The 285,491-nt window shown below is 45.5% G+C and overlaps 9 protein-coding genes, 2 long non-coding RNA genes and 3 other non-coding genes across 31 annotated transcripts; 8 read left to right on the top strand and 6 right to left on the bottom strand.

The window, feature by feature from the left end:
- Positions 1–13,212: 13,212 nt before the first annotated feature.
- On the bottom strand, positions 13,213–32,940 carry LOC140687167 (uncharacterized). 2 transcript variants are annotated; one of them, XR_012061321.1, is made up of 6 exons: positions 32,761–32,940; positions 19,883–20,089; positions 18,904–19,065; positions 18,484–18,679; positions 13,644–13,735; positions 13,213–13,522 (listed from the first exon to the last, which is right to left on the bottom strand). It is a non-coding gene; the product is annotated as an uncharacterized lncRNA (long non-coding RNA). The 2 variants fall into 2 exon arrangements; XR_012061322.1 differs by lacking the exons at positions 18,904–19,065; positions 19,883–20,089.
- OCM (oncomodulin) lies at positions 23,846–28,356 on the top strand. Of its 2 annotated transcripts, XM_072943334.1 has the most exons (5): positions 23,846–23,916; positions 24,652–24,719; positions 25,292–25,424; positions 26,426–26,535; positions 28,068–28,356. In XM_072943334.1, the coding sequence occupies exons 2-5, from the start codon at positions 24,659–24,661 to the stop codon at positions 28,091–28,093; spliced, it is 330 nt and encodes a 109-aa protein (XP_072799435.1). In that variant the 5' UTR covers positions 23,846–23,916; positions 24,652–24,658; the 3' UTR covers positions 28,094–28,356. The 2 variants fall into 2 exon arrangements, with proteins under 2 accessions (XP_072799435.1, XP_031532680.2); XM_031676820.2 differs by lacking the exon at positions 23,846–23,916 and having other exon boundaries at positions 24,592–24,719.
- On the top strand, positions 32,865–50,209 carry CCZ1 (CCZ1 homolog, vacuolar protein trafficking and biogenesis associated). The gene is made up of 15 exons (XM_072943333.1): positions 32,865–33,070; positions 34,036–34,133; positions 34,227–34,320; positions 34,602–34,679; positions 35,046–35,093; positions 35,638–35,721; positions 36,895–37,070; positions 38,964–39,045; positions 41,224–41,285; positions 41,595–41,706; positions 46,821–46,854; positions 47,496–47,613; positions 48,144–48,302; positions 48,585–48,712; positions 49,863–50,209. The coding sequence occupies exons 1-15, from the start codon at positions 32,951–32,953 to the stop codon at positions 49,916–49,918; spliced, it is 1,449 nt and encodes a 482-aa protein (XP_072799434.1). The 5' UTR covers positions 32,865–32,950; the 3' UTR covers positions 49,919–50,209.
- LOC140687168 (uncharacterized) lies at positions 42,910–47,503 on the bottom strand. The gene is made up of 2 exons (XR_012061323.1): positions 43,464–47,503; positions 42,910–43,100 (listed from the first exon to the last, which is right to left on the bottom strand). It is a non-coding gene; the product is annotated as an uncharacterized lncRNA (long non-coding RNA).
- A 1,833-nt stretch (positions 50,210–52,042) lies between the features above and the next one.
- LOC102530385 (radial spoke head 10 homolog B) lies at positions 52,043–91,190 on the bottom strand. 5 transcript variants are annotated; one of them, XM_015244605.3, is made up of 20 exons: positions 91,103–91,190; positions 89,433–89,785; positions 87,394–87,469; positions 84,562–84,630; positions 82,719–82,892; positions 80,468–80,553; positions 79,498–79,618; positions 77,396–77,572; positions 76,342–76,501; positions 75,983–76,104; positions 72,219–72,408; positions 71,147–71,261; positions 69,964–70,043; positions 69,564–69,712; positions 64,943–65,050; positions 63,077–63,220; positions 61,606–61,731; positions 60,213–60,306; positions 53,228–53,426; positions 52,043–52,365 (listed from the first exon to the last, which is right to left on the bottom strand). In XM_015244605.3, the coding sequence occupies exons 2-20, from the start codon at positions 89,687–89,689 to the stop codon at positions 52,191–52,193; spliced, it is 2,622 nt and encodes an 873-aa protein (XP_015100091.2). In that variant the 5' UTR covers positions 89,690–89,785; positions 91,103–91,190; the 3' UTR covers positions 52,043–52,190. The 5 variants fall into 5 exon arrangements, with proteins under 5 accessions (XP_015100091.2, XP_072799431.1, XP_072799429.1 ...); XM_072943330.1 differs by lacking the exon at positions 91,103–91,190 and adding an exon at positions 90,883–91,072 and having other exon boundaries at positions 80,519–80,553; XM_072943328.1 differs by lacking the exon at positions 91,103–91,190 and adding an exon at positions 90,883–91,072.
- Positions 91,191–92,123: 933 nt separating this feature from the next.
- PMS2 (PMS1 homolog 2, mismatch repair system component) lies at positions 92,124–111,523 on the bottom strand. 5 transcript variants are annotated; one of them, XM_006210372.4, is made up of 15 exons: positions 111,356–111,523; positions 109,491–109,630; positions 108,768–108,854; positions 108,483–108,585; positions 107,598–107,781; positions 106,213–106,380; positions 105,359–105,456; positions 104,114–104,213; positions 102,918–103,002; positions 101,536–101,691; positions 100,086–100,962; positions 97,948–98,115; positions 95,702–95,802; positions 95,209–95,378; positions 92,124–92,785 (listed from the first exon to the last, which is right to left on the bottom strand). In XM_006210372.4, exons 1-15 carry the CDS (start codon positions 111,376–111,378, stop codon positions 92,642–92,644), a joined length of 2,604 nt encoding a protein of 867 aa, XP_006210434.2. In that variant the 5' UTR covers positions 111,379–111,523; the 3' UTR covers positions 92,124–92,641. The 5 variants fall into 5 exon arrangements, with proteins under 5 accessions (XP_006210434.2, XP_031532649.2, XP_031532651.2 ...); XM_031676789.2 differs by having other exon boundaries at positions 105,359–105,486; XM_031676791.2 differs by lacking the exons at positions 108,483–108,585; positions 111,356–111,523.
- Positions 102,457–102,528, top strand: TRNAA-AGC (transfer RNA alanine (anticodon AGC)). Its single transcript has one exon. It is a non-coding gene; the product is annotated as a tRNA-Ala (tRNA).
- TRNAA-AGC (transfer RNA alanine (anticodon AGC)) lies at positions 106,841–106,912 on the top strand. Its single transcript has one exon. It is a non-coding gene; the product is annotated as a tRNA-Ala (tRNA).
- Positions 111,524–111,590: 67 nt separating the features above from the next.
- Positions 111,591–118,597, top strand: AIMP2 (aminoacyl tRNA synthetase complex interacting multifunctional protein 2). Its single transcript, XM_006210373.4, has 4 exons — positions 111,591–111,852; positions 115,122–115,328; positions 116,985–117,216; positions 118,071–118,597. Exons 1-4 carry the CDS (start codon positions 111,718–111,720, stop codon positions 118,457–118,459), a joined length of 963 nt encoding a protein of 320 aa, XP_006210435.1. The 5' UTR covers positions 111,591–111,717; the 3' UTR covers positions 118,460–118,597.
- EIF2AK1 (eukaryotic translation initiation factor 2 alpha kinase 1) lies at positions 118,594–144,845 on the bottom strand. Of its 4 annotated transcripts, none has more exons than XM_006210375.4 (15): positions 144,648–144,845; positions 139,666–139,824; positions 137,991–138,124; positions 136,451–136,488; positions 135,611–135,710; positions 134,890–134,970; positions 134,172–134,271; positions 133,549–133,609; positions 132,912–133,236; positions 131,595–131,706; positions 129,008–129,108; positions 123,385–123,499; positions 122,894–122,976; positions 121,672–121,905; positions 118,594–119,556 (listed from the first exon to the last, which is right to left on the bottom strand). In XM_006210375.4, the coding sequence occupies exons 1-15, from the start codon at positions 144,763–144,765 to the stop codon at positions 119,407–119,409; spliced, it is 1,911 nt and encodes a 636-aa protein (XP_006210437.2). In that variant the 5' UTR covers positions 144,766–144,845; the 3' UTR covers positions 118,594–119,406. The 4 variants fall into 4 exon arrangements, with proteins under 4 accessions (XP_006210437.2, XP_015099999.2, XP_031532662.2 ...); XM_015244513.3 differs by having other exon boundaries at positions 133,549–133,606; positions 144,648–144,841; XM_031676802.2 differs by having other exon boundaries at positions 133,549–133,606; positions 144,582–144,841.
- ANKRD61 (ankyrin repeat domain 61) lies at positions 124,330–128,494 on the top strand. The gene is made up of 3 exons (XM_031676807.2): positions 124,330–124,656; positions 125,553–125,650; positions 127,395–128,494. Exons 1-3 carry the CDS (start codon positions 124,441–124,443, stop codon positions 128,338–128,340), a joined length of 1,260 nt encoding a protein of 419 aa, XP_031532667.2. The 5' UTR covers positions 124,330–124,440; the 3' UTR covers positions 128,341–128,494.
- Positions 144,846–149,397: 4,552 nt separating the features above from the next.
- Positions 149,398–196,971, top strand: USP42 (ubiquitin specific peptidase 42). 3 transcript variants are annotated; one of them, XM_072943336.1, is made up of 20 exons: positions 149,398–149,542; positions 149,899–150,623; positions 152,063–152,200; positions 169,837–170,086; positions 172,143–172,343; positions 177,900–178,010; positions 179,674–179,776; positions 180,650–180,717; positions 181,394–181,464; positions 182,379–182,461; positions 183,818–183,929; positions 184,763–184,903; positions 185,089–185,189; positions 186,226–186,379; positions 187,780–188,496; positions 188,616–188,710; positions 190,376–191,887; positions 192,911–193,209; positions 194,995–195,038; positions 195,962–196,971. In XM_072943336.1, the coding sequence occupies exons 4-19, from the start codon at positions 169,846–169,848 to the stop codon at positions 195,000–195,002; spliced, it is 4,017 nt and encodes a 1,338-aa protein (XP_072799437.1). In that variant the 5' UTR covers positions 149,398–149,542; positions 149,899–150,623; positions 152,063–152,200; positions 169,837–169,845; the 3' UTR covers positions 195,003–195,038; positions 195,962–196,971. The 3 variants fall into 3 exon arrangements, with proteins under 3 accessions (XP_072799437.1, XP_072799438.1, XP_072799436.1); XM_072943337.1 differs by lacking the exons at positions 149,398–149,542; positions 149,899–150,623; positions 152,063–152,200 and adding an exon at positions 164,331–164,473; XM_072943335.1 differs by lacking the exons at positions 149,398–149,542; positions 149,899–150,623; positions 152,063–152,200 and adding an exon at positions 165,604–165,727.
- TRNAT-AGU (transfer RNA threonine (anticodon AGU)) lies at positions 158,163–158,236 on the top strand. The gene has a single exon. It is a non-coding gene; the product is annotated as a tRNA-Thr (tRNA).
- Positions 196,972–197,166: 195 nt separating the features above from the next.
- CYTH3 (cytohesin 3) lies at positions 197,167–278,423 on the bottom strand. Of its 3 annotated transcripts, none has more exons than XM_072943339.1 (14): positions 278,230–278,423; positions 221,068–221,150; positions 219,353–219,417; positions 218,848–218,914; positions 211,775–211,893; positions 206,738–206,818; positions 205,669–205,781; positions 205,413–205,561; positions 205,112–205,223; positions 200,574–200,650; positions 200,423–200,494; positions 200,169–200,323; positions 199,957–200,047; positions 197,167–198,153 (listed from the first exon to the last, which is right to left on the bottom strand). In XM_072943339.1, exons 1-13 carry the CDS (start codon positions 278,267–278,269, stop codon positions 199,975–199,977), a joined length of 1,206 nt encoding a protein of 401 aa, XP_072799440.1. In that variant the 5' UTR covers positions 278,270–278,423; the 3' UTR covers positions 197,167–198,153; positions 199,957–199,974. The 3 variants fall into 3 exon arrangements, with proteins under 3 accessions (XP_072799440.1, XP_072799441.1, XP_072799439.1); XM_072943340.1 differs by lacking the exon at positions 197,167–198,153 and adding an exon at positions 253,827–253,961 and having other exon boundaries at positions 198,221–200,047; positions 278,230–278,383; XM_072943338.1 differs by lacking the exon at positions 197,167–198,153 and adding an exon at positions 198,222–198,711.
- Positions 278,424–285,491: the final 7,068 nt, after the last annotated feature.

The raw sequence follows: 285,491 nt of genomic DNA on the forward strand, positions 1-285,491 counted from the left end.
AAGATGCTCAATACTGCAAATTATCAGAGACGCAAGTCAAAACACTGAGGCAGTTTACCTCACACCAGTCAGAATGGCCATCATTAAACAGTCCACAAGTGATAAATGCTGGAGAGGCTGTGGAGAAAAGAGAACCCTCCTACACTGCTGCTGGGAATGTAGTTTGGTGCAGCCACTATGGAGAACAGTATGGAAATTCCTTACAAAACTAAAAATAGACTTACCATATGATCCAGCAATCCCACTCTTGGGCATACATCCGGAGGGAACTCTAATTCGAAAAGATACATGCACCCCAATGTTCATAGCAGCACTATTTACGATAGCCAAGACATGCAAACAACCTAAATGTCCATCAACAGATGACTGGATAAAGAAGCTGTGGTGTATATATACACTGGAATACTACTCAGCCATAAAAAAGAACGAAATAATGCCATTTGCAGCAATATGGATGGACCTAGAGATGATCGTACTAAGTGAAGTCAGTCAGACAGACAAAGACAAATATCATGTGATATCACTTGTATGTGGAATCTAAAAAAATGATACAAATCAACTTATTTACAAAATAGAAAGACTCACAAACATAGGAAGCAAACTTATGGTTCCCAAAGGGGAGGGGGGATAAATTAGGAGTTTGGGATTAACAGTTACAAACTACTACTATATATAAAATAGATAAACAACAAGGTCCTACCATATAGCACAGGGAACTATATCCAACAGCTTGTAGAAACCTGTAATGAAGAATAGGAAAACAAATATGTATGTATATGTACGACTGCAACATTATGCTGTACACCGGAAAGAACTGACACTCTGTAAACTGACTATACTTCAATAAAAATATCTTACAATAACCTATAATGAAAAAGAATATATATGTATAACTGAATCACTATGCTGTACACCGGAAACTAACACAGCATTGTAGATCAACTGTATTTCCATTTTTCAAAATGGGCCAAGGATTCACAAACATTTCTCCAATGAAGATAGTATAAATGGTCAATAGGAAAAGATGCATAACATGTCTAATCATTAGGGAAATGCAACTGAAACTGCTATGAGAAATCACTTCACACCCACAGGATGGCTACTATAATTAAAAAAAAAAAACAATGACAAGTGTTGGGGAGTATGTGGAAAAATTAGAACTCTAGTGCACTGTTGTTAGGAATGTAAAATGACGAATCTGCTGCGGAAAACAGTATGGGGTTCCTCAAAAATTAAATCAAAAATAGCATTACCAGCAACTCCCCTCTGGGTCTCCCCAAAAGAACTGAAAGCAGGACCTTGACGAGATATTTTCACACCCATGTTCATGGCAGCATTATTCACAATAGCTAAAACTCGGAAGCATCCCAAGTGTCCATCAACAGATAAACGGGTAAGCAAAACGTGGTAATACACAGACTGAACTATGATTCAGCTTTAAAAAGATAGGAAATTCTGGCACCTGCTACCCCAAGAATGAACCTTGAGGACATTATGCTGAGTGAAAGACGCCAGTCACAGGACAAATTCTGTAGGATTCCACTTAGATGAGGTCCCTAGAGTAGTCAGATTCATAGAGACAGAAAGTAGAAAGGTGGTTGTCAGGGGCCGGGGGAGGGGATGGGGGAGGTTAGCGGTTAACAGGTATAGTTCCAGATTTACAAGAGTTATGGGGACGGACGGTGGTGATTGCACAATGATGTGAAGGTACTTCATCCAATGGAACTGCACACTTAAAGATGGTTAGGATGGCAAATTTTATGCTGTGTGTGCTTTAATGCAATAAAGAAACCTTTTTAAAATTAAAATGCAGAACTACTATTGAACTAAAAAAAAAATAAGCAAAAGCTTTCCTTTCATCAATTTGGAGGAAATCTGGAAATCTGCCAACCCAAGGGTGGGTCAGCAGCTTTGGGACAGACATCAGTGGGTCCCCCAGTGCCTGGGAGCCCAGACCCCCTCTGCTGACAAAGAGGGAACAAATCAGGGAATCCCACTCCCTTTTCCTCTTTCCAGCGTTCGACACTGTTCTCTTTCCTTTGCCCCTGAAACAAAATCTGAGCTGTTCGGCGCAGGTCTGATTTATCCCCAGACGCTGGCAGACGGGCCCTGTCCCCGGGCACAGTCTGCGCACAGCAGGGACAAGTTAGCACATTTCGCTCCCTCTCCGCTCCCCTCTGCTGCCCACTGCAACTTCGCTCACCCTCATCCTGGGGCGCCATCCAGTATTCGCCTTCCTCCTTGGCTCTGGGCTTAAAGAGACGTTTAAACCTTCTGCTTAAATCGTAAGAAATTCGATCTGGCCAAGCACTTTCCCCAGATTTAGCCACTTATCCTGTTAGGTTGGCAAATATCACATGCATTCGCCTGAGCTAAAAACAGCAAGAAGTGATTATTTGGCAGGTCCATCTGACACGGGTGGGAAACGATTTCTGGGGCCAAGTCCCCGGGATGTGGGAACTAACTGGAGGACTGAGGTTGGGAGGGGTGGGGCAGGGAGTCCTGAGTGCCATCGGGGGTGGGGGGTCCCTCCTTCAGGCCAGACCCTGGTGATGAGCTGATAGGAAGAGCATCTGTCAACCAGCCTGCACAGATGCAACTGCTTCCTTCCTCCTGGGTACCACGTGCCCACAGGGCTGTCCACAAACTCACCTTGAAAAACCACTCAGCGAGGAGATCTGCCCTGAGGACCAGCAAGTTGGTACCAGCAACAGCAAAGCTGGGGGTTAAGAGCCAGATTCTAGAATCAGTGTCTGAGTTTAACTCCTGAACCTGTAACCTTGACCTTGGGCAAATCTTTGCACCTCTTTGAGCCTCAGTGTCCTCATCTGTAAGCTGAGGATATTAAAGGAATAGCCCCTCCGAGGGTCTGTTGTGACGTTTAAGTGAATTCATTTACATACAAAGCCCTCAGAATGGTTTCTGGCCCAGAATAAGTTCTGTATGATATTATTTTTGTTACATTCTAATGAGTGGAGACAGACCCCCAGAAAGTAAACCAATGCTTTAGATAATTTCAAAGACATAATATCTATGAAGAAAACAACACAGGGAAGGAAGATCTGAATTTAAGAACAGGACAATCTGCAGAGCCGGGCTTCCTAAGAACTGTAGGAGGAAAACCATAGTGGTTTCCAGTTGAGTGCTCTTTTAAAAATTCAGATTTAATCACCCAAGGACTACCTGGGTGACACATTATACCTTCTCCGTATAAAAATTTGAAACATCGTACGTAAGGCTTAGCTGAATCAGCTCCAGAGAGGAGATGAGTCTCACCCAGGACCCCACCCTCTTCCCAGGCACCTATTTTTTTTTAATTGATACCTGCCTGCGTCATCCTGCTCCCAGGAATATGTATTAGTTCACAGTAGAAAAGAGATCTTGCCTTGGCCAGTTCCAAAGCGATGTGTAAATTCTCTGATCTGTTAAATAGATAAGTTCTTTGGAGTTCCACAAAAAGGCCACCTTGAGACCTGTTCTCTGGGGGGACCATTCCCAGGCAGAACCCCCTTCCCAGCATGGCTGTTACCAGATGCAAGTTCATGGGCCCGCCGCACCGTGAGGCCAAATAAATTGAAACATCGGAGTCTGGAGCAGAGAAAGGTTCACTGCAGGGCTGAGCATGGAGAACGGGGTGGCTTATGTCCAAGAAAACCCCAAACTTCCAGGAGGGTTTCAGCAAAGCATATTTAAAGGCCAGGTAAGTGAAGGGGGTCGCAGGGTCCATGATCAGCTGTGTACAATTCTCTGACTGGTTGACAGAACACGGTGGTCAACACTACCGACCCCTAGGCGCCAGAAGGTCTGGGGGCTACACACTCTCGTTCATCAAGTAGTTCATTTCTTCCCTTTGGTGGTGGTTTTAAGCATCTCAAAAACTCAGGAAATATACATGAGACACTATTATCTGGGTGCTTCAGAAAGGACCTACAGCAGAGGATACTGGGGAGGGGTCTGACCCTGGAAGGCCCCACAGGGTCCTGCTCGGTTACATGGCTATTTCTGGCTTCCTTTGAAAAGAGTCAGAATGACAAGGCAGAAAGGCTTTCCCTAACCATCCGCTGTGGCTGCAAACCTAACGCCTCTTTCCAAAGCGTTAGCTCAGCGTGGTGGCTGCAAGGTCCAGGGATCCACTTTTCTTAATTAAACAGAGAATGTACTAGCCAACCCGAAGTTATGGATTCCAGACTTGGTGTTGGATTGGATTCAGGGTCTGTGGGCCCCTCTGGCTGGTGCATTCCTGTCCCCAGAGCACATGCACGGGTGGGCCAGCACAGGGACGGGCCCAATACGCAGGGCTCTCCTCCCCTCTTCCCCGCACCTGTTGCTGTGGACGCTGCCCTCATCACCAGACTCCAAACTCTCAGGCTTGGTTTTGGTTTCAAGTGCTAGTGGAGGCAGACTGGGAACAAAACAGTTCAGGACAAAGAGACTCACTCTTGCCTGTTACCTCTCAGCCCAGCCATGGCAATGGCCAATACTGTCTCCCCAGAGGACGTGGAGGCTGCTCTGTCCAGCTGCAAAGGGGAGGGGGTCTGCTCTCTTCCTCAAGTGGGGGGTGGTCCTGGGGCATCAGAGCAGCTGTGCCTTAAGTCACTCAGTCCAATCCTCTTGCTTTCAGATGAGAAAACTGAGGCTCAGAGGGGGCTAGTTTACCCAGGACCCTCACAGGGCTTCCAGACTCCCAGATCCTGCTGCCGGCATGGAGACCACGGCTCCCCCTGTAGCATCTGGGATGGCAAGGAGGGATTACCTCCAGAGATGACACAGTGTCATGGTTAAGTGCACGAGCCCTGAGCTCAGTCTGCCCAGCTTCAGCCTCTGCATGTTCACTTACCAACCCCAGGACACCGAATGGCCATTTAATTCCTGTTTAATATCAGGCATTCAGCCTCAGGGAGTTCGTCTGTAAGATGGAGATAAAAAAAATAGTATGTGTTTCCTACAATAGAGCCTGGTATCTGACCCGTGGTTAAGTGCTTAAAAAATTCTGGATATTAATTTTGACATCATTCATTGAGAACTCTTTGTGAATCAGAGAAAGTTTATATTCTAGGGAAGGGAATGGGGCCATTCCCTTGCTATCTGCGGCTAGGTCTGTGAATCTGAAATATTGCTTTGGTGGCCATTAGCACTCAGTCATGCCTAGGGACAGTATATAAATTAAAAAGTCTATTTGTAATGACTCCTTCTAAACATAGATACTTGGCTCCTCTAGAGGAGGCATGTTTGAGATGATTTCCTTAACAACTATATGCCAGATACATCCTAGAAAAACACAACTCCCTTCACACCCACTAGAAAGGTTATGATTTAAAAAAGAGAAAACAACAAGTGTTGGCCGGGACATGGAAACCAAAACCCTTGTGAATTGCTGGTGGGGACGTAAAATGGTGTAGCCTCTGTGGCTTTTCCAAAGGCTGAGCACAGAATGCCCACGTGACCCAAAAATGCCCCTTCTAGGTACAAAACCAAAAGTATTGAAAGCAGGGACTCAAACACACACAGGGACGCAAATGTTCATTGCGGCATTATTTACAATAGATTGAAAGTAGAAATGACTCAGATGCCCACTCCCAGATGAATGGACAAGCCAAATGGGATTTCTACATGCTGTGGAATATTATTTGGCCATGAAAAAGAATGAAGTATGACACACGCTGCAAGGTGATAAAGCTCGAAAACATGATGCCAAGAGGAATAAGCCAGACACAAAAGGACACATAGTGTATAATTCCATGTATATGAATATTAAGAATTGGCAAATCCATATGGATAGAAAGTAGATTGGTGTTGGTCTGGGGAAAGAGCTGGGGGATGGGGAAACATGACTTACTCGTGTGGGGCTTCCTTTTGAGGGTGAGGAAGACATTTTGGAACTAGCTAGAGGGATGGCTGTACAATGTTGCAAATGTGTTTGATACCACTGACTGTTCCCTTTAAGATGCTTAACGTTATGTGAGTTTCCATACACACACACACACACACACACACACACACACTCGTAACCCATCTGTAAGGAACTTCCACGGAGATGGCAGATTAGGGCTTGATTTAAGTCGAGCCACATCTTAAGTTAAAAGCAAAAGAAAAAATAATCCATTTATCTCTGTATCATTCCCAGAACCTGGCAGCTTCAACCACAAAGACTTCTTTTGCCAGCTAGGCTAATCCAGAAAGAATCTCAATGTCGTCAGGGAATTATTTATGATCCTAGACCAGAACGAGAGCTGCTTTATTGAAGAAGCACTTAAGTAAGAATTCTCCAACGTGCCCCTCCTTTATTATTCTTTTTAATCATTACAGATGCCCCAGTCTAATTTATTTCAAGATCTTTAATTTCTCCAGAAGCCTGGAGAAATTCTCTAAGTCTGTCTAAGTAGGGCTATGATCCTCAACCAGAGGTGATGGTGCCCCACCTGGAGATGTATGTATGTCTGCGTGTGTGTGTGTGTGCGTGTGTGTGTGTAGTTAGCTCTTTGGGGAGCTAGAGAGAAAACCAGAATTATTTTGCCCTTGGCTGTATAATCCTGACTAACATCTGACTTCGTTCATTCCACGGACGTTAAGCCTTGTGGAGGGGGGAGTTGTGGGGGGTGTGGGATAAATGTGCCTGAGAGAGCAGCATTCAGCATTTCACACTTAATCATTTCTCAAATTAGGGAAATGGGTCACCTCCTCAGATTGCTTGTTCCAGCTGCCTGCTTGGGGTCAGAAGCAAAAGCAAACGGGGATCTCCACCAGAAGTCCCATCCCCGGGATGCACGCAGCTGGGTTGGGAGGGACAGGGTGTCTGGCTGCTCGTTGCACACCCCTATCAGCCCACCACGCGAAATCCCATTTTCAGCACTTCAAGAGGCCCTCTGCCAAGCACGTCTATTTTGGATTCTGCAGCTGTGATCACTCTCACTGGAGGGGGTGTGAAGAGCTGAACATCAGAACTTTCCAACCCAACCCACAGGGACTCTCTTTCCTGCCAGCGCCTGCCTCTGACTCCTGTCAATGAGTCCCTTCCATTCAGACGACCGTCCACACCATCCACGGGCAGCGTGAGGTTGACCTTTCTCAGGATGGTCGAGCCATCAGTTTGTAATTGGCAGTTAGCGTTTCTTGGGTCCTTTGGGAGTGCCCTCCTGGTGCACACCCAGAAATGCCATCCTAGTGACAAAAGGGGACTGTGATGCCCCTTGTTCATAAGAGCCCCGAGCAGATGCTGTAATTGAGTTATTGAGTGTCTCTCCTTCCTGGGACATAAAGTCTTGCAGGAGGAGTGAAGCCAGACAGCTCAGGGGAATGGGATACGAATGGAGCTTTCTGAATCTCTAGGTTACTGGTTTGGCTTGGGTCCCAGGGGAGACACCCAAAGGACACATCCTCCCACCTCTCCACAGGATTAGCCAGGAGTCCCAGGGTCCGTCCCTGAGGAAGTGAGCACCAAAGAACCCCTGGGCAGCTAAAAACCCAGGTCACCCTCACGGTCAATGTCAGTGGTATTTCCCACCAGCCACTGGCCAGTGTCTCCAACAAGCCTTCACCAGAGGCTGCAACATGGTGCCCACAGGCCGAGACCAGCCTGCGCAGTGTTTTGATTGGCCCCCGCAGAGTCTGAAAAAAAATAACTGCCAATATGGAAACATTTGGAGATTGTATAGGAAAAAAAAATCTGCATTTTCAGATTCTCTTGAAAAATCAGAATACCTGGCCGCACTGAGCCCACGTGCAGTCCCAGCAAACAACCACGGGCTGGGGCTTCTGAAGCAGCCCCTCTCCTCAGAGCTGGCTGTGGTGCCCAGGGCCTGCCTCGCTGGAGTCAAAGCTGCTCAGACCCTTTGGACACCTAGGCGCTCCAGTCCGGCTGAGAAGATGCAGTTCCTCCCGAAGGTGGTTCTGACCAGGGAGGAGTCCCCGGGGGCCAGGCCTGGGACTCACCACAGCTGCCCCGGATGTTTACAAAATACTTTCCCACACATGGCCTCACTTACAGGCCCTTGTAAATACAAGAGGGACGCGGAACATGGTAATTACCTGCAACAGGAGATCGTTTGGCCCAGTTAAATCCGCCAACGGGATGGCCTGATATTCCTGCAGAAGGAAGCCCCCCGGGGGCGGGAGGGGGAGGAAAGGGGCACGGGGAATTAGATAAGAGGATCTGGCCTGGACCGCTGGGGAACTTCTCGTTTCTAGGTTAAAACGCGACCCAGGAAGTCAAAGGACCTGTAGAGTCAGGAGGAACCGGGTGAGAGCAGAGAGCTAGAGGCCAAAGGGTGGGAGCTGATGGAGGCGGGAGGCGGGAGGCCACATGGACCGGCGAGGACTCAGCCCCGCAGGCAATAGCGACCCCTGGTGGACGTGATGAAGCACGCGCCCCCGTTCCCTGAATCTCACCGCTGACAACCACCAAGGGGAAAATGATTGGAAGCTGGGTGGGCACCACGCACCATCCAGTGTACCAAATGCATGGTTTTAAATACCTCTCACAACCACCCGGTGATTAATGCTATTATTACTTCTCCTTTTCACACTTGAGAAAAGCCAGTTTCCGAGAAATAAACTAACTTCTCTTATCACATCCCATCGCTGCATCAGGATTAGATCCGAGGCAGCCTGGCTCCCCGGCCCAGCCTTTATCCACTTCAAAAACAAAAACAGGTCCAGCAATTCCACTTCTGGGTATACACTCAAAAGAACTGAAAGCGGGCGGGGGGCAGCGAGCATAGCTCAGTGGTAGAGCATGTGCTTAGCGTGCACAAGGTGCTGGGTTCAATCCTCAGGACCTCCATCAAAAAAACAACAAATAAATAACATACATCACGGACAGCTTCCTCTGTCTGCACCAATAACACCTGCACTTGTTCCTGAGAACCAGTGAGGTATGTTTTCTCTGCAAATGGTTAGTTCTTTTTTTTTTTAAATGGAAATTCTTTCTATTATATTTTAGGCAGCGTGAGGGCAGGAACAATGTCTACTAGTGCTTGGGGACCCCTCCACGGAAATCCCACATAGGACAGTTCATGAAGTAGGTTCTTAATGACCTCTATATGAATCAAGCCCTTAGGAAACCCTTCTCTCTCCAAGCCACTTCCACTACCCGGCTTCATAGAAGCTTCTCTGAGACTCAGGGACTCTGTTGAAGCTTCCGTTTGCAGAAGCATGTGTGTGTGTACTACTTGTGTGGTTAATTCCCACCGCCCACCTCAATGAATTATTAATATCTGAAACCAGATGTAGCATTTTACAAATGGCTTACAATTCACAGATGGTGGGTGCATAAACATGACTGATTACTGTCTGCCCCAAGAATCATCGGAAATGTGCTGTGCATTCACACCCCAGCCCAAAGCCTGCTCTGTCAGGGTCGGCTCAGTATCCCGGGCTCCAAAATGACAGCTTTGGGCGCGCGCGTGCGCAACCCCATGTTCTCCAATCGGTGTGTTTGTTTTGTCCTTTTCTGGATAATTCTGAGACATCGGAATATATTACAGTGAATACCGAAAGCAAATGCCTTACTTTTCTTGTGGAGCTAAAAAAATTTTTAAGGGAAAATAAAAGAAAATGCAGGATGTTCATCAAATCCCGCAATTCGGGTAATAGTATTTTAGTTTTTGACAGATCGATGTTTGTGTACACGTGCCTGTGTTGTCAGGCTCTGGATCAAAGGCATCACATGAAGGGGTTATGCGGTATATTTCAAAAATCATATGAATTCATTACTTGTCATTCCATGTTCTTCCCAGGAACCTCTTTTTAGCATAAATTTGGTCTCCAAAACAATGTCATTTAGCCCCAAATTGGGGTTTTGGTCCAGATTTATCCCTTGGAAATGGAATGAGGTGGAAGAAATAACTATAAAGTGGAGAAGTGTAAAATGGTGAACAATTACAGGGTGAGGGGCAAGAGGGCAGTGAACCAGCGGAACTTCCTGGAGGCTGAGCAGCCCCAAGTGACAAGCGAGGCCTCTGCCTGCACAGCGTGGCCCAGGCTTGAAGCATCCGGGACTTTCTCTATGGGCATCATGGACCCTGTGGCTTCGGGAGAGGCCAGTGCAGGTAAAATGGAGATGGGCCAGATGGGTGGCCCCCACATCCCTTCTGCGAGATGCACAGAAGGTATCAGCAGACGCCAATCATTGCTTGCGGTCACCAACTGTGCCTCAAATCTTGAAGCAGCGTGTGTGTCTGTAATAGGGAAGAAAAAGTCTGACTCCATTTTAGATCTGTTCCTTTAGCTCTAACTCTGTGCTGTTTTCTGTGCTTAGTCATACTGATTCTGTACCGTTTTATAGAAGTGTTCCCTAGCGCCTGAAATATACAGGAGAGCCCATTCTCAAGGCTCTGACCTTTAAGGATATAACACTTTCTCATTCATACAGAGATAAAAAGTTGCAGAACAGAGAATAACATTTGTCTTGTTGGAGGTTTACAGGGACACCATGACCTGACCCATGTGGATGGCTGCAAGAACAAAGGATTCCAACACCAAAAAGTTTGCAACAACCAACCATAACCCCCCCCCCCTTTTTAGTATAAAAGGAGCCTGAATTCTGACTTGGGGAAGATGGTTCTCCAGGACATAAGTCTGCCATCTTCTCTGTTTGCAGGCTTTTCGAATAAAGTCATTATTCCTCGCCCCAACACCTCGTCTTCCGATTCATTGGCCTGTGGTGTGGTGAGCAGATGGAGTTTGGACTCAGTAACACATCCAGAGTGGTCGGGTGGTCACCAGGCTCCAGCCATAGCGCCTCAGAGCAGTGGCCGTGCTCCCAGCCTTACCGCCTGCCCCACAAGGATGGGGCGCCCGGCTGTGCAGACATGAGGAGTGTAGGCCAGCTGTGAGAGCCACCCGACTGCAAGGTCAGAGGGGACAGGCCTCACGAGGACACCCTCACTTCTGACACCACACTGGGGAGAGTCCCCAAGCCTCTCTCACGTCTGGCCATTGGCTGGAAGGACTCACAGAACCCACCGAGGACTGTTGTGCTCACTATTCTGGTTTCTGACATCAAGTCAGCCACAGGAACTGGCACGTGGGCAGGTCCAGGAGGGTTCCACGCGTGGAGACTCTGCTGTCCCTCCCATGGAGTCCCGCGGGTGACACCACGCGCAGAGTATCACCAACAGGGAGGCTCACCCGCGCTCCAGTGTCCGGGGCTTCTGCTGGGGCTCCAGCACCCACTGCCAGATAGCTGACCTTTGCCCTCTGGCCTTTCCTAGAGGGAGGGCTACACCTGCCCCCAAACCTTGACAAACACCTTGGCTAAACTTCAGACACACTCCTCTGAGCCCTCCTGTCCACTAGGCCTTAACCTTGGCCTCGGGGAACTGCAGACTCAGCACGAAGGATTTCACCCACCCCCGCCCCCACTAAGAGACTGGAGCAAACGCCAGCCTCTGTCTAACCGCCCGAGGCCTCGTCTCCTGGATGACCAAGCCTGAAGTCCCTCCCTGGGGAGGCTCGAGACAGCTGAAATCATTTGCTGCTTGAGACGCACTCTGGCCCCACAGTTCCCGCGAAAGAGCTCCCCTGCCCACTTTCCGTCACTTCCCACCGTCCGGACTCTGCTTGAACCTCTGCTCGCCCCGCCCCCGCCCGCTTACTGCCCCTTCCTCCCCTTAAAGCGCCCAGTCTCCCTGCACAGATCTGCGCTGAGCTGAGTTTGGACGGGAGCCGCCGCGCAGGGGCCTGAGCGCCGCCTGTGCCGCGGTCACTGACGTCTGGCCCCGCTCCTCTTCCGCACAAATCACCGTAAGTCACACTGTTCAGTGGTCTGGGGGCCAGAGCCCCAGCAAAGAAACTCCCATCAGGCAGGGCATTCTGGGAGCCTAGGAATCAGCCCCCAGGAGCCGGGGGCAAAAGCCAGCCCTCTCTCCCGGCGAGGTTAACTCTCCATGACACGTGAGGGCGGCGCGCTGCGCCCTGGCTCGGGCAGGGAGCAGCTTGGAGAGCGGTGGCGGGACGGGCTTCCTGGACCAGCCGACCCTGGGATGCGGTGACCAGAAGAGGAGCCTGTGGCTCGGGGGCAGCAGGGGTCCTCCCAGCACAGCCCGGGAAGAGCAGGGACTCTCCCGCCGGGAACCAGGAGGGTCTGGGGTCCTGCAAGGACAGCCAGGTACCAGCGGTTGGGCTTCTCTCTGGTGCTTCCTGGATGAAAACACTTAAAAAAAAATATGCTGAGGACGCTTAACACGAGATCGACCCTTTCAACACACTTGCGAGTGTACGACACAGTAGTGTTATCTCGAGGCAAAATGTTGTGTAGCAGATGCGTAGAACTCATGGAAAGACTTCTGACAACCCCCTTTAAAGATGAGAAAACTGAGGTTTGGAGAGGGCAGCTGACCTGCCCCAGACAGGAAAGTAAAGAGATAAATAGGAAAGTGCGGAGGTGCACGGGTGCACAGAACCCCCCCAGACCCCTCATTTCCCACACTCCTGATCAGCACCCTGCGCTGCACGCAGGGGCAGGTCTTTTCACGACCCTTGCAGTTGAGGAAACTGCCTCGGAGAGACAGCGGGGCTCGGGGCTCGCCCGAAATCACGCAGCTTGTAACACAGCTGAGTTGGGACTGGATCCCAGCTCTTCTGCGGGTGGCTGGTCCCCTCTACATGGTGCATGTGTGCCAGCCGAGTCCCTGATAGAGGACGAGGCGGGAACCACAGTCCCGCGGCAGGAGGCTGTTCACGCCCAAACGCCGGGTCCCAGTCGGCGCCAGGTCTCCCTCGGTCGGAATTGATTAGCTTTTAGGTTGAAAAGAAACTCATTCCTTCAAACAAGAAACATGTCCAAATACTTGGCCAAAAAGAGATTCAGACACATCTTCATAAATCTCCAAAGCGTTTCCCTAAGGATGGGCGTACGGTGACCTGAGAACATGAGTTCACTAAGAAAGCACCCTGGAGCCCCTCGCCCACGTCTTATTTTCACGGTGGTGTTTATCTTCTGGTTTGTTTACTGTCCCCCTTCCCTGGAAGCTCAGCTGCACGGCAGTGGGGATCATGTGTCTTGATCAACACTCTGTCCTCAGCATCTTGAACACCAAAGTTGTGTTAAATTAATGAGCTCCCACCCAGGAGAACAGACACACAAAGGACCCTTTATGAGAAACATTTTAGGCTCCAGCCCAAAGCCCCAGCTTTTGAAAAGAAGAATTGGACCAAATTTGACCTTGTTTATATCAGTCCAAATCCCTGAACATATAACCAAATCGTTCGTCATTCACTTTCAACTTGGGCAATGTTTAATTTGGTTGCTTATAATCATATTTGTTTTAAGAAGGGTTCCTCTATATCATTGTTAACATATTTTCGTTTTGTGCACCGATTTTCTTGATTGAGAACACAACCTCTTCCATGTTTGACACGGAGTCTTCCCATTCCTGCTTTTGCCCTCTGCTTTGGTGCTGTGGTTTCCACTCGGGGGTCTTTGTGCCCTCTGACTTGCCTTCCTCTGGTGACATCTACAGGCAGCCGTGAAGCTTGTGCTCACAAACAGAATTACAAGGAGTCTGGAGAACTCGGGATTCCACTGGGAATAAGCATTCCGGTACATACACACACACACACACAATTTTTAATTTCAGTTACTTATTATTAGAAACCACAATACTTTATATAATCTTTAACCAAAATTTTTTCTAGTAACTTACAATTTTTAAAAAATTGTGGAGACTTCCTCCACTTCTGGCAGGTTGAGGTAACAGGAATTGGATGAACCCTCCTGCCCAAAGTACCTATAAAACTGGACAAACGAGGAGATAGCAGCTTTTAGACACTGGATGGCCGGCAGCAAAGGACAGTGATCCCTGACGGAGGGGCAAGTGAGGCTGAGAGCTTCCAGGCTGCAGTGCAAGGAGGAGGCTCCCGGGCAGAGCCCAGGAGTCTCCCTGAGCTGGGAGTCTGGGGAGGCCAAAGCCACTAGAGGCTGCAGGGCAGAGCGCTGGTGAGGAGAGGGTGCTGAGAAAGCCCTCTGGAGATTTGAAAGGCTCCTTCTTGAGTCTTCAGCTAAGTGTTATCAGCGGATACACGGAAGGCAATTACCTGGGGCCAGGGCTGGGGGCGGACATTCATGAAGTAAGCAGGCAGAAGCCCACAGATTGCTGGGACTCAGCTCAACAGACAGTGAAAAACTGTATCACACATGGAGCGTGAGGTCCAGCTCAGAAGGTAGGCAAAAGTGGCCCTTGACTAAAGATAGGTCTGGTTCTGTCTAGCAAAGCTTAAAAGCCAACCTCAGAAGGATGAAACTATCTCCAAGTGACTTAATTATGTCCCAGAACACAGCTCAAGCATATACGTATTTTTAAAATAGAAGAACATCCAGTGCCCAACAAGGGAAAATTCACAACGTCTGGCATCCAATCAAAAATGACCCCAAAATGAGGCGACAAATCAATCAAGTGAAATGGCACGGACAGAATTAGTAGAAAAAGATATTAAAATACTTACTACAGAGGAGAGGGTATAGCTCAGTGCTAGTGTGTGGTTAGCATGCATGAGGTCCTGGGTTCAATCCCCAGCACTTCCACTAAAATTACATAAATAAGTGAAAATTTAAAAATAGATAAAACTAATTACCCTCCTTCCCCTGCCACCCCCAAAAAAGAGATACAGAAGACCCAAACAACTTCTAGAGATGAAAAATACACTGCGTAGGATTAACAGATTACACACTGTCGAAGAAACAAGCAATGTACTTGAAAATGCAACGATAGAAAAGACACAGACTAAAACACAGAGGGGTAAATTCTGGGGGGAAAAAAACAAACAGTCATCAATGAGCTGTAGGATAGCTTCAAATGGCCTAATGATAGATGTGTAATTGAGTAAAGGATGGAGGGGGAGACAGGAAGTATCTGAAGAAATAAGGCAGCAAATTTTTTCAAATTTTTGAAAACTCTCCTGACAGGCTCAAGAAGCCCAGCAAATATCTTGGGAAGAAAAAAGTCAGAGGAAGAAAAAGGAGAAGGAGGAGATAATGACAACACAAAAGCACTTTATCATAAAATTGTTTAAAACCAGAGATAAGGAGAAAGATCTTAAAAGTAGCCAGAGAAAAGAGACACGTTATGCTCAGAGGAAAAAAGATACAATTGACATCAGGTTTCTTATCAGAGGCAGTGCAAGCCAGGAGGCAGAGAAGCACTGTCTCTTTTTGGAGGGGCGGTGAATTTTTTTTTTAATTGAAGTATGGTCAGTTTACAATGTTGTGTTAATTTCTGGTACATAGCAGGGTGATTCAGTTTTACATATATATATTCCTTTTCATATTCTTTGTCATTATAGGCTATGACAAGACACTGAATAGCTACAGTAGGACCTTTTTGTTTACCTATTTTATGTATCATTGTGTATATCTGCAAATCCCCAACTTCCAATTTAAAGCACTGTAAGGGAAAAATCAAACAGTTACGCTGTGTGAGTTCCAAGACGGGGCCTCACTCTGAGGTCTTACACTTTCTCTCTCATCCTCTTGGAATCTGGAGACTGTCATGCCCTGGAGTTTTGCATAAATACATATAATATTCATGAATAGTCTTAAAATTGCCTTGCAGTTACGGATCTGCAGCAATTAAAGTCTGTATGCAAAAGGAAAACAAGAAATAGACCACTGTACCATTATTTTAAATTGGCACATTTGCCTCACATCAAGACATGGGTATTCACTTTGTTTTCCAAAAATGAGTAACAGAACCAAAGATTTCAGTGTCGTAATGATCTAGTTCCTTAACTACACAGCTGAACTCACTTTCTCTAAATGCACAGGATATGTGGTGCCCAAGGGCTGAACAGCCCTCGTGGATTCCTAGGGCACTGCTGAACATGTTTTTATTTCCTAAATTTAATTGTCTTCCATTGCTTAGAAGTGACTCGTGTTTCTTTAAAAAAAAACCGCCTGGGCCTGACAAGCTAAGGGAATGGTGGGGCCACCACCCACTACCTTGGTGATGCGCTGAAAAGCGCTGGATTTCGGGCCAGGTGGGGGTGGCTGCTCTCTCCTTCTCTAATTAGCCGGGGTTCTCTTTTCTCCTCTGTGTCCTGTGACATTAATCCTACTTGGCATCTCACCATCTTTCATTCTGGGAGCAACTGTGAATCGTTAATAAAGGCTCAATTCCCGTAAGAAGCAAAACCAGCAAGAAAATTCACTGTGTGCCGGTTCTTTAGACAGCCGCCTCCAAGATCACACCCCGGTGCTTAATAATTTAGCCTTTCAGGCAAAGTTCTCTTTAGAATAGGTCAAAACATGAATAATTCAGGTATTGGTGAACCATACAGCTCAGCTGTGCTGACACTGGCCGAAAAAGACCTGAAGCACTTACAAAGAGGCTCAAGGTGACCAGATCAGGTGGCTGGGTCACGATGACACCAAATTTGGTTAATGGGAATCCCAGGTCAGATGCAATGCTATCAAACTACAGACACTGCCTGCTACGTTTTGCAGGTCGCTGAAATGTCTCGCGAAGTAAAAATTCCTGCCAGGAAACCACACTCTGCATCTCTAGTCGCTTCTCTCTCTCTGTCTCTCTCTCTGTCTGTCTCCCTCTCTCTCTCTCTCTCTCTTTCTCACTTCCCCAGATCACTCTTTGACTCTTCAAAGCCCAACACATCTTCATCCTCAGCAGGTGAACCTGCTTCTTAACTGAGAAAATAGAAACCATCAGAAGACAGCTTTTGGCCCCTCAACCCCATTTTCCCACTACCGGCACCTGCAACCCACGTACTATGCCTTCCATCCTGATCTGTGAGGTGAACAAGCCACGTCCTACCTAAGCCAGCTCCTCCGTGCAGACCCTTGGACCCCATCCCCTCTTGCCCACTCAAGAACGTCAGTCCATTTACTCTCCCCTCCTCTCAATCCTTGATTTTTCAGTGCCTAATAAATCTTTCCCATCAGTGTACAAATATGCTGTTTATTGATCCTATCTTTAAAACTACAGACATACCTCCGAGATGCTGTGGGTTTGGCTCCAGACCACTGCAATCAAGCACATCTTGAAATAAAGTGGGACAACATAACTTTCTGATTTCCCAATGCATAGAAAAGTTATGTTTACACTATACCGTAGTCTATTTTATGTCTAAAAAGAACAATGTTTGTATCTTAATTTTAAGATACTTTATTGCTCAAAAATGCCAACCATTATCTGAGACTTCAGTGAGTCATAGTCGTAGTGACCTCAAAGATGACTGATCACAGATCATCATAACAATATAATAATGATGAAAATGTTTGAAAACTGCAAGAATTACCAAAATGTAACAAAGAGATGAAGTGAGCAAATGCTGCTGGAAAAACGGCACCAATAGGCTTGCTCGATGCAGGGTTGCCACCACCCTTCCATGTGTAAAAAATACAATATCTACAAAGCAGAATAAAGTGAGATATGCCTGAAATTCTCAGTATGAATGGCAAATAAGCTGTCTTGGCTCGTTTGGGCTGCTAGCACAGAAGACCGCAGACCAGGCGGCTTGAACAACTCATGTTGACTTCTCACAGTCCCGGAGGCGGAGAAGCCCACGGTCAAGGTGCTGGCAGACTTGGTGTCCGGTGAGAGCCCTCTTCCTGCTTCACAGCCAGTGCCTCCCTGCTGTGGGCTCACCTGGCAGAAGGGGACAAGCGAGCTCCCTGGAGGTCTCTTTCGTAAGGGCACTAATCTCATCCGTGAGGGCTCCTCCCTCATGACCTAATCACCCCCCAAGGCCCCTGCCCCCTAATACCATCCCCCTGGGGGCTAGGTTCCAACATTGGAATTTTGGGGGGACACATCCAGTCCACAGCATAAGCACGTGAGAAGATGCTGAACATCACAGTCGTTAGGGGAACGCAGATTAAAACTGCAACAAGATGCCACTACACACCAATGAGAATGTCCTAATTTAAAGAAAGACCGGCCACGCCAAGTGTCAGCTGAGGATATGGAGGGGCTGGAACTCTCTTCACTGTGAACTCACTTTCGCCGTGTGAACAGGAGCGTGTTACCCAATGTTAGTAAGATCTCTGGGGCTCTTAGGTTATTCTTCAACATGTTTTCTCTCCTGAATTAAAGTTCTTTGAAAACAGGTTGGCAGTGTCTTAAAACTACGTGACCCAGCTATTCCACACCAGCCTCCTCCACTGAAGATGTAGGCTCCTCAAGGCAGGTCCTCCCTCCTGTCCTGTGAAAAACAGAACAACCGTCCCAGCCACCACCACCCGCTCCAAGACACCGCACGCCAGCAGTGGGAGCCGCCCCCAGAGCCCCAAGTTCAAAGACTTCGCGCCGAGGAGTTCCTGAGCATTTTTCAGCAGAAACCTGTCTTTGAAGTTTTTGCTACCTGACAAACTCTGTGATTTATTAGATCAACGTATCAATTTTTGACCAAGGGCCAAAAATAGTAGAAGAGCCCCAGACTGCTCCAGCACACAGAGGAGAAAAGAAACAAAACGCTTTTAGAAGGCTGATTTTTTCATGAACGAGAAATGTGAGCACCTCCATCTCAACTTACCAGTGGGCTGCAGGTAGCACTTAACGGAGACTCAGTGAGTTAATTACGGAGAAACGGCAACTAGCCCCCACGTAACGAGAGAGGCCACAGCTCTTACTCCAGGACATCCTCTGTTACCTGTGCGTTCTTCCCTAAGATGCAGGTGCTCTGCGGGTGCTCCTTGAGTTGGGCAGACATCCCCCGGAAAGTCAGGCCCCTGGAGAAAACATCCAGTAAGAGAAACTTCAACGGAGGGAACACTGTCATCTAAATAATTGCCATCTAAGAGAATTGCTCTCTTTGCTGGCCCAGGGAAAACACCTTCTGGGGGGGAGATGGCCACCGTGCTTTAGGCAGGTAAGGGGAGAGCAAGAACTCTTCCTGCGTTTGTTGTTCAATTGCTTTCAGCCCCAAGTGGTCTAAGAGGCATGTTCTGATCACCTTTAGGGCCAGAATGACTTCTCTTCCTGAGCGGTGAGCCAGTTTCCTTCAGTCAGAGGGTACAGCCACCGAACGGTCCTGCTCAAGCACCTCTAGTCACAGCTCGGCTACGGACACAGGAAGCACCGCTGCTGCGTGTCTGGGTCTCGCCTGGTGGAAGTCCTGCAGAAACCCGTGATCCTTCAGCCCAGAGGACGGAGAGAGGCTGCAGCCGGCCAGCGCCCGATCCCACCTCCTCCACTCACCACACCTCACGGCCAAAGTCACAGGGCAGGACCCTCCAGCCTTCTCTGCTCAATCTTGCGAGGGTGGGCAGCAGCCATTTTTTTTAAAGTAAACTTTCTATTAAGTAAAACATCCATACAGAAAAGTGCCAGGCGCATTTCCATAAAGTAAACACGTAATAGGGAAGAACAAGTCTGACTCCATATTAGATCTGCCCCTTTAGCTCTAACCCTGGGCTCTGTTTCCTGGGCTGAGTCCTGCTGGGTCTGCCCCTTTTGTAAAAGAATGTTGCCTAGAGCCTGAAATAGACAGGAGAGCCCATTCTCAAGGCTCTGACCTTTAAGGGTGTAACACTTTTCCTTCATACAGCAATAAAAAGTTGTAAAGCAAAGAATAACATTTGTCTTACTGAAGGTTTACAGGGACATCGTGACCTGACCTGGACATCTGCAAGAACAAAGGATTCCGACACCAAGAAGTTTGCAACAACCAGCCACACCCCCTCCACTTTTAGTATAAATGGAGCCTGAATTCTGACGTGGGGAAGATGGTTCTCCAGGACATGAGTCTGCCATCTTCTCAGTCTGCTGGCTTTCCAAATAAAGTCATTATTCTTACTCCAACACCTCACCTCCCGATTTATTGGCCTGTCATGTGGCGAGCAGAACGAGTTTGGACTCAGTAACAAACACACCCATGTGGCCAGCACCCAGGTCAAGAGACAAAACATTATCAACACCCCAGACCTCCTCACCTCAGTTACTGTCCTTTCAAGGAGGATACGCTGAGTAAATATCCTTTGCCTGTTCTCGCTTGGTTGGTCTTCGTGTATGTCCACACGGGGATACAGAATTGAACCGACACAGACCCTGAACTTGCCCGCATGTGTCTTACTGTCCAGCGAGCAGAGAGACGTGGCTCAAGCAATCACAGCAAGTGGGACCATGCAGCTGTGATGTTGCTGTAACCGAGAGAAGCGTGGAGATTCAATTGCCTGTGAAGTAAGGGTCTGACCTAGTCTGGGAGTCAAGGAAGGCTTCCTGGAAGAGGTGACGACTGAGCAGAGATATAAAGACTGTGTGTAAGACACCTAAAGCAAGAGGAAGGAGACGAGTACTCCCAGCAAATACAACAGTACAAAGAGGTTGTGCCTGGAGGGGGCTTGAGTAATCTGAGGGACTAAAATGGGAGCATAAATAAATAAATAAACCTAAGTACCTCCCCCCACCAAAAAAATAAAAAAAAACAAAAATTTTCAAGCTCCACAGTGAAAAAAAAAAAAAGGAAAATTTGATTAAAAACTGGGCAGACGCCCTGAAGAGATATTTTTCCAAAGAAGACACACAGATGGCCAATAGGTGCAAGCAAAGTTGCTCAGCCTCTCTAATCATCAGAGAAATGCCAATCAAAACCACCGAGAGACACCACCTCACACCTGACAGAACGGCTGAAATGAAAAAAAGACAAGCGATAACAAACGTTGGACAGGACGTGGAGAAAAGGGAGCCCTTGTGCATTTTGATGGGAATGTAAGTTGGTGCAGCCACTGCAGAAACAGTAAGGTGGTTCATTAAAAGTTTAAAACTAGAACTACCGTATGACCCAGCAATTCCACTTCTGGGTATTTATCTGAAGAAAATGAAAACACTAACTTGAAAAGCTATCTGCACCCCCGTGTTCACTGCTGCATTATACACAATAGCCAAGCTGTGAAGGCCACTTAAGTGTCCATCAATGGATGAACAGATAAAAATATCACACACACACACACACACACACACACACACAGAGGAACATTATTCAGCTGTAAAAAAAAAAAAAAAGAATGGAATCTTGCCATTTGCGACACCATGGGTGGACCTTAAGGGGATTATGCTAAGTGAAGTAAGTCAGACAGAGAAAGGCAAACATCATATGATTCACTTATATGTGGAATGTAAAACAACAACAAATGGCAGCCAAGCTTCTAGACACAGACTAGATTGGTGGCTGCCAGAGGTAAGGGGTGTGGTGTGCGCAAAAATGGGTAAGTCAAAAGGTACAAACTTCCGGTTATAAAATACGTAAGTCATTGGGATGTAACGTGCAGCACGTGATGACGTTTGATAATGCTGTATTTGGAAGTTGCTAAGAGAGTAGATCTTTAAAGTTCTCATCACACACACAAAAACCCCCACTATAAATGTCTGCCTCTTCCCTTCTGTTTTTTCACATATATGCACATACTCACAGACCAAAAACTATATATATATTTTTTTAATGTAAAGACTTTTACTACATTCACCAAGTACATTCTACTCATATATTCCCAGCAGTATATGAGGGTATTTTGTTCCTGCACCTTCATCATGTAACATCATTCTTTCTTTTGTTAAATTACTAGACAAAATAATGGTATTTTGTTTTTATTCATCCTTTCTAGTGTGTGTGCTATTTACATATATTTTAATAACTACCTTTCATTATGTCTTAGTATTTTGCATCTTGATTTGTGTGATATCCTAATATGATAAGGTCACTTAGTTTTTGTGGGTCAGGCTTGTGGCAGATATTTCCCTGATTCATTCGCCTTTTCACTTTTTATGTTTTTTTTAAAGCTAGTATTTCATTACCAACTGCCGTTTCCCATCATGGTTGGTCCCACTGGTTTCAAGTGTAAAGCCTTCTCTGTCTTGCATGTGCCACTTATGTCTAACTTTATTTTTGGCTTCACTGTTTTTTTTTTTTATTGTGGTAAAATACACATAACATAAACTTTATCATTTTAACCATTTTAAGTTCTGTGGCTTTACATTCACATTGTTGTGCAACCATCTTCCATCACCACCACCCATCTCCCGCACTTTGTCATCATCCAAAACTGAATGCCTATCCCCGCTAAATAGTAACTCCCGCTCCCCCTCCCCCAGGCCCTGGCAATCACCCTTCTCCACCCCGTCTCACCTCATATTAGTGAAATCATATAGTGTTTTCCCTTTTGTGTGAATCAACAATTTGACCCCCAGATTGCGCACAGTGGAATTCAAGTCATAATCTTGGCTACGCTGTCGATTCAGACATCACGTTTACTGGGTCTCTTTTCTTTAGTTTCCAGCGGAAAAACAGCATGAAAGTCTGAAGTGTCTTCGTTTAACCCATATGCTGTTTTCATTTAAATGAGCAGATTTTTTTTTAATGTCTTTATCTCTATGGACAATTGTAAACTCTCCCACAGAAAGAAAGGATTTTGGTGCGTTTCTATGGCAACTTAATGTCAGCAACCGAATTTTTTGACTTATTTTCCGAAACATTTTTTTTTTTAAGGCTGGGCAGGTTGATGCAGGCTGGTAATCTTATTTTCAAGTTCTTTTTGCTGTTCTGTAGATCTATGTATTCATCAAATAGTTTCTGAGCGCCTAACTAGGCCAGGCAGTGTGCTAGGCACTGGGGCCTAAAGACAGAAATGGTGATTTAAGAACTGCTGCTCCCAACAGCAGCTTTTCATTGATGACACAGCAAAAGCACATCGTCAGGGTGGAGGCAGGGGAATATGTTTGGGGGCAAATTGAAGATTGTCCAGAGTGTTCCCCCCAGAGAGACATCTGGGGCCCCTCCCTAAAGCTCCTGAACTGTCTGCTTCTAAGCTACTGAATCATTCTGATTCCAACACGAGATCAGTTTTCTTACTTTTAAAAAAACTTGGATTCAGCCTTAAAGAAGGAAATCCTGTCTTACGCTCCCACATGGATGAACCTTGAGGACTTTACACTAACCGAAAGATGTCAGTTGCAGAAAGACAAATACTGAATGATGCCACTTTTAAAAGACACCTAAAGTCATCTAACTCTTAGAGACAGAAAGAATGGTGGTGGCCAGCGGGGAGTTCTTGTTCAACGAGTATAGAGTTTACTTTTGTCAGATGAAAAAGTCCTAGAGATTTGTTGTATAACCCTGCACATACAGTTAATGCTGCTATAGCACATACACACTTAAAAATGGGTCAGGTGGTAAATTTTATGTTGTGTTTTTTTAACCACAATTTAAATTAAAAAATTTTTTTTCTCTTTTTTACCTTTTTACCACAATTTAAAAAAAAGAGTTTAGTACAGTGCTGGCCATATAGGGACTCAATAATGTTTTCTGAAAGCCAAAAAATAAAAAACCCTAAAAAACAACAAATCACGAGGCCCCAAGTCCTGGCCTCATGTATTTTCCTGCAAATTGGAGCTAGACGCTTGGGAGCGGTTGGTAGTTTCCCACCTTTTTGCTCTTTAATTGGAGTGTGCAACGTAAGACAGAGTTGGGAAATACCGAAGTCAAGACTGTTTGTGAAAGTCATCTAACTAGTGTCATCTCCTTGGCTGGACAAGTCCTTTGTATCCAACTGACACTGACTTTGAGTTTGCCAGCCCTGGACTGAGGTCAGCTTCATACGTCCACAGTTTCAGAGGTTGACCACAGACCTGCCTCCATGGTGGCCACCAACATCTGGGAGACCCTTTTCAGTTTACAGGGCACCCTCAGATGTGTTTACCTCATTTTCACCACTGTCTCCTCTTTACTAGACTTCTGGTGTCTTCACACTTCAACAGCAGGGTTGGTTTGCAGAACTGAAACCTTAGTTAAGGTTTGTTGAGGTGTTTTTTTTTATTATTGGCTGTTCCCACCCACCCACAGTCCCTTGAGATATAAATAGGAAAAAAAAAAAGAGGTTTAATTAGCAAGGCAAGACATCTGAGCTATGTCTACGTGATCCTTGAGAAGGAAATCTAAGAGGTTCTTACTATCGCTTTTTCAATCCTATATAAGGTAGGTCAGCAAGGCAGCAAAAGCGTATCTGGTTTCTTTCTTTCTTTTTTTTTTTTTTTTCCGCCCCTTCAACTCTTTTTCCTGATTCTTCTTGGTGGAAAATCTAAAGCGGTGAGTAGCTGGTGGACCTACCAGAACCCAGACTCTTCTTTCCAGCATGCATTTAGATTAGGCTGATGTGAGCTGTGCTCAGCATCTCTTTTCCCGTGGAGTGGACACATGGATGGATTTAGATCTCTGGTAGATGGATTTTTGATGTCTCTGATTCCCATCGTTCAGGACAGACAGCAGCCCTTCCACAAAAGATCTGCAAGCAGCCCATACTGTATCCACCCAAAGTGGAATTTGCAACATTGCAATTCTCTGGCTGGTGTATTGAAATGTTATTGCATTTGTAACATGGTTTCCTTAGGAATGGTTTGTAGATGGTCTATTATGTAAATACAATTTCTTATAAGGAAACTGAATCAAATTGTTCTTTAGGTTGCATTTTTTATTTCCTTTTTGGAGTATATTCAGGAAAGGGCACTGAGACAAAGGGGGCTGGGATCTTTTTAGTATTTGGCTTTTATTTAGATATACTGTCCCAGCTCTTAATACAATACTGTGCTTATCACATTTTAAAATTTCTCAACCAATGCACAGCTTCTGAGAGCCAGGGGAGGGGGCATTGTCCCCCAAGACGTGCATGTTTCTGCTGCCATTTACTACATCCCATTTATTCTGTGTGAACAGCTGGAAAATGAGCATCACAGACATCCTTAGCGCCGACGACATCGCAGCAGCCCTGCAGGAATGCCAAGGTAATGGGGAGATGGGGCAGGGGTGGGCATCTCTCATGGATTTGCACCTCCCGCAAAGCCCCCTAAATTAAAATGTGAACGATGGTGAAAATTCATGGGATCGGAGGATAAAACTTGCTAACTCAACAATTAAAATCTGAGATCTGAGTATATAACCAAAAGTGGAAAAAAAGAAAGCACTGGATGCCAGGTAGCCTGTTTGAATCCAGTGATTTCACTCCCCCCACCAATTAGGCCAGTGATGTTGGCATCTTAGATACATGGTCCATAAAAAGAGCAGGGGGAGACACAGAGGAGAGGAGAGGAGGGGAGGTGGACAAAATCTAGTGGAGAATCTAGTGGGGAAAGCTGGGGAGGTGATGACACCACAAAGCCGCCCAGTCTCAGCCGCCTCGAGCCCTTGGTCCAGTCAAAGCCCTACTTTTTCTTCAAAAAACTTCTTTGAATGGAGCATCCCTGTGGCTCAATGACATTATGAAAAGTGCTTTTAATAATCTATGTTTTCAGCTCTTTGGCCCAAGTACACAATGCAATCCAGCGGGCACCAGAATAACCCATTCTCTGTTCCTCAGACCCAGATACTTTTGAACCCCAAAAATTCTTCCAGACATCAGGCCTCGCCAAGATGTCGGCCAGTCAGGTGAAGGATGTTTTTCGTTTCATAGACAACGACCAGAGTGGATACCTGGATGAAGAAGAGCTTAAGTAAGCTTTGTCCAAAGCCTGCCCGGTACCCTGACATTGCTAGGTGGGGCTGGGTCACGGTGGGGGCCAGTCTGCTCAGCATTTCTTCCACGTCCAGCCCTGGTGCTGGTCACTCGGCATATCCTCATGAAGGGGGAGAACACAAATCAGTTCGGCCACACCTCTATCCACCCAAACCACTAAACATGGGCACCAAAGAGTGCGGCTGCAAAAGCTCATTAGTCATCTCTGTAAAAAAGAATGAAATAACGGCATTTGCAGCAACGTGGATGGACCCGGAGTTCATCATTCTAAGTTAAGTAAGCCAGGAAGAGAAAGAAAAATGCCATATGCTATCACTTATATATGGAATCTAAAAAAAAAAAAACACAAAACAGAAACAGACTCACAGACAAAGAAAGCAAATTTATGGTTACAGCAGGGGGAAGGGGGTGGGAAGGGATAAATTGGGAGTTTGAGATTTGCAGATAACTACTATATATAAAATAGAGAAACAACAAGTTTATACTGTACAGCACAGGGAACTATATTCAATGTCTTGTAGTAACTTATGGTGAAAAAGAATATGAAAACGAATATACGTATGTTCATGTATGACTGAAGCATTGTTCCATACACCAGAAATTGACACAACATTGTAAACTGGCTATACTTCAAATTAAAAAAAATATATATAGATACTAAAAATGAAAAGAAAAGAAAAACTAGAGGTCACCAAAGATATGTGAGTAAATACAGACCATGTGTGAAAAAAAATTCATTAGTTCAAGGGATTTTCTTTGGCAGAGGGACTTATGGGCAAAACTCTGAAAAGCACGTTTGAAAACAGAGCTCCCACTGTTAGTCTATGTGATGAAGGCACACCTTGCTTGCTAGGATCTTGAGTGATTTTTGCAATTGCTGGGGACAGACAGTTTGCTTCAAGAGAAAAAGAAAGGGGTGAGCACAGATATGGGGTATGGGTTTTCAGAAAACTCCTATGAATCTTTATTATCCTATAGGTTTTTCCTCCAAAAGTTTGAGAGTGGTGCTAGAGAACTGACAGAGTCAGAAACCAAGTCCCTGATGGCGGCTGCGGATAATGATGGAGACGGGAAAATTGGGGCTGACGGTATGTTCACACCTGTGAGAGACTTTAGCTCAGGCAGCATTGGGGGCGGGGCTTTGGCCATGACATCAGACAGATGTGGGTTAAAACTCCCCTTTCTCAACCTTGCTGAGCCTCAGTCTTCTCATCTGTAAAATGGAACTAAAGTGAGGATGTAAATGATGTCTATATAGACTCTGGCATGATGCCTGAGGATGGACCACAGAAGCTGGTCCCTCTGGTCACTGTCTATGAACTGGAAAGTATCCTTCACCTGAATAGAGGACTAGCAACTTGCCTGGCCAATTATTTGCAAAGACATCCTAATGCACTTTAAGAATAATGTACAGAATTCCCAGGAGTGGGATTTGAGTCTCTCTGAATAAGGGGAGGATTGACATTGTCCAGTACATCTCATACCAAAAAGTCTGTTGACTTGAGTAGGAAATCCTCATAGCTTTCAAGGGTTTAAACAAATATGTTTCATTGGACATTAGCAAGTCCAATTGCCAATTGCATTACTTGGACATTAGCAAGTGGGCAATATTAGAGAACAAAGAAATCAATCACCATTTATGGTCTTCCAGGTGCCGGGCCCGGTACTCGGATTTTAGCATAACTGCATGGTTGCAGGATTACCTTTATCTGATTCTGTCCTGTTCCTTCCACGCTTTGTAGCTGCTCTTGCGCACATCAGCTCAGGAGAACTTAGGTGTGTTCCTTATGTTGGTACTAATTAAAATTTAAAACTGCTATTTTGACCCTCATTTTCAAAACCTATTCAAAATGATACCACTATAACTTACTACATGGGAGTTACTCTATAGATAGCTCAGAAAAATAAGTCTGGCTCTGTACATTGTAATTATATTTGCTTTCAGCAGTCAGTAGGCTTTAAATAAAGTCAAATGTGATCTTGATAAAAGAAAAAAAAAGGAAAGGAAAGAAAAATAATTTGGGAAAGGGAAGATTGATTTATTGAAACCTAATCCTGAAGGATTTCCAAATCAGCACACAGCTTACCGATAAATATGAAGCAAACTTCCCATCTTCAATTTCAGTCTGTAGCACCCACACATCAGCATCACCATTATTTTTATCTTTTAGTGATAGAAATTTGGGGGGCAAGGTTCGGGTTCAGTAGAGAAAAGTTAATTCGAAGTCCCACTCTGTGGAATGTTTCCTAAGTAGGTAAGAAAACTTCCCATTGCGTCCTAAGTTGACCAGACAAAAAGCTGAGTGAGCGGAGTGTGACAGGCCAGCATACTGGATTCATTCACTGTCAGCGAGAAAGGACAGGGCTGAGGGGAAAAAATTCTAGTACGAGGGGCTCCTCACAAAGCTAAAGACGTCTGTTCAGTGAGATACGGCAGGAAGGTGGAACACGGCCACCTGTCTGGACCTGCAGTCAGTGACTCCTGCTTCTTTGTGCCCTCGGAGCGGGCCGTGCCCACCACCTGACAACCTGCCCGGTTCCCTTTCTTCAGAACTCTCCTGGGCGTTGCACTCCAGTCTATACATCTCCACTGACCTTGTTCTCACCCCTTCTGTTCTAGAATTCCAGGAAATGGTACATTCTTAAATGGCCCAAACCATGGAGACAGAATCAGCTGGAAAGCTCCACTCCAAAGCCCCAGGAATTGGGAAACCCCACATCTCCCCCCACCTAATTTATTTACAAATGTCCCTGAAAATGCTTCTGCAATTTGCTCATTGTTTTAGCGAGGTCATAAGACCGCCATCCGTGACTTTTTGGTGGTGGGTTTAACCAGATGACTCCTGTAAGTCCCACAGCAGACAATGCCTTTAAAATAAATTCATCCAATAAAGACACATTTCTCAACACCCGCTGTTGTGGTAGTGTGGTTTATTTCCTCAGCAAAGTGGAGGGGTGAAAGCCGTCTGGAGACTGAGGGCTTTTAGGAAGAATTCCGGTTTTATCAAGCACTAAGCCAGCCACACTCATGTTGTGCACAGGCACATGGGGAAAGCAGGATGGGGGAAAAAAAAGTCACCAAGAAATGTCACCATCAGGCCAGGACTTTCTCAGTGGTTTATCTGAGTCTGAAATACCTGTGAAGAGATTTTAGCATAAAGGCACTCCTGCGTGTGTGTTTTCTGCTACTGGCTTGTAGGATGTGGTAAGCGAGATTTAAGTGAAAGCAAACAGCACAAGACAGAAAAAAGTGTGAGGCTACCAGTGGCCCTAAAGCTAAGGAGACTTGTATGCTGGAACCTAGCAGGCACATTTTCAAGCTTATTTATTTATTTATTTATTTAAATTGATTGATTGATTGATTGAAAAACAGGAGATCAGGGACTTGCCTGCTCTGACCCAAATCTCCTGCCTTCCCCTTCTCTCCCCCCACCCCCCCCTCCACTTTCTCAGCCACTATTTTCCTGGCTTTTATTTGATACCCCTGAGCCAATTACACTCAGAATTGCCCTAACATTTGAGGAGAGCTTCAAAGTCCCTTTACAGGGCTTTCATTGGGGTGGGGCAATCTCAAGCCAGGAAATTCTCATTAGGCTGATTTCCAGGCGTCTGGTTCAAGCTGTCCTCTCCTGCTGCCCGGGGGCGGGGGGGGGGCATTGAGGACTCCCAAGAGGAACTGAGGCATCTTTCTGGAAGCCCCTCTAAAAGCTCACACTTCTTACCCCAACACCTAAGCTCCCAACGTCCTGGGCTCTCCTGGGACTTGGCGACTTTGAACTCCTGTTTTTTGGAGGATGGTAGTAGAGCAGCTTTTCAAAGCTGGGGCATGTGCTGCAAGGGGGCCTCCAGATGGTTTTAGGGGGACAGGGATCAACATTTTTTTAATTTAATTTTTTATTTCAATGTGCATCAGAAAAGTGAAAGTTAACACCAACATGTGATTTCAATATCCCTGCTTTAGAATGGGGCTACAGGAGTAACAGACATTTGAAAGCATATGGATTTGAAGAATATGGAGTCACGGTGAAGGGACAAAACCCATAAAGGTTTTCATATGAGTCGAAATGGGGAAATCCAGCTTGAAAATGAACTCTCTGGGGAGGGCCAAGAATAGGACTGGGTCATTTCATAGTCGTCCGTCTTGTCACCTCTCCCCATAGACACTTAGGTTCTTCGGTCCTGATCCCCAGCCATCCTGGCAGGAATCAGGCTAGTCCCTCCCCACCGCTAGCTTCCCTTGGTGTGTGACAATGTTCCCCAGGTACCAGCAAGAGGGCCTTCTGGGACAATACTGATGACCGAAGAGCCTCGATTCGTACACAGGTTGCCTTCACCGTCACACCACACGGGGGTACTCTGACCTTCCCATTATCTTCCATTCACTCCATTGGCACTTCCCAGCTAAGGGTTCTTCATGCCAACAACAGTTCTGAAGGGGGACCTCTAAATAACTCACTGTGATCCTGTAGCCCTCTTTCTGTGGGGCTCTGCCCACCATATGCCTCGGAGAAACGGTATGAATGATGAAGCTTTTAAATAATGGTTACGAGCTTTTCGTAGACTAAGCAATCCATTAGCCATTAGAGCCGCCAAGGCAGCCTCACCTGACCTAGGTAAAGATCACGGGTTTCTCATTTCTTTTCTCTCTCTCAGGAGGGCATCTGTATGGGAATGATCATGGGGGGCAGTATTTGCAGCACCCAGGGGACACTGTGCTACAGGGTCATACCGATGTTCCGACTGTTTTAGGGAAATTGCTTAGAGGATGGATATATACAAGAGGATAAATTGCCACAAATTTTCCATAGATTGAATGATGGTCAGTTATTCATGAATTGTGTTCATTCTGCTGTTTCAAAAGTACAATTCACAGTATTTTTGCCCATTTCAATTTCATTACTTTTTCATTCTTTTAACCTAGTCTTAGAAACGTAATTTCAGAGCCTCTGTCAATAGATAAATAACTCACAATCTAAAGGAGCTATCTCTCTGTATTTAACCAAAAAGTGTCAGGTGGTATGCTTCAATGAAACACAATAATTTTGTGTGGTCTTATGTTGCTTGGATTTGAGGTATTTTGGGAGGGGGTGGGGCTTCCACTCTGAATGAAGGTTAACAACTCTGGGCATCTGAACGTATTTGTGAATTAGCATTTTTTATTTGGGGGTTCTTTTTCTAAGTTGAAATGTCATAGAAACAGTAGCATTTCCAAACATTAGTGGTAAGTATAATTTGAAAACAAAAAATGTTTTCAAAAATTACCCGAGATCAGTCATCCAATAAACAGCATACAAAGCAATTCATTTTTAAAGGGTTGGTATTCAGTGTGTGCCTCAGGGAGGGAAAGAGTGACAGGACATATAGCAAAATGTTAATAGTAGTGACTCCAGCTGGCAGGATTACAGAGCAACGAGATGAGCCTGGAGGCTTTGTAGTAAGTGGAGCATAGTAACTAGAGAAAGTGAAAAACTGACACATAGATTTTACCCAGTCAGCCCAGCTCAAGAGAGCACATTCTCAGCAGTAGAATGATGTGTTTTGATTTTGAAATGAGGGCCTAGGCTGCCTAATGGGTCACAGAACTGGAAAACCCAGCTTGTATTATTTTCCCTACTTGCTTGTAAAATAGGGCGGCAACAGTGGCTATAATTTGGACCATTTTTACTTAAGAATATTTTGGCTTAGAGTTCAGTAGTTTATAATTTAACGGATCTCAAAGTTGGCTTTGTGAATGTTCTTAACTGTGTAAACTAGTGAGAATTACGGACATGCTTCAGATGTTAGCAATAACGTATTCTGCTTCAGACTCTGCACGTTATGAAATACTTCTACAATTTTGTTAATGTATAGGTTTTCACAGTTTCTTCCAGCTTGAACACAAAGTGCAGCAAAACAGTGAAGATGTGAAATATTCATCAGCTTGCTCAGGTTTACAAGTTACAGGGTTAATTCCGTGTAAGGAATGCAGTTTAACTTTGGGTAAAGAGTACTCAGGAATCCAATTTCAAGAAAAAAAACCTATCTGGTATCTCTTCTGCTAGTGTTAAGGTATGGCATTACTTTGCAAACACGTAAGAAGACAGATGAAATTGGAATCACCAGGATCATTTCCACCTGGCCTGTTAATTTATTCACAGGAAAGGCTATTTATTTACATTATGTTTTAACTAGTTCCAAAAAAATCAACTTTTTTTGGAAGGCGGATTTTGACATTGTTTTCTTAGGGGCTCTACGATGAATGTAAATGGGTTCATACCTTAAATTATTTTTAAGTTATAAAGTATTTCAAATGCTACCTTAAAAAATTTTTTTAAATTATTACTTTAATCTCAAAAACATGTCTTTCTAACAGAAGACTGTCCCATACTAAAGCAAGCTAGCTGAGGCAGTCTTTGAAGGGCAAGTAATGATAGTAATCTTTTGTTCAATAATCATTAAGGGCTGGGACCTACTATACATACAATCATAGTCCCATTTAATTCTTTTTTTTTCTGTTTTTCCATTTAATTCTTAAAGTGAAATTCCTACTGGAAAAGCCTTTACTATAGTTATTTTACATATAAGAGATAGAGACTGTAAAAAGGTTATGTAATTAGTCCAAGGAATCACGCCTGGGGAGGGACAGAGCTAGGATAAGTCCCCAGATCCGTCTCATGTTCAGATTCCAGCACCGCCTCCCTAAACGTGAAGGTCTATTCCGCCAGCTTGGATAACAGGTCCTGTTTCCAAACCTAACCTGTGACAGGTAAGACAACCTAAACTAAGGTCTTACTGAGTCTGGCCAAGCGGTCTGCTGCAAAGGCTTCATCTCCAAATACCAGGGCTCTAGTGCATCTAGTGAATCCCCAAAGCTGGAAAGGGCGATGCCCTGTGCTCCCACGTCCAGGGTCGGCACCGTGGGGAGAAAGCCACGCTCTGACCCGGCTTGTGCCACACACCGCACCTTGCCCTTTGCAGCAATCTCTCTCCTTGGAGCCAGAGGAATCCGGGTGCAGCGCCTGGTCCAGTCAGTTTGGTCTGATCCAGTTGTCACCTAAGGCTTCTCAAACTGGGATCCAAAAACCCCGACAAATGCTCGGAGGGACCCTGTGGATGCTGCAAACGGGCGAGCTGCCTGGCTGAACACATGTCCGCCCCCAACGCAGGAGCTCCCTTTACACCTTCACACTCCCTCCTATAAGAACTAAGCCTGTTTCATTTCTCTTTAAACACGCAACCCTCGCCTTTAGCCAGGACCGAAATCTGGGCGCAAAGTTCTGGAGTCGGGGAGAGTTCACCCTCAACTTAACTCCCGTAGTATTAGAAAGACTTACCTGGAAACAAATGGGAACCAAGCCCCGCAGGTGCGCCAGAAGGGGACTCCGGGCTGCGGGTTCTTTTTCCGGGCCAGCGGCGACCACTTCCGGGGCGGTGGCTAGCGAGGCGGAAGTGCGGTCTCCTCGCGGCGGCTGTCTCTGGGCGGGCAGAGGGAGGCTCCCGAGGGTGGGGGCCGGGCCGGGTGGGATGGCGGCAGCGGCGGCCGGGGCCGGGGCAGGAGCTGGGGCGGCCCAGGAGAAGCAGTTCCCGCCCGCGCTGCTGAGCTTCTTCATCTACAACCCGAGCTTCGGGCCGCGCGAGGGAGAGGTACGCAGAGCCGGGCGGCGCGCGGGCGGCCGTGGGCTGCCCAGAAGGGCCCGAGGGCTGCAGGCTGGGGGCGGCCGGCTGGCGGCGGGCCCCGGCAGCGGCCGGGTGCTCTCGGAGGCGGCCCCCGCCTGCCCGACGCCGGGCAGCACCTGTCCCTCTGCCCGCGTCGAGCGGCATTTACCGGACTGCGTTGTGCCAGGTGTGCACCGGGGTCGGGGATACGGCGGGGGCCGGACAACGCAGTCAGGGTCGGCTTCAGATCCCGGATCAACGCCTGGGTGTTGAGTGAAGGTTCGTCAGGTTAATTCCTCCACCAGGGCTGAGTCTCTTCTCCTTATATCAATCCTGGATGATTAAAATTGAGTTTGTCTTTGTTGCTGGAAGTCCCCGACTAGAAGCGTGGAACGAGAGTTGGGGACTGTAGTCTTGTAACGCAGACTTGGGGAATCTTCGGAAAGTTTTTTTCCAAATTAATAAATTCCGGAGGGTGAGGGTGGGTTATGTTTTTTAGGTGGGGATTGTGACTTCCTCAAAGGATGTCCGGCTTTAGGTTTTATTGGCAGCAAATCACGGACCTTTTAAAGGCTGTTAGTCCAAATGCCTGTGAACCTGCTAGGTTTCATTTGTGGGGAGGTGTATGTCTGTGCGCATCTTCTTATAACCGTTGCTGTATTGCAGATCAGCATGAGGAAACAAATACAAAGATCCGGTTTTAGGAATAGTTGTCTAGTGCTACTTCAGATGACATGTGACTTACTGAATATCACAGTTGCCTTTCAGGCAGGTGGGCATTATTTACACAGTGAAGAGAAGATAATTCTTGTTTTTCTAAAAAGGGTCTTTGTTTTGTTTTCCCTGTTAGCGTGTATGATACGAGAGGTTGACATTAAACTTAGCATTTTTAACAGCTAGGCTGGAAAAAAATGCTTGTGTCAGTGTTGTGATTCTGTTTCTTCATACTTTAGGAGGAAAACAAAATTTTGTTTTATTATCCAAATGAAGTAGAGAAGAATGAAAAAATTAGAAATGTCGGATTATGTGAAGCTATTGTACAGTTTACAAGGTAATGCCTTTCCGTGTGATTTTGTAGAGCTCAGTGAACTCTTGCACCTTATGCTGGAGAATTGCCCCTAACGTATTCTTTTAACCTTTACAGGACCTTTAGTCCATCAAAACCTGCAAAATCTTTACATACACAGAAGAATAGGCAGTTCTTCAATGAACCAGAAGAAAATTTCTGGATGGTCATGGTATTTACATACACAATACACATTTTTTAGTTTGTATAGTAAAGTTACGGACACTCTCTACTGTTAGGAATTCAGGAAGCCCTCTGGTCATTGCATCAGAGTAAACTTACGGTAAAATTGGTGGCAGTTTTAAAAATCAAACTCCTATTTGATGTATTTGTTCTTGGGGCTGTTTTAAGAAGTTTTGGTGTTGGGACATGTTCAAGTTTCTTAATTTAGGGGAAAAGTAAAAACACTTGTAACTGATTCATTGGGTAATTTCAGTTTATCAAACTTTGTAGGTTGTTCGGAACCCTATCATTGAAAAGCAGAGTAAAGATGGAAAACCAGTCGTTGAATACCAAGAGGAGGAGCTACTGGTAATGTGTCTTTTTACTTCATATTTTTAGAAAAAAATTGTTAATATCTTGGATAACTTATTTGTTCAGATTAAGCTATGTCTCTTTTGCAGAAGTTTCTCAAGGTACATGTAGCAAAATGTTATGACTACTGTTTCCATTGCACAATCTTATAAAAACGAATACGTACCCAAGGTTTAAAGCCCTCCTAAAAATTGGGCTTCCTGGTTCATAATTGAACTTAAATACCTCTTATTTTCAGCACACAACTATCGTAGCACAAAGTTTCTGAATCTTACATTGTTTTGCCAAGTGTCATTGTCCCTTTGCCGTGCAGTTTTTGTTTTCCACCTTGAACTGAGATCTGTGCTGTGTGTCTGTTTGTAGGACAAGGTTTATAGCTCCGTGCTCCAGCAGTGCTACAGCATGTACAAGGTGAGCGTGAGTCTGGCCAGTTACCCCAATTTACATGGGTTGTTTAAAAATAATTCTTAATTCTTCACATGACTGCAAGGTGACAATGTGTCTGTTTTAGGGGAGGAAATAACGGGGCCTTTGAAACAGCATTGAGGTTTCCCCCCGCACTTAGGCACCCAGCACCGAGCCCTGCTCTCCTCCCAGCCTTGTACCAGCAGCACATGCCCACCGCTGAATGACAGAGTCCATGTTCTTGAGGAAGATACATATTGCAGATATTTGTATGGTTGAAGGAGTCTGGCAGTATTATGTATGTAAAGTGAAACTTAGGTGTGAGAGGAAGTTTAAAAAAAAATGCCCAGAACAATAAGATGATTTCATAAAAATTACAACATCACTTAACAGTGTTTTGATAATTTGTGACTTACAACACAGGCTTCCTTATGTAAATATTTACTCAAAAGGAACTGGGGATGAGATAAGCTGAATTAATGTAAAAGAAAAAAAAACTTACTATAATAGGAAAATGACTTTTCTTTTTTTTAATCTTTTACCACGTTAGCTTTTTAATGGTACATTTCTGAGAGCCATGGAAGACGGGGGTGTCAAGCTCCTAAAAGAAAGATTAGAGAAATTCTTCCATCGGGTAAGGATTTGGGGTTTTATTTGTAATCTTGATAGTTGTTCAGACTGTTTGAGAGATACACAGACAAGTTTATTTCTCATATACCAAAAATCCTAGAACTTGGAAGTGGCAAAGTGTCTACGACATATTGTGACAAAATCAGACCAGTGGGGAAACTCGTTAGATTTGCATGGTTGAATCAGAGCTTCCTGCCCTTTGTGCGCAGCTGCTTAAAGCATCTTGGAGACATCTTTTGGCTTCATCTTTGCCCCACTGCATCTGTCAGTGTGGGCTTACTCAAAATCAAACTTATTGTGTGGTGGATTGGTTAATAAGCAAAATTGTACATACTGTGAATTGATTTGGTTCACTAAACAGACGTCATCTCTGTTGACTCAAGAAGTTTTGGCTGTGACACAGACTTTCTCGTCTTATTGGTTATTAGTGGGATTTGTCCCTAAATAGTTGCCGTTCTCCTTCAGTGTCACCTTTGCATATTTCACCCTACCTCTGGTCATACTCAGTTGACCTTAGAGAAATGATTTCCATTTATTTTGCTCGCTGCACTACCTTTGATGTGTATTCTTGAATTACTTTGTTTTTTTGAATTTTCTTTCTTGTTTCTTCACGTTAATGATCATTATTATCCAGTGTGTCTCCTGGTGCCTGTTGGTGTCTTCATTCCTCTCCTGTCCATCCACACTGTCCATGCACACTGACCGCGTGTCCTTTTAGTGTGATTTGAGTATAAAGTGGCACTGTCTGTCCATGATACCACGTGTGGGGGTCGGTCTGATCTGGGGAGCACTACTATAAGGAGTTAAACACGTGAAAAAGATAGAACACAATACTGAATAAACACTAATTATATTTGAACTTTATACTTTGAAAAGGGGAGGGTATAGCTCAGTGGTAGAATGCATGCTTAATGTGCACAAGGTCCTGCGTTCAGGCCCTGGTACTTCAATCACTCACTCAATCCAATTACCACCCCCCACCAAAAAAACTGACAAAATATATTTTGAGGCTGGGCGCTGATTCCGAACCCAGTTCCCTGTGGCTCGCCTACTTGTTGCTCTTGTCAGTGTGCTGTTTGCTAGGATGTAATTGTTCCATAAATTAAGACTTTCCGCTTGTCAGAGTGCTGTATTCAGTGTACCACGAGTGAGTTTTACGCCTTCCTTTTTCCTACAGTATTTGCAAACGTTGCATCTGCAGTCATGTGATCTACTTGACATTTTTGGTGGAATCAGCTTCTTCCCATTGGATAAAATGACGTATTTGAAAATCCAGTCCTTTATTAATAGAGTGGAAGAAAGCCTGAGTATAGTCAAGTACACCGCCTTTCTCTATAATGACCAGCTCATCTGGTAGGTACGCCCTAAGGCTTAGCAAGGCAAAGAAGAAAGGATAATAAAGACAGCAGTGCCGGCGTCAATAGCAGGATGTCAAACTGGAAATAACAGGGGGGGTTGGGGCAGGTGGGAAGCATCTTGTTAGATATTGTCAAAATAAGGCAGTGATTGTTTAAACCAAAATGAGGGTAATTTTGTTTAAAATTACCAAGCAGGGGAGTTAGAAGAGGAGTTTAAAACTGGTTCCATGAAAGAGGAAATGTGAGGTTTAAGAATCCTATTTTTATTTTAGTGTTTTTCCAAAAACATCTTCAAAGAAGCAGTATAGTAAATGTGGGAAGCACAGTTTTCATGCTTTCTTTTAAAGAAGCTAGATTTGTAAAAAATATCCTGGAAGTTAAAAATACTATAAAGCCAGGAAGTTACCCACTGTCATCAAGCTGTGTTTGCACCTCGTAGTAGAAACAAACCATAATTTCTTTGATGAAAGTGTTGATACTGTTAGAAGAAACAAAGATAAACTGTTACTAAATGTTCTCAATATATATCTTTTAGCCCAGTATTTCCAAAGTATTATCTTAACATGTAAACAATATTAAAAAATTATTAATGAGCTATTCTTTTCATGCTGAGTCTTAAAAATCCAGTGTGTATGTTACACTCATTTGGACCAGCAAGTTTTCAGGTGCTCAGTGGCCGGGTGCGAGCAGGAACTGCCCCGCGCAGAATGCCTTATACGCTGCCTGCCGCTTCCCACTAAGACCCCTCCCCACGCGGATGTGTTAATGTCTTAAAAGGAAAAATGACATCAGGAGCCTGTTTTGTTTTTCTCTTTCTCTTCTCTCACCTCAGTTATTTCCGCAAAAGAAAAGAGCAGGGGACTTTCCGGGTGTTTGACTTGAAAAGCCCACCTGCCTGGTTGGCTGCCAGTAGCTTTCAGAGTTGGTGTTGTCACAGGATGCACACCGACGGTTCTTGGCCGCTTCTCTGGCGGCCTCACCTTCGGACCCGGAACTTCATTCTACTTGGCAGAAAATTACCACCTGCCTCCGGGCGTTAGGTCCCTGATAGTTTCAGCTGTGGATAGAAGGTTCTGGAACCTCAAAAGAGGAGGGGTAGTGTAGGAAGAGGAAGAGAGAAGCCAACGGGAGGCGCCAGGGAGGCGGGCACGCTTCTTTGCTAAGCCAGGCCCAACTTCCAGTGCAGGATTTTACTGAGCAGGAAGAGAGGGCCTCTGGATTGTGGTGCAGAGGCTTTATTTATATAAAGTTGAATTTCCTCACTGGACTTTTTCAATATCTTGAATGGAAAAAGCCCCAGATACAGACTTATTGTTTACATCCTAATCTGAAAAACCGATTTCAAATAGAGCCCGATGCCTGCTAGCTTCTCAGCACTTTTCCACATGCCACTCACTCTTGCCGCATTTCAGATTGGGTGGTTTGCCAGAAAGCGTGTTTCTTTCTCTTCCCCCCTTTGCCTGCCCTGAAATCGGGAGCATTAAAATCTGCACACGTTTCTGAGACGTGGCAGGACCCAGGTCTGTTCAGGATGCTAACCCTGCAACCCAGCGAGGGGGGAGACGTCGGCTCCCAGAATTGGAGCGCTGGGGCTGCCGCTGCTCCCTGAGCAGTCCCGCCTGGAAGGCAGGCAGAGAAGCAGAGCCACCGTGACTCTTTGTTTCAAAAGGGTTAAAAATACGAGACTACCTAGTAGTATCCTGGACCGATCAGAATGAAGTTCTCGCTGCAGGACTCAAGTTGATTCATCCCCGTCTTGAACGTCCCTGTCAAGGAGGGGGCTTCTTGATAGAATGTAAAAGAGAGAGAGAGATGAAGTTTTATCATAGAGCAATGGAAAGACAGATCAACTCCAGACTTTTAACATGGTGTTTTTCTGATGTTTCAGGAGTGGATTAGAACAAGATGACATGAGAATTTTATACAAATACCTCACCACATCTCTATTTCCAAGGCATATCGAACCTGAGGTATGATTGGGTACTAATCTCTCTCTCTAGATGGACGGATTGGTAAATAGAGACATAGCCAGACGTAGTTGGCGCGCGCACGCACACACACACACACAGATCTCGGGGGTGGAATAACGTGGTGGGAGGGGCAATTCTGATCTTTATTTTTACATTATTAGTGTGATGTTTAGTTACATATTTGTCCCTCAGTATCCATGGGGGATTGCTTCTAGGACCCCCAAGGTTACCCGCATCCACGGATGCTCAAGTTCCTTGTATAGAATGGTGTAGTACTTGCATGTAACCTGTGCATGTCCGTATACTCTGAACCATATGTCCGTATACTCTGAACCATCTGTAGATTATTGTAATACCTAATACAATGTAAATGCCACGTAAATAGTTGACATTGTGCGGCAAATTCAAGTTCTGCTTTGTGGAACTTTCTAAAAAAATTGTTCCCCCAAACATATTCACCTTGCAGTTGGTTGAATCCACAAATGGGGAATCCGCAGATGTGGAAGCCTCGGATACAGAAAGCCAACTGTATTTATTTAGTTGTGTTATCACTTAGCCCAGAAAACCATGCATGTCAGCTTTTCTTCATTTTCTTACATTCAAATGCAAAAGCAAAGGTATGTTTTTAAGAGAATGTTTTACTCAGTACGGGAAGAGCTGGATTTTTAGGTAAGATTTTGTGAACTCTGAAAATACCAGGGATCTTGGACAAAATAGTGGTTAATCCTATAGTCTTTTTGTCTACAAACATGAGATCTAATTTCAAGTAAATTTTGTAGTGCCTGCCTGGTGTTTCCAACCTGGCACTTAGTTTCCCAGTTTTCTGCAGAGAACTGTAAATAATATAGGGTTGTCCCCAAAGATCTTTTTTTAGCTTTAATTAGGTTGGAAGTGAAAAAAGTATTCCTCACCCATAAAACCACCACTTTGGCCCAGGTGCCCGCATGCACTCTGTCTCCCTCGATCTGTTTATTAAGCCATGACCTGAAACAACAGGAAAAACCTCTCTGACAAGAAATCTCGAGGTTCTGAGAAGAACCTGGTCCTGCGCTTAGTTCCTTGCTGGGTGGCTTGAATACAGTGGCTAACGTTTCTGGAACGTGTACCGTATGCCAGACATGGCGTGAGTGCCCAGCAAACCGGCATCATCCCATGACATCCCGACAGCAGTCCTGCAAGAGGGGTAGCTTACGTCCACCTTGCAGATAGGATACCCAGGCTTGGGGCTTGCATGCCTCCCGCAGAGCCAGGACTTGCTCTCAGCTTCCACCTGAGGCTAAAGCACCTGCTTGCAGCCACACCCTCAGAAGGATCCTTCAGGAGGCTTTTCCATGGGGGATGGTGCTGTTGCAACAGCAGAAAATCCTATGTGGTTCTTTATTATGTCTAAAGAGCCGGGCTTATAAAATAGGAACATACAAAGAGGCAGTGTGAACGTGGGCACGTGCGATCTTCTCTGAGTACAAGCTGCACATGTGAGAGTTAGCTGTGTGTTGTCACTGTTAAGACTTATATGTTTTTCAGTCTTTCACTTGCAGTTATATGCTGAAATTCTGTGTAGACTCGGACATCAAACATTTTAGAAGGATAATAAGTTTTAGCTAACATGACTATTAAATTTGTTTTTTTTTCAATTCCTATGTATATTGGAATAGTGTATGTTCACCAGAAGAAACCAGGAACGTGTCACAAATACAAATCTAGGAGGAGGCGTGATGTCAGGGCTGCAGGTGGAGGCTTTGAGGTCAGACAGGCCTGGGTTTGAGTCCGGCCCTGCCGCTTAGGAGCTGGGTGAGCCGGTGAGCTCCGGCGAACCTCAGCCTGCACATCCAGAGAACAGGGAGCGGGTTCCCCCCAGGAGTGACAGGAGATGAAGTTAAGGAATCTATGTCATTGCCTGGCATGCATTAACCACATGGGAGATTTCAGTTATTGCTGTAAAAGGAGCTAAATCAGCATGTGGAATTTAGGGCTCAGTGAAGTTATGATCGTTCTGGTTAAAATCAGTGAGTTCTTTAGGTACCTCTACTCCCCCATCTCTTTTTTTTGTTGGGGAGGAATATGGGTAATTGATACAGAAAAATGGCATGGAGCCAATGAGTACCTATGAATGCTATTTTTCAGAGCATTGAATATAGAAAATGTAATGTCATTTGTCAGCGTTAAATTTGTTTGCAGTTGGCAGGAAGGGATTCTCCAATAAGGGCAGAAATGCCAGGAAATCTTCAACACTATGGAAGGTAAGACTTTTGTCTTTTAATATACAGTGTTGGATTTTATTATCTTTTTTGGTCAAGATAAGATCATGAGCACCAAATTGCTGTCATGCTGTTTTACTGACCATCATCAACACAGGAAATTCTTTTGTTTCCAATGAATTAAAACTATTACTTTTTTATATTCTGATTTGGTGTTTTCCAAGTAGTGTCTGGCTTTTTTAAAAAAAGAGTATATATTAAGTAGGTATACTAAGGTGGCATGAACTGTGTATATATTCCTGGTTATAATCTGCCTAATTGAATCAAGTCATCCCTGTGCTTGCTTTTCAGATTTCTTACCGGACCCTTGAACCTTAATGATCCAGAAGCAAAATGCAGATTCCCCAAAATTTTTGTAAATACAGATGACACCTATGAAGCGCTGCATTTAATTGTTTATAAGGTAACAACTGTTTTTCCCTCCAGGGTTACTAGATTGATCCTAGAGTAATCTTTCTTGCATTTGGGCACCAGGTAGGTATGAGACCTCTTCAGTGTTTCTTGGAACAAGTGTTACAAGTTCTCATTATTGTAAAACTCAAAATAGGTGCTCTCTGGACTAATGGGCTAACTTCCGGTCCCCGTGAGACAGTTCTGTGATGAGTGTGTCACTGTCCGAGGCCGTGACTCACGAGCATTTCAGGTCCTGCACGCGGACAAGTCAGAGGCCGTGGAGGCCAGTGCCGCCTGTTGCTGGGGGCCTGCCCACACCTCAGTGGATTCTGCCTGCGCTCTGATTTTAAAGCTGTGGACTTGCTCATTCTGTAAGGCTAGTCTGAGTTTCCGGCAGGATGTTATCTTGGAAAGATGTATATTTAGGTTAGGTTGGGTTTTTCAAAGGCAGCTTTTGGTTCAAGAAAAAAGGCCGAGCATGCGTTGTTTCTCTTTCCCACCTGAGCATACAGTTACGTTTTAGTTCGTAAGGGCTTAGAAATGATGCTCTGTGGCCCAGGAAGGAGGTGAAATCAGAGGATGGGGGAATTCTCTTAACTTCCTGAAAGGTGGGAAGGAGACACAGAGTGGTGCTTGGTGGAGGAGCGTGGAGGGAGCGCTGGCTGTGAATGCGGGCGGAGGGGCCCTGTAGGCCCCCCCCCCCCGAGAAGCTCGCGGCTCCAAGGAGCCCAGCCTTCACCTGAGGAGTCAGGAGGGGGACTTGGGAACAAGGAGGTGAGTGAAGTGTCGGACGTAAACCAGCCACCCACCCTTCCCCCACCCTCACACACAGACAGCCATGCACCCAGCCCTGGATGCAAACTGAGGCTCTTCTGAAAGGAAGCAACGATCTGGAGAAAGCTGGAGGGGCTCACGGGGGTGTCAGCACCTGACGGTTCGGCCCCACTCCTGGCGTGGCCTTGCGCCCACAGGACTGCAGCCCTCGGGCTGCGCTCGAGGCCAGGCCTCCTCCCCAGCCAGACTTTCAGGTCCCTCATCCTGATGTGTGATTGGAAAAACAAAACTGGGGGTCCTATGAGAAGCAAGAGTGATTCAGAGAATAGAAGAGAACTTTTAAGAATTAATACCCACAGAGATTAGAGAAATTGTATGTGTAGAAATGAAACAGGATGACATGGAGGAGCAGAGGTTATGCTCAACTTAGGCTAATTGCAAATATAATGTAAAAGTTTTCTTTATTGTGGTAGATATGTGTAACATCTAATTTGCCATTTTAACCATTTTTAAGTGTACAGTGTGGAGTATGTTCACAGCATCGTGCAGCCGTCACCACTGTCTATTTCCAGGACTTTTCTTCACCCCAAAGAGAAATTCTGTGTCCACCAAGCAATAACTCCTCACCCCCTGAAAATAGAATTGTTGACATAAGAAATTAGAGGAGTTAAAGATAAGTTACTTTCCCCAGAATATAAGACAAAGTGATGAGCGATAAAATACGGGAGGAAAGGTGAGAGAGGAATTTCAACATCTGATCGACAGAAAGTGGAGAGGAAATTAGTAAGAGGTCTTATGAGAAAATGTCTAGCTGAAGAGGCACACGTTTGCCAGGTTGAAAAGGCCCGAGTGTCTAGCGCAATAAATCTAAGCAGCCCACGCCTGCGCATACCGGCGGGCAGTTTCAGAAATGTCAGAAGAAGATCCTGGAAGCTTCCAGAGGGAAAACCAGGTTAAAAAAAAATGTAAAACTGAGATTGGCAGTTTCCTCACCAGCACTTGATGTCAGGTGACGACGGGAGAAAGACTCGTGGGGTTCTGAGAGAAAATGATTTTCAGTGTAGACTCGTTGCCAAGCCAAACCATCAATCGTGGGGAGAGAGAAGAAAGATACATTAAGCATGAGGTTCCCCCTGCATCCTTCCTTAGCACGCGGCATGAGGTGGTATCTGGGTAGCATTCAGTAAGGAATCCAAGAAAGAAAACACTTTGGAATCTAAAACAGTGGTTTTTCCCCGTGAGAACATGGTTCTGTTCTGGATGTGGGGGCTCCAGAATGAAAAGATGTTTCATTCATAAAATAGTAAGATGAAGAGATTTGATTCATTGTGTCATGTGATGAAGGATGGCGAGGGAGGAAGGCCTTGTAAGGAAAATAGACAAAAAGGCATGGTCTGAAAATGAGCCCAACTAAAGTGAGGCGTAACTTAGAGCAGTAACTGGAGGGAAAAGTCCACTTTCATATCAAGCTAAAACCCTCCTCCTCTGAATGACTCGGGGGTGATGACTTTGATCCTGAACACGAGCTGGCACGCTGCTGTGTGCTGGGCTTTCGTTTTTAGGGTCACCCACGGATCTAACTTGAGGTGTGATGATGCCATCACAGTTCTGTTAAAAGAGTTCGTATCTATTTTAAAAACGGCTTTATTGAGGTATAATCCACAAACCGAGTAATTCACCCATTTAAAGCATACAATTCAAGGGTCCCCAGGACATCCTTAGGTCTCACGCGGACTCCCAGTTCAGGGGATCCAGGAGTGACCAGGTGCAGGCTTCTGGTGTCTTCTCTGGGTGGGGTCGTGCAGACAGCACCGCGCCTGTTTCTCCCGGCAGTGACATGTGACACTTGTGGAGTATGGTCAGCCAGGGAAGCTCACCCAAGCCTTGACGTCCAGAGGTTGTATTCAGACCCAGCCGACCACATCCACCTGGCTGACCGTGGTCTCTGGCCTCCAGGGGTCCAGATGGTGCTGTGGGAGCTCAGGGCCATAAGGGGTCCTGGTCTGTGGTTCTCTTTTCTCAGAATCCTTGTCTGCCTTTGGTATCAGGGTATCAGCTGGCCTCAGAATAAGCTGGCAAGTGTTCTCTCGTCTCCTGTTTTTTGGAAGACTGAAAGATCAGTGCTAATTCTTCAAATGTTTAGTCACAGTGAACCACCTGCCTCTGGGCTCTTCTTTGTGGGCAGTATTTATTAATTAGTCTCTTAACTTACTTTTCTGCTTTTCTATTTGAGTCAGTTTCAGTGGTTTGTGTCTTTCTGGGAGTTTGTCCACTTTAAGTAACTCAGGTTGATGGTATACAGTTTTTCCTATTACAGCCTCATTTGTAATCTTTCTTTTCCTTTAAAGCCAGTAGTGTTGTCTCTTTCATTCTTGGTTTTAGAAATGTGAATCCTCTCTCTTTTTCACTTGGTCCAGACAGTCTAGCTGAAGGTTTTTCACTTCTGTTGATCTTTTCAGAGAATCAACTTTTGGTTTTCTTCTTCTCTGGCTTTTCTGTTCTCTCTTTCGATTTCCTTCCGCTCCCCTCTTTACTGGGTCCTGCCCCGGCTTGCTCAGGCTGTTTGCTCCCCTTTCTTCCAGGGTCTTCAGATGGAAAGTTACATTTTTGATTTGAGAACTTTCTTCTTTTTAACATTTTTGTTTATAGTTATAAAGCTAAAAGACTTCTGTTATACCAAGATTTAATGGGTTTTCTTGGGTAAACATTCTTCCATTGGCTGTCTGCCCTGAGGACAGTTTCCCTCTGGAAGTCTAAATGAGTGTTTCTGATGTGTTTCTCCAATTTATGGTGTTTCACTGGGGAGAGAGCCCCACGCTCCTCACTCTGGGAGCGCTCTAAGGGTCCTTGGCTCTTCCAGGTACCTACTGAAACGATGGTGGTGTCTGAGGTTAATATGCAGTGGGCAGGTGGCAGGCTTGGCCATGAGTTGACAGTCGTTGAGAAGGTGATGGTCCGAGGGGTTCGTGTATACCATTCTGTGTACATTTTTTATATATTGGAAATTCTTTAACTTTTAAAATAGAGACTTTAAAAGGCACATTGTTAAAAAATCAACCTGTAAGAGGTCCGATGCACAAATGCCTGGTGGCCAGCGTCAAGGAAGGAAGTGGATCGGGCCTCAGGACCCCGTGACACACAAGGTTGCACGTGTCCCAAGGAGACCAGCCACTGCTCCAGCCCAGAGGGAAGAGCAAGTGGCCCCAGCCCTCTTGATGCTTTAGGAGAGGCTAGAAGTTGGAATTTGGGTAGAAAACTAGTTGGCATCTAAGTCAAAATTACTTTAAACACAAAGAAACACATATATTGGATAGAACCGGCCCGGAAGCCTCCAAGCTTGCACCCTGTTTATGCAAATGTAAATAACAAAGCAACATAAATGTCACTGACTTTGACAGTGTATAAATAAATCTAGCTCACGGGCTGAGAGGTGGGAGTGGGGCGATGCTGGCGTGGTGGGCTGTTAATGCCCATTTAAATAGTGGCAGCTCAGGGCTCCGGCCAGTGACTGGGGGCCTGAGAGGCGAGCCATCCGAGGCTGCACAGGGACCACCGGGTGGAGGAAGCTGAGTGGCCGTGAACTGCGGGGCTTGGGGAGGGGGGGCGACAGAAGAGAGGCTCTGTCACAGTGTCTCACGGTGACCGCGGTGTAACCATGTTGTCTAGGCCATTGACCGTGGTCGCCAGCAGGAACAGCCCTCAGAGAAGGAAGCCTTGTGCATTTTCACCATAAGCCTGTGTGTTCTGCTTGCCCTTTTTTAACAGTACACATTGCTTTGATACATTTAAATACTTTTGGTTATTTTATTTATGTCTCCATTGCTGTAGGTTCCTGTTACTAATGTCATAACTGCATTATTTCCTATAATAAAAAGTGAAGCAAGGTGACATTAGTTTGCTGGGTTTTTTAACTTATCTGTATCAAACACACTTGAAAATAGACTGGAATAATGAGTCCCCAGGTACCTGTCACACAGCTTAATAATAGGCTAATATTTCATCTCTCTTCCCTACATATTTGGGTTTTTTGCTAGAGCATTTAAAAAATTTTTTGTTTTCACTAGAGCATTTTAAATCATGATGTAATTTCGCTCATACATGGTTCACTTTGCATCTCTAATAAGGACATCTATTTTAATATAACCCTCCGCCATTAGCACACCTGACCAGAATAAGCAATGCTGCCTAGTATCACCTGCGATCCAGGCCATGTCCATGTTTCTGCAGTTGATTGAAAAAGGTCTTTATAAAGGTGATATGTTGAAATGCAGACTCAAACCAGGCCGCTGCATTTGGATATGTAAGCCTTTTTTGGTTCCCTTTTCTCATCTTTGGTTTATCTCCCCCCAGGCCATGAGTGCAGCTGTGTGCTTCATGATCGACGGTAAGTACGCACCTGCGTCTGATTCCAGCCTGATTAGCTAAGCCTTTTCTCTTTCCGCTTTGCCATGTTCTGGTCCAAAATGGTAACTATGTGGTCCAGGCGACAGGGAGGCTGTGCTAAGCACCGCTCTCCAGCTGGGGCCTCCGCCATCTTAACTAGCGCTTTCTAAGGCCGTGAAAGCCCCAGCTTCCTGCCTCTCAGCAGCGGGACCTGGGCACCTCTGTGCCTTCCTGCCTGTGAAGTGGCTGCCAGAGTGCCCACCCCAGGGGCTCTGAGGGTGAAAGGAGGTAGCATGTGTCCAGCGCCTGGCCCGGGAGTGCTGTGTAGTGTCTGTTCAGTGCATATTTGGCCGTCCCGGGTCTCCCGGGGGGCGGCAGCCAGTTTACCCGCCGCGGGGCATGCTGCCATCAACACGCACACTGAGCTAGGCCTTCTGAGTCTTCTTCACCTTAAATGTAGCTAATTCTGACTCTTCTGTTTCTCTTCTGTTTGGGAGGGGAGGGGGGCTGGTATTAATTGTTCTATTTCCCGGATAAGTAAAGTTTTAATTTGAATATTGTCGTTAAGATGGTGAAGTGAACCTTGACCTTTCTAACGTGAAGCGTCCAACGCTCACTGGCGTTTCTTAAATTGCTTGTTAGCCTCCGTACAGCCGACGTTGGATTTTTGTCGAAGGCTGGACAGCATCGTCGGGCCCCAGCTCACGGTGCTGGCATCTGACATTTGTGAGCAATTTAACATCAACAAGAGGATATCTGGGTTTGTACTTTGCTGCGTGTTTACTCTCAAGCATTAACTGACCTTGGAAGAGTAAGGGTGGGTTTTGCTTAAGAAGGTGGGTGGTGGTGACGTTCGTGTTTTCTCTGAATCCGGAGAACGTGGGCTGTTCAGTCCTGGGGAACCGCTCCCAAGTGTTTCTGCCCTACGGTGACAGCTGGGGCTGGGTCTTCTCTCACTGCATCCCCTTAGCCCTCTCCCTGGTGGCGCTGTGACCATCTGGGGTCAGGTGTGCTGTCTGTGCCTGTGGTCGTGGCCCTGTGAGTGCGCCTCACATTCCTCCTGCCCCCCACCCCCGCGCACTGCGAGTGGTATTCGTCGTATTGAACACCTCACGGATATCAGCTAAGCTACTGTTCAGCCCTACGCCTTAACTGAGATTCTTGATTTGAAGGCCCAGCTGTTGGAAAGGCAGCCTCAGCCATCACACGGTCAAGGCTTTGCCAGTGTAGCTGTCGGGATCAGATCACTGTACTTTCCTATGTCACCGTCTCAATGACATGTTTCCACAGGTCTGAGAAGGAACCCCAGTTTAAGTTTATCTACTTCAACCACATGAATTTAGCAGAAAAAAGTACAATTCACATGAGGAAAACACCCAGTGTGTCACTAACATCTGTCCACCCGGACTTAATGAAGATTCTAGGTGACATCAACAGTGACTTCACCAGGTAATTCTCACCACCTCTCAGTTTAGGTGCCTGCTTTCTAACAAGAGACATTAAAGGGCTCATCCCCAGAAGCTGGGGGACCCAGGGCCCCCTCTTCAGGGGCTCACACCTGATCACTGCCCTGGGCACCGCTGCCCAGCAGACCGCTGAGCCCAGAAGTTGCTGGTTGCTCATATGTGACGCCCTGAACAGAGTTTCCTGTTTCTTGTTTTAGAATGTCTGTTGTCACGGTCTAGCTGTGTATGGAAGCAGCAATTGCCTTTTGAAACTCTTGTCTTGCAGAGTGGATGAGGACGAAGAAATCATCGTGAAAGCCATGAGTGATTACTGGGTCGTTGGGAAGAAGTCTGACCAGCGGGAGCTGTACGTCATTTTGAATCAAAAAAATGCAAACCTGATTGAAGTAAATGGTAAGTAGGATTTGGTATTTGAGCAGAATTTTGATGCTACTGATATTTAAAAACGATCTTTTCAGCATACAAAGAAACACACTAAATAGAACAAAGTATGACTTGAGATTTTAAGCAGATGCCTCTGTTGCCTAAAGGAAAGCATCATGTGACCTATTTCTGTTTTTCTGTAGTTTAGTTCCTTGGGAAAGTATGTGGAACACTTGCCAGTCTCTTGGGAAACTTGATAAAGGCCAAAAGAAAATTATTTGCTGTAACACTAAGGAAAAACCAAAATCCCATGGCTTTATGTACTGTGTGTAAAAATGTCCATTTTTATTCCCCGTATAAAAACACATTTTGGTGCAGAGCTGCCAGGTTTACTCGGCAGTTCACAGCCATCTCTGTGCACAACCGGAATAATGATGCAGAAGTTTCCTTCCGCCTTCCAGCCGGAGCGGTCGGTCTGGCTGTGCACTTGGCAGAACCCCGACGGCGGCTCTCACTTGCCCTGGAGGATAGCGTGTGTCACTTTGAGGGCACTGGGCTCCTTTGCTGCCCTGCCTGAGACCTGGAGCAGGGAGAGTACAGCTGGGGGATGCAGCCCAAGTGCCGACTGTAAGAACAGTTAGGTGTGAGGGTCCTTTGTTCTGCAGACATCTTCTGGGGCGTACGCAGTTCTTCTCCTGACCCAGGTTCTTGTGTGAATAGTTGTGTGCGTGAGAAACTACCTCGGTGAATTACATGCCTCATTTAAAACAGGAATCGAATACGATCAAGGCAGTGGCGCCCTGTGGAGCGCCTGCTCCCCAGCTCAGGGCTGCAGGGGGCTTTCCTGGGGTTGTGCCAGGCTCCTCAAGATCTGAGGGGTCCTGCTCCTACCCCCACCCCGCGGGGGTCCTAGGCACTTTGAGTGCTGGCTTTGAGCTTTCTCGGGCCCAAAGGAGCCGCGTTAATTAGCACTGAAGTCTCTTACAAGTTAGGCTTTTTTCTTTCTCTCAGTTTATTAACAGTTCATACCAGGGCTACTGAGATTTAAGGTCAAAATTAATGCAGACTTGCATTTATTCCCATCTTGACTCCAGGGAATTTCAGGTGCTGATAATAGATCATATAACCTTTTAAGCGAGAACTTCTTTTCCTTACGCACTGTTTTCTGTTCTTTTTGCAGAAGAGGTCAAGAAACTTTGTGCGACACAGTTCAATAACATCTTCTTCCTGGATTGACTGATACTGGCTCACCGAAACATCTTTTGAAAACAACTCAGCAAGCATTTTGTTTACCATTGCAGGTTATTGGTCATATTACTGACTGGATTAATGACAATAGTAAAGCAATACTTGCTTTGAAGAATCAAATTTCTACTCAGTCTGATGATCCCCTGAGGTTTTTAGATTTTAAATATTTATGTGGAATTAATTACAGGTAGTCAGCTACATCTCTGTCATTCCATTCTTTTGACATTATGTGAATATTTTACTGGAAAATAAGACTAATAAATTGTTAAAGTTTTTAAATTTCTGGTTTTGCAGTGAGTCTGTCCCTCGTTGCTCGTTTGTAGACCACACTGGCCGTGGGGTCCCAGCCCATCCTCGGAATATTCTAGCAGCTAGAGCCGCTCTGGGTTGGGATTCCTTCCCAGTCACTGGACCTCGGGTGGTAAACCGTGAGGCGTCTGCCCAAAGTAGTTGCTGGACTTGGTTTTATTTTGAGTATTAACCTGATTTTTCGACCACAAGTAAACAGAATACAAAGAACTGAATGGAAGCGCTCCAGTGTGGTCCAAGCATAATGCCACGGAGTGGCCCCAGGAAGCCGCAGCTCTGCACGCATCCTCACAGCTGAGAGTATGTCTGGCTGAATTTGATTTAACTTAACTTTTGGTGATCTGGACGTGCCAGAGTTTGGGTGGAAGCTAGCCAGGCACGGTCTGGAAAAACTGGTACTACGCCAGCCGTCACAGGCGCTCCACAGCTGCCCTCGCCCGCCTGGGAGTTCGGGCGGACAGGAGGGGGGCACTTCTCGTCAGTTTGCAGCATTTTCAGCCTCGCTCAGTCATACGTGACTCACAGTCTCCGTTAGGATCGCCCCTTAACCCGTGAGTGACAGCTGTGTTCCAGTTCCCAGTGATCTTAGGCTTTCTTTACGGTGTGTGTTCATTCCTGACGTATTCATTGCAGCAAAACTGGATCATGGTCTCTAATGTGTTATTTGAAATTGTTGTAGTTTTCAGCCTGAAACCTAGTCCCTGTTTCTGTCAGTCTTTATTCTCCGTTGCATGCTGGCTGCTAACGCTGGGTGTTAGCGCAGACTCCGTAGGTTAGTGGCTTACATTATTTGTGTCCTTACTAAATGCGTGCTTCCCGATCTGTTTCTTCCATCGTGGTTGTAAGTCTCCTCTGTGGTGGTTCCGTCAGCTCTCGTGAGGCTAGTGCGTAAGATGCAGGGGAGTGAGTGGTGCTCCTCTTCGGTTGTTGGTCCTTCTTCTGTGCCCTGCAGATGTTGGCTTCAAATTCTGCTTTGTCTGTTTTCAATCTTGGTTGCTCTTCAGTCATCTTGATTGTCCTGGCACACCTTCTTCCACATCTTTATTTTCATCCTTTCTGTCTGGTTTTGTTTTTTCCCTTATAAAAAGTAACACTGAAGTGAATTTTGATTTTTTTGTAATCCAATTGAATTCTCTCTGGATTTTTTTTTTTTTTCGGTGGGGAGGAAGAAGTGAGTTAATCTGTCTGCTTGGTGACGATGCGTGTATCTGTCCTTTCCACACTGTCATCTGTGTTTTCTGTTTCCGGTCTTCCTCCCAGCTCTGTATTGGATGGTAGTTTTCTTCCTTTTGATAGCTTGGAAGTTGTAGATTGTATTTTTACTCTTTCAGTGGTTACTCTTAAACTGAACACAAATTATAGCTGTAATATTTTTCTAACAGAGACGAAGTGTTCACTTAACTGACGACGGCACACCTGGCCTCTCATCCTGCTGTTTGGCCTTCTGTTCACACAGTGCTGTTTGCCATGCTGCGGGAACTGATGGGAGAGGACTAGGGAAGGGCCCTGTAAGAGGCAGCACGTGAAGGACAGGTAGGATTTGGACACGGGGCGGTTCCAAGGGGCAGAGGAGGCCTAAAGAAATGTTTAAACGACTTCATCCACTTCCACTGGTTTCTGATGGGTTTGATCAGATTCTAAACTTAATCACCAGGACTATGATTTAAAAGAACCCAACATAATGTATATACTGTCACTTAAAACCCACATGTGTGTATCTGCATTCAGCTCAGTTGTCAAAACAGAGGCATTCTGGTGAGCCCACCAAATAATAAACCCATAATAAACCCAAAACCCAGTGGGCCCAGGCTGTGGTGTTTAATGAAACATGGAGACAAGAAGTAAAACACACACAGGTTTGCTGGTGAGGAAGTTTGAATCCCAGTGCTTTGGTTCTTGGCTCCTTTTATGTCTGCTTGTTCTTGTGGCTCATTTACAAGCCCAGTGACCTCTACTTTCTCTTTTTCTTACTTGAGATGGATTTGCTGCTCTGAGACACCACTGTGTCCTCTTTCGGGGGGCTTGGTGTGATACTGGAGGAGGGGGCGTCCACCGGTTCCTTGATCACAGTGATATCGACCTCCAGGTCTGGTCTTTTGGCCTCTTCCTCTTTCAAGCTGTTTAGCCTAATACAAGAAGCAAACAAACATAAGAAGGTATTTTTTTTCCCTTTGCAATTTTAAAAAGTTTTTATGCTGTACATGGTGTAAACGGGTCCATATCTGGATCTCAACCATTTTTGTGACAAAACGGTAAACTGTCATCACTTTGCCTGAAATGAAGTGATGCCACAGCCAGACAGTCCAAGATCAAGTCTCCATGTGTCTGCAGGGACTCGTGAAGCACGTGTCTCTGCAGTGACTTAGCAGCTTGTAAGGAGCCTTTAAAATAGCATTGTAGCCCTTTGCCTTAAATCTAATATTTTCTTCAACAGGCTGCTTGAGATGCACTTTACAGAGGGCAGGCGTGTGCACTCTGGACGGACCTGTCTGCGTGGAACTGAGCCTGGACCGCGGTTCTGGAAAGGTGAGTGTGCGCCCTTTGCTGGGAGCTCACATGCACCAAGCATTGTTTCTGACACTTTACAGTGGCTCAGTCAGTCCTCGTGACAGTGCTCCAAGGTACCACCCACCTTACAGGTGAGGAAGCTCAGGCTCACGGGACAGACCTCATCCAGGGTCACCCGGTGTTATAAGTGGGGGCCAGGATGTGAACAGGGCTGTCTGTCTCCCAGCCACTGTGTCACAATGCCTCTTCATGGGCACCTGGGGACACAGGTGTCATCACCACGTTAGACAACCAGGGGAGAACGCGTGGCTATGGGTCCCAGGTTCTCAGTCCCATGTGAGGACATGCCACCCTTAGGAAATTGTAGACTTTGAATGAAAGTGTTTGGCCCTGAAGCTTCTGGCAGCTACAGGGGACAGGAGAGACACGGGACTGAGAGCCCAGGAGGGCGGGACGGGCCAAGAGGCTCTGCCAGGTTACCTGGCTTCCAGCTCATCGTCTTCCATTTCCCTCTGCTGGGCCATCGCTTCATTATGCAGCCGGTTTTCCCTGACTTTCTCCTTGAGGGTTTCTTCGTGTTTATGTGCTTGGAAGAGTGTGTTCACGAAAAAGATGTACATGTTAGTGATCCACATGTTGAGTTTTTCCTTTTGTTCATCCTTGGATTTTTCTTTTTTCTCTGGAAGAAAGGTTGATTAGAATGAGCATTAACACAATCCTGCAATAACTTTGGAGTCTGTGTTTGTTTTCCAGGTCTGTCGCTTCCTGTGGTGGGCGAAGTGCCCTCTTCCCCCCCGCCCCCGTGAGATGGGGTGACGCTGCGCTCCTTGGAGGAGGGCTAGGTGGCTGCAGAATGCCCCAGGGACCACCTGCGGCAGGGCGTGCCGGGATTGTCAGCATCTCCTTCAGGTCTCTTGGTACCTGTGTTTTTTTTCTAACTAACTCCTACGTATTTTGGTTTTCTAAAATTAAAATCTTAAAAAATGTTACCACATTTTCATGCTTCAGAGAAAGAAAAAGAAAACTCTTGGCTTTTGCATACATTGTCTTTAAAGGCAGTTTTCATTCATAAAATTTTTTAAAGGATTTTAACTCTGAACTGAGTAACAAGGGAGGTAAAATTATTGACTTGGTGAGGAGTCGCTTCACATTTACTAAGGCCAACAGCTGCCACTTTGGAATGTGTTTAAAATCATTGATTTCTGGGAAGATGATGCTTTGGGTATCAAAGCATTGGGGATCTTTCAAGATAGTAGTTGCCTTTTGTCTGTGTCTATAGCTTGGGCTCCTATAGATGGCAGGGATGGGGAGGAGCAAGTCCTATGGGAAAGTAAGACTCTGACCAACCCACCCTCCCAGCCCAGAAGCCACTGCCACTGGCTGGAGGGCCTGGAGAGGAAGACTAATAGGAACAACCGTGATGCCAATGCCGGATTCTACAGAGACTAAGGGCACCTTCATCTGCACTCCCCACACGAACGCCTGGGTTCTGGGGCACCAGAACCACGGTCTCGGCTTGGGACAGTGGTGTGCACGGGGGCATTTAGTGGGAAGTGACGAAGACCAGCTTGCCGGAACCTGGCCCATCCCAGACGTCTGGGTATTCGCTACTTCAGATGCAAAGCAACATGAGACTTCAAGAACATGAAAAATCTAGGACAGATGACACCACCAAAGGATGATAATAATCTTCCAAAGACACGGAGATCTGTGATTGACTTGATAAAGGAGTTCATCAGTGAAATCAGGAAAATACACAAAGTGAAAAGTTTAACAAGGGGATAGAAATCATAACTAAAAAAGAGATTCTGGTGCTAATACAATGAAGAATGCAGCAGAGGGCATCCACAGCAGAATGGATGAGGCAGAAGAGACAATCTGTGAATTAAGAAATAGGAACTTTGCCCCTAAAGACGCCACACAAAAATTACTAGAACTGATAAACAAATTCAGCAAGGTAGCAGGATACAGGAGTAACACATAGAAATCTGTGTCATTTCTTTACACCAACAATGGAATGTCAGAAAGGGAAAGTAAAAAAACAATCCCTTTTAAAATCACATCAAAAAAAATAAAATACTTAGGGCCAAGGAGGTAAAATACCTATATACTGAGAACTGTAAAACACTGATAAAGAAAACTGAAGGTGATTTAAAGAAATGGATAGATACCCCATACTCTTGGACTGGAAGAAGTAATATTACTGAAATAGCCATACTATCCAAAGCAATCTACAAATTTAATGCAATCCCTATCAAATTACCCAGGACATTTTTCACAGAACTAGAACAAATAATCTTAAAATTATATGAAACTGTAAAAGACCCAGAATTGCCAAAGCAACCCTAAGCAAAAAGAACAAAGCAAGAGGCATAACCCTTCCACACTTGAGACAATACCACAAAACTGCACGAATCAAAACAGCTGGTATCAGTACAAAAACAGACATATGGATCATGGAACAGAATAGAGAGCCCATAAATAAACCTACACACCTATGGTCAGTCTTCAACAAAGGAATATACAATGGAGAACAGAGTCTCCTCAGCAAGTGGCGTCAGGAAAGCTGGACAGCCACATGTAAATCAGTGAAGTTAGAACACTCCCTCACAACCATGCGCGAAAATAAACTCAAAATGGCTTAAACTTAAATATTTTAAAACATGACATCATAAAGCTCCTAGAAGAGAACACAGGCATAACACTCCGACATAAATCATAGCAACGTTTTCTTAGGTCAGTCTCTCAAGGCAATAGAAATAAAAGTAAAAATAAACAAATGGGACCTAACCAAACTTATAAGCTCTTGCACAGTAAAGGAAACCATAAACAAAATGAAAAGACAGCCTATGGAATGAGAGAATATATTTACAAAAGATGCAACTGACAGACTTCATTTCCAAAATATACAAACAGCTCAATATCAGAAAATCAAACAACCCAATCAAAACATGGGCAGGAGACCTAAATAGACATTTCTCCAATGAAGATGTACAAATGGCCAATAGGCACATGAAAAGATGCTCAGCAATGCTAATTATAAAGAAATGCAAATCAAAACTACAATGAGGTATCACCTCACACTGGTCCGAACAGCCATCATTAAAAAGTCTACAAATAATAAATGCTGGAGAGGGTGTGGAGAAAAGGGAACCCTCCTACATTGTTGATGGGAATGTGATTTGGTACAGCCACGATGGAAAACAGCAAGGAGGTTCCTTTAAAAACTAAAAATACAGCTGCCATATGATCCAGCAATCCCACTCCTGGGCATATATCCAGAGGGAACTCTAATTTGAAAAGATACATGCACCCCAGTATTCATAGCAGCACTATTTACAGTAGCGAAGACATGGAAGCAACCTAAATGTCAATCCAAAGATGAATGGATAAAGAAGATGTGGTATATTTATACAATGGAATACTACTCAACCATGAAAAAGAATGAAATTTTTTTAAAAGAATGAAATAATACCATTTGCAGCAACATGGATGGACCTAGAGCTTATCATACTAAGTGAAGTAAGTCAAAGACAAATATATCACTTATATGTGGGTTCTAAAATATGATATAAATGAACTTATTTATAAAACAGGAACAGACTCACAGACATAGAAAACAGACTTATGGTTATCAAAGGGGGAAAGAGGTGGGGGAAGGATAAATTAAGAGTTTGGGATTAGCAGCTACAAACTACTATATATAAAAGAAACAGCAAGGTCCTACTGCATAGCATAGGGAACTATATTCAATATCCTGTAATAAACCATACCCGAAAAGAATATGAAAAATTGTGTGTGTGTGTGTGTGTATACATATATATATATATATATATATATGATTCACTCTGCTGTACACCAGAGACTAACACAACATTGTAAATCAACTATACTTCAATTTAAAAAAAAAATAGGAACTTTGATCTCCTCTGACTGGATCATTTCAAAGAAAAGAGAATGAAAAAGAGTTTCTGAAATAAGCTTTGCATTGTTTAGGCTCTGGGAATATAACTGTGACTATAACTCACTGATCTCAGGACACTTACATGCTGGGAGTGGGGAGAGGTGTGGGGAGGTACAAATAAATTTCAGGTAGTGATACCTGCAAAAAAGAAAGACTAAGTCTTATTAAAGCAATAATGGCTGAAAACTTCCAAACTGGGGGAGGGAAATGGACATCCAGACCCATGAGGCCCAAAGGACCCCAAATAGGTTGAGACCAAACAGAGCTGCACCAAGACACATAATAACTAAATTATCAAAAGTCTAAGACAAAGAATTTCAAAAGCAGCAAGAGAAAAGAGAAGTTACATATACTGGAACCCCTATAAGAAAGTCAGCAGATTTCTTAACAGAAACTTTTCAGGCCAAGAGGAAAAGGGATAATATATTCAAAATATTTGAAAGAAGAAACTGTCAACCAAGAACTCTACACCCAGCAAAGCTGTCCTTCAGAAATGAAGAAGAGATAAAGACTTTCCTGAACAAAAAAAGCGCGAGGGAGTTTATCACCACTAGTCCTGCCTTACAAGAAGTGCTCAAGGGAGTTCTTTGAATGGAAGTAAAAGGACACTAATTAACATCATAAAAACACAGACAGTATAAAACTCACTGGTAACAATAAATACATAGTTAAAGTTAGTTTCTGTAATATGGTAATGGTGGTATGTAATTCATTTCACTCTAGTTCAGAAATTTTAAAATGTAGTAAAGGTCCATAATTACAATCCATTATGAGTTACACATAAAAAACTGTAAATGGTAATACCAATAACCTAAAATGGGGGGGGGCACATAAAAGTATAAAGTCTAGGAGGAATTCTATTGAAGGTGTTATCAGTTTAAAACATGGTGTTAGAATTTTAAGGTGTGTAAGACTTAGGGTAACCACAAGGGAGAAGCCTGAAGTAATAACACAAAAGAATGTGATAAATAAGTCAAAGCAGACCAGTAGCAAAGACAGCGAAGCACAAAAGCAGGATAAGAAACAAGGAGCAGTGGTTCTACAGAACAGCCAGAAAGCACTTAACAAAATGGAACTCGTATGTCCTTTTCTAGTAGTGATTACTTTAAAATAAATTGATTCAGTTCTCTAACCAAATGACACAGAATGGCTGAATGGATTAAAAAACAAGATTAACAATATGCTGCCTACAGGAACTCACTTCAGCCTTAAAGACCCAAAGACTGAGAGTGAAGGGATGGAAAAGGATATTTCAAGCATATGGTAACCCGAGAAAAGAAGGGGTAGCTATGCTTATATCAGACAAAATGACTTCACGCCCAAAATGGTACAAAGAGACTGGGAAGGTCATTGTGTAATGATAAAGGGGTCAGTCCCTCAAGAAGATAACAACAATTGTGAATATTTATGCACCCAACATCAGAGCACCTAAATATATAAAAGCAAAAACTAACAGAGCATAAAGGAGAAATAAACAGCAATTCAATAATAGCTGGTGCGTTTAAGATCTTTCAACAATGGATAAGATCAGTCAGAATCAATAAGGAAAGAGTGGACTGGATCCACATTATGGATCAAATGGCCCTAACACATTTGCAAAACATTCTGCCTGACAGCAGCAGAATAACACATTCTTCTCAAGTGCACATGGAACATTTTCTAGAATAGATCTTTAGCTCACACAACAAGTCTGAGCAAATTCAAGAAGCCTGAAGGCGTATCAGGTATCTTCTCTGACCACGTGGTATGGAACTGGAAATGAGCAGCAGGAGGTAAACTGGAAACGCCACGAATGCGCAGAAGTGAAAGAGCGCTCTCCTGAACAACCAGTGGATGGAAGGGGAAGGTAAAGGGGAACTGAAAAGTGTCTTGAGATAAACGACAATGAAAGACAACATACCAAAGCTTAAGGGATGCAGCAAAAGCAGTTCTAACAGGGAAGTTCATAGTAATAACGGCCTATATTAAGAAACAAGAACGATCTCAAACAACCTAAGTCTATGCCTTAAAAACCTAGAAAAAGAAGAATAAACTGAACCCACAATTAGCAGAAGGAAGGAAATAACAGATTAGAATGGAAATAAATGGAACAGAGTACAGGCAAAAGCAGCAGCAAAGATGAACAAAACGGAGCTATTTGAAAAGAGAAACAAAACTGACAAACCTGTAGGTGGACTAGCCAAGGAAGAGAGGACCCAGATCAACAAAATTATGAATGAAAATGGAGACATTACAGCTGATGCCACAGAAATACGAAGGATCGTAAGAGGCTACTGTACAACCTAGAAGAAACAAAAAAAGTTTCTTAGAAACATACAGCCTGCCAAGACTGAATCAGGAAGAAATAGAGTATCTCAACAGACCAATTACTAGTAAGCAGATCGGATCAAACTTCTCAGCAAAGAAAAGCCCGGGAAGAGATGGCTTCACTGGTCAACTTTGCCAAACGTTTAAAATTAATGCCAGTCTTTTTCAAACACTTCCAAAAAACTGAAAAGGAAGAAAACTTCCAAATTCATTTCACAAGGTCAGCATTACTCTGCTACCAAAGCCGGAAAAGGACATGACCAGAAAAAAAAAAAAAAAAACTGGGCCAAGATGCCTGATGAATACAGATGCAAAAATTCTCAATAAAATAGCAGGAAACCACATTCAGCAGCACATTAGAAGACTCATTCACTGTGACCAGGATGCAAGGATGGTTCAACATACACAAATCAATGTGATATAGCACATTAATAGAACAGAAAAAATCACGTGGTCATCTCAACAGATACAGAGAAAAAGCCTTTGACAAAATTCCACATCATTCATCATAAAAAATTCTTAACAAACTAGGTACAGGAAATCCTGCCATTTGCAACATGGGTGGACCTTGAGGGCATGACACTGGAGTGAAATAAGTTGAGAAAGACAAATACTGGGTGATTTCACTTATAAGTGGAATCTAAAAATAAAAGTGGTATAATAGAAAAAGAGTTCAGATTTGTGGTTAGCAGAGGAGGTTGGGGAGGATATTGGATGCAGGTAGTCAAAACGTACAAACTTCCTGTTATATGATAAGTAACAGGGATATAATATACAAAATGATGACTGTAGCTGACACTGCTGTGTGATATATGCACAAGTTGTTGAGAGAGGAAACACTAAGAGTTCTCATCACAGAAAAAAAAAATTTTTTTCAATCTGTGAGATGATAGATGTGAACTACACATATGGTGGTAATCATTTCACAATACATGTAAGTCAGATCATGATGCTATACACCTCCGATTGACACAGCACTGTTTATCAGCTACATCTCAATAAATGTGGGGAAAAACACAGAGGGGAAAGACTGATGTCTTGAAAGTGAACCCTGCCCAGCCAGGGGGGCAGGACTGGAAGCAGCGGTCCCTGCCTACTTATATTTTTAAAGGATGGTTGTACATTTATATAAACTTTGTATCATTTAGAAGCAGCAGTCTGCAGATATTAAAGTTGTAGCATTAAAATACTCACCATTTTGAGATAAAAGGAAGGTTAGCCCTTTCCCTGGAGATTTAAAATTCATCTTGGAGGCTCTCCCGTCGCTTAGAGACGTCTTGACCTTGGGCTTTTACATGTAAAAGAATCATAAAGCAAAATGTGGCTTCTGTGTCGTGGGCTAAAGCTAGTTTTATACATTATACATAATTAGAAAATTATTAATGAGACCGTTAGTTATTAATGAGGCTGACTGGACTATTTTTAACCTGCATATTTGCCCTATTAAGGAAGTGAGTAACAGAGCTGTTGTGTCTACTGAAAGGCTCCCCCACCACTGCCCCCCGCCCAGAGGCCAAAGATCAGAACACCTCCCCTGGATCTGCTGGGAAAGTGTTTATTAATCTATTAATACCTTTAATTACCAGATACATGCTGTTTACTCCCACGTTTCTGATCTCACCCTTGAACTCCAGGCTGTCTCCAGCTGTCACTTGCTGTCACCACTTGGATGTCTAATCAGGCACCTTCAGTCTAATAGGTCCAAAACCAACCCCTTAATTTTGCCCCCAAAACTCATCTCCGCAGACCCCCGTCTTCCCCTTGCGATAAACAGCAGCTCTGTCCTTCTGAAAATGCACAGGCTGAAAATCGGAGTCATCTTTGCCTTCTCCCTTCCCTCTCGAACCCCACAGCCTTCAAAATACCTCCAGACATTCCCAGAGCTTCCTACGAAAGTGTCAACAGCAAAGCCCTTGTGAGCCCACATCCAGCCCTCTACCTGGGGCCCCAGCTCACTCAGCATGAGAGCCAGGCCCTCGCGACGGCCGGGTGCCCTCCCGGCTGCTCCGTTCATCGTCCTGGGCCACCAGGCCACCATGCTCCCTGCCAGCAACCCAGACGTGCTCACGCCTCCGGGGCCTGTGCACGGGCTGAGACCCCGGTCTCATCCTCGCATCCCACAGGTGTCACTCCGCCAGAGGCCCTCCCCTCGCCGCCCCACCCTGTCCCTCCGTCTCCATCGCTGATCCCCCCGACATGTAAACAAACAGCGCTGCAGAAACAGCTGTCCATTTTGGAGCCGAAATGCCTGCGAACAAACCCCGCTCCCCCACCTACCAGGTCTGTGACGGTGGGCAACCTACTAGACCTCTCTGTGCCTTGGTTCCCACCTGGAGCCGTCGTGGCACCTACAGGTCGTCTGGGCATGAAACGAGCTGACCCCCAGGCAGTGCGTGGCCCCTGCCAAACACCCCCTGGGCGCCCACTCTTCTGTCTGTCCTGTGTCACCACCTCCCTCTTCCCCACGGGTTTCTGTCCTGCCGGGTCCCTGGCACACAGACGTGTCCTCGTCACACAGGGGGTGCCCAACAGTGGTTGACACTACAGCCGTGGAGCTCGTTTTCCACGGTGAGCCGCAAACACCAACCTCTGATTTACTCATTTTGCCGATAGCGAGCAAGAGGCCTAACTTGCTTGAAGCCGACTCGTTGCTGCCACACTGTACCTCAGACTCCGGGCTGGTCACTGCGCTTGCGCTCCTGTTCTGGGTGTTCTGGTCAAGCATAAACACACAAGAGGGTCTCTGGTTTCCACGGAGATACACACACACACACACACAATGATTTAAGGCAGTATAACTTGATACACTGTAAACGACACACAGCGCATCACGAGGATGTGTTCTGACGCGTCTGCAGCTGGGAAAGGGTCACCTGAGACAGCGCACCCGTCACCCTGAGCTTCCGTGCCCCTTGGTGCCCCACCCCCTTCCCCCATCCTCAGGCATCCAATGCTTCCTGGCACCACAGCTCACTCTGCACTTGCCAGAATTTTAGATCACTGGAGGCACAGCAGTGTGCATCCTTCTCTGTCTGGCTTCCTTCCCCCAGCCTCATTGTTTTAATCCATCCATGCTGTTGTGCGTGTCACGAGTTATTTCACCCTGGCTCATCCTCCACTGCATGGTTGTCATCGGACTTGTTTATCCTGGTGGGTGTCGGAGGCCAGACTGAAAACCAGAAGCGAACTTGACTGGGTGGCTTCTGAGTGTCCCCTGACTGGAGTGTCTGTGCGTGCTTCCTGGGGCCTGTGCTGCTGGCACGAAATCATGGATGAGTTTAGGGTGGGTGACCATCTGTATGTGGGAAGCAGTGCTGAAGCTGAACCTGAAGCTCTCCCCACACAAGGCGTCCAAGGCACATCCCAGGACTCATGGTCAGAGTAGCTCCTTAGACAGCAAACAGCAAGGATGTCCCTTGAGCAAGCAGCTCCAGGGAGCTGCCCAGCCGAGGATTTCCACTGGCCCCCAACGCTCTCCCTTGTGGCTCCAAATGAATGGCTCAGAAATCAGAAATCCTTCTAGCCCACGAACCTGAAACCCCGCTCGATCTGATGCAGCGGCCAGATCTTTCGGTAAGTGGCCCAGGGCGTCCCAGCTCCTCCGGAGGCCTCGCTGTGAAGCTCCAGGTCTGGACCTGCCCAGCACCCTGCACACACTCGGGAGCTGTTCCTTGGCATCTGTGCCCTGGGACAGGCATTCCACTCTTGTAAACACGAGATCACATGATGAAACATCTCGTCACAAAACGCCTCAGATGCTGTGTGCCTTGTGGTCCAGCCAGTGGACCCCCACCCCCAGCGTGTGGGAAGGCACAGATCTCCACCATCGTGGCCAGGAGCCTGCTTCCTGGGTCATGACCCAGAAACACGTTCCCTAACTTAGAAAAGAAGGACAATACACCCTTTTCAGAATGTGAAAAAAAAGTCTTAAATTATTTCTTAAGTCTTGAGTTATTTCTTAAAGGGTTACAAAAGCCCCAGGGAGTTTTGATGACGGCTGAACCACTCCAGAATAAAACCACCCCTTACTCTGTAAATTCTAAGACGTTATCTGTTACCTGATTTGTCATCATGTAAGTGCTTCCAAATTTGTTTCCAGAGATGTCATCGTTTGGAAAATTTAAACAGGATTTAGTCGTTTGGTCAGGAACAGAGATGTGTGCGAAGCATAACAGAGCTTCGAAGAATTCCAGGAAAACCAGCTGAAAGGTAAGAAAACATAAAGGGTCTCCCATTCACCCTGACCCACCTCGAGGTGGACCAGCGAAGAGTCTGAGCGTCTGGCTCGATTCCCCGCGAAGTACCACGTCGTTCAGCGCTCAAGCATCTTGGGTGCTCAGCAGTTTGCAACAGAACTAGAGCATTTAAAAGACCGACTGGGACATAAGTGCTTTTGTGAGGCTTGTAAGTCATCTTCCTTTTTGATAGAAACATTTTATTTATATTAGCTAAGTGAGGACCGTCACTTTCAAAGGTTTTCCTTTTATGCTGAAAAACTAGAAGAAGCGGCATCTGTAAACCCAGGTGACAAGTGCAAGTGTTCCCCTCGGCCACCACAGCCCCGCCATCTGTGAGCGCCGACACGCGGGCCCGCCTCTGCGTGGGACAGTCTGCTTGGACTCGGACCGTCCCCCTAAGGTCACTGTCAGGCCTGAACCCAGGGCCCTTTGGAGTCTGAGCCGGAACAGGCCTGCTACTTTGACCAGAGGCTCCAGGCCGGCCTCTGCCTGTTCCCGGGGGTCTGTTCGGCATCCCTGCAGCCCAATGTCCTTGGCCCAGCAGTTTGCAGAGAACCGCCGGATGATGGGTCAGGCTGGTAAAATGAGACATGTGTTTAGGACGAGAGGAGGTGGCTGGGATGTAGCTGTTACATTAACACACAGGCCAGTGAGTCCCTGCGCTACCCAGGGACCAGCTGTCACTGCCTTGCGGTGACACTAACCATCCGTTAGCAGTGTGCCCCACAGCAAGGTTTTCAATTGTTTTCTTATTAGCTGTTCTGCTTGTGTTTTTTCTGCATCTTTCTCTCCCGGGAGGGAGTGAACCTTCAAGAGATGCCAGACCACCTGGCCCCGGAGAGGTTCGTAAATGTCAGATGAGTAGAGAGTTCTCTTAGATTTGCAGCTCTGGGCTGCTCTTTGTGTCCCAGCTTAGGATCTTGCCTGACAGCTTGAGAAGGTCAGCCTAAAGCTTTCGTTCAAGCTGAAGTATGGATTAGAGGTCAACAAGGGAACTTCAACGACCAGGGTCGTGAGGGGGAGGAGGGCGGGTGTGCCGGGGACAGCGTGGAGGCAGGTGCAACGCTGGTCCAGGGTTGATGCTGGAGAGGCTAAGCCCTCTGGAAATGCTGGGATCACGGGAACGTATCTTGTACATACATCAGGAGGACATGAATTGCGGGGGCACGTGTGGAAAGAGAAGACTGTTAGGGGTTGAATTGCATCTCCCCAAAAACGCTGGAGTCCTAACCCCCAGTGTCCTCAGACTTACAGATAACCAAGTTATTAGGGTCGGCCCTAGTCAACATGGCTGCTGTTCTTGAAGAGGGAAATGTGGACCCAGAGACAGAAGCACAGAGAGAAGACGTGAGAAGGCAACAGCCAAGGAGAGAGGCCTGGAGCAGACCCTCCACCAGCCTTCAGAAGGAGCCAACTCCGCCAACACTTTGATTTCTGACTACCAGCCTTCCGAACTATGGGCAAGAAATAAGTTATTTAAGCCAGAAAATGGGGGTTGGGGGTAACAAGTTCAACGTTCCGAGGTAGGTGTGTGGTGGGTGTGTTCAGGGAATAGCAGAGGCAGGTGTGACCCAGAGGTGGGCGTGCTGGCACCACAGGTGCCAGTCCGATCTTGGTCCTTGGTATCCAAGACAAAACCAACAGCCTGCGTTGGATCTGTGCCATCTGTGCCACCTCTGTACAAACCTCAAGTTCAAAGTTGCTGTCAATTCCGTCATGCATGAAAGGATTATCCTCTGCTATGACCTCCACAAATTTGGTTGCTGTTAATTCTTTATTGATCATTTTGAAGTTCTGTAAAAGAAACAACCAGTCAAACCATAACAGCCGATAATTACAAACAGCTGTATATTTAGAACGTCAGTTTCTCTTCATACGACACCTTAAGGAGATGTTCTAGAAATGAATATCTTAAAACCTGAGCAGCATTCGGGATTAACATGGGTACTTACCTCTCTACTCCTCCCCTCATCCCTCTAAGACAACAGTCAGGATTCTTTGTGGGCACAAATGTAGGGCAGAAAGAATGGGAGAGCACATGACCCTGACGTGAGATAACTCAGTTCTCCAGGTGGGAGGGCACAAGGGCTGGCGGGCTTAGTGGAGCAGGGAACAGAGAGCCCCGGGGAACAGGAGGCAAGTCAGGTCCGGGAGGAACTCAGGAAGGAGGCACCTCTGAAAGCCACGCTCCGGGAAGACTCACAGGAAGTCTTGGTGAAGACCCTTTCCACATGGAAACTGAAAACAGTGAGTTTACTGTCGGCAGCATTTGGCTCCCCTGAAGTCACAGTGCGGCTGACCACGAGGATCAGGTTAAAGTGCACCTTGGCAGGGCCCTCCCTCCACTCCGCCCTCAGAACTGTACAAACTGGGTTCGTATCCCCCAGGCAGGGCGTAGGAGAAATCCTCTCTTAGAAGATTGAACATTTGAGAGTAAAGATCTGACGAAAACCGACAGTTGGCTGAGGAGGAGAGAGCGGAGCTCGGTCGCTCCACAGCGAAACCCAATCTTTGACAAGTGCCACTCCATCCACAGGAGCTTCCCATCGGCCACGGTCCTGTCTATAAGTGGACAGACAAGGCTCACCACACGTTGTAGGGAAAGCTTTAATATAAAAGCCAGAGAACAGAACCAGCAGGGGTTGGGGGGGAGACCAGGACTTGGAGGGAACAGGTGCAATGTGAAGAGCAGAGAAGAAAGTTCCATTTAGCGCCCCTTCCCCCAAATCCTTCACTTCCTCAGTGGCTTCCAGTAAATCTCAGAGTCTCACAACATACTCAACTGTTCAGGTTTCAGTAGAAAATCACTGACTCATGATGCCAAGAACCAGGAAGATCTCAAATTGAGATGCTGCATGAACAAAGATGCCAACACCAAGATGACAGAGATCATAGAATGAACAAAGATTTTAATTAAAATGCCATTACAAACATGCTTGTAACAAACAGAGAAAAAGGAGACTCAGCAAATGAATAGAAGAAATACAGAGCCAAATGGAAACTTTAGAGCTGAAAACTGTAATAATTAAACTAAAAACTCAATAGATGGGCCCAACAGCATAAAGGGACAGTGAACTTGAAAATGGAATAATAGGGGGGAGGGTATAGCTCAGTGGTACAGCATGTGCTTAGCATGTATGAGGTCCTGAGTTCAATCCCCAGTACCTCCTCTAAAAATAAAAAACTTAATTACCTCCCCCCACCACCAAAATAAAATAAGTAAATAATACAATAATAAATAATTTTTTAAAAAAGAAAATGGAATAGAAATTATCCAGTCTGAACAACAGCGGAAGATTAGACTGAAAAAAAAATTAAATAGAGATCCAGAGACCTGTAGGCCTATAATAAAAGATCTAACATTCATGTTATCAGAATCACAGAGGGAAAGGAGAGAGAAGGTGGGGTTGAAAAAGTACATGAATAAATAACGGCTGAAACCTTCTTAAACTTGGTAAAAACACAAACCTACAGACCTAAGAATTTGAATGCACCTCACACAGGATAAACCCAAAAAATTCACATCAAGTTACAGAATAGTCAAACTTCTGAAAACTAAAGATGAAGGGGAAAATCTTGACCTTCCTACAGTGGGAAACATTCACATGACAGCAGACTTCTCCTCAGGAACCATGGGGACCAGAAGAGAGTGGCACCGCATTGTTCAAGCCATGAGAGAGGACTATCAACTCAGAATCCTCCAGCCAGGAAAATACCCTTCAGGCATGAAGGGCAATTCAAGACATTCTCAGATGAAGGCAAACTAAGAGTTTATTGCTAGCAGACCTACCTTAAAAGGATGGCTGAAGGAAGTTGTCTAAATAGAAAGGAAAAGATAAAGAATCTAGGAACTTCAGGAAGGAAGGAAGAACAAGGTAAGCAAAAATATGGGCAAGTACAACATACTCTCCTTTTCCTCTTGAGTTTCACAATTGTGTTTGGCAGTTGAAGCAAACACAACTTGTAATTATAGCACTGTTGGATGTGGTTGTAAATAAACGTAGAGGAAATACCAATTATATTATAAATGGTAGGGTGTAAAGAGATGTAAAGGGAAGTAAGGTTTCTATACTCCACTCAAATTTGTCAAATGATGACACTGTCAGACTGATAAGTCTAATATATTTATAGATAAATACTCAAAAAAACATTATTAGATCAAAATGAAATTCTAAAAAATAAGTAATCCACAGGAAGGAAAAGCAAACAGAAAAGGGAGAACAAACAGAACAAAAATTTAAATGACTAATTTACACATAACATATAAATTATATGAAATGTACATGGTCTAAATATGCCAATTAAAAGACAGATACTGGCAGCTATTGCTGGTGGGACTATAAAATGGGCCACCCACTCTGAAAAATTTGGCAGTTTTTTAAAATTAAGTAACTACTCATTCTCTAATTCAGCGATTGCAATCTAGGCATTTATCCCAGAGAAATCAAAATCTGTCCACAGAAAAGCTTGTACAGTTATTCATATTATTTTTAATTTTTTTTGTTTTTGTTTTTTTGTTTTTTTCTTTTTTTCTGTTCATACTATTGTTATTCATTACAGCCAGAAACTGTAAATAACCCAAATGTCCATGGATTAGATGGATAAATAAATCATTGTGGTATATCCATCACATGGAATACTACACAGCAGTAACAAAGAACAAATTGTTTATACATACAACAACATGAATGAATCTCAAAATAATTATGCTGAAAGAAGCTACACAGAGAAAACAGAGAAAAGAGATACAGAAGATACAGCATTATAAAGTCTAAAATATTTTAGCTAGTGTCCCAGAGTGAAAAAATGGTTCTGAAGCAATGGTTAAAGAATTAATAGTGGAATTTTCTTCAAAACTGATGAACAACATCAATCCATAGATTCAAGGTAACAGGTGCCAAGTTGAAGAGATTCTTACTGGCCAAATATGGGACAGTCTGACCATGGGTCTTGGGGTGGGTTGGGCTGGAGGAGAGACTGCAATGGATTCAAACACATCATGTGTATAATGATATTTCAAAAGCTCATTAATCACCTTTGAAGAATTGCTAGGATATCAACTTAGTATTCTGAGAATTAATAAAGGGGAAAACTGAGCATTTATCCTTCTTTTCCTGTATATTTCAGAGTAATTAAATAGCCAATAAAATAAACTTGTTCTTTAAGTGGGATTCACAGCTAATAAATGCAGGCAGAATGATAGAATTAAAAAATTACTCCTGAGGGACTCTTAAGGAAATAATGTAGTTAGTTATGACTATCAGGGCTGCTCGAACCACCAGTGAAAGGCTGACAGGGAACGTTGTAATGGAAGGACCCTGCTGACACCATGCGCCCCACCGGTCAGTCTCAGCCTCACTGCTGCGTGCATCCCTGCTGCGACACGACAGGAATTAACCAGAACCACCCTGAGCCTTGTCCGAAAAAAATGAACCAAAACAAGGCAAACCCTGAACCTCATCACGCTCCTATTCTAACGACCACTTTCATGGAATTATGCGGGAAAAAGGAACACCTGTCATCAGCCCTCGGAGGACGCAGCCAGCCAAAACCGGATGTCTGAGCAATCAATCTACAGGGACAAAGGGCCTCATCTCTTCAATAATAAGGGACCACAAAGAAGGGGGAAAGTGAATAAATAAACTGTATAATATTCCATCTAAAAAGAAAATCATATACTTTAAAAACACTTTTCCTATTGATACTAATTTTTTGTATATATATGACATTTAAAATTTTAAGTCAGGTTTTCATATATATATATATATATATATAGTGCTTATATATATATATATAGCACTAGAGACTTTTATAATCACTCTATCCCTTATTAGTACTCAATTCTTTTAGTTTTCTCATTGATTTTCCCACAAATATAAATTAAAAGTATCATGAAAGAAAAACTACAGGAGTATGAGAATATCCTATAAATTAGATGTTCTCACTGTTTTCTAAACTGACAACTATTTTAAATTACTTTTTTGATGAATAATAGTTTTTTAAGTGGCATTCATCCCCCCATCTTCCTTTAAATGACAAGATCTGCATGAGTGAAGATGCGAGAGGCCTGCCGCCCCTGCCCCTCCCCTCCCCTCCCCAGGAGGCGTGCTGGGCAGGTGGTCCTCCTGTCTCTCTTCCTGCCACTGTCACAGACCACTGGAAGTTCTCTCTCGTGCTGATGGCTATGAAAGTTCATCCCAGACCTCCACCTCGTTTGCTGCGTATCATAGCCAGACCTCTCTGCCTTTCCTAAGTTAAAATCAAAATGCCTGTGACTATCAAACGGGTATCCGCCATGAGTGGCCACCTTCAGCATCCAGAGGAAGTGTCTCATCTTCATGGTCAGCTCGTAGGGAGGAGCTGCACTGGGTCTGCAGTAAACCGTATAGATCTCCCAGCACTTTTCGATGTAATTCATTGAATAGAGCGTCCGCTGCACCTCACAGAATAAGTGGCCTAAAAAGGTAATGAAAAAAATACATCATTCCAGTGGGGAGCGGATGACTCAAATAGTAAAGCACATGCTTAGCATGCATGAGGTCCTGGGTTCAATCCCCAGTACTTCTTCTAAAATATAAATAAGCCTGATTACCTTCCCCCCAGGAAAAAAAATTTTAAAAAAAGAAAAATACATCATTCCAAAAATGATTACAGAATGTATCTTGGAAAGAATGATGTAAAGGTAAGCCTATTGGTTTTGTATTTACCTTTGACGTGGCAGGCATTTGGATGAATGTTCTCAGTCATCAGTTTTGTAAAACACAGAAAGAGCAATGGGCTTCTGTTCCTGTGATTAAAAAGATATCAAAATCACTTCTCCCTCCAGGAGCAGGAACCTAGTTCCTCCCTCCTTCAGGATGGACTTAGTAACTGGCTTCTAATAAGCAGAGTATAGAAAAGGGGAAAAGAGTAAGTTTGCCACAGAGAAACCTGGCTGACACCGCTTTGACCTAGTGATCAGGGTTGATGTCACGCACCCCTGATTTGATGATATTCTTCCTCCAAACCCATAACCTCAGTGTAATGATGAGAAAAATCAGTAAACCAAAATCAAGGGGCATTTATAAAATAACTGACCAGTATTCTTCAAAAGTTTCAAGGTCATAAAAGACAAGGAAACTGTCGCAGGTTCTAGGGAACCAAGGAAATTATTAAATGCAAGATGGGATTTCTGGACTCACTCTTGGAACAGAAAAGGGACGTCAGTGGAAAACCTCGGGAAATCCCAGTGAGATCTGTCACTTAGGTAGTGGTGTTGTAGCAATGTTAAGTCCTTAATTTTGGTAAGTGTGCCCTGGTTGTGTAAGATGTTATCACTAGGGGAAGCGTGGGTATCTAGGTACTCTGTGTACTAACTTGGCAAAATCCTGTAAATCCAAAATTATTTCAAAAGAAAGTTTTTTTGGGGGGGGAGGGTATAGCTCATGGTAGAGCGCATGCTTAGCATGCACGAGGTCCTGGGTTCAGTCCCCAGTGCCTCCATTAATAAATTAACAAATAAATAGCCCTAATTACTCTCCTCCCCCCAAAAAAGTTGTTGATTTTTTTTTTCGTTTTTTTTTGAAAAAGATACAATATCAATTTTGCTCTGAGAAAGACGGGAAATTCTGGTCTAAGGAAGAGTTGGTTGTGACTACTTCTGAACAAAACCTTGAGGATGTTATTTGCAGAAATGAAACATGACCCACATCTGAAGGGTTTTCACATTTTTAATCTGGTTTCTTACAAGGTTTTTCTGTGGTTAATGTTTGTGGGAAACTTACATCTAACCTTTTATCTCAAGAGTGTGAAAAATAATCATGAATGTCGGAGAAAAGAGGACAGCATTGTGACCATCACGATGGTTACCTCAGCCCACATCCCCTCGCGGGGCCCAGGCGGAGTACCTACTGGTATTCTTTGTGATGAATGTGGAACGCCAACTGCAGGAGAGAATTCAGAAATGTCCTCAGAAGTATTGTTGTAAATGGAGAATGAATTTCTTCAACTGGTATGTCATTATTGGCTATAATAAGAAAAGAGGAGAGGATGCCCAGTAGTTTCTAGAACTTTCTATCTCATTTGCTTCCTGGTGCACAATCCAAAGAACTGAATACAGCGGAGTACTGTTTTCCTCCCCGGAGGACACTGTAACAGTAGGTAAGCATCCACCTAAAAATTAACTTCCGTGCGAAAGGTCTCCATCTGGTTGCTTTTCAAGAAACAGATGAGGTTCCTTGTCCCGGTGTTTTTCAAAGTGATCTGAGCCACAATCTGATTAATCCTGCTAATCTTAAATGAGCTTCAAACACTTAAATTTGAAATAAATTGGTATGTGTTCTAGTATTTTATTTTTTAAGTAGATGACTTGAGACCCTCAGTCCTGCCTCCCAGAATTCGGCTGAAAGGGGTAAAATCTTCAAAGTTGTTCAACTTGTATTGCGTGACTTTTAAACTGGAAACCAAGACCACACCCGAGATTACCTAAAGCCTTTCCCAAACCTTCCCTGATCCTCTCGGCTTCTGACCTGACAATGTGGTGTTTGGGTATCTTTCACGATAGATCAGGGGTAGGAAAACCTCTCTGTAAAGAGCCAGATGGTAAATATTTTAGGCTTCGTGAGCCGGGCAGGCTCTGCCACAACCACTCAGCTCCCAGGCTGTGGGACAAAAGCAGCCACAGGCAAGATGTAAAAACATGAGCATAGCTGTGTTCCAATAAAACTTTATTTACAAGAACAGGTGGCGGGCGGGATTTGGCCCACGAGTCTACTTTGCTGACCTGCTACAGGCAGTCTTTTTACTGTTGCTGTTGTTTCACAAGATTGTCGCCTCACTTTGGGAACAAGACTGTATTTTGATTTCTAGGATACTCTCCCGGCATCTGCCCTCCTCACTCCCTCAGCATTTTTGACTGGTTTCATGGTGATGGGGTGTCATACTGCTCTTTAAGCCAAAAGGTGTGGGAAGCTGGGGTACTCACCACTCAGTACCCTGTCCATATCAGCAAGGGTTATTTTATGGTGATGAAATTTGCAATCTTTCAGAAACCTCCAGAAGTGAAGCTTTGTCATCAAAAAGGTGTTATCCAGGGAGCAGCTACATCCTAGGCTGCTGTAAAAGCTATAGATTCTTCTTAACTCGGTGATATTTCTTAAGATAGCATATTCTACCTGAAAAGAGAAAACCATACGTATCTTAATGTCACCTAACAAGAAAAAAGAAAACCTCTTTTCTAAATTAAATGAGGTAACACATGCAATAGCATTTACCTCTTATCACTGTAAGGGCTCAATAAATGTCATATTCTCCCCACCACCCTCAGGTCAAGGAAATGGAATTTCTGATTAACAGTAAAAAGACGTGCTGTTAGACTCAGAGACACAGAAAGCAAACTTGTGGTTCCCAGGGGGGAAAGGGGGTAAGAAGGGATAAATTGGGAATTCGAGGTGTGCAGATACCAACTACTATATATAAAATAAACAAGTTGCTACTGTATAGCACATGGAACTATATTCAATATCTTACAGTAACCTGTAATGAAAAAGAATATGAAAAGGAATGTATGTTTGTACATGTATGACTGAAGCATTATGCTGTACACCAGAAACTGACACAACAGTGTCAACTGCCTATACATCAATAAAAAAAAAAAAAGAGGTGGAGGGTACAGCTCAGTGGCTTAGCACCCACAAGGTTCTGCGTTCAATCCCTAGTGCCGCCATTAAATAAATAAATAAATAAATAAAGCTAATTACCCCCACAATAAATAAACACCAAAACCTTTTAATTAAAAAAAAAACTGATGTTAAAAATAAATAAATAAAAAGATATTATGCTAAAAGGAAAAAGAGACGCTATTACTTTCATACTACTGTGACATCATCCTATCTGAACGGCAGCAATAAAATTCTCTCGTCTGCAGATCAGTATCCTTCATGGACACAGACACAAAAATCCTCGATGAGATACTAGCAGACTGAATGCAGCAATCGATAAAAAGAATAATACATCAACACAAGCGGGGTTCATCCTGCAACTGCAAGGCTGGTTCAGCATCTGGAAACTCAGTGTAATCCATCCCAGGGAGAGGCTGGAGAAGAAAAACCACACGACCTACCACTGCGTTTGACAGAATTTAACATCCAATCACGATAAACGCCCTTAGCAAATCAGGGATAGAAAGGAACTCCTTAACCTGATCAACGGCTACACAAAAACATACAACACTCCCTTAATGCTACGTCTCTGAAATAGGCAGCATGCACACTCATTGCTTTACTCACCTCCCTCTGTCCCCATCACCTTCTAGTACTTTTCCTGGGCCCTCAATGGCCTTAAGCTGCCCCCAGATTCCTCAGACATGCAACCCGGCAGCCTACACATTGTCCTGTTCTCCAAAACCTCATGCCGCAGGTGTCCCCCTCCCAAAGGAAAAATTCAGAAAATGTGGATGAACAGAATCTGGATCCCCACGGAGACAGGAAAGTCCCAGCTGGGCAGCTGCATCAGGCACCTGTCACTCTAACATTAACTCCTGCTTTTTACAATTCAATTCAGTGGGATAAACATGTATCATCTGCCTTACCTAAAGCATTGCTCCAGAGCAGAACACAGAATTTTCTTCCAGAGGCTTAAAATCTAGTGAAGAATGCAAGACGTAGACACAGGAAGTCTCGTGACAGAACAGAGCCACGGAGGAAGGAGAGATGGATTCAAGGAAGAAGCCCCCACAGGGCGCTGTACTTGAACTGAGCCTTGGAGGATGGAAAAATGAGCCATGATTGGCGGGAGCCGGCCCCCAAGTGGTGGTCGGGCCAGGAAGTGGACGGGATGGGCTGGTCCAGGGATGCCGGTGGGGCTGTGTGACCTGGAGCAAGGCTGTTACCTTGCTCTCTCGGCAGGCTCCCTCAAGTGCAAAGTGAATCAACCACAGTTCCAGCCCGAGGCTGCAGGTGGGGTTCGGAGAAGTGAAGGCTTCAGACCCACTCCTGGAGCTCAGGGCTCCATTTCCATGTGCCTGGTCAGGAGGGGGGCGCCGATGAGGCCAGGTCAGAAAGAGATGGGTTGACAGCAGAGCCTAGAAAGCCCTGAAACCAGGAACATGGAATTAACAGCAACGGCAGCTGTCTGGATGAGAGAGGATCTCTCTCGAAGGCTGCAGGCTTGCGTGAGCTTGTCTGGACTGAAACACCAGTAAATGCAGAACCCCTGCTCAAAAAAATGACACCCACATTTTGACAAAATGATTCCAGTAGAAGACAATAAATACATATGACCGCAAGAAAACACTGGATAAACCTAAACTGAGGGACATTCTTCAGGAATAATAATAATTCTTCCTCTGCAAAAGTCTCAAGGTCATGAAAGACATGGCAAGACAGAGGAGCTGTCAGTTTGGAGGACATTAAAGGGACATTTGACGACTCCGTGCAGTGTGGAATCCTGGGACAGGAAAGGAGCATTATAAAATATTATATGGTCATTAAACATTTTTAAAGGTATTCCTGAAGTGTGGGATTACAGGATTCTTTCGATTTCTATGTCCTGTCTCTACAATGTTTGGATTTTCTGTAGAAGCATGTGCTGTTTTTCTAATTATAAAGCAATCAAGATATATTTTTTAAAACACAGGTTTTTTTAAGACCTATGTGTTTTGACATAGAAAGAACTCCAAAGTGGAAAATGAATCAGACAGATAATGTGATCTCTTCTGTTTTGGTAAATCAATATAAATGTTTCTTCATCTCAAAATGACATCGTAAAAGAGTATTTGACGGCAGTGAGTAGCTATCATTAAGCTCCCCACGAAAATAGAGATTGTATTAACAGAAGGAACCATTTCGAGACAGAATGCACAGAAAAAACTGGGAAGGTGCTCACAAGATTTTGTCTGGGTGGAGATTCTCTTTCTTAACTGCATTTTCTAAATTTTCTACAGGTGCTGAGTATTAATTTTGTAACTGGAAAAAGTGGTAAAGATTCCTATTTTTAACAAGAATCTTGCAGCAGATGAAGTGAGTGATACTAGAGGCCTGATTTACAGTGTTGACCAAGGGGACAGAAATGGGGAGGGTGGGGGATGGGCAGTCATCACTTCTAAGGCCCAAAGAACTAGGGGCCAGAGGAGGCAGCGATGAGGAAGGGAAAAGGGGCAAAGATGCTTTGTAGTTCTGAGGTACCGCTGGTCCTCCTACCACAAACAACATCCTCAACAACGGTTTCATCGAAGAATCATACCAAGCCCCCCCGACCCCATCAAAGCCGGGGGACATGATACTCAGGTGTAAATTGGTGGCAGTGATTTGACAGATGTTGATCAACTGCAGTCCAGCTACACATAATTTTTTCCATCTCTAAGTATTTCTAGATTTCTAATATTCTCTAAATTTCTGAAATTCTTTTGAATCCCAGCAGCCCATAACACACAGCAGAACAAATGACCTACAGAGCAGGGTGGCCACAGCCCTGGTCTTCAGACCAAGCGGGCTGGGATGGTGACTTGACTCTACGGGCTCTGGGTAATTCACTGAATCCCCCGATCCGGGCTTCCGTGTTCTCAGGGAGCCTGCTCACCCACAGGGTTGCCTCGTAAATTCAACATGATGACATAATCAGAGCATCTCTTGGGCGTTCAAAGAGACAATACACGACTGCAGTCATCAACTGTGTCTTCCCAGGACCATGGAGAGTCTGCTAATGTTCAAGCCTAAAATACACGTTTCTAACAACACAGAAGGCTTTTACCTGCTTCTTTTCTTCTGGCTGGTCTCTCTCAGGGAACATGTTCAGCACCAAGCTGAGATCCAGCTCAATGCTCAATCCTAACACGGAACTGCTTTCACTGCCATCAAGCTTTCTGATGATTTCTAGCAAATGAGGGAAAACATAGGGGGTACTTGTGAAAAGCAATGTTAAAATGCTTCAACGTTATGTTAAAATAATTTTCCACAGAAGTGTGATACAAAAGTATTCAAAAACCTATAAGAAATCAGTAGCGCCCAGGAAACGTCCATTTCCTGAAATACTAGGTGCATCTGTGATGACGAGAGATCGTGGATGTGATACTTTGATTTGCCTTCAGCTGACAGGTGGACGCTCCCTACCGGTGCTGACGGAGGATCCGAGGGACTGGCTCCTGAGGCCAGGTTCTGAAGGCAGGTCCGGGTAACTTATCAATTCACCTTCAAGATCTGGAAACTCCGCTATGTGGTCATTGCAAAACGGACCATCATACACACGCCCATTCTTGAAAGTTAACCGGCCCTGCAGATAGAAAGGTAGCTTTTTGTACCTTAGGAAAATTCTTCTTAGGAAACCATTGGTAAATGTACATCAGTACCTTTTTCAAGGGTTTGGAGGCTTTGGTTTGTTAAGATCTGTGCTGAGTCCACATAGAATCAGGCTCCTGGGGTCTCAGGTCACCGTGTAAATCCTCGCTCCTCCTCCCAATTCCCCTTCTCTTCTCCTCCTCTCCTCTATCTGCCCCACAATCTCTCCCCAACTTTAAGCACCCCAAGATCACAGAGTGCAGCTTATTAAATATGCTAGTGGCCAGCAGAGTGCCTGTCACAGAATGGAGACTTTCTTGACATTTGTCAAACCCAGGCCAATAGTCAGTCTGACTCAGAGGTGGGCAAATGACCCAATTCAGCTCGGTGAAACTAAGGGCATTCATGGGAAACTTCTCTGTAAAGAGTTTCTCCTCTCCTTCTACTTAGTGTAGTATGTAGGTGTGAAGCCTTGGAACCACAGCAGCTACCTTACAGTCATGAGGGAGGGGCAGCATAAGAGTGAAGCTGACATGGTAGGAGACATGGATAGATGGAAGAGAGACCCTGACACCACTGAGCTGCTGAATCAAACCAGCCCTGAAACCCACATTATTCTTTATCATTTATGGAAGATTAAGCTAGATTTTGTTACTTGCAAACAAAAGCACTGCAACATGTGCACACGCGCACACACACGCAATACAAACTAATAAAGAACCTCTAAATATACAGAAAATTGATGATGCATTGGAAATTATTTTAAATTATATGTAAGCATCTTAACAAAAGCTAACCTATGCAAAAATGGATGGTGAATTTTACTAGGTAGAGAATGACACACCTTTACATTATCTTTAAAATGTAACCTTCCCAGGTCTGGACTTACCATGCCATGTTTTTTGTTGGAAACCCATTCTCCTTCATACATGGCTCCACTGGCATAGTAAAACTTCCCATGGCCGTGACGGGCCCCCTTTACAAACTCTCCTATGTATTCATTTCTCAAAGGATACTGGGAGTAGGGGATTCTCTTTAGAAACCATGTGTGTGTTCCAAAGCCATTCTGAAAAGAAAGCAAATCCCCATGAGACTTGCTTAGAATGTTTCCTCTGTTAACCTGAATCCACTTAAAATTACGTACAGATCAGACACAGGACTCATGTGAAGGGGCAAAGAGCCTGGACGCTGGAGTCACACAGACTTGGGTTCAGTCTCAGCTCGGCTACTTCCTAACCAGCCTTCTGACCTAAGGCTAATTAGGTGAGTAGAGCGTGTACTGAGCATACACGAGGCCCTGGGTTCAGTCCCCAGTACCTCCTTAAAAAAGATAATGTATATAAAGTGACTGGCTTAATATTGATTATTTTAATTATTATTTTAAATTTTATTTATTTTTAACATACAGATTGATAAAAATATCCCCTCCTCAATCCCACTTTCCAGAGGTAACCACTAGCTGGGTTTGAAAAACCACTGCTATTTTCCCCAGGCACAGTCATACTAAATCAACATATTATATGCAAACATAAATACATATATAATTTTTTGAACAATGGAATGCTCCTATATATATATATCATTCTATAACTTCTGAGTATATAGTGAAAAGAACAGAGCGCTGGAAATCAAATAAATATTTGTACACACATGTTCAGAGCAGCAGCATTTGCAATATCCAAAAGGTGGACGCAACCGAAGTGTCCACTGAGGAATAAATGGATAAACAAAATGTGGTCTGTCCATACAGTGGAATATTATTCAGCCTTAAAAAGGAAGGGAATTCTGACACCTGCAAAGGATGGATGTACCTTGAGGACATTATATTAAGTGAAAGAAGCCAGTCACGAAAGGCTAAATACTGTATGATTCCACTCTGATAAGGTACCTGGAGGAGTCAAATTCACAGAGACAGAAAGTAGAATGGTGGTTGCCAGGGGCCGAGGGAGACAGAAGTGGGGAGTTACTGTTCAATAGCTACAGAGTCTCAGTTTCGCAAAATGAAGAGTTCCTTGGATGGACGGTGGTGATGGCTGCCCAACAGCATGAATGTACTTAACACTGTACTGTCTACACTTAAAAATGGTTCAGACGGGATATGTATTTTACTACTATTAAAACTTAAAAGACGAGGAAGTGGACTGGCTATACTCATATCAGAAAAAGTAGACTTCAGAGGAATAAAAGTCATCAGGGTTAAAAGAGCATCATTATAAAATGATAAAAAGGGTGGCCAACTCACCAAGAAGGCATAAAATCCTAAAGGTGTATACACACACCAACAGAGCATCAAGGCAGATGGGGCAAAGACTGACAGATCTGAGAGGAGAAACAGACACACCTACAGTCACATTCGGACGCGTCAGCACTCCTGTTGTCTCAGAAATGGGGAGAAAAAGTAGACAGAAAATGAGCAATGACGCAGAAAACCTGAGCAACACTACCAACCATCCTGACCTGCCCAGCATCTAGAGAAAACTTCACTCAGCCAAAGCAGAAACACATGTGACGTTCACCAAGACAGACCAAGATGAACACCAACGTGTTGAAAAGAAATGCAATCAGACAGAGTATGTTCTCTGACCACAGTGGAATTAAACAAACAAAAAACAGAAACATATCTGGGAAAATGCCCAAATAGTTGGAAATTAAACAACATACTTCAAAATAATTTATTAGCAAAAGAGGAAGTCATGGGGAAATTAGAAAATATTTTGAAATGAACAAAAAATAAAACATAATATATAAAAATCAGTGGGATACAGACAAAGCAGTGCTAAGAGGAAAAACTGTAGTAGTAAATGTTTACAATAGAAAAGAAGAATCATCTCAAATCGATACAGCATCAATTTAATTCTAGGAAAAGAGCAAATTAAACCCAAAGCATGCAGGAGGAAAGTAATAACAAAGAGCAAGTATCAACTGAATTGAAAACTGAGAAACATCAGAGAAAGTAAAACGTGAGAGGAGCTAAAACCAGCTGCACGGTACCTGGATGCCCCTATCCCACTGGCCGGTGTACTCTTCGTTGGTGGTCAGCCACCTCATCCTGCCCTCCCCGTGCCGCACGTTGTTTTCCCACTGTCCTTCATAGATGTTTCCAGATTTGTAACTAGGACCAACCCCCCCAAAAAAACAATTAAGAACAGTTATCTCATATATAACATTTAATTGTTTTTTAAGATTTTGTTTTTGGGGCTGAGGTAACCAGGTTTGTTCTTTTCTTTTTTTAATGGAGGCACTGGGGATGGAACCCAGGACCTCGTGCACGCCAAGCGCACACTCTACCACTGAGCTTTACCCTCCCCCCAACAATGTTTACTTTTATTGGGACTTTCTTAACCTTTCTTCCTAAACACCTTTGAAGAATACCACCTTGCACCCACACGGCCTTCCTGGGGTTTCAGCTCCATGGGTAGGCCTGTGGTCAGTAAAAATGATCGTCCTAGGAGGCAGAGTAAGTCATTTTATTAAACCTTCTGATTATTTAATGAGGTGGCAAGGCAGATAAGAACAGGGTTTTTTAATCTTTTAAAAATAACTCCCTATAGCATTATGACTAGTTAAATATTTTCGCCCCCAAATATGTTAAGCCTTAAAATATAATGCTGTGTGCTCAATCTCAAATCAAGCCAGCATGTCAACATTCCTCAGAAAACGTACAATTAATGCGGGAGATCTGTGATTAATCCAGGGGACAAAGAGGCAGTTTCCACATGTAATAAAGTGAAACAGTAACGATTAGACATCATATTTAATATGGTGTTTTTCTAAATTTTCTGCAGAATATTTCATCACTGTGCAGATTATACTGGGGCTAATGTAAATACCCACCCTGCTTATATAGAAAATGTGTTCTCTGTAAGTCCTGCCCCTTATGTCTAAATAGCCTAAGTGAAAATTACCTGGGCCCACAAACTCTTTTCACCAACACCCCAAACACGGCAGCGGTGATACCTACCATCTAACCCCCCAGCCCTGTTTGATGTTGTACACCCAGTCGCCCTCGTACCAGGAGGTGCCGTCTTGGTTGTAATAAATGGAGCCCTAGAACAAAGAATATCATTTTATAAAAACCAAGCCTCAAAAAGCAAATTTTTTTAAGGTAAAGATAAAAATGTACAAATTTAAGGAGCGAGCCTAAATGAAACAGAAGTCAGTGTCATACTTAGGCAAGACAGATAGTCCATATTATGTTTCTGTTTTGTGATCAAGAATATGGTAAATTGAGCAACCTAACTGACCAATGACAGATGATGATAAAGAAGATATGCGTGTACACACACACACACACACACACACACACACACACACACACACACACGTGGAATATTACTCAGCCATGAAAAAGAATGAAATAATGCCATCTGCAACAACATGGGTGGACTTAGAGATCATCATACAAAGTGAAATCAGAGAGAAAGGCAAATATCATATGATCTCACTTATATGTGGAATCTTTTTTAAAAATGGTACAAATGAACTTATTTACAAAAGAGAAAGAGACTCACAGACATAGGAAACAAACATGATTACCAGGGGGAACAGAGGGAGAGATATATTAGGAATTTGGGATTAGCAGACACAGACTACAGTATATAAAATAAACAAGGTCCTAACGTAAAGCACAGGGAGCAATATTCAGTATCTTGTAATAAATTATCATGAAAAAGAATCCTAAAAAGAATACATATATATATATATACGTATATATATGTGTGTGTATACGTATATATATGTGTATATATATATATATAACTGAGTCATTTTTCTGTACATCAGAAGCTAACACAACATTGCAAATCAACTCTACTTCAATTTTAAAAAATGGTAAGGTGCCCACCAAGCAAGAATGAGATGTTACAAATCAATTAATCCTTAAGAACAAAGTATCACATGAAGGCATGAAATGACTACAGCCATTATATTCAGTATATTCATTATATTCAGTAACCAGAAGTTAAATAAATACCTAAAGAAATCCTGTTTTGTTGTCACCTAAAGGTGACTGAAGGCACCTCTCTTTTGTGTACCAAAACCGTTTTACTTATTTTACTGTCCCTGAGCGTAAGTGAACATGGCACTTTGATGACTCCTTTCAGGGCGTGGTACCAGCCACTGTGCAAGGTATTCAGATCTACACTGAATGCCCTCAGATTGCTTGTTTATTCACTGGCTTATGTCTGTGTGTGTGTGTGTGTTTGTGTGTGATTCTTCTATCTTCTTCCTCATTATCAAACTAATCTGTTCCTCCCTACAACCACCCTGGTGCCTCCATCTAGACGTTACCATCCCCCACCCCACCAACATGTCAGAACTGATCTGCTACAAGCTCAAAACACAGAATCCAAGGGAACTGTCTAAATCTGAGTAAAGTGACCATTATAATGACAGACTTTTTCTTTTCTTATGACATTTTCTATGAACACTGCTCCAGTATTTTATCATCCTATGCAAAAGTGAGACAGTACCCAAAATGACAACCTTGCTTATAAGTGGCTATAACCTACATTTGCTGGTGAGAATGTAAAACGGTGCAGCCACCATGGAAAACAGTTGGGTGGCTCCTCAAAATGTTAAACGTTGAGTTACCGTAAGACCCAACAACTCCATTCCTAGGTGTATACCCAGAAGAACTGAAAATAGGTACTCAAATCTTTTCACTCATAGTCACAGCAGCATTACTGACAGTAGCCAAAAGAGGGAAACATCCAATGAATAAGTGGATAAACAAAATGTGGTACATCCATACTGTGGAATATTATTTAGCCATAAAAAAGAATGAACTACCTACAGCACAGATGAACCTCAAAAGGGTGATCCTCAGTGAAAGAAGCCAGACACAAAAGGTCACATATTGTATGATTCCATTTACATAAGATGTCCAGAATAGGTGAACCCATAGGGACATAAAGTAGGTCAGTGGTTTCCTGGGGCTGGGAAGGGAGTGGGGAAAAACTGCCTAACGGGTGTGGGGTTTTGTTTTGGAGTCAGGAAAATGTTTAGGGATGAGACAGAGGTGGAAGCTGCACAATATGGTGAATGTACTAAATGCCACTGAATTGTTCATTCCAAAATGGTTAATTTCACGTGACGTGAAGTTCACCTCAGTAAACAAAAAGTGAGCAGACCTTTAACAGCCCCACTACTTCCCGCCCTCCGTGTCTGCACATTCTATTCACAGATGGGGGCCACGTGGCTGCCTCACCCACCTTCCCATGTCTCTTGCCGTGGCACTGGTGGCCGATGTAGGACACGGGCTGAGTGCCGCACTTGAATATGCCAAACCCGTTCCTCATGCTGTTGAGCACTTCTCCTTCGTAGGTGCTGCCGTCCAGCCACGTGTAGATGCCATGGTTCATGGGGAGGTTCTTCACAAAGTCCCCCTGGGGCAAAAATGCCATCAGAGTGGCGGGAAGAAAGCAGTAAGGAGAGCCCTCACCTGTGAGCGTCCTTGACTGCAAACATCACTCCAACCTCTCTTCCCATGAAAACAGGTGGATAGCTCACCTGCCTCCCCAGCTTCCACCTCCTCCTCCCTTCTCTACACGCCCATCCTCCCTCGCCTGATCTGCCACCGGGCAGAAGCCCAGGTGGAATAAACTAACAGGAAACCTGTGTGCAGACCAAGATCCAAGAAGCTAGCAGGTGACATGGTGCAGTGGTGGCTTCCAAGCCTCACCATGGGAGCTTTAGATTCTGGAACGTACCTTGAGGAGGCTAATTCACTGGCCCCATAAACCCTCTTGACTGGGCTGGTGGCAGGGGGGCCAGGGGTGTGGGTAGGGGTCTGTGTCTGCAAGAATGAGCCCCACCTGACTTCCAGAGATGTGAACCAGAGGCCCAGGCCAGGAGGCGGGTGTCTGGAGGGAAGGGAGTTTCCCGGCAGAGGCTGCCCTGAAACCATGGTTGGGACCCAGTCCTCCAGCTCCCCTGGGCTTCAGACCTTCTCTCTGCTCCGTGACAGTGAAGGTGGACCCTCCCCTCGCTCTCCCTCCACCTCGTCTCCCACTACCTAGGCCAGTTAGGCATCCTCTTGGCCCAGACTTGCCTGTTTCCCTCACCTGGCTGTTATTTGAATATGTGCTTTCTGTGCCTCTGTTTTAAATACCTTCATTACAACTTACAAACACCATCACATAAGCAGCTCTACAACTGCAACTTTCAGAACAGTGTTTCAGGCACACACGCTGTGGGTAGGGGTTGAAACCGGTGCCCATTCTGGGAGGCACTGATTTAAAAATATATATTCCCTTGAACCCAACAAGACAGGCTAAGTGAAACCCACACAATGGAACACAAGCAGCCCGTAAAAATAGGCACATCTGGCTGAATGGACAGTATTTCAGCTCTAGGAAATAAAAGTGCAGAAGAGAGCGTGTAACAAACCATTTGTTGTAAAAAAAAAAAATGGGAGAGACTAAACATATGCACATATGCTGGCCATGCCCAGAGCACACAGAACGCCTCTAGAACATCCAGACCAAACTGGTGACAATTTAGAGGGTCCCGTGCAGTAACGAGTTCCTTTGGTTTTGTGCCTTTCTTTTAACCCATATGCTGAGCTACTTTTATGAAACTAGTGTGTTTAACTGGGGGAACCTGACCATTAAATCTCATACTTAATAAATGCTGGAGAGGTGTGGAGAAAAGGGAACCCTCCTACACTGCTGCTGGGAATGTAGTTTGGTGCAGCCATTATGGAAAACAGTAGGAAGAGTCCTCAAAAGACTAAAAATAGACTTAACCATATGATCCAGCAATCCCACTCTGGCCATACATCTGGAGGGAACTCTAATTCAAAAAGACACCTGCACCCCCAATGTTCACAGCAGCTCTATTTACAGTAGCCAAGACATGGAAACCACCTAAATGTCCATCAACAGATGACTGGATAAAGAAGTTGTGGTATATTTATAGAATGGAATACTATTCAGCCATTAAAAAGGGGGAAATAATGCCATTTGCAGCAACATGGATGGACCTGAAGATCGTCATTCTGGGAAAAAAAAAACAAACTTCATACTTAGGAGTATAATGCATTATATGCTTTACCTCATATTTCAGTCCATCGGCCCAGACATAAGTCCCTTGTCCATGCAGGAGTCCTTCTGAAAACATACCCTTCAAAACAGAACAACAACAAACCCTTAGGCTCGATCTTGATTTTATACAACTGCCGCCCATGGACTCCACTTAGAACAGAGACACGTTCACCAGAAATTAACACAACATTGTAAACCGACTGCACTTGAATTAACAAAAATAAAGAACGGGGCCACATTCCACAGATCTGCTCACCTAGTGTTCAGCTTGGAGCTGGCCCGCACTGGCGTCCATCTGTTCTAAAAAGGATCCAAGGAGGAGTCCCCCAAAAACCCAATTCCCTACAGTTTATACCAGGCAGCGCTGTGCAGCTGTGACACGGAGCTGTAAATTCAGGCTTCCTCTGCCAACTAAGCTATTGGAAAATTCTATAGTTCAAAAGAACATCATATGCTTCAGGCTTTGTGTTCCAAAGTTTAAGGGTTTTGGAAAATTATTTAGACTAGACAGGCCTGGTTAAAACCATTATGTGGATATCAGAAAGGATGACATTTGTGAACTTTACACTTCGTTTTCCTTACTGGGAATTAGCGGTGCGTGTGTGTGCACATTCACATATACGTGTATGTACACAATATACAGTTGTCAGTGTTGTTCATTATGGAGTGTCTACTGTTTTTGTATGTGAATTAGTTGTTAAAAACTTGACATAGCTACACGTCTAAATGCAACCAGAGGAAACAAGGATAGAATTACATCCAGTTCTTTTTCAAAATCACCTTGTTAGAGGAGGTGGGGTCAAGGCTTGGCAGCTGGGGAGAATCGAGAATCGAGAATCGATGTCAACAGTGCACTAAGTCAGTGATTCTCAAACCCTACAATGCATTAGAGTCGGGTGGGGGGCGGTGAAAACACTGCTCAGCCCACTTCCCACCATGGAGATTCTGATTCACCAGATCTGAGCTGGGACCTGAGAATTTGCAGTTTGAAAAAATTCCCAGGTGCTGCTGCTTGTCCCTGGGAACCCGCTTTGCTAACCACCACCCTAACCTCAGGAGCAAGAAGACCATTAGAGCATCTACCCTGGTTCACGTGGGCGCACGTCAGGCCGGGCTGGTGCTCGGGAACTGGGGGGAAGCCACGATTTTGCGGATGCAGGCTGCGGCTCTTGGCTGGACTGGGGAATCAACTGTGGTCGTGATGAGCAGCATTTTTAACAAACTAGAACGCAAAGGATGGCACCCATCCACGTGGGGAGGGTAAGTGCTTTGTGACAGGCTTGTTTGGATGGTCTCTCTTTAGGAGGTTGTGATGTGAACGCGTGACAGACCACAGCTGACCCATGTGGGGCACGGGCCTACTGTTGGTTCCCCCTCCCCTACAGTTTAAAGGAGATGGGGGCGGGGCGGGTGTAGCTCTGTGGTAGAGCCTGTGCTGAGCATGTGAGGTCCTGGGTTCAATCCCCGGTGCCTCCTCTAAAATAAACAAACAAACAAACAAACATAATTATTCCTCCCCCCAAAAATAAAAAAATTAAAAAGGAGATCGAGCTAATTGATTGTTCTTTAATCAAAACAACTGGAGGGTAGGGGAGTTTACAGAGCAAGCTGCTGGCAGTGAGGGAGGGGCTCCTCTAGAAACAGAGGGATGTTTGCTCCCCATCAGGGGGAGGGGTGAGGCCAGACTCGAGCTACCGGGTAACTGCGAACCTGAAGGGATCCAGCCAAGCACCCAGACGAGGCTGTCATCACGTCCTCAGCCGACCAGGAGGGGTTAACCCCGTGGGAACAAGCACTAGGTACCTCGGCATTACATACACATCGGTGCCTCCCAGGAGCACGATCGATCGTGATGAAAGAAGACTCCAGTCAGGATAAAGAAACACTATGAATGCCGAAACCAGCAGAGGCCAGACGGTACAGTCATTTTTATATTATTCAGCCGTGATTGATGGTGTTTTTAAGAGTTTTTACGACACGGGAAAATGAACACGTTGTAGGTTAAAGGGAAAACCTGGGGCACTGAAACCTCTGCCTTTTAACCTCAACTACGAAAATATGTTCTCCTACAATAAGCACATATTTCTTTGATAATCTGAACAAATGGATGGATGGATGGATGGATGCGTCCACTGTGATATTATTGATAAGGGCAAAAAATGAAAACACACCAAAAGTATCTAACAATCAGGGTACAGTTCTGAATGGTAAATTAAAACACCATGTGATATTTAAAATAGTAATTATGGAGGAGGGGATGGGGAGTTAGTGTTTAATGGGGACAGAGTCTGGGATGATGAGGAAGTTCTGGAGATGGACGGTGGCGATGGTTGTACAACAATGTGAATGTACTTAAAGCTACTGACCTTTCACTTAAAAACGGTCTATTTAATGTGTATTTTACCAAACAAAAAAAACTCTTTTAAGTTATAAAAACCAGGCATCAATACAGCAATGCGTTCCTGAGGGAAAAAAGATTCAAGACATGACCCACACAATTACTATGCCCAGGTAACAACACTGCTACATCCATTCAAGGAATAAAAGGGACACAGCAAACTGAAAACACTTATGGCAAAAGGATGATGATACTGGGATTTTACCATTTGTTATTTACTTCACTGACGTTAATGTGGTTTGTACAATAAAACTTGGGAAAAGGTAAAAAAAAAAAAAAAAGGTAAAATGACCACTTCAGTTGTACCAAGTTATGTTTTAACAGTAAAATGTGTACTCTCGGCCCAAAATAAAATCATCATTAAGTACTTCCAATTTCTTTTGAAGAATCAATGGGCTTTACCCCACACAGTCGTCCCCTCCAGCCCCCAAACGTGTAACTCACGTGGTAGGTACCGCCTCCTTGAAAGACGGCAAAGCCTTCCCCCTCGTACCGTCCGTGGACTTTTCCCCCTTCATAGCTGCAACAAAATAAATGAAACGTAGCACAGTGAACTACATTCAATTTCTTGTAATAACCTATAATGAAAAAGAATCTGAAAATGTATGTATATTTAGATATATAACTGAATCAGTCTGCTGTACACTTGAAACTAACACAACATTGTAAATCAACTATCCTTCAATGTTTAAAAATTCTAATGTTACAATATGAGGAAACTACTTAAACATAATAGACCATTCACGGAAAAAAAAATACCTTATATGATTTTTAAGAATGAAATATTGAAGTTAATTCCGTTAAAATCAGGAGCATGATGGGATTCCTGCTTTGACCACCAAATATTCAATAGTGTTTTAGTGCTTCTAATTCATGCAGAAGGTCAAGAAACAAATAATTGATGTGTAAATATTGAAGAGTTAGGAAATTATTTTAATTTAAAGATTAGGTGATTATTTACCCATAAAACCCAAAAAGACTTTATTCAAATTAATGTGTGGTGGTGGTAAGCTGTGAGAGGGAGGTGATTCACTCTTAAGATAACTTTGCATTATCTCATTCATCAGAATGAATACACAGCATTTCAGTAATTAAAAACAATGAATAACGAAAATGCAAAAGATTCTTTTTTTTTTTTGGTAGGGGGAAGTAATTAGGTTTAGTTATCTATTTATCTTAAGGGAGGGACCGGGGATTGAACCCAGGACCTCATGCATGCTAAGCATGTGCTCTACCACTGAGCTATACCCTCCCTGCTAAGAAAATGTAAAGGATTCTTAAAAAGAATTCACAATAGCTCAATGCAGTGCTGTCAGCGACGGCCCCCCTCACCCCCAAAACATGCATACACGTTTCCTGGATCCTGACCTGCTCTGAGTCCCTCTTGTGTCAGGGCAACTGCAGGTCCCACCTTCCCTGAACACATTCAGAGCAGATGCTGACACTCTGCTGAACGTCCCTAAAAACAGCACAACGTGGGTCATGGTCAGGCACGGCCTATTCCAACCATATTTCACACTTCCCCAGATACTTCTGTAATGCTCGACCCAGAGCTGGCACACAGCACCTCATTCATAAACAGTCGCGGACATCATTCAAGCTCTAAATCTGGATGGAGCACCTGCAGGGCCTCAGGTCTGCTGTTTGAACCTCTGGGTGTCTCTGCTCCCAAGGAAGTTTCAGCCTGGCAGAGAAGCTGGGACTTGTGAACAAATCATAGTAATTCATACAGAATACAGATGTAATACATACTACGTATATAGTAACACATAACAGAAAGTGATAAGGATGATAAAAAAAAGTTTCAAGGAAAGTTACTTCTTTCTGGGAAGAATTACAGGAAAAGAGTGGGTGGGATCTGGTCAATCAGAAACGAGGGACAGGGGCAGAGTACAGCTCAGTGGCAGAGCGCATGTTTAGCATCCACAAGGTCCTGGGTTGAATCTCCAGTACCTCCTCTAAAAATAAACCTAATTACCTTCCTCCACCATGAAAATAAGGTAATTAAATAATACAATAATAAATAAATAAAATATTTTTTAAAAAAAGAAATTGAGGCTCAGAAAGGTTCGGCAATGGGGTTAATGTCACACAGCTAAGACACAAATCCAGATAACTGCACTTCAAGTCCCGCAGTCATGGCTTTGGGACACAGGGAGTTTGAAGTTCAGTAGATGATGTCCAGGAGGGAGATAAAAATTTGAACCTAAAACTCTAGGAGAGAGAACAGTGCTGAAGTCATAGATTTTCACAGTCACCTAGGGAGACAGAGGTAAAGCTACAATGTGAGATGACTGACAGAGGGGACGGAGAGCATGAAAGTGGTAGAACAGGGAGATGCAGCTCATTAAAATCGCCTTTTAGGGGTGGGGATACAGCTCAGTGCTAGAGCGCATGCTTAGCACGCACAAGGTCTTGGGGTCAATCTCCAGTACCTCCATTTAAAAAAAAAAGAGTAAAAAAATTTTTTTAATAAAAATCACCTTTCTACCATGAGTTTGGTCAGAGTGGGCTCTTCATACTGGGTGGTATGTTCATTCTGCGGATTTTCATTTACGGACTCTCTCTTGAGCCCCGGTTCCTTGAGCTGCACATCCAGGGGTGGTGAAGCACCTGGGGGCATATCTTGACTCACAGAGTTGCCATCTTGTTTGGAAAACGCTGGGTAATTGGACACAGACAAGGGAGAGCGGGCAGACTTATCCCCTTTTTTGTCTGCTCTTTTCTTTTCCTTCACCATGGTTTTTAGAAGACCTCTGTTTTACTTTACATGTATATGAATCAAATGACTCCTTCGGTTGAAAGCTGTTTGTTTCAAGACGTCAATGAGTTTTATCTGAAAAACAAAAACTACATCTCTAAAATACTTAAGGGTTTCAGTCATAGTTACAATTCTAGTTTTACAACCCCAATGTCATTATTGTTCTCCTAAAGCCGGAAGAATGAATTACAAGTATCAAATATCATCAGCTTAAAATAATACAATTTTAATACTGCATTGGCTATTTCCTAAAAATTTTTTTTTTCTAACTTAGAACCACTGTCTACCATTTCTTTTCAAATAGTGTTCCACAAAGAATAGTAATCCTGGGCATGAAAAATAGCCACTTAACCTCTGAAGTCTTATATGCCTCCAGTTCATACTTTAGAAGCGGGTCTCTTCACACAACAGTGTTGCTAGGTGCTCAGGAGCTGAATTTGGGCTCCTGAACTGCCCATTCCCTGCTGTAACTTGATGTCCTTTGGTTTCTGATGTCGAATAGGAATAACAGTCCCTTGTCCGGTTATAAGGATTACTGGAGATGATACACCAAACCCCTAAGTATGAGGCAGGGAGCACACCTGATAACAGTGATTATTCGGTCACTTTCCTGTTTTTCAACTTGAAGTCATCCTAGAACAGGACTACCATTGATTTAGTGACTCTTACGTCAAACAAGAAACCTTGTGCTAATTATTTGCTCAAGGTCACAGAGCTGACAGGCAGGGCTCCAAAGCCCTAGTTTTCGTGGCCCTCCAAAACTGGCCCCACTGAAGACATGCCAGCCCATCAAGCAGGACGCACAGGTGAATCCTGGACTGCAAGGTCCACCTGCACGTCCCCAAGGGGTGCATTGGATGCCTCCTCTGTCTGGATGGCATCCTCTGGACACCCCGCGCGTCCGCTTGACCCCTCCTCTAGACTTTGCTCTTATCAACATGGTCCTGCTTCTGCCTTCAAAACCCCATTACTCTTTGCGGCCCTGCACCCCCACCCCACGACTGAAAGCGAAGCAAGCTGCTCTCGCTTCTAAACTCTCGTGACTACAGGCTCTCTGGTCCTCCATCAGCGACGTCTGAGCTGCTAATAAAGCAAATTTCGTCCTCCTGGCGTGTTTCCTAGTGACTTTTATATAGCTTCTGTTCTCCCCGGCTTGAGACTGTATTACTGACCGTTTACAGCACAAAAAGAGGGCGCATTCTCTGAGCCCAGAGCTCCCGCTGGGTCATGCCCCTTCCCGGGGCCCTCCCCGTCCACGGCGCACCGGTTCGGGTCCTAGGAGGCCGCGCCGCTCGGGGAGGAGGACCCGGCCCAAACCGTCACGTCCGCCGTGGCGCACGCAGGGCCACCAGCCTGGGACCACGGGACCCCGGGACCCAACACGGCGCTCACCTCGCTCGGGACGCCGCGCGCTCGGCCAGGCCGGACGGAGACGGTGCGGGGCAGCGCGGCGTCGCGACCGGCCGGTCTCCAGGCAACCACACCACCCACACTGCCCCGCTCTTAAAGGGGCCGCCGCACGTGCCCTGCCCTGCTGACCCATTCGGGCAGGTAGAAATGTGGAGTTGGATGCACCTGACCTGGATTCTCCAAGCTCTGCTAATTGCCGAGCGGCCTCTCTCAGCCTCCTCACGGTAACACAGGCATAATTCAGGCGTTCAGTTTTCCATTGCTGTAGTAAGTTACCCCAAACTTAGTGGCTTAAAGCAACACAAAGTTATCATCTCATAGTTCCACAAATTAGGACCGGTTCCTCTGGCTGCTCCAGGTATCTATTCCCTTGTTTTGCCCCGTTTCTAGAGGCCACCTTCCTCCAATTTTGAAATCAGCAAGTTCATCTCTCCAGTCCAGCTGGGTAAAGTTCTCCACCTTTAAGAAGTCGTGGCCTAGACTGAGCCCACCCAGCCAATCCAGGATACGTGACCCATTTCGTGACCTTTCCCTTAGTCACACCTGCAGAGCCCTTTTGGCCTCGTGTAGGGCACATACTCAAGGGTTCTGGGGGTGGGGGGAGGGGCTGCCAACCCCAAAGCCCAATTTGCAGAGTTTTTGCAAATATTAAATGAGATCCTGCACAGGTCCACCAGCACAGAGCTTGACACAAATGGCAATCATTCCTTGACTGTCTCCTTGTAATCAAGGAACTCTTTAAGTTTGCAAATGGAAGCCCACTATCTGGGCAGTGGTCGAGAGCACGGTGGGGTGGGAAGTCCACACAGCCAACTGTACCCCCACTGCCGTTTGGACATCCAGAGGGCATTTTTACTTCCACTCCTGGCAGAGTTCAAATGGGACAGAATTCCTTGAAAAAACCACTTGACAACACACAGGGATTCTTCAATCTCTGGGCCCATTCAGTAACTAGACCATCTTGCACTTCACACCCCAAGGATACCCAAACACAGTGTCAAAGTTACAGAAAAAAATCACAATCTTTTATTTCCCCTGGCCTACAACAGTCTTTGCCCCTCTGGATGCAGTGGAGAGCATTTAAAAATAGGAACCCCACCCGACCTGGTCAATTTCTTCCAGATGAACAGAGAATCCCCTTGGGTTTGGGGGAATTTCTTTTTAAATTTAGTATGTATCAGGGTTGAGAAGCACTAACTCAAAAGGACCGTAATTTTTAATTTATGAAGTTAAACCATTACAAATTTAAACATCACTAAGGGCTGAAAGTTGCAGACTAAAATACGTCTGGCCAGAGTAGAGGTCCTGCTGACTTCCAAAGTGCTCTATTTTGTAAAATGTTATAAGCAATGCTCCACATGGTTTGAAAAGTTCTCAAGGTCATTTCTAAATGGATCTACTTTTTTTTTTTTTTAAGCAGCAGGCTCATTTGGAAACAAACAAACAGGAAAAGGTTAAGACCCTGCCTTTTAAAACAGAAAAGTCCGCAGTAAGATTAATAGCTGTATAAAACAAGAAACGTCAGTTTTGAGAAATGACATCCAGGTTGGCAATGTGTCTCATGGTTGGCCTTCCATGGGGACAGTTCCAGGGATGGTCCATCTCACCCATGTGGGTGATGAGTTTCTTCATCTCACTTGTGTTAAGAGCAGTTCCAATCATCACCTGAATATGAGACACAACAGTTTAAAGTTTTACTGTTTTTGTTTGGTTAGAACATCAACCATTCACAAGCACTTTTCTCTACAACCAGGCTGGACAAGGTTCCAACTCAAAAACAATGAAAAGTCTGCCCCCAAAGAACCCTGTCCTCCAGTATCTCAGCCTTCTGCCTCTTTGGGAAATCCAGCCCCTCCCACCCTGCTCCCCACACACCCTCCATAGAGACGCTGAACAGACCCATCTAAACCAACCAGCCCCAGCAGCTCCACCACGACCTACATCCCAGCCACCCTGACCTCTCTCCTTGGAGACTGCAGCAGCCTCCAAACAGGCCTCCCTGCCTCCCCTTTCCTGTCAACCATTCTCCACTCAGTGGCCAGTGATTCCTTTGAAAGGTATGACGGATCACGTGACTCCTCTTCGCACCCTCTGCTCTCACCTGAGTAAAAGCCCAAGTGCATCACCTGATTCGAGGCCTGGCTGGCCTTCGTGCCCACACCTGCAAGCGGGCATCCCTCCCCCGACCCGCCCTGACTCCAGCCGCACCCGCACCATAAAGCAAGTCCCTGCCTCAGGACCTTGGTACTGGCTATACCCTCTACCCAGGATACTCCCCCTCTCCCTGCAGGTGCTGCTGACATGTCCCTGCCTCCTCTCCAGGAAACAGCTCTCACTGTGTCCCTCTGCAGGTCTCGCCCTGCTCCTCTCCACGGCACAATCACTGTCTAACAACGGCATGGAGATGCGCAGACTACGCAGCAAACACAGAAAGTGAGACCCTGAGATACAAGGGGAACTGGGGACCAGTCTGAGCCTCCCTGTACCCCTCCTTCCACACGCCAGGCACACCCCAGACCAGGATTGACAGCAGAGCTCTGCCAGGGCAAGGAAGACAGACAAGGTAGCAGAGAACCCAGGCAAGTATTGCCCCGGCGCTGTGCCCGAGGCACGTGTGTGAGGCCGGACATAATGGCAGACGGGCAGCAACCAGAGGGCTTGAGGCAGGAAGGTGTCCAGAGTGGCTAGAGCTGAGCATAGGACCTGGGGCTGGAAGGACAGGCCAGGCTTGGGATGTGGGGCTCCCATGCAGGGTGCAGGTGCAGCAGAGGGAAGCCCGCCCCATCAGCACGTTTGTGTGCTGAGCGAGGCAGAGCCGGGACCTCCCAGCGTGGGGAGTGAAGAGGCAGCCTGTGGCTCTGAAGATCTTTGAGTCACATCAGCATTTTAAGGGGGGGAGGGTACAGCTCAGTGGTAGAGCACGTGCTTACGACGCACGAGGTCCGGGGTCCGATTCCCAGCACCTCTGTTAAAATAAATAAGTAAGTAAATAAAAACCTCATTACCTGACCTCCCCTTTAAAAGAGAAAAAACCACAAGACGCAGCATTTTGAACACCTGGCTACTAGCACAGACTGGTCACAGCTCTAATTCTCACTCACACCTAAACCTCCCCACCCCTCACCTGCAACGACACGTCCCCTCGGCCCTAGAGTCACTGACGTGACTGTGTTCAGGCACCTCCACTCACATCTAATAAGATCTCAAATACATGGTGTCTAAAAGAGAACGCTTGCTTAATCCCACCCTCCCCCAGGGTAAATAAGCCGCCGCATTTCCCCACCCACCTCACTTCTGTTGTGACACCCCATCTACGGTCTGTCTGCCACAAGGACCCTCCCGCGCCTCCCGACCCGCAGCACAAACACCCAGCCGCTGACCAGGACCACAAAGATCCTGAGTGAGCCCCCAGAAGCTGGTCTGCCCTCACTCAGGTCCCTCCCCAGTCACACAGGGTCAGCCTCCGGCTTCACCTCCAACCTGTGCCCTTGTTAGATGGTCTTCTATCTGGAAAGTTCTTACCCAAGAGGCTCCAGCTCACCTTCCAAGCATCAGCTCAGAGGTCACCTGCTCAGACCGCCTCTCCCTGACCACCCCCCTCACTTCCTGGCACTCACTCCCGCTCCCCGTCCTGTTTTCTTTACTGAAATCACGGGTATCAGAGGGGGTCCTTATTCCTGTCGACATCCATTTCTCCCACTCAACTCTAAGCTCCACGAGGGCAAGGACCCCGTTGGCCGTGCTCCGTGTCCCCAGCACCCAGACCAGGGCGGCCACACGGTGAGGACTCAGAGTCTTTGCTGAATAAACAAGTAAGTGGGTCAGGGATACTGACTCCTCCGCCTTGAGCAGGCCCATCCCCAACACCTGCTGTCCTTTCCCAGGACCAGTCTGAGCCGCCACAGCGAGACAGCAGGAAGCACCCGCTGGTGGTCCCCGGGGAAGTGCCTGCTGACTGCAGGGCTCCGGGCAATCTTGTGGTCCAGGGCCACCACCGCCACATCTAATGCGCTGACGGGGCAAGAGCTGGGCTGAGATCTCCCGCAGCAGAGGCGCCAGGCTCCTCTAGGTGAGCCTTCTCTACTTACAGACTTCCGACAGGCTCTGGAGGCAAACATCTGTCTGACTCGGGAAGGCCGGCACATGACACCGGGGCTGTCACTCAGCATGAAGATCAGCTCATCTATGTCCTGGGGTCCAAAGGTCCAGTTTTTACTGGTTGGTAAGGAAATCAGTTTAGCCCTTTCAGTGACTGGAGCTGAAAGAAGAAAATTTGGAGAGAAAGCCGTGATGCGAGCCACGCACTTCATCTGAGGGCCACTCACAGAGCATCGAGGGGGCAGATGCAAAACGCTCTTTGGGGAAGTATTTTCACCTTGTATAAAATACATCAGTCTAGGGGCTGGGGCAGAGCTCAGTGCAGAGCCCGTGCTTGGCGCTCCCAAGGTCCTGGGTTCAACCCCCAGGACCTCCATTAAAAACAAAACAAAACAAAACAAAAAACCATCCATTGACAGGACTTGCAAAGATAGTTCCCAGCCCTAAAAGGACACGGTGCTACAGTCCTAAGAAATAACATACCGTCTTCATCGATGACAAAGTCAAAGCCATTCTTTCTGAATATTTCCAGATTTTCTAATAGAACTGATTCATTGACAGCAGTTAAGTTGAGAGTCTGAGGTCTGAAAAACAGGGAAGAGACTCCAACTAGAGTCTGAAGCCAAACGTTTAGCTCTAAAGCAGAAATGAAACTACAACACAATACTGTGATGCTCTGAATTCATTTCAAAAAGCAACACAAACCACGTGTTCAGCTGTGAGCCTTTCCCATCACAGAATGCTGAGTGTTTCCTTTCATTTTCTTTCCTTTCTTTAAAAATTTTTTGTATATGTTAAAGTAACTACAAGAGTCATTCGCTTTTCCTCAATCTGCCGTCCCACCCCACTGACTCCACCTTGTTTTTAAATCCTCTCCTGAAAGAAAACGATGTCACATAAACATGCTATTTTTCCTCCTCACAATAAAGACAATTTGAAAAGTTGGCTCAGGCCATCATAGGCATTTGAAAACAGAACAAACAGCATCTGTTTCCCTGTCCTGCCCCTTCCCCAGCCTGCATCTTTCATCTAACCATCTTCCCATCTGGCAACCATCCATCTCTCCTCCTGGATCTACCAAGGGCATAATAAGCCAGGCACTGCTAAAGGCAGGAGACACAGCGGTGAGAGAACACAGACCCGTTCTCTGATCTAGTGGAACAAACAGTCTACTGGGGAAGAAAGACACTGATCAGTCAGATAAATTATAATTACAAACTACACTGAGAATCAGGAAGAGACACCCAGGGCCGTAGGGCTACAGAGCATGTGAGACGTGGCCTGGAGAGAGGGGGGGTCAGGGCAGGTTTCTCTGAGGCAGTGACCTCTGAGCTGAGATCGGGGGTAGGGGGGTGGACATGGCAGTTATCAGGTGATGGGTTGAGAAGTGGGGACACGGACAAACGTTCAAGGCAGAGGCAACAGTCTGTGCGAAGGCACCATGATGGACGGCCAGTGTCCCCAGAGTCACATGCAAAGATCTGCTCCCTCTGCTTAACGGCCAGAGAGGAATTCATCAGGCCTGTCAAGGGAAAAAGAAGGCTGGCCAGAGTGACTCAAGTACAGAGAACACGGAGAAGATGGACAGCTGGAAAGGTTGTTAGGGCCAAACTGACGAAGAGGGATGCGGGGCCTGGTAGGAAAGGATGCAGCTGTGGTCTGTATCCTTTAAGCCTGAAGTGCAGCCCACCTGGGACCCACAGTGGCCTGCGATTATCCAGGTCAACTTGAAATGCCACACACGAGACCATTACTTATGCAAAATGGCTAAAAAATAAAAATAAATAAAATAACATAGAAATAAATTGATTAAAAACCAAAAAATTTTAAATTTAAAAAAAGTTTTTAATTAAAAATAAAAGTAAGAGGAGCAGGAATACTTCAGTGTTATAAAGTGGCTTAGTAAGTGTCTTTACTATGACCCCTTACTCCTTCTGCAGGTAAACAGAATTAAACCATGCTGGAGGATACAGAGAAATAAACCAGGTCTGTTTTCCCAGCTGAGTGACTGGTTTCGTGGTGCACTTCTTCATGCCGGGATGTACTGCTGTTGGGTCTGAGTTAATTACATAGTTTAATTTCCCAAATGAAAATCCGTAACCTCTCTTTAGAGCTCTGCTTAAGCAAAGACTGCTGGTTTACATGCTACACCATCACACCACCTTGTAAAATGATCAGTGTAAAGCATTCAATTTGGCAAAAGAGAGATAAATACCAACTTCTGCAGTGACTGTCCAATCAATGGACTTGCCCTATACAGGCCATGCTGACTTTCTGAACTATAAATTCTATGTACTCTCAATAGTTATACTACGTACTATAAACTGCTCTGCATCAAAAGGGTTTTCTGGCCAATCGGTGAGCAGCACTTTTTTAGTAGCTCAAAAGGTTTGACACTTAAAGAACCCCTGAGCTGTGTGACCTTGGGCAAGTTATCTGACTTCTCTGGGCTCACTTCAGTTTCAGCACCCGTGAAATACTGATGTAACTACTTCACAGGTTTGTGAGGATTAAACGTCAAATGCTCCCACAGTGCCTGGAATCAAATAAGCACTCAGTAAACAGCAGGTATGACTATTATTAAGCAAAAAGTATAAAAACCTGCTATAGGAATGCTTATGGCAAAAAAAAATACACACACCCACATACATAGACACACGTACAAGCAAACATCTTAAATTTAGGTGGTGCAACACCACTGAAAATTCTGAACACCAAAATGAACTTACGCTATAAGCCTCTGGCCCTGGAGGACAGTGTGCTGTTGAAGCATCTCAAAGTTGTATTTCTCGTCCGTGGCGTGCTGGTCCACGATGAAAATGTCCGCATTCAGTTTGGTGATTATAAATCCCAAGTTAAACTGACCGATGATTTCCATTTCTGCAAACATCGTTTTACTACACGGAGAAAATGTTAATTACAAGAGGTTTTAAAAGATTATTCTTCTGATTATAAAACGGACACCGCAGTTAAAGAAAAACCCAAACAATACAAAAACATAAAACAGGAAGTTCCTAATAAGCCCACTTTCTAAAGATAACATCATTCACCCAGCTCTCCAGAGATGACGTCAGTTACTACTATTAACAGTTTGCACACGTCCTTCCAGATCTTTGTATACTGTTTTCTGTTTTGTTTTGTTTTAAAAAGGAATCATAATACTTCATACCTGTCCACTCTCACCACGTTATGATGCATCTCAGGTGACTTTTCAGACCCATATATAGAGACCTACTTCACTCCTTTTAATGGCCACGTAGGATTCACTGTGTGGATGGACCAATTTGTCTGACAAATTCCCTACTAAAGGGCACTTTAGTTACTTCCATTCTGAACACAAACAACAGTGCAACAAACATTCCGGTACATAGACCTGCTCTACTAAGGATGCATTTCTATACAAAACACTCCCTAGACGTGTTATTATATACGCACACTTTTTAATTTTGATAGGAGATCTATCCCACCCACCAAGAGTGTGTCCTGTTGTCCCGGGGTATCCACAGGTGACTGGTTCCAGGACCCCGAGGTTCCAAAACGCGCAAAAGTCCGTCGCATAAATGGCACGGTATTTACATATAACCTATGCACACCCTTCCATATGCTTTAAGTCATCTCTAGATCACTTATAACATCTAATACAATGTAAATGCGATGTAAATAGTTGCCAGCACGTGCTGCAAATTCAAGTTTTGCTTTTGGGAACTTTCTGGAATTTTTAAAATTTTCGATCAGGGTGGGTGCAGAATCTGTAGATACGGAGGGCCACCTGCATGATTGACCTTTTTGTCAATACTGGGTATCGACCTTCTAATGAAGAGTGCAGACACACACCCCCAACCCAACATCCCTCCTCCCCTCCGCCCCAGGCTGAGCTCAGACGCTGCTGGAACAGGCGTGGCTGCAGCCTGCTGAACGAAAATAAGTTTGCTGGGGAACCAGAGTGAGCAGTGCTGGGCCTCCTGCGTGCTGAGGGTGGCTGCCCTGCAGGAAGAAAAGACAAGGGCAGACCCTATGAGTATCAGAGAAATTATACAATACTTGTTGAAGAATTTATGATCTAAATTAGGCAAAACCTGTGTGCTCCAGACTAAGTGCTATAAAAATTCAATGCAATTGCTGAGTTTCGCCACGTACAGGACGTAGCACATCTCAGTAACTGGTGAGACACAACAAATTTTTTCTTCAAATAAAAGTTAAATATTTCAAGACAGTTATCACTTTTCAAAGCCACAGTGTTGTACATGATTATTGTCAAGAAAGTGGTGATGGGGGGAAGGTACAGCTCAGTGGTAGAGCACATGCTTCGCATGTACAATGTCCTGGATTCTAATCCCCAGTACCTCCTCTAAAAATAAATAAACCTAATTACCTCCCACCTGCCCTGCCAAAATAAAAATAATTAAATACAATAATAAACAAATAAAATACTTAAAAAAAAAGAAAATTAACATGATGGAGGTGAGAGGCAATGAAGAGAAGTTGGTGAGTGGGAAGAATACTGCCAAGGATGCACCATAAGGGGAGGGACCACCTGGGGAGGCGGAACTGACTCCACAAAGAGAGGCCGGAGGAGGGAGAAGGATGGGGAGGGGAGAGGGAGGGAGGACAAGTCTGCAGACTGGGGTACAGCAGGTGTGGAGGGGCAGGGAAGACCCCCAGATAGGGCCATCTTGACAGGTAGCAGGAACCAGACGACCAGACCCTGGGGCCAAGGTGTGGCCACACTGAGCCCCAGACCAGAACAGAGGCCATCAGAGCACAGGACACCCAGAGGAGCAAACACGGAGTCTGGGAAGACGGGCCGTGCTTCATTCACAGCAGCTGACGAAGATGAGCAAAAATGCCCTTCAGGGAAAAACGCTACCTTATCTCTTTCCTTAGTTCATCTTCGGCAGCTTGATTTTCTCCGGGACAGATCTTCGCACGAAACTTCCTGTAACTCTGCCCGCCTTCCTGCTGCCAGTCCTGCTGCCGTAACTGCTTCATCCGTTTGACTAGAGAACGCATAGAAAAGTCAAGGGGCACGATCTTCTTCTGAATTTTCACAGCCACGTCAACCTCAGAGTCGACCTCAGATCCTGACGTGTCCAGAGTTCTCAGCGACTCTGGAGGGACGTCAGGATTTAAAGGAATCCCTTCTTTTTTAAAGCGCTTTATGTTTGGAGCTGCGAGATTCGTGCATTGAGGCAAAACTCTATATCCACGCTCTTCTTGGACTGATGGGGATTCCGGGCCTGGACAAGGCTGGTCAGTTTCAGGTAAGTTCCCACCAGACGCCACGTTTTCCTGGGAAAGCCCATCTTCGGGGGAGCTTGTCATGGGGTCACTGCTGGGGTGACCAACCGTTTCTGGGGTGCTGAACCCCTCCTCGGAGCCAGCTGACGCACTGCTGTGCCCCGAGTCCTCCTCCATCTTCACCGTGTCCATCGGGCCACAGGGCCACTGAGCTGAACCCATCCCCTCCTCCCGGGGGCCAGAGTTGGCCTTTGCAGAGCACAGGGACCCTGGAGTACCGGAGAACAGCGTGCTTCTTTTCTGTCGTGGAGAAATGCATCTCGGGTCAGCAGTCATCGGGCCCCTAGACTTGGGCCCTGCAGGGTGACGAAGGGAAAAGGCCTCTCTGAGTCTGGAAATGGTCACTGCCTTTTTCTCTTCTCCAGGCATCCCTAACAGTGTGGGATGTGCTGGCTTTTCCAGCCTGGGCTTCTCCGTTTCTGCCGAATGCATTTTTATTAAGTTACCTGAGCAGATGTGAACAGAGCAGAACATCAGAGACTGTGCTCAAGTGAAACAGGAGGGATCTGTCTGCAAGCGGGCTTGTCACCAAAGAGGAGCTCCGAAGGGCTAACTGCGCAGAGGAACACGGTTCGACGGGGACCATCAGGGAGACACACCTTAAAGGCACAAAAGATGCCGCCATATACTCATCCCTGGGCGTATAAAGCCTCATCCCAGAGCAGCTTTCTCTCACTGGGAGCGATACGTGTCTGCCACCTTAGTTTCCACCAAACCTGCTCTCAGCTTCCTGAGCTGCTCTCTGGTCTCTCGGAGGACACAGGAATGGGCCCCCCCTCTGCACAACAGACATGGAGATTAGTAAGAACACGTCCCTGTGTGATAAATGAGGCAGCTCATGTCCCTTTTTGTCTAGATTACCTTAAATCTGCAGGTACATACTTTCTAGGGCCACACGTCCTCTCTGTCTAAAAGAGGAGACTTTCTTTCAAGCCAAAAAAACTTTATCTCAGAAAAAAAATTAGCATCACAATAGCTGTAAGTTGTAGAAGCTGCTTATGCCCGTGTATCTTCCTTACCTTCCGCGTCCAGCAGCGGCTGCTGACTGACGCTGAGTTTGTTGACATCACTATCAAACATTCCTATCAAAGACGTTTTTAAAACTGCCAACAAAAGCTTCTCCTCTTGCAGTAAAATCTGCCTTTTATCCGGAGTAACATTGACATCAACACATTCTAGAGCAAAACAGAACAGACACTTATTGGGTTTAAATTCACCTTTAACAAGAGAAATTTCCCTATCCACTGTTTTATTCACTCGCACTTACCGAAAGCACAGTGTCCAGATTAATGTTCATAAACTATAAAACTAGCTCTTTCAAATAAACGAGGAAAAGGTGAATAATTTTTTTAAACAGGTGAAATATCCAAGCATTTGAATGGGTAAATTGCCAAAGGGAAAAAGCAAAAGGAGAAAAGCAAGTAAACACACGAACATGTACAATAGAAGAAAACTGCGAACTAAAATAAGACGTTATTTTATCGCATACTGAATTTGGTTAAAAATTATAATGCAGACGACATTGTTGGTAGGTGTGTGAATTGGCATAACATGATCACATTCACTGACCCAGTGACTCTACTTTTAGGAATTTATCTAAAAGAAATAATCAAAGATATTGGTAATGATTTATCTATGAGAACAGTACTTAAATTTCCAAAAGCCAGAAACTAAAATAGGCAAAAATATGAAAGTTTAAAACTCAAGATGTATCCACACATTGAAATATAATACAGCTATTAAAATCAAGTTTCTAAATAAATTTTAATGACATGGAAAAGAAAATGTTCACATCTAAGGATAAAGAACATGATTCAAAATTACCCCAAATTATTTTCTCACCCCAAAGGATATGGGTGGAGATATATATATATTTTTTAAGGTGTGCACATATATTTTTCTAAGTATCTAGAAAAAATAATGGATAACAAACCAGGGGTGGGGGTGTAGCTCAGTGGTAGAGCGTGTGCTTAGCATGTACAAGGTCCTGGGTTCAATCCCCAGTACCTCCATTAAAATAAATAAGTAAAAAATCTAATTACCTCCCCCCCAAAATAAATAAAACTTAAAAAGCCCAATAAACCAGAATTTAAACAATCAGAAAAAAAATCTATATAAAATGAATTATTTTCAAAATCAAGGAGAACATTTAGTCTATTTTCTCCCTTGGTTGACATGAAAAGTCACATTTTTCCTAATAATACAATTAATGTAGTTTCAAGTAGAAAGCAGAAAAGTCTGTATAAAAGTCTATAAAATAGAATAAAAAGCCTATTAAAAAGCACATAGCCATTAACTGTTACTATGCAAGTCTCTCTCTGGTCATATCAGAGCTTTATAATTTCACTTTATCCCTTTAGGAGTAAGTCACCCATTTTACTGACATCTCAGGGGAACTTACCAGAATCAACAGAAATGTTAAGCACAACAAATGGATACTGATGTCGATTATACATGTGATAGATCTCATTCACAAGTCTGGAAACCTATACAGAAAACAAAGATTAGGAAAAAGCGTACGTTTCCTTCCCCTAGTGCTCTAACAACAGGCTATTCCAACCAACCACTAAAAGGATACATTCCCAACAGCTTTCTGAGGTACAACTGGCCAAAAACAAATTTCAAATAAAGTGTACAATTTGACAAGCTCTGACATACACATATACCCATGAAACCATTCCTGCCGTCAAGAAAATGAGTAGATCCTTCACCCAATAAAGGTTCCTCTTGCCCCTCGAAGGGGTATTTTTAATCATGGATTCATAACACTGAATCTTTTTTCCAACCTAAAGATGTTCTTGAAGAAGTGTCAATAAAATGCAGGTGTGCTTTAAATGCTCATAAAACACATTCAAATGTACATAGAAATGTATTTATGTGACTTTATAATGAGATTATTAAGTGACATTAGAGACAAACCCTAAAAATCACACCAATTACAACAGGTTAAAAATTTTAAAGTTGAACCATATCTGGCAGGTAGAAGTAATTTTAAAGTATCATTGGGAAACAGAAAATATTACTGAGGTATAATGTTGCTGAAGAAGCAAAGTCAAAATTGAACCACTAAAAACCCTGTAATCATATCAAGATGATCAGTTTAAGTTTGAAGCAGAAGTAATCTGGGCCTTTATTTTCCTGGAAAATGGACAGACTGAAGAGAAATTACAGCAGCCTACGGATGTGTGTCAGTTCATACTGAGAAGTCTAGACAATAGTGAATGTTTTGAAATGTTTACTTTCTTTTAATAGTGATAATTTTATGATGATCAATATGTTGGTTATTAATATGTGTCTATGTATGCACACACACATTACATAACTGAAACAACTGTATGGTAGACTTTTTTAAATGCCTAAAATAAGATAATTTAAAGCCATGTTTCTGAGTCAAAGTCCCAAGTTCCAGGTAAATTGCCTGTGTCCGAAAATGTTATTAAATAATGAATGAAGTTAAAAGTTAAAGGCCAACTAACACAACACTGTAAATCAACTATAATTCAGTAAGTGATTAAAAATTAAAAAAAAAAAAAAAAGATTCACGAAAAGTTAAGGGCCAAAAGAAAAAACTAATCCCCCAGCAAAAAAATCAAGTACCTTTGCTGGGTCACAAGGCCGCCGATTGATGAAGAAAAACTGTCTGTCCGTTGAACTCCTTCCCACACCATGAGTACCATGAGAAATAAAACCTGAGAGCCTGGAAAACACAAATGGGGTTAGGGCAGGGTTCCAGAGCGGATTCATTTCAGCAGTCCTCTCACTTTCCCTATTAAATCCTTGTCTCCACCCAAGGAGTGGGTCTCCACACAAACTCACATTCCAGAACCTTCATGCAGTCCCCATCAAGCTGTCTGGGGAGCCCGAGGACCTATATTCCATATCTTTGCCCACATTCCCTGCCCTTTTACAATCTGTTCTTGGTTAGCAAACTTCGACCTCCTAAGGTGATGGTTAAGGGTTTATTCCACCTGAGATCTACCCCAGGGATGTCTGAGTTTCCATAAGAATTATACATTAACATAAAAAAAAAAACAACCCCAAATCTTTAATTTCAGGCATTAGCCCAAGGCAAGTGGAGAGAGGGTGAGCAATATGGGCTGTCACAGGGCTAATCCTGCTTATGGAAAATGTCTGTTTTTCTAATACCAACGTAATGATGGTATGTCGTTATTGGGGGGAGGAATAAATTTTAAGTTGGGATTTGCGGATACATACTGTACATAAAAGAGATAAACAAGGCCCTACTTTAGCACAGGGAACTATAGTCCACGTCTTGTAACAACCTATAGTGATAAAGAATATGAAAAAGAATATATATGTATATATGTATATGCATATATGTGTATGTGTGTATATATATATATATGTGTGTGTGTGTGTGTGTGTGTGTATATATATCCCTGAATCACTGCTATACACCAGAAGCTAACACAACATTGTAAATCAACCATACTTCAATTAAAAAAAAAAAAAGGAATGATGTTGGATTGGACTCTGGGTAAGGCAGGAGTTAAAGGAGTCTACCTCCAGCCAGATTCCGAGAAAGTGAAACATTACATATAATGTAAAAGTTATTTTAATTGTTCACTGAACAGAGCCTTCACTACAAAGACTAATTCACCAGGAAACGCCCTAAAATCCACCAGTTCCCAGATTATTGCTTCAATTAAGTAACTGACTCCTCCACATAAATCCTCTTTCTCTGCAGTAATACTGCTGACAGCTTTATAATGCACATAATAAACTATACGCTTTAAAATCACTACCTGAAAACAAAACCAAGGAGGGGAAAAAAATCAAAAAAAAAATTGATGATCACGCTCCTGGCAGCAGCCGACTTACTGAAACAGATTGTGCAGAGCATCGGAGCAGCTCAGCCCGTATTCCTCACAGACCAAGTCACTAGGGGGCAGCTGGACAAAAGGCATGAGGCTTTGCAACTGAAAGAAATCAAGGGTCACCGTCATCCCCTGATGAAGACAGAACAGACCTAACTTCAGAGAGGAAGACTTAACGAGGGGTTTCCATGTGTTTTCTTTCCTGGTGGAGCGATCCATGCTCAGAGTAGAGACCCTCAGTAGCTGCTTTCTGCAGTTCTACGGTAATTCTGATTCATTAGAAAGACGAAGCACCTACTCCTACTTATCCATCATCAATACCTTGCCCACAATACTTTTTTCCCAGAGAGTAAAAGGATTATTTTAAAACTTGGCTCCTAACAAGTTTTGTGATATGCACCTAATTAATTTTTTTGTTTTGTTTTTGTTTGTTTGTTTTTAAAACAATCTTTTTCATTTTTTTCATTTATTTTCATTTATTTTATTTTATTGACGGGGAGGCAATTTGTTTATTTGGATTGAACCCACCTCGTGCACACTAAGTATGTGCTCTACCATTTGAGCCATATCCTTCCCCTCGTAGGTACCTAATTGAAAAAAAAAATCAGTTCTTGGATTTCACTCTCTATTCTATTGGAAAAGACAACAGAAATCTGCCATAACCACTAAATAGATAAGATGCTTTTTTAATTAATTTATTTTGGGGGGAGGGCAGGTAATCAGGTTTATTTATATATTTATTTTAAAGGAGGTACCAGCGATTGAACCCTGGACCTGGTGCATGCTAGGCACGCACTCTACCCCTGAGCTATCCCCTCCCCACCGGTAAAATGCTTTTAAACATCTGGCTACCGCTACCTGTTTCTGCCCAAACACAGATCCGATGTTTTCCTTGATGCTGGAGCTTCCGCTGGTGCTCACCACCAACTGCCGCTTGCCTTGCCCAACCTGATTGGTACAACTTACACGGACACCAGCTGAAATGATACAGTACGCGTGCAAGACCTGGACCATTTTGGCAAACTCCTGTTTGAAAAACACAAAAGCAAGGACTCAACATTAGTTCAACCTGGCGAGAATCACAGGATTCAAGTTCTAACATCCAGTTCGGGCTTCTCATATCATCTCACAAGCAAGGCCAATTATTCCTGACAGGAAGATCTGTGAACCACATCTCCCTACATGGTGTAAAGGGAAATCAGAGGGTAAGGTTCTTTAATTTTTTTTTGTTTGCTTTGGGGTGGAGGTAATTAGGTTTATTACATTTTATTTAAGTAGGAGGTACTGGGGATCAAACCCAGGACCTCTCACATGCTAGACACGTGCTCTACCACTGGGCTAAACCCCCACCTCCCTGTAGCTGCTTTTTAAAGACAACATCTATATCACATTTAGCTGTTTCATCTTCATCCAAATTCCTGAAAGTTGTAATAATTCACTTTTCAGGGAGCAAGAAAAATAATCTTATTAAAAAGTAAAGTCAGGGGAGGGTATAGCTCAGTGGTAGAGCGCATGCTTAGCATGCATGAGGTCCTGGGTTCAATCCCCAGTACCTTCATTAAAATAAATTTAAAACTAAAATTTAAAAAAAAACCTAATTACTCCCTAAAAAAAAAAAAAACCCAAAAATAAAAAACTCAACAAAAAGTAAAGACAGAATCAAAAAATAATGTTAATTTCGTAAGAGACTCATTTCCTATACCGTAACACCTCAGAAACACAATCTGATGATTCTTTTCAAGAAAAGAAAAAGATTAACCCTCCTAAAGTTACACCTTTGAGGGGAAGAAGCAAGCCAAGAACTTCTCAAAAAATGAAGGGATGAGAATGAACGCAAGAGCAAACCCCCCCACAGATCTCACACGTGCCTGACACTCTCTGTGCTCTTGGAGGCTGGGATGCTGAATCTACTGGACCTTTTTTTTTAAATTTATTGAAGTACAGTCGATTAGAATGTGTCAATCTGTGGTGCACAGCACAGTGTCCCAGTCATGCATATACATACATATATTCGTTTTCATTTTTTTTCATTAAAGGTTATTACAAGATACTGAATATATTTCCCTGTGCTATACACACAGGGGAAGAACTTTTTTTTTAATCTCTTTATATATAGTGGCTAACATTTGCAAATCTCAAACTCCCAAATTTATCCCCTCCCACCCCCTTTCCCTGGTAACCGTAAGATTGTTTACTATGTCTGCAAGTCTGTTTAAAAAAAAAAAAAAAGGACACTACCGTACCTTCTTAATATTCCTTTGAAACTCCTTATGGCGCACAGGGAGCGTATAGAATAACTGCTGCACGCTGACCGTCGTCCCCCTGGGTCGTGGGTAGGGGGTTTTCTGGAGGATTTTTCCATTGTGATCAAACACCAGTCGCGTTCCGACCTTCGCAGATGTGTGGCAGGTAGAAATCGCTAAGTCACTGTAAAAGAATGCCAGCAGGGCACGGGGTCAGAGCCTCACCATACTGGACATCCCGTGCTCAGGTGCTCACTTCTGTTCTCTCAAAGCTCTCCTAAAAAGGTGACGATCTCTCTGAGATAATCCAGAGAGTTTAAATTGGTGAGGAGTTATCATAAAAACCTAAGGTTTGACACCAAATAGTGAGAGAGCTCTGTAAATGTTTTGTTGTGATCAAAGCTTTGACATTTGTTTTTGTTAAACCACAAAACAACGAAAGATTTCAAAACTGATATATGCATGAATGAAGATTCATTTTTCAGTGTTGTTACTACTGTTCTCACAAAATTTTTTAAATTTAGAAACCATTGTGTAATGAAATCAGTGCTTTGGTCCAGTTTTTTCCTAAATGCTGAAGTAAATTCAAATCCACAGCATCTACAATGTATTACCTATATATTCTTTTTAAATTGAGAAGTTACTGCTTTAATCAGGGTAACAATTTTTTTCACAAGACTGTTTGCTTCCCTTCATTCATTCATTGCTTACATTTTTAGAAGTATTACCATTTTAGGTTGGTAGTGAGATAAAGCAGAATGCAGAAGTTAGAAGTTGAGACATTCAGATATAACAGTGTAAACAATAATGATTCTAAGCACACTTTTTAATTTTCAGAGAGATTTTTATAAAGGGTCAAGTGAGTGGATAAAAATGTTGCATCACCTCAGTGCACAGAGTGAGCTCAGAGCTTCCCCCCGAAAGCCAAAAGTTTCAACCTGAGTTAGGTCAGCAAACTTCTGAATCTTAGAAGTGTGATGCTTCAGAGCTGAAAGAAAGGTGTAAAGTAAGGCCATAGAGATTTCAAGTGATATAGCCATGAACACGTAATACCCATCAAAGTGACTGGTTTTAAAAAGCTGGTTTTATACTTTCTAAGACAGCATTACCCAGAATCCTGAGACATTTTGCCCAAATATTTTAAAACAGGATTAGAAAAAGTCAACTTACTTAAGCCTTCGAAGTTTTCTTCTTCTACCCCACATCCATTGTCTGAAACTTCAATGAGATCCACCCCATAATCTTTAAGCCGGAGATCTAAAAATTTAAAATATTTCTCAAATTGATCGTGCTAAAAGCCTTTATATGAACAGTATTTAGAACTTACATAATGCAAATGTGAGTCCTAACTCTATTTATTTAAATCTACGATTGTCATTTGGTATACTTTACTTTTAAAAGTCCTTCTTAGCTATTTACCAGCCCAGATAACATAGTTTTTCCTTCCTTTCCCTTGAAAGGATCATTTTAACATAGTCATTAAAGAGAACAACCTCTGGACTCAGACTCCTTGCATCAGATATTATCAGCTTTACAACATCAAAAAAAGTAAATTCCCTGTGCCTTAATTTCCTCACTTGTAAAATGGAGATGATGATAATAATAGTAACAATTCCTATCTCATAAGGTTATTCTGCATATTAAATGAGGTATCCCAGCTTAGCACAATGCCTGCCTAGCACAGAGGAAGAACACAACAAAAATTAACCGCTAGCAGTAGTATTATTACTACCTAGCTAACTCCTGGGCACATAATAGGCGCTGAATTTAAGTTTAAAAAACAATAATTTCTCAGTACGCCAATACTTGATTGCCTACTATAGTAACAAACATTTCTTGAATAAAACAGCATCAACTGATCACTTCTATGGCTTAAAACTCTCCCAAACTTACCAATATTAGTGGCACCAGCATCCACACTATTTTCTACCAACTCCTTCACAGCAGTGCTTAGGCTAAGTACCACTTGCCCAGAACAAATCTGATGGACTGACTTCCGATCGATAGGTTTGATGGCCTTAGCACATTCGGAACTAAAGAAACCAGTCACAAGAAACAAAGCAAATATGCAATTACGTATTTTCATCCTGGTTTGAACTGTGAGAAATGAGTCATCTCTGTTAATAGTTAATGGGTCTTATCCATTCATTATATCAACATATCCATTTATCATATTCATAAATACATGTGGTTCTATAATCCTGAAACATTTGTCAAAAAAACTTCTGAATAGATACTTCAAAATGCAACAGATATTTAAAAATCTAATAACACTGGGATTTGCATGAAAGAGACACATGTTCCCCTCAAGCTATGGGACAACCATCTTTTGCAATGATGGCATCTTCTTTCTTGAAAATTGAAGGCAACATTTCCCATACAATTTGAAAAACCAAAAGTTTGGTGCAAAATCAAGAGTTTTTGCGTCAAAATCAGAATCATCTTAGAACCTGGGTATTATCCCAGTTGGACAGCTATCTCTACCGTTGCCTCTGAATTCCAAATCCAGGCTGCCAGCTCCTGCCTTACCAAAGGCCCCCAAAGTTCTGGCTGTACCTACTTTCAGAATTTTCCAACTAGTTTGTCTCCACTTTCTTTCTAATCCAATCAATCCTCTATGCTACCACCAGAGTTGGTCAAACAATTTTTCTTCTTAAGAACTTACTAGTATCCCACTGTCTGCTATATGAAGTTTAAAATCTAGTCATAATTGGACCCCAAGCTACCTTATTTTCTCCTTCTCTCCAATTTTCCTCCCACTGCCAATTCCCCTACAATCTGGTTACAGTGAACAACTGTTTCCTGAAAATCACAAGCTCATTTATACACTGCACCTTGTCTATATAGGTCTCTCCAGACCTCTCCCCTCCTCCTCCGCCCGGCAAACTCCTGCTCATCCAAAAAATGTATTCCACGTGTTGATTAACTTATCAATTTCTAGTAAACGGTTTCACTGAAAATTTGTGTGTAACCAAACACAGGAGAGAGAAGTCTTAGGGTACTTCCCACAGCATTTAACATATAGTAGTAGACACTCAGTAAACCCTTGCAAAACAAAGGAATAAACATCTTTACTCTTCATTCTACCTCGCAAAGAATTCCACTCACGTTAATTTTAAATGTGAAAACTGCAGATGACATCACATAAAATGGAAAGAAGTTGTCAATAAAAATTTGTTAATTTGGCAAGCCACCATCAGCTACAGGTCCATTCCTCGTATTTATTTAGAGGGGTGGCGATAAAACATCTAAACACAGACAGCGAATCTGGGTTCCAGAATCTGACACTTAGTGCAACAGGGCTACCCAAACATTCGCAACCCCGAATTCGATGCACTTTAGTAGCCAGTAATCGTATACTCAAGGTGACATGGAAGTACTGCGTTTTTTAAAACCGTGCGGCTATGCAAATCAGCATGTGTTTTGAAGTCTCCCCTAAAATACCCTTAATTTAAAGAGAGAAACCAGGTAGAAAAGAAATAAACTCCGTCCACAGGGATTTCAAGCTCCGGCTTCAGTCCACGGATGCATGGCGGCGTCGGGGCACAGTCTGCCTGGGAGTGGGCCGAATGCCCCGCGGACCCCGACCTCCAGTGCACCCAAAGGGCCAGCGGGTCCGGGGAGCGCTGAGGAGCCCTCTCCGGGGCCTCTGTGGGCGGGGTCGCCCAGCGCCGCGGCCACTTTTCCCTGCTTGCCAGGGGCCTGGAACGCCATGGGCCTTAGGGCGACCACGCGGGGAGACTGCAAGTACGGCTTACCTCGGGCCCTCGGCTCGATCCATGGATACAGAGCCCAGCGCGGAAATCTGGACCGTTCGCGCGGCCACTCCCACGGGGCCCCGCCACCCGGCCGCCCATTGGCTGTTCGCGACCTTGTGCCCCCCCTACTTCCGGATAAGGCTGGCGAATGCGTCCAACATCTCCTTCTCGCTGATTGGCGGTGTCAAAGGTCGAGTCCGTGACGTCAAGAAAGCAGGGACCAATTAGAGCACAGAAAACTGCGCTTTCCGGAACGCCCTTAGCCTTCTTGGGAAGAAGGTGGCCGCAGTCTGTCGTGGAGTTGGACGGTTTCTGAGCGTTCGTGTCCCTCACCCGCCATCTCCCTTCCTTTGGTTCCCACGATGCCGATGTACCAGGTAAAGCCCTATCACGAGGGCGGCGCATCTCTCCGTGTAGAGCTTCCCACCTGCATGTACCAGCTTCCCAACGTGCACGGCAAGACCAACAGTCCCGCGCCAGCCGCGGGCCACGTGCAGGTAGGAGCGCGCAACCCCTGCTCTACCTCCCCCCACCAGCTCACTGCGCAGGCGCCAAGGTCCCGTTCCCACTGCCGGCGGTCCGGTGCGCAGGCGCCCTGGCTCCGCTGTGGCCCCGCCCCGCCTCCCTCTTGCTCGGTGCGCAGGCGCTGCGGCCGTGGCCCGTTTGGTTAGGGGACTGGGGACTAGGGGCTTGGGTCCTTACAGGCCTGGGCTGTGGGACCCGAACGGTCTCGAACCAGCCGTGGGGACTGGGCCCGATTGCCTTCCCCACCCGAGTTTCACGTGCCCGCCGGCCTCCCAGTGTCCGCAACTTTTATCTATTAAAAGATCTCTCCATCTTGTATCTGTCTTCTTTTTCGCTTATGACAACTTAAACTTTACCACGAAATTTTACCCACAGAAAAGCGAATAGCAAGTAAATGCTAGTTTTGACGGATTGTAAAGTAAATCCCAGAGTCACCATCGCTCAGGTTAACACGTTGTTAGCGCCCCACTTAAAGCTCCCCTCTAAGTTCCCGACTTCCGTGGTCCTTATGTCCCGCGTTTCTCTTATTTTGTCACTTAAACCATGTAGTCTTGGTGGAAGTGGAAGCATGCAGTTTGTGCCCCGCCGTGTGTGGCTGCCCCTTCTAAACATCATGACTTTAAGAATTGCTTTGCTGCATGAAAAAATGAAGCATTCGTCCTCTCTGCGGTCGTCTCCTTCTCAAGACTGTTCCCCCCGGCTTCATCCGTCCCACTGCTCACGGGCTAGTTTTCCATTTTAGGCTGTTATGAATAATTCCGCAGTGAATATTCCTGTACATGAGCAGGCATAGGGTACATACTAAGGAAAGGGATTGCTGGCTCAGTGGGCTGATTTGTCTTCAACTGGACTAAATTGCTTTCCAAAGTGGTCATGCCGGGTTATGCCCTTTCACAAGCAGTGTATGCGAATTTCTGATGCTGGCACCCTCCCTCAGGGTGGTGATTGTACAGTGGCTTCCTAATGTAGTTTTAGTTCAGATCTCCCAGCCTTGTAAAATCAGTTGAGCGTCTTTTCATGTTTATTGGGCATTTTGAGTGCATCTTTTCTAAATTACCTGCTCAGCTTCACTTTTTTTATAAATGGCAAATACACATCTTAGTTTTCCAGCTGGGGAGACCTTCTGTCCGTTATGACTGAAGATGAGTGAATAGGTAAAAGCTTTATCTTAAAGAGGTTTCTGCCTCGACTGGAAGGGAGGCGGTTAATTTAGTTTGAAACAGAATGACACAACTGTCGCCTCACTGCAGAGCTAAGGCGGAAATGCAGGCATAGTCCATTGTCCCTCAACTGGGACAGAAAGGGAAACCCAGAGTGGGGAGCATCACATCTCTCTTGAAACCAAGTCCTTTTTTCTTTCTTTCTTTCTTTCTTTCTTTTTCTTTTTCTTTTTTTTTTTTTGAGTTGGCTACCTAACTTCCTTTGGGCAGTTAACTGTGAACCTGTAACTGAGAAGTCACACAGTCCCTCTTCCCTAGCAGATGCCAACAATGTGGATAGATCATTAGAAATGGAGCATATCCAGGGGAAATGAGAGCAACATAATCTGCTTACAAATAAATTCATGTAAAGTTAAACAAATGGATAAACATAACATGCCAGGTCATAGTCTAGCCTGAGCAAGGGAAACAGGCCAGCGCTAGAGGGTGTGATGTGTAAAGCACACACTGAGCATTTCTGCGTTCCTCAGACTTACTTCCGGTCGACGCCTGAGGGTTTTCACTGGCACACTGAACTCTTTATTCTTTGCTCCACCCAGAAGGTAGTCACTTTGCCTTTCTTTGCTGTTCGATCTTCAACAAGGCAAGCAGGCAAGGGGAGGTGGGAGAGAGGGACCTAGCTCCACCGGAAACAGGCAGTAACCAGCCGGGTGGGGTGGGGGGGTGGGGGGTGGCAGAGCAAGGGAGCCCAGTGAGGAGAAGCCCTGTGGCAGGGGTAAGGGGGGCCTGTGGGCTTTAGGCCCCAAAGGACAGCACGGCCAGCACACGGAGTGTGACGGAGAATGAGGAGAGAAGGTAGCCAGGGGACCAGTCACACACGCTAGTTATCAAGCCTGGTTAGGGGCTTTGCTCTTTAGCCTGAGAGGTGGTTTTGACCTCTGACTGCCACCTTAGGGATGGACTGGAGGGGTGGGCCAGAATGGGTGCCAGGTGGAAGCAGGCCAGGGGAAGAATGGTGTCTTGGACTCAGGCAGTGACCGTGGAGGGACGCTTAGAAGCCAGTGGATTGCAGAGTTGACAGCAGCTGGTGATGAATGGGTTCTGCGGCAGAGGGCGGTATTAGCAGTGACAAGGGGAGGAACAGATGCTCCTTAAGCTTACCAGCAAACAGGTGTGAGCACACGCTCCTCCTACACACTCTATCATGAGTGCATATTTATAATAAACTCAAGGTCACGGTCTCACGGATCCTTCTGACTAGTTCTGAGCATCTTACTCATGCTTGATGTATTCTTTGCTCCATTCAAATGGATTACCTTTTATGAAGGCTCATGAGTCTGGAAGTAGGTTGTATATTGTGACTATTGGGAGGTTTCTTGTCATTCCTTTTTAAAGTCTGTAGAAATTTGAGATTTATTCCTTAGCATTTATAATTGGTTATTTATTGTGTACCAGTCCACTATACCAGGCAAGAAGGATGCAAAGATTACAGTAAACAAAGGATGTATTTCTTATTTGTGGAGATATGCATTTTAGCAGTGAAAAAGTTCCAGATGATTCTAAGATGGGAGAGTGCTAGTACTGCCTAGACAAGGATTTGGGGAACTGATCATTTGACCCCCGTGAACATATTTCTAAACCAAAGGACAACTTTTTTTTTTAACCTATGTGTGCGCCCTTTTCCCTTCCATTAGTATAAATTATTGATTACATTCTCATTGCCCACCCCCATCTTTTTCTAATCATTTATGTAAAGTATTTTGAACTAGTTTGATATAAAGAACAATTTGTGTTCATTTCCTAGCCTTCTCTGTTCTTGAAGACTAAATGACCTAGGAGTCATACAATTTCAAAGTGGCTTTCAGTCACAGCGTATTTTGTTTGTTTTATAGCGCTTGGGGGTTGATTTGCAGGACCCATTGGATGGGGGACAATGAGATGATTCCGCTACTTCATTTTTACGTCTTCTAGAAGATGGGGGGTTGATGAACTCAGGGAACTAAGTAGAAGACAAGTGGTCAGATTTCAGCAGAGTGCTCTGACAGAAGAGGCAGTGAACATCTCGATATCCGTTTGTTCAGGAAGAGTGTGACCCGTCGCTTCAAGCCCTTGAGTCCTGCCAAGATGACATTTTAAAACGTCTGTATGAATTGAAAGCTGCAGTTGATGGTCTCTCCAAAATGATTCAGACGCCAGATGCGGACTTGGATGTCACCGACATCATCCAAGCCGATGAGCCCACCGCTTTCTCCACCAATGCAGTGGACTTAAATTCCATGCTCGGAAAGGTACGTTCATTGGGAAAGCTAAGGGCCATCGGCGTGCTGAGTAGGGGTCGTTAGTGCCACAGAACCGTGAGGAAAGCCTTCGTTTTCCAGTTTTCATAGGTGGTGAAGAAACATGTTTTTTTGTTTTTTCATTCCTCTAAATGATCATGCCTTTGCACAAAACAGATTGATGAGCTTTGAGTAAAGCCAGTCAACCTCTAATGCAGCTTCTTGATTTCTCAGACCCAGCAGAAAACAGGGAGGCTCCTTAGGCAAAGAAGGGAGTCAGGAGTCACAGATCCCTCACCCCCACCCCCCGGCAGCCTCCAAGCCCTGGAGTAACAGACCTCGGGTCTTCTGCTCAGTGCTTCCCAGAGGTGCAGCAGAGGCAACCCTGACTCTTTTGAGAGCAGCCCGAATTTCAGAGCTTTGGCTGCCCAGGCACAAAAATCCCCCTAATCCTTTTGGCATTTGTTGCTAAAAGCCAGTCACGGTCTCCTCCTTCAGACGTATTTTGCTTACAGACAGTATGCTGTATTAAAATTCGGTTGCCCCAGCCACCTTTAACATCAGTCTACAGATTTCAGCTAATTTAGAGCACAGTCTGATACGCAAAGAAAAAGTCTTGTTACAAGTGGTATTTATTTGAGGATGCAAAAGGGTTTGTCCCAGGAACCCCTGCTGGCACCCTTCCCTAGAACTGGTGATAGAAATGGTCCTGCCACGTGGAGGCAGTATTGCAGCATCCTGCCCAGGGCTCAGTTTTGGTATCGTCAGTACCTCTGCACTCGTGTGTTCCTGCATCATCCAGGACGGGTTTACATGCACCCGGGGCCCAGGGAGACCCAACCCAGCCAGTCCCCCAGGGAGCCAGTCGGCACAGTGGGCGAGTGGGTAAGCACAGCTGTGCGGGGTGTCTCAGGGTGCCGGGAAGGCCTCCCAGTGCACACAGGGCTTATGAATTTTGATACCTCGGAAGGCACAGCGTCAGGTAACACGATGTGTTCAGAGAACCGCAGAGCATCCAGCATCACTCCAGTCAAGGGTGTCAGTCGGGGTGGCAAGACTAGAGGCCAGGTCGGAGCAGGCTGGGGACAAGAAGCCAAGGAGTTTGGCCGTTGCTCTATTACAGGAGTTCCTTGGTCATGAAGAGAGATCGTACAGACATAGTCTGCGTCTGAAAAGGCACTTTAGTTAACACCTCGTTTTTTAGAACCTCCCTGGGCCAGGACCTTTTTCCAGGGGCCCTTCGTTGACAGGTAACTCAAATTGCTGTCAAAACTGTATCCTGTCAGATGTTGGAAAGGTTTAGTAACTGGAGTAATTGCACGGGTTATTTTTTTAACTTAGGGACAAACAGAAGTGTCCTTCCTAACGCGCTGCACTCCTTTGATGATAAAGTCAGCTTTCCTTTGTTGGCAGCGGGCAATGCAGAGGTGAAAGAGTCGGGGTCGGCTCGGATCCCAGCCCCGCTTCTGAGCTGAGGGCGCCGGGAATCCCCTCCCTCCCCAGCACCCGCGTCCTCAGCTGGAAGGTGGGATGACAGTCATACTTCCTGGAGCGAATTGAAGGTTCAGGGAGCCAAGCCTGGTTAGGCTCTAAGAATAGCACCTGGTCCAGCGGCAGTGCCCGTGCTGCCGCTGATGTAACCTCCTCGGTTGGGGTTTGCTCCCCCAGGACTACGGGGCGCTGAAAGACATCGTGATCAACGCGAACCCCGCCTCACCACCCCTCTCCCTGCTCGTGCTGCACTGGCTGCTCTGTGACCACTACAGGGTCCTGTCCACGGTGCACACGCACTCGGCAGTCAAGGGCGTGCCAGCAAACCTCCTCAGGTGCTTCGGCGAGCAGACGAAGCAGCAGCCCCGCCATGAGTATCAGCTGGGCTTGACTCTGATTTGGAAGAACGGTAAGTGGACGGGACCAGCGCACCAGGGTTTTAACTGGAGGCAGCCCGGGGCAGGGACAGGGACAGGGACGTCCTCCAGCTCTAGGGGCTCTTCAGCTGTTTGCTGTCAGGTCAGGTTTTCTCAGTCCAGAAAGCTTTGGTGGGGAGAGGTCAACAAGACGGACAGTTGCATCTTGACCCAGAGATGCTCTCCTTCCTCTGGGAAGCCCAGGGTAGCGACTGAGCGCAGTTTTAGGGGGGATCCCGTCTCACCAGCCAGAGCAGGGGAGGAACGGCTGTCACAGCCACCTTGCCCTCACAATCCAAAACCTGTAGCTATGGGGACACTGACGTTATCTTTTAATGGACGTTCTCCATTAAAGGATGGCAGGGTATCTTTCATTCATTATCCCACTGGTGTCTGCCTCCTCCCGGGGTAGTTCATAGAGAGGGAAGTGAGTCAGCGCCCTCTATCCAGGAAGGCCTTAACTGCCCTCAGCCTCACGTCAAGAGACCTGCTGGGGCAGGAGGTCCTGGCCTGGAGCCGGGTCTCCTGGGGTCCAGTCCCCATCCTCCAAATTCTTAGGGTACAGGGGTTGGAATAGATGGTCGGAGATTCTTTCTAGCTTGAAAAGTGTCCTAACCAAATACCAGAAAGGGTTCCTTTTTTTTTAACAGATAGCTTGCACTCTTTAAAGTTTAAACCTTGAAGAGTAACCTTTTGGAGACAGTCTAGAAATACGATTTTCTTGAAGACACGCTCTCCCTCGCCGCCAGGTCACGACTGACGGGGACTCGCCTTTGCATGTCGTACCGCTCTGTACCACGCCCCGCCCCCGTGCCATTCTGGCTGACGGTGCTTCTCTCCCTTTCAGTGCCGAAGACGCAGATGAAATTCAGTGTCCAGACGATGTGTCCCGTCGAAGGAGAAGGGAACGTCGCACGCTTCCTGTTCTCCCTGTTTGGCCAGAAGCACGATGCTGTAAATTTAACCCTCATCGACAGCTGGGTAGATACAGCGATTTTTCAGCTCAAAGACGGGAGCAGTAAAGAAAAAGCCGCTGTGTTCCGCGCCATGAACTCCGCTCTCGGGAAGAGCCCCTGGCTGGTGGGGGACGAGCTCACGGTGGCAGACGTCGTGCTGTGGTCCGTGCTCCAGCAGACGGGAGGCTGTGGGGCGCCAGCACCGGCCAACGTGCAGAGGTGGATGAGGGCCTGTGAGAACCTGGCCCCTTTCAACACCGCCCTGCGGCTCCTTCAGTGAATCCCTCACTGATTTAAAGGGCTTCCATTTGAAGAACGGTGCTGTCCTGTGCCTATTACTGGTAAAGGGACTTGTCCTAAAATCAAAGTCTTTATTTAAGCCAGTTGTCAAGTATCAATAAAAACATCATAGAATTAATCTGTGGTTTTCCTTTTATTTAAAATCCAGCAACACCGTGTGCAGTGCACTGTGACAGCTGCCAGCTACGTGGCAGGCACACTGGGATAGAAACAGGAACGTGTGACGTCACTGCCTCTGGGGAATGCGGATGGTGGGGAACCGAGTCTGTGCTGAAGGGGGAAGCACCGCGGGGGCAAAAGCGGAGACACTGCTGGTGGAGCTGCTTCGAGATCATTTTGGGGACAAAGGAGCACAAAGCTTTGAAAGGGCCTGGGCCTGGGATGATGCCAAGGTGAAGGCAAAGACGACTGAAAGAGGCTAGGTGCTGTGCCCGTGCAGAGATGAGAGGCAGCAGACACTTCAGAGCCAGTGGCCTTCTGGTAATGGGCTCGGGCCGCAGTGGGGATGGAAGGGTTGTCAGGAAGACAGGCAGTGTCCCAGCTGGGACAGTCCAGCTGGTGCGCGGACCTGGGCAGTGATGGGTCTCTGCGGTAGAACCTTACAGAGGACTTTATGGTCAGTAGGCAGAGCTCCAAAGAGCCCATGATTTTAGAGACTGGTGAGATGGGAAGAGTAAAGTAGGAGGTCCGGGAAGGGAGCTGGTAGGACAGGAGAGGAGCAGGAGCAGAACGGGTTCCATCTAGTGCGGCCTCGAGTTCAGAATGCCAGCCTTGAAGAGCTACTGCAGGAAAAAGCAGCGGGGTGCTTTCACAACCTCACCTTAATAAGGCTTACTAAACACAGGTAAGTATCAGACCATCTATACCCTAACAGAGATTGAAAATTTACATTCCAGTTGACTAGAGAGTTTCAGTCCGCTTTCATACTTATAGAGGCTGCTGAGGTGAGACGCCGACCCCCTCCTCCTTCCCGTCATCCCTAACCCCTCTGCCCCGAGACAGGAGGCTCAGCTGCTTCTTTAGTTCCTCGATTTCTTTTTCTTGCTCTAGTATCTTCATCTGTAGGGTGAGGTTCACCTGCAAAGAGAGAAACTTTTAAGCTCCATGAAAATGTCTTCCTCCCTGACTTTTAAACACACAGGCCTGCCTCGCTCTGCACAGCTCCGCTACATGTGGGTTCCAGTGTTTCCGGTTTGTTACATATCACCCAGCACAGGGTCAAGTGTCAGTTACCAAGGGACAGTGACAATAATTCCATTAGTCCTTCGGGCCGTAAAATGCTATGTGAACAGCCATGCATGTCATAACCAGGGACAGCCCCACACTTCTTTCACTTTCGCTGGGGGTGGTCACTGTGCATGTGTTAGTGGTTCACACAGGCAACATCTCCCAGGATAAACCCACATGACCCTGTAAACAAATGGATCATCGCGGGGGATTTGGCCCACGAGATCAAAGTGCAGCAAAGTAATGAAAAGTTAAGGCGATGCTGCGAGTGAAAACCAAATCGAACATGAACAGTGTTAACAGCTGAAACAGCTGATCCTGGGAATGCTGACCCCGCCACCAGCGGACAGACTGTGAAGATGCCTTCTCAACATAAACAGGAAAAAGATGAAGATATCCCAGAGAAAACGTCACATTAAAAGAACCCTTGGACACAGATCACAACACCCAAAGTGCCAAGGATAAAATGCCGGAAACAGACCCAAACTTAGGAGTAGAATGAGTCACCAGGGCACAGAAAAGACACCCCTCCATGCCCTACGTTACGAGACAGATGCAGGAGGGCACCTTTCAAACTACTCTTGAAACACTTTAATTCTCAATTATAGTTTTGTAACTTTTCACTTTCGCATACATCTGCAACTGACAATAAAGACTTCTAATGTTTTGACAAACGCTTTTAGAGGTCATGGGACAGCTGTAACTTTTCCCATTGATTATGAAGACCCTTCGGCGTGCCTTGAGCTCTGCATGGTCATTTTTACAGTCCGGCACCACCGTGCAAAGCAAGGATGCCTGTCTCTGCAAAGTTCTCTGTACAGGTATGTGCAGGTGATTTTATAAATAATTCTACAAGACAGGAGAAATTCTTACCCCTACTACCAAATAACTATGGTCTCTAATAGCTGTCTTTGCAGGGAGCTAAAAAATTCTCTCCCTGTGAGGCAATAAACTTAATAACCACATATGCTGTTTTCAAAGACTCAGCATAGAGCCCTACAGCCACCTGTGTACCACTCAGTCTAGGAAATTTCACTGTTCGACTTGAAAGCAAATTAGCCTTAAACAGAAAGACAAATCAACTGAACAGCTGTAAGTGGTACCCAAACCAGCGTGCCTCAGAGCCACTTGGAGGGGCTGTGAAAGCACAGACAGTGGCCCCTTCTCCCCCAGATTTCTCTATTAATAGGTCAGGGTGGGGGCGAGCCTGAGAATTCCATCATATCCCGGGTGATTTTACGCTGCTGGTCAGGAGACTACACTGAAACCAGTGCCTTCATGCAGTGCTGCTCAAACACTGTGTACACCCCATGGAGCTCTGTTAAGACGCAGCTCTGGGCTGGAGCCTGGCAGCCTGTGTTTCCAAACAGCTCCAGGTAAGGCTCAGGCTGCTGGTCTGGGGACCCATTCTGGGCAACAAAGCACGAAAGAATCTGTGACTTCATCTCTGAATCAAGCTCTTGTACATCTTAGAAAGTTTCTGTTTCTAGCAGGGAGGAGGAAGGGGAGGGGCTGCCAGGGGCACCACCTCACAGGACAGAAAACCAGACTCACAACTCAGAGCTGAGATCGGAGGCGGATGAAGGCGGTCTCGGCCACAGCTGCTCCAGCTCCCCTAGAGGATCACTGCTGTCCTGTATCCGCTGGTGTGGGGCCCACTTTACTAGTAGATACTTTGTAATAAAGGCCAAATGCCACAGCTGGAAAGGAAAGCTGAAACTTTCTGCTGCAGCGAGATGAGGCCAGAACCGAAGCCCATACTCCTAGATTGACCGCTGGCAGTGTCCTCCTGCACTTGGACTGTGATGCCAAGTGTGCCACTGGGAACTCTGAGAATGGGTTTAAATATTGTTTCCATAAACCTGATTCTAAGCTCAACCGTTTTTCGTGAAATAGCATTCACAACTGAAACCAATTCGATTTTAAGCTTCATGTTTTCCCCAGTATTAAAAAAGGCTTACATACATTTCCAGCACTTTGGAAAAGTTCGCTTTGCAGCAGCTGAACAGCAGACGGCCTCTGGGCTGAGTTCTTTCTCGTTAAGTGCTGGATGTACTTGGCTTGTACGGGACACCTTTTACTGAGAGAGTCAGGGATCTGGCCAGTTCTCAAGCCTGTTAAAACTTTTGCTCGCTCCATTTCTGTTCCAAACGGCTGGAAGAGCTCCAACAGAATCACACCCAAGCTGTACATATCCGACTAGAAAAGGGGGGAAGCGGGCATTTAGTAGGGAAATACACAGTCAAGTGATGTTTCCATTTCCCCATACCTTCCTCTCAAAAGCGAGAGGATTTCCTTCAACAGAGGGAACGCAGTGGGCTGGCTTGTCCCTCACGGCGGCCAGTGTCCGCCAGCCAGAGCCGTTGCCCTGACTGCCAGGTGACTGGACTCGCCATCCTCACCTCTTATTCCACAAGGGGCATTCATGGGCCGGGCTCCAGGCAGGCATGATCCCCATACAACCCTGAAGTCGGGGCTTGGCCCAGCCCGAGAGAGCTGGGACCCGCACAGGGTGGAGCCAGCTACAGGGGTCACGAGTATGACCTACGCCAGTCCCAGCTCTGCCTCTGCTCAGAGATAAGCATTCTTGGGGAAGTTTAGGGAACTCTGCATAAAATCTGATCCTCTTCCTAAAAATAGTCTTTTAGGAAGGCCTTTACCAGGTAGGAGTTCAGAAGCAGCCACAGTTTTTCTGGCAGCTCTTTCCTAAGCACTAAAAAGCTGAATGATTCATCAAAAGGAAGAAAATGTTCTGAGCATTTACTCTCATATTTCTTCAAGGAGCAAAGCGGATTAAAACTTTTCAGTATCTTCATTCCACTTCAAAGGGAGAGTCACCCTTGCCTGAGGCATTTATTTACCTAAACTTGAAAGCAAAGACTGAAAACAGATTTCTGGGACTCCTAGCTTCCTCAAGGGAAAGTAGTATTTTAAAAGGAAAGCTCATTGGGAAGTTATCTGTGACACCCACGGATTCAGACACAGTGATGTAGCCTAAAAAAAGCAATGCAGTCAGATTCAGCTGAGAAGTGAGGCCTCATCTTACGGCAGTTTGATGTCAGAGATGACCGACCATGACTCGGGTATCTCCAAAATCTCCCCTACGTGGGAACTTGCACAGCCCTTCCTGTACTTTCTGTTACTTCTGGCTGCAGCGCAAGTCCACCGAGTGGGCAACAACCATTACCTTGGCATCATACTCGGATCCTTCCAGCTGCTCGGGTGATGCGTACAGACAAGTGCCCACTCTGGAGGTATGCGTTGGTGTCCCTGTAATTTGGAAAGCCAGACATGAAGCCCTGCAGGGTGAGCCCTGTCCACATGGAGAGCCCTGGCTCTGAGCAGGGCACTGCAGCTCCTAAGGGAAGGACAGCTGTTGTTTTTAAATCTCTCCTTTGCTATGATGTCTTCATGATTCTTGGTGGGGAGGGTGTAGCTCAGTGGTAGAGCACATGCTTAGCATGCACGAGGTCCTGGGTTCAACCCCCAGCACCTCCATTAAAAATAAGTAAATAAATAAATAAATTTAATTATTCCCCCCCAAAAAGTTTTTTTAAATAAAATAGTTGGACAAAAAAAAATTTTTTTAAGTCTTTATGGTTCTCTTTAAATATGGCCAGTGTTCAATCATGTCTTTTTTTAATGCAGAAACAAAATCTACAACCAGCATAAACTTACTCTTCCCATTTCTGCTGCTCCAGTCTGTGTTCTTCTGTATGATGTCTGTGCAGGCCAGGCCAAAGTCTCCTATTTTTACTTGCTGATCAGGGCCATGAAGAAAAATATTTCTGGGCTGGAAACAAACAGAACAAGTCAACTCCTTGGTGTTCTAAAACACACAGTAAAGATGTGGGGCAGTGAAGAATTTTCAACTTAGGAGCAAGAAGCCTCTCACAAATTAAAAATCAGAGCAGTGGTTCTCAAACTCAGCTGCACGTTAAATTATCACTGGAGGAACTTTAAAAACTCAGCGTCCAACCCATTCCCCAGACCAATTAAATCAGAATTCCTGTGGGTGGATACAGGCATAAATATTATTTAAAAGTCCCCAGTTTATCCCACGGACATAGATCACGCTAGTATATAAGTGCTCCTCAGGACCTCAGAATCACCAGTGAAGCTTTTAAAAACTACTATTTTTTTTCACAGCTCCCAGGTGATTCTTACATGTTAGCCACGGTCAGGAACAACCAGATCACACTCTACAGGTATATATAGGTTTCGCTCTATTTAAGCAACGATCAGACTCAAAACATCTCCCAGTGGAACTATTCCTTTACCAGTGAGAAAACACACCTATACTGGGGGGGTTCCACTAACAACTAAAAAATATTTAGGTTAAATGTGAGGTTTTCTTAATTTAAATGTAATAACTTACATGTTTTATTTGCATATATAAATTCCTCTGTTTTAGCTTTGTCAGTTTTTTTAACTACAGCTGAATGGGAAGAGAAAACAGCAACAATCTTACAGGTAAGATGATACTCTGGGTATTTTTGGGGGGACTGAGTAGAAAGTCCTGAGAACTGTGCTGTATCTGGCACCACACTCAAGACACAGAAACACGTGAGAAAGTCTGGCTCTGATACAAAAATGAATCGTGTTCATGGATACGATTCTCAACAATCCTAGCCTAGTTCTAGAACCACACTGAAGAATCACAGAGACTGAAAGTGCCCTTCTCTGTAACAAGTTTTCCCTGAATTCCTGAGTCCTTGCACGAACTTTTAACTCATGGGAAACATAACCAAGAGAGGCAGCAGGGAGCTGGGCGCTGATGGTGCCAGGTCCCCAGAAGAGAGCCCGCCTGCGGGACTTCACACCAAACTCTACGAGGCCATCATGAGGGAAGACTGCGCCGCAATCCAGGCCCTCCTGAGAAGCCACCCCGTCAACCAGCCCATGACCACGCTGGCCACCTCCACCAGCTGCAGGTTACCGCCAAACCAGGTACCCTCTTTCTCTGCTCAGTCACTTTTAGAGGCTTTTAGATGCCCCCTAATTCCTGAGGACGCGCGACACCTCCTGGCGGCCCGAGGCTGGACAGGACACCCCGGCACACCGCACACCGGGGCGGTGTTCTTGTAAGTCTGCGAAGCCCCCCTCACCAGCACACGTGAACTGGTGTGAGCAGAGACTAGAGCTTGTGTGGCTGGAAGGACATCAGTGTCACCCTCTCAAACATACCCATGGTATTGTCTGTGTGACCGAATTATTTTTCCCCTTTTTTACATATACTTTTTCACTTTCTAAATCTTTATACAATGATTATTTACCTTTATAATTCAATTTTTTTCCCAAAAAGTCACCCTCTGCCCTTATCCTGCAGTCATGCTGTAAAGGCCACTACGTATGTATTTTAAGAACTCACATAACAGCTCTGCTGATCATAGACAGAACGAAAGCGGCATTAACTCTGAAACCGTGAAAATGCAGGTTTCACTACTAATACTATGACTTCGGCAAAGGCTTCAAAAACACAAAGCCTAACTGTCAATGACCCTGGGGGTTAATTTAAGGACTAAGGGACTTAATAGCTGCTACCCTTAATTTTATACAATGAGCTCTTCACAAGAGTCAACTTACGAAGTTTTAAGTTATATGTGCTGCCGTGGTAAATCTGCATTTATGTAAAACACAAATTTTATCATACAAAATTAACTAGTTTGGGGTCATTTAAAACAGGCAAAAGAAAAGGAAAATTTCACAGCACAGACCAGAAAAAAAACTGAACCAAGGAGATACGAAATACAATTATTTCCTTTGAAATAGCAAGCTAACATAATTTTTATTTCTAACTACGTTGGGCTACTTGTAACGTACTTTGATTTCCTCCCCCTCCGAAGGAGATGGAGCCTGTCATCCCCATTCACCTGGCTGCCAAGCACCGCAGGGCACAAAGCTTGCTCTGTTTGTTAGAGCACAATGCCGACCCCGAAGTTAGGTAAGTTAACCCAACACCTGGCCGTTTTTAAACACGACTTCGATGTTGCTTTTCCCAGTCACGTCTGGTCTCATCCATTCTCCGAGGGTCATGGACTACAAGTTATCATGTTCCCAATAAACCAGTATCTTTACTAACTAGATGAGGTCCTCTGAAAACCTGGAAATCACGCAAGAACACAAATCCATCACCCCACTTAAAGCATCGTGGGTACCAAGCACTCAGCAACGGTGCTGTGGAAAATGAAGTCCTGGTCACAGCCCTCAGGGAGTTTAACAACCTAAGTTAGATATGAAAAACAAAAAAATGCAAACAGCCAACAGATTTTCTTGTTTTCTACCCTCAACTAGACAGGACGCTTCACGAAAGAAGTGTACCTTGCTCCCCAATGTATCCTACTGCCTGATCTAAGGCTGACACTCCCTAAATGCCCGATGAATCCCAGATGAATGAATGGAAGAATTAAGCAGTATAAACAGACAGCATTAAAAGAAAATCAAGGGGAGGGTATAGCTTAGTGTTAGAGTGCATGCCTAGCATGCACAAGGTCCTGGGTTCAATCCCCAGTCCCTCCGTTAAAAAACAAATAAATAAATAAACCTAATTACCATCCCTCATAAAAAAACTTTTTGAAAAAAAGAAAAGAAAATCAAGCCCCAAATCCTTACCACGTTCCAGAAGGGCCCACCCGACCTGTCTAGCTCTCACCTCCGGCCTGCCCCTCTGTCCTGCACACCCCACCAGCTCTGCAGCTCCTCACGGCCCTTCTACGACTGAACCCTCCCCTCCAGCCCCTCCTCCTCCAGGGATCCTCAGGACACCCTTCCCACACTTCCCACCACAGGCCGCCCTGGGGGAGGCCCCCCTCCCCCTCTAGGACTTTGCCCCTCCCCCCCAATGTCACTTAGACCTTTACGTTGGATGCTTACAAATGTGGCTGTGAGCTCTGCAAGGTGGGGGCCCCTGCTGCTTCACCTCATCCCCAGCCCAGGGCCTTACCCCCAATAAACAGGTGAACTCAAAATCATCTCACTTCAGTGGAGCAGTCAGATGTTCATCGTAAACCTGCCCTTTCCTCTGCCAAAATCAAGGAATTTGGGAGGCAATCCTGAGGGATTCCAGTAAGGGTGATGGGGGCCGGGCTGTTAAACCCTCATTCTGCCTGGGCTGGAGCAGGGATGGAAAATAGACTGGCCTCCCTAACTTGAGATTCAAGCCCTGTCATACACACACACACACACACACACACACACACACACACACACACACACACACACACACGAGCGCGCAAAGATGTCAGCGGGAGGAGCACGTGCAGCGTCCCCAAGAACTGGGTCAAAGGGCGTGGCGGCCCCTTCCAGCTCGCGTCAGTGGTAATCCCAGGTCACACGCGAGTCCACACAATTTTACTGAATGACTAACTCAGCACAGCACCATGTGAGACACTGGGACAAAAATAACTGAAATGCAGCCTTGGAGAGGCTGCCATCCTTGCAGGAGTCACAAAGCTGACACGAGCCACTATAGGAGGCTGGGCCCCTCCACGCTGGGATGCATACCGTGGTACCCCAAACGCTGTGAGACCCCGAGAAATGACACAGCAACACAGAGTTTCAAACATTTCTTTAAAGTAATTAAGGGGGGTTTCTTTAAATAAATCTTGCCTTCTTATAAGCATTAGTTCTTCATGTAAAGCCACCCCCACTGAGGATGTAGTGTGATCTGTGATCACTGCCTATTGCAGGGACACAAGAGGGCTCACCACACTCCACCTGATGCTCCTGCACTGGCCGATCGCGTCCACCACATGGACCAAGCCGGGGAACCGAATCCAAAGGATCCTGACAGACATCCAGAGCAACGCGGTCCTGTGCCTCCGCATTCTGTGTGAGCATGGAGCTCAGGTGAACGCTCGCACTGGGAACAGCAACAGACAGTCCCCGCTCCACCTGGCCACCACCTACGGGACCCACATAGTTCTCTCCATCCTGGCCCAAAACGGCGCCCAGGTCAATGCCCTCAATGAGTCCGGCATGACCCCTCTTCACATGGCCGCAGAAACCCTGAATGAGGAGATGCTGGAGATGCTCATCGCCTGTGGGGCCAATGTGAACTGTGCTGTCCCATCCACAGGGAGCACGGCCCTGAAGCTGGCAGTGTGCATGGCCTCGGGCAAGGCTGGCCGGATGCTGGCAGCCGATGTGAGCTGCATCCGCCTGCTGCTAGTTCATGGAGCCGAGGTCAACGCCCAGGACCGCGAAGGTGAAACCGCCATCCACGAGGCTTGTTTTGGAGGCAGAGAGGCAATAATCAACCTCTTGCTCGAATTTGAAGCAGATGTTAACGTGTTAACCAGAAACGGAGAGACCCCGCTCTACATGTACCTGCAGCGCAGCTCCAACCTAACAGACACGGCCCTTCTTGCCCGGCTACTGTCCCGCTGTTATCCCCTGAGACTGACCAACAACCAAGGAGTTCTACCTGCGGGAATCACGCTTCCAGAATTCCACCCCCTAAGGGAAACCCTAATAAAGTTATCTCAAAAACCCTTATCCCTACAGGACATTTGTAAAAGAAACATCCGAAATATTTATGGTGAGAAGTACAAACAACTCTTGAAGAAGCATCTGCCAGTGAAGATCTGGAATTCTGTGTACAGTTATTATGACTTAGCTTGCCTCTTGAAATGAGATCTCCAATTTCACAGTGCCCCAGAACTTCAGGAACTCGCACTGCATCTCTGGCTAGACATCGACCCAGAAAATACCGAACCTTATACGTCTCAGATGTACAAACTATTGGTTCTTAAACCTTTTTCAAAAAATAAAATGATTTGTACATTGACCTTTTCTTCCTAAATATTCTTTTAAATGCATTTCCCATGATTTAATTTTTTACCAAAAAGTAAGCAATTTAAAACCCCAGCCACAGAAGTAAATGTATCTTCTCTTTCCTGATAGTCCTTTATAAAAATTAGGATAGTCATAAATTTTTAAAACAGCTGAAAAAAATTTCCCATGTTAAATTTTCTTTAAGTGGATAATTACAGAAATAGATTTTACCTCTAAGGTTGAAATGAGTATCTTTGTCAGCATTAAATACATTTAGCATCATCCATTATGTTAGTGCTCAGAGCACACTTACCCCCTGAAAACAGCTAGAATTGTCAATTGCCCAAAGATTACTCCTTTTAAATTCAATCTAAGCTTTCACATTCTGGACCTACAGAGCAATGATTTATATAAAAGTAACGATAATCTCCAAAGTAAATGAACTAGCGTATATAATCTCAACGAATTTAATTCAACAAACCAACAGCAAGTCAGCCCTGAGACTGACTCAGTCTCCCTCACTTACCTTTAGATCTCTGTGAACAATTCCCATGTTATGTATGTAAAATACACCTTCCACCAATTCTTGAAAAATTTTTGTTGCAACACTGGCCATAACATAAGGACCTTAAAGTAAAAACAAGGAGTTTTATTTCTCTAATATTTTTTCATTCATTACATTAACATCAAAATGCAATGAATGCAGTTTTAAATCCATTAAAATCTGATACCTACACAACATTCAGATTTTCAACACAGTCAATACTCCAAAATGGTTTCAAAACTAGAAATTAGCAGGGAGGGCTCCTCGGCAAACGAACAAGTCATCACAAACTAGTTCCCAGCAGTTGATGGACTCATGTCACCAGGAAGAGAGGACCTCTCATGTCACTCAGGGCCCCTGTATTAACTGCTTTGTAACCAATTCTCAGGCATTAGGTGGCTAGATTAAACTACATTTAGGTCCCCTTCAACCCCTGACATCCTGTTTAATGCTAATAAACCTGGTGTCCTGGCCCACTGTGGATTAAAGATATTATTACGAATAACAGAATGAGAAAAAAAAGGTAAATTATATTAGCACAGGGAGTGAGCTTCTATCACCTGGAAAATCTAGAATGCCACATTTTCCAAAAATTAGTGACAAATGAAGTATATGGGGGAAAAGTAAGTGAAGTAATTCATCTATTAGTATGATGACATCATATGGGAACTTAGAGGATGGAGAGGTCTTGTAAGACTAAAAAATTGATCAAGAAAAAATATTGGAGTCTTCTAGCCATGTAAGTTTAGTAACATAATAAGATTTAACGGATCCTCTCTATTTATTAAAAATCATAAACCTATTGTTTACTTTCAAGTACAAAAACACTATATGCTCCCTTCTCCTTCCTGAATGAGCCTCCTTCATTATAAAGCTCAAACCTCCTCCACACCCCCCTCTCACACGATCTAGCATGTAATTCAGGGACCTGAAGTAGTCAAGACAGAGAACTATGAGAGTGTGTGTGTGTGTGAAACCAATGGTTCTACTCCAAATACCTCTACCATGGCTCCCCCTCACAATGAAGTGAGCACTTTGTCTACAATGCGAGGAGGGCTTTTTGACGTTCGTAACTATTCAGAATAACTCCCTTCCTTTGGTCTGTCTTCAATATGCTTCTGACTGCAACCCACCTAACACATGCGAACACAGAGGGTTCAGTAACCACACACAGACACGATCCAGTGACGACGGTTTCTACTCAGCTCTACATCCCTTACAGGTACTGCTTCAACCCTCACGATAACCCCATATGATGGGGATGACCCACACTTCACAGGTGAGGAACAGACTGAGAGCAGTGAACTGACTTGCCCAAAACCATACAGCAGCTGGGTCCTACAGCCACGACTCGAACCCAGGTCTCCCACTCAGGGGGTTGTTGGGGTCCGTGGTAGAGCGTGTGCTTAGCACACACAAGGTCCTGGGTTGAATAAATGAATAAATTAACCTAATTACTTGCCCCCCTCCAAAACAAAACAACCCCCCCAAACAAAGAAACAAAAAAAAGATATAAAAACTATTAAAAAATCTAATAAAATCTTTTCTAAAAGGGTGGTACCTGGGGCCACACCAGTAATTTTCATACAATTGGGTCTTGGATGGGGCTCAGCCTTTGGTATTCTGTGTGTGTGTGAAAGTCCTCTTATCGATTCTAGTACTGATCCAAATTCACCGTTTAATTCAGATTTCCCTAGCTTTTACCTAATGTTCTTTTTCTGTTCCGAGAGTCCGTCCAGGATATCACATTACATTTAGGTGTCCTGCCTCTTGAGGGTCCTGCGGTCTGTGACAGGTTCTCAGACTTTTCCTGTTTATGAAGACCTTGACAGTTTTGAGAAGTACTGGTCAGCTGTTTGTAGAATGTTCCTCAACTGGGATTGGTCTGATGCTTTTCTCATGACGAGACTGGGGTTATGGGTTTTGGGGAGGAAGCCCACAGAAATCCAGTGTCCGTCTTGTCCCCCCTCATCAAGGGCACGGACTATCGACCTCAGTTACTACGGCTCACGTCCACCCTGATCACTAGCTGAGGGGGTGTTTGTCAGGCTTCTTCCACTGCAAAGTTACTCTTTTTTATCCACATCAACTTTAAGAACTAGTGTTACATATTGTACAAATATTAACCTAAGAGACTATTTCCAGAGGGTATCATATCACTGCAGGGAGGGAGAGGGGTCTGTATCTTGAGAGAGACAAACTTGACCACACGCCCTTCTATAAGGGTTTCTTTAAAGGTTTCTTCTTCTAAAAGTACCATATTTTGAGGTTAAAAATTTTAAATAAAAAATTTAATTTTTCCTTAAAAAAATTTTTAAGACCTTTTCTACCCCAAATCATTAACGTAAATTCTAGCATATTACTGCTTAAATATCAACAAACTGCACCTATGACTGTGAACAGTAACTTCAAAACACTTACTTGTTTTTAAAAACATTGAAATAAGCATGATTGGGGGGGCAGTTTCAAAACTGATTTTTCTCCCCCTACCTAAAGCATCTGGAGGCAGAAGGTAGCAGATCTGACTGCACTTCCCGGCCCAGCACTTGAAAACCCACATGGTACTTACACGCAGACTCGTCCACACTCTGGCGGCCCCGGATGTTTCTCTCCGTGATCCAGTCCCACAGCGAGAGCTCGCACAGCTGCATCTGGATGTGCAGCATCAAGTGGTACTGCGCCTAGGGGGCGACACACCATGGCTCCACCTGTGCACCATGCACTCAGTTATTCAGTCAACAAACCTCCCTTGCCTACTCTAGCCCAAAGACTGGGCTAAGTGCTGGGGACAGGGAGGACAGACACAGGCTGGACCAAGAAGCCCAAAGCCTAGGGAAGGAGATGACGAGTAAAGCAATACTTGGCGTGGTGTGTCACGGTCCAAGTTGGCCCCCCTGGGGTCAGGAAGGTGTTGACTGGACGAAGCTCTTGATCGTGACAGAGGCTGAGGGCCTGAAACCGCTTAGTTGGCTCCCAAGATAAAGAGTTTTTAGAGCTAAGATAAAGCATCAGATCGGCTGTATGGTACTGTCCTACTCTGTACACCCCAGAGTACATACACATGGCTGGCCTCACGTCGTACATAACTAATAAATCGTCCAAGAGAAAGGTAAGCAAAAGTTAAGCTCAGTGTAGCCCATTCAAGAAAATTTTCCCAATGTATCATAGAGAAATGAAACGATTCTGATGAAAAGTCCCTCAAACTCAACCCCTTACATTCAGGGGAACCTGCTCAAAGGTTTGTGTTTCATAGAAAGTATGCACATATCCCTGGACAATCAGAATGAACCCTACGTGCAGACACAGGTGCACATACAGTTCTGTGATCCCAACACAGCAGAGTATGTGTAGACCCTGTTAATGTTCGAGTTTCAATGCTAATACTCAGTAACGGTGAGAGTACGTGGCAGTCTCACCAGCACATGAGTGTAGTCCTAATTAGTGTAATCCATACCCTGAAAGCTGACCTGGTAGTCCCACTAGGACTCTTTCCTAAAGTCATGTTCCAAAATACAGAAAATCTTCCTGCATAAATACATTTTCATAACATGATGCTAACATACCACAGAAACAGAACATGCAAAATGTTTCCAATGCCAAGGTACATATATGAGACTGTCCAGAGGAAGGGCCCAGCCAGGGAGGTCAGAAAAGAATTAGCAGGAGTTAAATGGGTGAAGCAGGGAAGACCAAACACAAAGGCCAAGTGTCAGGAGGGAACATGGAGGGGAGAGACTCCACCCGAGGGCAGGAGAGCCAGAACAGAGACAGAGGAGGGCCAGGAGGGAAGCCAGCTCAGGAAGGGGCACAGCCGTGTCTAACCACAGTCCTCTGCACTGTTATTACGGGGAAACAGCAAGTCAGCAGGTTCTGGAAAGCAACCTACCTCTGTCTGCCCCAACAAGTTTAAGTTTTCTTCAGAAGACTCAGTGGAGAAGAAATTCTCTTCCACATCTGAATTATGTCTGAGCGGCAGGGGATGCCCAGCCATTGATCTGGAAGACCCGTCAACCAAGCCTTTTTCTTGGAGCTCAGGAGACGATTCAAATTCACTGGCATCTCTTGTAACTAAATTGGTGGTGTAATGCACCAATCTGTTATTCTGATTCTCGACACCAGCTTCACCTAAGGATTTTCCTTCTTCTGGGGTGAATTCGGCAAAGATAACGGATGAGCTGTTACTTTCATCACTTTTAACATCATAGTGATCTCTAGGGGGAAAAAAAACAGTAAAGATAAAAAATCAGTGTTAAAAAAGATCAACCATACCTCAATTGCTCCTTCAAGGCTGTCTGAATCTTACTGGTAAACTGAAAAAAAATTACAACGTATCTATCATGGCACAGCACTTCCTTAAAAATACCAGAAATATCTGAGAAAGAAAATAATTTAACATTTTGTAATGAAAATGAGCAAAAAGTGTGAAACACTCCTGAGCTTCCAGTAGCAAAAGGCGAAGGCGACCGAGCGCAGGCGGCAGGAGGGAGGGTCTAGTGTGTGAAAGGGCACCCCAGCCCACGCACCTGGGGTCCTCCTGGTCGGAGATCACCTCCAGAGACGGCAGCTGAATAGAAATTCTATCTGCTGAACAAAAACAAAAGAAAATGTTCAAGCAGCCCAGTTTTCTAATTTACAGCCAAAAGCAGAGCTAAAATATATAAATAATACCAAGTGAGGCTACAAGTTAAAAATGTCCCAGCCTTCTGGCAACATGCAATACAACGAGCTTATTCCAATGACTGGCACATTTTAGGAATGAAAAAAAACGAGCTGTTCAACTATACAAGGGCTCAGAGAACTTTCTGCACAGGATCTGACAGGAAATATCTCAGGTTTTGTGGGGACTCTGCAACTACTCCACTCTGGCTGTAGCAGAAAAGCAGCCAAAGGGAACACACAGGAATAAGCCTGTGCTCTAAGAATCGTACTTCCTGACATTGAGATTGGAATTTCACAAAACCTTTACAAAATATTCTTTTGATTCCTTTTAACTTTTTAAAAATGTCAAAAAAAACATTCTCAGCTTGTGAGATGCACAAAAAAACAAACAAACAAACAAACAAACAAACAAAAACCAGGGGAAGGCCAGACATGGCCCACAGGCCAAAGTCTGCCAAGCCTTCAACTGTACCATCAAACCACGTACCTTGCCTTTGGGCCACGTGAACATGCTCTATCCAAGCAGTGTGATAGCCTACGATATTAGGATGCTGAAGCCCGGCCAGCACCTTAACCTCCCGTAGCACCTATGGAAGAAAACATACTTAGAGATGGATTTACTGACAAACTTGTTAAATGTTCATGGTGTCGGGGGGAGGGTATAGCTCAAGTGGTAGAGTGCATGCTTCACATGCAGGAGGTTCTGAGTTGAATCCCAAGTACCTCCTCTAAAAATAAATAAAATAAACCTAATTACCCCCTCTAAAAAAACTAATAATTAAAAAAATATTTTTTAAGCCATTCTTGGCACTGTCATTTCAAGGGTGGGAGACAGAAGTGGCTTAGAGGACTAGGTCATTTACCCAGGACCACAGAGCATGTCAGGGAGAAGACTGGGACCTGAACTGAGCTCCTGTTTTTTTCATAACAAGCTTGTTACATATTGTATATGAATCATTCACTTAAAAAATTAATTGCCCCAGCAACGACCCTGAAATGTGGTCAATCTGAAGTGCCTATAAAAAAAATAGCTCAAATAAAAATTTAGCCTTGATGTTTATTCACTGTAATCCATTCTTAGTAAACTGCAATCCATACTACCCAATATTTGCCAAATACATATACATACACACATACATACACCCCTCTTTCAAAAGGACCCAATACTTAATTATTCAAAATAAGTAAAATTTTAAAAATCGTACCTTCATACAATCTGTTTTAGTTGCACCCTTAATCAGGATTTTTTTAATTGCATAATACTGACCATCTAATTTATTCCTGACCTAAAAAAGCAGAGAAAAAAACAGAGTATATTGTGCCATTAAATTCCAACTGAATAAGGAAAGTTTTTTTAACCTGACCTTAGATAATCCAAACTAGCCAGAGATAAAATTAAGCTAAGGTGGCGGCAGGGGGTGGGGGTGTAGCTTAGTGGTAGAGCACACCCTTACCGTGCACAAGGTGCTGGGTTCAATCCCCAGTACCTCCATTCAATTAAGAAAAAAAAATAAGCTAAAGACACGCGTCCTCTTTACTACACTCAGGGAAGTCAGTTAGACTAAAAGTTCTTCAAACTGTATTGAGAGTCCAACTCCTAGAAGTTCTGGGTCTGAAGAACGTGAATGTTAGCAAAAAGGCCATGTGCAAAACGCAGTAGCACAACTTTTTCAGCAATACATTTCTAATAAAAACTAACTATAGAACAAAAACTCAGAGTTTCCAGAATCCACCCACATCACCAACACAGTTAGGAAAAAATTAACACCTGCCCACTTCCCTGTAAATGACAAATCTTAATAAAAAGTAAATACGTATGATTTCGAGGGATCTTCCCTGTAAGTACTTTAAATAATCATCATGAAAACTACTTCTGTAAATACATTGTTTAGAGCCACAGGTCAACACAAGGACGTGGAAAACCACCTTGTACACTCTTCCATATCCACCTTTTCCTAAGATGGCCAGCTCTTCAAATTCATTCAAATAACGTGAAGTTTGTGCTTCAAAGGCTACGTCCCGTGACCTGAAAGTTGAACACAATCAGTCAATACCAAACACGAGAGAACCAAAATGTTCCACGGTAGATCATGTTGACTCTGTGACTAACCTGCCAAGCCTCGTTTATTACTGAGCTGGGATCATTTGGAAAGGATGAGCTACAATGAAATGTTTCTCTTCTCTATGAAGAAAACGTGTGAAAATAAACAAACTGATGGTGTAATAAAGAGAGCAAAGACATCACCGATCTAATGGTAAGTACTTTACCATAATTAGTATTCCAATTAGAAACTATCATTATATGTTTTAAAGCAGGAATCCGAAGGACGACAGGGAGTTGTTGATTAGTTGAGATCAGTGATAAATTTACTTCAATTTTTTGATGATCCAGACCAGTTATAGATTTTAAACTAGCATTTCCTACATACAGTGGAAATTCAGTGGTGTCCTCCTGATAGACTGAATGTCAGTGCTCTGAATGGAGGATGAGGCTTATGGAATCCATACAGAATTGGGCGGGGGTCAAAGAGGAAAGAATGAAAAATACAGTACACCTTACAAATTTTAATTTTCATAAACTACCCGAACCACATTATTTTTTAACCCCAATACTAATTTCTGATTAATTCAGAATTAAGAACTCAAGATTTCTTTTGGATAGTTTACGCCTTGCACAGTCCAAAAAGTATTCAACACTTCAATAAAAAATAAGAATTAAAAAGAAAAAGAATTTAAAAAAAATTTTTTTAAGTACCTAACACATACCTGATCTTCTGGATATGAGAATTATCCTCACAAGGACCCTAAAATCAAAAAGTTATTTTTAAAAAGCATTTTGAAGGTTTCATGGAATATAGACTGTATCACAATTCAGTGTCATATTAATAGTCCCAAATACTCAAACTAACATTTAAAAAAAAAAAACCTACCCAATGGCTTTTTCATATTACTTTAGAGTTTGGAATTCAAGATATTTCTCTCTTAACGAAATGATCACTAGTGAAAAGCTATGTTCTTACCATCCAAGGACAAAGCTGAGATTTACCAAGGAGCGTCATCAGCAAACATGGCTGACTTTCCTGTTACATAAGTGCAAAAACTGACCACTGTTCATCTCTCCACTGCTCCCACCCACTCCAAGCCACCGTACCTCAGGCCCCTGTGACTGCATCTGCCTGCTGCTTCTGCCCTTGGCCCCCCTCAGTCTACTCTCAACACAGCAGCTGGGATGATTCCATTAAAACGTAAGTCAGATTAAGATAGAGAAAAACAAGCTTATGGTTACCAAAGGGGAAGGCGGGCAGGGGAGGGATAAATTAGGAGTTTAAAATTAGCAGATACAAATTAATATATGTAAAATAGATAAACAAGGCCCTACTGTATAGCACAGGGAACTATAGTCAATATCCTTTAATAAACTGTTAACAGAAAAGAACATGAAAAAGATTATATATGTATATCTGAATCATTTTGCTATACACCAGAAACTAACACAACATTGTGAATCAATTATACTTCAATTAAAAAAAAAATGTAAAGTCAGATTACGTCACTCCCCTGCTCAAAATCCTGCAAAACTTCTCCTTTCACTGAGTGAAAACCAGACATTGAACGGTTGCAAGAGGTGTGAGCATAGCTCAGTGGTAGAGCGTGTGCTAGCATGCGTGAGGTCCTGGGTTCAATGCCCAGTACCTCCATTAAAAAAAAAAAAGTCTCAAGATCCACCTCCACCTGTCCCCCTCATGACCGGTCCCCCACCCTGGTCCCACCTCTCCCAGACTCCCTCCTTGCTTACTGTGTTCCAGCCACATGGCTGCCTATCAGGTTCCCAAACCTGCCCAGCACCCTGCTACCTGGGGAATCTCTGTTCCTCCACCTGGAATGCTTTGCCTCTGTGTGGCTCATTCTAACGCCAGCTCCTAACTCCTGTCTCAGTGAGGCCCTCCCTGGCCAGGCTACATAAAATTCACACGGCCCCTCCTGGCATTTTCTAAGCCCCTTACTGCTTTCTGTTTCTCCTTAACACCATCTAACGCCCCATTTACTTTTATTTTTCTATTGTTTACTGCCCCTCTGCCAGAACGTCAGCTCCCTGAGGGCAGGCACCTTTATTCTGTGCCCTGCCTGAACCCCAGCACCTACACAAGAGCCTAACACGTAGCAGCTATTTGACAAATATTTGCTGAATAAACAAATTAAAGTTACCATGAAACCTGTCTTATAATGAGGATTTCATGCTTTAAAATACAGTTCTCTTAATGTTACAATGCTTTTACCGCACACAAAGACCATTTTTACTGCTTACCTGACGTACTCTCTCCTTCGCTGACCTCATTAAGTGCGTGATAGCTCTGTTGTGATGTAGCCTCAACGAGCTAAACTCATCACTGCAGGTGAAGGACGAAAGCAGCCCCATTTTGATGAAGGTCTGACAAAGTACTATGAAAAGAACATGCAAAGTGATTATTAGAAAGGCCATCAATAAAATGGCAATTTTAAAGAATAAACTGTCACTAATAGCCTAAGAAGAAAACCTCTATAAGAAAAAAGTTATGTTTATGCACACATGACAACTTAGGGACTGATTCTCTAAAAGAGAAGGAATGACAAGGATGCTCATTGATCAGCACTACATATGTAACCTTTTTTTTTTTAATTCCTTTATTATGATATGATTCCTGTACAGTAAACTACACATATTTGACATCTGTTGGGTTTTTTGGGGGGGAGATTTGGTTCATTTGTTTTGTTTGATTTTCTTTTTAAAGGAGTACTTGGGATTGAACCTAGGACCTCGTGCACACTAAGCACAGCTCTACCACTGAGTTATACCCACCCCCCAGTAAACTACACATATTTGAAATGAACAATTTGATGAGTTTTGATAGATGTATACACCACATCTGTAACTTCTTATCTGACGTTCTACAGTCATTTGGTTGGTCAGTTCCCAAGATCACTTCATGATGGGGGCTGGCCACCAGAAAAGACCAAGACGTGATTAGAAGTTTAGAACTTTCCGCTCCACCTCCCACCCTCCAGGGAGGGGAGAAGGGCTGGAATTTGAGTTAATAATCAATCATGCCAACGTGATGAAGCTGCCATAAAAAATCCCTAAAGTACAGGGCTGGTGAACACACCCAGGAGGGTGGTGCATCCGAACTCTTATGGGGACAGAAGGTCCAGCACTCTGGACCCTCAGGACCTCACCCTATGTGCCTCTCCATCTGGCAATTCCTCTGTATCCTTTATCATGCCCTTAATTACATAATAAATTGGGAAGCATAGTAAGTGCCTCCCTGAGTACTGTGAGCTGTTACAGCAAATTACCAAACCTGAGGATGGGGTAATAGAAACCCCCAATTTGTAGCCAAATCAGACACAAGGTGGGGGAAAACTGAGAACCCCAGGGACCTATGGCTTGCAACTGGCATCTGAAATGAGGACAGTCTTGTGGGACTGAGCCCTAAGCCTGTGGGATCTGACACTAACTCCAGGCACACAATGCCAGAAGTGAATTAGAAGACACCTAGCTGGTGTCAGGAGAACGGGTCAGGACAGGAGGAAACCCCACACACTAGGCATTAGAAGTATTCAGTGTGCCAAGGAAAACAGTTTCCTGTACAGAGTTTCAGGGCTCTGGTCAAGATCGGGTTTGAAATAAGTATCTGTGATGTTCATTTACCTGCTCACCAAATAAACCATAACAGATCTTCAAAAATTATATGAATTATCACATTATATATAAAAAAGAACTACTTTTTATTTGCTAAAATACATACAATTTGATGGCGTTTCATCTTTTGGGGTCTCCAGCAGTTATATTCATAAGGAATTACACAAAAACATAAATTTAATGAAACATACTACTGATGCTCGTTTCAAATTCTGATATACCAGCTGCTTCGCAGACGCACAGCATTAAACAATATAGTATTTTTACACGTTTTAGTTAGCAAGATTAATTTACTCTTACTAACATTTAAACACCTGTCTTGAACGAAGCGGGTTGGGTTCGTGTACATGGCTCAAGTGCTCCAGCAGAGAGACAAGCAGTAGTTGGTTTGCGACGGCGAAAGGGAACGTGGGCTGCTGCAGGGGTCCTTTCAGCACCTGGAGTTCTGCAGGAACATCAGACTCTGAAAAGGAAAAAAGGAAAAACAACTAAGGAGTAGTAAACGCAGCTCAGAATGACAAAACAGCGTATCCTAGCTAAGGAAGCATACACTAAGTCTAAGGAAATTAAAAACAAAACAGCAATTAGGCCGAGCGGGGCTAATTGAGACAGACTTTCTGGAACTAAGTTTTGAGTTGAATTCTGGAAGTTCCAACTCAAACCAGGGGGAAGCAAGGAAGTGCTGGTAATGATGTTTGCAAAGGTAGAAATAACAAATGAAAAATAAAGCTTTAAGCAAATAAGCAAGGAGGTGAGAATAGGATGGCTTCCTTCCTTTGAGACGAAGCCTTGGCCAGGCATAAAGAAAGCAGTCTGGCGGAGGAGAAACGGAGAGGGAGGAAGGATGGAACCTTTACTCTGAGCATGTGCTGCGTATGTAGGGACCAGGAGTTTCACATGTACAATCCCGCTTAATCCTCATAAAACACCCTGTGTGTCTCCCCTACGGCAAAAGTGTTACCATTCCCATTTTACAGACAGACACTGATCTCATTGAGAGGCTAAGGAACAAGCAAGTAGGCAGATCAGACTGACTTCCAAGCCTTTCCTCCTTCCACTGAACAAGACCCAGGAGACAGTCGAATTGGCAATTAAAGCTGAAGGTCCTAAGTTCTCACACACCGTTTATTTAAAACATTTTTTTACAGGCCAAAAACACAATGGAGGAAGAATGTTTGTGGAGACTGTTCTGGAAACATGCGACAGGTAGCCTGGAAGGGGGCATCCAACAGCCAACGAGAAGTCAGGAGGAGCCTAGTAAAAGAGGTAAGTGACAGAAACATGGAGGAAAGAACAGGTCCTGGAGATACCAAAAAAGAAATGGACTGGTCAGGATTTGAAAGAATAGAAATGGGAGGATGGAGGGGTTAGAGTGAAAACTGGTAAGAGGGGCTGCTGTGGGAAAGATGAAACTCTCAAGAGCTGCTGACCCACTCAACTGGAAATGCCCTGCAGAAGGAGGACCTACATCTTCTAAAATCTCCCCATTCCAAATGTTCTATTCCTTTCTCCTCTATTAACTTAAAGGTCCTGGAAGAGCCAAGGTTCTCAAATCCAGATTTCATATACAAATTCCCTCTCTGACCTGCACGTGGCCCAAAAGGGACCTGCATGTACAGAGATGTACTATTTATTTTAAATGAATACTTACTGTCTAATTATGGGGAAGAAAAAGAATGGAAAATGTGGCCATGAAGAAACTTCTCTATGTAAAGATATCTTTAAGTATGAATCACAACATCAGATACAGTGCATATACCTGTGCTAATAGACAAGAAAAAAGAAAAGGCAATAAAATTTATACAGAGCTCTTATGAGCTAACAAGAAAATAAGGCACAATTAAAACTCAAATATGTTTAACAAAACTAGTCAGTAATGACATACGTATTAAAATAACTACAGTACCACTGTTTGCCATCAGAGTCTGGAATCCTTGTTATTTTTTCTGGCACAGAAAACTAGACATTTTCAAGCACAAGGGGGTAAGTGTTTGCAATCTTTGGCAAAACACGGTAGAATTTCAAATGTGTAAATCTTTACCCAGCAATTCTACTTTTAGAAACATATTCCAAGGAAATAATTAAAGCACCATAAATATATAAGTACAAGGTGTTCAGGATAACACTCTAAAGTACTGAAAATCTGTGTAATAAGTTATATACATATAATAAAATACTATGCAGCTGTAAGAAATGATGGTGTCTAGAAGGATAATCAAAAACAGCCCATCACCAAGTCAAAAAAGGAGGCCATGAATAGTAGTATTAATAAAGGTGAGGTGAGAGAGTTTCATACAAACCAACGTGATCTTTCTGGACATGATTTTAGCAAAATGTATCAAAAAAAACCTTTTTTAAGTATTTCCTTGACCCAACAAATCCTACTTCTGTGGCTCTAAAGAAATAATCAGATATTAACAAAGATTTACAGAGATGCCAAACTTAGTATATTTCTAATGGTTAGAAAAAGACATTTATTTTCCAAGAAAACAGCAAAGACTAAACAAATGATAGTACAGAATGTGATGGCCTTAAAATAATGTTCTTAAAGGCTAATTTATCACAAGAAAAGGCTAACAAAACTTCACACTTAAAAAGCAAAGCATAAAATGTTTATTATTCTACTACGATCACGATTTTAAAACATATTTCTTTTAGAACTATAGAAATCTACACACACAAAAAGAAAGGAAAGAACAAAACAGACAAAAATCTCTGCTCCCTGTGTTTTCAATAATACATGGAAAGACGCTGTAAAAAGAGTGAAATTACAGTGAACATGTTGTTTTATAATCTGCCGGTTTGATCCGCAGTATCAAGGGATTTACCCAGCTTACAGCAGCTCTTAGGAAGTATTCGCAAATGAATACACCAAATTATTAGCAGTGAGTTCTCTGGGATGTGGGTAAAGGGCAGTTTCCTCTATTTTTCTCTTACTCTTTTAAATTTTGTGAATGATTTCTCTAAATTTTTATCTTATTTGGACAAAATCAGACAGAAGTCTTTAATTCATTCATGATAACTTTCTTTGACAAACAGTTTTAAAAGTACATTTCATCAAAAAAAGTAGTCTCTAGCTAAGCCAAAATGTAACGTTTGTAAATGTAAATTACAAACAGTAATCTCTGGATGATGAAATTATGGTTTTAAAATTTTTCTTTTCAGACTTTTCCACGTTTTCAACATATTCCGCAACGTGGAAAGAAAAAATTCAGTACTTAACTGTTAACAGTGGTGAGATTTTTTAGGAGGGTTTTCTGCATCTGTACACTGTTACGCTTTCCTATTTTCTACAATGAGAAAATCCTACTTTTTAACAAGAAAAAAAAATTAAAAGAATGGCTGCTCAGTGGAGTCGACTGAACCAATAAATCCAGAAAATGACAACTTTACAAAGACCAATGGACAGATAGCCAAATGCAGGAAGGAATAAAACTGAAAGGAAATGAAGATTGTCTGAAGCTGAAAAGCTTCCCATTTCACAGTTCTGATCAAAAGAAAAGGGAGAAGTGGCTAAAAGGAAAGGCGAGGTCAATTTCTCTCATGAAAGAGTCAGAAATAAGATCTAGACCCAAGCTGATTTAGAGTTCAAGAGTCCTGCCAAGCAGAAAGGTTGGAGATTAGCAGGAAAGGGATCACCTAATTCAGTCTCCTCGGGAAGGTGGGATCCAAATGGTCCATTATTAAGTTAAAGAACCTGGAGGATTAATCGGAGGTAGAAATTCTGCAACACTTGTGTCAGATAAAAGAAGGAAAACTAACGAGTCTGACAATGGGTTTACTGACAGCCTTCCTTCTCAAGTATGCTGTTCCACAGGGAGGGAAAAGAATACAGAAACTTCAAAGGCTGCTGTTGGCTCTGGAAGAATTCTGACACTACAATCTGCTGAAGGTCACAGTCCGTAGTAATATATGTAGATTTTGAATTTTCTGAGAATACCATTAACTGGCAGGATAACCTCCTCACATGACATAACCTTCGAGAAATCATTATCCTTTCTCTTTTTATGTCTGAAAGTGAAACTACATTTCTCACAGACCTTACTTTTCATACAACAAGATCAAGTATTGTCTAGACATTCTTGGGCTTCTTTGGCAGAAAAGGCAATATGTAAACACAGCAGTATTATTAGTAACCTAAGGAGAAGGAAATTTTTAGAAGCTTATCTAAGATCACTCCCTTCAAGAATAATCTTCAGTTTGCAGAAAACCTTATCACAATGTCACAGAACAGACAGACTTGCCTGTTTGTAGCTGGGACTTCTATGACATGACACTTTACATACTACTGAGCTGCTATAATATAACAGGTGGGAAAATATTAGTCTGTCCATTAAAAACGAGTTATCTTACAACTGTGTTCTGCTAATGGCCTACTTAAATTATCATCAGTCTGCTTTTGTTTCCCTTTAAGATCAAGAACTGTAGGTGAAAATTAAAGAATTTTAGGAATAAATTAAAACCTTTTCAACTCAGCTTGCACCTTTAAAACCACTGCAACGTGTTAGTTTGTTTCATGCTTCAACTTACTATGTATTCTCTGTAATCATTCTATTCGACTTATCACACAGTAAAAACCTCCCTGAATTGATGTATTCATTTTTGATGGCACAATTTAATTTTAAAAATCGCCAAAAGAACTGGTTGCAACTAAAGAGACTATTGCACTTTTATTAAACTACTGCATACTTTGAACTGGTTAGACTCAACGTTTTAAGTACCTCTTACTTTATGTTGAATAACTTGACTGACTTGGGCCGTATCTCCTAGTAACCAAAAGCCTCATGAAAAATTGGGCATTTTTTTTAACCGAAGATGATGTCCATCCTGCCTCACCACGAGAAGTCTTCAGCTACTGTATTAGTGAAGCAAAAGACAAGAGAGAAGCTACAAATTAAAATTCTTAACCCAAGCTCTTCAGCGAGCGCATAGGATCTAGTGGTTTACAAAACTCCAGCTCCACGCTAGACAAAACCAAGGAGTTTGAAAGCTGAAAAACAGCCTGAGGGTATTCCTAGCATGTCCGAAACCCCGAGTCCGCAGAGAAGAAACCACCAACAGAAATGTAAACGATCGAGCGGGCTGCAGACACTCGTTTCAATGCGGGTTAACCTTATCCAGACTGCCCGCCCGCCGCCCCGCACACTGCACCGCCGGGCCCCCGGTTCAAGCCCGGATCCAGCCGAACTTGCCCGGGTTCTGCGGCGAACCTCGCCCTACCTGCCCGCCAGGGAAGGAAGCTGGACGGGGGCGGGGGAGGGCCTCCGCGGCATTCGGGTCCCTCACCATCATACTTGGGGTCCGAGCCCTCAGCCGGGAAGTCGATGGCAGGCGGCGCAGGCACAGCCCCCGCCCCGTCGCCCTCCGCCTCGCGCTCCCGGGCCCCGGAGATGCCCCCCAGCATAGCCGGCCGCGCACGGGCTGCACTACAGCCCGCCCGCCAGCCGAGCACCGCCTCACGCAGCACACTCAGCGGGCGCCACCGGATCCGGAAGTGGCCCTTGGCGAAGCGGAAGACCTGTCACGCCCCCTGCGCCGCTGTAGAGGGCGGACCCTGCCGCAGGCCCCGCCCCGTCCCGTCCCGGTTCGGGGAGGGAGGATGGGCTGTCCTGGCGCCGGCGTCCCGCAGTACTGTCCGAAGAGTCCGCGCTCTCACACCTCACGCCGAGACGGTAGTGTAAGAACGGGGTGTCTGCAGGGACGCTAATCCAGATGTTTACTTTTTGCGGCTATGGCTACAACGGTGACTATTTGTCATTTGCCAAAAAAAAAAAAAAAATCAAAAGCATCTGCAAGACTGGTCTCGAAGAGACCCGAACCTTGTTTCGGTGAGCCGGTAAACCCCAACAAAACGGGAAATGCCAATTAGATTCCAGAGTGAATCCAACCTAACAAAAATTCCACTGGTTTAGAGGCAACTTTCAATGAAAATGATTTCAAACCTGAGACTGCCTTTTCCAAGTGACCCCATGGCAACACTGGATCAACGGTGGTTTGAAGCCCTTGGCGTCAAAAATCCTTTCTTCGCCCTCTGGACAGGTCTCTGATGACTTAGTCACCAACACAATGCTGTTGGAAATAATTCTTAGATTACAGATCAGATAATATAGTTGGAATAAAAAGCCTTTCAGATTTGGGGTCTCCACTCCAGTGCCATGTGTAAAAGTGGTACTAAGAAAATTTTTTCTTGAGCATAGCTTCCATATAAAGTCCTACTGGATGTATTTAGCCTGATAGAAGTAATTGAGGACGTAGTTCTCCAAATAACTCCCAAAGATAAGGGGTGCCCCTTTCCATGCACTGCTGATGGAAAGAGCACAGCCTTTCTGGAGAGTGATTTATTTATATGTATCCACAGCTTTAAAAATGCAAATACTTTTGACTCATCTATTCCACTTTGAGGCATCCATTCTAAGGAACAGGTTAAGAATGAGCAAAAAGATTTCGCTTTAAAAAGGTATTAATTACAACACTGTAATACCAAAAAATAAGACAATATAGTTGGTTAAACAAATTATGAGCATCGATACAAGGGCACAGTTTGCAACCTTTAAAAATGTTGGTATGCATCATCTGGTTCTCACCACTCTTCCACCACCACTAGAATGGAGAAAAAAACAAACTCTCTCTGGTCAGAATACAATGAAGGCAACCTTTCTAAAAAATGACATGCAACTTATAGTTAAAAGCTATTTAAAAATAGCCATGCCCTTCAAGCCATACATAGGAGCATATCCAAAGGAATAGAGTGGCAAAAAGAGATGAAACTGTAAGAATGTATATCAAAGTGTAATTTTATAATAGAAAAGCCTCAAAATAAATCCAGATTCCAAACAGAAGAACAGTTAGGATACATCCATGCAATGAAACCTTATGCAGATATTGCAAAAACTGAGAGACAAAAGAAAGGAGCACGTTTCTCTCCTGGCTTCCATGATATCACACAATTCTAGTTTTAATCCATTTTACTGGTTGTCCATCTCAGTATCCCTTTCTGGATCCTTCTTCTCCAGATGTATGATTCTGTAGGGCTTGTCATGTCGCTCCAAATTCTCTCAGGAGATAACCATATGCATTGCTATCACTTTACCTACCGTCTATGAACTGACAACTCCCAAATGTATCTCTGCAACACAGACTTGGTCTTTTGAATGGCTCAAAAGCATCTCAAATTTGTCTGAAAGGGAACCCTTTCTTTTTTTTAATTGAACTATAGTCAGTTCTGTATCAATTTCTGGTATACAGCAGAATGTCCCAGTAACGCATATATATACATATATTTGTTTTCATATTCTTTTTCATTAAATATTACAAGATATTGAAAAAGTTCCTTGTGCTATCCAGAAGAAATTTGTTTTTTTAATCTATTTTTATATATACTAGTTAACATTCACAAATCTCAAACTCCCAAATTTATCCCATCCCACCCCTTTTCCCCCAGTAACTATAAGATTGCTTACTGTATCTGCAAGTCTGTTTCTGTTTTGTAGATGAGTTCATTAGTGTCCTCTTTTTTCTTTCTTTTTTTTCTGATATGAGTGATATCATTTGGTATTTTTCTTTCTCTTTCTGGCTTACTTCACTTAGAATGATGATCTCCACGTCCATCCATGTTGCTGCAAATGACGTTATTTTATTCTTTTTTATCACTAAGTAGTATTCCATTGTATAAATATACCACGTCTTTATCTAGTCATCTGTTGATGGACATTTAGGTTGCTTCCATGTCTTGGCTATTGTAAATAGTGCTGCTATGAACATTGGGGTGCATGTATCTTGAAAGTGAACTTTTGATATTCCTCCTAAAACTTGTTTTCTGCTTTCTCCATCCATTTAAATCAGCACACAATCCACCCACTTATACAAGCCTGAAACATGAGAGTCAACCTTTATTCCATATCTAGAGCTTATTTAGGTTGCCTACAAATTAATAAAAATAAATAAATAGAAACATGCTACATAGAAATATGCAAATAAAACATACAGGTAACTGAAAAAGGAACCCCAGATGGCCAATAAACATAGGAAAAGATGCATAAATTTCACTAGTTAGAGGTAAATGTCAATTAAACAATGAAATATCATTTCAAATGATCATTTGCAAAATTGAAATTTTTGATACCAAGTGTGGCTGAGGATGTGGAGAAAAAGGAACTATCATCCTTTGTTATAGAGCCATTGAGTGATATTGAGTGAAGCCCAATGGTGCATACTCAAATCCATTAATTAATTTCCCTCTAGGTTCCCTTTGACACCCCTATCTGTGCTTAAGAATCTGTGTATACTTATTGTAACTTTGTAATAACAAATACAGATATGGCCTAATATTCATCAGTAGGAAAATAAACACATTATATGTGCAAACAAATATCGAACAGTTAAAATTAATCAACTATATTCACATGTCTTATCATAGACTATTAAAAACAGTGAAAAGTGTAAGTTGCAAAAGCCCTTATATCTATTTATGTATAATATAACACGAAGAATGTTTATACTGAGAATTATATCAGCCCCACTCCCATAAGCTGTTCCTTTCTGTTCCTTTTTTTTTTTCTCACCACACTCTTTCTTTTTTTTAGGTTTATTTATTTACTTTTTTAACAGAAGTAGTGGGAATTAAACCCTTGACGTCATGCATGCTAGGCATGTGCTCTACCAGTTGAGCTACACCCTCCCCCACCCCTTCATGCTGTTCTAAATGCTTTTATGAACATTAGCACATATAATCCTCAGAAAATTTACAAACTAGATGCTGTAATTATCCCATTTTGTAGATGAGAGCATAGAGACAAAGAAAGCTTTTCAAATGCCTTGCCCAAGGTCTCATAACTTATACTTGGTGCAGCTAGGATTTTTGTCACATGTCATCTTTCATTGTTATCTATATTTTTATAACAGTTTTAGCAAGATAACTTATATGAAATGATTATGAATCAATAAAAAATGTTAAAAAAAAACAAAGATAACTTATATGCCATAAAATTCACTCTTTTATGATGTACAATTCAGTGGATTTTAGTGTGTTCACAGAGTTGGGCAACCATCACCACTATCTGATTTTAGAACACTTTTATCACCCACAAAAGAGATTCCTTGTGGGCTGGATTCCTTTTGGACACTTTATATGTGCCCAAGGATATGTATATAAGGGTGTTTACTGCAACATTATAATAACTAATTTGGAAACGGCCTAATATCCATCAACAGGGAAATAAATAAATATATATGCAAACAAATATTATAGAGCTGTTAGAATGAATCAACGAGATTCAAGGCATTTAGTCAAATTAGTGCACTTCATGCAGTAGATAGAGAAAAAAATGCATGTGCACTCACACACACACACACACACACACAGAGACACACACATCCCTCCAGTTTGGCTCTAAATTCAGCCTCATAAAGTATTATGATGCTATGTACATAAAAATGTTTAAATATACAAAACAAGTATAATATTTTTGAACACATACATTTATAGTAAAAATATTGAAATATAGAATAGGAATGAATCTGATTTTAAAAGAGTAACTGCCTCTTGAGAGGTGGAAGGGAGAGTGGTATCAGAAAGTGTTAAAAATAGGAATTTAGACACAACACTGTAAAGTGACTATAACTCAATTAAAAAAATTAAAAGAAGGAACTTAACTATATCTGAAAATGTTCTCTCTCTAAGTTTAAAAATAGGAATTTATCTGAATCTAGCAATGTTATTTCTTTAAGAGAAGCCATTCTCAAGCAAATATAGTTTAATGTCAGCAGTTGTTAAATTTGGATTTAGAAATGTCGGTGTTTACATTATTCTTTGTACCTTTTATGTACTTGAAGAATTTCGTATTTTTTATTCTTTTTCAAGAAAGCAAGTGTATTAGGAGAGTTCTCCAGAAGCAGAACCAATGGGATGGGTTTAGAGAGAGAAATTTATTTTAAGGAATTGATTCACATAATTACAGAGGCTGGCACGCCTGAAATCTGCATGTTGGGCCAGCAAGCCCAGGGCAGAGCTGATGCTTCACCTCCCCCTCACAGAGACCCCTGATGTGAAACCATCACATCAATATCCACACGGATTTCAAAGTCAGGTCTCAATAAGAGGGCGAGAGATCAGGAACATCGGAGGATGTCCCCGCTTGATCAGTCATCCTGTTACATAAATTGTTACGGTGACCCAATAGAAGGTAAGTGCTATAAACCTTAATGGGATAAAATCAGTGGTATATCCATACATGTTTGGAAGTAATGAGATGGGAAGAGGTAGAAATTTCTCATCTATATAGTTAGAAGTTATAAGGGGAGTTGGAAGATCCTGTCTCAATTGGATGGATCAATACATAGATCTTTAAGTATAAGGTAACTAATAAAATGTTTAGTATAGACTGTGTAAAAGTGGGGGTTGTGTACGTTTTATCATCTTTCCTGAGTCCTTATTCATCTTATGTTAAGGAAACTGTACCAGTACAGCAGTGGGATCCAGTTGTCTCGTTTGTCTCTAATCCTACAATGTCTCTAATTCTTTTATTTTTATTACCTACAGCTCCAGCCACTTGTACGTATCAAGTAATGATCAGGGAGAGTGAGAGTTTGGGAGAGGGTACCACAGCCAGGTAGCTAGCCTTCAAGACGGTCCCCAATGATCTCTGCTTCCTGGTCTCCACATCGTTTTCAAGTTCCCTCCGACACTGTACTAAGGTTAGTTGGTATGATCATCAGCCTACGGATAATTGATGGTATGAGACTTCCACGATTAATTGAAAAGACACTGGCTTCCACCTTGCTCTCTCTCCCTCTCTCTCATCTCTGGCTCTGGGGGAAAGAAGGTGCCAGGCTGAGCAGAGGCAAGACCCAGGCGATGAGGATCTGAGCCTGCCAATAATACAGAAGTGTGCTTGGAGAAGATTCTTCTTCCCCAGCAGAACCCTGAAATTACTGCAGCCCAGGATGACTGCTTGACTGCAACCTTCAGAAAGACTGAGCTTGGACCGCCAAGTTTTGCTGTGCTGATTCCTGACCCTCAGAAACTGTGGGAGAAAATAAACGCTTGCTTGGGGGTTTAATTTGTTACACAGCAATAACGAATGTATATGCTTAACTAGATTTCAAGTCTCTTATCACGGTGAAGAACGGCCTAAGCCAACACTGTGAAGCTTCTGTTGATCTGACTGGCTCCCAGTTGTGATGTCATCAGGATTAGAACCCTCTAATTAATGAGGTCTTGGTAACCACGTGATGGCAAGTCCCAGATACTGAGAGACTTTTCAGGTGAGCATATGCTTCTGCTTTCCTCTTTACTTTCCCTAGTAAGGTGAATTACTAAGGGATCCTCAAATCAAAATTGTTTCTTGATACTGCTTAGGTCAACAGACACATTTTAAATGGCAATTTCAGGTGTTATTGCCAATTAGAGTGGAATAACTCCCATTTCAATCCCTGGACGTATCTCTTTCAGTTTGGGGGGCTCAACCCCAGAGCAATGTACAAGAGATGTTGTTAAGTTTTTGTTTTTAACAATTTTTATATAAGGTTACACAATTGTCAGTTAAACAACTTCAGCAAATTGCTAATATTAAAAGTGAACTTTATAATAATCACCATTTTATAAAGTTATGCTATAAAATTTCAACTGAAACTACCATGATGCATCTTTGAAAAAGTAATATTACTTAATGCCTCTCAGTTTCCATCCAATATGCATTATGTAATGTAGAGTTAGAACAGTTTTAAGGTAAGAGTCACTTTTTTAAGCTCTTTGAGACTAAATAATGAAATACCACACTGTTAAAAGTGACTTTTAACATTCTCTTTTGGGAGTTCTGAGAATGCTTTATTTTTATGTTCATATTCTCACAGTCCTCAAATCTTCACACCTTAATGGTCAATTTTATTTCTCAAATTATTCAAATGCCATTTAGAGCAGAGTGCTTAAAGGATACAAAATAATTTTCAGTCAAGTTTTGGAATTAATTTTTATTATATTAAAAACATATATATTGCTTTCTCTGACTACACACTCCCCCAAAAAACTTCATGAGTAAGGATAAAGTTCTATTTTACCATAACTCTCTTAAATCCCTAAGTCTCCCCATTCCCTCCGCTGCTCACTTTAGTGTATATTATTCCAGTTTTCTCTATTCATTTACAGAGATAAGTATGTACTGCAATAAAACAGCATTGAGGTGTTTTTCCATAAAAGAATGGCTAAATACATCTTGTTCTGCAACTTGAGTTTTAAATTTTTTTACTTTAATTTTTTTCAGCCAGGGTTGGGGGTAATTAGGTTTATTTACTTATCTATTTATTTAAATAGAGGTAGTGGGCATTGAACCCAGGACCTGGCGCATTGAGCTATACCCCTTCCCCCTGCAACTTGCGTTTTGTTCACTTCAAAACATGTCCTGGGGGACTTTCCATGTTAGTATAACAGTATTTCACAACTGGATACTCCATAATTTAGCCATTCCCCCAGTCAAGGGGAATTAGGTGTCTCCAACAAGTCACTATTAAAAACTACTCCAAAAGTAACATCTATATCCAGTTTGTTTACAGGGAATTCCGCCACTAGTAGCTGTGATTTTCAACATGTTATTTAACCTCAGTTCTTCATTTGTAAAGATTCTATCACCTAAGCTTACAGGGTGGCATGAGGACATGTTCATGGGCAGCTCTTTGTAACTGCTACCCAATACCGTTATTTTCTTCAGTTAGCTCTGATCCTTGGGTCTTGGCTCCTGCGGGACTTGATTGTAGCTGCCGTGTGCTGAGCGTCATCTTCCAAATCGGAGTGACTGTGAGCCTCGTGGGAGTGTCTTCCTCTGACACACGTACTCTCCTGCGTGAAGGTGAGGTTTTCTGACGGTTGTGGCTTTTCTTTTCTACGGTTAACTGCGGTGAGCCGGACACATATTCTCCGATACCAGGGAACCGTTCCCTCTACCTGGATGCCCAGCCTGGTCCCTCGCCACCAGGCCGGAAAGTCGATGGCAGGCGGCGCAGGCACAGCCCCCACCCCGTCGCCCTCCGCTCCGCGCTGACCCCCGGGACCCCCGGCCGCGCGCGGACCGTAACCCGAGGCGCCCAACAGCCCAGCACCGCACCACTGGGAACCCGCGGCGGTCGCCGCCGGATCCGGAAGTGACTCCTCGCGAGGCTGAAGACCCGCCCCTGCATCCCGCGCCCCACTGTGGGGGGCGGGCCCTGCCTCAGGCTCCGCCCCTTCCCCGTCCGGGAGAGGGCGGGGCTGGTCCAGCGCGCGCGTACCCCCAGTGTAGGCGGCCCGGTGGGCGGTGCCGGGCTGGGTGGTCCACGCCCGCCCGACTCCAGCCTTCGCTCCCGCAGCCGGTTCCCGCTGTCCTGGAGGAGGCCTCAAGTCCCGGCTGACCCTCACACCCAACGTCGGTCTTTCTCTCCTCCCCAGGAGTAAGCAGTTTAACTGTTGAGTGTCCTTCTGCTTTTGTATCTATTAACACACGCACACACACACATATATATAAGGAATTGCGCATAAATACTGTATGTAAAATAGCATGCTGAAAGAAAATAAAGACACAAACTCTAAGTAATAATATGTAATTTCTGTGAGAACATATATATAACTATATATAAATGTATAAAATAGATATTATATGTATATATGCATATATATGGAGTTTCATACATATACACACAAACCCTTATTAATATATATATTTATATACATACATACGAATATGTCTACATATATATTTTTAATGTTTATATATAGATACAAACATATCCAAAAATACATATTACTTGGGGTTTGTGGCTTTTTGTCGCCCAGTGTGCTGTTTTACATACTGTTCCACAACTCAACTTTTTCCACTGGCTCTTTGAGAACTCTGCACCTCACAGTAGCTGCATTCCTCTTCATTTTTTCTCAGTTTGCCTCGTGGTGTGTCTCAATCCGCGTATTCAGAGCTGCTGGGCGAGAGATTAGGAACCAGCAGAAAATATTTTGGGATCTCTGGCAAGGGTGTATTTGTATTGCTGGGCAACATAGTTACTCAACTTCCTACCTCATCTTCCTGACTCTGGAATGGAATTAATGGCACTGAACTTCCAAGCCAGTTGTAGCTCGTCAGTGAGTTAAGCTGATAACATCGCGTAGAAGAGATACTTGGTCCGTTTTATCTTTCAGTGATCTGTAGTCCTTGTCAGTATTTTGTTAATGCTGATTTTTTTTTTCAGCTTTGTCACTAGGAGGCTTGATTCTGTCTGCCAGACATCACTCTTAGACCAGAGAAACTCTGAGCCTGGGGGAGAGTCTCTTTTTCGGTCTTCCTCTTTTGTGCAGCTTTACTCTAGGATATTTTTTCTGAGCTGTTAGCCATTAGGCTCTTGGAACCCTCACACCTCCACCCCTACCCTGGCATTTGCTGTTCCATCTGTGTTCCACACTGCTGCCCCCATCCCCATTTCACCTGGCCTTTTGTAACTCACCTTTCTCAGATCTCCTTAGTAACCCCCCATCCGGGTCCTCAGCCAACAGTGCAAGAACTCTTCTTGTCTAACTGGTCCATCATTTCTTCTCTCACTGGTCGGCACACTGCCTCATGAGGGAGACCCTGAAGTTGAACGTGTGAATGGATGAGTTTATTGCTCAGACGAGCGCTTAAAACATTTTAATGAATCTGGAATGACTCCTGTCAATAAGATTCTAAACATAAAAGTGTAAGGATGTAATTGTGAAAAGGAACTTATTATTTAATACCTCCCTATTCCCAATAGCTGTATAAAGTATCTCTTCAGGAAGCTAACACATCAAATGCCCAGGAATCCGAGAACCAACCTCTTCAATTTTACACTTTTTTTTCCCTTTAGAATTACCTCAAAGCATTTTCTTTGTTATGCTCACCAATGCCTTAATGGTGCATTTCTTTTTTTTTTTTTTAATGGGGGGGAGGGGTAATTGGTTGGTTGGTTGGTTTGTTTTAATGGAAGTATTGGGGATTGAACCCAGGACCTCGTGCATGCTAAGCAAGCACTCTACCACTGAGTTATACCCTCCCCACCTTTAATAGTGCATTTATTTTCTGGGATGAAACATAGGCTTTCTGGAGGCTAGATGTATACATGTAGATGAATAGAGTGAAAAAAATCTATCTTTGGCATTACAAAATTTTTATTATTAATGTATCACACAAGGCATAGGGAAACTCTTCTGGCAAACACTGAAACAGTTTGGGCAAGTTCCATCTGACCACTATAATCTATCCCCTCTTCTTGCCCCTTTCTAGAATTAACCACTTTTCACTTTCTGGTCATCAGATCTTTTTACTTTTCACTTCTCTGCATAGACATGTGCCCATCGAAAAATACATACTATTTTGGACTTTAGTGTTTTGATTCTTACCGAATGTTGTATGTATTATTCTACAACTTGCTTTGTCAGTGAGTGATTTGACGTTAAGAACTTTTTTATTTTTACAATTTTAAAATTTTTTCTTTAATTTTTATTTTGGGAGGAGGTGACTGGCTTTATTCATTTATTTAAATTATTATTTTTTTAATGGAGTACTGGGAATCGAACCCAGGACCTCCCACATGCTAAGCACACTGCTCTACCACTGAGCTATACCCTCCCCTCTCCCCACGTAATTTATTTGTCTGGTGGATCCTTCAAAGTTTTATCTTTTAACCATTCCTTTGTAGTTGTTGGGAACTTGTAAAAGGCAAATCGAATTCTCTGCTTTCTCATAGCGTTGTTGAATGTAATTAATGAGTTAACATGTAATTCACATGGGTTATATAGAAGACATACCTGGCATATAATACCACGATAACAAGTATTATTTTTATATTATTATCTCTGATGTATGTATTACCTTATTACCCTATAAGCAACTCTTTTAAGAGACTTCATTCCACCACAGACATAGGTTGACAACACTGAGATCAGAGAAAACACCTTTGGCGATAGCAAAATGTCTTTAATCCTCCTTTATTATACTAAGCTGAGATATTTTTCAGAAAGAGTTGTGAATTTTTTCCAACAGCTCTTTAATCTACACACGGAGGTCTCCCCCCTCATTTTCTTTTATTTCTGCTTTTGCATATGCTGTCCCATCTGCCTCGAAAATTCCCATGTCCCTTGCCTGTATTTCTCGTTTTGGAGTAAATCTGTGCACGTACAGCTTAAGGCTGAGGAATATATGTTCTGACACTAATTGTCAGCTCACTAGTGACATACTTAACCCCTAATCTGTAAAATGGAAATGTTAATTATACCTACTTCATAGTCTTGTAAATAGTAAATGAGGTAACATACCTGAACCATTTAGAAGAGGTGCCTGGGGCAGAGGAGCCCTCAGCTGTTAGCTGGTGTTCATACGTTTTCTTAGTGACCACCCTTCATCTTTGCTCCTAGGAGGCTGCTGCTTCCTGCTGGCCCTGACTGACATCACTCGGGTCAGACATGCCTACCCTGGTGGTAGTGTCTGCTCGTTAGTGGTTTACAGTTAGGGTCTCCCTAGGTAGAAAGGTTTCTTCTGAAAGAGTGTAATTGTGTATCTTCAGCACTCATCGAGGTGAGTTAGACATTATGCTTCCTTTCTCTCCATTTCATCCCGCTGCCCCTCTCCTTGAAACCTGCAGTGTCCTGAGAATGTAAATATTGGGTACGTATGGTAAAGTCGATGCAGCCCAGGAGGAAACGGGAATGAGATTTGGAAGGAAGAAACTTCTTATGCTTACAGGTCCCAAAGAAGAGGTCACCACGTGTCTGCAAGGCCACCAGGAAAGCATCCAGTTTTGGTCAGGTGACACAAGACAGGAGTGAGGGGAAAGCCTGAGCCAGAGCCTGGGTTGGGGTTCCCATGCAAAAGGCAAGGCACCCCAGAGTGAGTGGTTTAGGACTGGCTGGTTGGAATAATCCCAGCAGGCTCTGGGGCATAGGGATGTCTCTAGTTGTCTGGCACCTGGCACTGGGATGACTTAGGGCAGAGGAAGTATGGCTCATGTGTGAGAGTTAGGTAAGGAGGAGGCAGGGTCTACAGACCTGGGAATTGGTTGGTTTGCATGGGTTGACTGAACCCTTTGCTATCTCTAAGAACTGGGTTGCCCTGGAAGGGGTAGTCTCACCTGGCCAGCAAGCTTTTTAAGATGTCGAAGCATCAGAAAGTGCAGAAAATAAAAACACATGGTTAATAAATGCAGATCTGATTCCTCCTGTCCAGAACACTCCCCTGCCTCCACCCCCACTTCACCTGACTTCCTGTTACTTAGCAAGTCTATAATGAAATGTAACTTGTTGCATTTATACATAACATACTACCTCCCTCCCCTTGTTAGTCTGCTAGAACTGCCATAACAAAGTATCACCAACTGGGTGGCTTAAACAACAGAAATGAATTTTCTTACAGTTCTGGAGGCTGAACATCCAAGATCAAGGTGTCAGCAGGATTGGTTCCTTCTGAGGGGTGTAAGGGAGTATCTGTTCCATGCCTCTCTCCTGTATGGTGGTTTGTTGGCAATCTTTGGTGTTCTGTGCTTTTGGAAGCATCACTCCAGCCTCTGCCTTCCTCTGCACATGGCATTCTCCCTGTGTGTGGAGTCTGTGTCTGTGTCCAGATTTCCCGGTCTTTATAAGGACACTTATTATTGGATCAAGGACCAATTTAAGGACCTTATTTTAACTTGATTACCTCTATAAAGACCCTCTGTCCAAATAAGGTCATATTCCTAGGTAGTGGGAGTGAGGACACCAACTTATCTTTTTTGGGAGGGGACACAGTTTAACCCAGAACAGTCCCCTCACAGCTTTCTCTTCACCCCATTATGTTAGTGTCTCCCACACTGCACTTCATAGCACTTGTGTCCACCCCCTTCCACAGCATTCAGCACACTTCATTGTAGATGTTACTTTTTGAATCCAATTCTTCTTCCTCCAGATCTCCTCCTTGTACAAACATAGTGGAAATCCCATCAGTACAAACTCTGTTTATCTGTCTCTTATTGATTTTTCTCTATGTCATGCATACCCTCTTATGATCAGTGGACACTCAATGGAAAATGAGTGAATGAAAGAGTGAACTGTTTGGAGAGGAAGATGGTCGATGTTCATAGCTGTCCTCATAGCTTAATGTGTTTATTGCCTAGAGAGCATTTAAAACATTTTTACTAATTTCCAGAAAGAATTCTCTTGGGATTCATGACATTACACGTGTAACTTAATTAAAAGGTATTGTACGTTTACCCTGTAAGCAATTTATTATGTGCTAGAAAGAATCCCCTTGGGATCAATTTCATCACAGTTGCAATCTAATTTGGGGACACATGATACCTGTTCAATATTGCATTATAACTCCGCATTTAGCAAGTGTCCCTGGGTGATGTTTGATCACATTCTTCATGTAAGTCTTACAAGTTATTTCAGTTTATTGTTTATTATTTGCTGTTTTGTTTCATCCACTGTGATGAGTCACTGTTTATAACATTTTCTAAGTTGCTGTTGTTAATACTTGGAGATCAGTTGACTCTACGAACATATCTCTTTTAATCAGCCAACCTTTTATAGTCCAATTGGGTTTCCATTGATTATATTGATTCTCTCCCTCGTCTTGTTTTTATTTTTGTTTGTTTTTTACATTGGTCCAAAAACCAAAAACCACATTAATCATTATGGTAATCACACATTATGGTTATGTTCCTTAATAGACAGAAATTATTTTAAACTTAGGATGTTTTATCTTTCTTTGTATGATCACCAGCCAGCTAAATCCTTATTTCTTAGTAAACATGTTTTCATGACTATTTCTCCTCCTTCATTTGAAACCTTATGTTGGGGGAGGAGTATAGCTCAGTGGGAGAGCATGTGCTTAGTATGTACAAGGTCCTGGGTTCAATCCCCAGTACCTCCATTAAATAAATGAATCAATAAACCTAATTACCAACCCCCCTAAAAAAAAAACCCTTATATCGTGATACATCACTGCCCTTTTCTCTGTCTTCTGACTTTCGTTCCCTTATGTTCATGGGAAGGCTGTAGTCCCTGATTCTGTTTTAGCCATCCTACTCCTCAATTAAAATTATCACTCTCAATTTCAACATCTGTATGGATGACAAAGTCACCTTGGTATATAGTTTACACCCTTTTTCAAAGAAAGTGGGGTATTAGAAGAACCAACAGACTGTGATTAGTGCTCTTGGAATTCTCTGAAGCCCCCCCCCACCCCCAATGACCATGTTTCTTGTATTCTCCATGTGTAACATCACTTCTATATTATGCCCAAACAGAATTGACATTAAAAGAAAAAAAGTCTTAAGAGTGATGTCAGCAACAATGGTAGAGTAAGGATCTCAAGGGGCTGATTCCAACACTGAAAATCCTGACAAAAGCTGTCAGAATCAACCTTATGAAGACTCTGGAAGATACTCAAAGGTCTTCAGCAACTGAGCAAATGCTTAACGATGAAAACAGTCACTGGAACAGGCTGGGAGAAGACTCTGGCATTTTAACTTAGACTTACCCCCTTTTGACTATCCCTTCCCAGTGTAGCAGAGATCTTCAAGGTAACAAGATGTACCCAGTGTGGGCATCTAGTCCAGGAGTAGAGCAGACTTTGATCTGAAGGAATTCTGTTGGTCTATTTTACTTGCCTATGGGTTCCCTGTATCTTTCAGAGAACCCTAACCTTTGTTTTGCCTAACCCAGAGCTGCTTCAGGGTGGAAAAATTGTCTATGGCTACCTGAAGAATATTCCTGGAAAACACTGAAAGCCAAATGAACCAGCCAGTCCTGCCTGGGGCCAAAAATAACAGTGGAGACAAACAGTAGACATGCTAAAAGCTGGGGAGGAAAAGCTGGGGAGTGAGAAACTTTGGGGAAAAGGCTTTGAAAAACTCCTACATATACTGGGGATGCATGCTGAGAAAAGACCTGGGAAGTCTAGACGGTCTTTAGACTCTGCATAAGCAGAAAGTAAAGGTTAAGGCGGAGTTGCAAATGGCCTGGCTAAGTGTTGAAGGAACGCCCTGTACATAGCTAACGTGCAAAGAACTAGGGGATGTTTTTTTCTTCCCTTCTTTTTTTTTTTTTTGAACATAAAATGTAAAATATTCCATTCTCAATGCAAAATTATGAAGCATGCAAAGACGCAAAAAAGTATGATCCATTCCCAGGACAAAAAGAAATGAATAGAAAGCAGAGAAGGAAACACACTTCTCCTTTGTTTCTCCTTTACTCTCACACTGTCCTCACACTCACAACACTTCTGATACCAGCTGTGTGGGGTTTTTTTTTTTTTCTCCATAACAAGAAATTGTGTGACACCAGCTGGATGTCCTACAATTTAACTAAATTCTGACAATATCTGACTGGAGATGGTATCAGATCTCACCGCTAAATTCTACCAAATATTTACAGAATTCACACCAATCCTTCCCAAATGTTTCCAAAAAATGGAAAAGGACGGAATATTTTCTATCTCACTCTGAAGCCATCCCTTTCTTATCCCTTATTTTCCTGGAAAATATTTTACTTAATTCTCAAGGACCCATGTTAAGCGTTACCACCTTTGTAAAACTTCTGAATGCCGTCTCCTTCAGGTTAACTGTGCCTACTGCCTCCTAAGCTTTCCCCTCCTCATTTGTAGCACTGTCACCATGGGAGGTAATTATGCAGAACTCTGTGTTCCAAACAAAATGGTCTCTGGAAAGTAGGTATGGTACCTCCAATGCGTGGCTCATTCTGGGTTCTGAAAGAGTATTTTAGCAATACATAAAGGAATGACTTGGGATCCATCACCTAGATAAACTGGGTGTAAGATTTGTTGAGCAAGGTCTCAGATTTCCTTCAGAGGAGCCAGTGGTCCTCAGAAAATCAAATATAGCCGCCTTTGCACACTTTTGGGCTTTAGTGACTTGAGTTGGGGGAAAGGGGTGCTAATTATTCATAAGGATAAAGTTAGCTTTGATAACATTGGTAACTTTCATTTCATGAGAGTCCAAAGCAAGACTCAAAGAACTGAACTAATAAACCATAGCTTGAGCTAGAACTTACACCTGGTCTGTCTGTCTCCAAGCAGCACTTGCTGGTGACTGCGTCTCAGCCCAGGCAGCAGGGACATGTCTATTGATGGTGTTGTCTGAGTTCTCTAATAGTGAAAGGTAGGTACACTTTTTCTTGTTTTTTCTTTCCTTTCCTCTTTCCATTTAAAAAAATATGGTAGGTACTTCTTTGGAGTATGCGTTGTGACTAATCCTTTTTTGTGTGTGTTTATATTATTTCTTCTTTGTTCATAGTGATTATGAGTAAAATCTACAGGAGGTAAAGCACCTGGTTTATGTTTGCTCAGAGGAGCTCAGAGCAAGGATTCATTCTAAGTACACCTCCATTCTGTTGTGAGAATAAAAGAACTCCAAGGGATGGTGTGGGTGGTGGTGGAATTAACCTGGTGTTAGATGAGGCCTTGTTGGTCGCAGTCATCCATTGTCATCCTCCATGGTCCATCAGCCAGTCTTGCAGGGTCCAGGCTGGTGACTAAATGGGCCCATGATGGAGACCAGGAGCCCTGCATCCTCTACAACTCTGAGGGTGGCACTACTCCCAGCCATTCCCCCCTGAGAGTTACTCTCTTGGACGGAGAGGGCAGTTTCGAGGGTTTCCATGTGTGTGTGTGTTTTTTTTTTTCCTTCAATAGCTCTTACTCTACAAGTCAAGGACTACGAAGTATGACTGTTTGGAAACCAGGGAAATGACCACCGTGGCCCCAGTGGATTTACAGATGGACCTAGGTCAGGACTCAACAAATTGCTTGACCCCATATATTCTTGCTCCCTTAGCAAAGAGGACCTCTGTGGGTACTCTAAGTCCCCATCGGTCTGCATTAACTTGGACTCTGTATTCAACAGCATGGAAATATCTGAGTATTCCTCTTTTCCAATATGTGGTTACCCAAGTAAATGAAATGGCCAGAGGTCTCTTTGGAGGAGGATTTGGAGACTCACAGTACATTTGCTGTGGATCTGGCTTCTCTTTTACTGAGTGGATGTTTTGGAGCTGAGAACTGGCTCAGGTGGGGAAATTGGGCAGGTGATTGTGACTTTCCACTGGGACACTGATGTCGGTCTTCTGCACATCCAGATTTTACATGTATACAAATATGTCTTTTGATTACGTGTATTTTCCTTTGTTGACCTTCCTTCTATCTTGTCCTGCGTTCTATCAGCCATCTCCATGGATCCCTGCAAGTCAGGTGTCCCTGTCTGTCATTCTGACCCTGCTTCCCACTGCAGCAACCACGCCCACCTTGCTTCTGCCACCCAGCCTCCAGGATCCTACCCCCTCTCCACACACACCCCTGCCCCTTATTACTGAAGAGCCCAGTTCTGTAACAGCATCTCCTATTGTTGGCCCTGGCGTACAAATGACAACCACCACTGGGTGTCACTGAGTTTCTCAACAAAGCTGATGGTACCCCACCCGCCATGGCCTTGGTAAACTGAGTGTCTTCCAGGTCTTCTTACAGAATATATTCAGCTGGTAGCATCCATTTTAACAGGTTCACTTCGTCAAGCCTACTGATCCTTTCCTCCACTGTCTACCATGGGAGTCATAGCATCTTGACTTCATTTAATTTGACTCACTTCTCTTGCCAAGTACCATCCACACAGTGTATCAGACCCAGTCCACTTAGGTTGCTTGACAAAGTGTTAGAGCTATATTATGAGAGGGTGCTCCCGTATCTACACACTCTTCCTTATCGCCCCACCCCTCGATCCAGCCCACTTGGGATCCAGTTTTAGGTGTATTTAAAGTTCCTGCTAGTGTATATTAGCCTGGTCCTGTAGCTACTTCAACGTGTAATTCCATTCCTCCCTCAGCAAGCCTGTAACACCTCCCCAGGCAGGCCACACTGAGCCCTGATCTTAGTGACTGGTCTAGTGGCCAGAGGGGGTCATGGGGCAGATCTGGAGAATGCACATCTTGGAGGGTACCTGCCTTATTTGAAGCTTCTGCATAGTCTTCAGGCTGGGGAGTGAGTGGGCCACTTCTACAGGCCCCAAGGCTCACAAGAGTCTGAGGTTCTACTGCTGTTAGGTTCTCATCCCTATTCTTGGAGTCCCACTTCTTCCTTATCAGAGCCCTGACTATGGTGTTGGAGACTGATCATGGCTGAGGAGCTGACCATTTCTAAAGTTCAGCTCGTTTTGAGGGAACCTGAGCCTGGTCCTTGGAATGGTCTGCCCTGTGACTGCAGTTGACAGTTACAACAGGCGGCTAACAGCCTCTCTGGCTTTGCTTTATATTGATAACTGATTGCCCAGAAGTGGTCATTTTCCCTCTTTAGAACATCAGTGGACACCCAATTTCAGTTTTAAAAATTACTATTTCCCCCTTGGCACATCCCCATCTGTCTCACATCCAGTTTCCCTAACAGGGAGCCTTCACCATCACATAGCTATCAGCTTCCCACCTACCACCTGGAATCCTATCCTTAGACTTGGCTTCTTAGGACCATTCCTAGTACCAACTGTCTTAAGCCGGACTACTTAGAAGCAGGGCTTGAGACGATTCAGATGCAGGGGGTACACGGAGGAAGTGTTCTGGGGAGAAAGGGAATGGAAGGAAAGGAGTTAGGCAAGGATGTAGTGTCAGTGGGAGATGAGCTTCCTGCTCACCCCACTGGCTCTGGAGTGTGAACTGCACCACAAGACCGGTCCCAACCTAAGGCAAAGTCTTTCTGAGACCCCATGTCACTGAGCCATTGGCGTCGGATGGAAGCGGAGGCAGGCCCCCATGAGACAAGAACAGTTGTCAGAAGGGGGCAGCTGTGGGTTATTAGCCGCTAACCCTTAGAGCAGCTAGGAGGGGAACGCCAGCACTAGCCCGTAAAGGGGATCAAGATGGGACATCAACAGCGCCCTCTACAGACTGTCTGAAGGTCCTTGGAAAATCTAATTTATCCCTCTTTGACACTTCGGCTTTTTCTAAAAATAGTTTAGGATTTTATTGCATATACATGTATATATACACATATTTAAATAGAAGTACAGTCAGTTACAAGTGTCAGTTTCTGGTGTACAGCACAATGCCCCAGCCATGCATGTACGTACGTATATTCGTGACCTTTTGCTTTTTGATCATGTTATCACCTGGACTGGGAGGTGGGGGACTTGGAGTCAGTCTACCTCTAGCACAAAGACAGTAAGACAGTCTTGGTAAAGGTAACTGGCTAAGTAATTTGTTTTGGTCCCTTAGTTTGCAAGAACCGAGGCCAAGTGAAATCTTCTCCAAAAAGTGTTCACTTTGGACTAAGCTTTGGTCTGGAGGAAAATGAGTTTCTGAGGGCTACAGCTAAAGACCCAGCTGTTTGAAGGCAGGGACTTCCTGATATTCTTTGTTAACTTCTCCATTTATATCATTAGTTTGCTACAGTAAGTGACACAAATTCTTTAAAGAGCCTGTACATTTGCTTTCAAGGCTTGAAGGAGGGTGGAGAGTGCCACATAACAACCCCCTAGCCCTCCGCCCCCTTGAAGCCTTTTCTAGGTAGAGGATGCCAAAGGGTTTTTTAAAAAATCCTTTTTCCTGCTCTACTGTATTAAGAGGCTGACTGCAGGGGCAGTTTGTTAATACAATGTGAAATGGAAAATGAAATTAGAGGCCACATATCTAATATGACTTTCAAAGGAAGCATTTTCAAATAACGACAAAGCTCAGGTGAATATCAAGCATGTGGCTCTTCAGTTCCTTCTCATTCTGTATTTAATCACCTGAACGTCATTTGGAAAAGGCAAGCAAATTACTGAGCCCATCCCTATGGCTGTGCTGTTCTAGCAAATCTCTTAATAGTGCTACCAGAACCGTGAAGGTGAAATTTCATAACCTTTCATCAGGAAGTAAATCGTGGTGTTAATCCCAAAAGTGGGTACTGAAATTCTGGAGGTTTGGAATTCACCTTTTCCTTTTTTGTTTCCTGAAAATAGTTGAGTGTCCTGCTCCAAACTTACAACTGACATTCTATCACTTCGGTGACTTCCTGCCATAATAGTGAAATTAGTGCTAACGTTCAAAGATACAGGCAGTCTCCAGGGGAGCGGTAAGATCTGATGGAGGATCAAACAAGGCTTCAAGGAAGAAGCGGCAGACTGCTGTAAGTAGATGTAGGAGTGGGGTGCTTGTAGGAAAAAGGCGATTATGGCTGGGTCACAAAAGAGGAAAGGAAACTGGGGGCCTTCAATGCCAAATGAAGGAGTTGTGACTTTTCTGGGGGCCAAGAAAGTGGCCAAAGTGCTCTTAGGAGGGGAGCAACACCTGATCTTTGTTTTTGAAAGATCATCCTGGTCACAGTGTGAAGGTTGAAAGGGAATGGAGAGATTGGAACAGGAGCACCATAAAGGAGACTGCGGGCAAGCGAGTGGCGAGAAGGAAGGTTGCCTCGGGGAGGTTAGGGATTACAGCTCCGGGGTAGGCCAGCTGGGTGTGACTTGGTGTTAAGGGGTTAGGTCCACTGAGGAGGGTGGACTCAGGTTACTGCAGGAGGGCGCCATTTCCCTAGTCAAAGCAGGGGACCTTAGAGGGAGGAGCAGGGTCGTGGTGGAGGGGAGATGCCACGATGAATCCGTTCGTTTTCTGTTCGACCTCCCGGTGGAGACATCCAATAAGCGGCTGCAAGTATGGATCTGGCACTGGGGAGCAAGAGCTGGCCTCGTTGCCCCGAAAGAGTGCGCAATGCTCGGGTGTGAGATGCAGTCGTGACAGGGTGGGTGGGGGGTCTGCCTTTTCTGGAGCCAGGTGGAAAATTCTCCGCTTCCAGTAACACAGGAGTCGGCGAAGTCTGATGGCGCGCTGGCGCACCGCCGGGTCGCTAGGCCGAGGGACGTCCTCCGGAGCCGTGTCCGCTTGGGGGGCCCAGGTGTCCCGCGTGGGCCGTGCACCGGCGCGGGCCGGAACGGGCGCGGACACCGCAGGGCTGCCCCGGGCCGCCCCTCTCCCCTCCCGCCGGGCTCCCGCCGACCGACCGCCGGGGGAAGGACCTCACCCGTGCGCGCCGCGCGGCTCGGCTCCGCCAATCAGCGCGCTCCTTCCGCGGTCGACCGGCGCTCCAGTGACGCGCGCCAGCCTGCGCCCGCGGCGCTGTGGCGACGGCCCCTCCTGCGCTCGCCCGGCCCGTTAGCTGCGCGCCGCGCCTCCTGTGCGACGGCCCCTGGGCGGCGGCGCGTGCGGGCGCGGCCTCGGCGCGCCCCCTGGCGGCCCGGCGGGGCGCTGCGGGCGCGGCGCTGACCCGGAGGCGGCGGCGGCGGTGCCCGGATGGAGGCACGTCATTGTCCCCCGCCGGGCGGCTGGGCTGTGTGCGGCGGCGGCGGCGGCGGCCGAGGGGGATGGAGCGAGCGCCGAGCCGGGTCAGGTAAGCTCCCGCCTCCTTCCCGCCCGCCGCTGGCCGGCGTGGGGCCCGCGGAGCGCCCCTCTCGCCTCGGCCGCCGCTGGCCCGGCCGCTCCTCAGCCGGCGCGGCCCGCCGGCGGCTGGCGTGGCCCCTCGCCCGCCGCCCCCTCCGCAGCGGCGGGCCGCCCGGGACCCCGCCGCGCCGGTGGCAGCGCCGCCACCGCCGGCCGGCCCAGGCCGCTAGGGAGGGGGCGTCGGCCGCGGCGGCCGGGCTCCGGGAGAGCGGGGCTGCGCGGGGAGGCCGGACCCCCCTGGTTGCCATGGACACTGCCCTCCCACCCCCACCCGGCCCAGCCCGCCCCCTCGGCCCGTGGGCCGGGCCGACGGGCTGCTCCGGGGCGGCCAGGCCGGCACGGGTCTGCCCGGGGTGGGCGTGTGCGGCCGCCGACCGCGCAGCCGGCCGTCCCTGGGCCGCCCGCCGCCCCCCGCGTGGCTGCCACCTCCCGCCCCCGAGCGCCCCTCCGAGCTCCGGACTCGCCTCCCCGCCCCCACTCCGCCCCCGAGAGAGACAAACTTTCCCACCCGGGCCGCCAGCGGCGCCGGGCCGCCCTCGCGGGGCCGTCCACCTGGCTCCGCCGCCCAGTGTCCGAGTTCCCCACGCCGGCCGCCGGGCGGAGCGGGCACCCTCGCGGGGAGAGGAGGGGCCGGCCGGCCCGGCGCGGCGTCCCGAAAGCGTGTGCGCTCTGGTCCCGTTCTTTATCTTCGGGGCAGTAAGAGCCAGCTTACCTGGAGTGGGTGGTTGTTGGGAGAGGGAGATCAGTTTCAGATGTTTGAGATGGAAATTTGACGGGACGGAAGTTTTACAATCTAGGACTTTAACCTCGCTATAATGAATGCAGTTGAGATTACTTTTGTTGAATAGCTCTTTTATATTCAGGGTGGCCTTAGGGCTTACTTGTTTATGAGAAAACATGTTGGTTAAAGTAAATACACTCAAATAACAGTAAAGCTGGGTGAAAAACAACTTAACGCCTCTTTTTCAAGGTAACAGCAGTATTTTAGGTTTCTTCTAGTGGAGTCTCCACATTTTTTAAGTTGTACATCTTGAACATAATTCTGTTCTTTTGACTGTATTTTTCATTCAAAGCGCATAGGTGGTAGAAATAATCAGTTTCACTTATTTGTTTTTATTTAGGATCAGTTTCACTTTCTTTTCCAGATCATTGAATTTAGTTTGCAGAGTTTGGTTTGTAAAAGTTTAAAGCACATCGATTTGTTTACTTAAAAATGCTTAAAATCAAGGTTGTGCCTTTTTAAAGCTAGTGTGTTTTCGCGTAAAATGGAAAGGCAACAGGAAAGTGAGTTACATTGTTTACTAATCAGAGTTTAACTGTTTCTTTTTGCATGTATTGATATTATTACTACAGTGCATGTAGAGTACCATAGTGTTTAGCGATATGCTTTTTCTTTTATAAACGGAAAAGAATAATGCATTCTAGCGTTTGATCACCACAAAGGGGAAATAACCGTATAAGGGACTGAGACTTTTAAGGCTTTCGAGTAAAACATTGTACTTAAAAAAACAAGTCAAAGGAAACACTTGGAAAGTCAGTTTGTCTCATTCCTCCAGACACATCCAGCCTTGTTTCTTGTCCTGTTGTTTTCAAACATGCTTTTGTAATAACTTTTTGTGTATCTATCATCAGTGTTGAGAGAAATTTTAAACTTTCCATTGAAGTACTTGCTTAAAAGTCCTGAGATGTGTAACAGTAATGTTTTAGAAGCTTTACTGAGAGTAAACATGTAACTGTCTGAATCCTGAGCCCTAAACACATTGTTTGGCTTCTAGAAGGGTTTTCTTTGAAGCAGTGGAGTTTAGTTTAATACTTGATGGTGTCAGGGTAAGAATTCATTGGCTGAATAGCCATATGAGGAAGAATGGATGGTTTTGGTTTTCCCAAATTATAATGCTGTATGATTATTAATGACTGAATTATATGTTTTCCTTAATTTTTTTTTTAAGAATTGGGGTTTTTTTCCTTCCCCAAATAGGCAATTGGAGCAAGTAAAATAGTTTTATTTGGTCTTTGTTAATGATTGTCCTGAAGGGATGTTTATCCCAGGAAAATCAAGGTTTTTGCCATTTAATGTTACTGTAAATAAGGCTAGATTGATCTTTCCTTAGTACTCTGTTTTGGCTTTCTTCTTCCTTCTTCTGTTTCTCCCTCTCCTCCTCTCTTGTTTTCTTACTCTTTCCTCCACACTGTTTCATAATTTCTTTTGACTGTTAGATGAGAAAAGTGTAAACTTTATTTGGATAGCATGGTTTAAGCTTTCTTCCTGAAGGTCTCGTATCTTACTTAGATTGACTTAAAATTTCAATTTAGGGTTTCTTTTTATTAAAAAAGAATCTAATTAAATCTTCATTTCTATTTCTATATAAAATTCCAAAATATTTTCTTGGGGTTGTAATTTTGGAGGGATGTTAATCATGCCTTAATTTAAAAGCACAACAAAATTGAAGATTTAAAAAAAATCTTATTGTGTGCAGACAGTGCATCTGTTGAGGTGGCATATTTGTGGGTATTTATTTCACCGTATTGAGTATTTTTTAAAAACAAGTTTTTAAAGGCCATTCATACTGAAGAGTTTTTAAGAATTAAATGAGATACTTTATAGAAATTGGTCAGTGCAAACTGGTGCTAAAAGCAAACACTAGTTACTTCCTATCTTCAGAATTCATTCATTTGCTCCACACGTGTATGAAAAACTTTCATTCTTCGTTGTGCCAGCTCGGGGCATAGAGCAAGAACGTGATGGAGAGCAGCAGGCAAGCTGCTGTGGAGCAGGTGCCGGAGCGCTGCCATAGAAATCCGCACGGGGTGCCCTGGGAGCCCCCAGGAGGGGTTCGAACCCAGTCTTGGGGGAGAGGGTTGGCAAGGAAAGGGTCCCAGAGGAAATAAATTCTAAAGTGAGAAGTGGAAGTGTTAACTGGTTGGAGACGGAAGGATGGAGGAGAGTTAGGTAAAAAAGAACAGGGTGTGCGGAGCCCGGTGACGGCAGGCAGGAGAGGAGCGTGGGGCCGGCTGCGCTGTCTGGGCGTAGGGGTGTTGTGCGGGGCAGCGGGGGCACACCTGGAAGGCCGTCTGCGGAGCAGTGGTGTGCTAGCCTGGGCTGCTGACGGGCAGTTCAGAAACATTCCTGAAGTTCTGTCTTGATGGGGTTGGTAGAGCCAGAAGGAATCGCAGCTGGGAGTGTTGGCCCTGGTGCCTATTCCCAGTTGCTGCCTAGTTCAGATTATAGTTGCTACGTTCTATAGACCCTGTGGATTCCGCCCAATCTCTCATAGGTCATTAGGAAAACTAAGTAAGTTAATGTATATTCAGTGATTAACACAGTGCCCAGCACACAGAAAATGCTCAATTAGTGATAGCCCTAAGATTTTAATAAGGTTCAGAGAGAAAATTATAATTAAGTGTTTTTATAACATGTATTTGTGTTCAAGTTTGATGTCAGTAATGCCTTAAGAGCTTCATTTAAAAAAGTCATATATACCAAATAAATGAGCCTTTTCAGAAAAATGTATGTTTCAAAGTATAGGTGACTTCCTATACTTAAGTAAAAAAGTTATGTATTTCAAATAATGTTATTTTGAACTTTAAGATCAAAATTAAAGCTAGATTTTCTCTTTATGTAGTTGGAACTTTTCCCTGAGGAATTATATGTGAATTGAAAGTTGAGCCAAATGTATTAGAGCATTTCACATTCTAGGTTTAAGCAATAGAGAGAAAAAATACAGCTATTTTGTGAATGTATAGAATTGGAAATTAAGGTACCTGATTATAAACTGAAGCATCAGATTTTTAGAGGGCATGAAATGGAATGACAAGATCTAATCAAACACTTCATTGAAGATTTTATGATTAAAAATTGTTGACATGTTCAGATTAGCACAATGGTAAACATCCCAAGGAAATTATTACAAAGTTTCAAAGCATCATTGCTTTTATATTGGGGTGATTTGTTTGGAAATAATTAAAAATGGCTAGGATAATTTTCCAAGATCTAATGGTGGAATAAGTAGATTACTTTTCTCACTTATGAAACAGATATATGCTTTTCATCTTTTACAGAGTTGAACAATGACCATAGTTGACAAAGCTTCTGAATCTTCAGACCCATCAGCCTATCAGAATCAGCCTGGCAGTTCTGAGGCAGTCTCACCTGGAGACATGGATGCAGGTTCTGCCAGCTGGGGTGCTGTGTCTTCGTTAAATGATGTTTCAACTCACACACTTTCCTTAGGACCAGTACCTGGTGCTGTAGTTTATTCAAATTCATCTGTACCTGAAAAGTCAAAACCGTCGCCACAAAAGGATCAAGGTACTACTTTTTAAAAGACAGAATCACTCCCAGAATCTCCTGTGTGAATGCTGTCAATAGGTTGGTAGTTTCCGAGAGGGGCTGATTTTGCAAGACGTGTTGCCATCTGAGTGGCCCCAGAGTTATGTTACATGACGGGCTTCATTTTCCTCTGCTGTTTGTTCATGTTTAACATACATATCATAACAGGGTAAGATCATTTTTAGTTACTAGGAATTTGTCATTTCTTTCATTCCTAATTTTTTGAAGGGTAGACTTTATCTTGGTGAGAATTGAGATGGACAGATATTTCATTAACTTGTCAATTAACTGCAGTTCCCTAAGTTAATGTCTAACCTTTAAAAATTTGCAGATGTTTTAAAAAGTAGTTGCCTTTTGACAAGTGGACTCTACCCAACTTTGTTGGGTTTTTTTTGCTATAGCTGAAATCATCTGTAGTGATAAAACTCTTTGAAAGAGAACAGATAGTGTAAACGTTACCTACATTTGTTAAAACCATTTAAATGTGGTTACATTTGTAAAACTCATCCAGATAAGTAAGACATTTACACTTTAGTTGGTACTCCTAAGACTTTTGGATTTTGAAGCTTTGAAATGTAAGAAAAGAAATCAGTTCCTACTCAGAATGTTACTCTACTGAGAATAATTTGACCCTTATATTGTTTTAGGCTCTTAGTGGGTATGATATTGTGATGTGGGGGTGGGTGGTATGGCTTGCTGAAGGTGTTTTGGGTTAGGGGAAAGGCTATCTCACAAAACAAACAGTTTAACAGATTGTTGTACATAGAGGTTTAACAAGCTTTACAAGCAGCACTTTTCCACAGACATCTCACAGACTGCAGACTCCCGCCAGGTGCAGGGGCTCCTCCCTTAAGATTTAGCTTAGAGCACCCAACTTGGCCCTTTTGGGGCCCACGTCCCCCTCTCTGAAGACTCATTTCTCTTTTCCTACTTTTGCTCTTTGTTCTTCACCAAGCTGGAGCGTGCCTTTTTGCATACGTGAACGTTCACTAATGTCTCCATTAAAATACAGAACCATCTCTTGTGCATCTCAGTCCCTGACAGCACTGAGGAGCTGGCAAACTTTGGAAAAAGTCTTGCTGTGGTTGATTTTGACCTTTCCTAAATAGGTTGTTTTTGAGCTTCACCTGAGTTTTATTAGCATAATTAACATTAGCAATCTGTTTATAAGCCTTAAAAATAGATAAAAAGTTCTTAGACCATGTATAGTATACTAATGAGTGTGTACAGTGGTGCCCAGCAGCCTGTTTGGTTGCTGGTAAAGTTGGGATGACATCACTACCAGCCTCTAGAGTTGAGACTCCCACACCCAGTGAGGACCCATTAAGTGATGACAGTCAGTGCTGGTGGTGGCACTGAGTATAAGCATCTGTAACAAAAGTCACAGGGAGTATAGGCTTGCCTGCACTTTCTCTTGATTGTGTTGTTGTTTATTTTAACAACTTTTTTAATGAGAAAGTTTAAGTAGATACAAAACAGGAATTATAATGAACACTCATGCCCCCTTCAGTCAACTTTGATGTTTATCAATTCCTGGCCAATTGTACCTCCACCCACTTTCTCCTCTCCCCACTCCCCATCATTTTAAAGCAAATCCAAGACTATATTTCATCTATAAATATTTTTGTGTATGTAAAGAATTCTTTTCTAAAAATTAAAATGTCTTCATACTAAAAATCCAGTCAATATTCAGATTTCCCTCATTGTTATATAGTTTTTTTTTTTAAGAGTTGGCTGTTGAAATCAACCTCCGAACTAGGTTTATACTTTACCTTTAGTGGATATCTTTCTTTAATCTGTTAAATACCGCCTTTCCCCCTTCTTTGTCCTTGCAATTTATTTATTAAAGAAACCAAATCATTTAGAGTTTCTCATGTCCTGAATTCTTTCTTTTAAAATGTCCCTTTCTCCCACATATTTCTGGTTAGCTGGTAATAAGAATCTTGATCTGATTCAGGTTTGATGTATTACTACTATTTACGTAACTCCAGAAGTGTGCGAAGCTTTCTTTTAAAATATTTCTTTATTTCTCTAGTCCTAGGTGATGGCATTGCTCCTCCACAAAAAGTTCTTTTCCCTTCTGAGAAAATTTGTCTTAAGTGGCAACAAACTCATAGAGTAGGAGCCGGACTCCAGAATTTGGGCAATACCTGTTTTGCCAACGCAGCGCTGCAGTGTTTAACGTACACGCCACCTCTCGCCAATTACATGCTATCACACGAACACTCCAAGACGTGTAAGTGTTCTATGTTGTGTCCTGTGCGTAGTGTTGTGGTCTGCTAACCTACTTTGATTTTTTTCTCCGAAATGAAAGTGAAGTATTAAGCAAAGAATTTTATGATTACTATGAAGTGGATTTCTTCTCTTAGAAACCATGGAAGAAGACTAAAGATTTGTGTTCAGGTTGCATAAAAAACTTTTTGCACATAATTTAACGCGTGAAATTATTTAAAAAGAAACATATTTTATCAGCATTTGGAATTTCTGAACCCCCTGCTGACTTCCTACAGTTTGCTGAAAGATGTGACATAAATGTCTGCTCCCAGCAGCTGGGGACAAGCAGGATTAGGTATCGCCTTCTCCTGGCATCTGTCCTGTGTTGGAAGGCTTGATTCATTCACAGGCTTCAGACTTTAGTGGAGAGGAGCCTCTCATCACTGCCCCCGACCTCCTGGAGATTCATACAGGACTTTCCCCTTAGCATGTGAGAGCTCAGTTTTCAACCCAAAGGGCAGGAAATTGTTTAAAACATGTTATGACTTTAATTAGGTGAAAGCCAGCTAACTCGATGGTCAGCTGCAAAATTCAGGATTTAGAACATGCCCAGTTTTTGAGATTTTTGACCTTCCACATATATTGTAAATACCCTTCACCCTTTATAAATGAATAATCTTCATTTGTGTGTGTGTGTGTGTGTTTAGGTGCTAGTCCTTAATTATGAGAGCAAAAAAAAAAAGCCCCTTGGTTTCTTTTTGAATAGTTCTTTACTTAATGGAGAATTTAAACTAGTTCTTTTAAAACTTTTTTCCCCCACAAAGAGCAAAATAATGCTTGTAAAGAATTTGGAAAGTACAGAAAAATTTAAAAGAAACCAAAGGAAAATCACCTATAATCTCACTGCCTAGAAGTGTTTGTTATGCCAAGATGTTTTAAATTACAGAGTGAACATTCTCTTGGCCCTCATTTTCTTCCTTTTTAAGTCTATAATTCATTCCCCACAGACAGTTTTCCTATCACTTTTGTGCTTAATGAAGGTAGCGTATGTTGGATGAACACCCAGCACGGGCACCTGGACAGCCAGAGAGAGGACCAGACAGACATGCAGACACTCTGGGTGTCCGGAATTAAGTGCCTGTCTTTTATGCTATTGGTAGCTTTCTCTCTCTGTTTTCCCTGTTTATTGAGGTATTATTGATAAACAATAAATTGCACATACTTAAAATATACAGTTTGATGCATTTTGACACTTGTATACACCCATGAAGCTATCACCACAATTAACATTGTGAACATGCGCAACACCTCCCTGAAGATTTGAGTGCTGCTTTGATTTCAGTCCCTTCCACGCTTCCTGTCCCTTACCCTCTCCATCCCAGGCAACCACTCCAGTTGTGCGTCCTGCTTACTATAGATTAGTCTGTATTTTCTAGAATGTCGTATAGATGGAATGACATGGTTTATGTTTCTGTATTGCCTGGCTTCTTTCAGTCAGCACAGCCGTTTCAGCGTTACTCCATGTTGCGCATGTATCGGTAGTTAATTTTCTTTGTTGACTAGTATTGTATGAATGGATGTACCATAGTTCGCCTTTCCATTCACCTATTGATGGACATTTGGGTTGTTCCCTGTTTTGGGCCATCACAAATTAAGCTGCTTTGGACATGTGGAAACTAGTCTTTATAAGGACATGTTTTCATTTCTTGTAGGTAAATATCTAGGAGCGATGCATGTGCTTAACTTTTAGATACTTTCAAACTGTCTCCTAAAGAGATTGTGATATCTTACATACCCACCAGCAGTGTATGGAAGTTCCATTTGCTCCATATTTCCCCTAATACTTGGTGTGTCAGTCTTTCCAATTTTAGTTGCTCTAATAGGTACGTAGTATACTACTATCTTACTGTGGTTTTAATTTGCATTTCCCTAATGAGTAATATGTTGAACATCTTTCCATGTGATTGATTGTCCGTGTAGTTGTATATTTGCTTTGCTTAAGTACTAGTTCATATCTTTTGCCTGATTTAAAATTGGGTAGTTTTCCTATTGTTGAGTTTGGAGGGTTCTTTATGTATTCTGTATAGAAGTCCTTTATCAGACATATAATTTGCAAATGTTATTTCCCAGTCTGGAGAAAACAGTCTCTTCACACTGTCTCAAAGAGCATGCTTTTAGTTTCAAAGAATTCTACTTCATTATTTTTTCTTTTTATCAGTTGTGCTTTAGTGTGTTATATTAAGAAGTCTTTGCCTAACCAAAGGTTGCAAAGATTTTCTCTGTATTTTCTTTTAGCAGTTTTATACTTTCAGCTTTTATATTTAAATCAGTGATCCATTTTGAGCTAGTTTTTGTTTGTGGTGTGAAGAATGGAATGAAATTCATGTTTTTCAATGTGAATATCCAGTCGCTCCAGCACTGTTTGTTCAAAAGATAGTCCTTTCTCCACTGAATTGCTTTTGTATCTTTGTCAAAAATCAATTGACCATATACTTTTGGATCTATTTCTGGACTCTGTTCTGTTACGCTGACCCACTGTCTACCTTGATACCGTATCACAGTGTCTTGATCACTATATATTTAAAAGTTTTGAAATCAGGAAATTCCAACTTTGTTTTCTGTAATCCTCCAACTGTGTTCTCCTTTTTCAAAGTTGTTTTGGCCATCCTTGATCCTTCTCATTTCCAAATGAATTTTGGTATCAATTTGTCAGTTTCTACAAAAAAGTTTCCTGGGATTTGATTAGGAATTTTTTGATCTGTAAATCAGTTTGGGATGAATTGATATCTAAACAGTATTGTCTACTGACCCACAAACAAGGTATTTACCTCTCTTTTCTTTGGGTTATCTTGAATTCTTCTTAGCAGTGTTACATAGTTTTCAGTGCACAAGTATAATGTGCACATACTTTTAGATCAGATTTGTCTCTAAGTATTTCATATTATTGAAACTTATAAATGGTTATGTTTTTGAATTTTAGTTTTTATTTATTGCTAGAATATAGAAATGCAATTGATTTTTACATATTGATCTTATATCCTGCAACTTTGTTAAACTCATTAGTTCTAGTAATGTTTTTAAAAAAAAGATTCCTTAAGATTTTATATAGAGATGATCATGTGGTCTGTGAATAAGGAAAATTTTACTTCTTCGTTTCCAGCCTGTATGCTCCTTATTTCTTGTTATTGCTGTAATGCACTGGCTAGGACCTTCATTACAGTGTTGAGTAGATGTGATGAGAGTAGGCACCCATATGTCTTTCTTGACCTTGGGGGGAAGTCATTCACTCTTTAAGTGTGATGTTAGCTGTAGATCTTTCATAGATGACCTTTACCACCACTTTCTTTTAATACTTGAAAGATGTTATTCCACTGTCATTGTCTTGCAATGTTTCTGACAAGAAGTCTGTTGTCAATTTTACCTTTGTTCCTGTGTATATAATTTTAAATTTCCAGTTGCTTTAAAGATTTTCTTTTTGTCATTGCTTTAAGCAGTTTTACTGACTGGTCCTTTTTGTAGTTCTCTTCATGTTTCTTCTGTTTGGGGTTTGTTGAGGTTGTTAAATCTGCAAATTTATTGTTTCAAAATTGTATAATTTTCAGTCATTAAAAAAAACTTTAGAGGGAGAGTGTAGCTCAAGTGGTAGAGAGGATGCTTAGCATGCATGAAGTCTTGGGTTCAATCCCCAGTACCTCCTCTAGAAATAAAGAAACCTAATTACCTACCCCCCACCAAAAAGAAACAAACTAAAAAAACCTTTTGTAATTAACACAGACTTCTTTGGTGTGCAGTTCTATGAATGTTAATACATGTATTGATTCATAGAGACTACACCTCAGTCAGGATACAAAACTATTCCCTCTAAAAAACTCCCTTGTGCTGTTCCTTCAGTCATTATTTCTTGAAATATTTGTTTTGTTCCTTCACCTTTGAACTTCAGTTACATATATGTTAGGGACAACTTGAAATAATCCCACAGCTCACTGATACGCTTATTTTTTTGTTATTATTTTGAGTTGTGTTTTGTTTGTGTATATGTGTTTCATTATAGATAACTTCTACTGCTGAGTCTTCAAGTTCACTAATGTTTTCTTCTTTTCTTTCTAATCTGTTATTAATCCTGCCTGGTGTGTTTTTCATCTCAGAGATTCTACTTTTCTTTTTTTTTTTTTTTTCAGTTACTTTTCAAAGAAATTTTTAATTGAAGTATATAGTTGATATACAGTGTTGTGTTAGTTTCTGATGTACAGTATAGTGATATATATATATATATTCCTTTTCATATTCTTTTTCATTATAGGCCATTACAAGATATTGAATATAATTCCCTGTACTATACAGCAGGACCTTGTTTTTCACCTGTTTTATATGTAGTAGTGTGTATCTGTAAATCCCAAACTCCTGATTTATCCTTCCTTCCCCTCCTTCCCCCCCGGTAACCATAAGTTTGTTTTCTATGTCTGTGAGTCTGTTGCTGTTTTGTAAGTAGGTTCATTTGTGTCATTTTTTAAGGTCCCACATATAAGTGATAGAGATTCTACTTTTCATCTGTAAAGTAGATTTGGATCTGTTTCCATGTGTCTCCTTAACATGCTCTTGCTTTTTTCCTACCTCCTTGAACATTTTTTAATGTCCTTGTTTTTGAGTCTGATATCTGCGTCATTTCTGGATCCATGTCTGTTTATTTTCTCCTGGTTATTGGTCATTTCTGCAGTTTTGCATGTTTTGTACTTCGATTAGAATCTTATGTTGTTGGGTGCTGGATTTTCTTTTCATGTCTATAAATATTGTTGAGCTTTGTTCTGGGACACAGTTATGTTAATTGAATGGAAATAGCCTGGACTTCTTGAGGTTTGTAAAGCTTTACAAGGCAGTTCTAGGCAGCCTTTAGTTTAAGGCATTGTCTTCCAACTTTTGTGTAATTGATATTTGGGACCAGGTAATTAGTTGTTTAAGGGCTGTCTTGTGCTTTCTCTAGGATGTCGAGCAGCATTATTGATTGGCCTCTACCTAGTAGATGCCAGTAGCACCATTTAGTCATGAGCTAAGAGTGGTTTTTATATTTTTTAAAAATTGTGGAAAAGAAGAAGAGTATGCAACAGAGATCACTGTACTTGGCCCACAAATCCAGAATGCTTACAGAGAGGTTTTTTGAACATCTGGTATCAGAGACATTCTTTTACTGTTTGAACCAAATGGCAGTGTAAAAAGAAAACGAAAACAAAAAACTTAATTTCTCCAGCATGGAGGACAGTTAAGACTACAGACTTTGAAATTAAAAGAGTATAATTTGAGGCCAGCTACGTGTCTGCCTCTCTCAAGAACTGTTCAACGTTGGGCAGATTTCTAACTCTCTGAGCCTCCGTTTCCTTTTCTGTCAAATAGAGCCAATATATACTTATCACTTAGGTTTGCTGGAGAATTAAATAAAAATGAATAAAAGTATATGGCTCAATACATGATACAGAGTAGCTGTATTTTTATTTCAAGAGTGTTCCCTTTATTATAATATCCCTTGATGTGTATACAGTGTCATACTTTGCTAACTTGGAGGATATTATCATCTGTTATCTTCCAGGTCATGCAGAAGGATTTTGTATGATGTGTACAATGCAAGCACATATCACCCAGGCACTCAGTAATCCTGGGGATGTTATCAAACCGATGTTTGTCATTAATGAGATGCGACGTAAGTATCCTCTGTAGTAGTTTATCTTCATGTTTGTTAGCTAATTGGTCATAATGGCCTAACTGGTGAATGATGAGCTCCTTACGTGTTACAGCAGACAGACATTTTATCATATATAGATGTGTTTTTAATTAGTAACAAATTTATCGTGAATCACTTACTGTGTAAACACATTTTGAAACCTAAGTAAAAGGTAACAGTATGGTAGACAGTATTCAGTTTCATGTAAACAAATAAAAAAAAATCTTAACTCAATTTGTTAATAAAATCATTGATAAATTTTATAATATCTTTCCCAGGTCTTTAGATTGCTGAATAATACTAACCCTAATGTTGTCCCACAGGTTTCTTTAAGTAGTTTTCAATTAGTTTTAATTCAGTGAATGAGTACTGCACCCTACATGGTGACAAGAATTAGCAAAATGAACTTAATTACACTCTTAAAAGAAATGTTGTACTCATAACTGAGCAAACTTGTGGATAAATTTTACTTTTTCTGTTTAATTTTTAAATAATTTAAGAGTTTTCTCTTGCATTGTAATGATCCTGTTAGGTTGCATGAAATTTTTTAATGCACTTTCTGCTTGTTTTTTGCAGTAGGCTGTTACGTCATCTTAATTAACTGATTTGGACTTTTAAAAATGCATGCAAGTAAAACAAAAACCTAACTCTTAATCTGGTTTCTAGCTGCCTAAGTATAGGAGCAGACAGCCACATAGTGACAATCTGCAATCCTTTTGCTTGAAAAGCTGCTGAAGATTAAAAGATGTTATATTGGCCCTTGGTGTTGGTAACAGGCTAGAGTAGACAATGAAAAAATTTTAAACACTGTAGGATCCTGGCAAAAATTTAGCCTGGGGTGATTGTTTAATCATATGTACATATGTTTACATTATATGTGCACACACACACATATATACATATATACAGCAGACTCTGATGGTTATTTTTAAACCTAGTCTTTAAGAAAGTGTCATTGTTGTGTGTGTGCATACATGCATGAACATACACTGCCCCCCACCACAGCTCCAGTCTGTACGTGATTGAATAATGGAGTTGTCATTTTTGTAGGTCAGAATTGACTGGTGGAATATGGCAGTTTCATAGAACTCCAGTTAATATATATCTATATACATTCCTACACATAAAATTCCGTATCTGTTGTTTATGCTTTTGTGTTGTTTTCATAATTATGCAGTTTTATCTTGTGGCTGCTTAGTCAATTAGAAATAGGACTGCAATGCTGCTGTGCAGTGAGGGTATAATATGTTCTGTGGGTTATTGGGAGAGAATTCAGACAGGTTCACACATTCATGTTTTACACGGATTTTCTTAGGGAGCTCTGACACCAAGTGTCACTAACATAACATTTGGGACAAATTTTTGAGACAATATAGCCAAAGTTCAATTTATTCAAGTATAATTTTATTGCTGAAGACAGAGACTCTTGGCCCTCAGAAACTCCAGCCCACGCGGGCTGCGCATGGCTGAAGGGCCAGGTCCCAGCTCTTCTCAGCGGAGCTTGCTAGTGCTGCCTCCTCATAAAATAATGATTGGGTGTTTTCTGGTCAACATACTGTCATAAGGTAAACCTTCTGCGGAGTATACAGCCTGGGCGTATCCTGTGTAATGAGAATGCTCTGTCTTTACTCACACTTCACAGGTATAGCTAGGCACTTCCGCTTTGGAAACCAGGAAGATGCCCATGAGTTCCTCCAGTACACTGTTGACGCTATGCAGAAGGCGTGCCTGAATGGCAGCAATAAGTGAGTACAGCGCAGTGCCGGCCGCCCCTCCCGCCGCCCCGCTGCTCCCCGGGACTCAGGGTGGCCTGTGCCAGCACGTGCACACGGCTGTCTGCTTCACCTTTCGGCTTTGCATTGCCTCTTCCTCAAAGATTTGCATTATTTTAAAAAGGTGTGCTTGCTATAATAATTTGGATTCAATTACAGATGTCAGACAATGAGATTGGTCTTGGCATTATTAATGTCTGCGTGTCAGCATCCCTCTGCACACCAGCACCAGCTGCTGCTTCTTTCTTGCTGTGCAGCGTTTTCTTGGTTGATCTCCAGCCTCTGAGATCTGCGTTTGTTCCCTGCTTCTGTCACACTCCAGTCACTTACCAGTTCCTACAGTTTCTTAAAAATCTAAATGTGGACTGGAGGAAGATTGGAGAAACAATTAGATAACCAGTCCTAACCCACTTGCTCTTGCCTGAACACGCCTGGTGAATCTCCCATTCCATCCCCACTGCCACCGGCACAGCCTCAGCCAGGCTTTCCGTGTCTGGCTGCCGGTAGACCACGGAGCAGAGGGGGAGGCTGTGCCTTCCCCGGCCAGTGCTCACGCTTGGTGTCACAGTCCTGCTTAGGGTCGCTTCTTGCTACTTGCTTTGGGACCAGATTCCTGCCCCAATTGCAAAGTCCCTTCTTCATACCATCCTGCCTCTTTTCCTGCCTCACCCCAAACCCTCACTGTGCTCTGCTCAAATGAGGCTGCTGTCTGGCTGTCACACAGACTGTGTGGCTCTCCTGTTTGAATTCTTGTTCTTTTATAGGTGTACACGTGTTTAAAACCTGGTCATGGTGCCTGTAATTTTTGTAGAGCTCTTCTCTCATTTCACTGTTTGACTTTTTCAGATTAGACAGACACACCCAGGCTACCACACTCGTTTGTCAGATATTTGGAGGATACCTAAGATCTCGAGGTAAACTTTGTTTAGAAATTAAGTGCTACGGCATGTGGCTTAAAAAATGCAAACTGTAGGAAAAGGTTAATAATGGAAAATGTGTCTCTCCTACAGCCCAGACCCCCAGTCTGTGGTTCAGCCTTCAGAAGTCCCCTGTGCATGGACAGACTGGGAGCATCAGAGATACACCCTTTGATTTTTCTCTTCACATTAGAAACCTTTTTACATTTTAGCACATAGCAATCTAACATTTTTTTTTACAGTTGCAGTGATATTCCATTTATTTTAGTTCCCTATCAGTGAATATTTAGGTTATTTCTAATTTTTTTTGTTATTGCCACCAGTGCTTCATTGAACAACATACCTGCGTCCACGTGCCTGTACGTCCATGTCAGAGAGTGTATATGTAGGGCACATTGTTAGAATTTCTGCATCAAAGGGTGTGTGAATTTTAAAATTTTAACACTGCCATGTCGTTCTTCCAAGCAGTTATATCAGTTTATGCTCCAACCTGCAGGGCATGTGGACCAAATTCGTGACTCACTGTGTAGTATTAAAATTTTTTGCCCAATCTGATAGAAGAAAAAAGCACCTTGTGTTAACTTTTAATTTTGTAATAGTATTTATGTGTTCTGTCTTTTCAGTAATTGGTATTCCCATAATGATTATCTTTTGCATTTCATTTTTATTTCAGTCAAATGTTTAAATTGCAAAGGTGTTTCAGATACTTTTGATCCATATCTCGATATAACATTGGAGATAAAGGTAAGTTTGGTAATTGTGGTAGTTATGTTTAAAAAAGTCATACTTCATATAACTTTATGTATTTATACTTATAATTTAGACTATATTTGTTAGAGAATATGAATTGAAAATTTTAATATGTTCAGACTCTACTTAGAGGACATTATATAAGCTTTATACCAGGAATCTTAAAAAAACTTGAAACGTTTAATCATTTGACTGCCCTTTGACTTTCACTTAATCACTCTTCATAAACCCAGGTTGACGCCTGTATTAGCAACGGTAGGTGGTTGTCATTCTCTAGACCCTGTTTTGCTTCCTGCATTTTGTAAACTGTTTTTTGTTCTTAAGCTTTTGTTTTTCTGATTACCGGCGCAATACATGCTAATGATGAAAAAAGAGAACCATCGCAGAGATAATAGAAGGTCCCATCCCTCAGAATGAACTCTGTTAGCAGTTTAAAATACACTTTCTCAGAGTATTTATTTACCATTTATAAAGATGGGGTTACATCTTCTGTCTCTTTGGCCGCTTGATACTTGGTTTCATCTTGCCTGGGCCTTCTGTGTGTGCGCCTCGGCAGTTGTGTGGTGTCCAGTGAGTGGCCACACCGTGATTTACGGCCCTGATTGCTTGCTGGTAGATACTTGGTTTGTTTCCAGTTTTATGCTATTTTAAATAGTGCTGCAGTGAGCACCCTCTTCACATGTTGTTGACTTTAATCTTTTTTTTTAATGGGAGAGGAAATCATTTGGTGTGTACATGTATAAAGCTGAACATCATAATAAAAGTTTACTTTATTATTATTATTATCATTGTTGTTGTTGTTGTTGTTATTATTTATAAAAAGTCACATTTGCGGTTATACTTTGGAGTTTTTTTCCTAACGAGGGGCAGTGAGGGGTAACGTGGTGTTGATGCTGTTCTGTCCGCAGGCTGCTCAGAGCGTTAATAAGGCGTTGGAGCAGTTTGTGAAGCCGGAGCAGCTGGACGGAGAAAACTCCTACAAGTGCAGCAAGTACGGGCGCTGGTGCTGAGGCCGCGCGGGGAGGGCGGAGGCTCGGGGGGCAGAGTTGGTGTGTCTGGATTCCCTTTAGCTTCCTATCCCGTCGGGGAAGACGTGGGTCTCTGTTCCCGGGGCCAGAGCACGTAGCACAGGAACGTTTGCCCTCCTTAGAGACCCGCGCCCGCGCCTCCGTGCCCGACGGCAGGGAGGCCGGTGGGGGGAGGTTGGCCGCTCACCACGTCCATGCTGCGCGCGTGTGTGTGGCGGCCTAGGGGGCCACTGACCCTCCCGGTGGACAGGGTGGGTCGATGGGGAGTCCCTTTCCCCCAGAGCAGTGAAGGAGCCTTCTTTTTGTGGTTGTTTCCCAGGGTTTGGGGTGGTATCTGCTAGAAGCCCCTTATTGAGATTATTCTTTGATGTTTCCTATGAAGTCAAGAGAGCATGTTTTAAGAAAGCCCTGTTTCATGTGTTTTAAGTAGATTCTCATTTTTAGTCAGGTGACATTGGCCATCGGTATTATTGAAAACAGGCAGCCCTCGGGGGTTTGGGTCCACACCACCGCAGGAAGGCAATCTTGCAATAAAGCGAGTCATTTTTTTTTTTTTTTTGGTTTCCTGGTACATAGATGAGTTATGTCTACACCATATTGTAGTCTCTTAAATGTACAAACCTTAATTAAAAAATACTTACTATTTAAAAACGCCAGAATAACTAGGGTAGTAACATCAGAGATCACTGATCAGAGATCACATAACAAATATAATAATGAAAAAGCTTGAAATACTGTGAGAACTACCAAAATGTGGTGCAGAGACGTGAGGTGAGCAAATGCTATTGGAAAACGGTGCCGTAGACTTGCTCCACACAGGGTTGCCACCGACATGCCATTTGTGAAAAATGCAGTGTCTGCGAAACACAGCAAGACGAGGGTCCCTAGGTTCATTTTGTGGGGGAGAAGGCCCCCTCTCCTCCCAAGACCGTAGGCTTTCCCCTTTGTTTTGAACTCCATGGACAGTCCTTGTCTTTCCTTTCTTCCTTTTGTATCTGGGATTTGAATTACACCAGCCAGTTTTTCAGTTTGTTTCGAATTAAGAGAAATTTACATTAATCTAATGCTAAATGACCAGTGACCTACAGTACTTGGCATCTCACAGTTGTCCTTCTTTCTTTCATGCTAATCAAGCAGTTTCCCCTGTATTTTAAATTTTAATGTTTTCACTGTTGGTTGGAGGAGTGGTGTTTCTCGTCTAGTATCCTTCTTCTGGGAACTTAATTTAGAATGTTTCAGAGAAATAACAAGGGAAAGACTAAAAGATATATATATATAAATAAATATAATCTTAATCGTTTGTTTCTGTTTTTTCCAAGGTGTAAAAAGATGGTTCCAGCTTCAAAGAGGTTCACTATACATAGATCCTCTAATGTTCTTACACTTTCTCTGAAACGTTTTGCAAATTTTACTGGTGGAAAAATTGCCAAGGTAGGTAGATAGTATCATTAATAACTGTTAATGTTGAGTTATTCAGGGCTTACGGGTCAGTAGCTGTTCAGGGTTGTAGACGATGTAATGGAACAGTTTTGTTACCTGATTTGCTAGGTCTTCCAGCACTTGGTAGTGGGAAAAAAGGTCAGAGATTTGAGCGAGTCGTTTGGTGTGTGTGTTTAGGAGTGCGTGTGTTTTGTTTCGTTCTGTCTTCTGTATCTTTCAGCTGGTCAGACTTTCTGAAGGTGACATCGGTGGTTATTGTCCGCAGTCAGGCTGCGCAGTCAGTGCAGGGGTTGAGTGGCTACAGGGAGTGCTTGTGTCTTTGAAATCCAAAGCAGGTCTTCCTGCTGGAGCTTGCCATTCTTTAATCAGAATTTGTTTTCTTGTTTATTCATGTATTTTCTGGTTGGTAGTGTACTGAATTTTCCCATTTTCTTCCCACTTCATGAAGATTGAAAGTGGTCAGAAATTCAGTAGCAGGCAAGAGAAATAATCTATTCCTGAATTGTTAAAAATAAGGGATGACTCAAGTCCAGAGTTGTCATTGTTACTGCCTCCTTTGATGGACTTGAAGAATTCACTTAGTGTGGCTCCTTGTTTGCTTGAAGGAAATAAAGCAAGCAGTGGGATGGCATTAAACACCTTAGATTCAGGTATGCTCCGAGTTAATTCTCTTTTTGAAATGAGGCTCAATGTGTTAGGTCTCTGCTGGAACGTCCTAGGGCGTAGTGCTCCGGGGGTCTCCCGCCCTCCCTGTTCTTGCACACGCGGGGGGGGCTATGCCTTCACAAGTGACGTTCCTTTTTCCTCTGTCCTGCTCTGTCTAGGATGTGAAATATCCTGAGTATCTTGATATTCGACCGTACATGTCTCAACCAAACGGAGAACCGATTATTTATGTTTTATATGCAGTCCTGGTACACACTGGTTTTAATTGCCACGCTGGCCACTATTTCTGCTACATAAAAGTAAGTCATGTGGATTTGGCTGGTAACTGCTTACAACACAGTGCAAGGCTGCACTGACATTCTCTGGAGGAAAGGTGGGCTTTTGCAGTTAAAATGTGAAAGCCCATTTTTCTCACATTTCTCTGGACCAGGGTTCCCTGTTTACCTCCTTATGTCTAATACCTCTTTCGTTGGCTCTCGCGCAGGCTAGCAACGGCCTCTGGTACCAAATGAATGACTCCATCGTATCCACTAGTGACATTAGATCGGTACTCAGCCAACAAGCTTATGTTCTCTTTTATATCAGGTATTGTCGGGAAAGCAGATTTTCACACTTTCTGCTATGTCATTTCTCTTCATCTCACCAGCATACTTAAGTTCAATATTGTTTGTTTAAACGCATCCTAAGGATGTGGGAAGAGTCAGGAAGGTAGTTTTTGAGCGTGGATCGTGAGTTTGACATAGCTCCCAGCTGTCTAACAGCAGGTTAACAAAGAAGCATGCCGAAGGAGGGAATGGTGGTAGCCGTGGAGGGTGGGCCTGGGGGCGGGGCGTCGGAGAGTGGAGGCGTCGGGAAGGGGCTTTTGAGTACCTGGGTGTGGTTACCTCTCAGCCACTGAGCACTGCGCACAGGCAGCCAGTCACCTGCCGGGGCCGGGCCGGGGCCCTGCTCAGCGCTCTCCTGCTGCTGCTGCTCTGACTCACTCATGCCGTTTCTGGAAATGTGCGGCCTGGGAGTGGTCTGTTGTGTGCTCCAAGGTGCTCATTTGTAATAGCTGGAAATTAAGAACATCTGAAATTCCCAGCAGTAGCAGAAGATCATATAAACTGTAGCCTGTCCCTGTGTTGAAATATGACGCAGCTGTTAAAGGTGATTTTTATGAAGCTTTTTTTTTTTGGATGATATGAAGAAGTGCTCTATATACAGAGGAAAAGCAGTTTGAAGTTTTGCACACTGATACTGAAGAAGTCAGTACAGGCTAAAGCCTGGAGGATAATCCACTGCATTGAACAGTCGGTGTCTCAGAGCTGAAGTGAGGCACAGTGCTTTTGTTTCTTTCTAACTTTACAGGATATTGCAGATTTTTCTGCAATGGTATGTACTTATTGTTAGAAAAATAGAAACAAGCAGAAAAGAAAAATGGCTTTCAGTTAGCCGCATCCTCAGAATTCGCAGTCCCAGGTCTGAGCGCCTGACCTCAGCCTTGCCTGAGTGGGGAGCCCACGTGTAGCCCCGCCCGTCGCGGCCCCTCCCTCCGTCTGCCATCTGAGCGGGGAGCACGCGAACCCCTTCTGAGGAGATGGCCCATGTCACTCTGAGCACTGTCACTCTCCGTCCCCAGGTCCCACGATGTGAAAAATGGAGGTGAACTTACTCATTCCACCCACAGCCCCGGCCAGTCCTCTCCCCGACCGGTGATCAGTCAGCGGGTCGTCAGCAGCAAGCAGGCGGCGTCAGGCTTCATCGGACCCCAGCTTCCTGCTCACGTGCTCAAGGTAGCGCCCCGCGGGTGGAGTACCACCCTTGTGCCTGTCCGTCAGACCCTCTTGTCAGCCATGCAGGAGTTGCCACATCCTCACTGACAACTGAATTTCTTGTCAAAGTTTATTCAAGCCACTGGTTACAGAATAGCTCAGATATATAGAAAATCTCAGTATGGATAAAATGATCAGGAAGGAAATCTGGGTCTAAGTCTGTTTAAATGCCAGAGGTGTTAGCTCCGCCTTGGGACTCCGTTCACTTAGTGGATTAAATATTTGGAGATTCTTGATTAACGCTGGACTCCAGGAAAGTGCTGCTTTTACAGAAAGAACACTTCATTGTGTCCCTTCAGCCCTTTTAGGAGCGTGGCATTTTCTGTCTGCTCTTTGGCTGGGTCTGATCACAGTGCCCGATGGTGTCTCGGAGAATTCATTGATGGTGTGCCTGGTTCACGGAAAGCTCCATGTCCTTAGCGAGGCCTAACTTCACTAGACTTCCACGTGTAGAGATTGTAGACCTGTTGGAATAGTCCCTGTTGTCTGTGCTGTGGTGTCACGACACCTTTCAGTTGGGGTGTAATCTGTTCTGAATCAGCAAACAGATTGTCCAGATCTTTTATGGACGTTGGGCAGTATTTGGATTATAGCAGGAGTCACAAATTCAGTGCCTTAGGGACCTGGACAGGCAACAGGCTCCAAACTGGGCTCAGCTGGAGTGACGTCAGGACACTGGCCAATGAGGAGCACGTGCCCATGTGCCTGCTGGTGATTTTTCAAGAGGTTTTTCAGTTTGTTTTTTAAAATAGGAAGCCTCGCAGTGTTATGATAGCAACTAATTCAGATATTTAAGAAAACACTGTGAAGGCCGGAGTTCATCTATGAATCGGATTTCACCCACGACTGCCAGTTTGCACCCTCTGGGCTGTAGCAGCAGTGGCTGGAACCCGGGGCAAAATAACTGCAGGAGAGGAAGTCAGGGGTGGGGGGTGGGGAGGGCTTAGTGAGGGGTCCCCCCTACCACGTGACCATCTCCCTGCTCTCTTGGCCCCTGGGAGTTCCCTGCTGGCTGCACTTTCTTGTGCCCAGACAGCGGGGGCTCCCAGGAAACCAGCCGAGAAGAACCTGTGTGACTGTACGCCCAGAGGGACTGTTCATTTCTGTCAAATTGTAGCAGAAAGAATTTGGTCTAGGGGTTGTTCTCTGACAAAAATAGTTGTCCCTGTTTGTTGGTTAATTACCAGAAAACTGACCTGTGAAAGGCTTGTGGTGGGCAGGCCCGTGTGTGAGTGTGTGTGTGATGGGGGGATTTTCAAGGTGCATGAAACTTGTTATTCATAAACAGACAACCAGAGTGGGGAAGATGCCCGGCCCCGTGTTTCTGGAGCTCTCACCGGCTGTGGTCTCCTTACTTCCAGAACCCACCTCACCTGAACGGGACGGGACCGTTGAAAGAGACGCCAAGCAGCTCCGTGTCTAGTCCTAGTGGGACTTCCAGTGTCGGCAAGGCTGGTCCTGTTAATGCTTCAGCTTCTGTTCAGAACTGGTCAGTGAACAGGTCCTCTGTTATTCCAGAACATCCCAAGAAACAGAAAATCACGATCAGTATTCACAACAAATTACCTGTTCGCCAAGGTCAGTCCCAGCCTAACCTTCACAGCAATTCTTTGGAGAGCCCTAGCAAGCCCGCCCCCTCTTCTACCATTACCACTTCTTCTGCAATACAGTCTACCTCGAGCGCAGCCACGGCGTCAGCGTCTAGTAAGGTAACAAAGCAGGCCCCCGCAGGCGAGCCCTGTCCCCAGCCCGTGATGAACGGCAGGCCCAAGCTGAGCTCCAGCGTGCTGGTCCCCTACGGCGCCGAGTCCTCCGAGGAGTCGGACGAGGAGGCGAGGGGCCTCGGGAAGGAGAACGGGCTGGGGCCGGGCGAGGGCTCGAGCCCTCCCGCTGCAGATGCCGAAGCCGGCGAGGCCTCCCAGCACGTGCTCTACGAGCCCGCGGCTCTAAATGGTGCTACCAGTTCAGACAGCGACCCGGGCGAGAACGGCCTGCTGACAGATGGTGCCAGTTGCCAAATCCAGCCTGCTTTACACTCAGAAAACCCCTTTTCCAAGGCCAACGGTCTCCCCGGGAAGGTGAGCGAGCGGCGGGCAGGGGTGCAGTGGGCTTGCTCCGTGGCAGGCAGTTTGCAGGCTGGGTTTGGGGAGGCACCAAGTGACACCTGGGGCTGAAACAGGCTTGCTTTTTGTTGTAGTTGGTGCCTGCTCCTTTGCCACCTCTCCCGGAAGACAAAATCTTAGAGACCTTCAAACTCAGCAGCAGAGGGAAAGGCTCCGCAGAGGAGACAAGGTGAGGCCCCCAGCCGCATGGTGGGGGTGACAGCAGTGCTCCAGCCATGTCGCGGTCCCAGTTCTGGGGATTCTCAGAAGGAACCTTTTGGATCTGGGGGTGATGTGAATAATGGTCTGTACAGTTTGTTAATTTTCCTTTTAGAAAAGTAAAGAAACAGTATCAGGGGCTGTTAGCCCATGAGAACTTGCCACCCACCAGCTCCTCTCCTGCAGGCCCCTGGTGCTGGTTGGTGTGTTCCCAGCACGCATGTGACCGCGACACCCAGCACTGTCTCACTTAGCCCTCCCAGTGACGAATATCTGACGGTGTACGAAGGGACAGGGCAGGGCTTCTCTTCTCCGTCCAGGAGCAGGTGTTTCCTTATGCCTCCTCTAGAATCCTGAAATTAAAGCCGTAGTTAAGACGGTCTGTCTTCACACTTAAAAAAGAAGTTAGTGTACTGCCCTGAGTGCAGCGGAGGGGAGGCAGTCAGGGCAGGTAGACCACCCTGAGACTGCGCCACACACGGAGGTGCCGTCGGTGGTGTCGACGTCCTCTGCGTGGACAAGGTTCTGACCATCTTTAGATCTAGTTGTGTTCCTGGAGAATCTAAGGTCTGTGAAAATGGCCAACGATACAACTGGAGGTTTCACCCATGTGGACGTGGGACATGGGACACTGACCATTACCTGGGCTCCTGCCTTGCCCCTGCCCACTGGGGAGCTCCCCTGTCCCGGGGACAAGTCAGGAATGCACCCCACGTTTCAGAATGGCCCTGCGAGTGGGTGTTAGGGACGCGCACTCGGGAAAGGGGAGAGGAGCGCGCCCTGCAGGAGCGCGGCGCCCGTCCACCCTGGAGGCGGGACAGCTGGAACACCTTGCCTGATGGCTTTCCTGTTGTCTCCGTCACTAGTCCACCTTAGTTTGTCTTCACACGTGATGTGTGTGAGAATTATTCCTGGTGACGGAGCAGTCAGACCCCAGCCACGCGCATGCCCTGACTTCATGCGCTGACAGGAGCCCCACCACTGTGCTCTGTACTGACGTGACGTGTGTTCTGTCTCCCAGATCTTTCCCCACTAAAATGTGGGGGCCACTTCAGGGTTCCTCTTGTTTTCTGGTAGCTTCCATTAACCTTGAGAATCTATCAAAAGCCAGGCAGGGTTTTCTTTCACTATAGAAAGTTTTTTTTAGAGCCTCAGTGATTTCTCACAGCGTGCGGGCAGTTCAGGGGCTGCTGGCTTTGTTTGGAGGCAGGTGCTCTTCCTCTGAGGCGCCAAGAAAATGCGGAGAAAGGGATCCAGAGGAAAAGCAAGAGCCCCATTATTATTTGACTTTTTTGATGATCAGACCTAGTTATGAAGAAGAATTAGAAGTATACCTAAAAAAAAAAGAAGTATACCTGAAAACGGAAGGCGCCTAGGACTGTAGAATTATTGTGGTTGAAAAACAGGAGAGGCTTGATACAAAATTTTATATTTTTATTTAATGAGGGAAAGAGAAATTTTGAGGTTTCCAAAAATGATAAGCCCATTATTAGGTTTAAACCAGATATATTAAATCCATAAAATATTTAGCAAATGAATGATTCAAGGTGTTTGTCCCTGTAAGCCACTGACAGAAGCCCGTAAGGCAATCAAGCGACTGACTGGCGTGTTTCCTTCTCTGCTTTGGTGGCTGCAGGCCGCCCGGGACAGAGCGGAGTCCTGCAGAGGAGCCTGAGGCAGAGCCAGCGGCCGGCAGCCCCGCTCCCTGTTTGCGTGAGAACCTGGACACAGTCACGAGTCTCAGCAGCAAATTAAAGAAGGCCTCGCCGCCCCCGGACCCCAGCATCCAATCTGCCAAAGAAGACGTCTCTGCGAACGTTTCCGCAGAACCTGAGGAGTCTCTGCCGGGTGTTGGCCATTCTTGTAACACCAGCCAGAGTACCATGGGGGACGAGCCGCTTCCTAAGCTGTGTGACCCTGGGAATCTAATAGGCAGTCAGAGCGAACCGTCCCTGGACGTCCAAGGGACGTTACCGGAGTGTCCCCAGGACTTGACAGCAGCGGCCACAGCAGGGAGCGTGAGCCCCAGTCACTCAGCCTCGGCCCGGGCCGTGGGCGACAGTGAGCGGGAGCGCTCAGTCCCCAGCGGGCGAGACAAGTGCTCGGACGTGGAGGACGCTTCCAGAAGCACCGGGGCTTCCGCAGAGGAGGCGCCCTCTTCTCACTTGGACAAGACCACAGAAAACCACTCGGAAGGGGGCCCTGAACCAAGTCCTGGTGAGAGAGGTGAAGAAAATCAGGTCGGACAGAAAGTCCAGGATCCTCCTCCAGTTCAGGAAAAAATCAGCAGCCTCAGAAAAGTCGATCGAGGACATTATCGCCACCGAAGAGATGGCTCCTCGAGCGGGGAGCGCGCGCGAGAGGGCGGGAGCCGGACTCAGGGCCCGCATCGCAGGAGGCCGCCCTGCTACGCGCGGGAGCGGCCCAAGCACGAGCACTACCGGCCCGAGCCCTGCGGCGGGGCCCCGCACCACCCCAGCCACGGCCACGGCCACGGCGAGAGGGCCAGCCCCGCCGAGCACCGCTCCCTGGGCCGGTATGGTCACCACCACTCCCGGAGCAGGGGCGGCTCGGACCAGGACTGGAGCCGGTACCACCACTCGGAGGCCGAGCACTCCTGGGCTCGGGAGAAGTACCACCCGGACAGGGCGCGGTGGGGCAAGTGCAGGTACTTCCACGATAGGTACGCTCCCTACCCCGCTCGGGAGGTGCGGGACTGGAAGCCCTTCCACGCCGACCGGGAGTACGACAGAGCTGGGCCCTACGGTGGCCGGCCCTACAAGGACTACTACAGAGGCAGGAAGGCCTACGAGCCGGCCGCCAAGGAGAAGGCCCGGCACCACTTCGCCAGCCCCCGAGCAGGCCCGCCCCACCCCCTCCCTCCCTACCCCGACAAGTTCTCCCACGAGAAAATTGCACTTGTAGCTGAAGACCATAGTTGTCACCTCGCCAGTCGGTTTCATGAACACGGAACTGTAAAGTCACGGAAACGGAGATACGATAGCATAGAGGATGGTGGCAGCTGCCTGGGAAAGAAGGCCTGGGGGGGTCTCCAGCAGGGCCCCCTAGAAGAGCCTAAAGGGAAGAAGCACAAGAAGTCAAAGAAGAAAAAAAAATCCAAAGACAAACACCGAGACCGAGACGCCAGGTGAGGGTGTGCGCGCGCGCGTGTTTGTGGGAGGTGTTCGCGCGTCAGCGCAGTTAACCCAGCTTGGGAAAAGGTGAAGGGTGATGTCATTTTGTGTTTGATATGTATTTGTCATCTCTCGGGTTTTAGAGTTCACTGTTTTTATGCATTCCTAAAACTTAGTTCTCTTTTAAGCTTATCTTATTTCACCACATTGTAAAATGTCTAAAACCCTCATTTTTCAAAACGACGCCACCATTTCCAGTTAGTGCTTTGTAACTTCAGAGGTAAGTGTGCCGTGTTCCGTAAATGGACCCCTGGGATTCTCTGACCTCACGGTAGTTCGTATGTCTGTTCATCAGTTGTAGTTATATTTTTGCACCTGTTAACATTTCCTTCCCACTCAGTGACTGCCGGGCGGAGACAGTGGGAGGCCCCACCCTCGTGACCCTGTCTGTGGCCCAGAGGGTGGAGACGTGTCGTTTGTTGCCGTTGCCTTTGTGTACTTTTTGTCTCCATTTCTCAGTCGAAACCTAACTGGGAAATTTGTTTTTGTATTTTTAAGAAGCTAAATTGGTCAGCAGTTGTCTTGAGAACGATTTATCTGTGATGCAGGGGATGAGCACGGTGCAGTTTCTTCGTATTGTAGACTGTTTGTTGGATGTCTCTTAAAATTGAACCCCGGGAAAAGATCACCAGAAGCCATAGGTGAACAGTGGCTACTTTGGGGAAGAGGAGATGAAATGTCCTTCCCTCCTCTGCGCCTGAGACACCTGGCAGTAACACTTTAACCTCAGCCACTAGTTTCAGGAAAAGTTGGTGAAATCCTTCCCCTGGAGTTTTGGCCAAAGCTTTCCTGCCGGACAAAGCGGAAGGCGGTCATGGGGGAGGGTTGAAATTGGTGAATGTATGACCTTGGACTTAAATAATTCTTACGGTGACAAGAAAGCGTTTTGAGTTCGATCAGAATTTGCATGTGTTTGCGGACTGAGTGTCCCAGTCGGGGTGAACCAGGTGGGCTGAGTCTGGCCTCTCGTTCCGCAGGCATCAGCCGGATTCGGACCTCTCGGGGCCGCACTCGGACGCCGACCTCCACAGACACAGAAAGAAGAAGAAGAAAAAGAAGAGACACTCGAGGAAGTCAGAGGACTTAGTCAGGGGCACGGAGCCGCGCGGGCCCAGGGCCGCCAGCTGTGAGACTGTGGGCCGTGGCCGGGGCGCCGCTGGGCCTCCCCTGGCGGATGGGCGGCCCCTGGAGGGCCCGGGACCTTTCCGTGAGAAGAGCAGACCCCCGCGGGTAGAGGGCAGGGAGGCCCGGCGTCAGCTGTCCGAGTGCGGCCAGGGTAAGAGGAAACACTCGGAGTTCGGAATACAGGCGCGCGTGTCCTTGGAGAAGGTGGTTGGTGCCAGGACAGGGCCACCCTGGGCCTGATGGGCGCCGGCTCCTCCCACCCAGGACCCTCCGTGAGGAAAGCCCTGGGAGTTTTGGCTCTGGGGATTGGGGTGTCTGGTGGGCCAGAACCCTGGTGTCTGGGCCGTTTCTGGCAGGGGTGCCTCCGTCCCATGGCCTCTCCCAGGTCGTGTCTGCGGAGGACCCAGCGCTTTCGGGTGGGGTCCGGTCGGCGCGCCTCAGGCGGGGGTTCCTGCCTGCTGTGCTCACCGGTCTCCCAGCTTCCCCGCCTGTCCCGTCCCTTCTTATTTGCTCCGATGACCTGTGACCCAAAGGAGTGTGGACATGCTATGGGGGGCAGGGGGGTGCTCCGGGCCTAGTCGGCAAACTGCAGTCCCTCCGGGCCGCCACCACCTCCGTGTGGTCTGCCCAGAAGGGAGGACTGAACATTTTTAAACAGTGGGAAAAGTCCAAAGAGAACTATTTCATTTTGTGTGAAAATGACATGAAATGGAAACGCAGCATCTGGAGCTTGCTGGGGCGCTGGCGTGGGGGTCACGCAGCCGGCTGAGCGGCCAGAGACCCGGGGCCAAGGAGCCGGGGCCGAGGAGCCAGAAGCGTGTCGCCCGGCCTTTTGTGGACAAGTTTGCCGACCCCGCCCTACCCCAGAGTTGCCCCCTTGCAGCCCTGCCCACCGTCCTGGGTGCCCAGAGGCACATGACCTGCACTAGGGTGAGGCATTGCGTGTGGAGGGAGCAGGCCCCTCCCCTCCGGGGGCCCAGAGTTAGCACACTGGCTCAGAGAGACTCTGACAACACGGGGTGGGGGGGTGGGGGTGATGTCCCATCAGGAGGAGCCCTGGGGGCTCTCGGATTGGGTGAGATGAATCGTGTGTGGCCAGTATGAAAGGGCGCCTGAAATGGTGTTTGCTCTGTCTCTTTTAGGAAGTGGATGATATGCATTTTCACATTGGTTTCCCATGAACATGTCACGATTTGGGGAAGGGGCTTGGTGAAGGTCCCTTCTGACTTCTGCTTGGTGCTTGGAGGGAGGGGGGCTGTTCCTGTGCTACTGGGCGGGCCCCTGAGGAGTCTGTGTTGTTGCCAGCACCTTCCCCTTCCGGGTCTCTGGTGAGGACCTCAGCCTCCAGCCACCAGTGCATGGTGGGCGGCAGCTCACCCCAGAGCTGGCTCCGGGGGAGAGGAGGCAGTTCTGCATCCCAGTCATGAGTCTTGAGGGCTGCTGTCAGGCTGTGCCGATCCGATGGTGCCTGATGACGGGTCTGAGGTCAGCAGACCGAGGGGCCTGTGCCTTCCCATTCCTGACCTCCCCGGGAAGGGCCAAGCATCACTGTTGACACCCACATGTGTCCTCTGTCCTGGTACCTTGACCACTTACCTCTTCCAGACTCTGGTCCTCTGGCCCCTTACACTCGCAGTTTCTTTGGCCTGAGCTCTTTTCTCGCCTCATGACCAGTTTGCTGTGGGGAGAATGGACTATCCCACTGGGACCAGTGGCCCTCAGTTTTTAGTAAAGCCTGTGTTCAGTGAAGCACTTGGAGAAATGGCTCTGTGACAGCTCGTACGTGCTCATCCTCGTGTAGGACTGATTTCAGGCAACAAACAGTAAACTACTGAGAACTGGTTCTAAGTGCAGTCACTTCAGGTACACACACAGCAGAGGCACCAGAAATTTTGCAAAGCCATCATTAATATGTTTCCTAACCTTTGCTTTCTAGGTGACTGAAAACTTGGCCTCGAAACAAAAAATTCACTAGTTATGGTAAGCTGTTTACATGTCTCTGTTACGTTTTTCTGTTTGTGGAGGCAGGAGGGTTGGGCCCCCCAGGTAGGTGTTGTGGGGTGGGTGGGGGTGGGTGGAGATCCAAGTCCCCCAACTCAGAGTCCCTCTGTCCCGCCCCGCCCCACCTTGTAAGAAAATGAGGGAAGGTTGAAAGCTTCAGAATCTACAGTCATTTGAGAAACATTTCAAAGACTGAGAAGCCGCTTCCTCTACCCAGACCTACCTGACGGGCCTGGGAAAGGAGACCCCTCCACACGCGCCCCTCCCCGGCCCGGAGCTGTGGGCATAGCCCAGCCCGGAGCCCTAGCCTCTGAGGGTGCAGCTCCCCCGTTCAGACAGAAAGGACTTTGCTTTACTGAATGAAGTTAGGTGCTTTTTCTAGCAAATCAGAACCTTGAGTGTGAAGTAACTTACTCCTGGAATTTTATCTGGTGGCCCTGGGAGATGGTCATCGTGTTCTGGGCCCTGCACTGGCTGAGGGAGAGGGGAGGGGGCCCCTTCGCTCTTGGAAGGGAGTTGAGTCCAAACGTGTAACTTCTAGTTAGTGAGGGGGGCGTAAATGAATTGTCTCCGAAGATTAATTTGCAGTTAATGAACATGCTGTATCACTGTGTTCTCTCCGGTACGACCTAAACCTGATTAAGGGGAATTTGAGGATTGAATGGATTAGCAGCAGTCCAGGCAGGCGCGCCCCACACCCAGCAGGTGGCGCCCTCCGCACCCGCGCCTGGACTGCTGGCTTCTCTCCGGCCCTGCCGGAAGGGGTACTTACCGGTTACGGCAGAGGCGCCTCCCGGGACCTGGGGGAGCTGCTGAAGGGGAGCCCGCCTGGGACCCAGCGGCCCAGATGCCAGCTTCTGCCTCGGGAGGAGTCACTAAGCCTGCTGCCTCTTGTCTTTCAGATTCAACGTGTTCAACAGAAGCCATCCCCAACCCAGCTTAAATTATAAACAGAGAAAATAACTTTGTTGAAATCTGCGTGGTGCTTCTTTAGTAAATACTGTACAGATTTTACCTGGAGGACTTTTTTTTTTTAGTTTTTACCTTTTCTTAATTACCCTTATTCCAAACGGATGGACACTTTCTACAACTGCTGACCATTGTAAAATACTGTGTATATAAGTCACATTGAAAGTAACGCCCTGGACTAGAACATCTCCAATGCTGCTTAATCACAGACTCAGGTTGATCACTCGTATTCCATGTAATGCTCCTCCAAGTCAGAACCCGGTGCAAGACCAGCCGGGAACCCATGGAATTATTAAAAGTACAAACTGACAGTGTGTATATTTAATTTAAAGACTTATTTAAAGAATCACAAGCTCTCAACTAGACTTTTGAGAGCAGTCTGTTTTCTGTAATGTCTGATACTAGAAACTAATTTGCTTCATATTTTAGTTGTATTCAAGATTTGAAGATGTATTTTATAGACAAGTTCTGTTTTTGAACTTTGTGAAACTATTCCAATCAATTTACCCGTTATGATGAGTATTTACATTATGAATGTATAATCCAAACATTGTTTGTAAAGCCTACAGTATGTTTTTATTACATAACACTTTTCTACAGTGTCTCTTGTCTTGACTATGATATTGGAGTCTGAGTTGTCAGCTTGGTCCCTTAAAGTTTCTAGTTACAGACAAAATCATACTGTGATTTTATTTTTAATATGGATATGCTATCAAACTGTGATACACTTATAATTCACTGGTCCTGCATCAGGAGACGGAGTGGGGAAAACTGTATTTAATACAGTTTGTATCTGAATAATCTGTATGGTTTATACAGTTTGTGTTGTTCAGAGATGTCTAAAGTTTGATCTTTGTTTTTTTAAAGATTAAAAAAGCACTTGCCCCACTGTAAATAGACAGCATGTAAAATTTATATAGTATATAAACGGCAGCAAATTAAACCTTCTGTGTCTTCTTACTGCTGTTTTCCCCATTTCCTTACAGACACTTCTTACGACTTTCTTCCTTTGCGTTCACTTCGTTGAGAGCTCTAGCCACCGGTTCTCAGCCCCAGACCCAAATGGGGAGGCAGAGTTGGGCGCAGGCTGCCGGGCCTGACAGTCTCCCCGTTTTAAAGAACCAAGTTGTAGGCAGTCTTGTTGTAATAATGCGTTTTTATTTAATGAACACAGTATTTGCAATTTGACAGCCCTCCAATTTTACTAACTATTCACTTTACAACAAAATATCGATACAGGATATTTCTTCATGCAAGTTGTGGGAGTATATACAGTGAGTAACACACACTCCAGAAATCTATAGATATGTACATTATTTACATAATAACTATATTTACTGTAAATAGAAATGTTTTCTAAGAAAATAATAAGAAAACAAGAAATCACCATGTGTGGTTTCTGGTCTACAACAGACCTAACTTCTCGGCAAAGCACATCTATGTAGATATACGCATTTTAACTTGAAAAATATGCATTGCTTTATATGAAGCATTAAATGCTGCTTCATCTATAAATTGCTCCTATTTTGACTTGGTTTGGTACCACATTCAACTGCTCAAAAATGTCCCGTGATCACGAAGACGCTGTTGCTTGTCCAGGGTCATCCAATTAAACCTCAAGTGGGGACGGTGGCTGGCAAGACTGGAAGTTGCCGGCGACCCCCGTCCCCCACCTCCTGCCCTTGTCTCTGGAGTGACGCTCCCCTGTGGCCAGAGTCAACACTAGGAACTGAAGCACTGAGCACAGACGGGGTGGGGAGGAGGCTGACCACCACTGTGTGGGGGTTCACACCACCAGGCCCGCACAGCCCCGACCCCATGGGTTTTCTGGACCCGGCCAGCTGCAGGACGTCGTGGAGGTGACGTCTCAGGCCTGTCGGGTTAATACTGTCACAGTGAAACCTGCAATTCCATGGTTTCTCGTAACACTCGGATGGCAAGTTACACGGATTCTAAGCACCACGGCCTTCTGCATCGTTCCTGGGGAAACAGCCATCAGGTGAGGCTCCTTCACAGGTGGTCAGAGAAACGCACTTCTCACAGGTGTTTCCGTATGCTCCTGTCTCCCAACCCCACTCTGAGGCAGACCCCGAAGGCAGAACGCCCTGTGTCCCCAGGGTCATACCTGGGTCAGACAAAGGAGAGAGGGTTCCTGTGTGAGATACTCGCCTAGCTGGCGCCACAGGCGCTCGGTGCGGGGGGGGGGGGGGGGGGGCGCGGCCAGCCCGAGGGGTCGGGGCAGCAGTGTGTGGTCGTGGTCCAGGCAGCGTCTCCTTTCGTGGAAGACTGGAGGCCGGAGTTGCATATATACCAGTCAGGCATTTCAGGAATGCAGACTTGCCTTTCTCAAAACTAAAGTTTTGAATTTGAGGTATCAGTAGAGTAGCGAAGCCTAAAGGCTTGGGAATGAACCAAAACCAATCAGTCTGATGCATGTTGGAGTCCTGGGCTCAGACCCTCGGCGGTCTGGCATGACCAGCTGCACCAGGGACAAGGGCCACAGCCATTCAGTCGCAGCATCAAGGCAGCTCCCAGGAACAGTTACTCCTGCTCCTGGGGTCTCCTCCTAAGAGCGTACAGCCTGAGGGTTTCCTTCTTGGACTTTCATTTTGCACAGGGGAGGCGATGGCCTCTGAAGTACGCACACCGGGTGTGCCTGCACGGATGAGGCAGGGACGGGGGCCTGTGGGGAAGGGACCCACAAGTGGTCTTCACACGTGGTTACTAAGCTCCCGATAAAAAGCCATCTGTCCCTGGCTCCTCCTGAAGACCACGCAGCGGCTCCCCCAGCCACTCGAGCACCCTCGGCTGGCTCTGAGATGTGCTGGGGCTGAGACCCAGCCCGCCCGCAGCAAACCGACGGGGCACCTGCCGTTCAGTCAGCGGCAACCTGACAACCTCCCGGGTGTCGACCTGCACCCGCCCCACCACCAGCGTGTACTTGGGGTTTTAAACTATTCACAGGAAAGCCTGAGTGCCACCCACCCTCGTCCCCCCGACTGCTCGGGCCGCCTCATCACAGGAGATGACATCTCTGAAAACACGGACTAAGGTTTTCTCTAGTTACTTGTGTGTCTGTTCATTACGTTAAGAGACCTGGTCATTATAAGCATTCATCTGCCAACGGGTTTTAAATAGCGAAGACAGTGGTCAAAGCTGGCCTGAGCCGCACGTTCAGTTGAGCCACAGGACACTGCTGTCTGCGGGGGCCACAGACTAAAACAGGAGCAGTGTCACGTGGTTCAACGTGCAGACTACCTGTGCTGGGACTCGGCAGTTACAGCGTGAACACCCCAAGCCGTGATTTATGATGATTCGCTTCATTACAAAGTATCTGTGGGGCCACAAAGTCTGAGTTGAACGGTTCCAGCTGACTGGACGCCTGGAGCTCGTCCTCAAGGACACAGTCGCCCCCTGGCACCCGGGAGGGGGCGCAGGGCCCCAGGCCACCCTCTGGGGACTGCACGCGCGCAGACGCGTCCTTGTTCTCATGCGCGGCGTGTGTTTGTGTCCAGGAGTTACATTTATAGCTGCCGTTCTAAAAATGCTACTGTTAGAAAGTATCTTTGATTATAATCTCAGAATATAAAAAGGCATATAAAAGCTATAACCCTATGTATCTGAGAAAACTCAGTAAAAAAGTGGTAGCTTTTCCTTCTCTGTTAGGATGTAAGCCAGTGGCTTCCAGGACGGCGCACACCGCGGAGAAGGGACCCCTGGGCCCCACGCTGCTGCGCGGCTCTCCACGGCCGAGCCCCTGCCGGCTGCTGGACCAACTCGGCTGTCCCCAGCGCGGGCCGGCGGGCGCTGCAGGGAAGGGACATGAAGCGCGAGGACGCCGTGGCTCCCAGGAAGGCCGTCGGGGGTCCAGGGGGTCATGCGGAGGCCCCCAGTCACTCTGCTGCGGGGTTTTGGTTTTTACTTTTACCTGTTTGGGCCAGGAAAGCTACTTCTTATTGGCAATCCTCCTTTTCCTGGTAGCCAACATGTCATAGAACGGGTCCCGACTGATACTCGCTCTGGGGGAAAGGAAGGAGGAACTGGGTTGGGTGGGAGGTGGCGCGTCTGCTGCGGATGCAGCCCCTGTGCCCCGCCCTCTCCCCCAACCTGCTTCCCAAGTGCCCCGCAGCACCCCCGCACCTGATGGACTTCATCCACTCCTCCTTCTCTTCGGGGCTGGGCGCGGAGATGCGGTACACCACATGGTTACCCTCCACCACCCGGCCATCCGCCTCCGTCTTACAGGCTTTGATGACCTGCCCTTTGTGGCTTGGGTTGTAAAGCTCAAAACAGTTCTGGTGGAGACAGAGCACCGTCAGCCACTGGGGGGTACCGGGGGAGGGGAGAGGGAAGGGAGGGGAGGAATGGGGAGGAGAGGGGGAAGGCCGGCTTACGGGTTTCCGCGGGTCTTCCACCTCCCGGATGCTCAGGTTCTCCAGCGGGATGATGCCCCTGGGCTCCTTATCCTGCGGGAGAAAGGCGCTCAGCGGGCCTCACCCCGCCCGCACATGGGGAAGGCCGGCAGCTGCCCCGCCTGGCACTCACCGTTGTGTATTCAAAGTAGTAGAGGCAGTTGTCGGTGAGGATGAACCAGCGCCGCTTCCAGGTCTTCACGCGCCCCCCTAAAAGCAGAGGGACCCCGAGAGTCAGCGCAGTGCGCAGGCGGGCAAGCCCGACACAAGTGACTGCACTTCTCAGGAGTGCCACAGGGGCCGAGCTGGGCTTTAAGCTTCCCTCCTCACCCTATCCAGCACTCAGCCACATCCTGGCCCAGCTGCCTGGCGGCCCAGACAAGGGGGCCTGTGGTGCTGGGGCCCCGCATGCACCCCGGCCCTGGCCGCCAGTGCCCTCCCCGCACCCAGATGGCTCAATCGCTTCCCAAATCTGCTTCCTGGAAAAGTTAGTCATGATGAATGGGCTTAATTTCCCCACATGGAAATGGCAGGATGGAGCCAGCGCCTCGGCCAGTCTGTCCGGGCCTTAATCATGTTACGTCAGGGCAGTCATCGCATTACTGGGGCGGCCCTGGGATCCATCAAAATCCATTACTCCTTGGCTCAGGGAATTATTAGATTGAATCAATCTCTTAACAAGATCTAGGAGAGACAGACACAGACACACACACACACACACACACACACACACACACATGTACACACAGCTCATCTGCACCTACCTCCTTGCTACAGAAAAGAAAATCTCTTCAACCCTCAAATATTCGGCAGAGTCAAACTGGCTTCAATTTCTAGTCCTTGCTCCCCACGTGAGGTTTAACAACAAAAATTAAGAGAGAAAACATGCACCTGGTGACAGATGCCTGTGATCCTCGGGCAGGAGGTGAGCCCAGCCCCTCTGCCCGACAGCCCCCAGGTGACACTGTCGGGCGGCATGTCCACCTTCCTGCTACAGGCAGGTGGGCAAGACCCTCCAGGCCGAGGGCCACAGACCCCGTCCCTGCACAGAGGCTGTGACGTGAGCTTGACAATCCAGGACAGGGACATGGGGGAACATGGAGGTCCCCCTGAGGGCTGAGGCATGACCGGGGAGGAGACAATCAGGAGGACACCCAGCTGCAAAGAGGGGGCCCCGACTGAGATTCAGTGCCACTGGAGGTGCCCTTGCAGACTGGGACCTTCACTCCTGCGTCACTGATGGGACATCTGTCCTCATCACAGCCGCGGGCAGGCCAGGGCCCAGGGTGGGCAAGAGGGGAAGCAGCCTCAGCCACGCCATGAAGGAAGGTCCAGCTGAGGCTCCCGCCCCAGACCTGCCAGCTCCCCACCCCACTTCCCATTCCCTTCAGCCGCTCTGTCCACACGCCTCCCAAGGCCCTGCTGCGACCTCCCACGACCCCACACCCCTCAGACCCTGAGCCCTTCCAGCCTCCACTCCCCTCAAGCTGCCACAACCTCACCCCTGCATCTCTCTGAGCCCTGGGCTGGGCTCTTGCTCATCAGGGCTCTCTGTTTCCCTGGAGTCCGCTCCCCACTGGCCGGGGCCTCAGAGACCCAGCACAGGGCTGGGCACACAGCGGCCCTGGTCTCACCTGGGCTTCACTCCCCCACCTGCGGGGAAGCCCATGTGCACCCGGAGGGGCCCAGGAGACCCTCGGGGCAACCGTGCCCGGACCTGAGTCCTCCAGTGAGGGGTACGGTACCTCCCCCAAGGCCCAAGGCACTGGGGAGGAGCCAGCTCCACACCAGGCCTCTCTCCAGCTGCGCTGGTGCTGGGCCTGCCCACATGCCCGCCCCACCCCTGCCGCAGCCAGAGGCCTGTTTGGAAAAAAATTGTTGCTGTCTCTCACTGCCCGAAGCCCCCAAGGCTCCCACTGCTCTCAGCATGAGGCCCAGACCCTCAAGCAGCCTCCGAGGACTCCTTAGGCCCCTGGGCCCCTCCTCCTGGCCCCTTCCTACCGCTAAGCCCCACGAGCAGGTTCTCAGAGAAACTTCCTGGGAGCTCCTGTGCTGCCCATCTGCCCCTGTGGGTCCTGAGGGGCCTGATGTGTGTTCCGCTCACCCCTGGGCCCTGGGGCCTGTCTCACCAGCTGCCGTGAGACACAGGTTTGCCAGGAAGGCCTCTCAGCGCTTCGCACCTGGGCTTCTGCCCGGCTGCCCCAACTCCAGCAGCACGTTGGCAGGAGTCCAAACCCGGTCCACAGGGAACCTGGCAGGCTGGGGGCTGCGGGGTCAAGATGGGGGCGTGTGCTTGGAGATGGTCCCTGAGCCCCACCCAGGCACCCTTCAGCTCAGTGGGCAGGCCCCACAGGCGCCCAGGTCACATCTGGGTCTCTGAGCCCTGGCAGGTTGTGCAGCGAGGACACCGAAGGCTCTGCTCACACGTGTGGGGTGGGGAGCTGGACTTGAGGACACAGACACACATGCACACGCCCCCCACCGCCCACAGAAAGCAGCCTGGCCTCTCCGGACGAGTGTGAACTCCACCTTCTCTCCCAGGCATGCACGTGTGCACCTCCCTTCTCCATGACACCTCGGCTCTGACCCACTCCTGTCACCGTCAACACAACTGACTCATCTCACAACCCAGGGACCACCCGCCAAGCACAGGGCCAGCAGCAGCAGCACCACCAGGCTCTTCTGAAAGTGCCCCCTGCTCTAAGGTTAAAGAAACCACCCAACAAGGTCACGCTGTGACCTCCGTCCTGACCCCAGCTCGTGTGTGGCCACCATTCTGGCTCCTCCGCATGTGTGTGCAGGCCAAGCGCCCTGTGTGGGGCCCCAGGGCTGTGTGTCCTCACCATGTGCGCCAGGGCCAACCCAGTGCGCCCTCAGCATCGGCTTCCCACGACCTGTCGCCTCCTCGACCCCTCGGGGACTGATGCCCAGTGACCCTCTAGAGTGGCCTGGTCGACGTCAGAAGTGTGGGCAGGAGCCCGAAGAGCAGAGCCTCCTCCCGCTGGACACCTGCTAGGGACGGTCCTGGCTCCGAGGGCAGTGTAGCCGTGGGAGCCCAGACTCCGCTCTGAGCGGTGCCACCACTACCTCTGCAGCCCTCCCCAAGACACTGGCGCCACCACACCCCTTCCCAGATGCGTGGCCCTCGGGCACCAGCCGGTGCCCACCAGCCCCGGCTCCCACCATGCTACGCGCTGACGTCCTGGCTCGACACCTGTTCACCCAGAAGACAGGCTGGAAAACAAGCCCTACCGCGCCTTCACTGCACTCTGATTGGTCGTTAGAGCCGGCTGCACCCCCACTGGCGCTGAGGCCATGCTGACCCCCAGGCAGGCTGGTGCAGCATCCCCCTAGGGGGGCACTTGCTGGTGACTCAGCCCCGGGAAGGGCCCGAGTGCAGCGGCAGCACGTTCCCCAGCCCTCACCCCAGGACCACAGGCTGGACGGGACCTCAAAGTCTGGAGTGTCTGGAAGGTTACTCAGGCACTCAAGTCCAAGGCCATGGTTCTGGCTTTTAGACAAAGACCCAGAACTGTCCCAAGCCTTGGCACAGCCAGAGTATGGTCAGGACAGGACGCCAAACCAGAAAAAGCTGACCCGCAGCTCACCCCCCCCGGCCCGCCACACCGCCACCACGCTCGTGTTCAGCCTCGCTCAGTTAAAGACAGAGTCACTGGAATTCCCTCTATGTGTGATGGTCTGTCTGCACAGGGCCTGCATAGCAGCCATCAGATCGCTAATATCCAGGGAAGGCTGGAATCCCAATCCCTGCCAGTGTTAAAAAAACAGAACAAAACACCCCGCCAATTACTAAAACTGCCCAGAAAATGTAAGCCCTACTCCACTTCTCCGTCACTGGTGAAGCAGCTCTGAGCACGTTCCCGGACTCCCAGCGGGCGGTGCAGACGTGTGCTGCCTGGTTAGCAGGAGGGTGGCGGGTGCTGCAGCACCGGCCTGGCTGTCAGTTGCCCCCCGCTCGGGCCCTCAGGACGCGAGGGGCAGGCTGCTCCCGCGCAGCCCCTGGCGCCTCCGGTCCCTCCACTGCGTGCCTTGCGGCTGCCTCGCCCTCCCTGGAAGATAAGGTGACCCAGCACAACTGAAGCCAGGGCGGTCGGATGAATGGCAGCCAAGTCACAGCTTCACACAAACCAACAGGGGAGAGAAACCGAGAGGAAGGAGCAGCCAGGACGGGGCAGGAAGCCACTGGGTACGTACCTCCTAGCGCAGAACAAGCAGGGACAGCCCGTCACAGAACAGAAAGGTGGGAGCCACAGGCAGAAGGGAAACAACAAGAAGGCACATGTAAACCACTCATCAGGAAGCAGCCACACCAAAGCAAGACAGGCCGCAGGTCCCCGGAGGTCCAGGCACCTGCCGCTCGCACAGGAAGTGGCCTTGGGCTGGTCTGGACGCTAAGGGGCACGTTCTGGGACGGGCACTGCGTGCACCGGGCGGTACTCTGCGCACACTGGCAGGATGGCCTCGCTCGGGCCGGGCCGGGCTGGGCCACGGCGGCAGCCGCCAAGACGGGTAAGCACGGCCCCCGGGAGTGGACTCTGGCTGGCGGCGCTCTGTCTAGCGTTTCTGCCTGAGGTCGGGGAGGTGCCGCGGGGGACTGCTGCCGCGGGCGGAGGGGCCACGGGCGCGGTCCTGGCCACCGGCGCCGCTCACCCAGCTTCAGGAGCCAGCCCTCCCGGTCGGGGTTGAAGAACGTGTGTGTCAGGTCATTGCCATCGTCCTCCGGGATCTTGAACGGCTCGTTCTTGATGCTCTCGTACAAGTTCTGTGAGCGGAAAGCTTCAGTTGAGGTGGGGGTCATGGGGGGGGGCGGAATCGGACAGAGGAGGGAGGGCCTGTCCCCTGCGCACCCCCAGCAGGACCCTCTGCAGGTGCTTAGAAACCAACTGGCGCTGCCGCCCGGGGGCGAGTCTCACGCCCGAGAGCGTGGATGGGGGGGGGGACAGGGGCTCACCCGCAGCAGCTCCTCGGGGAGGTCCCCGCCCTCGTTGATGCCCCGGTTCATGGTGATGAACCGCTCGGCCGTGGGCTTGTCGCGCACATTGTGGTTGTGGAGGCTGGTGTTGAGCATGATGATGGCAAAGGACAGGACGTAGCATGTGTCTGGAAAGAGGCAGAGGAGTCAGCGCCGGAGGCTGGGCGGGTTGGGGCCCCCAGGCTCGGCGCGGTGGTCGGGGGGCTCTGCCCGGCGGCCGCAGCCCCACACTGACCTGTGGACTGGAAGACGCCCGGGTTGCACAGGCAGTAGCGAGACGCGAACGCCTCCATCATGCGGTCGATTTTCTGGGCCTCACCCGGGAGTCTGAAGCTCCACAGAAACTGTCTGCAGGGAAACGGAAACCAGGGAAGACGTGACTCTGTGGCCCCGGAAGGACACCAGGTGTGCGGGGCACGTCCACGTGGGTCCACTCAGCACCTCCGCGTCTAGGGGCCACGGCTGGGTGGTGCCCAGGGGGCTGAATGCCACCTCCTGCTCATCCCTGGCAGAGGAATGATGTGGGCAGGGGAGCCCGGGACCCACTGGAGCATCAGCACGGCAGCCATCCGTCTGTGGCAGCAAGTCGGGACCCCCGGGGCTCTGGGCCAGAGACTGGCCAGCCAAAGCAGTGGAATCCAGCTGCCCTGACCACCATGGATGCACCCCAGGCTGTAGGCCTGCACCACTCCACGACACAGTTTCCAAAAACTGAATCTAAAAGCTCTGAACCACGGTGGCAGGACTTGGCCCCAACTGTGAATTGCTCAGCCAAGGCCGGCGGCAGAGCACAGGGCCGCCGGGGGCAGATGGCAACACTGCCACCCCCTCAGCCTGCAGCCGGGGGACAGCCATGAGGACTGGGAGGCTGGCACTGGGGCAGAGGACGGAGGAGAGGGGCCAAGACCAGGACTAGACAACACGGCTGGGCAGGGGTAGCCTCGGATGGCAGGAAACCCACACCATCCCCGGCACACACTGGGCATCTGCGTGGTGGTGTTCAAGGCCAAGTGTGGCGGAAAGCAGGCTTGTGCCCAGTGGCACTGAGACCACACGCAGAACTGGAGGAAGCACACCCACAACTGCCAAACAACGTGAGAAACGAGAGCAAGGCAGCTGTGAACAGGAGGGGGAGCAGTGGCCACAAGGAGGCAGGCGCATCCCGACCTCCATCTCGCACTGCGGAGCCTGCAGAGGCCCCTGCCGCTCCCCTGACTTGCCCAGGGGTCACCGCCCGCCTGAGCAGCACTGGCCCTCCTGCCCTCCCTCCCTCCCTCTGCTCAGCAGCTCGTGCGGACACTCACCGTAAGGCCTGTACAAGGTTGAGATCGGCAAACTCGTGGAGTTCCACAAAAGCCTGAAGAACTTTAATATTAAATTCATCCCTAGGAGAGAAAACGTATTTTATAGCCTCACTGCCTGTCATTTCAGTCACTTTAAGACACGTCCTAAAGCAAGTTTCCGTGGGTTTTGTTAAAGTATGACCGAAAGTTCAGCGATTTTCACTCCGCGTTTGTTTTTGGCCTTAGGACCAAGGAGACCCGAGCCGGTAAGAGTCAGGGTAAGATTCCCCAGTCAGAGCCCAACGCCAAGGTTCCGAGCCCCGAGCTGAGCCGTAAGACCCCAGCCCCGGCACCTGGTGCAAATGCTCAGAGCTCAGAGGTGGGAGGCAACTCCTCCAGGGTCAGAAACCAGAAAGCGCGTGGAACTGAACCCCGAGAGGAACGTCTGGCGGGGAAATTAGTAACTAGCTTTTTAAAACTAAGTGTGACCATATGGTAAAAGCGGTCAAGTTTCATGACAACAAAAGAGAAATAACAACAGTGACAACTCAACCCACTGGAATTTTAACTCCCAGCCGTTCCCACGGGCCCTGGTCTGGGGGAGAGTTAAGGAGACCCCCAGACAGCAAAGCCTGGGGTCCCGCCTGCCCCACCCACAGGGTGGCACCTAACACAAGCTGCAGACAGCCGGGCTTACAGGTGCGGGGCAGTGACCCTGGTGACACTGTAACTTGCCCTCCCGGGAGCGCAGACCAGGCATCCCTGAGGCAGGTGCACTCACCCTCAGAGGTGCAGGCCCACTACCTGTCGACAGCAAGGAACGGCCGCGGCTCAGCACCCCTGCACCCCTAGGAGGGCTAAGGACGAAACAGGAGGCAGGCAGAGGCCTGGGCACAAAGTGCGTGCTGTGACTTCGTCCCCTCCTTTCTCTTGGGGTGAGCTGGTGGCAGGTGTGGGGCTGCCGTCTCTGAGGGCCCTGGGGCTCCCAGCCCTGCCTGTGCTGACAGGACCCTCCTGGGAAGCGGTGAGCACGCAGCCCACTGTAAAGACGGGCATGGGGTCCGGCTTGCCCAACACTGCGCCTGTCAGCTGGTGTCCTGCTGAAAAGGCAAAGTGACATCGAGGACACACTTGGGGTGGGGGTGTGCATGTCACGCAGGTACGTGTGTGCTGAGTGCCGCCAGAGCAGCGGCAGCCCAGCTGGGTTACAGATTCATGCGGCGAGGGCAGCCCATGATCACTACAGGGTCTGCTGTGGAGCTGGCCTCTGCTGAGCAAGCGGAGGGCCCAGACTGAGAGCCCGGATGCACCTCCGCTACCCACACCTCCGCTCAGAAAGGAAGGCAGCATGGAGGGGGGCCAGGAGGGCTGTGATCCGAGGGGCGGTGCCACCTCTCCCTCAGGACCTGGGCTGCCTGTCCCTGATGGAGGGCGGTGTCCAGGGCTCCAGCGATGCTCATCTCTGGATTAAATTCCACCTCTGAGTCACCCACCCCGGGGAAGCTGCCTCCAGCCAGCCCTCTCTCCAGGGCTCTCCCCCGGGTGTCCACTGGCCTCACAAGCTCAGCCAGTCCCGGCCAACCACACCTCAGACTTGCTCCTGGTCTCTGCCGACAGCAGCTCCGCCTTCCAGACTGCCGGGCCCAGGGCCTGGAGCCTCGCATGCCCGAATCCAACCTGCCAAGACTTCCCCTCGGCTCCCCAGGACCTCAGACCCAGGGTCCGAGCACCTCTCACCTCCTGCATGGAAGCCGGCCTGGCCCAGGACTCCCCGCTCGGGTTCCTGTTACCAGGCCCCGCTGCTCCTGTGCATCCCGCCCCGGGGACAGCCTACTCCGAGGGAATCAGGCCCTGTCCTCCCGCAGGAGCCCTCCATGCCCCCACTTCCCTCCTCGTGATGGGCCCAGAGGCCCGGCAGCCTAAGCACACCCCGCCCCCCTCCCCTGGTGTCCCCACACAAGTGCCGCGGCCTCCACGGGGCGCTGTCCAGCCTCCACAACTACTCTCAACCTCCCTTCCTCTGCCACGGCCCCTTTGCCCTGCTCACCTTCTAACACATGACACAGTTTTCTGGTTTAATTTGCTTTTGCACTGTCTGCACTGCTGCAGCAGAACACAGTCCCTCAAGTGGAAGAACCCAGCTTTGCTCACCAACGCCACCCAAGTGCGTCTGCGGTGCCCAGCGGAGTCGGACCACGGGGTTTGGACGCGGCATCCGCAGGTTCTCAGCATCCACTGCCTGCGTGGACGGCCCGACTGCATGGTAACTTACGCCCCGTGTCCCACGCCCACCGGAGACGACGGGGAACCACTCAGACTCTGCCTTCGTAGCACATCCTGCTAGACTGGGTGTAGGAACTCCTAGGGGATCCTCCAATTTTTTACAGAAACAGCTTTGTTGAGACTCCATACAATTCACTCATTTCATCAAGTGATCAAGTCAAAGGTTTTTAGTACACTGAGTAAATCACAGACCTGGGCAACCACTACCACGAGCAATTTCAGATCACCTCCATCACGCCGAGAAGAACCCCCCATCCCGTAACACTGCTCCCCCAGCCCCAGGCAGCCACTCTGTTTTCTGTCGCTATACCCTCACCTGTTCTGAGCACTTCATATAAAGGGAATAAATACAATATGTGGTCTTTGGTGACTGGCTTCTTTACTATTGTAATGTTTGAAATGTTTTGGTCCACACTGTAGCATGTATCAGTACTTAATTTCTTCTTCATGCCAAATAATACTCCGCTGTGTGGATGGACCACATTTGGTTCATCCAGTCATCAGTCGCTGGCCACTGAGTTGTTCCCACTGCCAGGCTGTAATGTGGCTGTGAACCTGGGTGCACAAGTTTTTGTGCAGACATGGTTTCACTTTCCTTGGGAATGAGTCGAATAACTGGATCACATGGTAAGTTTACTATTTTGAAGGACTACCAGCTACTTTCCAAAGTGGCTGCACCATTTTTTATATAGCAGTGTATGAGGCTTCCAATTTCTCCAGCTCCTCACCAACATTTATCGCCTTCTTTTTTTTTTTTGGTGGGGTGGGAGGTAATCAGATTTCCATTCATTTATTTTTAATGGAGGTGCTGGGGATTGAACCCAGGACCTCATGCATGCTAAGCACATGCTCTACCACTAAGCTATACCCTCCCCCGTCGCCGTCTTTAATTACAGCCATCCTAGTGGTGAAGTGGTGTTATCACTGTGGTTCGGAGTTGCGTTTCCCTGATGACTAATGATGTTTAGCGCCCTATCATGTGCTTACTGGCCACTGGGCTTGCGGCCTCGTCATGTGCTTATGTATGTATCCTCTTCGGAGAAATGTCTCCTCAGCTCCTTTGCCCATTTATAATTCTTTCTTTTTATTATTGAGTTGTAAGAGTTCTTTTTATATTTCAGATACAAATCTTTATCAGATACGTATGTGACCTGGAAATACTTCCTCCTGCGCTGTGGGCTGTCTGCACCTGCTTGACGATGTCCTGTGAAGCACAGATGCTTTGAATTTCAATGCTGCCCCATTTATTTTTCCCTTTTGCTCTTTGTGCTTTTGGTGTCACAGCCAAGAAACCCCTGCCTCATTCAACATCACATTCACCCCTATGTTTTCTTCTGAGTGTTTTATAGTTTCAGTGCCTGTATTTAGGTCTTCGATCCACTTTCATTTTTGTAAATGGTGAGCGGTCCAGCGCCGTCCTTTTGCATGTGGGTAACCGGTCTTCCCTACACCGTTTGTTGAAAAGACTATCCTTTCCCCTGCCCTGAACTGTCAAAAATTGTTTGATGGTAAATGTGAGGGTTTATCTCTGGATTCTCAATTCTCATCTATGATCTGTAAGTCTATATTCTTCTGTCAGTGCCACACTGTCCTGATTAGTGTAGCTTCAGTCTATTTTATAACTGGAAAGTTTAAGTTCTCCAACTTTGCTCTTTCTTTTCCAGGATTGTTGTGGCTACTCTGGGTTCCCTGAATTTCTAAATGAATTTTAGGAGTACTTTGTCAATTTCTACAAAGAAGATAGCTCGGATTTTGCTGGGGAATACATTAAGTTTATCAATGTGGAGGTTACCGCCATTTTTGCAATAGTAAGTCTTCCAATCCATGAACATGGGATGTCTTCCTATTTATTTGGGTATTTTAATTTTTGATATGTTACAGTTTTCAGAGTAAAAATTTTGTACTTCTTTTCTTAAATGTATTCCAAAGTATTTTATTTTTAATGATACTGTAATTGTTTTCTTAATATCCTTTTCAGCTTGCTCATTGCTACTGTGTGGACAAATGCCTGAATTTGTATATTAATTTTGTGTCCTGCAACCTTGCTGAAATTACTAGTTCTAACAGTTTGTCAGTGATTCCTGAGGATTTTCTATATACAATATTGTCATCTACAAACAGATAGTTTTATTTCTTCTTTTCCAAAGTGGAGGCCTTTAATTTCATTTTCTTGCCAAACTGCCTTGCCTATAAGTGTCAATACTATGCTGAACGGAAGTCGTGAGAACAGTCATCCTCATCTTGTTCTCAGTCTTAAGGAGAGAGCAGGAATCGGGGGGGGGGCTTCACAGAAGCCCTCTATCATGTTGAGGAAGTTCCCTTCTTTTCCTAGTTTTTTTCTCATGAAGTAGTGAATTTTGACAAATGCTCCTCCTTCAATCTATTGGGGTGGTCATGTCGCCTTTATTCTATTATTTTTAATTGATTTTTGCATGTTAGTCTAACCTTGCATTCATGTGTTAATGAATATAGTTGATCCTTGAACAATGTGGGGGTTAGAGGCATGACCCTCTACTCAGCTGCAGATCCACGTATGACTTACCTGGACCCTGCTTTTCGAGATAAACGTCAGAGGCAGTGGCACTGTGAGATCTGTCACAGTTCCCTGGGTAGAGGATTCCAGAGGAGCACAGACCCCACCCGGATACCCACCCTGTCTGCTCACAAGGGCGCAGGAAAGTACGTGACTGCCCTGGGCTCACTCAGTCTCGGGGTGTACCTGTGCCCGCAGAGCCCTTGATGTGGGGGGTGGGCGGCTTGCTTGCCTCAGCTCACCTCTCACCGAGGTAGTCCCCGATCACGGTCTTATTCAGGCCTTCTCCTTTGTACAGGAACTGGGCCACGTCCTCCGGGGAGCTCTGCAGCAGGTCGTTTTCTATTAGAAACTGAATTCCCTGCGGATGAGCGGAAGGAGGAAGCACTGGTTAGGAGGCTCATCAGACTTGTATTTCAGAGACAAACACGTCTAGTGTCACAGTCTTACTGGTCTGGACACAGCAGAAATAAGAACAGCACGATCGGATTCTCACACCACCGTAACACACTTTACCCATCAAAGAAAAGCACCTCCTGGCAAATGAACAGGTTAAAAGACAAACAGGTTACTGAACAAACTGTTCTAACGTTATTAGAGGTTATAAAGGCAGAAGGAACAGTGATACCGAATTTCACCAGCTCAGGGAAGGGGTCTGTTTTGGGTCTGAGAGGAACTGGCCATACGTGGCCAGCCAACCCAGTACCTGCCCCAAGCTCCCTTCTCCCTCCCCATCCTTCACTGAACAACCACCTTCCCAGCCGCCCCTGCAACCGGAAATGACCTTGTGAGCACATGTGGTCACACAGACAAAGTCTGTAGGAGGACCCGGGAAAGCCACTGGTTTCCTGACAAAAGGGGACTGTGAGCAGCACAGTTTTCCTCCTTCCTGCCCTGAATGCAGATGTGATGGCAGGAGCTCTGGCAGCCGGCATACAAGAGAAAGGCTGGGAAAAACACAGGACCTCGGTCCTGGCACGTGGGAGCCACTCGACGCCCCGGGCCACCTCTGCTGTGAGCAGACAGCCCGATGTGGAAGCTGTCTTTACAGGCACGCTGTTACCTGTGGCTACACGTGTTAGCCGGTCATTGTGCCACTGAGTTCGAAGCAGTTGAAACCACGCCCACCTGAGGGACCTCAGAGAGGAGGCTGCCGGCCTCTACATGAACGGCTGCCTGGCCCGAACTAGCTGTCTCACGGGAAGCCCTAATAATAGCAAAAATTTACCTCTGACAGAGCTTCCGAGCTGCTTTCAAAATACACATTGGTAGAGCTTGTAAGGGAACAGGGACTCCCGCCATCCATTTGCCCAGAGGCTGGTTCCACAAACGCAGAGATAGGTGATCTTCCAGCTGAAACTCTAAGTGTCCAAGACCAGGGCTCCTTCACACCACAAGAGCCATCTGGAGTCTACTGACTTTTTAAATGCATGAATGTCCACGGCAGCCTTATTTAGAATGTCTAAAAACTGGAAACAACCCAGCAGTCAGTCAGCCAGAGAACTGACAAATACATTCTGGCGAATTCACACCACGGAAGAATGCAGAACGAGGTGGAGTGAACAACCATGTGGACGCGTCTGCAGACCTGGCGTGGAGTAAAGGACTCAGGGTGTTCTAACTGCACCCACGTATACTTTCACTCAGGCAACACTCGCCTACAGCAACAGCACAGAACTTGTTCTCCAGGGGGAGATGCCAGAAAGGCGCCCTGTGGTCCCCACAGCTCAGCTTGCTCTGGGTTGTGGTTACGTATTTCCATTTGTAAAAACTCTTCAAGCTGTACACTGAAAATCTGTGCAAATGTTATTCTTTCAAAAAAAAAGTTTATCCTTAAAACAGTAAGTCTGACAATCCTAAATTAACTGCCCTGTATTTCTGGTGGAAGCTTAAGTGGGTACAGCCTCCTGGGTGTTATCTCCCAAATCTGCAGACAGACACACTGTAACCAGGCACTCGGCTGCTGGGTGTGCAGCCATCTTCACCCAGGGCTCCGGAAACAAGGCCTGGGACGCGGGGTGCTGGTGCTGTTTATTCCCGGGACTGGACTCGAAGACCAGGTGCCCAGGGTGAAGGACGGGGTGAGGCAAGGGGCAGAGGCAGGGCTGGGGAAGCCTCAGGGGTGTGGGGGGGGCATGGCGGAGCAAGGCAGAGGTTCAGCCTGACCTAAGTTTCCTGTCAAGAGCTCGGAGGCAAAGCTGCCCCCAGCTGCCCGGCAGTGAGGACTCTCCCATGGGCTGGGCATGGAGATGGCAGACTCTGCTGCCCCCAGCCCTTCAGGGGGTGAGGAAGAGGGCACCCTAGAGCCACACATCCTGGGACAAAGGAACCAGCAGAAGCAGAGGCTCCCTCGGGGATGCAGGCTCACATTGGGGTGACAGCTACGGCCTGATCTTTCATGACCACTTTGGCTGCGAGTGACACTGGAGAGGTAGTGACCCGGCAGGCTGAAGGCACTCCCTCAGATTGAGTTTGGCAGCCTCTCCAGCAGGCGATCCCCCTTCTGCAGACACTACTTTGCTGGGCACCCTTGGCGGGGCCACGGCTGCAAGAGGGTGTTGCGTCCTCCCAGCCGTGCCCTCCCCACCCCACCAGCTGCCTACAGAGTCGGCAGACCAGCACCCCTACAGCCCGGGGCCCCGGCCACTCCATCAGCCTATGCCCTCCAGAGCCAAACAGGCTGGGGGATGAGGCTTTCCTTGGTTCTCCTGGATGCTCACGACCTGATCTAAAACCCCACACTCCCAAAACACTCGGAAGCTTCTTGGAGAAGCTATCAAACCACCCCCAGGACCTGAGAAAACAAACCAGGCTGAGAGCAAGGGGCCCCCTTTTGTGCCTGAAGGTTACACCGAGAAGGCAGACGAGGGAGGCTCCAGCTCCCTCCGCAAGAGACTGAGGCTGTGACCGTGGAAAACACACTAAGCCACGGTGGGGCGCGGGGAGCCAGAGTCACAAGTCAGAGGCAGAGAGAGCGGTCACGGAGGAGCAAGGGCTGGTGCCTCTGGGAGGTGGAACGAGGAGGGAGAAGCAGCGGAAGAGGACGGCAGGGAGGCAGGCTGCTCTAAATCCGAGGGCACAGGTCCTTGTCCCGGACAGGAGAGGAGCTGCTCACTCCAGGTCATGTGGAGGCAGCCACGTGCCAAGGATGCCAGCAGCCCTGAGAAGCTGGGCGAGGCTGCAGCCCCCAGGAGGAGCAGGCGCTGCCCTCACCTGACGTCGGGCTCCAGGCCTCCTGAACTGTGTGAGAGAACGAATTTGCTGTCTGAAACCACCAGGTTTGCCAGAATTTGTCACGGCAGCCCTCAGGAACAAATACACTGGGTGAACGCTAATAATTCAGAAATCCTCTTTTATTGCTACCTTTAGTGGCTGCTCTTCACATTAACAAATATTTAAACTTATATTAATCCACCAACATCTAGAAAACCCTAGCCAATTTTTACTTTCCTCCCTTTCTTGCCACTAACGTATCGAGATAATCTGGAACTTTAATTTCAAAAGTATTCTTTCAACAATCGCCCTTTAGAGTTAATTTCGGTTCTGCTGGTTTCTCTGCTTATCTTTTTCATTGTGCGTCTCGCCTTTGGCTTTACTTCTGTTTTAGAGATGTTCTACTCTGATTGCTCCACTTCTAGAGACCAGACAAGGTCCCAGTGGTTAATTTAAATCTTTTCCTTTGAAAAACACTGTTTCCCTACCGTCTCCGATTCAGACTTGCTGGTGACAGACTTGCTGCAGTTTTCATTTCTTCTGAGAGGACGTGGTCTTTCCTTCTCGGAAACTTCACGAATTTCTCTTTACCTCAAGCTTCCTGGCATTTTACCAGATGCATACAGGTCTTCTAAAAGTTATGAAGTATTCCAGTGCTTCTTGGCTATTTCCTCCACTCCGTTCTCTTTTCTCTCCCTCTGGGACCTTCATTTGGTGAGATCTGAGCTGCTGGACCGGTCATCCATGTCCTCCTGCAGTTCCGTGCGAAACTACGGTGCCTTCAGCCGGGTCTTCACGGGGTTCCACCCCAGCCCTGCATTGTTACAGGACGCTGCTCTCATTCTAAGGGTCCTTCTCATACCTCCTTGCTCCTGTACCATGGGTAAGCAACGTCCTCTCCTATTTTGATGAGATCTACGTGAAATGCAAACACATGTGCATAAACGTCCTACCACGAATTCTCCTTCCACCGTTTGTTAGGTCTGCTTCCTGCGGGCTGGCTCAGCCCGGCCTGCTGAGCTCCGCGTCTTTCATGGTGTCAGCTTCCTCCTCCTTTGTGGGTTCCCGGGTGGGTCCTGGTTTTCCCTCCGGGGGTTTGACAGAAGTGCAGGTAACACAGCCAGGTGGGGCTCAGCAGCTGGTCTCTGCACCTCCTTCCTAGTGATGGCAGCCCCGGAAGATGCGGACCGCTTCCGTGGGCTGAGTGCCGCCTCGCGCTTCCCCCACCTGGGGGCACACACGCCACTGCTCCGCGCAGGCTCAGCAGAGGGCGAGCGGTCTGGAGGTCCCCCACCACCGACCGACGCCCACACCTGCCTCTGAGCGGGCGGAACCCCTGAGGCTGCCCATTCCTGCAGCAGTTTCTTTCTCACTCGTGCTCTGTGCCGTCATTCACTGATCATCCTGTGTCTTTCAGAGAGCCCTCAATTTCTAAGCCACCGAGTGAACTGCTTGTTGCAGATTTACGTATTTTTAAAGGCATTTCTAGGAAACTGGGAATGAAAGGAGAGGCCGCCGAGTGTTTTCAGTTTCCCTGATCTAATCAAGGAGGTCTTGCTTATTTTTACAAACCCAAGTGCTACTTCCGGGTCCCCAACAAACCAAGGCTCTTGGAACAACACCTTACCGCTCTGCGACCTGACAGTTTTCCTACGAGCCTGAGAGAACTGACTCTGACAGCAGCCTCGTGTTCCACAATGTCGCATGGCTTAAGGGGCATGGGGTGTGGGGGAGACACAATTTTTGGGTGGTGGGGACACACTTTTGAACCGTGTCTGAGGCACGTGAGGCCATCTGGTGCTGAAATAGACCCAATGCGTGTGTCCCCTAAACGCACCCATGGGAGCCCCAGCCCCCAGGGCAATGGTTTAGGAGGCGGGGCCGGGGGGTGGTGAGGTCATCTGGGCGGAGCTCCGGTCTGACGGGCTCAGTGTCCTTGTGAGAAGAGACGCCAGGGAGCTCACCCCCCACCACCACGTGAGGCCATGGCGAGGGGACCCCACCTGCATGTCAAGAAGACAGTCCTCATCAGAGCCTCCTTGTGACTGAGGATGTCCAGCCTCCAGAGCCATGAGAAAAATAAATCTCTGCTGTTGAAAGCCACCCAGTCTATGGTATTTTGTTCTGGCGGCCTGGGCTGAATATAACAAATCTATCACCAAGTCCACAAAAGCCAGAGAATTCTGACCATTTTTCTCAGCAAAAGCAAACACACAGACTGGATGTGCCATTTGCCTTTCTCAAGCAACATAATTACAAGTAAGTTGTCAGGCAGGACTGATAATTAATATTTTGAAGAACCTTTTAGGTGAAGATTAACACAAAAGGAAGCCTGCAGAGCAACTGGCCGCAGCCCAGGCGCAGCAGACGGACACCTGCGTCCTGGGACAGGCCAGCAGACACCTCAGGGCCAGGTGGGGTCCAGGACACCCAGGCCGGGCCCGGGGCCACCTGCACACCAACCAGTGCGCACTGCAGTCCTCCAGACGGCACGAGTCCCAGAGCCGACTTCCCGCTCAGGGCACCGGGTGATCTCTCTGTTCTGTGCCTCACTGTCCCCAGCTGTGACACGGGACTTAGAACCCACCTCGTGAGACTGCTGCAGGGACCAAAGTATGTTCATCAAAGTGCTTCCCCAGCACAGTTCCTGATAAACGCCAGCCCTTATTATTGTAAATCTGCCCCATGGTGCGTGTAACTCAGGAGGCAGGCGCGAACCGGACCAAGAGGGCTGCAGGCAGCGCCACTCAAAGCGTCCGTCTGCTTCAGGAGCAAGATCCGAATCTCTCCCTGCACTTAACGGTGTGCTGCTCTGTGCTGCACCTTAAAAACGTAAAGGCCCTGTTTTAAAACATCTGCTTATTAAATCGTCTCTCTCAAGATGCCTCCAATGCTTACTAAATCTGCTGATAATTCAATGCTATAAACTCAACTTCTAAAGGGAAAAAAAAATGGTTACTAATCTCAAATACCAAACCATTACCAAATTCACAAAACCGTTCTCGCTGCCAGTTATGGAACTGATTTATAGCCCATAAGCAGAGAATCAGGAAGCAACAGGGAAATGTTCACAGCGGCCAGAGTACCCCAGTTCAACAAATACCCTCCTGCTGCTGCAGACACTCTGAGCCTCAACAAAACCCAAGCCTGCGAACCGTGAATAGGGAGCCATGGTGTGTATTTCCTTAAAATACACTTGCAACTGTGCCTGCACCTACAGATGTCAGTGTACAGATCTGGGACCTCGCACAATGTAATTCCTGCAATCAGCAAACATTTACTGAGTGAACAAATAATTAACTAATTAGCGCAGAGGCTCAGTGCCAGAAACAACAAGGAAGACGTAAGAAGTGAATACCAATTAAAGACCAGTGAGGATTCAAGGCACACAGCCCTGCAGTCAGGTCACCAGCGGGAGGGTCTAAGGCGGCCCCTCCGTGGACACATCTCTTCTCTCCTGGACCGTGAACCTTCGTGGCTGACTCGAGCCCACGCTTCTCAAAACCACAACCATGTTACAACTGAGCCGTGTGTCCCACAAAGCTTCACAGCCCCTGCTGAGGCCTTCAGCTCAGCCTCAAAAGCAAGCAGCCACACGTTGCAGGGTCACTTCTGGGGGCGTTTTCCTAGAAAACCCAAGTTGAGGAACAACCAAGGCATTGGCTTAAATCTGGAGTCGCTCGGCCTTTCAGACAGACATCTTCTTTTTAAGGTAAATGCAAGGAAGGCAGCCCCACCTTGAGCCCTGTAGCCCACCCAGACCAAAAACCTACCACCTCTGCCCCGAAGGCCCCGTGACTCCCGGGTCTGGGCTCCGAGGGACAGCAGAGCACTCAGCCTGGCGCCAGCGAGGGGTGTGAATGAGCCTCTGGTGGCTCCCAGGCCGCCAGCCCCAGCTCGGACCTTCCCAAAGGCCTTCCGGTCCAGGGACTTCTGCTGCCCCCAGTTGTGAGCTGCCCACTTTGTGGTAAAAATTTAACCTTAACCCAGTGCCTTTATGAGGTGATATGCCCACCCCTGTCCAAAAGGGTGAGCGCCCGTTACATGGACCCATGGATCGATCAGTCTCCCGCAGGCCAGGGAACCCAAGATGTTCTGTTACCTTTTTGGGGTCCATGTTGAACTTCTTCCTTCCCATGGCTATCTGCTTGTTCCTCTGAGTCGTCTTGCTAGGCATTCAAAAGAATTAAGACACTGTCACAGGACTTGGTTTGTGCAAAGTACAGGGAGCCCGCAGGGCCTGTCCCCTCCCGACAACTCAGGAAGGACGGAGCACGGCCCCCGAGGGCCCGCCACCCTCCTGGGGGAGGGGAAGCAGCGCTGAAGAGGCCACCATGGCTCTTTCCTACATTTGGTAACTTCTTCAGAAAAAGCCCAGCTCCTGGTTACAGGGAAAGGGCACAACTGTCTGTGCAGGTGGATTCTCAGGTCCCTGCACTGCCCCCTGGACTGCAAGGCCAGACAATGAACTGGATATAGCAGGGAGAGGGGAGCCCCTGGGGCAGAATGGGGAGCAGGAGTGAGGGGCCCCCACCTCCCCCGCTGCTGCCGCCACACGCGCACAAGGTCCCGAGAGGTGGACTTGAAGGCGGAGCCTAAGCACTCACCTCTCCTCCACGGACGTCAGATTGTCAATCTCTGTCATCACTTCTGCGATCTCATATTTCAGCCTCTGTCAGGAAAGAAAGAACGAAGGAATCGTAGGAGTGAGAAGGGGGGTCTCTACCTCCCTGCTCCGGACTCAGAGACACTTTACCCCCACCCCCACCCCCCGCTGCGAGTGCAAGCTGCCCTCAGGCCTCAGCACCACAGGAGCGGCGAGACCAGGACTTGTCATGACACCGAGAGTCTGCCCCTCAGGCCACCCCGATGCAGAGGGGGCACAATTCCCGTTCGTCCCTCCAAGAGGAGAGCAGGGGGTCCACCAGGCAGATTCTAGAGGGTCTGTGTGTTAAATCAAGAAGGGACCCTGCGGAGACTATCACAGACGTAGAAAGATAAAAACAGCAAAAGGAAGGCAACGAGTCCTGTAAACACCACCTGCACGTGCCCATCCGCCTTCGCCGTGGTGGGCCTGTCGGTTCTTAGGAAGACCCGGGAGGTCAGAGTCGGGCCCGCAACCACTGTCTCAGGACGACTCTGCCGCTTTTTGCAAGAGATGAGGCACCGCGGACAGAGCTCAGGAGGTGACCACAAACCTGCCTGTGGTCCCCAGGCCAAGGACACCGGGAGGGTCAGACTTGCCATCCCTTCCTGTGGCCCCACCATCTGTGGGCTGAGGCAGCTTTTACCTCCCTGGGCCTCAGTGTCCTCAGCTCAGGAGTGAGGCCGTCACAGCTACATATGGCTCCATTATTACTAATGCCCAACCAGGAACCTCAACCTTAAAATAAATTCTTACTCTTCGATCAAAGCACCTATTCTGGGTTATTTGAGTTTTCCAAGAATGATGAGTAATCTCAGAAGAAAAAGTTTTACAAATTATCTTTCAAACACAAAGACGTTTTCACTCAGGACCCTATTATCTTATGTGCCAAGAAACTTCAGACTCAAACTGAGCCCCTAGAAAGGACCTATTGTCTGAACGCGGCTCAGCTCTGCAGCGGGTGCCGGGGAGACCGCAGTTACTTTGGCTCTGACAACAGTTAGGAGGCGTCTCAAAGAGCAGCCGCACGTCCACCTGCATTCCCGAGGACGCCCCCCCCGGAGCCATGCGGCCTGGTCTTCTGAATAATTTCTGCAACAGTCACAGACACGCCAGTTCTGAGACTGGCTTCACGCCCCTGCTTCTCCCGTGGGACCCCCTCCACCCTGTCTCTGGGCACAGAAGTGTGGAAAGGACAATGGTTAGCTGTCGGTGTTTAATTCGTCATTCTGTTCCTACCAGTCAGTAGGCGCTGGGTGCACAGCTCCAACTCAATATATGTTTATCTATTTATTCAAAAGATCCCTGACAACGCCAACAATGTGCTGGGCCGCGTTCTAGGCGCCAGGGACACCGGTCAATGCAACAGGGTCTCGTCACACAATTTCCCGGAGCAGCACGTTTGCAGGTTGCTGCTGCCGCTGTGTGAAGCTGCCCTTTGTCACTCCGGAGTCAGTGGCACTTACCGCTGACCCCAGTCCCGAGGTGTCTTAACTTCCAGCGCAGAGTCTGCGCTGCGTGGCGAGCACTACCTCTGCTCTGCTGCCTCAGTGTCTCCCACGCTCTCTCCGCATGGCTGTGATCTACACGCACTAGATACCCGTTTTTCTACATGTTCACGGTGCTACTTGATTTACAATTTTACCTAAAAGCAAAAACTACAAGACATTTTCTTACCTCGATGTCATCAATAAGTTCCTTTTTTCTTCGACGAATGTCTAAAAGTTCTTCTCTCTCTTCTAATGAGAGGTCTTCAGGCACTGAAAGAAAAAAAAATCAAATTAGACAACTTAACAGCTACTCCAAAGAACAATCTGGCAACATCTAGGAAGGCTGAAGATGGGCACACGTACAAGCCGGCGATTGTGCGCGCAGGGATTTCCCCAAGGGACCCCAGCTTACAGACCACGTGTAAGACAGTCCTGGCAGCACTGTTTTAATAGGAAAACAATATAAATTTCCACTAACAAGAAAATAAATAAGCTATGTTTATAAAACAGAAGCCCACACAACAATTAAAAAATGGCTAAACTCAATCTTTCAACACAGATGAGCCTCATGAATAAAACAGAGAAGACAAAGGGAGGCTGAAACGCGCACTGCACATGCCGCCGTCCACGGCAGGGTGAAGCGCGGACGGCGGGGCAGAAGTGCATGCCCGGGAAGGATCGACACCAAATCCTCGACGGCGGGGGTGGGAGAAACACATTCCAGGAGGAAATGAGGGAGTGTCGATGCAGTGGGCGGAGGTCGGCTTGGTACACGGCTATTTGCTTAATTTTTTTTCAGTTGATGGAGTTGTTTTAACTTCTGCGGTATCTTCCACTCCTCCTACATCTACTTCCTCTCTCTTTTCTTAGTGCTGGACTTGGCTTATCTCATGAAGCTTTCTTTCAAAGAAACAGCTTTTGATTTTAATTATCTTCTACCGTGTGTTTAATTTGTATTTTATTGACACAACACTGTAAAATGATTATGAATCAATAAAAAATGTAAAAAAAAAATTTGTATTTTATTAATTTGTTTAAAGGAACAAAAGATTAAGAATCTGGGTAAATAGCAAGAGAATGTGTTGAGCTTCTACAAACAAGGATACTGCGATCACGGTGAGGGGCAGACAAACTGACCAACGAGCCAGAAGACAGCACAGAGCTGACACTGCAGCCCACGGAGACAGGGTGGGCCCTTCCATGTGCACCCTGCTGTCTCAGTTCCGTGTGCGTAAAAAAAATGAATTGCAAATGAAATAAAGGCTTAAATTCAAAAGGCCACAATACACATTTTTTCAGAGGAAAATAGAGAATGTGTTCATAATTTCAGAGTAAGAAAGGATTTCCTGTGGTAAAATAAAGAAAAAGGTTCAAATGATAAATACAGGATTCAAAATAACGTTTATCTTTAATGACAGAAGGAAGAGAATGAGATGAGGAGGGAAGCAAAGGACAGTTCAAAAGCAGTGTTAATGCTCTTCTCCTAACAAATATCATTATTATTTTTATCTGACACAATCTTAAAATCCTTAAATATTTCATAAAAACATTTTTTTAAAAAATCAAGCAGAACTCTCGATCCTTGAGTTTCAAAAGTACTTCCACAAATTAGTTAAAACAACTCTGGGGATTTACAGGTCTGGGAATTTCGATGAGGCAGAGAAAGATATTTTTCAATATTTTACTGCATCTAGTGTATTTCCACCCCCAAAACACACTGCTATTTAATAACTAAAACCAAAAGTCAAATGAGAACAAGGAAAAACACTGGCTTAATGAGCCAAAGAGGTTTCATATTTTCAGTGGTCACCTGACACTGGTAAGTTGTTTATCAGGGAAAATAACTTCTTGATGGCAATGATCATATCAAACAAAAAAGGAAAATTTAATGTTCTCATGAGCACTGTGTCAAAGCCCTAATCAGTTAAAAAAATTTTTCATGAAGACATGAATTAAGGACACAGAGTTCACACACAAAGTAAAGTAGAAGAGTAAAGGCAAAGTAAAGGAGAAATTTTAAAGAAGATACTAATTTTCTTCAGATCATTCTTAACTTTTGCTGCAAATGGGGAAAAATGAGATGTGCTTTACAAAGAACCAGATACTACATACAATTTACACAAGATTTCCAACTTCCTGCTTCCTGCATCAGGTCTAAGCTTCAGTAAATCTCACATCAGCAATTTTCTTAAGCAATCTTCTTTGCCAAGCAACTAGTGAGGAAGGAACTATAATTTTTTTTGGAGGGTGAGGCAATTAGGTTTATTTACATATATATATATATATATATAAATTTTTTTTTAATGAAGGTACTGGGGATTGAACTCAAGACCTCATGCAAGCTAAGCACACATTCTACCACTGAGCTATATACCCTCCCCCTCCAAAGGAGCTATCATTTAGTGAGCAACTACACTGGGATACATGCTTCATCAAATTATATCATGCCCCCGTCTCCAAAACTTTGAGAGCAGCCATTACTGTCCTCATTTTCTCACTGAGGAAACAGACCAAGAGAGGTCAAATGATTTTCCCAGGAGAGATAGAATGTTCGAAGAAGTAACGGTTAAAATGTTCCAAATTTGATAAAAGACATGAATATGCACATTCAAGGTGCTCAAACGCCAAGCAGGATAAACACAGAGACCCACAAAGTCCCGCGGTATGCTGCTGAGCTGTCAGTAGCTCAAAGACTGTCATCAAGGACCTGGTCTTCCCACCCTGTGGTCTGAAGTGTCAGCTTCATCCTAAAGCTGCTGCTGGTGGCCTCCACGCTTCTTATTCATGCATGGCGGGAGCGGAGGAAGGGGGGCAAAGTTGGGGGAGGGGGAGGAGGAAGGGGAACAGTAGGCTGAACATGAGAGGGCTTCGTTCCCAGGAGTCCCTGTCAAGTCTCTCCTCAATTCTCCCCAGTCCTACCTGGCACTGGCCTGGGGTTAATGTGATGAGCGTGTTCCACCAGCAGGGCTGCAATGACTAGCCTCCACACTTAACATTTCAGAAGAAGGCATACAAAGAGGCTCAGATCAAGAGAAAATGTGAGGACCAGCAGAGAAGGACAGCTCCAAAACCAAGAGAGTGAAGACTTTCAAGAGGGAGAAAACCAACAACGTCAGATGCCACCGAGGGATGAAGCAAAGCAAAGAAGCAAGCGTGCAGTTCTTGAACCTTCCAAGCAATTACTCTTACCAGCAAGCAAGCATCTTGTTCCAATAAAGACAGAAATCTAAAAGTAACCAGGTGGCTGACACCATCCTGCTACAAAAAAGTAAATGCACCTGAAGCACCAAATCAAGTCTAGTCCACGGTGCAGACTGGCTCCCGAGAGGGGCCTCAAAAGGACGAAATGTTGTTCTGCGTGTTCTCCTACGCAGACACGTGAAAACGAGGGTCTGAGAGGGTGGGGCTCTGGTTCCATCATCAACAGACTCTTCGGTTTAAGAAATCTCACCTAGTTTTTCCCTCTAACCCCAAGTGTGAGCAGGGTTGGCTGACAACAGAGTGAAGGTGTATTTTAAATCTAAACACCAGGATGGTTCAGCTCAAGATCCTGAAGCTTTTACCCAAGATCTTTAATGGATTCCCTTGATTTTTCTCAGTAATATCTATCTTTTCCTCTCCCTTTAAGGCCCTCAAGAGGTAAGTAAAGGACTAACCATTTACATCACCAGTAATTCCAAACATAATTTGCATGTCTAAAAGAAAGAAGAATTCTGTAAGGTGGGATAATCACATTGTGACCTGTCAGAAAGCAGGTCCTTATCACACTGTGGAAGTTAGGAGCTGTAATGTTATCATATCTGTACTTTACACTGAAACAGTTCAGGAAAAAAAAAGATCAGGCAACATGATAACAACTGTTAAACCTATTCATTGTCTGTTTTATACTCTAAGGGTTTGGAATTTTTCATAAGTTAAAAAAAAAGTTTAAAGTATAAGTAGCCAATAGCACCTTTTAGGGGTATTTGGCTGAAGCATTCATGGGAAAAAATGCAGTGCTCCCCGGCACATTTAAAAACCATAAGTAAATAAAATGAATAAAAGTACATAATCAAATTCTTGGGACCAATCTCTGCCCAGTTGTCCTTTAAATATTTCACTGTCCAATTACTTCTTTCCACACCCAGAATATATGGTGAAGACCAACATTTAGCTGTTCCACCAGGTATTCAGTGAAATTCTATCAATATCTCTCTGCATTCAAAATAACTTTGCAGTCAGAAAATCTTCTCCCACAGAGACTTCACACATGCAAGTGTCATACTAAAAACGGGAAGATATGCGATGTTCAGAGGTGTTCTTAATTATCAAGACCTTTTCCACAACAACTCACCAGTCTTCTCCCAACGAAGGCAAAAATGAGGTTTCTTTCACTTATCACTTACATTTTGTCACTCTGACATTGTTAGGTAATGTGAAACAAAAGTCTACAGTTGACTTATTTCTCCTTAAGAAATCCAGTGGTTTATTTTTTTTAATTGAAAAAGTTATACATGGATACAGCTACACACACACTCTGAACACATAAAAGGGCATACGATGAAAAATTTCCTTCCAACCTCAATAAAATCTTTTAAAAAAGCAAATTAACTGGAAAGTGCTGGTGAAGTTCAGTGAAACCACTGGCACTGAATGCTCCTATCGTGAGCTTCTGAATGGAACACTGATTCCGCAGGGGGAAGGCCCTGCTGGAGCCTCACTGCCTGGGCCCAGCTCCTAGCCTGCAGAGTGACTGGGGGGGGGGGGGGCTGAGCACATGAGGTCACTTCTAACATCATCACTTCCAGCTCATCTACGTCGGCCACAGCGCAGCAGCTGTGGTTTCCACAAATGTAAATGTTTTCACAAGGGAAAAGCAATGTGGAAAGGCTGCAAGAAATTCCCCATCTTAGTGCAAAGGTGTTGTGAGGTTTTAGGTTAAGAGTCAGGAGAAAATTCAAGTGACTCAGCCCAGGTCCCTGCCTTTCTTGAGAAGGCACTGGTTTCCCACAAGTGAAGATGTGCAAAATTATGGAGGCTCGTGGGTGTGAGGTCTGTCTGTGTTTGGGGGTCAGGATTTGTATGAATTTAACATAAGCACTTAAGTGGGAACTTCTGTTTGCAGCCAAGATGGAGTAGCAGGGACCAGACTTAACCTCCTGCCTGAAAGGACTAAAACGGACACAGCTGTACACTCTGCAAAGTATCTTTCAAACATAAAGGTAAAACAAAGACATTTTCAGACCTAAAATTTGAAAGAATTCATCACTAGTTGATCTGCACTATAAGAAATGTGGAAAGTCCTTCCAGCGGGATTGGGAGACAGAAGGTGGGGAGACACCAGGTAAAAGTCTGTTACCGACACAAAAGAAGGAAAAGCACTGTAAATGCTATGTGAGTAAACGTTTTCCCTGCGAGATGTCAGTCTCTTTAAAACACTTACTGCTACTGTTGAAAGCAAAAATAACAAAAAGTGTGTTAGGGTGATAATATATGTAGAAGTTAAAACAGCAGAAAGGCTGGGAGTGGAGAAATCAAAGTATGACTCTTAGAAGGTTCCTATCCTGGATGTGAAGTGGCATAGTATTACTTGATGGCAGACTCTGGTAAGTTAAAGGTATGTAATTTCTTAAAACAAACAAACAAAAAAACCCCTACTATTTAAAAGCTAAAATAAACCACTAAGATAAAGCATGCAATAATAATATATTAATAAGAAATTCAGAATCATTACTTCATGTTTAATTAAAGATCCCATCAAGTATTAGACGTATCCTCCATCTCAGCAAAGTCAAAATGTAAAAGGTTCTGCAGACTGGAATCGATGGAAAATGGGAAATTATCACACATATTGACGTCAAAGCATAAGCAAATGGTATCTCAAAGCGTTTTCTAATTTTCAAATTATGTTAATCTATTTACTTAACAGATTCCAATCTACCAAAAAGCTGCTATTTGGTTTATTGCTATAACTATCTAACGACTCCCTTACAAGCTTTATGCACGTACATACACACGTGAACCTCCACAAACTTAACCAGAGTCCTCCTGGGGGAAGATCACATTCCACAGCTACGGACTGCGGCCAGAACCCCTCACTTTGTTTTAGTCACTTAATGTCAAATGTGGTACTTCAACAAATGTGTTAACAGGTGATAAAACAGAGTTCAAACAGTGGCATGCAGATGACTCTCAACTACGTATTTTTGGTATCTAGTCCTAATGGAAATAGATGTCACCCTTAATTGTACCTTGATTACTAACCAATACTAAGTTTTTTGTTATGATAACAGTATTTATCAGAGTTTTGGTCAATGCCACAGGACACTAAGAATTCTGGCAAAGCACGGGCTTGGCCTCTGGTTCCAGTAATTCACTACATGGGAACTCCATACAGGAGTCCAGTTTAACCCAAACAGATAACACCCACCTGCACCACTACAAGAACGGTGATTTAAACTGTTCAATGGGGGCGGCGGGGGAGAGTACAGCTCACTGTAGAGCGCGTGCTTAGGATGCATGAGGTCCTAGGTTCAGTCCCCAGTACCTCTGTATGTATAAATAAATACGTAACTAATTACCTCCCCACACTAAAACAAAAAAAAATTAAACAACAACAACAACAACAAAAACCTGTTCAGCATGGGTCCCAGCTACTACTGAGGCAGTGCCATTATACAAAGGACATAAAGAAAGACTGCGGGACCTTGGCAACAGCCTCTGGGTTTCATCTAAAGACCTGGCAAGAAATACATCTTAAAATTTCTAGGTTAAGCAGGAAAGGAATGGAAACGGAGTTCAAAGTGCTCAAACTGAGTGAGAACGAGGAAGAAAAATTGGAATGACCAAAAAACCCAAGGGGGAGGGTATAGCTCAGTGGTAAAGCACAGGCTTAGTATGCATGAGGTCCTGGGTTGAATCCCCAGTACTTCCATTAAAAAATAATAACATGATTTTAAAAATAAAAGTTAAAAAATGTTAAATAGTGAACAGAAACTTAAAAATAAAAAAGGAAAAAACCCAAAAAGACAAGAAAGAGAAACAGAAAAACTGTTAGATATGTCAATTTTATCTAAATAAAACTGAAATCTTTTTTTTAAAGAAAAGCCATCAGAAATACAAAATGTAAAATATGAGAGTAGAAAAAATGCAAACATTGATTTTCAGTGGTGGACTGAGAAACAAGGCCATGACACTCTGCAGTTGCTCTCATCAGGAAGGCTTTGGAACTCCTTCAACCAAGAGAGCACAGCAGAAGCAACACCGCGCAGGACCCTGGGCCCAGGCGGCCAGAGGTCTTGTACCACTGGGAACCCGGAAACCAAGACCACTGTGCTCTGAAGAAGCCCAGGTCAGCAACCTTCAGAATGAAATCTATTATGGAAAGAAGCCACTCGTAGAGAGTGTCCCAGACATCCCAGCTGCTGTAGCTGCCTTCACTGAGGCTCCAGACCTGGGAGGGTGGGTAGCACCTGGGAGGAACTCGGCCCTGGCTGACCCGCCAGCTGATGCAGCAGCGTGTATGCACCCAGATGAGAGCAGTCTGTGAACCACCAGTCAACTCCCAGGAACATGCACAACAATAAACAGGGCTGTTTTAAGCCAGTTACTCGGGAATACTTTGTTACACAGTCATAAATAACTGATACATTAACAACGAACATCTACAGAAAAAAAAAAAAGACCAAGTTTTAAAACCTGGACATAAAAAAATGGACAATGTAAAAAAAATCCAACTAAATGCCCCTTCAAAGAAAGATATATCTAAAATATAAGAATACATAATGATGGAAATTAAAAGGGTAGAGAGTGATACACCAGACAAATCCTTAGCAAAGAAAAGCTGGTCCCACTACAATAACACGGGCGAAACACACCAAAGATAAAGTCACAAGATAATGACACCATTCAATTAATCACACAATTAGCAAGTTTGAATGTAGATGCACCAAACAAAATAGCTTCAAAATATATAAAGCAAAAATTGACAAAGGTACATGGAAAACTGAAATTTTCCCAAAGACTCCCCTGCCAAAAAAGGGGGGAAGCCATACAGATTTGACTAATACAATCAACAAGCTTGAACTAATGGACCTAATATGCTTCATCAGTTTTAAGATGCACATTTTTTCACACTTTAACATCTCTGAAATCTAATGTGACATAAGTAGGCCACTGCCTTCATATCTGTGAACGTGCTTATTATTGCCAGGGGCATCACTCCTTGATGTTTCTGTTAAAAACACAATTTAAGAACCATCAGATGAAGAAACAGGAGCCCCGTTACGGCTTCAAACTTTTCATTGACACCTTCTGGTAAGATCAGTAAGTCTCAGCATAAGGATCTGCAGAACTTAAAAACCAGTGAGAAAATATAGGAGCACGCTTTTTTTTTTTAAGGTTTTTTTTTGGGGGGGGTAGGTTTATTTATTTAATTACGTTTATATTGGAGGTACCGGGGCTTGACCCCAGGGCCTCGTGCACACTGAGCGTGCGCCGCACCCCCCCACCAGGAGCACTCTTTTAAGGAACACTGTGCATCACTCACCCCTGGAGCGGCAAAGGACAACACTGTTGTTTCTGTCAAAAGCAAACACCTGCTCCATGTAGAAGAGCGATTCCAAAGAGTGGGGCCCTGATGGTGAAGGGGTTTTAGGAATATTGTGACCGAATTATTCTGCTGACATTTTACTTTCTGTATGTATGCACAATTAGTAACGGTTGTTTTAAAATCAATGTTTAAACAAATTTAAAGGACTCTTTCAATCAATGTAAATTAAAAAAAACTTCGAGAAGAAATCATTAAGTCTAGTTTGATTGGCAGTTTTTTTTCCCTCAGTGGAACATAATGATGCATCTTACGACTGATTGGAAATAGATTCAATCAGACCACCGCACCCAGCAGCTGAGGGCACAGGGGACATTCATGCAATCTGACTCTATACTGTCTGTCCATTAACCAAGTCTTACTAAAGCTCACAGGACCAGTGTGGTGGATACGACCAACTGGTTTTGCTCCCCCTCGGTAGGTGCCTGACTGTAAAGCTGAGGTTGGAAAGCTCAAAATCACATTCCCATACTCCAGTGCATTCAGACTTCTAAAGACGAATTAGGCTCTACCCATGGGCTGCACCACACATGATTTCAAAGAGGGAAGTGAAGTGGGGGTCCTGGTCCTATCCTTTCTTAAAGAACGCTTCCTGGCCAGTGAGGATGCAGGGGCAGAGGACTTCCTGCAACAGCACGCTGGTGCTCAGTTTCCAGCCTCCTAGGAACTGAGATGGTGCTGCAGCCCAGGGGCCTCCTGATTCAGGCTTGCGGACCCCGTCCCAGCCAGGGATACACATAGATCTCAAAGGTTCCAGGGGTCACCTATGAGGAGTTCCATTAGTGACTCAGTGCTGGGGGCTAGGCCAGAGCCCCCTCCTCTAGTCATTCCAGGGCTGTGGCAGGCACCCCAACTGTCTGTTCCATTATCCCTTCCTGCCCCAAACACTCAGCCTGCTGTGTGGTTCCTGCGTAGAACTCTTCTTGAAACAATGGTATCACAAAGACCACATTCCCTAACCACAGACTAAGTTAGAAGTCAATGACAAAACAGTGACTAAAAAAATCCATCTGTCTGGAAATTAAGAAACAATTCTAAATAACTGCTTGGTCAAAGAAAATACAATGTAAACGAGAAAATTCTGAGAAGAGAATGATGGAGAAACACTACGTATCGGTACTTTTGTGCTCCAGCTAAAATACTTAGACATTCACAACTTGAAATACCGATTTCAGAAAAGAATTCAGTTGAAAGTAAGCATTCACCTTAAAGGAAATTAGAAGAATAACAATCATTTAAAATCCTGAAGGAGAAGAGAACACAGGAAAGAAATTCATGTTAAAAATGCAATGAAGTGCAGCCACTCTGGCCAACAGCCTGGCAGTTCCTCAAAAGGCTCAACCCCGAGTCTGCCTGTGATCCAGCAAGCCCCCCTCCCCACGTGTTCACCCAAGAGAACTGAACACACAGGTCCACGCAGGGACCCATGCGTCTGCGTTCCCGGTGTGATCCCATTCACAGGAGACGTCCAGAGCAGACGAAACGAACTTGTGGTAATAAAGATCAGGGGAGTGGTTACTCTGGTGGGAGAGGTACGGACAGGAGCGCCTTCGGGGCGCTGCGAAGGTTCTACACTTGACCTGGGTGGCAGTTACAGAAGTGTGTGCGTGCACAGACGTGTAAGACAGCCTGAGTTCTGTGTGCACTTAGCTTTTGGGCATCGTGTTCACTGCTCCTAGAAGTCTACTTCTGGATAAGTAATCCCCTATAGTCCTCAACAGAGAGAAAGAAGAATTTCCTTTAAAAGACACTAAAACAGCATTCTGAGAACTCGGCACACATGAACGGAAATGATGCTGGCCCACCTAGGATGACTTCAGGACGGTGCGGTCGGAGGTACACACCTGATCCGACGGCCTCGCTACCACCTCTGCCTGACACCCTCTGCCTCCAAAATACAGAACACCGAGTAAGGGGCAGGAAGCCGCAGAGGTACCATAAGGGACACGGAAGAGGATTTTTGTTGTTGCCGCTGTTGAGGGGAAGGTAATTAGGTTTATTTGTTTGTTCGTCTAAACGGAGGTACCGGGGATTGAACCCAGGACCTCGTGCATGCTAAGCAGGAGCTCTACCACTGAGCTATACCTTCCCCCCTTTTTTTCTTTTAGAGCAGCTAATAACTACAGCAGACCTCATTCACAGTACACTTCACTCCATTGTGTTTTGCAGATAACATTCTGTGAACACACTGAAGCTTTGTGGCAACCCTGCATTGTCAGATATTGTTTCTAAGCAATGAAGTATTCTTAAGGTATGTACATGGGGTTTTTAGACACCATGCTGTTGCACATTAAACAGACGAAAGTACAGTGTAAACACAGCTTTTACGTGCACTGGGAAACTAAGGCATGTCACACAACGTGCTTTACTGCAATGGCCTGGAACCGAATCCACATCATCCCCAAGGTCTGCCTGTACAGAATCGTATATTTCAGAAAACCAAAAATCCATCAGTTATCAAGTACACCATTATTTTAAGTCTGTTAAGAAATAAAAAACACTAAAACTACCAAATTTAACTTTAAGGTGCCAAACTGAAAGATGCATTCTAATTTCAGAGAAGCTATAATGTATATCTTATGGCCAACAGGTACGTGAAAAGATGCTCATTGTTGCTAATTATTAGAGAAGTGCAAATCAAAACTACAGTGAGGTATCTATCCTTCACACCAGTCAGAATGGCCATCATCAAAAAGTCTACAAATAATAAATGCTGGAGAGGGTGTGGAGAAAAGGGAGCCCTCCTACACTGTTGTTGGGAATGTCAAGTGGTGCAGCCACTGTGGAAAACAGTCTGGAGGGACCTTAAAAAACTAAAAATAGAGCTACCATATGATCCAGCAATCCCACTCCTGGGCATGTTTCCAGAAAAGACAAAAACTCTTAATTTGAAAAGATACACTCATACCAATGTTCATAGCAGCACTATTTATAACAGCCAAGATGTGGAAACAACCCAAATGTCCATCGACAGATGACTGGATAAAGAAGATGTGGTATATTTATACAATGGAATACTACTCAGCCATAAAAAGATTGAAATATTGCCATTTGCAGCAACATGGATGGACCTGGAGGTTATCATGTTAAGTGGAATAAATCAAAGACAAATATCATATATTACTTATATGTGCAATCTAAAAAAAATACAAATGAATCTATATACAAAACAGAAACAGACTCACAGACAGAAAACAAACTCATGGTCACCAAGGGGGAAAATAAGGGGAGGGATAAATTAGGAGTTTGGGATTAACACACACTACCATCTATAAAACAGATGAGCAAAGATTTACTGTACAGCACAGAGAACTGTATTCAATATCTTGTAATAACCTATACGGAAAGGATGTGAAAGAGAAATATGCATATATATATATATACACACACACAAATGAATCATTCTGCTGTACACCCGAAACAAAGACAATATTGTAAATCAACTGTAGTTCAATAAAAAAGTACATCTTAGAATCAGTAACATAACAGCTACAAAGAATACTTACTTTGTAACATTAACATTTATAACAATAGCATTCCTTAATTCAAAATTGTTTTCGAGCAGATAAAAAGTGTTGCTAACTGCCCTAGAAGATGAAACCTTTGAAATCAACTGCTGTTATTTTCCAAAGTCTGCCGTTGTCTCAGGCATGTGCATCTGCCCCTGGAGGAGGCAGTTAAGAATGACTGCACAGCAGAGAGACAAGGTCAGCAAGACACTAAGAGCGAGAGCAGTAGTTGCAAGTTTTCAAAACAGCTGCTTCGTCTTTACACTCACATGGGGCTGCACTCCTCCCCAAATCAGCCTTTGCACCTGGGTGCAAACATCCTCCTGATGACCAACCTGTCAACCCACAGCTGTTGCTTTTCCTGTCGGGTGATGTAGCTAACCGCCACCAAGTGACAGGCGGACTTCCATGGGGGTGTGTATCTCACAGAAGGCGGTGGTAAAGGACAATTTATTCCCTTGCTCCTTCCAGCAAAGCTACACAGGAGAGCCAAGGACTCAGCCAGCTCTCCGGAATCCTTATCCAATGTGTTTCTTCTGAATCGGTGATTCCAGCTGGTTATCTAGAGCTGTTCTTACACAACCTGGTCTATACGCCTTCTCCATCAGCATCACTTGAAGGTACTTGTTTAAAACAGGCTTCCTGGGCCCTGCCCTATGCCCATCAAACCAGAACCCCTGGGTAAGAAGCCTAGGACTCTGAATTTTAACAAGCTTCCCAAACGATTCTGGTTGACAGTGAAATTTGAGAACCACTGCTAAAATACAGCTTTGCACATATATGCCCTTCATTCAAACCATGAATGCAATAGATTATGTACAGAAGCAACATGACATAGAATTTAGGAGTCTAAGTCCTGCAGCCAGGATGCCTGTCTCAAAGCTTGTCTCTGCCACTTACTAGCTGTGTGACCTTGAGCAACAACTTACCTAACCCCCCTGTGCCTCAGTTACCTCACCTGCAATAGGATAGTATCTTTATCTAATTACTATGTCAAAAGCTAATCACAATCTAATGCTCTTCTTGAATGTTACTTGAAATTTCAAAAAACTGTATCTTAAAATAAATCAGAACAAGAAGCATTTAAAGATCATAAGACTTTTGTTTAACCTCAATCATGAGCAATTAATAAGGAACAATAAGACTTTCTGTTTCTACCCTGGGTAACTGAAAGAACAAAATAAACAGCTTTTGATCTCAAGCCTGTTTAACTGATTTTATTCACAGGCAGAAGTTGTGGTTGAGGGGAGAGGGTGGCGTGGGAACAGCTCCACAAATACACATGAATAAAAAATCGCGTGAAGACAGCGTGGCAGTTCCTCACAAAGCGAAACACAGCCTCACAAGGAGACCCAGCAACCACTCCCGGCAATTCACCCAAGTGAGCTGAGAATTTGTCCACATGGGAACCTGCACACATTTATTCATAATTGCCCCCAGCTGGAAGCAGCGAAGACGCCCTTCAGTAGGTGCACAGAGAAACTGTGGTCCAACAGACAACGAACTGTTACTCAGTCTTAAAGAGAAGTGAGCATCAAGCCATGAAAAGACACGGAGGAGCCTGAAATGCACGTGACCAAGGGAGAGAGGCCAGTCTGCGTGATTCCAGCCACGCGGCCTGGAAAAGGCAAGCTCATGGAGGCAGTATGAGGCTCAGTGGTTGCCAGCGGTTCAGGGGGATGAGGGGAGGGGTAGATGGGGTGAGCACAGGGGATTTTTAGGCAGTGAATCTATTCTGTGTGATACTGCAATAGTGGAAACACGTCATTATGCATTTGTCAAAACCCACAGAACTGCACAGCACAAAGTGAACCCTGTTGTCGACTATGGACTTTAGATAATGATACTAATGCATCAGTATTGGTTCAATTGTCACGAAGGTACCACACTTAAGTAAGATGTCAGTAACAGAGAAATCTCTTACAGAGGGGACCATATGGGAACTCTGTATTATCTGCTCAGGTTTTTAATGTAAATCTAAAACTCCTCTAAAAAATAAACCTATTAATAATGTTTCTAAAATGAGATAATGACACCCACAGCTTCCAAACAATTCTCTTAAAACAATTTTATGAAAGTCAACTCTGCCAATTTAATCAGCCCTAACTTCCAACAAGTCCTTTTGAAGATCAGACAGAAGATGAAAGAGGCTCCTTAACCAGATTTCAAATGAGATTTTCAACCACAATGTCAGAAAAATGTCACCTAAAATTTAAGACTGGATTTTATTCTTTTCATTTAAATTATTTTCAAAAACTTTGCCTTTGAAAGCTTCATTAAGTTGAGAAGATAAAACCATTCTTATAACCAGTTTCCTGAAGTCACAGGGGAGTTCTGGCTAAAAGCGCGTAAAATCTGCATCAGTAAGCCTGCTGCTGGCATCCCCAAAAGCAACCCTCTGCGCGCACGTCCATCTTTTCTCCAGTTCATTTCACTAGTTCCAGTGAACACTGACCCATGCTCAGACATCACCTTGAGTAGTGGTCCCCAGGCTAAAGGAAAGCAGCGTTTCTCCTTCCAAGATGTATCTCCATGAATCTTTCAAAAAGAGACAGACGGGCACACCTGCTTCACTGGCAGACCGCCTTGACTGGCAGACTCATCACACCGACATACACTTAAACAGCCCTCCTCACCCCCTAAAAAAAGTCAGAGGGCAATGGTTTAATCATTTATGAATCCTGAAGTCTGATCTCCTCAGGCAAGCCTTCAATTTGATGTTTGATTATAAAACGGACAAATAAATATTCTAGAATGTATTCTCAATTTCCTTTCCAACTGAAGTTTTGCAAGTACTCACTAAAACAATCCTATCACATCTCTTGTCTTGGAACCCACAGACCTTCCCACTGCCCCACTGCCCTCAGAGGAGAACCGACCTCCTTCCCAGGCCCTGAGCACAAGCTGCTCCCCCAGCTCATGCCAGCCACTTACCGGTCCTCCGCGGACTCCCTTCCTCTCCTGTGGACCTCAGCTCAAATGCAACCTTCCCCTCACCGTGTCAAAAGGATCCCCAGCTCCCCGCACAACCTTTTTCTGTAAGACTTCACTGTTTTATTTTTTTCTCAGCCTCAGCATTATCAGGAGTGTTAGCAAACGATCAATGATGGAGAGGGTGTGGAGGAGAGAGAACCCCCCTACACTGCTGGTGGGAATGCAGTTTGGTGCAGCCACTGTGAAAACAGCATGGAGATTCCTCAAAAGACTAGGAATAGACTTACCATATGATCTAGCAATCCCACTCCTGGGCATATATCCAGAGAAAAATATAATTCAAAAAGACACATGCACCCCAATGTTCACAGCAGCATTATTTACAATAGCCAAGACATGGAAACAGCCTAAACATCCATTAGACAGACTGGATAAAAAAAAGTGTGGTGTATTCACACAATGGAATACTACTCAGCCATAAAAAAGAATAAAATAATGCCATTTGCAGCAACATGGATGGACGTGGAGATCATCACCCTAAGTGAAGTGAGTGAGAAAGAGAAAGAAAAATACCATGTGGTATCACTCATATGTGGAATCTAAAAAAAGAGAGAGACATAAATGAACTTATTTACAAAACAGAAACAGACTCACAGACATAGAAAACAAACGTATGGTTACCAGGGGGGAAAGTGGGTGGGAAGGGATACACTAGGAGTTTGAGATTTGCAGATACTAATGACCATATATAAAAAGGATTCAACCGTACAGCACAGGGAACTATATTCAGTATCTTGTAGTAACCTATAATGAAAAAGAATGTGAAAATGAATAAATGTATGTACATGTATGACTGAAACACTACGCTGTCCACCAGAAACTGGCACGACACTGTAAACTGACTACACTTCAATAAAGAAAAGAATGTTTCTGGGTGTCAGGAAGCAGTCAGAGAGACTAAATACATGTGCCGGGAGCCAGGGTGCGGGGTGCAGGGCGTGGCTCCTGGCTCCGCCACCCCATCAGTTGTGATGCTGGCCTCCTGCGCTTTACTTTTCCCATCTAAGAAAATAAATTTTTAATTGTGGTTAAAAAAAAACATAAAATTTACCATCTTAACCATTTTTAGCAGCAGTTCAGGAGTGTTAAGTATATTCACAGTCCGGAACTTCTTCATCTGGTAAAACCCAAACTACACCTACTGAACCCTAACTTCCTAATTCCGCTCCTCCAGCCCCTGGCGACCACCATTCAAATTTCTGTTTCTATGAATCTGGCTACTTTAGATACTGAACATAAGCAGAATCATAGTGTTTGTCTTTTTGTGTGTGTGTGGCTGGTTCATTCATCTTGTCCCCAAGGTCCATCCATGTTGCAGCATGTGACATAGGGTGTCACATATACTCTGTGTACCTATATACCATATTTATTTACCCAGTCATCTGTCGATGGACTTCTGGGTTGCTCCTACCTCTCGGCTATCGTTAATAAGATAATACTGCAGTGAACATGAGTGTGCAAACATCTGTTTGAGTTTTTGTTTCCTATTCTTTTGGATACAGACCCAGAACTGGGATTGCTGAATCGTATGGTGATTCTGTTTTTTTTAAGAATCTCCACACACTCTGACGTAGCAGTCGCACCATTTTACACTCCCACCAACAGTGCACAAGGGCTGCAATTTCTCATCTTTAATAGTGATGATAGTAATCACTTCATCAGACAGTGGCACCCAGAAGTACAGTGTGTTAATATTACCATCTTGCTGATTTACTGTTCAGTCTGTCTCCTCCTACAAGAATATCAACTCCCAGGTATACGATTCTTGCCTATCTTGTTCATCACTGAATTCCCCGCACAAAGAGCTGCGACTAGCACACAGCAGGAGCTCCGAAGCATCTGAATTATTTCAGCACTCAGAACACAGGGTCTTCACAAAAGCTGCTCCAGGGATAAGGTGTTTGCTTATTTGTTAATGCTCTGCAATTTAAAAAAAAAAACTAATTCCTGCACTTTTGTGGTCTTGGTGGATTCCTGAAAACACATTCCAGCACCATCCACTGTCATGCAGTGAAGAAAGCAGAGCTTGGGAAGGAGGGGGAAAACTTCCCAGAGCATTTTAGTAAAGTTTCCATAATTCTGTGTCAAATAATTCTCACATGGAGGGCACTGATGACACCAGCGCCCAGCACTCCACACAATGAGGCAGTCTGATCCGATGCTTCGATACAACCTCAGTCCCAGTGCAGCGGCCCCCTGGTCTGTGCCGTTGTCTTCAGTCACTCAGTGTTCATCTCCTTGGCCCTCAGCGCTGATCTAGGAGACACTGTTCGTAAGGGTGACTGCACCACCATCTCTGGCCTCCCCTCCTCAGGTCCCTGAGCACAGTCTCATCCAGCTTTCCCAGACCCCTCAGTTAATTCCGGGTTACACCCAAAGAGCAGACAAACACTGTTCCTCAGGAGCCAGCACAGCAAGAGCCTACCAGGGTCGCCCAGGGCGGAGGGGAGGTCATTTCAAGCTGTGTAAACTTGAGTTTGGAGGGAGCTCTTCTTGGCAGTCTTTTAGGAAAGATCACGGACGGAAAGGACTGAGCGACACACCCTCCTCACCTCGTGGTCTTAACTAGAACTTCTGACGAGACAGGTGTTTTGACTCCAAGTGTTTAGAGGGCCCTTCTTGGACCATATAAATAAGAAAAAAAAAACCTGTCAAAGGAGTGAAGTGTCCTGACACCTACAACTCTGAAATGCCTAAAACATGAGATGGACTGACAGGTGAGAGATGGGTAAAGGATACACGTGTTATAAACACAGCAGAAGGTTAATGGGAGAATCTAGGAGGAGCTTACACGCAGCCACTATATAGTTAGTTCTCCAACTTCTCTTTATATTGGAAATATACATAATAAAACGTCGAAATTTTTTTTGAAAATTTGAAACATTAAAAAAGGTTTAACTGTCTCACAGACAATTAAAGAACTCTACAGATTTCTAATGTAATTTAAAATTCTCCTTTTTATCTGTATAAAGAATGCTTTATAAAAGAAAAAATTCCTCTTATTTTCTCCTCAAATATTACTAAGTATTCCCAAATAACCTACACCATATCTGGCTCTTCAAAACCATAAAAACTGCTGTAATCTCCAAAATAAGCATGTATTCTTAGTCCCGGAATTCCCCTTGGGAACTGGTACCTAACAGGGCCAAAGCTCTCACAAGGCCTAGGTGTGACCTTAGAAGCTATAAAAAAAAAAAAAAACTGTTCACACCCCAAAGAAAATCATAGGCAAAAAATTAAAAGCCTAACACACACTGGGCAAGGGTCACTCGCTAGCTCAAGGGAAAGGTAGGGCCTGTAAGATCTATTGTTTCCTTCTTATCTGCAGGATGCAAAAATCGACAAGATTTTTCCCGTCATATAAAACTACCGCTTATAAAGCAAAGTGGTCGACGACTAAGCGGGCCAGTACTCACACCCACTCCGAGAAAGCCCGTGCCTCCTTACCCACCACAGTCACACAGACAACAGCATTTTCTCATCTCGATTTTAATCAGCTTTGGACAGAAGAGTAGGTTCTTGGGGTAAATACAGACAGACCAGAATTTAAACAAAACCCACCACCCTACACACAACTACAGAGTTATTCCGCGTGTGAACAAGACCGGCTGGGACACCCCCTGTTCCTTTGAGGAGGATCACACCTGTTACTTCCAGTATTTTGAAAGAGTGATGACAGGATTCTAGAAAAGCACTTCCCAGTACAGGGCACCTGAGTCGACAAAGCAGAGACACGTGTGGGACCAGGACGCTGTTCTTGGGGACTGTCCGACCTCTGCGCAGCCGGGGGCGGGGTGCCCTGCAGCTGAAAGGGGCCGTGAGCGTCACGGGTACAGAGAACTCCCTGCAGCAAGTGAGGGCCCAGAGGGCGAGATGAAAAAGCATTTTCTTTTAATGACTTAAAACTTCCCAAATTTGTCCCCCAAAACATAAACCTCTAAAATCAAGAAGCTGAGCACACCCCAGAGAACACACCCAGAGGTCTCTGCCAAAACATGTCATCAGCTTTTCAAAGAGGAAAAAGTCTGAAATCAGCCAGAAGAGGACACCTTACCCAGGGGCGGGGAACATCCAACTGACAGGATTTCTCATCAGAAACTGCGGCAGCGAGAGGAAGCAGCTCATTTTTCAAATGAAGGAAATAAAAACTATCAACCCTGAATTCTGCACCTGCTGAAATTATTCTTCAAGGACAAAAGAAAAATTAAGACATTCTAGGATGAAGGAAAATGAAGAATTTGTCAGCAGCAACCCTACGCTGGAGAAATGGCTAAAGGAAGCTCTTTAAAAAGAAAGGAACGGTAAGCGGAGGAGGCCTGGAACACAGGCAGACCTCGGAGCCCGCAGGCTCGCTCCCTGGCCACCGCCACAGAGCACGTACAGTAGTGCGGCAAGTCGCACACATTTTTGGTTTCCCGGTGCAAGAGGAAAGTTATGTTTACACGACACTGTAGTCTAGTAAATGTAAAACAGAGTTATGTCTGAAAAAACAATGTATGTATATCTTAAATAAAAAATTCTTCATTGCTAAAAAGTGCTAACCATCATCTGAGCCTTCAGTGAGTCGTGATCCTTTTGCTGGTGGAGGGTCCTGCCTCAGTGCTGGTGGCTGCTGACTGGTCAGGGGTGGCCGCTGAAGGCGGGGGCGACTGTGGCTATATCTTAACATAAGACAACAGCAATGTTTGCCACACTGACTGGCTCTTCCTTTCAGGAACGTTTTTCCGGCAGCATGCATGCTGTTTGACAGCATTTTCTCCGTGGAACTTCTTTCAAAATTGGCGCCAGTCCTCTCAAACCCTGCCTTATCAACTAGATATCTGTAATATTCTCGAGCCTCCGTGCTCATTCCCACAGTCTTCACAGCGTCTTCATCGGGAGTAGATTCCATCACAAGAAACTGCTTTCTTCACTCATCCATAAGTAGCAGCTCCTCAGCCAGCAAAGTTTCCCTGCAGCAGTTCAGCTACATCTCCAGGCTCCACTGCTACCTCTAGGTCTCTCGCTATTTCCACTACATCTGCAGTTACTTCCTCCTCTGAAGTCATCTGTGAGGGTTGGAATCAACTTCTTTCAAAGTCCCGTTAAAGCTGGTATTTTTACCTCTTCCCATGAATCATGAATGTCCTTAATGGCTCTAGAATGGTGATCCCTTTCTGGAAGGTTTTCAATCAACTGTGCCCAGATCCAGCAGAAGAATCCCCACCTATGGCAGCTATAGATTACAAAATTTATTTCTTAAATAATAAAGCTTGAAATTTGAAATCACTCCTTGATCCCTGGGCTGCAGAATGGCTTGTGTCAGCATGGAAACAACATGAATCTCGCTGTCCACCTCCATCAGAGCTCTTGGGGGACCAGATGCCTTGGCAATGAGCAGCAGTGTTTTAAATTGAATCTTTTTTTCTGAGCAGTAGGTCTCAATAGTGGGCTTCAGAAATTCAGTAAACCATGTAGTAAACGGATGGGCTGTCCATCCAGGCTTCATTGTGCCGCCAACAGAGCACAGGCAGAGTCAATCTAGTCTTATTCTTAAGGGCCCTGGAATTTTCTGAATGGTAAAGAAGCATCAATTTCAAACACAAGACATCAGCTGTATTAACCGTGAACAAGACGGTCAGCCCCTCCTTCGAAGCCAGGCACTGACATCTCCTCTCCAGCTGTCAAAGTCCTAGACGGCATCGCCTTCCAGCAGAAGGCTGATTCGTCTGCAATGAAAGCCGGTTGCTTGGTGCGGCCACCCTCGTTAACTATCTGAGCTCGATTTTCTGGAGAACTTGCTGCAGTCGCTGCTTCCCCTCACACTTCTATGTCACAGAGACGGCTTCTTTCCTTAAACCTCATGAACCAACCTCTGCCAGCTTCAAACTTTTCTTCTGCAGCTTCCTCACCCTCTCAGCCTTCAAAAAATTGAAGAGAGTTTGGGGGGCTCCCTCTGAATGAGGCTTTGGCCTACAAGAATGTTGTGACTGGTTTCGCCTTTCATCCAGACCACTAAGACTTTCTCCACATCAGCAATGTGGCTGTTCCACTGCACCGTTCACCTGCTCACTTGAAGCAGCACCTTCCGTTTCCTTCAAGGACTTTTCCTTTGCAACCACAACTTGGCTCAATGTTTGGCCCAAGAGTCCAAGCTTTCCACCTGTCACAGCTTTCAACATGCCTTCCTCACTAACCTTAACTGTTTCTGCCTTTCAATTTAAAGTGAGAGGCCTGCGACTCTTCTTTTCAGCTGAACACTTAGAGATCACGGCAGGGTTATTAATTGGCCTGATTTCAATATTGCTGTGACTCAGGGAATAAGGAGGTGTGAAGACAGGGTGAGAGGTGGGGGGACAGCCCGCTGGAGGAACAGTCAGAACACACACAACATTCGTCAGTTAAGTTCACATTACGTGGCTGCGGTCTGCGGTGCCCCACAAAACAATCACAACAGTAACATCAAAGATCACGGCCCACAGGCCACCGTAACAAATGTACCCAGATTTCGAAAGATAACAAAATTAGGAGATTCACTGTAAGAAAAGCAAACGACCCATTTTGAAAATGGGCAAAACACACAAAGAAACATTACACTGAGGAGGAAACACAGACAGCAAGCAAGCATGTGAAAAGATACTCAGCATCGCCAGCCATGAGAAAAGCGCGGCATCACAACACATCCACTGAAACAGCGAAAACGAACAGCAGAGACAAAACCAAAGGCCAGCAGGGTGCAGAGAACCTGTCCCTCCTACAGTGCTGGCGGGAGCGGAGCTCGTCACAGCCCTTTGGAAAACAGTTCTCCAGTTTCTTACAAACCTAAACATTCACCTACCACATGACCCAGCAGTGCCACTCCTGGACGTTATCCCAAAGAACCGAAGCTTAGGTCCACACAATTGTTCATAGCACCTCTAGTTATAATATATAAAAACGAAACAGTCGAAGTGTCCCGCAACAGGCGAAGCGGTAAACTGTGGTGCATCACACCACGGAACACGACTTAGCAATAAGCAGGAACCAACTACTGACACACACAACCCGGAGGGGCCTTAAGGGCGTTACGTCGAGTAGGGAAAAAGCCAACCTCAAAAGGTTACGTACCGCATGATTCCATCTATGTAACACTTCCAAAGTAACAGGTTACAGAGACGGAGAACAGACTGGTCACTGGCGGGGGTCAGGGACGGCTAGGGTGACCACGAGAGGCAGCGGGAGGAGGCCCAGGCCTCTGTGATGGCGGATTAGTTCTCTATCTCGCATGCAGTGGGGGTTATGGGAATCTACACGGGTGGTAAGATGACACAGACCTGCACACACACTGTACCAACATCAATTTCCTGATTTTGAGACCAGGTTACAGTTACACGAGCTGTAACCAGCGAGAGGAAATGGGTGAAGACCAAACCAGACCTCTCTTTGTAACTTTCTGTGAATTTAAAATTAGTTCAAAATTAAAAGTTGGTTTTTTTTAAAGTGTACATCACCTAAGGGAAAAACCAAGTTTCTATACCCTGGTGACTGGACAGAAGGAACTGGTGCACGCCTGAGCTCCAGTTACACGGGTCTGGCGAGTCATCCCAGGAAAACAGGCAGGGGGACTAAGAAGAGACCTTGGCTCAAGAGCAGAGAAGTGTGGTTCCCCTGCCAGGCACTCATCGCAGTCTCTGACTGGGATGGCATCAGGATGCTAATGAAACACCAGCCAGACTTTCAAAGACAGAACAGTCAAGGTCCAACGTCACTGACTGAACTTCAGGGCTCGCTCAGTCCAAAGATGTGACACCAGATGGGAGCGAGCGGGTGACACCTGACTATGGTCTCTGCGCCGCACCAGCAAGAGCCTGGCTTTTCTCACCTTCTTCCCAGGCAGGGATGACACCCACCACCAGAGGATTCCTTAACATTTCAGAGTCTAGGGAAGCAGCAGCCCAGACATAAGCTGCCATGAAGGGCTCTCAGTCTGAACCAGCTCATTACAAACTACACTATGATTCATTATAACAAAGAAATGTTCCACGTTTCTGGGTGGTGGTTAATTTTTATTTGACAACACAGCTAATATGACAAAAAGAATATTTTATAAAGTAGTCTCCCCCCCCCAAAAAGTAGTCCCACACAGCACCTTGGTTGGCCTGTTCAAAACAGTCAGTGAATCAGTAATTAACATGAACTAAGCACTTGCCGGCAGCCTTAACTGAGAGGCAAGTAATTTTCTCCTTCAGGATTTGGAGCAAGCAGAAGTAAAGGTATGTCACTTCTTCTCCACTTACATGGAGATTAGGTTCGTTCTTCTACACAAATTAATTCTCTGGGATTTCAAGAACAGATAATGTGTGTAACTACAGCAGTCAAATCACCAAAACCTGCGAACGGGGCAAATACTGTCTTTTCAGTTTCCACAGAAATAATTCTCATTGATTAACAGCTCTACCCCCATTCAGTCATTTTCAGTTTTTCCACCACACAAAAAGCAAAACCACAAGCTCATGCAGAAAAAGCAAATAAGAAGCAAAAAGAAAAAGCAGCTACAACCCCGCCACACGCTGAGATAATCACAGTTAGCATTTCAGGTTCATCCTTCCGGGGTACAGACAAGTTACACGCACATGGACACAGAAAGAGAAATGGAAATGCATAAGCATGTTTAATGGGACAACCTGAATGTCACAGATGTCGATGGCACAGGCAGCGTGGGGCCCAGGTTGCACTAGGGCGGCTTGGTCCACTTTTAGTGCCATTTGCTTTCTTACAATTAGCACCTGACTGTATCACGTCTCCTCTCAACCAAACTAGCACTTTTAAAAACTCCACTCTATCCATTTCAAACAACTTTGTAAAAATCATGATAATCAATAAAAAGAAAATTAAATCTCAAATATCATAGGACCAAGACATGCCTTTTATATGAAAACTAAGTTTCTTAGGCCACAATTTATCTCAGTCATTCTTAGCTTATTTTAAATTAAAACTCACTCCCAAAAGGGGAAAGACTCACTGCACTCATGAAAGCAAAACAGTCTAAAGAGCAAGATCTAACAGAGGAAGAACGACCAGCTTTCCGGTTAAGTCAGGTAAAGGTGGGCATCTTTCAGTACATAGAAGCCTATGCCCTTGCCTTCTGACTCCTTTCCTCCTCCGAAACCTTGCTCCCTAAGCCACACCCTCTCTCGTCTATCTTTAACTTTTATCTTTCCCACCCTCTTCTTTCCGTCACTCTACAAGCACGTTCAAACCCCTCCAATCTCATCCCCTTTGAACAACGACATCTCTTCAGAGCTATCACGCAATCTCTTTTCTCCTCACATAAATTATTAGAAAGAGTAGTCTGCACTTTCACTGATTCTTAAACAGAGATCATCTGAACATTATTAATAAGCTTGAGTCAGTAGGTATTTACTGAACTGTGTATGCCCTTCACTGAAGCTCAAATAGTAACACTGTGGTATTGGAACAAAGAAAGATAAAAAGATCGATAGAACGGAATGGAGAGCCTAAAAACTGAACCATGTATAAAAAGTCTTTAAAAGAGGAGTCTCTTCAACTAATGATGCTGGGACAACTGGGTATCCACAAACAAAAATCAACTCAACATGGATCAGTGAGCAAAATGCAGAAGCTAACACCATAGAACTCTTAAAACAAAATGTAGGAAGGGGTAAATCTTCACGGCCCTGGTTTTGGCAATGTGTTCTTAGATAGGACACCAAGAGCACAGGCAACAAAAAACATAAATTGGACTTTATCAAATAAAACTTTTGTACATCAAAGGACACTACTAACAAAGTGAAAGGACAACCTACAGAATGAGAGAAAATACTTGCAAATCATGTATCTAATAAGGGCCTAGTATCCAGAATATATAAAGGACTCCTACAACTCGAAGACAAATAATCCAATTGAAAAATACAAAGGAGATGAATAAACGTTTCTTCAAAGAAGATACACAAATACCCAAAAAGCCCATGGAACCATCCTCGACCTCACCAGTCATTAGGAAATGCAAACCAAAATGACCATAAGACTGCACTTCACACCAAGCAGAATGGCTATTGTAATTTTCTCTGAAGTACAGTAACAAGTATTGACAAAGATGTGGAGAAATTGGAACTTTAATACGTGTAAAATGGTTCAGTCACTCTGGAAAACACTTTAGCGGTCTTTCAAAAAGTTGAACACAGAATCACTATATGACCTAGCAATTCCACTAGGAATATACCTAGAAGAACTTAAGACAAGTATTCAAATAGTTGTACATGAATGTTCATGGAGCACTTTTGACAACAGCCAAAGGGTGGGAACCATCCAAATGTCCATCAACCAACAAACGGGTGAACAGGTTGTGCTATGTCCACACAATGGAATACTGTTCAGCAAAAAACAAAAACAAAACAAACAAACAAACCCACTACTGATGCCTGCCACAATGCAGATGAACCTTGAAAACATGACGCAAAGCAAAAGCAGCCAGATTCAAAAGGCCACGTGCTGGATGGTTCCATTAATGTTAAACGTCCAGAAAAAGCAAATCTACGTAGACAGAAAGCAGATCAGTGACAGCCAGGGATGGTGCAAGGACTGACTGCAAACAGGAAGGAGGAACCTTGAGGGTGATGAAATTGTTCTAAAATTGACTGGGTGATGGTTGCACAAGTCTGTAGATTTACTAAAAAGTCACCAAACTGTACGCTTCAAATGGGTGAATTTTACGGTACATAAATTGAACCTCCGGGGGACAGTATAGCTCAAGTGGTAGAGCACATGGTTAGCATGCATGAGACCCTGGGTTCAATCACCAGTAACTCCTCTAAAAATTTAAAAAACAATCTAATTACCTCCCCCTACCAAAAACAAAAACAAAACAAAAATTGTACCTCAATGAACCTATTAGGGAAAATAAGATTTTCGGTTAGTCGCCTTGTTTTGGATCCTGTTCTGCCGTCGTGTGCTTGTTTTTCGTTTCCCTTTCTCTGTAGCCCTACAGAAGCCAGAAAAACCAGAACATGCAGCACATGAGGGTGGCCCCGAAAGAAATTCTAAACCAACAGTCAACCTATCATCTACTGAATAAAATGTCTAGTATTAATAAAGTCTGAATTATAAGATAAATCAAGACAACACAGGCTTGTCGATGTCATACTGAGCAACACAATGAGTCCATCCAACTGCTCACAGAAATCGCTCTGGGAGCAAAACTCAGCCCTGGGAGCAGCACTGTCCAAACAGGGCCGACCTTACTATGAAGCTTGCAAAACACTTAAAGGTGGAGAAAATGTATGCCGAAAATATTTTAAAAGAAAAAAAGGGTAATTTCTGTCTCTATACCAAGAAGGGCCGATGTGAAATGTCCATCACTAGGCAGTGGTCCAGAACATCAACCTGAGGCCCTGGCCTGACAAATCCAACCTCAGGTCAAGGGGGTGTGTCTTTAAAAAGGGAACATGTCCACGATCGGCGCCCACTTTCAGCTAGAAGAATGGGACAGGTGTCCACCTAAAGGCCCAGGGTTCCTCCCGTACCCTCTGCACACCCACACCTCAAACAACACCCCACCCCCACCTCCCCAACCCCGCGCCCCCCGCCCTGGAAGGCAGCGCCGACACTTCCTCACTGCTGGCTGGGAAGCCTGCGCCGCGGCTCCGTCTGGAGCGGACTGGACACAGCTGTACAGCATCTGGCACCCCGCTTCCCATTCACAAACATCCAAAAGGTAGAAGGCTCACGGAATTTAACGTGAGGTGTTTTAGGGCAAAGCAGGCAAATGGAGGTGTTATTCACGTGGTTTTTATCTCACGGTCCAGGAGGGAAGGTGAGGTCGGCAGGCTGGGCCGAAAATCCCAGTCAAATCTTTCAGCTACTCCCAGGCTGAGTCCTGTGAACTTTCCAGTCACCTCCTGAAATCTGAGCCCGAGCTGCCGGGCTCTGTAATGCCATTCCAGGCTCGGACTCAGCAACGTGACAGTCCTGCAGAACCTGGGAGAGGAGAGCCGGCTTCCCAAAGTCCCTGACATGCGGGTGCGTGCTCCCGCCCCCTCTAAACCTGTGAAATGGCAGAAGCTTCTAAAAGAAGAAGAAACCGCTAACCACCTAGAAATGCTAAACTCGCCTCAAAATGGACAGCAGGCAGAGACAGATCGAAGGAGAAATGAAGTTCAAGAGGAAACACCCACGGTAACACGGCTGCAAAGTTAGGGTTTTAAAGGAGCCCTGAGTCTCGGGTGCCTGGATATACTATGTGCAAATGGTTGGTTTTGTTTTTTTTTAAGTCACATAGTACAGAAAGGCTCCTAATGAAAAACATATGACCGTCTCAAATAGATGGCAAAACAGCATTTGATAAAATTCAACAGCTCTTCCTGATTGAAAAAAAATGCTATAAACTAAGAATAGAAGATTTCTTAACCGCAGTGAGGGATCTCAGGCAGAATCCTATGACAAACATCAGACTTGGAAACGTTCCCACTAAAGACGGACCAAGACGCTGGGGCCACCGTCACAGACCACAGCCTCCAGCCCACAAGGCTTGGCAGGTTTTCCGGGGCTGGAGAAACTAGGGCTGGGGCTCTGGTTAGGGGAAGCATTTACATCAACCAAGCTTTCAGTAATTAGCAACTTTGTACTTCTCCACCCAAATGGGCTGTCAGATTCTTTGTAGATCTCCCAGGACAACAGGCTCTCATAAACTTTATTGAGAATGTTCCTGAAAATGTTATTATGATTCCTCCAGCAGAAAATTCCACTGTGAATGTGAACAAGTAACCTTACAGGACCTCAGCTGAACTAGGGAATGAAAATTCTAACTTTTTGGAGAATGAGAGCCTCTCATTTACTTTGTTTCCTTAATCATGAAAATGTGGTAGGTGGAGTAGATTTCAACAAACAGACCTTTGCTTGCGTTCATCCTGACTCAGATTCTTCCAATTAAAAAAAAAATTTTCTTGACAATGAATGTGAAAACGTGAAGTGTTCCCTTATTTTATATCCTTATTTAAGTGTTTTAGCTCCACGAAACCACAGCTCACAGAAGAACGGGCTAAGGAACTGTTCTCTCAATCCTCCATTCCCTCTTCCTGTCTCCAGCCACTGCTGGTCGCCTTCTTCCCAAGGTCAGAGAGGCCCGCCAAGCAGAACACACAGCACATTCGTGGAGCGGAAGCATGTCCCCCGGCTCGGAGGGGCACTCCGCTTTTATCGACCTTTGCTTTAACGCTCACACTCTTCCACGTCCATAGGACAGAAGGACATGCTTAACTTTCCCTGCAGCCATGCTCTGTTCAAAGCACTATCCTCCAAACACGGAGTATTTTGGGGGGAGGTGAGGGGTTGGAAAGAAGTCTTTGTGAGAGAAGAATCAAGTTCTCAAGCTGTGTGGGAGGGTGGGGTTCAGGGGTCAGGCCACACTGAAAGAGTCAGGCTGGGTAGCAAAGAGACTCCCCCCCAGATGACCTTAAGAATTAAAAATGAACAGTTTTAAAGCAAGTCAAGCAGGCAAAAGAACTTCTCATCAGTCTCCAAACCACGCTCAACTTTAACATTTAGTCTCCGGAAACCCGGGCTGTCTCCACTCTGAGGCGCGTCCTCCCCACCACCCTGCCACTGCCCAGAGCCCCTCACTCTCAGCCACAGCGCGCGTCCAAGGACGTAAAGCCCACCCTTCTTTCAGCAGAAGGCTTCCTTCCTCCACTTTGCCTTATCTTTTTCTTTGCCCTTAATCCTGTGATGGGGAAACGTCCCTCAATCACGTGAGACACCTTTACTGCTCACTGGGGAGCCACGGAAGCTGCAGTGACCGGGGGAACGTAAGCTCCCACGAGGGGCCGTACGGGACCCCCGGTTCTGAAGGCTCCTGGAGCAGACACAAAGCAGAAGCAGAGCCACTGCAGACACACAACCACCACCCTCCGGGCAGAGAGGAACAGGTGTTTAACAGCTGTCCAGCAACAGCAAGAACTGGAGGAACAGAGGGCGAAGCCTGGCTGAGCCAAAGAAAGGGCAGTGGGAAATCCGAGGAGGAAACAGGCAGTTACTAAAGGCAGCCAGATGCCCCTGACTGACTCTCCTCTCCCGTCTGCTACCGTCTACGGCCACATAAAAAAGGTCGTCGCATCTTAATTTTAAATACGGTCCCCCCAAATGTTAAAACAGCCCTGCTTGTATGTTTAAAAATACTCTGCCTCTCCAACCTTATGAAGAAACTGTATCTGGCTGCTACCAGGGAACTCATTTTCCTAGAAAGGCATACAGAGTGGAGAGGGCGTGGTCGCCAAGGCAGACCCCCAGGAGCCGGCAATCGTGAGTCCACAGCTCAGCTCCACCCTTACACCTTGTACAAGTTAATCTGTTTCCTCATCTGTACAATGGGGCTGACAGCGCGTGCTTAGCGCAACATCAGACACCCTGTGGACATCTGACAATCTACCATCAGTACTGCTGCTACTGCTGTTAACACATTAACCACAATGAACAGCCTTCATCTAGAAACTTGCAAGGAATTTCTCCTCCTCAGAGTAGTCTCAGGCACCTAAAGCTGAAAGTACCTATTCCCATTCTGCTAGGGGGAAAGGGGGAACTTGTTTGTGGGGATTTCTGCATCTGTGGAGGGCATGATGACTGATGCAAACCCCAAAGAGACAGAACCAGTCAAATAAACACTTGGAGTCCCAATTTACATTCTACTCTCAGCCACTAGACTCAAGGAAAGTTCTGTCTCAGAGGACTGAAATTACAATTTGAAGAATGTTCATCACAGTGCAATTTACATGGCAAAAAACCCAATGTAATCCAAGTGTTCAGGACAGGAGACAAGGCTTGCATTCCAACGACAACACCACGCAGCCAATCAAAGACAATGTAGATCTCGCTGACATGGAAGGGTGTCTACAATGTAATTAAATGAGAAGAGCTGGGTGGGAAACCATAAGTACATAGAATTTTGCTTGTGCTTCGAAAAAAATATACATTCACTCGCAGGAAAGTCAAGTTATACAAACCAAAGTGGTGACGATGGTAGAATTACAGATGATTTTTATTCTCCTCTTTGTAATTTTCTGAAAAATTTTAGGAGCTTGTACTTTCACAATCAGAAAAAAGAAAATCGATAATGCTGTTTTCATCCTGAAACAGGACACGACTCTGCAGCTGAGCGGGTCACATGGGGCAGGCACGGCTCATGGACAGCGGCTCTCGGCCCCGAGGCAGGGCTTCCCCTCGCCACCCCCCACCCCCGGTGCCGAGGCCCTGCGGCCCCTTTGGGCTCTCGCTAGGCCTTCCGCCCCCTCAGCTGTACCGACCACACTTGGCTTTCACACATTCAGCAGGTGCTCCTGAGCACGCGCTCGGGAGCGGGGACTGTGCCGGCAGCAGGCGCCACGCACGACGCACCAGCACGGCCTCGGTCTGGCCAGTAGCTTCTGTCCTGTCAGGAAAGGCAGCATTCACACGCATCACAAGACGCACGAGGTTCTTGGGGGGAAAAGGGGGAGTAACAGGAAAGGCAGACTGAGGGTTGGGGGAGGCTGAGGAGGCAATGCAGGCAGATGAGAACAGGGCTCACGGAGGAGCCCGGGCGGGGCGCACAGCCCGAGCAGAAACCCAAAGGGCTCTTGGCCAGGAGTGAGAAACTTGCTTGTGGTCCCTGGGACTTCGTGACAGCACTTCTCGAGAGGTAAGACCAGCACCTCTCCCCAGGAGCCTCGCTCAGGGGTGCTCAGCACCCGAGGGCCTCTGTAGGCTGTGAGTGGACTCATCCCTCAGGTCCTCACACACGCTAGTCACACTTGAGAAACGTATGTTTCGATTCAGCACGCCCATTTACCAGTTTACAGTAAGAAAGACAACTGCCTTGAGCATCTGTTTATTGCTCTCAGTACTGACTGATCAATTCAGAGATAAATATAAACCTATCCCGGGGGACAGACAATCCTAGAAATTAACATGATCGTCACATCGTCTTCCAAGCGGGGAGCCCATTTATAATGGAAAACCGCTGTGTGCGCACATGATCGAACCAGGCGGGAGGCAGTTTAAGGGCATCAGGATCCCGGCCAGATGCCCCCATCCCTCCAGGGGCTCGGCACGAGCACCTGAGCTCACTGCTGATGCGGCTGCATGCATCTGCACGTTTGGGATGGGCTCTATCGAGCTGGCCACCAGAGGCCAGCAGTCCAGCTCTGCCCCTGCCTCTGGGCCAATCCCTTCAGCCGACACAGTTCCTACATTCTACGGTGTCTGTTTCACTGGACAGGCAGCCGTCTGTCTGCACCTCTGAGGGGAGGCTACTGACTTTACAGCCTACAGCCCTAAAACAGCGAACAGCCACCCCCATGCACAGACTCTTTGAGGATATCTCACTGCTGTCTTGAAAAGTCTCAAAACACGCCCCCTCCCAAATTCTCTAATCCTGCCATTCTTCTCTGACCATAGCCGGGAACAACCTGGCTTCTTTGCTTTCTTGTCCCCACCTGCGCCCAGTCTTTAAACTTGCCTCATCTGGTCTCTCCACACCCTCAAAGTTTCACTTCCCCCTGATCAGCCCAAAGATGCACTTTCCCAACAGTTTCCCTACTTTCTAGCCCTTCCATCAGACCCACTGCCAAACCCAATGCTGGATAAACTCAACCAGCCTTTAATCCAACCCAGACATAAGCAGTCTTGACAATTAAAACAAACCAGGAGGCAAATCAGTTCTCCAACCTTAGGAGAACAACAGGCAGGCACTGGCAGCCCCAGAAGCCGTGGCTGCAGAAGAGGCCAGAAGCTGCTGGGACCAAGCAGCTCCAGCTCTGAGTGCTGGGCCTGGGGACGCGATGGGGCAGGGCTCTCAACAGGAGGGCGACCAGGGGTCTCTACCCAGCACTCCCGCCTCCATTTATTCTTCCTGCAACTGCTACTCCCCAAGTCCTGCTAAGCCCACCAGGGCACAGAGCCTGCAGAACCTCACGGCCTGTCGTGATGGGCCACCTGCCATCAGGGAATCCCAAGAGCCTTGCACTCGCACCCCACCCCCCGCCCTCCAATCGAGAGCCTGCTCAGTGAGCCACAATAAAGAAACGGACAATTCAGAAATCGCCTTGCCTGTGCCTGCAACAGCCAGGACCCAGGGCTGGCAGCTGCAGCAGCCAGAGGGCAACCAAGCCAGGCTGTCGATGTGGCCAGGCCGCAGCTGAGGCCGAAGGCCCAGCTTCCTCTGGCTGCGATCCGTTCTCTGGGCGTGGCTCTCCTGGCTTCCTGCAGGGTCTGTGACTTCCCCGGTGTCTTTCCAGTGATTTCCTTTGGTCACTGGAAACCACTTTCCCACTGCCTCTCTCTTACTTCTCTAATCCATCCCACCTCAGCCTCTGGGCCTCCCTGAATTCCTTTCTTCCCAGGCTCCTTAAGTATTGCTGCTCTTAAAAATTCACCCCTCAGGCATCCAGCTTCCTCACGCACACACCCCACACTTCTCTTGGTGTCTTAATGCCTTCGCAACTTCACCCATCACCTGGGTGTTGATTACTCCCTGTTCACTTCCCTGCCAGATACCTTCACTAGGATATCCCACAGAACATCACCCTGTCCGAACACTAACCCACCGACTTTCCCCTGCACATCGTGCTTGTCCTATTCCGTGACTCGTGACTCGATTCAAGTCTTTACTATGTATCAAGTCAAACAACCTTTGAGTTATCTTTGTCCTGTCAACGCTACCCTAGTGACAAGTTTTTGTTTCGTTTCTTTAAGACAGTAAATCTGTCTCTTCATCTCTAGTCCCAGCTTCTACCCTATTTCAAGGACTTATCACTAATCGCACCTTCACATTATAGTTATTTTTCTAAGTCACAGAGCTGATCAAGTTACCTCCCTACCCACAGAGCGCTATTCAGCAACCTTGCTCACCTGCGGCAGGAGCCTGCTGAGGCCGACGGTCACAGGTTTTAGAATCTGCTGGAGAGCTCTGTTAACAAGGAGACTTCTGGAAGTCGGCCCTCTCTCTTAAGTATTCGAATATCAGGCAAGTAGGCACCCACTGCCCTGGAAAAAGAATAAGATTATCTTCTGGGTCCTGACCAAGGTTTGCCTTCCCAATAATTAGAAATCCACTGGTCCAATCTGCATTTAGGCCAAGGAGCCTCTGGGAGGAAAAGGAAACAGACCCTCGTTCCTTCCTGTTGGAGAAGTTCATAGGGAGCCCGGATGTCCCCAACTAGGTCTGCTGGCCGTCAAGTACACTGAAAGCCCCAGGAAGGCTGACACCATGGAAGGACGACTCAGGCTCAACAACAAGGCCTGGATGCTCAAGGACAGGGCCGGTTTCAGCACAGCTTGTACTGAAGACCAGAAACCCCTGGGGACCCAGCGACCCCGCCAAGCAGCTGTGCTCAGGAAAGAAGAGCTGAGTATTCAGGGTGAACTAACAGAGCCGCGACTCCTCCAACTCTCCCAGCACCGGGCTGGGCCCAGGAATCCCTGGAGCTCTTCAGCACAACTCCTAGGCCAAGAAGGGTCCTCCTGAGGGAGATGACAGGCTTCCTAGTCATCAGTCGTGAGAGGGCTGGAGCGATTTGTTGGGAAATAAGGGATGTGGCCCAAGCTGGGGAAGGTCACCTGTCATCCATGGCTCATCCCCACCAACTCCCGTGCGTCATTTAAGTGCCTCTTACCTGGTCCTAAGTGATGCTTCCAACCTCACCTTCCTCCAAAGCCCTGGTCACGTCGTGGTTCCTGCACACAGCTGCTTCCCTGCGTGCTCGTCCTCATCCTCCTCGCCAAAGGCCTAACGTCCCTTTGAGAATCTCTGAACTATTTGTACAGATAGGATTGGCTGCTGCTTGAAAATTAAACCAGCCCGGCCAGTTTAGGAAATCTCACGTGAATATCCCTCCTGCTAACATCTAAGAGCCTTGGCAAGCCTGACTCCCTGGCACTTAGGGATGCTGTCGGGCCGGCAGGTCCCCTGATTCCCTTCCTAACCTAACTGCACTAGGATTACAGCCTGCAGCACGAAGGCAGCTTTGGAAGCTGCACAAACTCCACCATGCAGACTTGGGCAAGGGGTTTAGAAACCCTAGAGAATATATTAACAGCAAATAACCATGTCTTACGATTAACTTTCAGCCTTCAACCTCCTGAAGGCATACTTATACCTACCTGCTACACAGTGTTTCAAAGAGATTATCACAATTTCCGGATTTTCCAGTTAATGCTCTGGAACAGAAGGCTCTTTCCTCTTTAATAAAAGTGAATAAAGCTGCAACTCTTCTCATGAAAGACAACTAAATCAATAAAGCAGTCACCTCAAGGTCAGCAGTCAACAGGCCTGGACCAGGTTCTGACTTTGTGGGGGGGACGGGGAGGAGGCAGGAGAATACATGTATCTCCATTCCACAGCTCAGAACACTGCAGGTCACTGCGGCTCAGGAACCAAACAAAGGCGCCACCACCTCCATCACCCCCTCGGGCAGACACACACCTGAGCTCCGGCTGGGACAGTGTGGCCTGTTAGGGACGGGAGGGACACGGCAACAGCCTCTCAGGATTCTGCTTTTCGGAGGACAGATCGTGTCCCCACTGAAAAAGGCCCAGAAAACAAACTGCCACGTGGATGGAAGGAGTTACAACAAGCGGCAGCCACCTCTCCCCTATCTGGTTCTCTGATTTCTATTAAAAAAAAAAAACACTTTTCATTCCCACAAGTTTCTGCCAATTAGAACGCTCCACTTATGTGTGCAAGCACTACACAGAAATTCCACTGCCTATAAACTGATCTTTATTTCTTCCTACAAAAAAAACCCCTCGAAAGTCAGCCAACTTCTAGGGATGGCAAGAGTGGCAAATCAAAGCGAGTCCGTAAGCTCTGGCTCCACACTTGGAAGGATTCACCTCGAATTGTGAGAATATGGACCAGCACATCACTTTGGCCGAGATGCTAAGCAGTGCGTCGGCAACGGGCAAACTCCAAGGTTCTCACTCATTCTAACGGAAGAAAATACATTTCAAACATCTTAGACAGCCTTCTTTTTTTTTTTTTTTTTTTGGTGGGGGTAGGTAATCAGGTTTCTTTCTTTCTTTCCTTCTTTCCTTCCTTCCTTCCTTCTTTTCTTTCTTTTTTAATGGGGATTGAACCCAGGACTTCCTGCCTACTAAGCATGCACTCTCCCACTGAGATGTATCTTCCCCTCCTCAATGAAATGCTTTTTAAGTTAACTTCTATGAAAATCAGAAAAACACTACTTCGTAATATTTATTTAATTGCTTCATTTGTAACCAAAAGGAACAACCCTCAGGCTCCCATTCAGCCGTAATTCCTCCCTGCAGGTAACTGTTTGAACAATTTCCACTAAAGCAAAGTCTTTACCTCTCTTTTAAAAAGAATAAAAGAACTGAGGAAAAAACATCGAAAGATTAAAGAAACAACAACTAATAAAAAAGGTGAAGTTCAATAAAGACCAAAGAAAGCAGTACGCTTAGTAAAGAAACGCAAACGACAGCAGAACATGGGCAGGCACACTGAGCAAGCCACAGCCCTTTGAAAAGCAAGCCCTGCAGCCAAACCATTTCCGTGTGACCACGTGATGGACACAGGCCATCACACCCGTGTCCAGCCCACAGACTGCCCGACACCAGCAGTGAACCCCAAGGTAAACCGAGGCCTTCGGGTGGTGTTGACAGGTCACCGCAGGTTCGACTGTTAACAGGGACCCACTCCTCGAGGGACGTCCACGGTCCACAGGGAGGGGTGAGGCAGCAGGTACACGGGAAATCTCGGCCCTTTCAGTTCAATTTTGCTGTGAACCTAAAGCTGCTCTAAAAGTAAAGTCTATTTAAAAAGTTTTAAAAAAAGAAGAAAGAAAAACGAAAAAAAAGAACCAAAGAAAGCCAGCCCTTCCTTCCTGTTCTCTGTGGTCTCTGCGGATCATCGCCCACAAGCCACCACCGCTCGCTCTCAGTTCTGTCCCCTTTCCCCACTGCACTTTCTCCCTTAGCAAACGCACAAGTTGCCAGTGTTGGACCTGCCACCTTCAGTTCATGACGTGCAAATATAATTCCCGGCCCTGTAATCTTGCTCCTAAGCTTTAAACCTACATCTCCATTTGGAGGGCTCACTGGCATCTCAAAATGAACGTTTTCAAAACAGAACTCGGGGCCAATGCAGATGGACAAGAGACTGAAACCACTAGAATAAAAACTGGAAAGGAGGAGGTAAAATTAGGACCTGCCAAAGAAATGACTGCATCAGCAGAAAATCCAAGAGAACCAACCCCAAACCTACATTTCTAAAAACAGTAAGATGACTTGGTAAGCTAGTGAGATATAAAATTAATATAGAGAAACCAACAGCTTTCTTAAATTCAAACAATAACCAGTTAGATAATAAAATGGAAACACAACGGAAAGAACACCCCCATTACGACAGCAATAAAACATCAAGTACCCAGAAATAAATTTAATACATGAACAAAACTTACATCAGTGGAAGAAAAACATTAACACATTCTTGAATGACCTAATAGATTTGAACAAATGAAAAGGCATGCCATGTCCTTGGCTACACGCACTATCAGAAAGATGTCATTCCTCTCTAAGGTGGGCTATAAATTTGGTGCATCTCAAAGAGGGAGCTCTTCATTCTCTGTGGTAGACAAGTGGGTTGTAAAGATCATAGGGAAAAACAAAAACAGCCAGGAACACTTCAAAAAGGAATAAAAATTAGAGGGGGGAGGAAACTAACCCGAAACAACATGAAAACACCATGGCCTGTGCGGTGCTGACGTACCAACAGACCAATGGGACAGAAGAGTAAGTCCAGAAAGACTCCAATCAGGTGGAAATGAAGCATGTGACAAAGGCAGCAGGCTAAAGAGGAACCTCCTAACGAACCGTGTTCGGACAAAATAGTCTTGGGGAAAAAAGATAAAGCCATATGTATACCTGACGCCATACCCCAGGAGAAACTCCAAGCAGTCCAAAGATTCAAACGTAGAAAAGGAAACTATAACATGAAACAGACAACATCCTTTTATGATCTTGGAACGGGGAAGCTGTTTCTAAGTATGACTCAAAATTTAAATGCCACAAAAGAAAAAACGAATACATTTGGCCGCGTTGAAAAACAAGATCATCTTCATGGCAGAAACATAACAAGAAAATAAAAAACAAGCAAACAAAAAATCATAAGTGAAGTCAAAAGATAAATGGCAAATCGGGAAATGACATTTGCAGTTCATGGGAGTGAATAACCCCAACAGAGAACGACCTAGAAGCTGAAAAGGAAAAGACCAATAACCCAGGGGATGAAAGGACACTCTCTGCCTGGAAGACCTTCCTACAGATCTGTCCAAAAACACCTCGAAACGCTACGGGGATGAGTCACAGAGGATCTAAGTTTCTAAACAAGTGCATTTCGCGAAACGGATGGTCTCCCATTAGCCCCCTTCCAGAAAAAGGCATTTGCTTCCTAAAGACTTTCCAAACTGTGGGTCGAAGTAGGTAGTTATCCTCTAATAAAATTCACAAAGCCAATGAAAACAATAAACCAGACCATTTACCTTATCCCACTATCAGATTTACCTACGGTGTTCTCCCTCTGCAGATGCAGAATGCAGGCATCTTTAGATTTTCTAGTGGTTACCTCTAAGTTATTTTTTTAAACCACACTGCTAACTATATTTTTCTAATCATCAAGGTCAAAAATAAAACAGCTGCTACGCCACTTTGTCAGAAGAGAAGGCAGGGCTTTTACCTTCTCCCAGCCTTCCTCCTGTCTCCCCACACCCACTTCTTGGCTTCTGCTAGTGCCACTTGGACCCACCTTGACTACTGCTGCCATTATTACTGAATTATTGGGGATTTTTTCTTTTCAGTACATTTCTTCTCTTTCAATAATTATTTATGATATTTGAATTTTGATTTGTAGCCAAATTTATGATTATTTAGGCTTAAATTTATGCTTCCATGATATCAGTTCAGTATCAGTTTTATTTTACATCCCATCTTTCCCCTCCCTGAGTTATTTCAATTAATCTTTTAGTGGACTGACACTTTGAAAACGCTTTATTCAAGACAAGATCACGGACGGTAGATCAGGAAGACGTTAGGTACAGGGGGCAGAAAAAAGCTCAACTGGCCTTAAAGAATAAGGAAGCGTGCTGGCTCTCATAGTCCTTAAGTGCGAACGCAGAGTGAGCCCCAACCAAAGGCAGGGTGCTGGGCCTGACTTCTCTGCACCTTCAGAGAACATGTGTTTGCTGCATTCACAGATGAACGACAATTAGTGTAATTATTTAATTCTTGGTTACAACTCAGCCTCTGCCCTACTATCTTCTGGCAACATTGTAGAAAAACCTAAAACCATCCTGATTTCTCCTTCTTTGTAAGTCGCTTCACCCCCCCACCCGACTGGTATTTGTATTTTATCTTCAAAATTTGAAAAGTTCACCAGCACACAGTTGCTCTTTCCACTAATTTCATCTAAGCAGACGAGCCCTTTCGACACACAGAAGTAGTCTTGTTTCGTATGGTTTTCAGCTCAAAGACATGCTTTTCCGCTCTATCTCTGGTTACTGTTTCTGTCCTCCTTGTCTGGTGGCTTCTTCAGGAACAACGTATTTAGATCATGGCACTCATTTACCTTCTGCACTGGCAATGACGCCCTTCCTGCAGATACATTTAGTATTATCACAGTTTCTTCCTCTCGGCTCACTGATTTCACTTTCCCTGCCTGTGGCCTGATCTCATCTTTCAATCACTTATTTCAGAGTCTTCCTTGAATTTTATTAAAAAATCAGCACAAAGCAGATTCAAACCTGAAATTTACTTCTGGTTTCTATAATTCATCTTTTTCAAAATTACACTCTTCAGCCTCAAAAAGCATACCCTCCCGCCTTATTTTATTTTGGCAACATGTTGCTTTATTATTTATCATTGAACAATGATATCCAGGCCCAATTTGCCCCTGAAACAACAGCTTGGTCTCCTTAGGACGTTGGGTTTGGCAAGGTTTTTCCAGCTCTAAGTTTGTAAGCTGGACGGCTGGTGCACATGGAAGTCACATCGCCCATTCACGGGTGGTCCGGCTTCTCTGAATCCATCACGTTGGTTCTGTGATCTAGTTTCTGTACCTAATTCTCCATCTGGCATGGTTTCCGCTCCAGATAGGTGGGGTGCTGCCCACAGCACCAGGGAGGACGGCTACGCAGCCAGGGGACGCCCTGCTAGTCTGGAGTATGTCGAAGCCGCCCCCGTCCTCTGGCCCCTAGGATCGCTGCTGCTGGAGCAAACCCGCCCCTCGTCGCCTGGGGCCACGTGGCGTCACCGACCCTCTCTCACCCCTTCTCCCCAAATCAGCAGGGCCAACAGCGCGCCCTCTCATGTGTCTTAGAGCCCTGCCCTGAGTTCTCAGGACCCAGAGTCGTGACTCACCCTCTGGTACTTCTTCACCCTGACCCCATCCTCAGGGTTCAGTTTTTCACCTTTTTTCCTCTCAGTCACTTCCATCTGGATCCGGTGATTCACGGAAGGAGGGGAGGCAGGAAGTCAGACAAGCACTAGGGCTCGTCTGCCACGATCCTCCTCTGAAGTCTTCTGCTACCTTCCCAGCCCTCTTTCTTTGAGGGGCAGCTATTCCCGCCATAGAAATTTTTGCAGTAAATTTTCTCTTTCGTGTTGTCGTTTTTTTCCCATCCGTCTGGAGGTTCTTGCTGTATTTAAAAGTGAGATGCAGCTGGCTGCGTGGCTTCCTCTGGTGCGGGGTTAGGTCCCTTCTCTCACTTGACTTCCATTCTGAGTGGGAAGGTTCATGACACTCTGTCCCTGGCAGGCTTCGCTTCAGGATGAAAAGTCAGGGCAACAGCCTTTGGGTTGAAGAGCTGCCATAAGACAGAAGAGAACTCGCTTCACTTGGGGTGCTGGTACCTACCCAGGGAGCCCCAGCTCTCCCCCAGAGAATTCAATCATCATAAAGAAATATGTGCCTGATGGTAAACTGCCATCAACCATCTGCCTCAAAACGAGAAGACAGCGAAAGAAGCCCGCATCTGTGTCCACGCCCGCCCTCCCTCTGAGCAAAGCCACCGCTCACTCCCAGCCTGCGCTGTTTTGTTATCTCTTTGTAGGTTCCAATTTCCTGTTTCTTCCAAAAGTTTGTTAAAAACAAACAAAAAACCAAACAAAAACAACACTCTCCACTGCCCAATGTCACTTCCCAGGAAGTCTCTTTGCTGCTTGGAGCTCCCCATCCTTCCTTTCCTATCATTTGCAGGGATCCCAGGGGGAACGGAGGGGGAATGTCTGGTCTCCCGTGCCCACCACTGGGATCAAACTGGCAGAGCCTCCCAGAATCCCTGAGAAGATCCTCCTCCTATTAACAGGCCTCAGTACAGCTCCCTGGGAAATCTGGTGTCTTGAACCCATACAATGGTCTTCAGACAGAGTAGAAATTTTCTACAGACAACATGGTTCTGCTCCGGATGCAACTGTGCACATTATAAGCTGAGGGATTATGACAGCAAGGATTCAGTTAGGTCCTTCTTCAAATAAAAAGGTTGGAAATAAACTTCACCTTTCTCGATGGGAAGAAAACACATGCAAACCTAAAAACCTTCAGGACAGCAAACCAACCATGGATTTGACCATGTGACAGAGGTAAGTACTATCTTTCCAACCACTCCCAACACCAAAACCCATCCAAGGCTCAACTCCCCTCACAGGAAAGGTTTAGGTACTTTGCACTGAATCATGTTAAGTTGTGGATTAGCCTGGAAAACTGAATCATGTTATGACATGGTGAACCTGCCCAGTGAAGGAAGCCAAACACAAAAGGCCACACGGCACCTGATTCCACTTACAGTTCATGGAATGTCCGGAGCAGGCAAATCCATGGAGACGGAAAGCAGATGAGCGGTTGCCGGGGCAGGGCAGGGAGAATTACACTAATGGAGGTGGGGTTCTTTTTGAGGTGATGAAAATGTCCTAAAATTAGGTGGTGGTTGCACAACTTTGTGAATATACTAAAAACCACTGAATTTACTTTCGAAGGGCGACTACTATGTTATGCGAATTACAGTTTAATTTCTAAAAACAGAACAGGTACTCCACTAACAAGTCAGGCTCAAGGTTCACAGTCCCTCACTCCTGTAACACACCTTCATTAGCTCAAACAGTGCTTCTAGAGAACAGGGTCACTGATGCCACACAGAGCAGCAATCCCTTCACTCAGAAATCTAAAAAGCTACCAAATTATTATTTTAAATTTTTTTTCTTTTTTTGTTTTTTGAGGGGGGAGGTAATTAGGTCATTCATTTATTTATTTATAGAGGTACTGGGGATTGAACCCGGACCTTGTGCATGCTAAGCATGCACTCCACCACTGAGCTATACCCTCCCTGTGGATTATTCTTAAGTTAAAAAAAAAGTATGAGTAAAAATGGGACAGAAGAGAGGAAGAAGAGATGGGTAGGAAGTTCCTTGAAGGGTTACAAAAATGTTCCTTTCAGTGGGAGGCAGACAATACTAACTTGTGAGAACCCGTAAGACTGAACTGTCCTCGTGTAAAACAGGCAAGGATTCTTCCAGGTACCATTCCTGCCAGTGCAGACACAGCAGTGATCTGAGAAACAGGACAGAGCTCTTCTAAAGTTGTTAAGGAGCACTCATTTCTTATATCCACTGAAGTGTCACTGGTTTACTCTTCTTATAAAGTTTATACAGCCTTAAGACACTGAGTGACATTTCTGTGCTGAATAATACATATATTTACTACTGATGTCCTCAACCACAGAAATGTAAAGGGATCATCTAAAAATAGAATACAGAATTTCAAGGAAACCTGCCCATAAAATCAAATCCAAAAAGAACAACTCGGAAAATCACTAACAGAACTGCATGATTTCTTCACAGGCAGCGCTGGTCTTGAATTGCCCCCAAACAGGATGTCTGGCTACAATTAGAAGAAATCTGAGAAATCTGACCTCCTTAACATAAAAAAAGAAAAACAAAATGTTCAAGACACACAAATATGTGAAAATCACTAGTCTTATGCTAATTACATTTATCACAGAAACTATTTTGAAACACACAATCCATCTTCAGCTTCAGGGTGATCATATGTATGTACTTGGTCCTTGTAAGACAGACTTGACCAAAGACAAACCTTTTATATAGGAATTGCATCGAAGCGCACGTGCAAATCTGAAATTTAATTTTACTGAACTACTGATTCTGTATGTACCTGCTCTCTGGCAAATGCGTGAATGTGAGTTCTACGGAACAGACCTGAGAGGAGGACGCCGCTCCTCCCACAGATCGCTGCGGCTTCCACACGAGGGTGAACGGTGTGTTGAGGAGTCCCTGCCCCATTTTCCATGAGGAGGGTTCAGTCCTCTGGGTCTCGCAACTGCTATTTTCTGCCTCCCACAGAAAACAACACGTCAGCCTCATGCACACTCTCTGGTTACACGGCTGTATACCTAACGTGACTAAAAGGGAACACCCAGAACGCCTAGTAGACTGGTGCCCAGCAAAATGAGCACTTCAGGGTGAGTCCTAAATCCACCGTCTGAGAGGGAGACTCCTAGATCCGGTCGCTGTTTCTTGAATACTTTTATAGAGTGTCATTTTTTTTTCCCACCCTGCCCTTTCCTTTATTGAATTTTCATACAATGAGTTTGCTATGACCATCACCGGATATACCAACAACAGCAAAAAAGTTACAGCTGGATCCGGTATTAGTCTCAGCTGCAGCTGAAGTTTAAAAATGTTTAAAGCCAATAGGAAAGTGCTGAGGGAGGGAAGAAGACAGACTCATTCCTGAGAGGTAAAAGGTTCGTCCTCCGTCCAGCGTTCTGGCAGCAAAAGCATCTCTCCTGCATTATGTAAATTTAGCTGGTCTTACTAAGATTTCCAATTCTAAAGTTCCTTTCTCTGTAAAACCATGGCCAAATATTAAAATACAATCCTTACTATGTTAAGCCAGATAACTAATCACCTCCATATGGGGGGAGGTCTAGGCAGTCACTGAGTCTGTTTGTTCCGAGTCCTCCCACGCACATATTCCGTGGACAACTGAGCCGTTCAGTAACTCCTTTTGGTTATGAATCTAATCCACATTTACCAAAGAACAAGAAAAAATGAATGTGACTTTGACCTTGAATCAAGTAGATGATTCTAGCGTATTTACAATAATAAAAAAAGACATTAAAGAAACCAAAGCACTCCTCTCTTCTGTTTATTATATATTATGATTATACCACTCTGTTTATATTGTATTATTATGCAAATAATGATAAGAGGCAACCAGCCTTGACTCTTCAAAAATGTCAGTCACCATAGAAAATAAATTTTAATTATAAAAGACATTTTGAGACAATTGGGGAAAGCAGAATTTGGACTGTATGTGAAATGACATTATGGAATTACGGTTAGTTCTCTAAAGCATGGTAGCAGTTGTGCTTAAGCAGGAGAACATCCTTAGGAGGTGAGTGCTACTTAGCATTCAGTATATAGGGATAAAAATGTTATGATGGATGTAACTTACTTTCCAACAGTTTACGTAAAAAAAAACTGTAGTGTGTGTTAGAAACAAAGCAAATGCTAGCAATTAGGTGAAAGATAAGTGGGTATTCATTGAACTATTTCAACTTTTCTGTGGATTTGAAATTTTTCTAAATACCAAGTTGGGGAAGAAAAGATACAATAATCATATCGCTAATCACCAGTTATTCCTAAACCTAAAAACCAGAGATCTGATCCACTCTGCTTAGCATGTAAATGTGGGCAAGGGACTGACTATGCTAAGGACATTTAACAGTTTTAAATGCCTATTGATTGTTTGGGATTTCTGATAAATTCTTCGTTAACCAATTTCACTTGGGTTTTTTAATGTCCATTTTAACATATGAGAAGATTGAAGCTTAAGGAGATTAAGGAATTTACACAGAGCTTCAAGGCTACAAGTACCAGAGCTGCATAAATTTGCTGAAAAATACGTCAACACCAACCAACCAGTTCCAATGTAGAAACAAACTCAAGTGCACAGAAAGCAGAGACACAGATTCTCAGAACAAACCATTCACGTCACAGCTGTCTGTTTTCTGCCTGGAGCTGGGGAGATTAATCTGAGACATCCTTTGACAGCTGACCTGGTAGAGCAAACAGGTAAAAATTCTGAGATCTTAATTCCCACAGATCACAGGGGGAAGGGGGCCTCTCCAGACCCCGCAGGACTGAGGTTTTGAGGAAGGGGGAACTGAGTGGTTGTCTCCAGCACAATTCACCCAACAAAGCCCCCCAGGAGGAGGCACGGCTGGGGACAACGCAGGTGGGGCAGCACAGTGCTGGACCATCTCGTGGTTCCAGGTTCCAATAAATGGAAGAAATTAACAGTCTCTGGATGGAAGGGGGTGGGACACATGTTTAGGAGAAAAGGGCTTCAATAAAACATGCAGAAACAGTCCATAAAATTGAGGGCTTACACTTAAAGACAGACTCCCCTCTCCAGCACTCAGAGAAGATGATCAGGTTAGTATTACCAGCCAAGCTTGCCTTTCATCTCTGACTAGTGAAAGCTGGAATGGCCCTGACTGCCAATTTACCACTCTTTAATTAAGGAAATGGCTCTCTCGTCAAATCTGGTCCCGATATTCCCGGTCACCAGTCTACGTTCCTTGATTGCTAAAACCAAGATAAAACCGCCTAAGCCAAGCTAAAGTGATTAGAGAGCTCCAACGAGAGACAGCTGGGGCCAGGACCAGCCCCTGGACGGGGCAGTGGCCTGGGGGCAGGCAGGCCTGCACCAAATCTCCAGGTGGCTCAACAGACTGGGTTAGCAGACTTTGCTCTCAAGAGTGAAATTCCTTTTACCCTACCAGAAAGTTTCACAGGTAAAACAGAAAAGGGAGAGAAAATTTCTAATGCAGAACTAGCCAGAACACTTCTGGAAGTCTTTATTGTCTTTACGTGCAGGATGGTATGCTCTTTGCCGGAATCATAATCCTGGACAGGAGGACATGCAAAAAGAGGAGGTGTCAGACACACCTACGGTGGAGGGGGAAAAAGGATGGAGGCAGCAAGAAGGAAGCTGACACTAAAATCCTAAAACCAAACGTCAAAGCACTGTCAGCAGCAGAGCCCAGGGGAAATACCTTGGCTTATGTTCTTCCCAGATTAAAAAAATAATCATGTTCTGTATGTCCAGCCAAATCACTGGGCATCCGTGAGGCAGCACATCGGCGGGGGCTACCCAGCGAGCGTGGGACATGCACACTCTGGACTCCGCTCCCTGTCTGCGTCGCTACCAGGAAAGGTCGAACGAGCACAATTTCAAGCACCTCGAGACCAGCCTGATCCACAGGAAGGAGGGAAGCAGGCGTATGACTTTTTGTAAAAAGAAAAACATCCTGGGAACCATTTGACTAGTAAGTATACAGCCACACCACTATTTTAAATGAGAAGGCTAACCTTTAGAAACATGTTACTCTGGGGAACCCACAGCAGATCCTCTGTGATTCCTGGGGAAATGCAACATTTCAGAAGAACACTTACCCAATACTAAGACTCTTGTTACACAGGCAATGAAAGGCATCATTTTATTCTCAAGATGCTTCATGCTCTCAGAAGTGCATCATACACTGAATCAAAGTCTGCAATCACTTGTCCTCCCACACTTGGGAAACACAGCCTCATCATGTGAACAGGCCCAACATTTAAAAGTCACTGAAATCTGCCAATTTTCCCATACTCTAATACAAACAAAAATGAATTCATTTGTCTGTCTCAATTCAAAAAAATTTTAATCTAATTACTGAACCTTGGAAAAGGACATTCTTGATCATTTTATTTCCTCTCTGCAAAGAACTAAAAGGAACTCCTGTCTTCCAACAGAATATTAAATGGCCGATGTCTGCCACTTTTGATTACTGCATTTTAAGAAATATTTCCATATTAAAATAAATGCAGTCATAAGGATTTGCCAAATGAAACTGTTAATGGATTTATAAGCATGTGAAAATGTATTTTGTTTTATTTAAAGCAGGAGAAAGTGTTAATCTCAAAAAGAAAGTATAACCTAGCTCAGTTCTCAAAGTGGTAAATACATACGCCCAATGAACACGTGTGGAAGAGAGGAGAGGTTTCCCTCGGCCCTCAGGGGTGATGAGGTCCTCAATGAGAGAATGAGACCCGCCTGCTGCTCGGGCCAGGATCCGGCAAGACGCCTGCCACCCTGGCTACAGGGCATCTCTCCCCAGCCAGGTAACAAGAAGGCACCACTGTCGCACGGGACAGGTAGCGTGGAGATGGGAAGGCGCCTGGGTGGGTGGAGTCCAGCAACCCCAGCAAAGATCCAGCAGGTCGTCCCCGGCGTGTGGGCCTGGATCTGGGCGGACTTGAGGGACACCACGAGTGTAAGTAAGCTGAGTACCCAACCAGGCTCAACAAAGGCCGTCACAGAAGAGGAACTGTCTCTTCCTTGTGTGTTTTTCCCAGAAGGAAGACAAGAAGTCCCCTGCAGACCTGACCTTCACAGCTCACTGGCCAGACCTGGCTTGTACATCCCTCCTCCAATCAACATGGAAAACAGGATTCGCTTGCCTGGTGCAGACCATTTGAGATCCGTTCCCTTGTGGTGATAAGAGCCCCTTCCCAACGGGCAGATAGGCATCTGAGCAGACCAGGGCTCTTCAGCAAGGCAGAAAGGAAGGATGGATTTGTGACAGGGGGGCAGAATGGTCTGCTGCACAGAGTGGAACACAGCCACACCAAAGGCCACAGACCGCATGGCAGTGGGAGGCAGAGAAATTAACCGGCTGCTCAATCCCCTCGGCCAAAGTACCTAGCTCCCATTTTACAGTTGAAAGTCAAGGAGCCCAGAAGTTGACACATTGTAACTGACTGTACCTCAATTTTTAAAAATATGGATAAAATCAAGGGTTGTTATTTGAAAGTTGCATTTTATAGAAAGGGAAAATTTTTAGTATTTTAAAAAGTCTATCAGCCACCCTCGCGTGAAATCAGCTATACAAATAGCTAAAGAGTGACTGCTTTAATGAACCCTCATATTATCAAACTGTGGTTTTAAAGAACCTCCAGAATGTAAAATAATAAATGCAATCCAGATGTTCACCAAAAAAAAGAAAACAAGATTGTTTTTACATCATAGCAACCAAATAGGTCAACCCATTTCCTCCTTCAGAGAATTCTCAGGGGACCACAAACTCCACTCCAAGAGCATGTGTTTCATATGTATCTGTCCACAGAAAAAGGAAATTCTGCTGTCCAAAATAAACGCAGAATATTCTACATTCCCATGAAAGTGAATCAGAAAACTGCAGTAGGGCTGTGTCTACATGCTTCCAAACATCTGGATCAAAATCAGGGAAAAAAATCACTAATTACCTAGATATTGGGAAATACTTTTCAATCATCATTAAAATGCCCGGTTTTACAGCAAACTGTTTTTATTTATTATAGGCATATGTTTTTTCAAGAGTACAGCAGTTAAAAATAGCCCTGCTGCGAGTTTAAGAAAGGAACTTATCGGGAAATATATACAAGATCTCGTGGTGGCTCACAGCGAAAGAGAATGTGACAATGAATGTATGTATGATCATGTATAACTGAAAAATTGTGCTCTACACTGCAATTTGACACATTGTAAAATGACTATAACTCAATAAAAAAAATGTTTAAAAAAAAAAAAGAAAGGAACTTATTTCCCCCTTTTTGAACAGTGCTCCTGGAGACATGAAGTCAGCGAAAAGTCAATGTGCTCTGTGAAAGTAAATTACAGAGTGCTCCTGGCCAGCTAAATTGACTCAGGTGAGTCTTTTCTAATATTTACAGAATACGGGAAGATATTTATCCAAAAGAAGTGCTTGCTGAACTGTCTCCAGTCACAGGAGAAAACACTACATGACAACTGACATGACTACATTAACTACAGAAAGTTTTCAGTTTAACTTCAAAAATCAGGATGGAGAGTCATGGACCTTCTACTCTCATTTAAATGATTTACCGTTTCCCCACAAATTCAAACTATTTAGTATGTTTTAAGCAGCTTTCAGGATACTTTGATAAAACCTATCTTTCTTTCGTTTCCTTTCCTTTCACTTCAGAAGTTTCAACAGTCCTCTAGTACGAGGCAATAAACCTGCCTCCAGAAGGATGTGCCAGGAACTTTTTAAAAAATCATTTCTCAACGAATATGTGCATGTATGTGCATGACGGGGACATTGTGCTGTACACCAGAAACTGACACATTGTAACTGACTGTACTTCAATAAAAAAAATTATAATAAAATAAATTTTTAAAAAATCATTTCTCCCCAAGTCGTTTCTACTAAGAGCGTGAGCGTTACTGTTACTAACTCACCTGATGAATGACTGCTGGTCCTCTATCAGGATGATTTACCGGAGAAATGCTTAGTTGCAAAACAAACCCCCCTTTCCCTCATTGAGCTCCCCAACCCTGGCTTTTCCTCTACTCTCATCGCACAGCAAAGTTCCAGGGAAGGGCCGTGGCCCACACTTCTCCAGCAAGTACAAATCTTTCCATCCACTGCTGACCCCACTCCAGTCCAGCCGGCTGCCCACCTTCCACCAAACCTTTTTTCTAATGTCACCAAATCCAGGAGGCATGTGTCTCTCCTCACTTTAGTCCACCTCTCAAGAGCATTCAACCCAGCCAACCACTCCCTTGTCTTAAAACACTTCCCCACCCGCAAGGCCACACAAGCTCTAAGGCTCCCTGTGCCTCACTGGTTCCTTGCTGGGCCTTCTTCACTGGGTTGTCCTCAGTCCTGGGATTTTTCTCCTCTCAGTGCTTTCCTCTAAGTGAGGAAGAATTAAAATGAGTCTAAATCTCCCCAGTGCTGACCTCCCACCCAGACTATAGCGAAGCACTTCCTACCACCTCCACCAGGACATCTCACAGACAAGTCTGGTTTTGAACACCAAAACTGAACCCTGAGATTCCACTTCCAGTAAAAGCTGACCAGCTTGCTGCAGACCAACCTTCCTGCCAAGAACAACTGAAAAAGCCGAACACGTTACAAGAAACAACTATCTGAAGATATCAGAGAGCTACCAGTGCAGTGAGGACTCAGGAGGCCAGGGTCCCAGAGGACAGTGAGTCCAATCGTCTGAGCCACTTTTCTCCTTGAGACATGTGCCAATTCACAACAGAAACTCAGAGGCCAAGGAGCTGAGCAGAAACAGGCAGTTGAGAATCTGCGGTCAGCAGACTCTCCAGCGGCCTGATGTGACCGGAGAGCAAAACTAGAGCCCAGGGGCTGCCAGGGGACAAACGCCCTGGTGAGCACCCTGGGCTCGCAGCTGGGGCCACCGGGAGCCTCACCCCAGGCAAAGGGTGAACCAGCGGGAGGCCGCCCTCGTGACTTTGAAGTAGTGCTTTACCACTTTACCACCTACCCTGACTGCCTGCCAGAAACCACTCCTGAGGAAGACGGCCAGGGCCTCAAATTATCTCTACAATTTTTCATACAGGTCATCTAGAATTTAATTAAAGCTTAACAGGCAACCTAGAATTAAGATCACATGATTGAAAAATAAGGGTAAAATAGACATCAGAATAAACTCACAGGATGCCCAAATATTGAAGTTATCAGGCACAAACTCAATATAAACTGATGAATGTAATAAATTCGTTGAAAGATGAAAATTTTCAGCAGAAAACTGGAATCTAAAAAAAGAATCAAGAAAACCGAAAAAGGCAGTAACTGAAATTAAAGCCTCAACAGATGGTTTCAAAAGCAGATTAGACAGACTTGAAGAAAGGATTAATACACTGGAATACAGCTCAGAAGGAAATATAGAGTGAAGCACGGAGAGATGGAAAGGATGAAGAACAGAGGGGAAAAACCTGAGACATACAGGACATGATGAAAAGGTACTCAGAGTCCCAGGGGAAAAGGAAACGCAGCCAAAGTACAGAAGGAAGGGCCAGTGACTAAGACTTCTCAGATCTAACGTAAGACTGAGCTTTGTCACCGCACTGCCAAAAAGAAGTCTCACCACCAATCCCAGGAAGGATAAATTCAAGGAAAACCACATCTGGACACATTCGAGCCACACAGCTAAAGACCAAAGGCAGAGAGTAAAACCTAAAAGCAGCCCAGGCTGCCGGGGCGGGGAGGGGACATTCCCTTCAAAAGAACAAAACTGATACAGCTGATTTCTCAACAGAAGCAACTTTCTGGAAGCCAGAAGCAACGACAGGATACATCAAAGCCCTGCGAGAAATTACCCTGATAACCTACAATCGTATCTCCAGTGAAAATGTCCTTCAAAGTGACAGCGAAATAATGACATCCCTGACAAAAAAGCAGGTAACCGGATTCCTCCCAGTGCCTCTCTGCAGACCTCCCCTCCTCCTGAAGCGGCAGCACCACCCAGGGTCCCGCGAGCCAGAAACCTACAGGTCATCTTTGATTCCTGCACTTCCTTCACCTTTCACCTCCAAGCTGTCAGCATGTCCATTTTATTCTCCTAAACACATCTAGGAAAGCAGCGCAAATTAAAACAATACGTCGTTTCTTACCCAGGAGAGAGGCAAACATTTAAAAGTCCGATGAACATCAAGTGTTGACGAGGATGCTGAGAATACAGGCAATGAGAAAGCAGCAGGGAGGGCCAGCGTCTGGGGAAACTCTGGAAAGCATACGCGTAACCCACAACTGCAGTTCCAGACACACTCCAGAAACACTCCCACACACACTGTCTGTAACAACGTAAAATCAACGTGAAAGTACAACACAGCACAAGATAAACGTGACAGCAGTTAACAGAAAGAAACGGGGTCCATATAATAACACAGATCATCTCACACACAAGCTGCAGGCCATCACACACAGTACGATGCCATTTTTATAATTTTTTTAAACAAACCAAAAAGTGATCCATGCATTGCTTATGGACACCCGCACTTCCAAATCAAAGTAAGAAAACCACTCCAGAGGGCCCACGTCCAATTCCAAATGGTTGCCTTTGGGAAACACAGCAGGAAGGAAGGAAGGGGCACAGGACCAGGAATTGCTGGACAAAAGCGGTTTCATCTTCATTCAGCATTACTAACAAGTATTTCCTGAAGGCCTATTCCACACGCTGTTCAGCAGTGGATAGAAGCAAACGATACTCCTGCTTTCATAGAAGCTGCATTCTGAGAAGAGACAAACAGATGTTAACAGGTAAGGAGTGATAAGAGCCAAGGAGAAAAGTAAGACTTGGAAGAGGACGGCGGGGTGCTCTCTCAGACAGGTGGGTCGAGGAAGACCTTTGTGGTATGGAGATGTGTGAACAGAAACCTAAATGAAGGCAGCAAGCTGGACAAGCAGGTCTCTCAGAGGAAAGCACTGCGGGAAGAGCAGGCACAAAGGCACTGAGGCAGGAGCGTGCTTGGCAAGTTCAGGGACCGGCATGGAGACCAGCGTGGGGACAAGAGCTACAGGAAATGTCAGAGGCAGCAGGGGCGACAGTGGGGCAAGGACACCCCAAGGGAAGAACATTTTTGTTTTTGAAGGGTTACCAAGAAAAAGAGTTTGTGGCAGAGACCATACGTGACCCACAGGGCTGAAATGTCCCCTTATCAGGCCCCCTTACAGAAAAAGCGTGCAGCCCCCAGATTAGAGAACAGGGACCTCCCGGCAGGGCCTGTGCTGCAGGCAGGGCTGAGTGAGAAGAGAGACGTGACCTCTGCAGACAATGACGGCAGCGGGGGACACCGGGCGGCCACGGCAAAAGGCGCGAACGGTGCCACCGAACCCTTGGGCTGAGCAACTGAATGACGCAGCCATGTGCTGGGAGGGAGACATTTATCTGAGACACTTTCAATCAGTTTTTTTTTTTTTTAAAGACCTGAAACAGTCTGACAGAACATTAACGACTACTCTATGAATTCTCAGTAACGGGGATGTTTCTTTCGCTGCTTTCTGTGCTTTTCCGTGTGATTTTACACAGATTTTTCATTCCTTGTCTTTCCCTTCATTTGTGCTCCCCGATCCACCGCGCCCTCTAACTCCCACCTGAACCCCTCCCCACTGGTGTCCGGCCCCGTCCGCTCCTCCCCACGGGCACTGCGTGTGATGGTTAAGAACATGGCCTCTGAAGCCACAACGCCTGGGTTCAAACCCCAGCTCCACCACTCACTAGCTGTGAAATTTCAACCAAGTCACTGAGCCTCCCTGCGCCCGTTTTTCCATTTTCATCTGTCAGTGGTGCTAATGTTAATACGTAACAGGGTTACCGCAAAGAGTAAATAGGTTAAGATCCGAAAAGCAGGCGGGCCAGAACCCGACACAGAGAGCATTATGTAAATACCAGCTACAATTATTTAAACACAAATCAAATGCCGTGCCTGTTCCCGGTGTAAAACCCTTCCTCAGCTTCACGCACTTCAAATAAAGTGTGAATTCCTTACCTACTGAAACCGCCTGGCGCACCCCATTCCCTCTCAGTTCAGACCACACAAAGATGCTTTCAACCCTCTAGAGACTCAGCTTCCCAAGCCCGTGCCCCCCACCTCCGCCTGCTCCCCCTTCAGGCCACACCTGGAAGAGTCTTTCCCCCAGAGGCTTGCCCAGCTACAGGCTCTCCCACCAGAGCCCCCACCCACCCACCCTCTCCCCGCAACCGCAAACCCGTGTGGACTTCCTTTCAGCATCATTTGCAATTACTTTATACATCTGTTTACATTTTTTGTCAGTCTCTCATCTAAACAAAAGCTCCAGGAACGCAGGAAATTCATCTGCTTTATTCACATGTTCACCCTCGTTTCAAGTACAGAACTCAGCGTTTGGTAGGGACACTATCAATATTTGTTGAATAAATAGATGCTCCAGAAAAGAATACGCTCTAAGCATACTCTAAAAGCATCTATGATGTCACTTTTTAAACATTCAAAAGAAAGTGGTCAATCGCCTACGCACAGACTGAAAAAACTGGTGATGCAGTGTGTTGTATCGTAACTTTCTACATGTTATGACTTTAATATATAAAGAACCTCAAGAAATCCAATCACTATACTGTACACCTGAAACTAATATAACATTGTACATCAACTATACTTCTATTTTTAAAATTCCCTCAAAAAGGGTGTCTTCTTACCAGCATACTATTTTTCTTTGAAACTGTTTTCCAGCTTGAGAAAGTTTTTCAGAATTTCAAAAAAATAAAAAGGCATATAAGCAAAGTTTCCTTGGCACCTACATTCCCCGTCTGCTCAGTTCCCATCAAGCTCCCCGACCAGGTAACCATTGTTACTAGCTCTTTGTTTAGCCTTCCCGAGAATTTTCATGGGTGTGCAAGCACTTCCTTTTTTTCTTAACAGAAATGGTAACAAACAATACACATTTTCCTATGCTTTGCTTTTGTAACTTAGTCAAATCTTTTGGAAACCTTTGCCTATCAACTCATCAGGGGCCTCCTCATTCCTTTCAACAGCGGCACAAGTCCAGTCACCATCGGGTATATAACCTGCAGTGAACACTCTAGCTATGCTCCATCCTTCACTCTCACAAACAAGGCACTGAATCATCTTGTACCTATGGCTTCTTGTAGGTAACAGTATACCTACAGGTTAAATTTCTAGAACTGGTATTGCTGCATCCAAGGAGGCACACACTTGGGATTTTAAACGCTGTTCCCTAGTGTACCTGTATCTGTCGGGGTCCATCCAGAGAAACAGAAGTTCCTCTGAGGAGCCGAAATAGAGGGAATTTAAAACAAGGAATTGGTTACACGTGTGATGGAAAAGCCGAGAAGTCTACAGGAAATGGTAAGACAAGGCAGAGGAACAAGCTAGCACCACCTCTAAGTGGAGGGTCAAAGGGAGAGGGGATTTCCTAGGCTCAGGGCTCAGTCAACGAATGGAAGCTGGATCCAAAAAGAGACCAACTGCCCGGCACACCGTCAGAGGCAGAGAGAGGACAGGCTGGTTTCTCCCTCCCTCCTGCCATCCAACCACCCACAGCAGCTCCCCCTGGCCAGGCCCAGCCCCAAGCCGCCTGACCCCAGACTCTGGGAAACGCTGCCTGCAGGGTGAGTCCCTCTGCAGGGGAAGGACAAGCCATGGATCTCAGCCAACAAAACACAGGCTGGTGCTGCCTCCTTAAGAGCGGTAACTAATTTACACACCGATCGCCAACAGATGGTTTCAAACGCGGGGGTTATTGCTTGCCTGACAGGTGAAATCTGGGCTCGCAAACTGGTCTTAATTTGCATTAGTTTTACTGAGTGAGGAGGGGTATCTCACGTGAAGCACAGACTTCACTCTCTCGTCCACAGTGATTGGGGGAAGCAAGGAGGGGAATGGGGGGGGCGGTGAGGCAGGGGGAACCAGCAAAGTTATTCACCTCATCTGCCACAGATGGTCCATTCCGGAAGTTCAATCAGACAGACTGAGCATTAAGAGGGTGGCAATGAGCCAAACTAGCCAGGCACCCTCCAAGTAGAGGCATATCTCAAGAACTGGTCTAGAAAAACTCAAAGGCAACAAGGCCCCAAAGGAATTAAAAATACCTTAGCTACACTCTGCACACATTATAAATAACAATGTGTTCTTGTAATCTAGTGCCCCCAACGTGTTCCTCCTCAGAACTGCCTTCCAACCATTCACACCACCATCCTCTCTCCGTATCTTGCATTTAGAGGACCAATCATACTACCCTGGACAAAAACTTAAATTATCAAAACAGCAGACAGGAATCATTTTTAAAGTCTTCTTTTAAAGTCTTCTTTAAAAAAAATGACCAACACATTAGCAAAAAAGATCTTTTGAATCCTGTTGTCCCTGGTGTAACTACTGTTTGGACAGATTATTTACCCTATTTTGCAAACAAACTGAAACTGACCTCCCCATATACAATTCAAAGTTCTGTAACATACTCTAAAAATACACCCAAAAAGTCAAGTTTTGCAAATGACTGGCAACTCATACTAGCCTCTTTGAAAGGGCTGAACTTTATTTTTAAAAACATGAATTTTAAAGCAAAGCATTTTTTTAGAAATCTAAATGATGGTAAAAGCTAATGAACTGTAAAGAGGTACGTTAACCTCAAAACCTCAATCAAGAGTTAAATATAAGCACACCAGATTTATATAATAATCATAAAGACTCTTAATTCAAAACTCTAAGACTTCCACTTATTCAAAACATACTTAGTTTAAGAATGTCAAACATTTGTAAGTGTCTTCCATCAGGCAAGGAAGAAAGATTTTAATAAACCCTACCAATAAAGGCTAACGTTGCAGGGGCATTAGAGACAATCAATAAACATGTGTTCATCGTTCACTGTTCCCGTGAATCAGATGACACATACATTAAAAACAATCATACCCTTTTTCCCACTGCAGGGCAAATTTTTAAATTTTTTTTTCAAACTTGAAAGTAATATACATCATTCCAGAAACTTGGAAAATATAAAAACTGAGAAAATAAAACAGCCACAATATCAGTTTTTACATTGTTTAGACCATAATGTATAAAACTGCTTATTTTTAATGGCTGTAAAATATTTCATCCAATAAGCTTCCCATAATTTACCTCACCAGTCTTCTGTTAGGCACTGCAGTTTCCAATTCCCTACTATTATAAATAGCGTACTACACATCTCTGAGCATATTTTTTGGAAATCTCAAGCCTGTATTCCCAGCAGAGCTATTAACAGCCCAAAGAAAGTCTTGAGGCTGTAATACTATCCTTTGTTCTCGTACTTGAGATCTATATTGGCTTCCTTTTTTCATCTTTATACCTGCTTTTACCTTCAGGTTTTCTACATTTCTTAATTCACAGAGTCCGAGAAACATCTTGCAAATGAAATCGCCAAGCCAGCCGGCTTCCGCCACCCCCCGCCCCGACTCTAATGTCAAACATTTAAATGTTACAGTTATTTGTCTTCATTTTCTAAGGAGGAGACAGGGCTCTGCCTGTGCATTACCCCAACTGTGACAGGCAAGAAGCCCGCTATCTACTGAGAAGCCGTCACTTAGGCTCTTCGGACAGCAGCCTGGCTGTAGGAGGGTGTGCACCTGGGCTCCTTCTTCCCGCAGAACTTTCCATCACAAACAACATACCCACTCGGTGCCACAGTGCCACCCCTAGCTTCAGCTGCGACAACTGAACTCGACAAAATGCCAGGACTTGGGCCAACTTCCCACCAACACAGCCGCGCCGCTTCAACATTTCCCCGGGAGCAGCGCTTCAGTTCCGAAGGCACCTTGATTAACCACTTCATCCTGAAGCGTTCGATATCGCTCATTCTTACAGGCAGCTGCTCCAGCAGCCTGTAATTAAGACTTTTTTCCCCCAAAACACTCCCTTATTACAAGGGGTTCTGACGAGTCTGTCTGTCAGCATAAAGGAGATCTTTAGCAAACGCAGAGAGATCCTTAACTTCGGGTGTTCCTGTAAAATAGGGGCATTAACCCTTTGCTTCCCAAGCTAACGACACACTCCATCTACAGACACTATACAGACACGCTATTCGGTTTTAAAGGCGTAACTCGCAGCATGACACAACATTAATTTGTATTCCACTAAGTAATTTACAACAAATGCGAGTCTTCCAGCAAGAGGTAAGTGACAGCCTGGTTTTCTGGTCTCACCTCTGTGCGGGCTGCAGCTCCTGACTCCAACCCTCGGGTCCTCTGACTTTTTTTTGGCTTACTTCATAACATTTTCTTACTTCACAAAATGCATGTGCTCTAGCTGCCCCCTCCTCACTTAACCAAGCCCACTGACCACTTCTGACATAAACCCAAGAAAACTGTCACGATTTTCAACCCTCTCCCCTCCAGCCGCCCTCCCTGAACCCGGAGGATCCCCAATTCGAAACTTTCCCCTCCCCAATTCCCGAGGATTCCCTCCTCCATCTGAGAAAAGACGCTGAGAGGGTCACCACAGGCGGCTGGGCTCCGGAGGGCGTGGACGCCCTTGGCGACAAGAGGGGGGAAGGTCGCCCCCAAGGTCCCCCGCCCGGGGGGAGCGACCCCCGAGCCCCGGCCCGAGCCTCCTGGCGACCCCGACGGGCAGGCGGCCCCGGACTCGTCCCGGACCCTCGCTCGGGCTCCGCGACGACCCCGCCGGCCCCCGCCTCGGGGCCCCCGGACCCCCGCCTCGGGCCCCGGGCCCGGCGCGCCGCGGGCCTCGGCGGTCGCCAGCCGGCAGCGCCGCTTCCCAGACCCGGTCTCCTTAGGAGGACCCCGACCCCAGGCCCGCGACCCCCGCTCCCGGCCGGCGCGTCCGCGACCCCCGCCCCAGGCCGGCAGCCGGGCCGGCCACACCTCCGACACTCACCGCTGCCGCCCTCGCCGCCGCCGCCGCCGTCTTCGTCCATCTTGAGGCCGCTCCCGCTGCCGGCGAGCCCGGGGCCGGCCGGCGAGGGGCCGCGGGTGCGGAGCGCACAGGCGGCCGGGCGGCTCCAGCAGCGCGCGGGCCGGGTCGCGGCCCGGGCCTCCTCCCGCCGGGCGGGGCGCTCGCCGCTCCGCGCCGCCGTCACGTGGCGCGCAGGCCCCGCCCCCGGCCTCGGTGGGCGGGGCCCGAGGCCGCGCGGCCCCGCCCGCGGGAACCCGCCCGGACCCCACGGGAACGCGCGCGGCCCCGCCCGGAGCCCCGCGCGGCTGAGACGGGCCCCTCGCGGCAAGCGTCGCGGGCACCCTCGACCCCGCCCTCGCCTCGGAGCAGCCTCCGGACACACGTGGGGTCTGGGGCACGGGAATGCCCACTCTACAAAGCCCCGTGACGAGGGGTCCTCCTCGCACGAGCACTAGGAGAAAAGATCAAGAAACCTGTTTAAAAGTCAAGCCTTCCCGCTTCCGCCCGAGAATTTTCAGAGTAGTTCCAGCCTTTCAGCTTTCTGTTGTATAATGGAGGCTCTCCTTTCCTGGCGATGAGTACACTTTAAAATTCACGAATTGTAAAGCTTGTAAATAAACGTTATCCTGAGGTTGGAACCGAGTCCCAGCCGGCACACCTGGGGCCCACCTCCGAGGGCTTTGTGGGGGTTGGCCAGTCTGGCCTCAGATGCTCTGGCAGTTCCGCTCCAGTCTCCCTTGGCGAGCTGCCAGCTGCCCTGGATTTATGGTGCAGAAGGAGCTCTGAATTCAATTTCCCGTGGGCACAGTCAGGGTCCTAAGCACATGCCTCCTGGGCCTCAGCTTGCCCCTGCTCCAGATTTTCTGTGGATCTCCAGTCCCACTCCACATCTTGCTTCCAGAAACTCTTCTTGAACCATTGAATGTGGCCCCTCCCAAGCCTTTCTGTCCAATTTACTTGAGCTAAATTGTATTAAAGGAAAGGAAACATTGTAATGAAGGAGATAGTTCATCCCTAATATAATTTTCCAGCAACTGTTTTATATTTACAAATGGCCCATTGAGTTGAAGGAATCTTCTGCTGTCATTTATCAAAATGGACAGTTTTCACTTTTTTGTTCCAGGTTGTGGGATGATTCCGGAGAGTTCAATCTGCTAGTGAGCTCAAGAGTTAAATATCCAACATTCTGGTGTTTCTCAAGCCACCCGGCACACTTCTGGGGGCAGATAAGATGTTTGGCAGCTTCCGTGACAACTACCCAACAGAAAAGGGGCCTGGGCATCAGGAGACATGGGTCGGCGTCCCAGCCCACAGACCTGGCTTCCTGATCTTGTTCCTGTCAGCTTGGTTATCTGGGCGATAACAGCATAGTTACCAAGAAAAATGACAGCGTACTTTGAACTTGATAATGTGACATGTGGAGCTTTGAACTCAACAATACTATCAGTTTTAAATTGCTTTAAAATGTCAACTCCCAATTCTTTGGATTTCTTAGAGTGTGATCCTTAGGTGCTTCTCTCTCCAAGTTTGGGTCTGAAAATTTCTTCTCTGGTATCCACCTAAGCTAACTTCCATCAGAATCAGGCATAGCCCAGTTATTTGTAAGCAGAGAATTATCATCCCCACAGCTTAGCCTAGGCCTCCATTTCAAGAAAGCCTGCAAAAAGTATTGGGGGAATAAAGGCTTAGGGTATGAGCCTTTATTTTTGCACATGAATGGGGAAAGTGGAAGACTTAAAAACCTATGCAAAGGAAATAATACCTAATTGAAAAACTAGATTTTTTGGAAAAGAGCTTCTTTTCAGGATCTCTTCAATCCCACCAAGATAGTAGTTACCTAATCTGCTTACATGCAGATTGCCCCTACATAGGAATATTAAGTATCCTTGTTATCCATTAAGATAGGCACCCTCTTACCACTCAACCATAAACAGGAATGAAATAATGTCATTGGCAGCCACATGGATGGACCTAGAGATGATCATACTAAATGAAGTGGGTCAGCCAGAGAAAGATATGATATCACTTATATGTGGAATCTTAAAAAATGACACAAACGAACTTATTTACAAAACAGAAAGAGACTCACAGACACAGACAAACTTATGGCTGGTAACCAGAAAGAGAAGCAGGGAGGCAGGGATAAACTGGGAGTTTGGGACTGGCGGATACAAACTACTATATACAGAACAGATAAACAAGGTCCTACTGTAGAGCACAGGGAACTACATTCAATGGCTTGCAGAAACCTGTAATGAAAGAGTATGAAAATAATGTATATATACATATATAAAACATTCACTATGCTGTATGCCAGAAACTAACGTAACACTGTAAATCAGCTATACTTCAGTCTTTTTTACATGGGAGAAAGAAAAAACATTTTAGAAAAATGGGCACTCACTTTATGTCCAGTTTATATGTATGTTACTCAGATATTGAAAGCTTTATAAGTAAACCTGTAAGAAAAATAATTCATGGAGCAGATATCACTCCAAGATAACAAGTATTAAACCCAAAACCTTGTTGCAATCATTCTGTCAGACAATACATATTTAGGCACCTGCTGGGGTTCAAGCACTGTCCCAGGTGCTGGGAATACAAAGATGAAAAAGATAGATTCAGTTCCTGTCCTCAAGGGACTTGTGGCCTAGAAGGAGTACAGCCATTAAGCAAATAATTACACAAATAATTATTGAATTGAAATGTTGACGTCCCACCCTCTTTACAGACTTTCTCACAGTGTTTGCTGTTTCCTGTTGCATTGGGTTTGCAGCCTTGAAACTCCTTCAGACCAAGGCTGTAGGCTGTATTTACTGTGCCTGTAACCCACTGCAGGGCCTGGCCATATCAAAGGACAGGAGAAGGCAACAGATCTGGTATCGCTGTTCAGTGAACAGGACAATGAAAAATAGAAGACATCTTGAAAACATGTTGAAACTCATTAATCAGCCCTTTGACCATTGCAGAAATGGTATAAGAAATCAAGACTATGCACATTCCAGAAAGGTCAGAGGACATCTCCTTTGTACATTCATCTCCTTCTCCAAGTGAAAGTCTGTGAAATTGGACAGACGTGTCCTTGCCCAGCACTAAGGTCACAATAGCCAAAACCCTGCCAAGGCCAGTTTTGCCTCTGCCCAGCCTGAAAGAGGCTGCCCACGCCGCCTGCACAGAGCAGTTCCCGGCTCCTCTGATACTAGTCAAGAAATGCAGAGACAGCGGTGATGGTCAGCAGATGGAAAACCTCAATTAATCCATTACATCTGCTCGGGGGTCTGGTCCGGCCTGGCGAAGGCACACACAGGGTCCAGCTTGCTGCCGGCTCAGTCAGGAAAGGAAAGCAGTCTTTTCCGAAATCTAATTTCATGGAGAACGAAAACATCTCATTGAAATAGAGATGATCTTGTGCAGGCTAGCATTCTCCACTCTGCCCAGGCAGACAACAGGGGTCCAAGTGTCAAGTCACATCCACATTAAATTTTCAAAAGCCCAGACATCATGTCCTTCACAGCGTCTCGTCTCCCTTTCCCGTTGTTCAGTGCAGTCCACCTTGGTCTTGTTCACTCCCGCTGGAATCCACGCAATTGACATCACTTCTCTGGCCTCACGTTTACCAAGGGCAGCTTAATTCCTTTTAGATTGATTAGTCCCTTGCATTTTTGAAAGAACAAAGGCGGTCAAGTTTCTCATTAGTGGTAAACTGGGAAAAAATAACTTGGCCGTCATTTTGAGCTATTTGTCTCTGGAAGAAAGGCATTATGAATACCCACTCAAAACAGCATGGATATTAAGAGTTATCAGATGCAAGATGTCTTCTGTAGTAATAAAAAGTGGTGTTATTTTTATCTCGTTCTTCATTTTTATAGTACGTCCCTGACCTACTAAAAACAAAAACAAAAAAAATTTTTTTAATTTAAAAAAGTCCCTTTCAGAAGTTGGTCAGAGTCTGCTGTGTGCAGCTTAAAGTCATCAGGGAAATCCATCCTGGGGTGCAGAATGGACTATTGGACAGGCAATTAAAAATAAAAAAAGTGAAAATGATGAACATCAGGACATAGAACAGCTGTCTGTGATCATGGTCCTCTGAATAGAAACTGTGCTCTCAGCCAGCAACCAAGTGAGAGAACAACACTCACCACAGGCTCTTGTGTGACCCAGGGAGCCTAACTGTGCCCGAGCAGATATGAGCCTGCAATTTGACTTGTAGGATGGTGAAAACCAGCCTTGAGTCCTGGTCATTTGCTGACTTTCCGAAGATGCCACATAATGTCCAGTAAGGTCATGACGTCCCAGCCATGATGCATCACGGCGCACCACCTCTGTTGGTGGACAGTGCAGGTTCTAAAGTCAGATGGCCCAAGCACTTCCACTTCTTGGCTGTGTGATCTTGGGCAAGTTGCTTTGCCTCTCTGTGCCTTGGTTGCTGCATCTGAAATGGAACCAGCAACAACTCTGCCCCATACAGGAACTCTAAGAGCCAGAACCAGGTGCTATCATACACCAACAGTGCATGGCACACAGTAAGCATTTTACCAGTGCACATCATTCTTACACACAGAGGCAGAAAGCATCTTCACTCCCTCATTCACAAGCGACAGAATCCAAGACAAGATCAAGAGGCAAAGCTGCTTCTTGGCAAGGGCTCCCCTCCTTCACTGTCACCTTCTAGCTGCTGTGTTTTCCTCCAAGTCTGTCTTCTAGAACATACCTTCCCCCACTCCACGCCCTCTGCTTGCGAATCATCCCACACTTCATCAGGTCTCTAAAGTGATGGATTCTCAGGGCCACGGTCATACATGTGCAGTTCCATAGGGGAATCTGGGGAGTTTGTGCCCCTCCTTTGATGTTATTTTATTCATTCAACAACCTGTTTCTTCAGACCCCAACCATACAGGCCCTGGGGATTCAAGAAGAGCCAGTAGTCGATGACTTTTAATGATGGCCCTGTCAGACCTCAGCACCCAGAGTGACTATAGCAGCCCCAGAAATCTTCACCACACCTCCATGCAGCTGGCAAGGTGCCTTTTCTTAGGGGAACAAAAGGGGTGGGGAGGGGAAGGGTCTGGTGTGCATGCCTCAGTCAAATACTTCTCCCTCAATAATAAATTAATCATACTAGTTTAATTTTTAAAGATCTTCTGTTTGGTCAATACATTTTTAGCATTTAAAAAATGTTATTAAAATTTATCACTGAAGTTTTAAATACATAAACACACTGTTGAGGACCCTTGTAAATGTACGAGTGATTGCTTGTCTTCCAATCACGTTGCCCAATGATGTGATATTAAATCTCTCTTTCTCCTCCTTTAACAATACACGGGGCAGAGTCTGAACATCCTGACTGCTTTTGTTGTTAAAAATAATGTAGCTTGAACAGACTTCGATTCCAGAAAGGAGTAGATGTACTTTTTCCTCTTTCTTCTGCTAAGTACAACCAAAAATCCATAAACATTACATACAAACCAAATGCAAGAAGACTTTGTAAGACAAGGACAGAAGGACTAGGGACCTCGGGAATCAAAGAACAACATGGTAGTGAGCGCCCTCAGTTTTCTTTGTGACTCAGAGATCCCATACTTGATGTTGAAGAAGCCAGAAACCAGACACACCAACCAGTGCAAACAAAGAAGGAAAAGCTACAACAAAAGCCTTCTCTCTCTGGACGGAGGATCAGGAAAGGTACAGCCTAGCAAGACAGAAAACTTCTAGACAGTAAAGCTCTACTCCAGCCAGCCCCACCCCCCACCAAAATCAGTAAAAGGGTGGGGGAGGAGCTAGCTCTCCACCCCACTCGGGTTGAAAGGAGGCATCCCAAACTGAGGCCCCCTCTCCCACGTTGGTGCTGGAGAAGGCCAGGGAGGGAACCTGGACTTTCACTCCTGCCAGGCAGCAGAGTGGTGCCAGAGAAGGTCTGAAGGAGAACCAGACCTTTGACCACCTTCAGCAGGGACAAGGCCGTCTACCTGCTCACTGCACCAGCGGAGGCCACAGGGAGCGGTGATTAAGCACCCCAGCCACTCCCAGCCATGGTGGTATCAGCAGGGGCCTAGAGGGAGCCTTAACTTCCACCTCTACTCAGCAGTAACAAGGCACCCTTTCCCCCAAACCCAGGAAGTCCGCAGAGGCCAAGTGCAGAAGCTGGACTTCCACCCCCACCTGGCAGTAATGAGAAGGAACCCCCCTCCTTTGCTGGAGGTTCACTGAAGGCAGACGTAATAAGAATATTAACTAAGACCCAGAGTCTTGAAACAATACCAAAAAATCCAAGAAACAATTGAAAATTACTCTGCACACCAGAACCAGGAAAATCCAGGTTGAATGAGAAAAGACAATTGATAGGTGCCGATACCAAGATGACATAGATGTCAGGATAACATGAATAAGATCCCGAAGCCGCTATTAGAAAAGTTTTCAGCTAGCAACTGCAAACACACTCGAAACAAATGAAAAAGTAGAAAGTCTCAGCAAAGAAACAGAAAATTTTAACAAAGGAACAGAAGATACAAGGAAGAATCAAATGGAAATTTTAGAACTGAAAACAGAATAACCAAACTAAAGAAAAAAAACCAATGATGGGCTCACAGCAGACGGAAAGGGACAGAGGAAAGAATCAGTGAACTTGAAGGCAGAGCAACAGAAACCCAATCTGAACAACAGAGAGAAAACAGGCTGTAAAAAAGTAAACAGAGCCTCAGGCATCTGTGGAGCTATAACAAAAGTTCCAAGAGTCTTGTCATCAGAGCTTCAGAAAGAGAGGAGAAAGAGGGTGGAGTTGAAAAAAAAATTTTGAAAAAATAATGGCTGAAAAACTTCCCCAATTTGGCAAATGACCTAAACCTACATATTCAAGAAGCTGAACAAATACTGAAGAGGATGAATCCAAAGACGTCCATGCCAAGACACATCATTGGAAAATGTTGAAAATAAAGAAATGGAAAAAAATGTTGAAAGCGGTGAGACAGTAACAACATCTATGCTCTATATATTTTAACACAATAAAATTAATTATTTAATTAATTTTTAAAAGCTTTAAAATGGACAAGCTTCTAGCAAGACTGACAAAGGAAAATGAGGGGGAAAACACACATTACCAATGTCAGGACGGAAACAGTGCCTGCAGACACTAAAAGGATAATAAAGGCATACTATGAAAACTATACGTTCATAAATTTGACAACTTAGACGACATGGACCAGTCCTTCAAAGAGCAGAAACTGTTTACCACTCACCCAAACAGAAAT

The sequence above is a fragment of the Vicugna pacos genome, chromosome 18, assembly GCF_048564905.1.
Source record: "Vicugna pacos chromosome 18, VicPac4, whole genome shotgun sequence".
Lineage (NCBI taxonomy): Eukaryota > Metazoa > Chordata > Mammalia > Artiodactyla > Camelidae > Vicugna > Vicugna pacos.

Bases quoted from the DNA above. Each gene is read 5' to 3' on its own strand.
- OCM (XM_031676820.2), top strand. From the start codon at position 24,605: ATGTTTCTGCTGCCATTTACTACATCCCATTTATTCTGTGTGAACAGC. The intron at 25,425-26,425 runs GTAAGCTTTGTC...ATTATCCTATAG, and splicing joins CTGGATGAAGAAGAGCTTAA to GTTTTTCCTCCAAAAGTTTG. The intron at 26,536-28,067 runs GTATGTTCACAC...CTTCTGTTCTAG, and splicing joins CGGGAAAATTGGGGCTGACG to AATTCCAGGAAATGGTACAT.
- CCZ1 (XM_072943333.1), top strand. From the start codon at position 32,951: ATGGCGGCAGCGGCGGCCGGGGCCGGGGCAGGAGCTGGGGCGGCCCAG. The intron at 41,707-46,820 runs GTAACAACTGTT...ATCTCCCCCCAG, and splicing joins TGCATTTAATTGTTTATAAG to GCCATGAGTGCAGCTGTGTG. The intron at 48,713-49,862 runs GTAAGTAGGATT...TTCTTTTTGCAG, and splicing joins AAACCTGATTGAAGTAAATG to AAGAGGTCAAGAAACTTTGT.
- LOC102530385 (XM_015244605.3), bottom strand. From the start codon at position 89,689: ATGGTGAAGGAAAAGAAAAGAGCAGACAAAAAAGGGGATAAGTCTGCC. The intron at 76,502-77,395 runs GTAAGTCCAGAC...TTCTATCTGCAG, and splicing joins CCAACAAAAAACATGGCATG to GGCCGGTTAACTTTCAAGAA. The intron at 72,409-75,982 runs GTAAAAGCCTTC...TTCTCTTTTCAG, and splicing joins AGCCAGAAGAAAAGAAGCAG to GTAGAATATGCTATCTTAAG.
- PMS2 (XM_031676789.2), bottom strand. From the start codon at position 111,378: ATGGATCGAGCCGAGGGCCCGAG. The intron at 109,631-111,355 runs GTAAGCCGTACT...TGGTTTCTTTAG, and splicing joins GATCGAGCCGAGGGCCCGAG to TTCCGAATGTGCTAAGGCCA. The intron at 98,116-100,085 runs GTAGCGTTTTTC...TTCTCCGTGTAG, and splicing joins GAACTAAGGAAAGAGATAAG to TAAAACGATGTTTGCAGAAA.
- AIMP2 (XM_006210373.4), top strand. From the start codon at position 111,718: ATGCCGATGTACCAGGTAAAGCCCTATCACGAGGGCGGCGCATCTCTC. The intron at 111,853-115,121 runs GTAGGAGCGCGC...CCGTTTGTTCAG, and splicing joins CAGCCGCGGGCCACGTGCAG to GAAGAGTGTGACCCGTCGCT. The intron at 115,329-116,984 runs GTACGTTCATTG...TTGCTCCCCCAG, and splicing joins TAAATTCCATGCTCGGAAAG to GACTACGGGGCGCTGAAAGA.
- ANKRD61 (XM_031676807.2), top strand. From the start codon at position 124,441: ATGGGAAACATAACCAAGAGAGGCAGCAGGGAGCTGGGCGCTGATGGT. The intron at 124,657-125,552 runs GTACCCTCTTTC...CCCCCTCCGAAG, and splicing joins GCAGGTTACCGCCAAACCAG to GAGATGGAGCCTGTCATCCC. The intron at 125,651-127,394 runs GTAAGTTAACCC...TGCCTATTGCAG, and splicing joins AATGCCGACCCCGAAGTTAG to GGACACAAGAGGGCTCACCA.
- EIF2AK1 (XM_015244514.3), bottom strand. From the start codon at position 144,765: ATGCTGGGGGGCATCTCCGGGGCCCGGGAGCGCGAGGCGGAGGGCGAC. The intron at 133,237-133,548 runs GTGCGTGGGCTG...TTTTCCCCCTAG, and splicing joins TCCGACCAGGAGGACCCCAG to AGATCACTATGATGTTAAAA. The intron at 121,906-122,893 runs GTAATGGTTGTT...CCCCTTTTCTAG, and splicing joins GATCCGAGTATGATGCCAAG to TCGGATATGTACAGCTTGGG.
- USP42 (XM_072943336.1), top strand. From the start codon at position 169,846: ATGACCATAGTTGACAAAGCTTCTGAATCTTCAGACCCATCAGCCTAT. The intron at 172,344-177,899 runs GTAAGTGTTCTA...GTTATCTTCCAG, and splicing joins ACACGAACACTCCAAGACGT to GTCATGCAGAAGGATTTTGT. The intron at 179,777-180,649 runs GTGAGTACAGCG...TGACTTTTTCAG, and splicing joins TGCCTGAATGGCAGCAATAA to ATTAGACAGACACACCCAGG.
- CYTH3 (XM_072943339.1), bottom strand. From the start codon at position 278,269: ATGGACGAAGACGGCGGCGGCGGCGGCGAGGGCGGCAGCG. The intron at 219,418-221,067 runs GTAAGAAAATGT...CTTTCCTGACAG, and splicing joins AACTTATTGATGACATCGAG to AGGCTGAAATATGAGATCGC. The intron at 200,651-205,111 runs GTGAGCGGCGCC...CTCTGCTTTTAG, and splicing joins GGGCTGGCTCCTGAAGCTGG to GGGGGCGCGTGAAGACCTGG.